The 273,201-nt window shown below is 38.9% G+C and overlaps 5 protein-coding genes across 9 annotated transcripts in view; 1 reads left to right on the top strand and 4 right to left on the bottom strand.

Moving 5' to 3' along the window:
- Positions 1 to 30,356: 30,356 nt before the first annotated feature.
- MCFD2 (multiple coagulation factor deficiency 2, ER cargo receptor complex subunit) lies at positions 30,357 to 43,236 on the bottom strand. 3 transcript variants are annotated; one of them, XM_087717677.1, is made up of 4 exons: positions 43,125 to 43,236; positions 35,415 to 35,569; positions 32,792 to 32,951; positions 30,357 to 31,515 (listed from the first exon to the last, which is right to left on the bottom strand). In XM_087717677.1, exons 2-4 carry the CDS (start codon positions 35,564 to 35,566, stop codon positions 31,384 to 31,386), a joined length of 444 nt encoding a protein of 147 aa, XP_087573803.1. In that variant the 5' UTR covers positions 35,567 to 35,569; positions 43,125 to 43,236; the 3' UTR covers positions 30,357 to 31,383. The 3 variants fall into 3 exon arrangements, with proteins under 3 accessions (XP_087573803.1, XP_087573804.1, XP_087573801.1); XM_087717678.1 differs by lacking the exon at positions 43,125 to 43,236 and adding an exon at positions 37,473 to 37,495; XM_087717675.1 differs by lacking the exon at positions 43,125 to 43,236 and adding an exon at positions 37,117 to 37,424.
- On the top strand, positions 42,931 to 199,916 carry TTC7A (tetratricopeptide repeat domain 7A). Its single transcript, XM_087717674.1, has 20 exons — positions 42,931 to 43,269; positions 46,942 to 47,105; positions 50,214 to 50,382; positions 58,476 to 58,606; positions 60,888 to 61,009; positions 62,712 to 62,790; positions 65,338 to 65,498; positions 66,709 to 66,772; positions 80,597 to 80,734; positions 83,125 to 83,208; positions 98,843 to 98,947; positions 105,400 to 105,517; positions 111,251 to 111,308; positions 114,943 to 115,015; positions 116,876 to 117,036; positions 136,592 to 136,708; positions 140,877 to 140,974; positions 147,155 to 147,289; positions 167,136 to 167,338; positions 199,597 to 199,916. Exons 1-20 carry the CDS (start codon positions 43,098 to 43,100, stop codon positions 199,816 to 199,818), a joined length of 2,574 nt encoding a protein of 857 aa, XP_087573800.1. The 5' UTR covers positions 42,931 to 43,097; the 3' UTR covers positions 199,819 to 199,916.
- A 2,500-nt stretch (positions 199,917 to 202,416) lies between these two features.
- STPG4 (sperm-tail PG-rich repeat containing 4) lies at positions 202,417 to 260,361 on the bottom strand. 2 transcript variants are annotated; one of them, XR_015696932.1, is made up of 6 exons: positions 260,144 to 260,361; positions 257,771 to 258,028; positions 253,969 to 254,033; positions 248,016 to 248,064; positions 205,162 to 205,297; positions 202,417 to 202,538 (listed from the first exon to the last, which is right to left on the bottom strand). XR_015696932.1 is itself a non-coding variant. In XM_087717673.1 (6 exons), the coding sequence occupies exons 2-6, from the start codon at positions 257,873 to 257,875 to the stop codon at positions 230,630 to 230,632; spliced, it is 441 nt and encodes a 146-aa protein (XP_087573799.1). In that variant the 5' UTR covers positions 257,876 to 258,028; positions 260,144 to 260,361; the 3' UTR covers positions 230,529 to 230,629. The 2 variants fall into 2 exon arrangements, 1 of the variants encoding a protein (XP_087573799.1); XM_087717673.1 differs by lacking the exons at positions 202,417 to 202,538; positions 205,162 to 205,297 and adding exons at positions 230,529 to 230,746; positions 232,562 to 232,666.
- LOC148044950 (uncharacterized) lies at positions 238,836 to 241,583 on the bottom strand. The gene is given in 4 exon segments (XM_087717522.1): positions 238,836 to 239,191; positions 240,268 to 240,534; positions 241,059 to 241,415; positions 241,418 to 241,583. Coding segments are annotated over 4 exon segments (1,146 nt in total).
- A 7,496-nt stretch (positions 260,362 to 267,857) lies between the features above and the next one.
- CALM2 (calmodulin 2) overlaps positions 267,858 to 273,201 on the bottom strand; it is a 14,800-nt gene continuing 9,456 nt past the window's right edge. For both annotated transcript variants that reach the window (XM_014052551.2, XM_087717672.1), the window contains 4 exons: positions 270,809 to 270,952; positions 270,602 to 270,708; positions 269,970 to 270,105; positions 267,858 to 268,483 (listed from right to left, as the gene is read on the bottom strand). In XM_014052551.2, the coding sequence (XP_013908026.1) occupies positions 268,455 to 268,483; positions 269,970 to 270,105; positions 270,602 to 270,708; positions 270,809 to 270,952 (416 nt within the window). In that variant the 3' untranslated portion in view covers positions 267,858 to 268,454. The remainder of the gene's footprint in view (positions 268,484 to 269,969; positions 270,106 to 270,601; positions 270,709 to 270,808; positions 270,953 to 273,201) is intronic.

Here is a 273,201-nt window from a genome sequence, read left to right as displayed (position 1 = left end):
GCAAAGGAGGGAAAGGCAGCAGATTTTCCTACCAATGCAGGGAGCAAGCAAGAAATCAGAACCTTTTGGCGAACTGAACCAGTGGTGGGATTCAATTTTTTTACTACTGGTACTGTGGGCGTGGCTTGGTGGGTGTGGTGTGGTGTGGCTTGGTGGGTGTGTCTCGGTAGGCGTAGCAGGGGAAGGTTACTGCAAAATCCCCATTCTTTCCCGATCAGCAGGACTTGGGAGGCAGAGAATAGATGGGGCGGGGCCAGTCAGAGGTGGTATTTGTCGGTTCTCCGAACTATTCAAAATTTCCGTTTCCGGTTCTCCAGAACTGGTCAGAACCTACTGAATACCATCTCTGAACTGAACCACCTCCTTACATTCTCCCATTTCCGAGGGGCAATAAGTTTCATTGTTAAATAGAAATCATAACTCATTTGTGGCTGAGACGATTTTGATAGCACCAAGGACTCCCCGTCCTCATGTTCTCCAGGTTTTGGCGGGGGGAGAGGCATTGTGCTGGCATGTCCTCATGTGTTATTTCTCTCAGCTAATGTGCTTTTTTGAAAAAAAAATCACATCTTTTCCTTCTTTCACACCATATTATCCAGGGAGCCCCTCTGACTAAACAGAGTGAATAAGAATTTGTTGGAATCCATTCTGGTAGCAATAATGAGCCTCACACTAGTCAACAGTGCAATGGTTGTATTCTCAATTCAGAGTCAAATATCACCATGATTCATCTCTCTTTTTAATTGTCTGTGCTTGCCAAGGAATTAAGCACTTCTTCTGTCTCTCCCATATCCTCAATTAAGGATGTTGCAGAAATAAAGTCATAGTATATATCTAAATCATTTACATATGTTAAGATCCATGAGATTTATCTGGATGTTACTCTTGGCAAGATAAATTACCCTAGTTCAAAGATTTTTAAAAATGCCTGCCGATCAAGTTTTAAGTAACTCTTGACAAAAAGCTGAAACTAGTTATTGATGCCTAATGGCATAAAGAAATACAATACATGGATATTATTCTTTAATCTAGCTGTTATTACAGTATCATTGATTCCTTTTCAGAAGGTTCTTGGATTCTTGCGGATTAGCAAATAGCTGCTAGGAAAAAGGAATGATAGTATCCTGAAATATGGTGTTATTTATATACAGCAGTCCACCATATATCAAATGGGGCAGTGGTGAAATTCAATTTTTTTCAATTGTTCAATTCAGTTCTGTGGCCGTGGTTTGGTGTGCATGGCAGGGGAAGGATACTACAAAATCCCCATTCCCACCCCACTCTAGGGCCAGCCAGAGGTGGTATTTGCCGGTTCTCCGAATTACTCAAACTTTCTGCTACCAGTTCTCCAGAACCTGCTGAATTTCACCCCTGAAATGGGGTGCATTGCGAGTTCAAGATTTTGCTCATATGCCTTACAACTGGGGAGATGAATCTAGATAGACTGTAGTAAGTGGTATAGGGACGGCAAAACTCCAGAGTACCATTAGAAGGCAGCAGGGATACTTTTGCTGTCTTTTAATGGTTGTCTGGGCTTTTGTAAGCCAAATATGGTAGCCATATTTTGGAAAAAATAATATTTCCTAGTCTCAGAATAATCATTGTGAAATTTGGCCAGGGCCAAAGCATAGAAATTGCCTTGCTTTTTTCTTATTTTTTCCTTGCAAGATCTTGTTTGGCAGATCGAATCTCACCAGGTTCAAGGCAACCTAATTTACAATTGTAAATTAGATTGCCTTCAGCATTCCCAAAGGTGCTTTTTCAAGAGGCAACTGGACTTTCTGGTTTTTCTTTGAAGACATTTCGCTTCTCTGAAGAAGCTTCTTGGATGAGAAGCGAATCATCCTCAAATAAAAACCAGAAAGTCCAGTTGCCTCTTGAAAAAAAAAAAGCACTTTTGGGACAACCATGACCTGGATGACTGAGAATCTCCATAGACTTGCCTTCAGAATGTGAAGTAAGTCTTACGTTAGCCTGGATTTTAGCCATAAAAGAAAGAGTTGAAGGACTGTCAGTAGGAAGCCATCAGTATGAGCTCATGGTTGAGAGAAAAATTTCCGGGCATTATACATTATGAAAGTATTGCTGGTAAACTCCTTCCCAAAACACCTTTCAAATGCGTTTTGGGAAGAGCCATTTTGGCAGTTGTATTTACAATCAACAGAGTCAACTTCCCAGCATTGTTTAGGAAAGGTTTAAGACAGCCATTCTATCCACACACAGGGAGACTATGACCTACCTGTTTATGAAGCTATCTGGAGCGTACCAGATTGGAGAAATCGATACAAGATTAATTTTAGGATTTTTGTTTCATGCATAAACTAGCACACCAATCAACTTTGTGGGCACAATTGTCTTGAGAACACTTCCACTGAGAATGTAATGCTACAAAGTCAAAACAGAATTTGGTACTCTGAGTGGGTGTGTATGCACAAGCACACATGAGCCGAAGACTATGATATATGTTGCTGCATAAGGAGAGATGGGGAAAGGTCTGACAAAACCAGATGGCTCCTTCAGTAGGCAGTTTCGTATGCTATTTTTGGGCACAGAAAAAGCCAACATTTCTCTTGATCTGTTCTTTGATTTACTTTTTCATATGACCATTTGAAATTCATTTAAACAATTTAAATAATCATTTAATAATTTAATAATAATTTATTGTAAATTTTATATACAGGTAGTCCTCGACTTATGACACAGTTGAGCCTAAAAGTTCTGTTGCTAAATGGGAGTTTTGCCCCACTTTATGCCCTCTCTTGCCACAGTTGTTAAGTGAATCTCTGCAGTTGTTAAGTTAGTAACATAATTGATAAGTGAATCTGGTTTCCCCATTGATTTTGCTTGTCAGAAGGTTACAAAACATGATCACATGACCCTGGGACACTGCAATTGTCGTAAATATGAGCCAGTTGTCAAGCATCTGAATTTTGGTCACTTGACCATGGGGATATGGCAATGGCCATAAATGTGAAAAATGGCCATGTCACTTTTTTCAGTGCCATTGTAACTTTGAACAGTCACTAAATTAACTGTTGTAAGTCAAGAGCTACCTGTACTATAAGTTTAAAACTGAAATAATTCACACTTTCTGTTAAAGCCTCCTTTAACTCAGCTGAGCAGAACTGAAGTGCATGTGAGCTCTTGTTTAATAGCCATGTTAATGTGCCTTTCTTCAGTCCTTGAGTCATCAGAAAAATATGCTGGGATCAACTGCAGTATCCTAGCAGCCTAGCCTCAATCTTCTTAGGAAGGCTCAGGAGTGGTTTTCTCTTTGCAGCTTTGTCAAAAGCCAAGTTAAGAAGATAATTGGTAGATTCCTCAGCTGGTGGGGAAGCAGACACCAATTATTCTCAGTAACATGGGACAGAGTTGGGGTTATGGTAACAACGACTTGTGATATCTAAACAGGCAAATTTAGTCATCCCTCCCTTTCCGCTTTCTCATTGTGACAGTGGGTGGGTGGGTGGTGTTTCTGGGAAGGGCAAACTCCCAGAACTCCAGATGTGGAATTCAAGAAATATGAACATAAGAAAGCTCAATATAGTAAAATGTTAAATGAATAAATTATATATTTTAGGTATCAGCAAATGGAGATGGACTACAATGGGACACTTTCAGCTACATATCCCACGGTTTATTACTCAAAGATAATGCAAAAGAAACTGTGTTGCCTTCATAGACCAAAAGGATATTGAAAAGCGGATATTTGGGCACAACCAGATGAAAACAGCTATGGAAAAACAAGGAAAATCTTCCAAAAGATTTCTGAACTCCAAATGAGTTTTCAATCTTGAATTGGTATGCTAAAGGAAGCCAATGGACAGATAGTGCTCCAGTTATTGCCAACTTGGAAGGCTGAATAGGGATGAATATTTTGTAGACTGAATATCTACAAAAACACAGCAAGCAAATCTGGATATAACACACTGGCTAACACATTTGTTTTGTAAAAAATGCACTAGGTTTTTTTTTCTTTCCAACTAAATTTATTAACTGTTCTTTGCCAATCTTGCAAAAATAATTTATGAGATTGGAATTGATGCTATTTGAATTGTGTGTGTGTGTTGTTTTTTTAAAAAAAAAACTTAGGTATTGGATAGTGCGTTCATTTTAACATTTGGAGCTGATCCTGATCAGCATGTTTAATTTTTCCACCTTTCAACTTTTTAAAGTTTCTTTCAAAAATTTGCTGTAATGTAGCTTTGTTACTGTTTGTCAAATACATCCCAAATATTTCATTGGGTCATCTGATGACTGGCAACTTTGTTATTATCTTTGTTTTCGTATACTATATTTACACCCAGAGAAATAATTAAACAGAAAAACATACCTCCAGTACTAACAATAACAAGAATTTTAAGTATAAAAAAAGAGGGGGGGAGTGATATCTTAATTTTTTTTTAAATCAAAGAATTGGTTTGTTTGTAGGTTTGGCATAATGTTCACTTGAAATTAATGGTTAACTTATGGCAAAAGTCTGCTTAATCGTTTTCCTTCTTTCATTATATAGGCCACCTCTTCCTGAAAGAACCTTAAATGAAAAAGAAAAATTCATTGGCAACCAGTCCATGCCTTACCAAGACTAATAAAACCTTTTAAAGGAAATGAAAACATGCTTCGCAAGTGAAGCGCAGCAAGAACAATGGATAGGCCAGATGACAAGAGCTTATGGTTGACTGCATTTCACATTTAAAGCTCTCTTGCAAGCTAAATGTGATAGCAGCACATCTGTTGATTGAAACCCAGATGTTCCTAATTATAAAAAGAGGAAGTGAAAAATAAAACAAGCCCACTATAGAGGTATGGATGTTACTTCCAGTTACTTCCTCATCATTGTATCCCCTGCTTCTTTTTCCCAGTCCAATCCAGAAATAAGAGCTTCTTAAATATACAGGAATATTTAAGGGTCGCGGTGGTTCAGTGGCTAAGATGCTGAGCTTTTCGATCAGAAAGGTCAGCAGTTTGGTGGTTCGAATCCCTAGTGCTCCCGTTACTTGTCCCAGCTTCTGCCAACCTAGCAGTTTGAAAGCATGTAAAAAATGCAAGTAGAAAAATAGGAACCACCTTTGGTGGGAAGCAGGGGTGGGTTTCAGCCAGTGTTACTGTCGGTTCTCTGGATGCGTGCTGTGTGCACATGCACAGTTCAATGGAAATTGTTCTGTACATGCGCAGAACTAAAAAAAAACTAAAAAAAAGATGGTGGTGGTGACGGCAGCAACTGGGGAACTTGTTCGGGGATATGGCCAGCCTGGGTCACTGCCGGTTCTGTGATCCAGGCCAAAATACCACTACCGGTTCGGCCGAACTGGTAGGAACCCACCTCTGGTGGGAAAGTAACAGCGTCCCATGCGCCTTCAGCGCTTAGTCATGCTGGCCACATGACCACAGAGACGTTTTCAGACAGTGCTGGCTCTTTGGCTTTGAAACGGAGATAAGCACCATCGCCTAGAGTCGGGAACGACTAGCAGATATGTGGAAGGAGAACCTTTATCTTTAACTTTAAATATACAGGGTTTGGGGTAAACATGTCCCCAGCAATTTGTTTTGGCAAATATTTGCCAATCTTTGGCAATAAAATACAACCTTCTGAAAATTCTGTTGGTAAAGGCTTTACTTTAGACTACATATTTTAAGTCCTAGGAAAAATATCCAAGGGATAAAGGACAGTAGATCATTCTCTTCCTTGCTGCATCACAGATTCTGCCTTCCATCACCCACCCTGGACTCAACATTATCTACTTAATATTCCCTACAATTTTATCTGTACAACAGCAATCTTGTGAGATACATTGCCTGCCCAAATCTCAGTCTTGATAAATAGCAACTGTTCAAAGCATTAGTAGTCTTTCGAAGCCCAAATCAGTTTAAATATCAGGGTTGGTCGCGACATATATGGATATATGTCAAAAAATTAAAATGCCAGTCACAATTGTGTGACCAAAGCTGTGCATTTTTAATTAGTTGTTTAAAACCAAAATGCTAGAATTGTAGTTCAGCTGAATTTGCTTAATATTAAGTGACTTTCCCAATGGTTTACGTGTTTATTGGGGACGGAAAGCCCTTTGCAACATAGGGTGGTCTTATACCATAGGTTCATCTATTGCCCTATTGGTTACAGTTCTTATAAGCTTCAATTCCTGTTGTCCTGAAGAAAAGACTACAGCACTCCTATTTCAGTGTCAGTACAAACTGTGAGATATGATGATATAGTGGATTTAGTGCAAATGAAACACTACAAATAAAGAGAGGACCAGGCTGAAGTCACTTCCAATGTAGAACCTAGGAGCCATTCTTCATCTAATAATTATTTTGCATGATTTGAGGGAAGGGGAGAAGTCTTCTTTCTCCACCAGAACATCTTCCAAGAATGTGAATAGACACTTGGTAATTTTCCCCATGATGAACAAACCTGGTGCTTACAGTAATTTGTCAGAATTACATTCTTGATTTTCCATTTGGCAATCTTTGCAATTCTGCTGAATGTTGAATAGTTTTATGTAGTCATAAATATAAACAAAGGGATTAACTTGTCTGGAGGTCTCTCTCTCTCTCTCTCTCTCTCTCTCTCTCTCTCTCTCTCTCTCTCTCTCTCTCTCTCTCTCTCTCTCTCTCTCTCTCTCTCTGTGTGTGTGTGTGTGTGTGTGTGTGTGTTATTGAGCTTTACAACTGAACATTGTTTGGCAGTAAAAAAAAATGGCATGAAAAACTGAAGGTAAAATTTGTGCTTGGTATAAAGTGGTTTCAGTGTTCCTCTAAAACGCACAATATAATTAAAACTATAGGCAAGAAGAGGTGGAATGTATTTTTTTTAATTTGAAGATTTACAAACTTTACATCAAAAGACTCCATACAATGTATAGTACAACAAAAGAATAAAAGCAAAAGCCATCAGCACAACCAGAATAAATAAAGTAGTCACAGATAGTTATACTAAGGTCAATCAGGATCCAGTAAATTTTTATGACAAATCAGGTTGCATAGAATGGTCTTTTACTGTTACTTATTTAACAATATTTGATACCAAAATAGCAATAACATATTAGAACAATATTGAACGAATGTCAAAACTTAAAATGCATCTGTTTGGCCAATTCCATAATATCTGTGTATACAATTGTATATGGGTTTTTCACACCACCAAGATTTTAATTCACGACTCTATCCGCCAAATCTATTCCCTATTTTCAGCACATACAGCTCACAGCATATGAAATATTGCACAGGTTATATCTTGTTTGTCTGATGGTTCCTTTAGTTTAAATTGCATTTTAAAAGAGAAGTTAATGGTCTGAGCCATTAGATAGCATTGAGTCTTGGAGTTTTCCCATCTTTGCTTGGGAAAATCAGTTTGATTTTGGTGTTGTACATGCATGAGTTCTATCTTACAAATGACTCTTATGGAAGTGTAAACTCCCAGTGATGTACAATGTTGGGATTTACAAGCCCTTTCACTGCTACAAGGTAATGAACCATGAAGGGGACCTCCCTGCTTAGGACAAACCTTTATCTTCAATCAACAGCTGATCAGAGAAAAAATATTTTCCCTAGCAAGGTTTAAATTAATTTTCATGGGGGGGGGGTGTGTGTGTCAGTTTTTTTTCTTAATAAAGCCACATTGTAGACACAACTGAAAGACATTTTCTAGAAAAAGAATTTCTTCTGGGAAAAGAAAGATTTAGGTTTTGATTCTCCATGTTGCAATTTTCTCTCTAAATATCAGCAGCCTTCCCCTATTGCAGTTAGGCCTCTGAAGCTGTTATAATGTCACCCATTTTTTAATAATGGATTATAAAGATAGGTGACTGTCAAGGGAAGTATTGTCTCCCAAATGCAAAGATCTCCATATTTTATTTTATGGAGAATTCCATGGCTAAGGGTGCAGCTGAGCCTGGTCTCTTTGGTGCCAATCCAACACCTTAACTAAAACCCACACCATCTCTCATGCCCGTGCTATGGAGCTTGAAGCAGCCACTTAGATTTAGTTAATATACACAGAGATTTGTTATTTTAGATTGCACCAGATAATGTTTTGCCTTGAATTTCCCAGAGAATGGTTTCTATCAAATAGTGAACTTCTGAAACCTTTTTCCTCTGCTCTTTCCACAGCAGAACAAATTAGGGGAGGGAGGAAGAACGGGAGAGGGAGGGAGTGAGTTAGTTGTGCAGAGTTAATAGAAAAATAAACCATGTGAGCTTCCAGGCTATGTGAAAAAGAGCTTGATCACCTTCTGCTTGTTTCCTTTTCTTATTTTTCAAAAACTTAAAAGTAGAATCATTCAAGTTTACATGACTAATTGAAGTGTATATGGATTAGATATGGCTAAATTAGTCACTGTCCATTCACAGTATTCTATAATTCAGAAGAGAGAACACGACATAAAATCACAAAGACTTCAAATATGGTTTGCATTATTGAAAATTTAATAAAGTAGAACATATCCTCTGCTCCCCAAACAATTACACTTCTCAATGCCTCGCCATTATTGCAGCTGATAGAAATTGAGTCCAAAGTCTCTATAGGGTAGTCGGTTATCTATCCCTGACAGTCATATACTCTTTTATATGATCAACAAATAAGACTATTATATCATCCAGTTTGGTATCTTTCCACAGTGAACACTAATATGCTGAATTACTATTTATTTGTTCTTTAACCCTACAAAAATCCTATCAGATACCACAAAACAGTTTACCTACCACAGCTAAAGTAACACAAGCAATAATCTGCATAACACACAATTAAGCCAAATTAAAACCAGAATGTCAAATCAATAATTAACTCAGATTCAACATATTTTGAGGGGTGGGTGAGTGATGGAAGATTAAAAGTTAGCAACTATTTCCATGTCTTTTGTTGTCTTTAAAAAAAAACATAACTTTGTATGGAGTTTATAACCCCAAAATCCCTGGGCATAATTCAGTACGATCATCTTTGCTGTCTCGCCTCTATTTAACTTTAATAAAAGGAAAAAAGAAATCAACCCATTGGTGAAGAAGAAGAGGAAGAAGGCTTGAAGTCCTATCAGAGGTGGGCCAGCAATCTGGTCACCCAAGTCAAAATGTTCACAAAGGGCAATAAACAATGATCAGAAGGGAGGGGGCATTCTCCTCAGAGCACTCTGTGGCCAGTTTGTGTTATTTAAAAGATTTGAATTAAGGGTTGCTTCAGAAGCAGTCCTATGCATCAGAGGTAGATCCCTCAGAAACATTGACGGCTTCCCCTGTGATTGCTGCAGGCTGATCTCTTCCCCTTCTGGCTCTTCTTTGCCTTCCTGCTGATGAAAGAATGAGGACAGGGAGAATCTATACCTGGGCTGCAAAAATAAAGGTGACCTTTAGGTGATAGCCAAAAAATATTTCACAGTCAGCCAGTGGTCCTCTGACCTATTGCAGCCCAGATACAGATAGTATACAGAAATGAGGAGATGAGTGAAGACTTTCAGTGGCAGAGAGGTCTTCAATCATTGGCTGCAGTCTGCGGTCTCTCACCTGGCAGAGCCAATCTTAGAGTCTTGCCTTGGGGTAATCTTATGCCCTGACCCACAGACACACACAGAAGGCAAATTATGCCTAAAAGAAAAATATTGCTCCGAGCTTGGAGACTGGAGGCTACATAATTGTCATTTCTTTCTGTCTGATTATTCCCCCCCACTCAAAAATACTTGGCTTCTGTAATGGGAACTATACAGAATCCAAATGAGCAGAAATATTTTTTTAAATGCTGTGTCACCATTTCCTGTGACCCACAGCACAGATTTTTCTCCCACAATTTTCCATCGTAGTCGAAGCAGAAATGATGGCATGAAATACACTGCATACAACATTGACTGTAGTCAATGCTCACTTTCTCCTTTAATTACTTATTTTTCGTGTACATTTCTTAAACAGTTCCTACAATTTCCACACAAATATACCCACACACATATTCCTCTCCCACATTAAATCGGAGGTGATGATTTTTATTTTTATTTGGAAATCACATTGCCAAAATTTGAACTAACCAGTCTCAACATTTGTACATGTTAACTCTGTTTATCATTCACACATTCATCAAAGAATTGCCTCCTACACATACAGAGCATGTTCATATTTTCTCAGCATTGTCACTTGTGTGAGGCTTAAATTGCCTGTTTTAGATCATTCTAATGCAAATGGAAAAACAATTTTGGCAGCAGCACTAAGTGAACTTTCCAAAGAATTATTCATATGGGAAACAAATAAAAACCCTAAAATATGACTCATTTAGCAATACAAAAAAAAAGAGATTTTTTCTTGTATAGTCACAAAAGAGGCTATCTTTCTGAGCAGGTAGAAAGACCCTGAGCAAGTTTAATACAGGAGTGGATCACCCGATCTAATTTCAAATGTCATCAACCTTTTTTTTAAAATTGATAGGTAAATTGATAGGGAAAACTTTTGATGGGGAATTTAAAAAAATACAATCAAAAGGGGGAAAGTTCAAACTGCTAACTGTTTAGCCAAGGCTGAAAGGAAAAGAGGAGCAATGGTTCATTTGATCCATGATTCATTTCAATATGAAAAAAAAACAACCAGTCTTAGAATTGCTCTGATGAGATTCAGGATTGCGGAAGCTATCCATTAATGTAGCGTTACTTCTAAGTGTAGCAGAGTCCCATGTTTTGCTTTAGACCAAAATATCTAAAGCCAAAACATCTTCCCCACTTCCATTACTTGATAAATGTCATCCTGCAATTTTTTCTTTTGACATTAAAAGTTAGGTAAGGGAAACTTTTTGGTGCTTGGAAGCTGCACTTAACACATTTGGTCAAGATGAAGGCAACAACCATTATGGGCAAGGGGATAGTGCAAAGCCAGCAATCAGCTGTTTACATGAAGTAGAAGGGACTTGGAGCTTTTTAAAGCCCACTTTATTGATCCTGCTCCTACTGGTTTTGTGTCCTTCTTGCTTCAAAATAATGAGAAATGCTGCTGAGTTGGAGGTGGCTCTAAAGTTTTGTTTTTTAAAAAAGTTGTTCTGGGAAGCTAATCACAGGTCTGAGTCCTCAGGGCACTCAGTTATGCATTAAGTTGTAATCAGATTCCTACCCCAGTAAGAAAATATCAAATTTGCCTTTTAACAAACAAAGCAAACACTTTCTCTTTGGGCAGCTTTCCTCCATGGAGTAAGTATCCAGGTATAATTCAACACATCAGCTAATCCTGTAGAACACAGGTAAGCAAGCTGAAGCCCCAGGCCTGCATGTGGCTCCCTAGAATATTTAGGTTGATCCCAGAAATGCTAAAAGCTATTGTTAAAATGTAAGCTTTTTGCCCCTGAAATCTTCTTGAACTTTTAATGAGTGGTATGACTTGCCTCCAGAAGTTGTGGTTGCACCAGCATTGGAGGTTTCGAGAAGACATTGGAGAACCATTTGTCTGAAATGATATAGGGTTTCCTGCTTGAGGAGGGAATTGGACTAGAAGACCTCCAAGATCCCTTCCAACTCTTTTATTCTGTTGTAGATTATAACAGCAGAATCTTAAAAGCCTTTTTTATACCAAACAAAATCAAGGCAAAGTCATTTTGAGTTTCTTTCTCATACTTTATTCTTTCCATTTTCCCAGGGCTGAACTAGGGTTTTTTTTTCCTTAACAGTTTCATCCATTCCTTAAGAATGCTGCTTTAGATCTATATAGATGAAGAATATCGAGCTCACAAGTTATCATCTTAACCAGGGGTGGTATTACCTTTCCTTCTGGTTCACAAATGTGAGTGTCCATGCATGCACTCAGCCTTCTGTGCATGTGCTTTGGCTAAAATAAAGGAGCCTAAATGGGATGGCATAGAGTCAGGGAGGATGGGTGGGGTTGGGTCCACCTGCAATTTCCACTATCGGTTCGGGCAAACTGGTCCTAACCATCAGAATACCACCTCTGATCTTAACACATGATGCCAGTCCCCTCTGCTGAAACAAATTGACATATGTGTAACCACATCACCATAAATATGAACTACAACACTTCTCCATTTTAGGTAAGTAAGTGTGTAACATTAAAATATATCATTTTTTCAAGACAACTGTGCTTAATCTTGACTTTGTAAGGAAACATATCTTTTTATTAAAGATTTTAATAAGGAGCTTTACAAAGTTTTAAAGCAAATAAATGAAATTCAACTTACTGTATATTTTACAAGGAAAACAAAAACCAATACAAATTAATATAAAGGTAAAAAAAACATGTGGAAAAAAACTAAAAATGCAAAAAGTTAAATGAAGTAAAAGAAGACTAGAAAAGAAAGAAAAAGGATACTGTACAGCTTCCAATCTTCTTTAAGCAGTTATGAGTACCATTAAGCTACTTTATGGTTACAATATAACTATCTTTACTTTTCCTCTTTTGCAAAAAGTTCATAAGGGGTTTCCGATCGCAATAAACATAGCTAACTGTCTCTTCTCTGACTAGAGTCCATTTAGCTATCTTTACCAACCATAATCCATTGACTGTAGTGTTGAACTTTGTACAAAAAAAGATGCACATACTTTGAACGTACCCTGTTTCCCTGAAAATAAGACCTCCCTGGATAATAAGCCCAATTGGGCTTTTGAGCTCTAAAATGAACCCTACTCAAAAAATAAGCCCTTCCCAAAAATATTGCAATGCAGCAGCAGCCAAGAGGTGATCATGCTCACTGCCTCCTGCACCTCAAAAATAATAAGACCTCACCAAAAATAAGGCCAAGTGCTTATTTGGGGGGTCAAAAGAAAATAAGACACTATTTTATTTTCAGGAAAACACAGTACTTTTGTACATACAACAATCCTGCTACAGTTATCATATTTTTTAAAAATCATGAATTAAAATTTAGTTTATAATGTAGCAAAGGCATGAAATTCAGACTGTCATTAAATTTTAGAATTGGAAGGTATCACAGGAGGTGGCTGAACCTTTACAATGTATGGGAAAAAGCAAATCACCATTCATGGTGGCTGTTCAGACCCTTCTTACATTTTTTTATAGAAGTAGAAGCCACACCCTTTCTAGTAGGTTGCAAAATTATTATTATAAAATACATTAATGGAATCTCATTGAACTCACATTTATTTATTAAAACATGTTTAGATTTCACTTTTTCTTTTGAAGGATCTCAAGCTATTTTTTTTTAAAATAGCAAGCTACCTGTACTTGAAACAATTTTAATTCATGAAAAACAGCGTTTTAAAAACTAATGGCAGTTCTGCAGAACAGCCTTTTATCTCATGCCCATGTATGATCAGACAGTGGATCCTACAGTCTGTTAGGGATATAGAGAAAATTTTGTCCTAAGAACCCATCAATCATACTTCTATCACAGGCTGCACAGTGAAGGCTGTTTTACTGTACTGTATAGGCATGGGTGACTAGCAGAAATCTGAGTGGTTTATTGCAAAAAAACTTATTGCAGAGAATATACCACGCTTCACTGGAGATTCCTTTTGTTCTAGAAGCATTACATTTTGCTTTATCCCAGAGTCTGATGCTTTCATGTTGAAAGAAGGGGAAAATTCTTTCATTCTGTGCATGCTGCTTATACCATGGCCTATATAGCATCTGCTTCTTGGCTTTCATTATTATATAATAGCCATGGGCTCACATTTTTTGCCATGGGCAACGCTGTAGAATTAGAGAGCATTTATACAGTAGTTGGGCACACAATTCCTGTTATTTATTAACAGGATTAGCATAAAGAAAAGCCAGGCCACCACATTGACTATTACCCTGAAAAGCAATTTTAAACTATAATTCCAAATACTGTATGTTAATCAGCAGCAACTGATCTTTTTTTTTCTTTCAGAAATATTTCCTTTGCTGCCTCTTGATTTGCATCAAAATCCACTTCTTATCCCTTTTCCTCACAAAAAGGGGGAAGGATCAAAAGAGAGATCTTTAAAATGCATCCCTATGTATTTATTCCAGAGATTCACATATATGGGTCTCACATAGAACCTTATAGATTCAGCGTATGATCAATTCCTCTTACTAAATATTTCTGAATTGAAGTTAGATTTCAATAGCAAAGGGGCCATGGTGGCTAAGTGGCTAAGATGCTGAGCTTGTTGATCAGAAAGGTTGGCAGTTCGATGGTTCGAGTCCCTATCACTGCGTAACGGAGTGAGCTCCCATGACTTGTCCCAGCTTCTGCCAACCTAGCAGTTCAAAACCACGTAAAAATGCAAGTAGAAAAATAGGAACCACCTTTGGTGGGAAGGTAACAGCGTTCTGTGCTCCATTGGCATCTAGTCATGCCGGCCACATGACCACGGAGATGTCTTCGAACAGCACTGGCTCTTTGGCTTTGAAACGGAGATGAGCACTGCCCCCTAGAGTTGGGAAAAACTAGCACATATGTGTGAGGGGAACCTTTACCTTCAACAGCAAGTCTTCCACCTATTTAGGTCACCATAATGCCAATTGGTAGAAAAGTGACCTTACCATAGATATTCCTTCAATATTAGGTTTGCTTACTCTGTAACCACATCTTATGAAAAATAAATAGGTTATACTGTCTTATTTCCATGTTGGTCAAAGATTTATTCTGGATTTTTAAATTATTTATTATACTGCCAAAGCTCAGGCTTGATTTTTACTATTGTTGTTAGCTGTTAAATAAAATAAAATTAGTGGATCTATGTTTATCACAATGCCATGTTCATACAACATATTTAATTGCATTAAGCAGGAAGTGGGAATATTTAACAATATTGGGGGAATGCCATAAAAGGATTTGCTGACCCAGCCAACTAACCCTGGCAAGGGTTACACTTAATCTAAAACAAACTCAATTATGCACAGTTATAATAATTCCACCCAGTTCTGTCCTTGGCAAGCCCAAACTAAATCAATTAAACTATTTTGCAAAACTGGTCCTCCATAAGAGCGAGCGGAACAGAAAGAAGAACGAAGGGAGCCCCAATAAGCATTTTGCAAAGCAGTGGTGAAGTCCTGAACAGCTACTGAATGCTCCTCCTGAGTGCTTTATTCAGGGGAATAAAATGATTGCTTACCTTGCATATCTCCTGCAAGCACAACATGCAGCAATTAAATCAAATCAGTAAAGTTCCTCATGCCTAAGTGACTATACCAATTCCACATGCTCTTCATAACTTCACCTCATCCCACATGCTATCAAAGGGGAATAGAACTTTGCATGACTTTGCACAGCCCTATTGGTAGAGACTAGGCTAGGTCAATCTTGACTTGATCAAGTATAATCTAGAAAGAGTGAGTGAGCCAGTCATGGGAGGGCACAACAATTCTTAGCAAGGATGTACTGCTTCCCAGAGTCCTGATTTTTACCTGTAACTGTCTCATTGCTTTGCATTTTGGCACCCCAAAACATTTGGTGTTAGGAATCCTTGTAGAACTACCATACAGTTATTGGTGAAACAGACAAGGATTCTTTTAACAACAACAATAATAATAAATAATTATTCTGCGCTTTGATTTTATTGCTAAAATGAGGAAATGTGTGTGATTAGCTATTTGGGAAGATGCATTTACAATGGAATGACAGAAGCTAGAATAGAGTAGAGTAGAGTAGAGTAGAGTAGAGTAGAGTAGAGTAGAGTAGAGTAGAGTAGAGTAGAGTAGAGTAGAGTAGAGTAGAGTAGAATAGAATAGAATAGAATAGAATAACAGAGTTGGAAGGGATCTTGGAAGTCTTCTAGTCCAACCCGCTGGTTAGGCAGGAAACGCAACACCACTTCTGGCAAATGATTATCCAACATCTTCTTAAAAACTTCATTGTTGGCACAACTTCTGGAGGCAAGTTGTTCCACTGATTAAGGCAAGCAGGCAGACAAGCTCTCTTTGCTAAGCAAAAGTAATGAGGAAGGAAGGTCTTGTTGTGGCCCGTCAGGGGCCAGAAGAGCTGGCAGCAGAGTTGGACAGTGAGGAGGTTGGGGAGGAACATGGACCAGTTCTGAAGTCTGGGGAAAGCTCAGACGAGGGCTCTGCACTGGAGGCAGAGAAGTGAACAAGGCCATCTGGTAGTTATTTGCTGACTCCGCAGCCTCCACAATCTGACATCAGTGAGACAGAAGAACAGTGGGAGCCTATTCCCAGTGTGGACATGTGCAGTGCTGCCAGAAGGCAAGAACAATTAAGAAAACAGGGTCAACTTGGGAGTAAGGCTTGGAGATGATTGGCCCCTCCCATAAGACATAAAAGAAGAGTGAACAGGACATGAAATTTTGCAGGAATCAATTAGTTCATCTTGTCAGTTCAAGCGTTGAAAAATTCTGTTTGACTCTGTGCTAAGTTTGGCCTTGCTCTGCATTTGGCAATTAGGTCTCTGGCAGCATTCCAAGGGAGATAAGGTGAGTGTTTATCAACATTCCCCTGAAAGACTCTGGCAATTCCAGCAGACATCTGTCAGAACCTTCATGGACTGTTTGTGAAGCCTTGCATACTGTTAATGCCCATAACTTACAGCCGTATAAATAAAAGAAGGTTTTTGGGACTAAGATTGTGATTTATGCTTTCTCAGAAAGCCTAGATAAGAACAACTGTCAGGAAATTTCTCTTTAGTTCTAAGTTGCCTCTCACCATGATCAGTTTCCACCCATTGCTTCTTGTCCTGCCCTTCTTGTCCTATTAAAGCAGGGGTCTACTTTAGGCCGTGGCCCACTACTGGGCCATGGCCTATTGGTCTCCGGGCCATTTGAGTAGCTGGCTGTTCTGCGTGCATGTGTACTTGTATGCACATCCCCTCCTGCGAATGTTGCAGGTACTAGCAGTCACACTCACATGGACATGGACATGGACATCACTGCTTGCATGAGTGGAGTCACAGGCGCTTGTGACTCCACTCATGCAAGCAACATAACAACTGTGGGCAAGAAAGTTTGTAAAATGAGGCAAAACTCACTTAACTGCTGTCTTGCTTAGCACCGGATTCTTGGGGCTCAATGGTGGCCATACATAAGAGTAGTTATCCTGATACTACAATGAAAGGCCTTCTTGAAATCTCCACTGTTATTTCCTTGGTCTTCCTAACTACCATGATGCCTGATTATAGACAGAAAAAGCTGAGTCAGTGTTGTGAGAACTGCATTTTAGAGGGGTAGAAAAATAAAATGATACAAACGGAAGTGAATTTTCCTAAACTCCAAGCCTTTTGCAGTTGGGTCTTGTTAGTAAGTTTTGGATCCTGATAAAATGAAAATAGAAAATAAAATAGGGAGCAGAATAAAGCAAGTCTGGTCCACCTACACTACTTTTCTTTCAAATATCTATGTTTTGTCCTCCATTTTATAATGTATACAAAATATTCTGAAAGGAGATGATGGCACACTATTTTTTTCATAGGATGAAGAAGAACATAGTCATTTCCATGTAGTCACCAGTAGTTGACATTTAATACATAAGATCTTTCACTTTTTATACATGATTACTCAAAGGCATTTTTCATTTTTTTTAAAAAAAGTACACTCCATCCTGTAATTTTCTTGTAGTCCAATCTGCTTCATTAGTGCTAGCAAGTCCATAGCAAATCAAAACCACAAAAGGCAAGAATCCGCCAAGAACATATCTCGTCTCTGTGTCATAGAGTCTTGACTCTATACAGACAAAGCCCAATAGGACGTGGGTGTGACAGATAATTGGATTGTCATTTCCTAACATCAGGCATTGCTTTTTCTGAAGCGGTTGAGCTGTTTACCAGCAGTCATTCCTCAATTACACATTTGGAGGACTGAAACTTACTTGCTTTCAATGTCCTGGGTTTGGATTTGAAGGAAGATTTATTACACTATAGATGTCCTAATTTTAATATTAAAAAATTGGCAACATAAAGATCAGTACAGCTATGCTAAATGAAACATAAAAATCAAATCCAACCTAAATAAATAAATAAAAACAAATTATAAAAAGAACTTTCTCACTGCATCAAGGAAAAGCAGCATCTATTTCTGTAAGCAATTGCTATGGCAACCTCACGATGTGTTAGTTTTAGGATTACAGCCAGAATGTCATAAGTACAGTAGACCTGGTTGAATGATCAACTGCACCACAAATAGTGGTGCTTTAGTTATCATAGAAGATGAACATGGGGGAAATGGTGACTTTCCTTTCCTCATAAATGGTGGTTTCGGCAGATTGTTTTTACAAAAATGAATTTGATACTGTCCAGCTTCTGTCAGCCTATGTGACTTGGTCCTAAATAAACAAAATAGGTCTTTTTTGAGATGCACTTGACTTCTGACAACTTTAGTAATGATACCAACCACTACTAAAAACTACAAAGTTCCATCATCCATGCCTTTGTCTAATCTCTATTTTAATTCTCAGTGGCTACATTGCATCTATTGTACTGAATTCCAAGAGGTTTAATTATCTTAAAAGTTAAAAGATGAAAATAAAGTCATCCAAACTGGGTGATAAAAGTTGAAGCCTTCTCTAAGGCTGAAAGTACTCAAAATGGATGTCCCTGAGTTGTAGTATCTCTGAACAAAATGCACAGTTGTTTCTCTGAGAATATGTCATTGAAATAAAGAAAACAAATGTGGCTTTTACTGGGTTATAAACATGGGAAATCTGAAGATTACACAGTTCAACTGGCAGAGTGAGTGGATTTTTACAACAGAAGGCAAATGTCTGGAGATTAAATTTTATGACAGGTTGGTTTCATTTCAGGTTTTATAAATAGCATATAGATTGTTTCAAATTAATCCTATTTCCTAACCAAGGTAGTCTTAGCTTCTAAATGTCAAGGTTCCAACTAATGAACCCAACCAAATCAGCACCCCGAGACTTGCAGCTTTCTCAAAGAACTGTTTTATTGAGTTCATCATATTGGCATAAATGAAAATAGTTCTTAGAGAAAGCTCGGAGGGCTGAATTTGTTGGGTTCAATAATTGGAACATTGACATTAAACCAACTCTCACTTCTTATTTCTTCTTAGATTAGTTGGAATCTGGATCCTGAATAGTTTCTTAATAAACAGCAGGTGAAATATGTTACAGTGTTAATTCCATAAATGGGGGTAATCAAGAATGATTTTAAACAGTCTTTCACAATGTAGGTACCAGCTGTGTGGGCTTCAACTTCCAGAGTTCCCTAAGACATTAGCGAAGTGTAGACATTTGCAAAGCACCTACAATGGGAAATGCCCTTCTAAAATCCTGTAAATGTAAATGACCTTAAAATGTAAGTGCTTTATATTCTAACCTTGTATTTTATTACTAGAAGAGCGTGTCCTGGACTAAACAGCTGCTTCCCATCAGGTTCTGAAGAACTATATTTAAGCCAGGTTTCTTATACAGACCTGGATCTGCCAAAATGACATGAGAAAATATTTGACCAAGCATAAGAATCAATATGTGCTTTCCACATGAATTTGCAGAGAGAGACAGAAATAGAGAGACAAAAAGATTTCTAACATTTTGAAATATTATTAATTACACTCAGTATTTTGAAAGTGCCCACAATTGCATAGCAAGGCACCAGCCTCCCTAGGAATGACCTTAGACCAGTGGTTCCCAATCTTTTTTTGGCCATGCCCCACCTAAGCACCTTTAAAATATTGATGCCCCCCTCTGTGACATATAATTCTTACTTTATTCAAAAGGTGAACTCTACTTACATGGAGGAAGCCTAAAAGGCCATTAACTTGGTTTAAACAAGGCTCAAATTGCCCCCACTAAAAATCAAATTGCCCCTCTGTGCGGCCTGGGCCCCACATTGGGAACCATTGCCTTAGACTCTTTATAGGTTTTTCTGGAAAGTAAAATTGTGAGTCTTGTGCCTCTTCTATAAATGTGCCTTTCTCCCCAGAAAAAGAGAAAGATAAATTGGAATTCTTATTTATTTATGTCTGTCTGTCTGTCTGTCTTAACCTCCCCTCTTTCTCAGAAAGGGAGTCTGGGTGGTGTATAATGTAATCAATATATATAAATTACAGATAGAATTAACATTAAAACCTTAAAACTAATTTAAAATTATTTTTTAAATTATAAAATATAACATTATAAAATTTCAAAAAGGTAAAAACAATTCCAAGATGGGCATTTAGCAATTGTTAATAAATGCAGAGGGTTACTCACCCTCAGGATTGCGTAGTCCTCTGTGGCCCTCATGTAAGGCTGTACAGCTGAGTTTTGACTCCTTTGCAGAAGGCCAGGAAAGTGAGGTGGCCTTACCTCATCTCTCGGGGCAAGGTGATCCATAATGTGGGGGCAACAGCAGAATTCTTAGTGGGCAGTTGGGAGAGAGTGTAAAATGGAATGACACAGCTCAAGCATGCCATTTTGTTTTTTGATGTATTGGGATTTTATAACTGGGCAGAAGCACTATGGCGGACATTTTGAAAATGGGTAGCTTGCTTCTATTGCAGAAATTGCATATGAACGCACACAACGGGTTTACAACAGCTCAACACAGCCAATTCACCACAGCCAACTCGCTGCCGAACAACTCCCTGCAGGACAAGAGTTACATTAATATTGAAGAAATGGTACAAAAGAATAATTAAAGAAAGGATGCAAAAGGAGGGATAAACTAAAATGTGAATGGCAAAAAATACAATATTTTAAAAATTATTTTACTGAATTGTTGAATTGTCATATGCAAATTTTCTCCTGGTGAGTTGGCAAGTTGATCACAGCAAGTTGGCTATGGCTAATTGGCCTTAGTGAGTTAGCCATGACAAGTTGTCCCATTCCACCCACAACATGGTCTGAAAATGGCTTTTACTGGAATTCACTGGCTCCAAACAGTTGGGGGACTTCAGATGAACTGACATTCATCTACAGTACCAGCTAGGTATAAGGTATAAAAATGGTAAATAGTTCTTTCCTTTGAATATTAGGATCAAGGATAAGCGTAACTGCGGTCAGATGGAAAGACCACATACTACTTTATGATAAAGGTAAAATCTTTAACTCGTGGTGACTTCACAACCTAGCATGAATTTTCTTGAGAAAAATAACTAGACTATTTAAAAGATGTAGGAACGATGTCCTGAAAGAGATTCTTCTCCCCTGGCCCGAAATGGCTACCGGTAGTTCAAATATGTTTTTCATAGTTAGCATCTCTCATACATTTTTCTTGATGCAAACAATAAAGTGTGGATAGAGTGAAAGATAGCTACTGACCAGCCTCTTGCAAACGGAGAGAGCAATTTCCCTACTAACCAGCAAGGTGGAAGATTCCTTTCCAATGCTATAGCCAAATACACAATGCAGCTTGTAGAAGCAGAAATATTGTTTTATCTTTTGAATAAATGGAGTATCAATAGTCTTAAAAGGAATATCAATAGCCTCTAATAATTACATCTATACAGGCAAATTTACTTTAATTTTTCATAGGCTTAAATTCTGGATGATCACAAGATGACAAAAAAGTTAGAATGTTCTGCATCTCTTAACTCCCATCTAATAGTTGCTCAGGGCTTTGCAGCTCAGTTCTGGTAGATGTAGTTTTCCAGAATTTATAATTTATGGCAACCAGCTGCCTATGCAGAAACATAAAAGCTACTTTGAGATTTTGGAAAAGCAGGCAGCAGTTTTTAATTAACTAGTAAAAAAACAACCCCCCAAAGCCCTCAATATCTAGAGTAATTGCCTATGGAAAGCAGGTCTGGGCTTCAGCTGGTCTTGGGTGCCTGCCTACTGCCTGTTCCAACTGTGCATTTGTCCATCAATCACCTACAAGGACAGCTCGGGTCAACAATTGCCCTTGTTTAGAGAGGAAAGATTTTCTAGGAAAACTATTCTAAATTTTCTTGCCATGGATCTTGAGTAAATGTCAGTTCAGGGCGTTTGCTTCTGGTTGGTGGGATGAAGCTAACATTATTCAAGATAGTTATTAGAATAGAAATCTAAGTTTGGATAGAGTGTGAGAAAACTTGAAATAAACGAGGTTTTGGTTGGCCTTGTGACAGACTGTCTGAAAGGTGGCAAAGCTAACCATACCTTTAGCAAGAAAATTAACTGCTCTGCAAATGGAACGGCTCATTCACAGGATATTTTGCACATTCTTAATTTTTTTAAAAAATTGAAAAGGGTAAAGGGGGCTAAACAAGAATCAACAACAGGTAGGTAGCAAGAGTGAATGAAAAAAACTGCAAAGAATCAAATTTGACAGGGGGGGCTGGAAAAATATTCCCTAGAGTTCTAATTAAAAGGCTATAGGAGATGACAATGAATAACATTTGGAATGTGCAGTGTGATTTTATGCTGGGCAAACCAAATTTTTCTTTTCAGCAGGATGTTGAGAAATGTATCATCTATACTTGCAGATAAACTAGAATTTTAGGTGCCAAAATAAATTGGATTGCTTTATCCATCAATGAATTTATCTACCCATATATTCCTTCTTGCCTTCCTTCCTCTCTCCCTCCCTCCCTCCTTTCCTTCCTTCCTTCCTTCCTTCCTTCCTTCCTTCCTTCCTTCCTTCCTTCCTTCCTTCCTTCCTTCCTACATTAGTTAGTTAGTTAGTTAGTTAATTGTTATAAATAGCTCAAGATGGGGAACATGCCTAATACTTATTCTTCCTTCTACTTTCAAAGTTTATCAGAGTGATTGGCTCAAACTCACCCCGTTGGCTTTCTTGCCTAAGGTGGGACAGGAACCCACAGTCTCCTGGTTTCTGGACTGAAAAACCGACCCTCATTTTTAAAAATCAAAATACCATGAAAATCTGTAGATAAGAAAATTGTGAAAATTAAAATCTAGGAAAATATATGAGCTGGTTTATCTGAGGATGATGTATTTTTCATGATATTTTGGTTAAAAATTCAAGGTCGCTGTATCCATGGATGGGCTGATATGCCGGTGTATATGATATGTATCAGAGGTGGTATTCAGCAGATTCTGACCAGTTCTGAAGAACCGGCAGGGGAAATTTTGAGTAGTTCGGAGAACCGGTAAATACCACCTCTGACTGGCCCCGCCCCCATATATTCTCTACTTCCGGAGTCCCAGCTGATTGGGAAGAAATGGGGATTTTACATTATCCTTCCCCTGCCATATCCACCAAGCCACACCCATCAAGCCACACCATGCCCACCAAGCCATGCTCACAGAATCAGTAGTAAAAAAAGTTTAATCCCATCACTGATATGTATATGGGGAAAAAAAATCATTGTACATTCATTGATTTAGATACAATGCATGATAAATGGGGTAGGGTTAAATTTGGAGTGTTTTCCCCAAAGTTTATTTGCTTGCATGTACTGAGAGAAGTGCTTTGAATGAAAGGAAAGCTTCTGTGGAAAAAAAATGAGGACCTTTGGAAAAAACAATTCAGCAATGATCAGGGAAAGAATGTGCAAAGTTTCTTAAAGAGGAGATATTATCAAGAATCAGTGAATGTTAAAAGAATTGAATAGAATGAAAAATGAGATTGTTGCTCATATAGTGAGAATGAAGGAAGATTGATCCGCAATAGAAATACATGAAGGAAGAAGGGGCAGGTGTCTACAGAAAACAAACAAAAAATGTGGCTGGGTTAACGCGATCCTTGGAAAGTGAGAGATAAGAATTTAGTAAACAGAAGTTTATGTAAAAAGCAGTACATGGATGTGATGAGAGCCAAGATGGTTTTCAAGGATAGAAAGGTATAAGGAAGTATAATAGATTGTATTAGATTTTAGCTACCATACACACACACACACACACACACACACACACACACACACACACACACAGAGTGTGTGTGTGTGTGTGTGTACTATTCTTACCAATTTTCCATTGAGCAAGATACAGTAATTCCCATCCTTATGTGAAGATATTAGGTATTAAGCAACTTCTCTATCATTGAGCTACAGAACATGACCACCCACTAGCCAACTCAACCTATTGGACTATTCCAGATAGGGACAGCCAAGTGCTGTTGCATGCTAAGCAAGCCTGTAAAGAAAATATGAGATATGGATGGCCCCCACTTTTAATTTAATGCTTTCAAGTCACCCTTGACTTCTGGCAATTTCATGAGCTAGTCTTGGCAACATTGCAGAGGTGGTTTAGCATTTGCCACTGCTTTATTCTGGAATATTTTGGACTTCTCAGTCTAGCATTGAGGAAAAATGACTAGCTGAAAGTCACTTGCTTGCTTCCATGCCAACCATGTTTCTAGTCCAGCACCTTAACCAATGCACCAATTGACTCTCTAAATGTTCCAAATGCATGAATGAAAGCTGAATTTTATGTGGCTTGAATATATTTACTTGTAGTAAATATACACAGGCAAACCTGAAGCAAAAGGAAACAAAAACTGCAACTGAAAGTGAATAATAATTTGATTGGCTTGGGATTAAATACCCATTGTAGAGATTCTGTGCATCTTATATTGTTCAGTGGAAAAATTCAGACTCCACATGATTGCTAGGCAACATGTAAACAGACCAGGAAACGAGGATAGGTCTCTGAAAGGCCTCTTGAACTATAGATAGAGATGATAGAGATAGAAGATGATAGATAGATAGATAGATAGATAGATAGATAGATGGATGGATGGATGGATGGATGGATGGATGGATGGATGGATGGATGGATGGATGGATGGATGGATGGATGGATGGATGGATGGATGGATGGATGGAAGATAGATTAGATAGATAGACAGACAGAAAGACAGATGGATGGACAGATGGACAGATGGACGGACGGATGGATGATAGATTAGATAGATAGATAGATAGATAGATAGATAGATAGATAGATAGATAGATGGATGGATGGATGGATGGATGGATGGATGGATGGATGGATGGATGGATGGACAGAACAGACAGATAGATGGTAGATAGATTAGATAGATGGTAGGTAGGATAGGATAGATAGATTGATTGCTTGATTAGAGATAGATTGATAGATTGATAGATTGATAGATTGATAGATTGATAGATTGATAGATTGATAGATTGATAGATTGATAGATTGATAGATTGATAGATTGATAGATTGATAGATTGATTGATAGATTGATAGATTGATAGATTGATAGATTGATAGATTGATAGATTGATAGATTGATAGCTTCATAGATCGATAGATAGATCGATATAGATAGATAGATAGATAGATAGATAGATAGATAGATAGATAGATAGATAGATAGATAGATAGATACATACATACATACATGGAAAGACAGACAGACAGACAGACAGATCTAATTATACTATGCTTGGGCATTAAAGATAGCCTGTATGTTAGAAATTACCTGAATGCCAAAACGTTACTTTTCTTCTTAAATATCAGAAGACATGTACAACCCAGATCACATGGAGTAGTAAAAATCTCTGCTGTCACTGATAGCAGTGATATAGTACCCTTGTGAGCAGAGAGAACCAATCCAATCTCTTGTGCTGGGCTCTTTACAGCATTCCTGCAGCTGGGAACAGCATGTCTTTTCTCTCATTACAAAGCAGACAGGGAAGAACAGCCACATCCAAGTTTCCAGATGTAGGGAAATTGAGCACAGCTACTAGTTGTCTTGCCAACATGAAGAGTGGATTTTTTTTTCTCTCTCTCTCTCTCTCTCTCTCTCTCTCTCTCACACACACACACACACACCATGCTGTCTTGCCAAAACAGTACAGGCCAGGACAGATGGAAGCCAAAGCCATGTCTGCCCAAATGGGCTATTTCACATGTGCTGTATCTCTGCCTCTGGTTTGGCAAAAGCGAAATACAGAGAGTACATAGGAGGCACTTGGGAGTCCTTTAATTTGGCTTAGAATGGAACTAAGTCCAGCCCTGCAGAAATGGCTGGGTTCATTTTTGTATTCTCCAGTGGAGCATTTGGCTGCCTTATTTCTGGCAACAGCTGACATTAAGAGCAGTACAATGATCCAGCCAGTCTATTTTACTTGAATGTCTGAGCCATATAGTTTTATTAATATATGTATGTATATATATTAAGATGGGCCCCAGTTCACTACTTCCACTGGCTTCCAGTAGAAAACAAGCATCCAAGCTAATAAATATGATTGCCAAGTGTTAAACCTCAATCTTGGCTTTCTTGATGTTCTTCCAAAGTTGGTTAAAAGTCTTCCAGCAAATGTCCAGCCTTAAATTTGGTCACGACAGGGGTAAAAACAGATTTTTAAAAAAAGTGAAATTGGGATTGAATCTGTTCTGACCTAGGCTTCCTGATATAGTAAAACACACATGATTAAGTCCAAAAACCCTATTTTTATTTCAAATTATATTCATTCACAGCCTGTAAAGAGTTCTACAACAGGCTGCCGAAATCCTTCAGGATAAGGCTGATAAGCACCCACCTTTATCTTCTTTGAAAATGCTGCCAAAGTCTTAATTGGCAATTAGCTTGGCAAGACCACATGGAGCAAAGAGTCAAAACATATTTCCAGAAGGTAAACTGACCAGGATAAACCAAGTTGCTTCCTGCAAAAGCTTGTGAGCCTTTGTGCAGGGGATGTAAATGGCATAATTCATGTCATTAATGCAATAAGATCAAGATGCTCAGGATGTCATTTGTCCTGCTCCGCTCCAAGAAATACTCATGACACAGTGTTAAACCACAGCCTGAATTGTTGGTTCTGGTTTATGCTTTACAAATACCCAGCCAATGGTAGTTTGTGGAAACTTGTTTACAGAATAGTAAAGTAAATGAACCCAACTATTAAAAGTTTATTCATAACTGTGAAAAACTGGTTTAATATAATTTGCAATATATACCTTTCATGTAGCAGTTAGCAGAAGATGATGGTCATTGTAACCTACTGCAAGATTGGGTAAAATTTGTATAACTGACATGTATTACCTTTTTGAAGTGGTGAATGCCTGTCAAGTGTTACATAGAAAGATAATAAGCTCCACATACTAATAATTAAAAGGGTTTATCTAAAAGAATAATTTCACAAAAATATCACCAAGGCATTTTTACCCACTTTGTCCAAGTTTCCACTCTGACTCTCCACTCTTCTTCAGCTGGGTCATGATCTTGTCTGGCTCATATGTAGCACCAGGATCATTTTTCAACGAATAAAGGATTGAAGAGACAATGTGGAAATTTGGACAAGGAGTTTGAAAGATTGAAGGAAAAGAGGGTGGAGGGGAATCTCATATATTAAACCCAAATCTTTGGCATGTCTTGGAGGAAAGACAAATATTTGGCTTCATCTAGTGGTCTTGGCAAGGACAGGAGATTTTGAAGAATCTGGCTGGTCCTGTCAAATGACAGAATCAATAAATTAAGGAAAATGGGATATATTATGTGATGATTTGCATGGGATGTTTGATTCTTTTTTCCTGATGCATTTTTAATACGTTTATAGCAATAAAGGTTGAGAGTTTTTAGACTGCGGTTAAGTATTACAAAATTTGTTGTAATATTATGGTAGAAGCTTGTGAGCCTAGAATCTTGGAATAGGAAAAAGCCTTTTGATCCAGAAAAAAAAGCTTACAGTAGCAAATATGGGATTCTCCTGCCATCCAGTGGAGATGGAATGTATTTACCAATATAAGAGGATATTCGTAGGTTGAACTCAGGGGTCCTTGGTGCTCTCTGAGATTGGTTGTTTACTTGCCTACATTTCCTTATCAAATTAGGTAACATCATCAGTGCTACCCTAAAATTTATGCTAACTCTGGCACTGATGATGTTACTTATATTGGTAATGAAATGTCTGCAAGAAAGCAACCAATCTTAGAGCACCTACCCAATTGTGTTTAGAATCTAGTCCAGCTAACTCAATACTCTGAGGAGTGAGGGCCAGTTGCACTTTGTAATATTGTTATACTTATTAGCTAACATACAGTATTTTTCGGAGTATAAGACGCACCGAGATTTTGAAGAAGCAAATTAAAAAAAAAGTTTTTGCACTCTGCAATGCACCTCCCCAAAACAGCCCGTTTTTCGCAAAAACTGGCCCATCCCCCCCCCAAAAGGGCATGAATAGCCTTTAAGAGGCTTGTAGAATGCTCCTGGGGAGTGGGAGTAGGGCAGGGGTGGGTTTCAACCGGTTCACGGCGGTCCCTGCGAACTGGTTGGTCGGCGAACCCGGAAGTAAGTAACTTCCGGGAACGGCGAAGGGCCCACCCGCCTGCCTGCGCTCCTTACCGGTCTTTGAAGGCTTCTGCGCTTCCACGCAGGCGCATGGCACATACAGTACCTGCATGATTCTCCGCGAGCAGCTGGATGGCACATACAGCGCCTGCGCGAGACTCCGCGAGCAGCTGGAGCATCACGCAGGCGCTAAGATGCATGCGTGAACTGCGTGCGTGCATGAGGACGCCGCCGGCCCCATTCCAACCGAACCGGTTGGAACGGGATTAGCAACCCACCCTTGGAATAGGGGCCAAAAACGAGCAATAAACGGGCTCATTTTTTGTCAAAAAAGGGCATACATAGCCTCCTAGGGGGTGGGGGGCAAAATTGAGCAAAAAACAGCCTATTTTTCACTCATTTCTGCTCTCCACAGCCCCCAGGAGCACTCTACAAGCTTCCTAAAGGCTATGAATGACCGTTTTGGTGAAGGGGATGGGGTTTCAGGAGGCCAAAAATGCTGTATTCAGTGTATAAGAGGCACCCAGATTTTCAGCATCTTTTTTGAGGGAAAAAGGTGCATCTTATACTCTGAAAAATATGGTAGTTATCATACTTTGTATTTTAATTTCATTTATTTTTCTCTCTTAAAATGGTGATAAGAGTTTATCAAACCATTACAGACTGGAATATAGGAAACACTTTTATCCTGTTACTGTATGGATTGATTGATAGCTTCTAACATTTATAAACTGAAAAGATAATCTACATAAGGGGATATCTGGGGAATGTCTCCTGATAACAGAAACCTTGTTAGCATTCATTGGTGTCTGATCTGTCCCTTCATGAACTCCAACCTTTGTTTCTTATTAACATCTTAAAATTTACACCCCTTCTATCATCAGATTCCATTTAAATGAATATGTGTGGTACTATGGGATGCAAATCATGTTTGACTATGTGTAACTGATTTCTTATGCAAAGGGGAAGTTACTTTTGTCCTGTCCAATCATCTTTTCTCCTGCATTTTCTTTTATGTCTTAACTATAAAAGGAAATGTTAGATGGATGCTGAGGTTCCCTCTTTGAATGAGAGGAATCCCTTTTATTAAAATATTCTAATGAATTGTAATTAAATAGACTTCCTGTCTCATTGGAAAATACACATGCTTAAGCTCAAACCTATGCCTGATTTAGCAAAGGGGGAAAAAGTCCCGATACGTTATATGACACCACCATGATGATATGAGTGTGACACCCCTGACCTACATCCTTGGTGTTTATACCTTTCCTAAGCACTTGTAAGCTCACTTCATTGGCTCAAAGTAAAAAACATGTAATTGAATGTTATCAGCAAACTAATGATACTTAACTCCATGCTTACAGATGACTTCATCCAGTGGCTTCATGCAGATGCTAAATCAGAGTGGAGAGAGAGCCCCAAGTAATTGAAAGAAAAGCAAAGTTACTTCATTCTCTTTCTGCATTGGTTTTTTAAAACAGCTACTTGCACATACAGCAGTCCTACTGCCTTCCTCAGTGATCTATGGCCCTTGGCCTAATTTCAAGAGTCTTCTACAAACAATTAGTTCAGACCTCGGACAAGAAAACTCTTGACCCTGATCTGAAAGTCCAATGGGCAAAAAGAGCTGCTAGTTTTAGCCTTTTCTACAAATGACATCTGGCCTGGAATTGCCCTGGGCCCTGAATAGAAAAAGGATTTCTCACCCTTGCTTGAAATCATGGCTGTGCCTCCTTTTTGTGGGTGAGCACCACCCCAAATATTTTCGGGGAGCCGAGGGCTGCAATGGATGGAGCAATTGCACAAAATGGATGGGGTTATGATTTCAGAGTGGGATTTGGGGGAAATGTCTGTATTTTAAACTACATAAAGCCAATATTAAGATTCATAATACAGTTGTCCTGTATTTCCTGCCACAAATTGTAGAGAAACACAACAGAAATGCCTTGTATCAACAGAAAAAAGGTATTGTGGGGAAAATGATAGAAGATCATCACATACATCCAGAAATAAGAAATAGAAGCCATACTTCTTTGTACATGGACATGACACTGAAACATGTGGGGCTTGGTTTGCCCTGGTGTGAACACTGTCTTGCCTGTTTTGATCTCCTTGTAGACACCTCTGCATTGGGCTATGTTATTGCTTCATTTACCACAATTCATTGAATGAAAAAAACCTGGAAGGGTTCAAACATGCTAAGCAATAAATTAGAACTGCAGTACAAACCCAGCTTAGTTTGTTGGAATTGCAAAACTCATTAAACCAAGATAAAATATATTGCATGCCTGTATTTTTCTAAACCCGAAGTATCATATTATAATTTGTGTAGATTTTTTAGCATAAATAAAAAACAAACGTCTGTGCCATCATGTAATATAGATGTTGCAATCATATGATAGATTTTATTACATAATTAACAAAATGCAATTATTACAGAATATAAGAATATTTCTTTACAGAAAATAGATCTCTATATAATTTAGAGAATGCCCTATGAGTTTTCAGCTTGTGAAATACAACATATTATTTAACCAATTAAATTTATAAAATGAGGCAGACATATAGACAGTTACATTATTTTAAATCTACAGGATATTACTGAATGGTATAGGACCAAAGATTGCTGAAAGCTCCAGAATCTTTTTAAATAAGTAAACCATTCAAATATTTAACCACTCTCCTCAAAGAGTTAATTTTAAGACAAAATAATCATTCATACTTAACACTAAGAATTGGTGTTAAGGTACATTGGTAGAAATCTTAACAAGGCAGCTTGTTTTTTCCACGGTTACAAAAATTTAGTTAGCTAGTATTGGAACAGGTTTTGGTAAAGGATACAGGTGAACACTGGCATTTAATCTACATTTCCAGAAACACCATTAACAAATAAACCCAAATGGGCAGATTAAAATGCAGAGAAATACTGATACAAGGGAAAACCACTGAGACACACATTTATGTTCACAATGATTTTAATGAATATTTCACTTAGCACTTCACTTTTTTATTATCTTCTACACTCAAAAGAATGGTAACTTTTTCTGGTTTCATATCTACTTAATTCTGTAAGGAGAGTGAAAAACACACACATATAAATATTGATTAAAGTATAGGTTTTGCCTTATAAGGCAAATGGCTGATGACTGCCAAATAAACTGCTGATAGGGCAATGCATTATATTGCTCAACGTGGGTTTGTTATCCATTATCACAGCAGACAACAGTTTCCATTACATTCCATTATTTTTACTTCCCAATATGTAACACATACAAGAATAGCAATTCCAATGGTGACATGTACCAGCCTACTATTAACTTCGCAGCTCAAAGGCAGAACACACCTACTAATTTATAATAAGAATCACATTGAATTGGGCACATGAAAACTGAAGGTAGTTCTTATTCCATTGACCTAGCAAATTCAGCATAGTCGATGTAACCATCATTATTCTTATCATCATCGTGCAAAACACCATCTATCAAGTTAATTAGTTCATCTTCTTTTATTGTCTGAACGTGTTCCCCATCACCCTAGAAAGGAAAAACAACAGATGAGTTCTATCAAGGAGTTGACTTGGAGCCTCTCTTTAGTACTTGCTTCTTGATAATTATATTGCTAGAGAGTGAAAGATTTGAATGGATCTGGCAAATAAATCAAAACTCAGAAGGTACAGTTCTCTACAGGTAGTCCTCAAAGTATAACCATTCATTTAGTGACTATTTGAAGTTACAATGACATTGAACCAAGTGACTTACGACCAGTTTTCACATGACTGGTGCAGCATTCCCATGGACACTTGATCAAAATGCAGACAATTGCCAAATGTTATCACAGCTGCACCATCCCAGTGTCATGTGATCACCATTTGTAACGTTCCAAGCCAGTTTCTGAAATCAATGGGGAGACAGATTCGCTTAAGGACCACCAGATTCACTTAACAACCGCAGTGAGTTGCTTAACAACTGTGGCAAAAAAGATCATAAAGTGGAGCAGCTCTCACTTAAAAAACTGCCTTGCTTAGCAACAGAAAGTTTGGTCATATTTGTGGTCATAAGGCGAGGATTACCTGTATTTAAGTTTAATTTTCTCAAAATAATGCTGTTTTTTTTTTTTTTTGCTGATTTGCTCCTTAAAGCTATTTCAAAGTTTTCCAATTTACAAAACTGATAATTCTGCTAGAACCATCTAAAAGTCTCTAGCATATATATATATATATAACTATATATATAACTATATATATAACTATATATAACTATATCTATATATAACTATATATATATATCTATATATAACTAACTATATATAACTATATATATATAACTATATATATATATATATATATAACTATATATATATATATATATATATATATATATATATATATATATATATAACTATATATATATATATATATATAACTATATATATAACTATATATATATATATAACTAACTATATATATAACTATATATATATATAACTAACTATATATATAACTATATATATAACTATATATATAACTATATATATAACTATATATATATATATATAACTATATATATATATATATAACTATATATATATATATATAACTATATATATATATATATATATATATATATATATATATATATATATATATATATATATATATATAGTTATATATAGTTATATATATATATATATATAGTTATATATATATATATAGTTATATATATATATAATACACAAATATTACATATATCATTTTTCCAAGGACTGTGGAAAGGCCCATCAAATTCCCTGTTCAGACAAACTAATATGTACCTGTTTGTGTACATGTGATATTGCAGTGGCAAGTTCAAGACCATCAAGCAAGTTGTTACCATCGTAATCATGCATTTTGAAATAATGAAGCTGCAGTTCTTGTGGTGACATATCAGATTCTGGTTTCTCAACGACACCATCTAAATGTTCCATAATGTGGCTATAAGATAAATACAGTGCAGCTGACAAAACTTCCATACAGATACACATACAGATAATTCAACATATTGTGCTCATCCAGTTTCAACATTATTTAATAAGACACAATTGCCTCAATTATGCAACACATTGAGTCATACCTCATTGTGTATAAAGTGCAGTATTTATTCTAAGAACATAAGAACTGCCCTACGAGATTAGGCCAACACCCATCTTAATCCACTCTCAGGAGTGTTCTCAAGCAGAAAATAGATTGAATAGATTTATTCCTTTGCAACTAATATCTCAAGGCATACTTGGAGATAATGTTGGTTTTGAAGAATTAATAGATTTTGACATAAATGTCTTCTATGAATATATCCAATCCATTTTTCAAGCTAATGAAGCTAGAGGCTATCAATGTGTTGTGTCGTGAATTCAATTGGTTAATTATGTAGTATGTGAAAGATTTGTATGTTGTATGTTTATTATACTTGTATGCCGCCCTATTCCCGAGGGACTCAGGGCGGCTAACAAACAAGTGGGGAAGGGGGAGATACAAAAAACAAACAAGACAGAAACAAGATACAAAAAAACAGATTAAAAGGTACACAACAATCACAACAATTCAAGTGGGGCTGGGAACTCATCAGCCCCAGGCCTGCCGGAACAGCCAGGTCTTGACGGCTTTGCGGAAGGTCTGGAGGGAGGTGAGGGTCCGAATCTCCATGGGGAGATCGTTCCAGAGGGCCGGAGCAGCCACAGAGAAGGCCCTCCCCCGAGGGGTCGACAGTCAACATTGGCTAGCTGATGGTATTCGGAGGAGGCCTAATCTGTGGGATCTAATTGGTCATAGGGAGGTAATTGGCAGGAGGCGGTCTCTCAAGTACCCAGGTCCGATACCATGTAGGGCTTTAAAAGTAACAACTAGCACCTTGAAGCGCGTCCGGAGTCCAACAGGCAGCCAGTGCAGCTCGCGGAGGATAGGTGTAATGTGAGTGTACTGAGGTGCACCCACAATCGCTCGCGCGGCTGCATTCTGGATAAGCTGAAGTCTCCGAATGCTCTTCAAGGGCTGCCCCATGTAGAGCGCATTACAGTAGTTTCCCTTTCTTTGTTTTAAACATCTTTTCTATCAGCATCATTGAGTAATCCCTTCACTAGAAAATGCTCCCCCTCCATATTCTCTGTCATTCATTTTATTTTATACACTATAATTCTCTCAATAGTCTTTTTTTCCTAAGGAGTCCTCAAAAATCTAGAAAAAAAATCTTCAGGGCTTTCTGATCATTTTGCTTCTCTTTCTCTATAGTTATTGTGCCCTTTCTCAAATGCAAATACCAAAATTGTACACAGCATTCCATATATAGACATACCATAGATTTGGGCAAGATCATTACAATGCTGACATTTTTATTTTCAGTCTTTTTCCTAGCCTGATATTTCCCTTTTTCATACCTGTTGCACTCTGAAGTGACAACTTTGTTAAGATCAGGGTCTTTCTAATGTCTTAGCATTCTAAACAAGTAGACTTCAAGTCCCAAAATTTCCAGCATTAACCATACTAGAACTCTGGGAGTTGGTCTGCACATCTAGTGAGCATTCAGGCTGAGGATAAACTGAGGTGAGGACTGTATTGAGTTTTATTCCAGATCCAGCTCTTAAAATCAAAGTGCATATTCCTTGAAGTAATAATTGGACCAGATGGAACTCTGGTCCAGATGGACCAGATGGAAAAGTGATAAAAGAATAGCCCAAGTTAAATGTACATCTGCTGACTCTTTAAGAATACTTTTCATGATTATAACTGTACTAACAGATACTGCAGTTGCTCTTAGCAAAAAGGCCTTTAGTTTTCTCCCTAAATTAAAGTACAATTTAAACAGATTTCAAAATGAATGGGAAAAAATTAAGTGCCTTTTTCCATTCATTTTGAAATTTGGTTAAATTGTTCTTTAATTTAAGGAGAAAACTAAAGGCCTAAACTAAATTGTTCTGTTAATGGCCGAGGCCTTGAGTTCTGTAATTCTGTCATTAAAGAAGTTGTCATTTAAAAAGGTGTCCACCTAAATTCTAGTTGTTAACTTTGCAAGTATATTAGTTGCAAGAGCCAAGGTGGCACAGTGGTTAAATGCAGCACTGCAGGCTACTGCTAGATCAGCAGTTCAGCGGTTCAAATCTCACCGGCTCAGGGTTGACTCAGCCTTCCATCCTTCCGAGGTGGGTAAAATGAGGACCCGGATTGTTGGGGGCAATATGCTGACTCTCTGTAAACCGCTTAGAGAGGGCTGAAAGCCCTATGAAGCGGTATATAAGTCTACTGCTATTGCTATTGCTATTGCTATAGTTGTAACCTTAAATTCCCAGATTAATTCATAGATTATGTATTGCCTGTACTTGATCTGCAGTTCACAACTCTATCTATAAGGGAAGAATAAAGAGATAAAACTGAATTATATAAAATGTCAATTTATTGAGTACATACTCTTTGTCTTGTACCATGTTCTTATCAAGACGCATGTTGGGCTGATGGCTTCCATCCATGTGATCCTCTGCTAAAGAGATAATGGAGGTAGCAAGGATAATACAGCAGAGAATATCTATGCTATAAATCCTTGGACGTACCATAGCCGCCATATTCTATTAAAAAAAATACAATTTATAATGTAATACTTTTAAGCATAAAATTAAGTCTGCTGCTTATTTGCAAGCACTGCTTTTAAGACTAAATATCTCAAGCATAAATTCCACTGCTTCTACAAGAAAAGAATACTATACATCCTCACCATAAGCACCAAAAATGCATCTCAAAACTTTATCTTTCATTTTCCCTTTGCTATATGTGAATAAAATTAATAGGTTGAAATATTATGTATTTCAAATTATTGTGATTTTTATTCATATATATTACAATTTAATGTGGTCAGAGATTTTTTAAATAGGCACAATAATACCTTTAAACAAATCAACTAAAGATAGATGAATAGCTACAACAAATTACTCTGGCACATATGGCTTTTTAACATTACGTGTACATTTGGCTGATGTAAATATTTCATAACTCTTAAGACGAAGCCAAGCACAACTTTTTTTTCCTACTCAACCCCACCTATTCAATATGCACCAGCCATCACTACCTATCAAAAAATATCGCTATGTACTGAACTTTGAATTGTAATTTTTGAAGTCATGTCAATAAACCTTCAAGTTTGGAATCACAACAATTTTCCGAAACAGCTAATTCATTGACTTTATCTTGCAACTATATGAGACAAATTTTGCAATAGGTTTATGTAAGAGTAAACTCACGTAAGAGTTTTACTGGACATAACACCATACTATAGTTGCAAAACTTATTCCCTGAGCCTCTCAAACAACTGATATCTAAATATGTTACCAACATTGAAAACAATTAGACCCTTACTATAATATTATGAAAAAGTATCCAGTTTTACCAGACATAACACAATATTGCATTTGTAAAACTTTTTCCTTAGAGCCTTCAAAACAGCTGAATGGCAAATATGATATCAATATTGCAAGCAGACAGAACTATGTATTATGAAAAAGTATCCATATTGGCTTCAAAACTGTTTGAACTTACGTTCCTCCAAATAAATGTCAGAATTCAGATACCATTTGATACAATACAATAACATAACAAAATAAATGATAGTGCCAAAATTAAGAGGCACTTATGGAAAGCTGTTTTTTAAACTATGGTAACAGTGCGAACTCTTAAGCAGTTATTACAATTATTATCCTCCTATCCTGTCAATCTAGGAATTCAAGACAAGAAAAAGAACATCTTAAGCAAGAGACCTGCCTCATTTTAAACTTCGCAATCTTAAGCATTTATGTCTCAGCTTTCTAGGCAAATCATCTCAATGCAACTTGCAAATTTCCCGAGTTAATGTAACATCACATAAAATCAAGCAACGCAACGGAGGGTATTAGAATGAGCAACAGACTGTAAAAAAAAACCAATTTTGTTGTATTTAAGTACAATGACAATAAAGATTATACTTGATAACTGCAAGTATTCCTGGAGTGCTTGAAAAATTGTTTAAAACTTTTTGTCCACCAGTAGAAAAGAATATTCTGCCCACTTTTTCATTTGAAAATAAACTCTACTTCAAATGCTATTTAACTGCGATCGCAATTTGCAGCCACGAAGTTGTGTGTACCTGTTCCAAAATTAACTTCAGCCAACTATGAGGACTGCAGGATTAGCACTTCGAAGGATCTCCCCACTACCAGGAGATGACTAACGGCTCCAACTGCTTGGCTTGCAAGCAACTGTGAGATTAGGACCGGACGGGAAAGCAGGCGGTACAGTCTCCCGCAGGCACAAGGCAAGCCCCGTCTTCTGGCCACCGGGAGATCCCGGCTACAGACGCTCGTCCCGAAACACCTGGGTCCCCACACCTCTTTCCCAGCAATTCCGCCCTTAAGATGACACTGTCCGGCCGGGAAGAGCAGCAACACTTATAGAACTGACCCTTCTCGGCCACCATTCCCCACCACTCATGTCACCTCTGACCTTCAATACGTCAAGAGTGCCACGCCTTCTCCTCGGCGATTGGCTACTTTCTTTGATATTTTACGTGGGATGAGAAAAAAAACAAAGCCACACTCCCCTACCGAAGGGGTGTGCGCGTAAGAAATCAGGTATGTCCGCAGAGGCCACGCCCCCACTCATTTTATGACGTGGCTTCATTCCTCTTAGGTTCGGAGGAGGAGCCTCTGGTCCCCGCCCACCTGCGCTGATACGTCGGGCAGGTTTTTTTTTTGTAGTCGTCATACGGAAGAATTTCCTAGCCAGTTGCTAGGGCTACGCTAATGACAACTCCTTCGGCGAACTGTCGTTGTGTTTCCGCGCTTGTTGCTGTTCTTGTGAATATGCACATTGGTGCATAAGCGCAGCAACTTGCCTAACCGTCCCTGTCCTAATGTTTCCTTTCATTCGTATTCATTTCATGTATTCAAAATCATGTTTATACTTATATATGTGATCTAATACGTGCTTGACGAAATAAATAAATAAAAATTAAGATTGTTTCGATTTCTTGCAAATAAATAAATAAAAATTAAGATTGTTTCAATTTCTTGCAATGGGGCTTTTTTCTTTCTTTCTCAGCCTGGTTCTTTACTGAGAGGCAACGCGACTGAAGCCCCCAGATTGGAAACGCTGAATTAATAGAATAATATTTATGAGCTGGGTGCAAGATCTGGTTTGTTGTGAAATTTATCCCAGGTAGACAAAGAGAGATGATACGAGGACCGCAGCAACAGTGCAGCAAAAAACCCCAGAAGGCAAATAGTTTTGTTTTCTCGGCTTTTTTGCTGTGCTCTGATGGTGGTTCTGATTTTTGCAGCAGGCATGTTGTATTCCTGCTCATTTTCAAAATATTACTGCATTCATTTAGGGCTGCAACATATAAAGTTGGAAAGCCAATAGAAGAAAGGAACACAAATATTAACAAATGAAAAGAATAAAGAAGCATATTGTTATACCAGTTCAGTTTTTATATAAAACTTGACCCCATGGAATATTAATATTTCATTTTATCAAAACGGTGCCCGTCTGAAATAAAATAGCAAACACGTTGTCAATCCAGGATTACAAATATGGAATCGTATTCCATTGTAGCAAATAAATAGTTTTTGCTATGCCAATGCTTCATTAATCCATATTTCTTAAGTTATTACATTACAATCATTTATACAGAGTTCCAAATCACATTCATATTTTAATGAAATCATATTTGAGCCTATTCTGTGACAATAAGAATGGCAAAGTCCCCTCCCCCCCGTTTATTGCACCTGTGAATTCCTGTCCTATATTTTTGTTCAAATATATATCTCCTACATATGCAAGGACAAGTGGGACAAAAGACTATTGGCTATCCAGATTGCTTTATGGCTTTCCTGGAGGATAAAGTTTCTTCTGTCTGCTTTGGTTTGGAAAACAGTTGGCCAAAATCAAAAGTGAGGTGAGCTAGGAGATACTTTGCATGTCTCCTTGCTTTGTTTGCATTTGTGGAATCTGACGAAATGAAGAGTCCATGAACCTTGTCATTTGTGGATTGGACCCATGCTCCTCCTGGCTTCTGTGACAAGCATACCAATAGGGCATAACGTCAAACTGAAGGGGTACTTAGATCTGGCTCGTTGGGCCACCCTGAAAACAGCGAAGGATCGGCCTGCAGTGCTTCTGCCAGTGAAAATGGAGCTCGGGAGGGATGTGAACGGTCCTCCCAGGCTCTGTTTTGGGCTGGGACAGCCTCCTGCCAGTGAAAATGGAGCAGAGGACTGGCAGAGGGCTGCAGGAGGCTGTCCCGGTCACAACCACTCCTGCACAGCCATGACCACCTGGCACCCAGAGGTCAAACACCTCAATGAGTGGCCCTCAATGAAACTGAGTTTGACACCTCTGGCACAAATGAATCTTTGATGAGAAAGAGGCCTATTATCAGCCATCTTGAAAGAGGTACAAATGCAACCTGTCTGTGAAGAAGCCTTCTCTCAATTGGTTGCATTTGTCAAATTTGCTTTGTCTTCAACCTTCCCCTTTTGAGCTGCCAAGGTGCCAGTATTTCAACCACAGAGGATCCTAGAAAAGATGCATTATTTAGTGTTCCTATGTGATTATGGCACAGTAAATGGAGGAAATGGACCCCCTGAGTCTTACTTGACATCTTGATTACCATTAATCATGGCATCCTTTTGGATTGCCTGCATGGTTTGGAAGTGAGAGGTATCATTTTGTGATGATTCTGCTCTTCTGAGCCCATAATTCCAGGGATAGGGGATGAGCCATCAAGCCTCAGCTGCTCCAGTGAGGGATGCCATAGGGGGTAGACCTCTCCCACATTATTTAATATCTATATGAAAATCCAATATATGAAGTAATATATTGGTGCAGGGTGACATATCAGCTAGAGAGCTGTAGCTATCTTGAATTTGCAGCTGGGTCTGGATTGGGAGGAACAAGTACAAACTAGCAAAACAGAGCTGCTGGATGTCCATAAACATCAATGGGAGGGGCTGATTCAATGGGAAGATATTTTGTGGCCAGAACGCAGTAGATTAGACATTGATTTGTCTAAACTTTGCAATTAAGAGCGAGAAAACTATTATTATACTTAAATCCAGGCAGACAATTTCAACTATTGTGTGTTCAGAACAACACCCCCCCCCCCCACCAAAAAAAAAGACCTATTCAAACTGTATCTTTCCCCTAGGGGACATCCAGACAATGTGTTTTCCTTCAGTTTGTGAGGCAGTACAAAAGTATACCAGGCTAATATTCTTTTATTTGCACAAGCTTGGTAATGTAGCTAATGAGCAGTAGTATCCTAAATATTTATTGTGGGTAACTTAAAGGTAAAGGGTCCCCTTGCACATATGTGCCAGTTCTTCCCGACTCTAAGGGGCGGTGCTCATCTAGGTTTCAAAGCCAAAGAGCCAGCATTGTCTAAAGACGTCTCCATGGTCATGTGGCCGGCATGACTAAATGCCGAAGGCGCATGGAACACTGTTACCTTCCCACCAAAGGTGCTTCATATTTTTTGTACTTGCATTTTTACACGCTTTCAAACTGCTAGGATGGCAGAAGCTGGGACAAATAACGGGAGCTCACTCTGTTACGTGGCGCTAGGGATTTGAATTGTCAAACTGCCAACCTTTCTGATCGACAAGCTCAGCGTCTTAGGCATCCCTTCTGTGGGTCAACTTAAGATGCTATAATTGATATATTTTCTTGCTGTCAGGACCAGGTCCTCCACTGAAGGCTGGAGCAAGGGTGGTAGGGGGCAGGTGGTTAGGGCAGGGAGTTCAATCATTTGTCAGAAACTTGGTTTCTGGTTACAACCTCTGGAGATCATGGAACTACTTTAGCAATAATAGTTACACCACAATCTTTTTAAGCAGTAGATTGGCACCTCTTTCAAGTGACCTGTTAGACCTGTATGTACATCAATAAATGAGTAAACAAACAGGTTGCAGAGAATCACTAGAAAGTGGTTGCTTGTGCAAGATCTCAGTTCTATTTGGCACAGGTGATTGTCAGCACCCGGAGGGAAGATTGAGACAACACACATGTGCTGCCAGCATGCACAGGGCTTAGGGGGCAAGCAGTTCTTGCCGCTGGATTACTGTGCATGTGGGGCTCATGAATGGGGACTTCTATTGACAGCTGATGCTTTGTAGATCACACTTTTAGAATTACTGTTCTGGGTAATGAACAGGTTTATTTTAAATGGTAGGACATTATAGGATGATTGTATGGTAATAATAAAGAAACAGCTGATTTATGACTAACAGTGCTTAACTGACCTTGGCTGAATTTTCAAATAAAAGGCTAAGTAGAGTAATAACTGGTTAGTATTTATTTATTTATCTTGTGCCTTTGAGTCAATGTTGACTCATGGCAAAAGCCTAGATAAATCTATTTAGTTTTCTTAGCAATATTTCAGAAATGGCCTGCTATTCCCTAAGGCTGAGAGAGAAAGTGACTGGCCCAAAGTCACCCAGTTGACTTTGTGTTTAAGGTGGGACTAGAACTCATAACCTCCCAGTTCTAGCCTGGTTCTTCATCCACTGCAATACACTAATTTGACTCTCAGTTAGTACTTGGTCACAAGAAAATCCCAAATCTATAGGCTCGATTTGGGAAATTAAAAAGATAAGCCAAAGGAAAACAACTTCCACATTGTTTCCAGGTAAATTTCATTCTTGTAGTCAACAAGAGTCAAAAGATTCATTGCAGCCCCTTCCCAATGAAATCTAATCAACAGTTTATTCTTTGCCCATGCCTTAAAAATGTCAAATGATTATTTTATTTAATGCTTCAGAAGAGGGGGGAAAAGTTACGTTTCATTTTGATTGGTGCTAGGATCTCAGAAATTATCAATAGCACAAACTGATAATTTGTATTATTTTAAAAAAACCATGCACTAAATTAAAACCAATTTTACATGTAAAAATGTTCTTAAAATGGGTTACATACGACTGAATGTAAAAGATAGCCATTAAATCAAATGGAATATGCCTTCCCAAGGGAATGTTTCATATTCCACAATTCCTTTAAGCAAATGAAGCCCCATTTCTCCTTCAAAAGAAACAAACTGTATTTGTGAATTTTACTTTCCCATAAATGTAAATCCTGCCACACATACCTATTGGCTAAGGTATATGACATGCTAAACCTAAGTTAATAAACACTAGAGCTCGTGTAGTGTAGTGGTTAAGGCACCAGGCTGGAAACCAAGAAAATGTGAGTTCTACTTCCACTTTAGGCATGAAAGTCAGCCTGGCTGATCATTCTCTCACAGTCCAACCCACCTCACAGGGTTGTTGTTGTGGGGAAAATGAGAGGCGGAAAATGAATTAAGTATGTTTGCTGCCATGAATTATTCATAAAAAATAATAGTGGAATTAAAAACATTTTTTAAAAAAACATTACTGTGTCATTTTGAACCTCAGAGTCTTAGGACAAAGTCCCCAGGGTTGATCTCCAACAGATCAAGCAGTCAAAAGGGGAAAAAAAGGAAGTTGGAGGTGTAGAAAATCTTTTTGGGACGACCCAAGATCCAAGGACACAGAGGAAATAGCAAAGGAAGCCCTTCTACTATCCTTCCCTGGCAACCGTACTCCCCCCCCCCCTCTAACCCTTAACTTCCAGACCATGCCTAGTACTCAAAGTGCCTAGTACTCATCTGAAAAGTAAATAGAGGAAAAGACTTCCTTTAACTACTGATCCGGACTTGTAGTACAGGTCTGCCGATCAGGACTAGCAGTAAACAGGCGGCGTGCTTCTGACATAGGTCGTTGAAGTCACTTCTACTGCAGCTCCACTTTTTTTGCTTCAATCCAGCGCGTTTTCCAAAGATTGCCAATTATTTTCTGTCGGAATGCCGGGTCCAACTAGTGAATGGTCCCCTCGTAACTGATCTCAAAGGGTTTTTTGCACCAAGAGGTTGAAGAAACCCGGGCTTCCCTTCCCAGCGTGTCCAAAAGAAATTGAAAGCTTGCTTATGCTAGCTAGGGGAGGGGAAGGGAAGGGAGGGGTGGGGAACCCGGCGCTTCCCGAGGCGCGCTGCTGCTTGCTTGCCTGCCTGCCCGGGACTTCCCTGTTGTACATGAGACACCCACCCACGCAAAGATGGCTGCGAAAGGCTCGCATTTTCACCTGAAAATGGAAGAGGCGATCGAGAGGTACAGGACGGATTGCCAGTGGGAGATGCAGCTCGCCATGGTGGCGCAGATGAGGGCGCGGACGTCCAGCCCTCGGCACAAGGGGGCTAAAGGAGCCGGAGCCGCACCGCAGAAATCTGGTAAGGCAGTCAAGCCGGCCGCTTGGGATTCCCCAGTGACCGGCTGCCCTTCCGTAAAAAATAAAAAAAATGGAAGCGCCCGCCCGCCTGCCTGTCTGCCTGCCCTTGTAAGGGTCAGGACGCTCGCCCTTTCTGCCGAGCCCTATTGCCCAGTTCCCTTGCTCAGCTGAAAGTGCTGGGTTCGCACAATGTCACGAACCATAAACTCATCCCCCGAGCTGGCTCGGCGCGCTTTCCGACAGATTCACACGCGGTCAGCTTCCGTCGAACCCAACCTCTCTTTTCGAAACCCCCGGGGCTGGGGTTGCCTCAGCCTCAGCCTTAACATAGGCTGGCTCTGATGAAGCGACGGCTCTGCCTGGTGTGTGTGTGTTGTGTGTGTGTGTATGGTTGGGTTGTCTCTCTTAGCGTCCCGTCGCCTTTTTGGGGGCGGAAGGAGATTTATTTGGCGGCGGGGGGGGGGGGAAGCTCACCCCATTCTCTACCCGGCAACTTTTGAAATCATCCCTGGGGCTTAGCAATGGCTTGTTTGTAGAAATAGTGATAGTTTCTACAGATAGTTGAATAGTATGGACAAAAGGCTTGACAATGCACCTTTCACCGCACCCCGGACCGGTTTTACTCCAATTTGTCTCCCTCCCCCGCTGCCTCTTCCTCTCCTTCAGCTTTGCTCGGTACTCTTGAAGGAGGCTGCTCTACCGCCCTCAAATGCTCCTCGTTCAGAATCAGTTCTTGGGTGACCTTGTCTTCAAGAGAAATATAATCAGTCCCGCTCCCCCAGCGATGCTTAGTTGAATGAACCCAGTGAAATGTGCTCTCCTGGGGAATAAATCTCATTGAATTCACAAGCGCTTCCTTCCAAATTAATATGTAGAAGATGACTCTGCGTAGGTTTAGCACGGAAGTAGCAGCCTTATTCGGACACCGACACACACTCACACACATACTGAAAGATACATCGAGGAGCCCAGTGGTGGAGTTATCCATTACCCAGGGAGTAATGTTTCCTCCTCCTTTCTTCTGACCCGCTGCTGACCGCAGAGGTGTCCTTGCTGAGCAGCTGGCCTGATTCTGCCAGGCCAGACCATCCGCTCTCCTTTGGAAGGATAAAGCAGCCTCTCAGAGTGAGCATCAGGAAAAGGCGAAAAGAAAGACCTCTGAGAACAGGCTGCTCTTTATGTCGGTGCCAGCCATCCTGACTAGCTTTGGAAGCACTGAATCCCTTGGAGTTGGGTGGCTGTGAAAAATGTGAATAAATAAATAAAATAATTAAGGCAACTAGGACCTCTTAGGGATGCTGAGCTCGTCAATCAGAAAGGTCGGCAGTTCGGCGGTTTGAATCCCTAGCGCCATGTAATGGAGTGAGCTCCCGTTACTTGTCACAGCTTCTGCCAACCTAACAGTTTGAAAGCATGTAAAAATGCAAGTAGGAAAATAGGGACCACTTTTGGTGGGAAGGTAACAGTGTTCTGTACACCTTCAGCATTTAGTCATGCCAGCCACATGATCACAGAGACATTTTTGGACAGTGCTGGCTTTTCGGTTTTGAAACTGAGATGAGTACCATCCCCTAGAGTTGGGAACGACTAGCACATATGTGCAAGGGGAACCTTTACCTTTACCTTAGGACCTCTTAGGCTAGAATAAGTATGGAGGGGGCAAAATGCAAGAAGGGTTCCTCTGCTTCTGAAAAAGGTTGCCCCACCATCAAATGAGACCAGGGTTGAAGATGCCCAAATGGTGCCATCAAGACTGACTGGGATGCTTTGCCACTTCTCATGTCCCTATCATGTAGATTAAGTCTCCACACCTGATGGTATTTACATGTGTTCAGTTACAAAATGGGTTGGCTGAGTATCATGGAACTTGTGGCTCACTATTTCAGACGTTGGTTGGCTTGGAGAACTTTAGCAGCATTCTTGGGGGGAAATGGAGCAAGATAGATAGAGGCTAAGTAAAACACAGTTTCAATTTTAAAGCGAAACCTTTGAATAGAAAATAAAAGAGGAATGAACTCACCAGCAGCTTGGCTGTCCCTCCTCCCCCCTTGAAACCTTTGCCTCAAACCACAGCCATTTTGTGTCTGTAGAGGGGCTGTGTCACTAATTTCAAGTTATCTTGTGGACTCCACCCAAAAGCATAAATGCATGCTAGTTGCACTATCAGCATGTATGTTTCCCTCAATCAGTTTTGCATATGCAATTCTTCCAGGGAAAAGTAAGTGTGGCAGTAGTGGGTAGGAGTGATAAGGGACAAAATAAGTGGAAAGAAAAGGAACATCAAATTGTTTGTTTGTTTTTTAAAGGAGGAGAATATGAGACAGCTTTGCTGTTTCTTTGGGAATATATTCTATTTTAGAGAGTCAGAATAATACAGTAAAATGCTTTTGTAATATTAAATGGAGTTTGAGCTCACATGGTTAAAGCTTTGTTGTCCTTTCCAGTAATAGATTGTATTTTCTGCATGTTTACTTTATATCCAATACAGTTGCTCTTATAAAATCTGAGGCAAAACAGCACTCCAAGAGTAAAATTCTCCATATTATTGAGGAAAAATTTGCACTGTTTTCAGTGTGGTTCTGCTCAGATAACTGATTGAAACAAGGCATACTCAATATTAAATTGCTATGCAGTATTAACCATATAGTTTTTTTAACAAAATATTTGTTTAAAGTAGTGTATCAATTATGCAGTGGCAATCATTTTCTTGATCTTTTGATATTCTCTCTGCACACTCCTGGTAGATGTTGTTTTTGAACTCAGATCATATTTATGATTACGTAGCTGCTATTTATGGCTTGAATATTTTATTAACATTTTAGCTTTTAATTTTATCTTCTGCCATTATAAGTATCTCATTATCTTAACCTGTCATAAGACCCCCATGGGCAAACAGGATATGGGCAGACATTAAATTAGCGACCACAGGGGTTAATAGTTGAATGTGCAGACCTATTGAGATAAATTAATAGTTTAATCATGATTTGACTGGCACAGGGCAATTATGCATCTCAAAATGTATTTGCTTAATACTTTCTGGAACAGATTGTGAGGTTGAAAGATAAGGGTTTCGGGGATGAGAAGCATAGAAAGTCACATTGCACAGATTTTTGACTCAGATCTTGATGCTGGTTAGAGTACAGTTTTATGTATACATATTGATAAGTAAATAAGTAAATCCCCTTGTGTTCAGTTATTATTTATTATGTAAGTATAGAGAGACCTGCAGAAAAATTTGGATTTATAAAGTCTTATTGATTAGATTTTTAGAACACAGTAACAAGACATTTATATAAATAATTGTGATTTTATTTCCAATAAAGTTTTCATGACTGAATCAAATTCTGTCCATTTCTTTAAATAAGCCAACAGAACAAATTGATGTTTATTTCTCTAAAGAGTTCATAGTTACAAATCTGAAGTAGAATACATGACACAGGATATTCATGTATATGTCTAAATAAGAAAGTTTCTAAGAAATGTCTATAAATGTATAGATAATCACTTAAGTTGGATTCCTATTACATAAACAAGTTTTGCACTCTGGGCAAATTTTCTTATGCGAGGAAATGTTTATATAATGGTTAAAACTCTATGTTTAGCTTTCTGTCCTGCTATATATGGGAACATAACACAGTGTGTAATTTTTTATTCCATTGACTATGTCTTGCAGAGGACTATGAGAATCTACTAGCTGCGGAGGCACTGCTGGAGCTGTGCTTAAAAGAAAACCTTGCCAAAATCAAAGAAATCACGCCATTAATGGAAAAAAACGAGCCCAAACTGAGTGACGCCAAAAAGTTTTTGACTGACATTCTAAATCGAGGAAAACTACTGGTAGGAATTCTAGATAGAAATAAAAAAGAGCATAAAAACACTGCTAATGATATACATTCAAATGGTTTAGATAATAAAATGTTGGAATCTTTAATCTCGCCTGATGCATTTATAAAAATCTGAAATAATTGCTTTCTATCTGCAGCAGCTTTTATTCAAAAGAATGTTGGGGTTTGTTATGATTTACTAAATTAAACTTTCAACACTATACAAATTAATAGGCAATTCTGTCCTCCAAGAACCAACCCTTCTAGAATGGCATTATCCATATGAAGAAATGAAGGCATTAGCAGGTTTTGAGGGTTTGCAGAAGTATAGACACAATTTAGGGACACCAATATCAAAGATTGCCATTGAGGACCAAACATAAACAAGGGTCATGAAATATTGCTGACTTGGAGGAAGGAAATAATAGGGGATGGCGTGGTGGGGTAGAGAATACAGTGTCCTAGTAAAAGACATGAGTGGCTAAGTCCAGGGTTTCCAAATTAAAGCTACTAAGACTCTTGAACATAACTTTGAGAAGGTGCTTTGGAATGTGTGATAATGTGAGCACAGCCACCTCTTCTGTCTTTTCTCAGAATTCTATGTGAGCCTAGAAAAAGGATGCAGCTATTTTAGTAAATCAAATCAATTGACTCATTAAAACAACCACATCTTTTCTTCTGGCTCTAACAATGCCAACAATGTTTTATTGCAGATACACTTATGTTTCTATAGATCTATTTTAGGAGCGCTAATGATACAAGAGACTTGCTTTTTTTTAAAATAACAACAAGGAGACATCATAATGGGCAGAACAAGTCTAACTGTACAATTTATTGTTATGGAAGCTGCCAAGAGACTCTTTCTTTGGCCTGCTACTTGAACAATTCCACATGGGGTAGTTTCAGTGGTGGATATTGGTACGCCCCGATATGGACGTATCGGTGCCTGCTGGGAGCACCAGGTACCGTTACGGTACAGTGCTCTGGAGGGCCCACCCGCCCGCCCACCCATGCTCCTTACCTGTATTCGAACTGTTCGGGGCTTCCGTGTAAGCACACCGAGTGTACAGCGCCTGCGCGACACCCGCCAAGCAGCTGGTGTGTTGCGGAGCATTGGAGGCAGTAAATACGCATGCACCTACTGCACGCATGTGTGTGCATGCTGCGCGTGTTCATGTGGTGGGCGGCCAGCCCCGTTGCACCGTACCAGTTGCACCAGGATCCGGAACCCACCACTGGGTAGTTTATTCAGGAGTCATAGCTCTAATTCAGCATGGTGGGATTTTATGTCTCTTTCAAAGTCCCAACTTCTAAAAATCTGCATTAATTCATTAATGTGAGTTTTCGTTACAAATTGGGAAAGTTACTCTTTTGTACAAGTATTATATACAAAAATGAGGAAAGCTTGATAAAATATTTCACATTTCTCATATAGCTAGTCCTCAACTTTGCTAAGTGAAACAGTTGTTAAGTGAGTTTTGCTCCGTTTTACGACCTTTCTTGCCATAGTTAAGTGAATCACTGGAGTTGTTAAGTTAGTAATACAGTTAAGTGAATCTGGCTTCCCCATTGACTTTGCTTGTCAGAAGGTCTCAAAAGAATACTAAAACTGTCATAAATGTGAATCAGTTGCCAGGTATCTAAATTTTGATCACGTGACTGTGGGGCATGCTGCAACAGTCATCAGTGTGAAAAACGGTGATAAATCACTTTTTTCAGTGCTCTTGTAACTTCAAACGGTTACTAAATGAACTGAGGATATCAGTGTGGAAGTAAGTTATACATCCATTTGGATCTAGCATACCTATGAAAAAATAATCTGCCAATTTTTCCATTTTTTTCACTTGGAGTTAATTTATACTTAATTTAAATGGCTAGCAAGGTGGATATTATAGTTATGTTAACCATGCACTGATTTTCATGCTCTGAGGCAAACTTCCAAATTTAATCTCCTACAAATGGCAACACTGTCTATCCCCTGGCTATTTTTGGTTTGGAAAATGTGAATGTGACTGAGAAATAGCTGTATGAACCATAGGGGGATCAACCATTTAGAGGGGGTGTTCTTAAGTTTTAACCTTTTGGGTTGTTACAGATAAAGCACTTTGTGTGTTTCAAATCTCTCTATTGCTTAAAGCCATAAACTGGGCTGTATTCATAATGTGTTAGTCAAGGTTGATGGCCTTTATAGCACTGTGGTGCTCAAGCTGGTATACTTGGTAAAAACAGGGCAATGGTTACTTAGAAGGGATGCAGTTAATGCTGCAATTAAATTAGATGTAAGAAGAGGCTGATGTAGGATTATATTAGAGTAAGATTTAATTTCCCTTGTTTGAAGTGCTGTAACTTTTCAAAGGATAGCTGAAATGTGTGTGTGTGTGTGTGTGTGTGTGTGTGTGTGTGTATATCTATATCTATCTATCTATCTATCTATCTATCTATCTATCTATCTATCTATCTATATCTATCTATCTATCTATCTATCTATCTATCTATCTATCTATATATTGCACACACATATATACACACTTTGATTGCAGTTTCAAAATTGCTGAAGAGATGCAAAGTATTTTCCTTATGAAGAAATTTTGGGTAAGCAGGGCAGAACCTTAAGCTGCTTCATAAATATATACAAAGCAGCTTAAAGGTTTGCCCTAAATATTTTTATATAGGTAAAAAAAAATAAAGCAGGGCAAAACTTTAAGCTAAATATATATTTTCAGCAACTTTGTAACTCCAGTCAAAGTACACTTGTAAACTTCTACTTCACATAGGGTAAGTGTTCTTGAAAATGTATGGAAGAAAATCAGATGGCTCCATCCATTGACACATAACAGGAAGCCATGTGGATCCTCTGTTGTAATGACAGAATGTTCCTCTTCTTAAGAGCTGCCTTATTAATTTCAGTAGAAAAGGAAGGTCCAACCTCTATAATTTTCCAAATTAACCGACGGATCTGCATTCTGCACTCATTATATTTCACCATGTACTTCAAAGCTCACTAAGGTTTTGTTAACAAAATGCTTGATTCCATGCAAGGTTGAACAGGAAAATATTTCCAAAACAAACATTGTTTAACCACAGCTTTATTATATTACTAATGAACATTTTAATTTTCCAGCCAAAAGATATGACAGAAGCAATGTTGCTCCTTGCAAAGCTTCATTATATTGAAGGCTGTTACCGAGAGACTTTGAGCCTGTATGCAAGAGTTGGCCTCGAAGACCTTGTAATAGAGAAGAAACCTTTATACAAGCTGCGTCTGCTAACCGAAGCTTTTGTTATTAAAGGTAATGGGGGTTGTCTAGGGTCACTGGTTTCTGATTTCACTGCGATGATGCTGTAGAAAATCAACTCACATAAACCTTGTTTATTTTATCCTTCAAACATTTTATTTAATTTAGTTGAAGTTGCACTGAGTTTAAATTTTAAAAAGCTGATGAGCTATGGAATATCATAAACAAAATTCTAATTCATATAAAATACCTATGCCTGATTAAAAGATTGAATTTTTGATTAGCCTTGTAGATATCAATTTTTTATTTGTAAAACAATCAAACAACATTCTGCATATTTCTTCAGTTTCTTTGATCTTCAGTAATAGGTTGAAATTAACTCAACAGGGAAAATCAGTAGCACTGTAATATTTTGCTTTTTTAAAAAGAAAAATAGGAGAGCATGACAGTGTTGCAATACAATACTACAGATTTGTATTTTAAAATGTCATGGTTTTTCTGCTCTGAACATGGAATATTATGCTGGCTAGAGAATTCTGGCTAGTTGAAATCCATGTACCATAAATTTGTCAAGCGGGAGAAATGGTGCTCTACCCAACTCTTTGGACTATATATGACATGGTGTCTTTGGAAGAGTAAATGATTATTAAACAATGTTATGTATATTTCAGATAAGCTATGAAAAAGACAGAAAAAATAAGTAAAGGTGGCAGAAGAGGAACAATATATTTAAAAAATCAGCTCAGTTGTATGTAAAAGATTCAGGAGAAGAATCTGAAAAGTCAAAGAGCGCTGCCTGATGACATGAACAGGGAATAAATATCTTAAACAAGATGTCTGCTTCCACCCAAATTAAAGTGACATTGTGTTTGTAAGGAAGCAGTGGTTCTTAAACTAGGGATGCCCAAAGAGATAATTTGGGCACAACCTGGGGGTACTAAAGGTAATTTCTTGCTTGGGGGTCATGGATCCAGATTGAGACTGATGTTGTGCAAAACAACGAAGTCTGATTTCTTTTGTGGGAGTTATGGCAATATTTAAGACGGTGGGGAGTGGGTCAGTTTTAAGACCCACTCTATTGGCAGATCACACCATGGGCTCTTTCCTACAGCTTTTTAGTGCTTATCAAACTGACAATATTTGATTCTTCTTTCCTTTGTAGAATACTTACATTTCTCCTTGCTGCATTTTCAACCATTGTACAACAACAACAACAATAATAATAATATCTCTTCTGTATATGTCTTTTTATTCTATGTTTGGAAGAGAGGGAAGAGAGGGTTTATGATTCAGCTGTTTTTCTGGGAAACCTGGAAAAAATACCTCTGCTTGCATTCTTCATCTTCTGTTTCCTTTCAGTGCTGTTTATGACTGCTGCTGAAGTAGTTGCTCTCTGCCTATCCTCTTCTAACCTTTTCAGCATACCAATCCACTTATTAGGTGAATAGAGGGCTGGAATGATCAGATACCTTCAACTGGTATGTAAAAATCAAAGCTAAAACACCATATTACTATTGCAATGATCCTTTTGAACATCAGGCATCATGTTGATCTGTGCTTCCTAAGGAGCCACAGTTTAGAATGTACTGCTATTCTATTGGCTTTGGGGAAATGCATCGTTGGTACCTATTTGTGAATGGTTGTAGCTATTGGATTAGAAAGGCTTAAGCATTTAGAAATGATATCCTCCAGTTAATAATAAGAAATCATTAGAAACTTTGATATGTCTGACTTATTTACAGAGTGTATATTTTATTATTATTTTATTTGCTACCATGAAAAGTTCCTAATTCACACAAATTTCTTTTTGCTAGCCTACCTGCCCACCTTTGCTTTTGTGGACATCAGATAGTCTATGAAGCATTCTAGTTCGCTTCATTATTTAATTTAAATAGGCCTTTCCTGCTTACCACGGTGGCGCAGTGGTTAGAATTCAGTACTGCAGACTACTTCTGCTGACTGCTGGCTGCCTGCAATTTGGCAATTTGAATCTCATCAGGCTCAAGGTTGACTCAGCCTTTCATCCTTCCGAAGTGGGTAAAATGAGGACCCAAATTGTTGGGGGCAATATGCTGACTCTGTAAACCACTTACAGAGGGCTGGAAAGCACTGGAAAGCAGTATATAAGTTTAAATGCTATTGTTATTACAAAATATATGCTTAGTTGCATAAAGATCACATATAGTGTTCCCGGATAGGTATTTCTGAGGACAGTTTAATGATAGCATGTTGATATACTTAGCTTAGATTGATAACATGCTGTCTAATAATTTAAAATATAGGAGTCATTGATCAGGTTCAATTAACACATTATGCTATGATTCTGAAAAAGAAGGGGCTTATCATTGCTTAGCTATATTTGAGTACATATAGACTGCTATTCCTCTTCTATGGTTCCCTACTAAAATTCCCAGAAATTACAAATATAACATGCATTTGACTTGTATGACCCTAAAAAAGTATCTGTTAGTAAAATTTGAACAAAAAACTTTCAAGGGAGAAATATGGGAATGAAATGATTGTATCCATCAGCCAATTGGTGAGCAAGTCATTTAAGTGAATCTAGATTATTAATAATATTCACTTGTTCTTTGCAAATCCATTAAATATTTGCCAGTGTGTATATACTAATTTTGTCATTTTCCTGACAGCTTTGTTGATTTTGATATATACTGAAAAACCAGAGAGAGGTTTTTCAAAACTAAACATAAGTGGTTGGTTTTGGTCTGAGAGTGTTGTATGAATTCAACCATAATGGTTTAGTAAGCTGTGTGTTTTGTGTGCTCATGGCTTTGAACCCAATCAGCTGCAGCAAAACTGCTTTTCAAAAGGCAATTGGCCTTTGCTTTTTGTTTTTTTGGGTGGGGAATGGAAGGATTTATATTCCTTAGCTTATAGTCATCTGATTGTTAGCGCTCTGAGAGTCATTGAGGCCAGCTGGAGATTTATCTGTACTCTCAGGGTCAGAGTGCAAATGGGTGTGGAACCTTTTTGGGACTACTGAAAAGACTGTGCTGTAGACAGGGGATAGGTAGTATCATATCCCTCCCACCCCCTATTTGAGAGAGGGCTGTTCAGTTTTAATATGGCTGTCCTCTTTGATCGCACTCTCAAACCAGTGGTTCCATCCCTGTCCAAGATAAGGATTGCTGTTTTTTAAAGAGTGACCTTAGTCTTTCAGATGCAAAGGTCACTCTTTTGAAGACACCCAAGAGCAATGGAAGCCCTAGCCTTGAATATGAATGTGCAAAGTGAAGGTCATGCTTTAATATTTGTTTGCCTCTGCAGAAGGCATCTCTGGGTGGTTATGATGTCACTGAACTGGAGGTGGCTAAATGTTTTGATCTCTTTTTAGATGGTTTTGAAGTAAAACAGATATCTTAAGATTTGCGAAGGTGTGAACTACGCATGTTGCCTCTTAGAATTCAAGTAGGTGAAAGTTGTGTTTTTGGAGGAAGTTTTTTTTTTCATTTTAATGAATGAAAGAAGTACTTAACCCTTTTTAAATCTTAGGGTATCTGTTATTTTCTTAAACCCCTTGCCCAAAAATGAGCAAAAGAATGAAATAAAACAAAAACTTACTGTATACTCAAACCATAGGAACTCTGGGTGCTTCAGAGCCATATGTGGCCCTGGAGCTGCCCATCCAGAGGTTCGGACTGGTTGGGCTGAGTAGGTAGTAACTCAGCCGCCCATGCCTCCGAACTGGTTCTACTGGCGGCGGCACCTTCTTGGTTTTTGCTTCTGCGCATACGCAGAAACAATGTTTTCACTACTGTGCATGCGCACATAGCACGCATCAAGCAGCCACATGCCCAAAGCGCATGCCCACCCAAAACATGTCCCTGAATGAACCGGCAGTAAAAGAACCCAGAACCCATCCCTGTGCCCATCCCTATTTTAAGATTTAAATCTGTCAACTAAGGACTTGGATTTTACCCAAAAGAAGCAGTTTTCAGATTGAGGCTGTCCTGATTAGACCCTGTAATACTTCTGAAGGTGTGCTACCTTTTGACCAGAATAACAAGTAAGCAGTGGAAAATATACCTGATCTCTTGGGGGAGGCACAGGTGCTACATGTTGTTATTAAAGATTTGGTTCCTTAAGCCAGCCTGTAGCACTTTATAGAATGGAAATGCAGGCTTTTTTCTAATTTCATGCAGTCTCTCCAAGCCAATCTCTTCTGCCTTTTGGGCTTACATGACAGTGGAGCATAGACCCTAGAATCAATTTCTCTCAACAGAATACAGTCCTTAAGAATACCATGCATAATTCCACCAGCAATAAAAGCATTTCTTCATAGCTGAGCAATATGCATTCGTCCCATCCTTGAGTCGACAGAAAACTATATTGCTGTACTTTGCACTGATCAAGTTTTACTGTGCATCAGCAGTGAGAAACTGTCCTTATCAATTCAGTGTGGGGCAGTTTCAAGGGCAGTGATTGGTGGGTTTCTCAGGTTCTTTTCCAGGCACTCCCTCCACCTTCATCCTATATACCTCCTATACCCCAGTGGTCAATCCAACATCATTTTTTTCTCCATATGATTATTGATTTCCTGAAGAAAAACAGCCTTCGTAACTTTTGGGAGAAATCTACTATGCAGATTAACTTGATTGCCTTCTTCTCATTCCCTTTGTAACCCCACTAATTGATCAGCCAGAATCCCCTGCAAGTTTATTAGATCATTATAAAAAGATTGACACCATAGTCTGGTGTTAAAAACAGCAATAGTGGTTGGGATGGTGCTTATAATACTTTGCTTAATATTTCATTCCAGATGATGTGCTGTTAGTACTGTTGAGAATTTGGGATCTTTCAGCAAGATGTTTCTCTGTGCTTATGCTCCTGTGTATTACTGCACAAAACTTTTCATCTTTACTTTTTCCCATTGGAGTATAAAGTGTTGTATTCTTATTTGTATACATCATTATCTTTTTCCACTATAATATAAAGCAGAGGTTGACAACCTTAAACATTCAAAGAGCCACAAAGATCCGAACTGGAAGCCACAAAGATCCATAGAGTCTCCTCCTAGCGCGGTGTCCTTCTTCCTCTGCCAACTGGAAGTCTGGTTCCCCTACCATAGAGTCTCCTCCTAGTGCGGCATCCTTTTGCCTCTACCTGCACTAACAAAAACCCTATCAATTGTGGAGCTGACTGACAACAGGGAGCTGCAGCAGAGGGATGAAAGAACCACATGTGGCTCCAGAGCCGCGGGTTGCCAACCCTTGGTATCAAGTGTTAGAGTTCGCATTTTAAATATGTTGAATTTTTAAAAGAAATGCTGATTAGAGTTTAGGGGTAACAGCTTGATCTGGAGGGCAGCAGATTGTCCATTTTTTTGTTTGGTATGGCTTGCTTTTGCCAGGATTTTCACTTGTGATATTGGTGGTGGGGAGAGACAGGGAGAGATAGAGAGAGAGAGAAATGACCCATACAACCTTAAGACTGCATCAACAGGCAAAGTTCAGGTCTTGTAAGATTAGCAGTAATAAATAGAAGGGCTTTTCCATTCTTCTCTGTGCATTCTGTTCCATTTCCAGACTGACTGTGCAGCATGTTGGGGAAAAAACCCTGGGCTATGGAGTACAGTATAAGGTATCTAAAACAAAGTAGTTAAGAACAGGGAGAAGAAACTCAGGAAATTGCTATATCTGAATAATATCTTTTAATCTTCAAAGCTTAGTTTTATCTATAATGAGTGGCTGTATTTGTACAGAGAATCAGAGAAGGGTGTTTTCAGATTTACTTGGAGGTGCCAGGAATTCAATTTGGAACTTTCTGTCTGCAAAGATAATCTTTACATGAGATACTCTCTTTCTGTTGAAAGAGAGGAAAAGGAAGGGAAGAAAATTTCATAAGTATTGAATGGAAAATACAGGGTCCTAATTGGAGAGGCAGAAAAAGATGGTATTAGAATTGGCCTTATTTGTGGAACTGAGTCTGCCTCATACTTAAGTATTTGTAATATTTATCTATAATACTTCATGGGCAGTAACCAGATTCCACACATATAAGAAGCTGCTTTAAATTATTAGAATGAATGAATACTATTTTGGATATAATGAATATATTCATTATATTCAATGTAATCCAATTCAACATACATACAATTCGATGAATATAATGCCATCAATATCTGGTGGGCTTTCAACGTATATCTGAAGGGGAAGAAAGGACGTCCAGAACCACATTCGAGCATAAGCCCAAAGGAATCAAATCGTACAAGGCAGCAGGTGATCAGAAGGAAGGAATGTTCAGAAATACTGTACAATGGGAGATTCAACAGGCAAACCTAAGAAGGGCGATACTAAATGGCTCAGTTGCTTATTCACAGAGTACGAAGAACAAACCAGAAGAACTTGAAATCCTAGTATGCGTGGAGTGTGGTGGTGGAATAGGACATTATTGTTGTGATTGAAACTTGGGGAGGGGGGGTGGAACTTGTAGTTGAAATACAATACTGGAAGGATATAATTTATTTTTTTAAACAACAACTACCCTAAAACTCATTTGTCTGGGATAGCCTGAGAATTCTTATCCTTGACAAAGGGTTGGATTAAAAGTCTTCATAACCACATGATTGTCTGTGTGTATATATTTATGTATATATGTAGCATTCTGGAAACAAGGGTAGAGAGCTATTTTTGATATTTGTTTTTTGCAAAACTAGGAGAAATAGAGAGCTTTACAGTATGTATATTGTAGCTTCTTGCTGCAATTCTGTTAGTAATCTGAAAACTTTGCTCACCATCCCCTTTTGATTTCAAAAACATCCTTGCATATTGCTCATATTCATCAGGAGCCTTGGTGGTGCAGTGGCTAGAATGCAGTATTGCAGGCTAATTCTGCTTACTGCCAGGGGTTCGATTCTCACTGGTTTAAGGTTGACTCAGCCTTCCATCCTTCCGAGGTCGGTAAAATGAGGACCCAGATTGTTGGGGGCAATATGCTGACTCTGTAAACCTCTTGGAGAGGGGTATAAAAACACTATGAAGTGGTAGATAAGTGTAAGTGCTATTGCTGATATAGATGCAAATGTCTATTTAGCTACATGTTAGCTAGAAAGTTAGTTTCCCCCCACTTTTTTTTAAATGGGATGATATGGAGTATGTATGTATGTATGTATGTAAAAGATATTACTCTTCCTGAAGTTGAAATAAACTATGCTCTGACAATGTCAACCCTAATCCCAAAGATCACAAAACAAAATCCATTGAATCCAATCCTTTATTTGCTTACATCTAATGGAGAGACCTTGCCAGACTACAGCTACAATCTTGTACCCTACTAAATACAGCCTGAGATATTCTGGGGTATGGCTTTCCTGAATCTCTCCCCTCTCCCTCCTCCAGTTTAGGACTGCACAGTTTCTTCATTTTGGCTTCTGTCCAATGGTATGTGCTGTACACCACCCAGACTTAGTCCTGGTGTTCCATGGTCACGTGACTTTGATTTATGATGGGATTTTTTTTTTGCCAGTTTCTGACCTTTTCAACTGGTTTCCAGTTTTAAAAAAATGCCCACAGGTATACATTGATTTACTTAACAACTACCACAGCTACAGCATTTACTTAACAACAGCTCCCAAAATGTCATAAAAACAGGTCTGGTGACATGACTGTCTCAACTTACATCACCATGACTTATATTGGAAATTCCGGACTCTGTTACAACATAAGTCAAGGGTGACCTGTATTTATTTGTGCATCATATACAAACAATGGAATAACTTTATGAAATTCTGGGAGGTGTACACCATTAAAAAAAACTCCAAGAACCACAATAAAACAGAGAGAATTGTGTGCCTTTGAGGGGGGAAACCATTCAAAGTAACAGATAACATCAAAGCAGAAGGATTACCACTCATCCTAACTCAAGATCTGGAGGGAATTTTTTTAAAAAAATATTTTTTGCAGCATGATTAGGGCAGAGGCCATACAGGTCTTTGAGGAGATATTATTTCTGAGGCACTATGACAGATGGGGATAAAAGATTTAAATTCACTCAACTAAACAACCTCCAGCTCTGTTGGGCTTCTCTAGGTAGAGAAGATTATGGGGATGGTTGCACAAAGTGAGAACTAATTGATGGTTAGTGCTTCTTAGTCTGGCATTGAAGAGACACTGTTGCTGTCTTCACAGGCTTGGCACTGGAGCGCTCACCCAATTCCATTGCTTCCCAAGTCCGGCTGTCAGAAAGAGAAGAGGAAGTCATGGCTTGCTTTGAAAGGGCCTGTGTAATCGCTCAGATTTTCCTGCAAGAAATGGAGAAGGTAAATAAAAGTCAGCTCAAAGGAGCCCCCCCTTAGCATTTCCCAAGGATTTATATAACTGTTCCACTTGTTCTCCATTAAACGAAAGCCAGGAAACGTGCTAAATTATATACCCCAAGGCCCTGCTTGATGTTCAGTTTTATGCCACTCTCCCTCCAATGGGCTCAAGATGTTGCTCTCTTTTGCTCAGGTAATACCTCTCTGAGGTGGTTAAGTCCAAATAACCCAAGACTTCATGTAGCTGGCTGAATGTAAATTTGAATCAGATCTCTGTACGTAATTTTATATTTTAGCATCACATTTTGCCAGCTTTTTGAATATTGAATTTTGGAACACAGGTTTGAAAATCACTAAAACGCCATAGATTAAAATGTACGATTCTGAGGGGGAAATGCCAGATTTTGAACAATGCATGCTATATCAGCTGTACTTCATGCAAAACCATTTTATATGTCTCTATTGCACTTATCTAAAATGAAGACTATTTTTTCCACTTTATCTTTAAAATGGGAAGGTCACCTTAGCTCAAATACAAATCTGATAATGGGTATATACAGTACTAAGTTCCCCTTTTGTTTTGCATGTTGGGGTGAGGAACTGTCTTAAATTCAATTATTTAAATTATTTTACATTTGGGTAAAGAAAAGTCTTCAAGTCATGCTCAATTCCTGGTCCACCCATGGTATTTTCTTGGCAACAATATGGAAGTGGGATTGCCATAATCTTCTAGGGTGGTTTAACTCTTGCATTTAGCAGCATTCCATTGAGCTACTAAGTAAGTTTGATCCTCTTTAGCTTTTTTGTGATCAACCAAGTTGATGTGCATCCACAAAAGGGACATTAATGCTGGGAACTATTGACTAATGTGCAACTTTACATTATCATGCAAATACAGTAGCTTCACTGTAGAAGATTGTAACTGACGTAGGCTGACATCATTGCAGATTGCAAATTGCTGCAGATGTTATTGTACTTCCCAGCTGGTAAAGATGGTAACCAGATTACAGACTATTGAGTAATCTATCAGGTCTGTTCAGTTGTTTGGATTTGAAGGTGCTTTAGACTGTGCATGGGGCTAATGCAATATCCACTGTCAGTGCTTTAAACCAAAAGTCTGTAGAGGTTCTCAGTCATGCAGGTCATGTTTGTCCCAAAAGTGATTTTTTTCAAGAGGCAACTGGACTTTGGTTTTTCTTTGGACATTTTGCTTCTCATCCAAGAAGCTTCTTCAGCTCTGACTGGCTGGTGGGGAATGGAAGGATTTGTACTCCTTGCAGACATCTGGTCACCTGCATATTCATTAGGGCCAATTGGAGCTTTGTCTGTGTCCTCAGGGTCACCTGAGTAGTGTTAATGGTTGCTGACTACAGGAACCATTTGCACTACTCAGGTGATCCTGAGGACACAGATAAATCTCCAAGTGCTTCAACAACTCTCTAAAATAGGGGTGTCAAACTGGCAGCCTGTGGGCTGGGTGCATCACGTGCAGGCCACGCCCACGCCAGCAAAGGGGAAAAACATCACAATAAGTCACATGACAGCAACATGACGCTACAAGTTTGACACTCATGCTCTAAAAGGAAGCAGATGACCAGCTGTCTTCAAGGAATTTAAATCCTTCCACTTCCCACCATCCAGTCAGAGCTGAAGAAGCTTCTTGGGTGAGAAGTGAAACGTCTTCAAAGAAAAAACTAGAAAGTACAGTTGCCTCCTGAAAAAAAAAAACACGTTTGGGACTTAAACCAAATCCATCTTTTCCTGAGGTCACACTACAGCTATGCTGGTGGGGGGAAAAGGCAGCAACTTTTAGGAGTTTCCAAGAGATGCTGTACAAATGTCCACATGCACTCCAAATCACCTTTCCCCCCTTCAAAACGTTTTTCCCTTCAAGTCATTGCAAAGCCCCAATTTAAGGGTCATAGAAGGGTAGGCATTGATTTGTAATCCATCCAGTTTATGGGACCCAGGACTCAGATGCTTGACCACTTTTCTGTTTTCTTTTTAGTTTCAGTTAAACAATTGAAAGGAGGGAGCAATTGCGCCTATAGTAGGCTACTATTTGTGGTTCAGCTGTTCTTTTGTTTATAAATGTCCAAACTATAAAGAAATAACAAGTGTAATTCAAAGCAAATTTCAAATTATCTTTACCCTATCCTCTTTCCTTTTTATTAGTCATTTTCTCTGATCTTTTGGAAGCAGAATAGAGTAAGCATTAAGCAAAATTATTGTTCATATTTATCTGTCATCTCTCTCTCTTTCTCTCTCCCCCTTCTATTACCAGAACTTTAATAATACACATACAAGAAACATAAAAGGCAGTCAGATGTCTTCCTTGGATTTTGAACTTCCTTACTTTCTGGAAGCAGCTCTGCAGAGTGCATATGTGGCTCATTTAAAGAGAGGGTAAGTAATTAATAAACATGATTTCACATAAAAAGCTTTGCATATTGTTCTGATCCAAGCTACCAGTAGGTAATACAGGCAGTCCTCAATTTATGACCACAAGTGAGTCCAAAATGTCTGTTGTTAAGTGAGAACATTTGTTAAGTGAGTTTTGCCCCATTGTATGACCTTTCTTGCCACAGTTGCCTTGGAGGCAAACAGGTTATATATGCATAAAGCACCTTCATCTAATTGCTAATTTTGGTTCAGTGGGTTTGTTTTAATACCCCTAAAGTCAATCCTGTGTTGGCAGAAAGATGCACCACCCATGTGTTTAAGAATACAATACAAATCTTCATTTAATCACAAAAAAGGAATTATTAATTATTAGAAGAGTTATCATTCTAGGAGTCAAAATTACAAGAACATTTAATTGTAATTCTCTCCCCACTGTTTTAATAGAGAGGATCGGTGTAGGAGGGGAAAAAAGTAGATTGGATTAGATCTCTTTTTTTCTCTGCCACAAGAGGGTGCAGACAGATCTCTTCACAAGCCAAGTAAACAAAATGTGGAAAGTGAAGTGGGTCACTTGATGTTCTTGTTAGATGAGTGATTTCTAAATGTGGTATGATTAGAGAAATGATTTTGTTTCTTAAGTTAAGAGCGGAAGTATGTAGAGTTCTCCCAAGTACAACAAATCCTTACAAGCTCTGATGTGATTTCAGGGAATACAATTTTCTGGTATGTTAATTATGTGCCTGTGTGCATCTGTTTTCTTTCAGCTAGGCACTTCAAATTTGTTGACATCTCAAGTGTACATTTCTCTTAGTGTAAAATAAAATATTAACTGGTTTTCAGATTGAAGCAGGAGGAACTTCCATAGAAAGCTCATGGATTTGAGAGGTCTGGTGTGAAGTTTACAGCATCTTTGATAAAAGGATAACCAGCTTCTGCTTAAATACATTCAGTGAAATAGAGGCTACCAAAGAAGCATAATATACAGCTCTTAGTATTAGGAAGTTTGTCTTCTCTATCTACATCTGTGTAAGATAGGCTATAGTTCATGAGGAAAAGTGGGCTTCCTGTCAACAAAGCCAATTTACAACATATCCTAAATTCGGGGAAAGAGATGAACAGATTTTCTGAATCAGGAATGGATAGCTAATCTAAGTATACTAGTTGAAAAATGTGGCTCAGTTTTTCATTATTCTGTAGTAGTAAATAGAGATACATGTTAGGCTAAGAATTAAACTAGGTTTAATATATTTTTTTTTAAATATCTCCAAATTAAGCTGGGGGAAAATACTGGTTCCACTAGTATATTCTATCTTAATGCAAGAGCTGAACATAACGTAACATACTTTGTCTGCCATGTTTTGTCCTCAGCATTATCCTGTGCAATAGGTTAGGATGACATGAATCCACAGTGCTAGATCTCTGTATGACCACTCTTCTATCCAGGTGCAATGGGAGAAGGCACTGCCTTCTGACAAACTAAGTATGAGGTGTAAGTTCTTCTTATCAGTCACCATCTGGGAAAGTATTCTTTGAAGATTTGCTGACTTGCCCTATTACTATAACCCAACCTGAGCATAAGTGTCCATATGTATGTATGAATATATGTATGAATATACATATATTCAACGTAAGAGAGATTCTTCTGTTGTTCATAATTCATGGACAATTCAGACTTGCTTTTCACACTTGATTTTTTTCCCTTTAGCAATATTATTCAAGGAATAAGGAATCTAAGAGAAATGTTAAGGACCATGGAAACAAAGGCTACTCTGAGCTTCAGAATGGTAAATTCAATCTCTGATTCCACATCAGCTCTCCTGGCAGAAGCCTGTAAACCTCCCTCCCTCTCTCTCTCCCTCCCTTTCTTCCGTTATTCTTACCATGTAAGCTTGGTATTGCTCTTCTGAGTTAACTAATTGGTTGATATGGTCAAATAGAATTTAACATACCTAACTTTGGTAGTTTTTTCTACTACACAATATTATTATAACATCTAGATCAGGGGTGAAATTCAATTTTTTTTATTACTGGTTCTGTGGGCATGGCAGGAGAAGGATACTGCAAAATCCCCATTCCCACCCCACTCCAGGGGAAGGATACTGCAAAATCTCCATTCCCACCCCACTCTGGGGCCAGCCAGAGATGGAATTTGCCAATTCTCTGAACTATTCAAAATTTCCGCTACCAGTTCTCCAGAACCTGCTGAATTTCACCCCTGATCTAGATGGGGAAAAAATTATATTAGGCATCATCTGCCTAATCTAAACTTTTTTTAAAAAAATTGTCTTGCCATAATGTGAGCCTTTCTTACATTTCTGTAAAAGCGGCAAACTGATAGACAGAGATGAAAGGAAGAACAGAAAAGGAAGAGGTTCAAAAGTTGCATTTGAACAGATTGGATCAGAGTTTTGGAATTTGAGTTGACAATAGGCCAACTTTTATTTTAGAAAGTTTCAGGATCCTTTTTTTCCTCCAAGAGCTATTTCAGTCAGCTTTCGTGTATTTCTGGGAACATTTTTAGCAACAGCAACAGCAACAGCAACTAACAAATGACAGGAACTGCAAGAAATATAGTCCCATCGTTCTACCAACTGATGGTATGCTGAATGCCAGTTTTAGCATCCAAAGATGCTGCACCCACATCCAGATTGCTGCATAGTATGACCATTTACAACCATTTGCATGCCAAAATACTAATGTAAATTTTTGCAGTATCAAAGAATGAAGTATGGATCTTGCATACAGTCTGTTTCAAAACATGATGGCATAGTAAAAAAAAGACTTACTCTGAAACGAAAAACTATTCTATTTCTGATTAACAATCACATAAACTTGATTTTTCTTAGATCAGGGAAAAGCATTTTGTCTCCCCCTCCCCCGGTTGATTAATACCAAACAACTGGGGTGCTTTACACTATAAAAAAAGTTAGAACAATAAAATGAAAAAAGAAAGAGATGTGTGCCTATGAAAAAGAACCATACATAAGAAACTCAAATCTTATAGCGGTTCATTACCCAAGACGACCAAAAATGGAACCTCATCAGGGAGGGACATGCAGCTGTCTCGGGTGGCAGGGGTGGGTGGGAGATACTATTCTAGAAGACAGATACTGTAGCAGAAAAGGTGTTCTTCATCCACCTAGATCCCACTGTTTAATTCAATGGGTAGAAATTGTTTAAGATAGCAAGTAACCAGGTCCTATGCCACATAGAGTTCTATATTCTAGCCAGCATCTTGAATTGTACTCAGAAGCCCTCAGGTTCATCAAGCAGTGTTATCATATGGACATACTACTGTAGCTTTTGAGTGATTTTCAAGGGCAGTTTCATGTATGCCTCATTGCTCCATTTTTATTTGAGAGTGGGAGGGGGGGAGAAGAGAAATGCACAATGATAGAATAACATAAGAACAAGTATGCTGTATAAAAGATGAAAAGTTCATTATTTTACAATCTCTTCATAGGAAGATTCTGTATGGAGCAAATTTGTGGATGATTCCTGTTTTCCCTTGATCCAGAGAGTTCTGAGAAGCATTAACATTCACCTTTTATTGTGCTCAATAAAAAATGAAAGCCAAAATAATATAATATTGTCTCCTGGACTAAGCTAGAGGGGGAAAGTGCACAACGCTGAGTTGTATTGTGAAATTTGAATATAATCACCTTTATCATAATGTATTAACAGTATCATTATTTCTGATTTTTAATATGCCCTAAAAGAATAAAGTTTTGGATTCTTGCATTGTGCTACCAATAATTTTAATAATTTGTTTTAATATTATGGACATAAAGGTTTTGAGGTAGAATTAACCTATTAATTAATTTGGAATGTTGAATGGCACAGTGTAAATTTTACTTGCGGACAGAAAATGTATTTTAAGCAAAAAAATGCTTTTTCTTCTTTGCTTTGCCAGAAGCTAATATCAATAAAATATAGAGTTTGCCTGGTGTTATTCATAACAAAAGTAAAACAAAGTAATATCACTGTTGAACTGTGCAATAAAGAAAGTGCCCACTGAGGAGACAGGAAGTAGATGTTTTTAGAGAAAGGTTCAATTTTCAAATAACATTTACCATCACTGTCTGTACTGAAGTGCCGTAAAAGCCTAAATACAAACATATAAGGTACACATGCTAACACCCACAAACACATATATTGAGCAGCAGAAATTATTGTGTTGGCCTCTTTGAGCTCCCTTCTGTAATACTATTGTTTATTCCTTCTTGTCCAACTCAATGGATCCCGTGTTTTATACTGGCTCATAGCATAAGGTGAAATCGTCCTTTGAGTTTTTAAGAATGTATTTTTCAATTTCTTTACATTCTTACCAGACAGCTAACAAAAAACTGGCAGAGCTGCTCCTCCACTCCCTAAGTGAAGATTGTTACTGGAGTCCCTTATCTGACCCACTTCCTGAGTTAATGAAGAAAGAGGACAACGCTTATATTTGTACCACCTTACGTCGAAAACTACAGCAACATGCTGGAGATAAGTACGGGCCTAGAACTTACAGAATTTTAAAAACATCTTAACTACTGAAGGGGAAGAGAGCTATTAATGTGTGTGTGTGTGTGTGTGTGTGTGTGTGTGTGTGTGTGTGTTACAGCATAACTCTGGAACACCTCGAGCAATTTTAATAAAACTTGGTACACCGATGACTTACTCTCTGGAAACAAATACTATGGGGGTAAGACACCCCTAACAAATCTCGGTGTGTGTGTTCTGTTAAGATACAGCCTATTGTGCCTTAAAATGGCTTCTACTGTACTGCCTTAAAATGGCTTCTACTATATAGCACAGTGAATTTGCCATGGTAATGGCTTCACAGTACTCTACAAGGGGTCTCCCTCTAGTAAGCGGGAAAATCCAACATTAGAAATTACATTTGGTCCAGACATTTGTGAATAAACAAATACCCAGGCATTGGCAGGTTAACAGCTAGTTAGAAATAATACCCATATCTTCTGTTAGAGGTCTCTGATAATAATTTTAGGGGCGGTGGATTAAACTTTGTATCTGGAATTTTAAATCAATTTATTACTTACTCTTTGGGGTAAGTTTCAGTGCATAGAATAAATACTAAGTAAAACATCCTATGTGAAATATATCACTACACAGAGTAACACCAGAAATTAAAATAATGATAATAATTAATTTTTAAAGGCTTTTAAAATTCCCTTGCATTAATAGATCAATTGAATAGAGAAGGGCAAATGGAAGTTTGCTAGTGTCATTGAGTAGAGGATCTCCTAAAATGAATGACTTAGCCATATTAATAGAGATAATGCCACACATATCTTGCTGGAAATATGAGGGGGCCAAATCAAACAAGGTCCTGGTATTCATCAGTCAACCAGCTCTTTCTGAAGGATCATTGCTCAGTTGCAAGGTTCTAATAAGCTGATCCATGTGCAGGCAATCTGGCCCCAAATGTTTTAGATTCAATACGGTCAGAACACCCAGAAGCTAAATTGTTTCATGAATAAAGAGTTTTTGACCAATCATTTGCTCTCCTTCGTCACAGATGAGTTATCTCCTCTATAGCTTTTAGTCATTCCAGTCTGAAGAAACGATTATATAACAAATTAATCATGCATGAGATGTTTCACATTACTAATCCTGTGGTGCTATTAACAAGAGTCTCCCGTGAGAATAATTCTTATTGTTGCTTATATTTTGAAAAAAGTCTGTTTGTCTTTCAGCATCTATACCCCCCATGACAACGTTGAAGAAGCTCTCCTTCTCCTCCTGATCAGCGAATCCATGGTAAGCAAAATAAAAATAGCTGTAAAGAAGAATAGCAATTAAGCATTTCATAATAATCACCATTATGCTTTTATGAAGGGAATTCCAGGTATCTTTTCTAAGCTACCAATTCATTTCATGTCCACAAAAACATACCTATGGGTTGAATATAAAACAATCACGTCTGATACAGAGGAATCAGCTGTTATTTTATTTTTTTTAAAGCATCACTGAATGGTGCCCAATTTTAAATAAGCATTGAACGAATTGCCTGAAAAATGTAATAGAAAATGTGTTTCAATCTGGTGAATCTTTCTTAATGTCACAGGGAGACTTTTTTTTCCCCATCCCAATCCCAAAATAGGCTTAACGAAAAAGCAGTCTTTTGTTTGTTTGTTTAAAAAAAATTCTGAATCCATTTTCTTGGACTTGATGGATTTATGGTGATACATCTCTGGAGAAGGAAGACAGACTTTGTAATGCTTTTCTAAGAATTAAATAAGCAAAATAAACAGCAGGAGATTATACCACAGAACTGGCTTATGGTAACCGTACATGGAATTCCCATGAGTTCATTCTCCCAAGACTAAAAACCTAAACAGTTACATGACAATTTGTTTCATTTTAGTTGGAGGCTGAACAAACTGAAGTGATGCTTTAGGCAGCTGACTGTAGGTGTTGTGAAAAGCTAGCTACTTGTTAGTCATTTATAATGCAATCCTAAAATTTATTCAGATCACTTCCAACAATTCAACACTTTAATACTTCAAGTGCCTTGTTTGTTGTAGCCTGGCAACTTAGAATTGAGAACGGAGAGGTGCTTTTTGCCTTTCCTACTCAAATAAATAAAAATATTCCATTGTATGCAATATAAGTGGCTGTGGATAGGCCCATTCTGAGCTGTAGCTCTTGGATCTTGCCTTAGGTTGATGTATTTAGAAGCAATTCATAGTAGCAGAAAGAAGGACAATGGCTTGTGTATACCAGTATCAAAATGTCTGACCTTGAATGCAAGGGGGGGCGGGGGCTGCAGTTTGCTGTCCTGCTTTAGATACTTTTAGGCAAGCATCATATTTATTTTGTATCATATAATAGCAATAGCACTTAGACTTATATACTGCTGTACAGTGCTTTACAACCTTCTCTAAGTGGTTTACAGAGTCAGCATATTGCCCACTACAATTTGGGTTCCTCATTTTACCCACCTTGGAAGAATGGAAGGCTCAGCCTGGGGAAGAATGGAAGGCTCAGCCTTCTTCCTTGGAAGAATGGAAGGCTTGAGCCTGGGGAGATTCGATCTGCCAAATTTTAGGCAGTCAGCAGTCAGAAGTCAGCAGAAGCAGTCCACAGTACTGCACTCTAACTACTGTGCCACCATGGCTCATAATGTTATATTAAGGATTAATACAATTCTATAGTGTATGATATATAACAGTGTTCTGTATAATGCTTATATTAGAGCAGTTTTTATATGTTTCTGAAATATATGCAAATGTGAATTATTCAGACTTACTTGGGAACAATTGTTTTGGGCAGGTTTATTTTCAGGCGACTGAGAATCAAAGAGATGGAACTGACATATTTTTCTTTTATATTTTAATGTATTTTATGGTGGTCAAATGGGATGATAGAATCAAGGGTACATCATGACTGGAAGGTGGCTTTCCTGAGAGGCCATCTATTAAACTTAAATCACACCATTTTTACATTTCCTCCCAACTATAAAGGGAAGATGAGAACAGGGATGTCCTCAGGATATATATCAGAGTATTGATTGATACATACTGGTATATACATTGATTGATGTAAAATCAGTCAGAGATTTGATTGCACCCATCATGGTTGCCACCTTGATATTTTTAGTATACCCTGCAGACACTCCTGGATTGGACTAAAGGTTTCTTAACCTTTAGTTGGTTTTAAAACTCTGTACCTCCAAGAAAGTAAAAGAATGGAACATAAATCTGGCCAACTTTCTGATCAAAGGTTGTAGAAGAATTAGTTTCTTTAAAGGCTGAGGAATTGCCTCATTGGTCACGAAAACTTTGGACTTTTGGCTGCAAGACAATGTTTTTCCAGTTATGTTGTGGGCCAAGACAAATACAAGATTTATGTTTGTAGAGCCACTTAAGACTCAAAAGAATTAATGTATTGTGCCTACTATTTTTGATTTCAGTTTATCTTTTATATTGTCTTCCAATCTAAATTTTATGTTGCCCATACTCAAATTTTTAAAAAGAACCAGTGCTTTTAGTAAAGCAGCAGGATTCCAGAAATGCTAATAGTATAGATCAACTGGGTACCATTACCTACAACAGCTGTGTTAATGAACACAGCTTTTGCAAAATGTGGTTTAAGGGAATTTCTAAGGCTTGCAAGCTTAATTGCTCATGAGAGTTACAATCCAATTACTTTGAAGCAGAATAATTGTTTACAAGTTCATATAGTGTGAATAGATATACCATGATATAATCATATTTCATATTTATTCTGCAGTCTATGATAGCTCTATATTTACATATACTGCTAAAAGGCCACATTAACACACTTTCCTCACATTCTTGAATCAGGAGTTATTTCTACATAAACTGTGCTGCCCCCATAACCCATCATTATCATATCTCAGCAAAGAAATCAGGCAATGTTGCTACCCACACACAATCTAATATGGAATACTTTCAGAGTGGTATCTGATGGGTTCTAGACTCAATGTCATGTATCAGTTGGAAAACTAACCACCACCAATTGCTTTCCTGAACATTTGTGTCAAGCATCTTGCTGTCAAAAAGACAAGTTTCTCACATATTTAGAGTAGACGGTTTTATTACAGTGAGAAAGGAACTAGCTTATAGAATCTTGGAGTCTTGATATGCATATCTTGGCCATTTATTGAATCAGGTGTCACCTAACCTGTACTTGTACCTTTGGTTTTTCCTGCCTAGGGGTAAAACCTTGTTTTTCTCATTAAATTTCCTGTTGTTGGATAAGACCCTTTGTTCAAGTTTGTCAAGATCTTTTTGGAGCTTGTCTTCTGGATTGTCTCATTTCAAATCATATTTCTCCCAGCAGCTATGAATCTTTCCTCTTTTTTTACTTACTATTTATTATTATTTTATTTTTATGGCCTTTTCTGGTTTTACACCTGTCTAGTTGGTTTCTTCTCCCATTTGGGCCTTCTCCTGAAAAAGGATCCTTGCCTTTCCTGACCAGCTGTTTGTTATTAAAAGCAATCTCGCCTTCCTGAATCTGTTTCAAAGTGTGACAGGTAGAATTTGTTTTTTTGTATTTTATGTTTGATATGGTTTTATATTTTTTACTGGAAAGACAGCTTTTGGTTGCTTTCAGAGTCTCCTCCATCACAATGCATCTTTCCCTGAAGACTTTCTCTTTCCTTCTACTGCAGAAATGAGGACCAAGTCACCACATCATCACAAAGACTGGCCCTACCAATCTCTGGGGCTGAAATAATTTTGTTCTTTTGATCAGCCTTGATGCCTTCCAACCATGGTGGACATTAGTTCCTGTGTGGACTGTGCTGCTAAGGTTATTTGCCTAGTTAGTCTTGCAAAAATATATATATATATATGAGATTATGAAGATGCTTTACTAAGGGAAATCTTATTTTTAATATTTATTTCTTTTAAGGACATGAGTCACACCTTTTTCATTTCCAAACGCCCAATTGTGTAAAATCTTTCTTTTGCTTTCACACTGCCGATTTTAAGGCCTGGAATAAATCAAGTGTATTGAGCTGCATGCATAAATATGCAGTGCCTCATGCTTACAGAATGCATGGTGAAACCAAGTCCTTGGTGCAAATAAAAAAGCTGTCCTCAAAAAACACTCCAAGCCTGTTTAATTGTATACACCCTCCAGCAACGTTTTAGTTCCAGAGGCTGCTTAATATTAGCAAGAATTAGAAATGGAGTTAGAAAAGGAACATTTTCCCATCAACACTTTCTTTTCTTTCTCCTGCTCTCCTACCTCCACAAAATCCGTAATCATTTTGCAATGTTTCAATTTACATATAGAAAAATCTTTTTTTCTTCTTTGGTACCTTCAAGTACCATTCATATAACTGTTATGGGCCACGTTTGTGGCATTGATTTTCACTTTACTGGTTAGCTAATGTGTTCCTTTCAATTTGATATTTCCCAGACATGCTGCACACTAGCACAAGGAATCACAAGGTTACTGAGATAAGAATGGCTGCCGTCTCTCTTCTTATTTGAAACAAGCAGTCTCTGGCTAATTCTAATGAATATTGTGTCGAATGTAAGAAGAGCTTGGAATAATTCATACAAAGTATCATGGACACCTGGCATTTGATCTTGGAAAAAACTGTTCTTATTTATTATTTACTTATCCAGTTTAACCCCTTCCATTCAAAAGACATATTTTCTGGCTCAGTTAAATAGGATTCTTATAATTTTTTTTTTTTTTTTTTTTTTTTTTTATCATCATTTATCATTCATTAAGACATTGAGGTACAATTTTTTTTTTTTTTTTTTGTTGTGTATACCCCTCCCTCCCTCCACCCCCCCATCCCCCCTCCTCCTTCCCCCCCCCGACTTCCCAGAACCCGTACACGGTATGGATTTTTAACTAACACAGTCTAAAATCTATTGAGAAAAAAGAAATAAAGAAATTAATGACATTCTAGATTGGACTTAGCTTCTTCTTACTGAACTGACTTTTAACAGTTTAAACCATTTCTGATCTTAAGCATAGGCTAACTGGAATTTCTTAGTCCCGTATTTATTTTGTATATAGTCAATCCATTTTTTCCAGTCTCGTTTATATCTCTCATTTGAATGATCTTTGAGATATGCCGATATTTTAGCCATTTCAGCTAAGTTTGTTACTTTCAATGTCCATTCTTGGATTGTAGGCAAGTCATCCTTCTTCCAATATTGCGCCACCAACAGTCTCGCTGCAGTTATCAGGTGCAGAATCAAATTGGTCTCTCCCACTGTAAAATCAGTACATATACCTAGTAAAAATAACTGAGGACTAAACTTTATCCTTCTTTTAAAAACATTTTGCATGACCCACCATATTTTTATCCAAAATGCCTTAACCTTTTGGCAGGTCCACCATATATGATAATATGTAGCATCGAGAGAACCACACCTCCAACATTTAGGCTGTACATTCGGATACATAGAAGCCAACTTTTTAGGATCTAAATGCCATCTGTAGAACATCTTGTAAAAATTTTCTCTCAGACTTTGAGCTTGTGTAAATTTCACATTTCTTACCCAAATTCTTTCCCATGTATCCAACATTATTGGTTCCTCAATATTTTGAGCCCATTTTATCATACAATCTTTAACTAATTCTGTTTCCGAATCCATCTGTATTAATACATTATATATCCTCTTTATATGCATTAAGCTTTGATCTCTTATTTGTTTAAACAGATTATCCTCAACTTGAATAAAACCAATTTTTTGATCTATTTTCCACCTAGCCTGTAATTGCCCATACTGGAACCATGTTTGAACTACCTTCTCCTCTTTTAATACCTCTAAAGATTTTAATTGTAATACCCCCCTTTCCGAGGTAAGAAGCTGTCTGTAAGTAAATCTGTCCTGTTTTTGTGCTGTATTCATATTTTCAATTGCATGTCTAGGAATTGCCCACATGGGTATCTTGTCATTTAATTTATATTGGTATTTCTTCCAAACCCGCAATAAAGCATTTCTTAAAATATGACTTTTAAAGTTCTTATCCAATTTTTTGTTGAATAACAGGTAAGCGTGCCAACCAAATACCAGATCGTGTCCCTCAATGTTCAATATTCTATCATTGGTTAAATGAATCCAATCACTAATTACAGATAATGCCACTGCATCATAATATAGTTTTAAATTAGGTAGTTTCAGTCCTCCTCTCTCCCGTACATCTTGCATTATTTTCATCTTTACCCTCGGCTTCTTTCCTGCCCACACAAATTTGTTGATACCCTTCTGCCATTCTAAAAGGTTCGCATCTTTTTTAAGTATAGGTAACATTTGGAAAAGAAATAAAAATTTTGGTAAAATGTTCATTTTCACTGCCGCTATCCTGCCCAGCAAAGATAAGTGCAATTTCTCCCATTTTTTCATCTCTGTCTGTATGCTATGCCAAAGTGGTTCATAATTATGCTTATATAACTTCCCATTTGAAGTTAAAATGTTAACTCCAAGATATTTGACTTTTTTAACTACCTCACATCCTAGCATCACTCCTAATTCTTCCTTTTGTTTAATATTCATATTTATAGCTAATGTTTTGGTTTTTCCTAAGTTTATTTTAAAGCCAGACACTTGACCATATTGATTAATCGTATTCATTAAAACCATACTGGATTCCTGCGGTTGTTCCAATATTATGACCAAATCATCCGCAAAAGCGCGGACTCTATATTCTTGCTGCCTAATCTTGATCCCTTTTAAACCATCCAAGCCCCGTATTTTATTCAACAATACTTCCAAAGTTATAATAAACAATAATGGGGACAAAGGACAACCCTGTCTTGTACCTTTTCCAATTTGAATAGAGTCTGTTAAACTTCCATTGACTATGATTTGTGCTGTTTGCTGTTGGTATATTGCTTTAATTGACTGTAAAAAATTATCTCCTATCTGCATTTTTTGCAATATCTTCAGCAGAAATTGCCAGTTAACTCGATCAAAGGCCTTCTCAGCATCCAAAAATATAAACGCAGCAGGGATCTGGTTGTTCTTTCCCAAATATTCTAATGCATTAATAATTAATCTGACATTACTTTTCATCTGTCTCCCTTGTATAAAACCTGTTTGGTCCGTATGTATCAATTGTTGAATAACCAACATTAACCTATTTGCTAATATTTTAGTAAAAATTTTATAATCTACATTCAGTAATGAGATGGGTCTATAATTTTTGGGTTGAGTAGTATCTTGATCTTCTTTGGGTATCAAAGATATAAACGCTGTCTTCCAAGATGGAGGGACTTTACCTTCCGTTTGAATCATATTAAATAATTCTCTAAGAGGTTCTACCATTTCTAACTGTAAGTTTTTATAGTAAACCGCTGTCAAGCCATCTGTACCTGGTGCTTTCCCTGGCTTTAATTGCTTAATTACCTGCAGGATTTCCCCCGAGGTTATTGGTTGATTCAATTTTTGCCTGTGTTCTTCTCTAACTGAAGGTATTTTCTCCTTGTCTAAATATTTGTCTATGTCTAAACCATTAATTTTATCCCCTTTATACAGTTCTGTAAAAAATTCCCAGAAAGCCTTTTGAATCTCTTCCTGTTGGAACACCTCCTTCCCTCTGTAAATCAGTTTAGATATATTTCGAGTTTTCCTTTTTTTCCTAATCTGATAAGCTAACCATCTGCCAGGTTTGTTTGCATTACAAAAAGTATTGTGTTTTGCATATAATAAATTAGTAGCTACCTGGTCAGAGATCAACATGTCAAATTGAGATTTTAATATGTTAATAGTTTCCTTAACCTTTGTATCATCTGGTTTCCTTGTTAATTCCAGCTCTTTTCTCTTAATTTCCTCTTCCAGTTCTGTTCGTTTTAACCCTTGCTTATTTCTATGTGTTTTATTTATATTCATCAAAACTCCTCTCATATACGCTTTGCTTGCATCCCATACAAATTCCATAGATGTACCCTTATTCATATTCAAAACAAAATATTCAGATAGTAATTTTTTACAATCATTAATATAGTTTTCATATCTAAATAAATTTTCATTCAGTCTCCAAAACCTTCTTGCCTGCACTACCCTTCCCAACTCCATCCAAACTGGGTTATGGTCCGAAAGGACTCTAGCTGCAATCTTTGTTTTCTTGACCCTAGAAAGCAAATCATTAGTGGTTAGAATAAAATCAATCCTTGAAAGGGATTGATGCCTGTCCGAGAAGAAAGTGAAGTCATATTCCTCTGCATTTCTTTCTCGCCAGATATCTCTCAATTCAAAATCATCCATAATGTCAAAGAAGGATTTGGGTAACTTTGCTCGCATCTTGGTATTTAGGCGGGAAATCTTCTTATCTCTCTTAGTGTCTATCACTCCATTCCAATCACCCAACAGTATACAGGAACTATAGTCCCACTGTACTAATTTAGCATGAAGATTTCTATAGAATCTATCTTGCTGTTGATTGGGTGCATAAATTCCCAAAAGTAATGTCTTTTTCCCTTCTAAGATTAAGTCTAAGGCAATATATCTTCCGAAGGGATCTGCTTCTATTAATTCAGCTTTCATATCTTTTCTTAAGTATATAACTATACCATTCTTCTTTTCCATAGCAGAAGCTGCAAAATGTTGACCAAGTTTTGAGTTGATCAAATATTTTTGATCAGTTGACTTGATATGAGTTTCTTGCAAACAAATTACATCGTTCTTAAACTGTTTAAGATAATGAAATATTTTCTTCCTCTTCTGTGGAGAGTTCAGTCCGTTGACATTCCATGTTAAAATCTTAGTTGTCATCTTTGGTTGGTTGAAGCATTTTTAGAGCTTCCTGCACGGCCTGTTTAACCTTAGGTTTAGCTCCTCCCACTGCTTCCAGATTTGTTGTTGTAGTTCCTTGATCGATGGCCGATGATTGTTGATACTGTTGCTTCTTAGCTTGTTTCTCCACACGTCTAGTAGTCATGCGGCTAGGTCTTGGTTCCATAGCACCTTGCACTTCTAGAGAAGAGAGATGCTCCATCTTGTCTGGTGGTTGTGTAGTTTGCTGTCTATCCCGTCCTTCTTGTGGTCTTTCTCTAGGTCCAGATGGTGCAGGGTGTCCGGCCTTCAATATATTATAATAAAAATCTCGGGCTTTCCATACAGAGTTGAGGCGATACCTTTGCTTATCAAATGTAAATATGATGCCGAATGGTGCATCCCATCTATACTGTATCTGACGGTTTCTGAGTTCTTCGACCAAAAAAGCGTAGTCTCTTCTGGCTCTTAACATTTGAGGTGGTATCTCTTTCAAAACAGCCAGGTCTTGACCGCCAATTTGAAGCTTAGTGTTATAAGACGCTTGCAGTACCATATTTCTGAACTCTCTTGTAGTAAAATATATAACGATGTCTCGAGGAAGCTGCTTCTGCTTTGCCAGCCAGGAGTTGACGCGGTAAGCTTTGTCAATTTGCCAGCCTTGGTTGGTCCCTGGTCTTCCCATCAGGCGGTCAAAAGCTTCCGATAGGATCTGTTTCAGGTTCTCCTGTTTCTCCTCACGCAGCCCCCTTACTCTTAATGCGAGCTCCATTTGTCGGTACTGTATCATAATAATTTCTTTTTCAGCATTTTCCACTTTTTGTTCCACCACCTCTGTTTTCAATGTCAAGTTAGCATTGGCATCATTAAGAACCTCTAGAGTATCTTCCACTCCAGAAATATGTTCTGTTAATACAGTTACAAGACTCAGCATGTCGTCTCTAATTTTATCAACCTTAGCCTCAAATTTCTCATACAACTCCTGTTTAAGTCCTTTTATTTCACTTTTAATTTCACTTTTAATTTCTTCTTTCATTTCTTTTATTTCCTCTTTTCTCTCCTCTCTATTATCTCTAAATTTATCTTCCATTTTAATTGTCTGTGCATTAAGAGCCTCGCTTAGATTACTCAGAAAAAAATCTTTCGTTAACACATCCCCAGCAGGGGGCGTAGGAAGCGGAGGCTGCAGCTTTGTGCCAGGCACTAAGGATGTGCCCCTGGAAGTAGAGGGTGACGACTTCACGTTAATATTTGGTTTTGAGGCCATTTCAAAATTTGTCTGCCTGCAGTTAATAAAACTCTATCGCCTAAATATGCAGCTTTAAGTAAAGAGGCTTTTATTTTGAAGTTTAAGGCTTGGCAAAACTTTCAGTGAGTAAACATTGTAACAAGACCGTTCAACAGATTCATCACCATTTAACTTCCAAATAAGCAAAGTCAATGAAGGAGTAAAATTCTTCTATTGTGAAACCAAAACATTTGATAAGCTATCTCTTTTGTTTTGAATTCTTTTGAAGTCTTTTGAAGTCTTGTGAGAATTAGCAAAAAGTGTTCGTTATTACCGGAGAAACCAGCCTGCTCGGCGCCATTTTAAAAGCCTCTGAGTAAATAATTTTTCGGAGGAGAAAAACAGAAGAAGCTAAAATGTTGATAAGCAATTATTGTCCTCGCAGTAAACGGATTCAGCTCGTGATAAGATTAAATCAAACAAAACTTAGAGCAGAGTGGGAGAGACCTACTTTGTCCTGCACAAGGCAGTTTGAAGTTCCCAGCACGGACAGCCGTTCTGCCTTGGGCTCGCCCCCCTTTCCTTGCAAGCACAAAAGCTGCAAAAATCGAAGAGCATTTGCCAGCAAAACAGTTTCTTCTTTCCCTCTTGCCTGAAGGATAAGAAAACCTGATAAGACGTCAGATGGAAGATCCTCTAAACAGGTACGTAGCCAGGAATTCGGAGGCAGCTGATTTTTTGCTGCCTTCACCAGTAGGCTCCTCCCAGGAAGCGCTCAATAGGATTCTTATAATTAATGGGTGATTTATGTCAGAGAAAAAGAGAGACAAATTGAAATCCCTGGTACATAGGAATGTACAGCTAAGACTCAACCTAATATTGGTTATTCCAGCAGTAAGTAATTACTAGATTCTGGAAGCTGTTGGGTCCCAGTTCCCATCAGCCCCATCTGACAGAGCTTACATTTGAAGGGCTGCTAATTCCCTGGTCCCTGTTTATTCTGATTTGGAGCTGATCTCTAAAAACCACTTGAACAATTATTCTTAAATTGGTGAGAAGTCCAGCTGAATCTACATATTCTTAATGTGTATGAATGTATACCCTTTGTTTGCTACATGCTGCCATTGCATATTATGAGTATAATTTTCAGTAAATTATGCTCCTCTTGTCTCCCCATTAATGAATTCTGAAATAAAGAGAAATTAAGTACATTTATGTGTAGAAAGACTATGAACTTTGTTTCACTCTGTTGAATGTCAATGGAGAGTCTCAATCATCCAGGTCATGGTTGTCCCAAAGGTGCTTTTTCCAAAAGGCAACTGAGCTTGAAAACATTTCTTTGTAAATGTTTCACTTCTCATCCAGGAAGCTTCTACAGTTCTAACTGACTGATGGGCAGTGGAAGGATTTATATTCTTTGTAGTCATCTGGTCATTAGCACTCTGAAGGTCTATCATTAGCTCTCTGAGAGTTGTTGACACCACTTGAAGGTTTATCTGTATCCTCAAAATCCCCTGAACCAGAATGCAAATGGGTGTGGAACATTCTGTTGAAAGGACTGTGTTGTAAACCGGAGATAGGTAGTGTTATGCCCCTCATCCTCTGCTGAGGAAAAGCTGTTCTGTTTTGACATAGATGGCTTCTTTGACCCCTGTTTATAACCAGTGGAACTCTCTGTCCAGAATGTGGACTTTGCTGTCTTCAAAAGAGTGACATTGTCTTTCAAATGCAGATGGACTGCTACATCTTGTCCTGATGATTTTGTTCTCCCGTGTTGTGTCATGAGTTTGTGAAGTGGTCTGCACGTCTTTCTGCATTGCACTGCATATACAACATTGCTCAGTTTGTGTCTGGTGTTTTGTCTTTGGGGTGGACAAGCTTCCGCTTTAATGTATGATTAAGTTTAAAGTATGCCTATATATTGAAAATGCTCCTGAGATTTTCAGATATCCCTGCAACATATGGAATTACAATATGCTTGTTGTTCTCTTTTTTTGTCTGCTGGATCTTTTTGTGGGTTTCTGGATTTCACTCTGGTATTTTGGACAGATTCCTGGTATCTGAACTCTAATTGTGTTCCCTTTGCAGAATGCCCAGTCTCGCCCATGTTTCACCAAGTCTTTAGATGGAGTTACATGTATCTTTTATTTTTGGTAATCCCTCAAATTATGGTAATTTGCTCATTCAAGTGAATGTTTTATCTGCTAAGGCATTCTGTGCTAAGGCATTGCTTTAACATTCTTAGTTTGGCTCACTGACAAATGCTCAAAATAGCTGACTCTGATGTGAGGCTGATTACCAGTTTTCAGAACATGTGGGGGTATATTCAGTGCAGCTATTTTTCACAAATCAATGGTGCAGCAGTGGTACTGATGCAGAAACTTTTAAATAGTACAGTATACAAAATGGAAAGATGTTAATTAACACTGTTGATTATTATGCACATCTATACATTTCAACATATCTCAGTGTGTGTCTTTTAAATTTTTCTTTACTCTAGGATAAAGAAGCACTGTTGATTATGATGCACAAAAGAATAATTTCCAAAGCAACTTTCGTTTCTTATCCTTCATCAAATAAGTTACATATGTCTTTGTCACATAAGGGCCTTCAGTTTTATTTGTGGTTCTGGAAACTGAACATTGATGGTTAGTTTCCTGTCATGTTGGGATGAGCAGAAGTAAAAACTACACTGTAAGAACTAAAATAGGTAAATCATAGTTAAAAATCACAAAAAAGCAAAAAGCAAAAACACCCCCCCCCCCCGCTAAATTTCCTCCCACTCCTTTGTCCCCTAAAATTTCAGATCTGGTTTTGGGTGGTGAATGGTTTGCTTACTCCTTTCCATATAAAAACCAACCAACCAGCCAGACGGTTAGCTCTATCTGTCAGAATTATGTTAGAAATTAGTAATATATTATCTCCCAAATCAATTTCATTTTACTTGGAGTTTTTCTTTTGCTGAAATGTTAAATAATGAAATTCAGGAAGAGGATATAAGATGAAATGCTATGCAGATGGTGTAGTACTAACAATTATGCAAACATAAAACTCTATAAGTTACTGGATGAAAATAAACAAGACTTTGGTCGATTCTCTGGATGCAAAATTAGCAAACAGCCAGACACAAACTTTCCACTTTTAATTTTCTTGGCTCTTGCTGAGCTAAGCGACCTCCAAAATATCTCAGAGCTGGCAGAAATGACCAACCCATTCAGATAAATTTCACTGCCAAAGTGGTTACAGCCAACTTTCAGTAATAATAAAACCATGAACGGAAATTAAACAGAGCCATCAGCCCCATATTGAAAACAAATCCCAAGTAATTATTCACATGGGGGACAGATATGTCCTTCCAGGGACAATATAAATTTAGACACAGGTATAGTTGTTTTCCATTTGAACAGAGTAACATCTGAAGGAGGTGGGTCTGATCTCTGCCTTTGGCTCAGGAGTCATAAGTTCTGCACTCCATGTTAAAATTATATTAAATGGCTGATGCCTCTGAGTATCAGTTGCTGAGGAATAGCAGTGGGAGAAGGTTGTTATATTCCATCCTGTATGTGGGTTTCCCAGAGGCTGTTGGAAACAACAATTTGGATTCAACTAGGCCCTGAATTTAATCCAGCAAGGTTTTTCTTTCACATTTGCTCAAACATAATTGGTATTTTTGGACCTCTTTGTGATTGAGGGATTTTTAGAGTATAGATAGAGCATATAACCAGTCAGATATATTATGTTTCTATTTATTTCTGGAATAAAACCAAGCATGAATCGGACTGTTGTAATATAAAACAACCCTAAGGCTCATAGATTGGGAACATTAAGTGTTGCATTAAAATGATGTGCAAAGATAAGTAAGAAATAATAGGATTAAATGGCAGGATAATTATGTTTGAATGTCAGTTCAGAGAACAGCAGACATGGCAAAAAGACTTTTACGACTATTATTATGAGTTCACTCCCCGCTCCCCCAATATATGACAATACTGTACTGTTTTCTGGCTTTCTGTTTGTAATCTGCCATTTTGAAATAGTCTTGAAAACATCAGTTACTGCAATGTTTGGCCCATAAAAAGAGCTGAAGACCTTTCTAAGATACTTTTGGTCCTCTTTTAAAACATTTGAATTCATTCCCAGGCAAGCCAGGATGCAGTAATCAGCCGGGCTCCTGATCAGAAAGATGACCGAGCCATCAGTCTTCAGAGTACATCAGCAGTTTATGATCTTCTGAGTATCACTCTGGGCAGAAGAGGACAGTATGTCATGCTTTCTGAGGTATTTATTCATTCATTCATTCATTCATTCATTCATTCATTCATTCATTCATTCATTCATTCATTTATTTATTTAGTGCCACCCAACAGAGTGGCCCAACAGTAGAATAAGCAAAATGTAAAACAAAATAATAAAAACAAAACCATACAACAGATGAACCAGACTAGAAAAGTAAGAAAGGGATGAGATAGTGAATCTAGCAAACTAGTGGTGGGTTCCGGATCCTGTCACAACTAGTATGCTGTGCACGGGGTCTGGCGTCCTAGTCAGCATGCATGCACATGCCACCGCCCTGCAACATCCAGCTGCTCAGCGGAGGTTGCGCAGGTGTCGCATGCTGTGCGCATGTGTGCAATTGGCCGGTCGCATTATAAACAGCTATGGAACGTGGGCGGGCCAAACAAGCCACCGTACCGTTATGGTGGTCGCTGCTCCCGGCTACTACCGGTACAGCTATACCAGGCCATACCACCCAGAACCCACCACTGTAGCAAACCCCACAGAACATATACCACCATCAGGAGGTTCCACCCACTTCACTCCAAGGCCTAACTGAACAGTCTTTAAGGCTCTCCAGAAAATTACCAGGGTGAGAGCCACCTGGTTCTCAGAGGCAATAGCACTCCAGAAGGCAGATGCCATGACAGAGAAGAGATATGCTTCCTGGATCTTAATAGATGACTTTATTTGATTGAAGGAACCTGGAGCATGCCAACCCTGTCAGCTCATATTGGTTGGGTAGAAGCAAGATAGCAACCAGTACAATTTGCAGACCAGAATTATCACATTCGGGAGAGGTTGGAGCTTTTGAGTTGTCTTCCAGGGTAAAACTGATGTAGAGCTCATTGAAATAGTCAACCTGTGTGAGATGATTAGAATGTGAGTGACTGCCTAAAAGGGTTTCCGGGTCCAAGAGAGGATGCAGGTGGTATACCAGGTGAAATATATTTTGTATTTCTGGGTCAAGCCTGAAGCTGATCTGACCGGAGCCATCTTTGAGCTTCAGTGTTGCCACACTAGAGTTGAGGGATAGGGAGAGCGGGGATTAGAGATACCTGGGTTTTGTAGTCAAAATAAAATACTTACTTTTGGGAACCAAGGACATTCTCACACCTGGACCGTGGAAGGAATGAAGTCACTAGGCAACCAGGGAGTGTTTTGATTGGACCATATAACTGATTGTTTGGGGTTGAGGAAAATTAGGTGAAAACCGTGGAAACCTTCAAAGTCGGTTTTCACCAGATTTCTTCAATATGATATCTCCAATAAAGCTATTATTTGAGGAATTCATCTGCCTTGGAGTTTTGCTTGCTATGGGTCTGTTACTTGGAACATTAAACCAACATTAAACCGACTCTGAAGGTTTTATACCTTTGCTAGATTTGTAATATTTTGTAAACATTAACAACCCCTCCCCTCAAAATCATATTGTGTTTATATTTACCATGCTGCATTATATGCTATATCTATTGGAAATATTTTTGGATGTTAATTTTGTTAAAGAGAGATCTAGAGTCCAGCTTTGAAGAAAACTATATAAACTTGCATCCTAAGTATTGTAACAATAGCATGAAGGATAATTGTAGGCACTGAAAACACTTTATTTGGATCCCATTTGTGCACTTAATCCACCTCAGATAGCCCTTTCTTCATGCATGCTTTTTTTTAAAACCCTAAAACATTGCACTATCGGAATGTGTCTCTCCTCCTTCAGGCTTATTCTCCCTCCCTTTCTCTCTCTCTTCCCCCCCTCTCTGTTGTTGTATATGTATATGTATCAGTGGTGGGTTTCCATTTTTTTACTACTGATTTTTTTGTGCACGCTCATGCCCATCGTGACACTTCCGTGCATGTGCAGAAGCATCCGGGCAGGTGGGCAGAGCCTCCCACCACTGCCACTACTGGTTCACCTGATCCGGGCCAAAACTGCAACAACCCACCTCTGATATGTATATGCAGGGGTGGGCTTCAAAAAGTTTAGCAAGGAGTTCTGTGTCTGGTTGCTGGGTAGGTGTGGCCATGATGGGTGTAACCTAGTTGGCCTCCTGCACTACAGTGGGAGGGGCATTTTTGCCTTCCCCGGGGTCCGGAGGCCCTCTGGAGGTCAAAAAAGGGCCCATTTCCAGCCTTCCTGAACTTCTGTTAGGTCCGTTTTTTGCACTCCCCAAGCCTCCGTGCACACCCTGTACTTACCTGCACCCAAAACGGGCACGTAAGGACTCCTGGGAGGGGTGGGGTGGGGTGGGTGGGGCAGCCAAGAATGGGATTTGGGGGTTCTCCGAACAGCACAGAGTCTTAGCTAGAGTTTCTCCTGAACCCCTAAGAGCCCCCAGCATCCCACCTCTGTTATATGTATATGCATATGTATAATCGATACTTTTGGTCCCCAGTGTTTAGAACGAGCAATGAAGCTTGCATTTGGTGAATTTCATCTCTGGTACCAGTTGGCTCTGGCCATGACAGCTTGTGGCAAGGTAAGATTAAACAAGCAAACAGACTATTATATAGATAGAATTGTTGCTGTTATCTGAACTTGAAAACAAAATGCAATTTGAAATATTAGTGCTAAAATCATACAAGTGTATGTTTGTTCCCCTTTTCAAGTTTTTCCTATGTAATATAGTACTAATTTGTAAAAATGATCATTCTTTTTGAATATAGATGCATTGAATGTCTGATAGAATAACTAACCAAAAGTAAGGCAGTAGGTTCTGCATACTCAGAGAATACCCACATTATACATTTATACTATATATAGTATGAAAATGTGTGAAATAAAGAAAATGATAAATAATTACTTTTTAAAAATATGATGAATACAAACCTGTTTCAATGCAAGGCACAAGGCAACCAAGTTTTTTCTTCTTAAAAAAATCTACCAAAAGTTTCATAATAATCCACCTTCAGTTTTCTTATGTCCTTGAAATTTCAGCAGCCAAACTTAAATGGAGAAAAATATTCTGCTTTTGTTGTTGAAAAAATGGGATTCCAAAAGCCTTGCCAATATATGAAAATTACCTAATGATCAACCAGAACATTTAGATGTTCTTCTATCTAGATCTTTTTCAGGCTGATTCCTAAACTGATGAAATATCATAGAATTAAGTGACATTATATTTGTGCATTATTATTAGGACTATATAAAGAAAATTTCCTGATAGTAAGAGCTGTACATGGCAAAAGAAAAGTCTAAATCTGGAGGTTGTGACATCTTGGTATCTAAAGATTTTTAAGAACAACTAGATAGCTACCTCTCATGAATACTTTAATTGGTTTTCCTGCACATTGAAGAGGGTTGTAGTAGCTCAGTGTTTCTCAACCATGACAATGAAATTCATATATCTTAAAATTGCCAAGGTTGAGAAACATTAAATTAGATTATCCTTGTGCAGCTTTTCAATTCTAGAATTCTATCTATGAAAGACTCTGGCAGAAAAAAAATGTCCTCCTTTATCTGATAGTCTTTCAATCCTACTTCCAAAATGTTACTAAGAGAGTCATACTACATTTAAGAGGGAGAGATACAATTTGGAGAACTGTGAAAATTACAATTTTTACTGCACACCATGATTCTAGAGATTCAGAGTTAGGGGAAGGGAATGATCAGCAAAGATAATCTTATCCGGTAAAGCCACTAAACACATAATATCTTTTTTTAATTGTCCTGGACCACAGCCAAGTCCAAACTTTATTAAAAACAAGATCTTACATTTGAGGTTTACTTTCATATATGTAGTGCTGAAAATGGGACTCATAAATCTTTGATTATCACAGAAACAGATTGACGAGTCCTTCAATTTCCCCAGACACCTTCACATTTTGAAAATAAATTTATTCTTTCAAGTATAACCAGAGAATCTTTTGGTCTATATAGATTATGCTCATTGCTAAACAAAATTGTTTTGATTCAGCATTCCATTCTGCTTATTTCTCACTTAATAAAATACTGCATTTAAAATATTAAGCTATTGAAATGACAACTTTATTAAAAAAAATTGCTGTCCATCTTGTTGCTAGGCAACTCTTAATAGAAATCCATCTTGCTGATCAGCTGATTGATGAAATATCAAGGTGGTCGTTAACAAGCTCTATGTATATTGATATATCCAAATTAAGCTTCAGGTAACCCATGAGCTTTAGATCTTAGTCTGTGATATTTTTCCTTGGCCATGTCATCATGTGAATAGATTGTTTCTTCCAGGTCAAATAATTATGTGGGGTAGAGTAGAGAGCTGGGCAGAACATGAGACCAAGCTGAATATTGTTTAGTAGTGAGCTAACTTAATAATTGCTATATTTATGTACTGGTTGTCTTCCACATTGGTAGTGAGGAGGGAGAAACCCAACTAAGAGCTCACAGTATTTTCAGTAGAATAGGGCCACTGAAAAGTGGAATCTTTTAAGCAGCAGAAAGGTTGAAAGAGGGTACCACCCAGAGGTGGTATTCAGCCGGTTATTTCCGGTTTGGGCGTACTGGTAACGGCGGCTGCAGAAGGCTCCGCCCATTCGCCCCAACATAATGTGCAACCTTCTGCACATATGCAGAAGGTGGCGTGAATGAGCAAAGCAAGCAAGTGTGTGCTCACATTTGCAAACTGGTAGGGAAGGGAAGTGAGTCCCACCGCTGACACCATCTTAGAAATGAAGAGGCTATGACTGTCTAGTTCTGATTTGCCTCAAGAGAGAACCCTATGTTTGTCTCATACTGATGGTTGTTCTGGTGGCTCAAACCTGTCCATGGACTAGCACAGTTCTCTATTAGTCAAGAAGATAGATCAGACTGTTTCCTAGGGAGGTTTTTAATGCATAGCAACTTTTGTGTCCAATGGTGTTTTTAGGTCATTCTAATTTCTAGTTTAGGTTCTGTGGATATTCTATTTTCCGTACAGGTGCAAATAGTCATTGACTTACAACTGCTCATTTAACAATGGTTGTAAATTACCACATCCTTGGAAAAAGTGACTTATGACCCATTCTTGAAGTTATGATTACTGCACCACTCCCATGGTCACATGATTGAATTTAGGCACTTGGCACCTGGCTCACCTTTATGATAGTTGCAGTGTCTTGCCATCATGGGATCCTGATTTATGACCTTCCCAACCAGCATCCATTGGTCATTGAATGAGAAAAGAACAATATAAGACATCATAAGACATAATGTGTGGACATCATGGAGAGAAGAATGGTTGATAATGATAGGAAGATACTGAGAGTTACAGAGATTAATATTGCTACAAACTAGATTTAGTTATTTTTTCTATAATCTCTTGTCTTCTTTTGCCTTTACATAACATTGCTTACTGCAAAAGAGAACAGTTTGAGGTATGTATGTATATAAGCCAAATGCAAATGTGTGGATAAAATCATATCTTTTTAAAAATACTGCTAAGTATGCTAAGGATTTTTTCTGATCTCCAGCATACTTAGAAGAACTGTCACTGTATTATAGGGTCCACAGGGCATGTGTATAACTATTACATTTTGTATTCAACTGTAATCTCTAAATACAAATACAAATCAGACAGCTAGAAAGAAAAAAAACACTTAATTAAACTAATATAAAACTTAAAAACTTCAATGCAATCTTTATTTTACACCAAAAAAAGACACAACGGAAGGCACAAAAATGTGAAAAGAAAGTAGCCTTGTTACCAGTTGATTTTACCAAGCCTAGAGAAATATGTTTCTCTTCCTTTCTATTATCCTGTTCAACAAACACAGCTTAGAGGCAGAGCTACTAAGCACTTGTTCTTTATGCTCAAATTAACCATGACCTTCAGTTTTTTTATTTGATTCAGGCTAGCTTGGAGAATGATGAGCAATCCATTACTGGAAATATTTAAAAAGAAGTGGACATCAACTGTCAAAGATGATATCCAGTATTGCTGAGTTGACCACTGAGGTTGATTAGATGATCACCAAGATTTACCCTACCTAGAGTACCTATATAAATGTATCATTCTAAGAGATAACATCCATGTATTTTTCAATAGATACTGCATTAAAAGTCAAAGAGAGAGAGACTGTTAAATCCTTCTTCCAGGCCCAGCTTCAGCTAGCCACTTGTTTAGAGTACATACATACACTGTTTCTCAACTGTCTCATTTAGGAACCATTCACAGTTAGGACAAATAACTGTGATGAAAAAATAACTTTACAACCAATCCTCACACCTACAACCTCCATAGGTCTTTAAAGCAAAGGAAAGCTGAAGTAAGATCATAAGCACAGTCAAGGCTTCACTTAGTGACCACTTGCTTAATGACTGAGTTGCTGATCCCAATTGTAGGAATTCTGACTAGCATCTTCCAAGTGCACTAAACTGCAACTCTGATCATCCCAGCATCATGACCACTGATGCATGCAGTAATATGCCTATAAGGAATCCTAAAGCTATTTTGTTAAATCTCTTCATATTAGTGTTCCAGAGCTAGCCGGAAAGTCAATATCAGCAAGATCCAGATAATATTCATTTTATTTGAATGAGAAATCAGTCAGTTGTTTTGAATCACAATATACAAACATATTTGAGAAATAGAAATGAAATAATGAGGCAAATTAATAACAAAGTTCAAATTTGTTTTCTTTATGAATTCATCGGTGGGCCTTTGAAAAGTAAAATCACTTTTGGTGAGAACAATAATAGTGACACAGTAAAACTGTAAAATAACCTTTTTAAGATTATCTACTCATAGATGCTATTCCTGTTCTTATTAGAATAATAAATAGCAATAATAAGAATAATGAACAGGGATGTGGTGGCTCAGTGGGTAAGATGCTGAACTTATCGATAAGAAAGGTCGGCAGTTCAGTGGTTCGAATTCCTAGTGCCGCGTAACAGAGTGAGCTCCCATTACTTGTCCCAGCTTCTGCCAACCTAGCAGTTCAAAAGCATGTAAAAATGCAAGTAGAAAAATAGGAACCACCTTTGGTGGGAAGGTAACAGCGTTCTGTGCGCCTTTGGTGTTTAGGCATGTCAACCACATGACCACGGAGACATCTTCAGTTTTAAAACGGAGATGAGCACCGCCCCTTAGAGTCGGGAATGACGAGCACATATTTGTGAGCGGAACCTTTACCTTAAGAATAATGATAAGTTGTATTTTTAATAGTAGTTGTTGGTCATGTGCCCAACCCATAATACCTTAAGCAGAAAGAATGTGATCCCTACTTTATCAGCATAATAAATTGTTCTCAGCTGCGTCAATGAAGATTCTCAACCATCCAGTATTGTTGTCTGGAAGTTGAGTCATGGCAACTGGACTTCTCTTTCTTTTTGGTTTGAAACTTTTCGCTGCTTTTCCAAGAAGCTCCATTCTCGGAAGTAGTGAAACCAAAAAGAAAAAGAAGTCCCGTTGCCGTGACTCAACTTCCAGTGTTCTCAGTTGTACACAGTGTCAAGGATATTCTCTTCTTCTTTGCTAGCAAAGGAAAGCTTGCCCAGTTATACTGAGTAGGGTACTTGTCTTCTGTCAAGGACTCTTCCTTTACATATCATGTCTCTCTTCCTCTGCTTAATTCAGGAAGACACCGGCTGGACTATTACATAACCTGGATGTACCCAAGGTGGAGAAATAGATAACATTTCATTTCCAACAAATTGGAACCAGTAGTTATTGTTATAGGGTTTTTTCCCTGATTTCTCCTTAAAAAAAAATCCAGTGATTCTGTGTGAGAAGACAGGGTGCTAGCAAGAAGGAAAAGGGGGAGGGCTACAAGAAAAGGCAGGTCAGCAGAACTAACTGGCATCTTTCAGGGAAGGAAGAGCCCAAATAATTTGCAACTTTGTGGATGATTGACAAGCAGCACAATCTCAGGAAGGGTAAAGCTTGCTTAGAAGTGTGAAATTGAGGAGGCAGAGCAGACGTGAATATTTCTAACTTGGTCCCCTGTTCTCTAAAAACATCAACCCCACCAATTTGGTAATGTTTTAATTCTGTCTCATTCTAATTCCCTTCATGATTTCTGGTTGTTAAATTTGGACATCGCAGCAGAGAAACTACATATCTAATGCTGTTTCGTTTCAGATAAAAATGAGTAAAAGTCGAGATGATACCATAGATGTTTATAAAATGATACACAGTATTGTCAAGCAGCTTTTCTTCTTTCTAATCACATTGAAATCCAGGGTCATCAGAACAACTGAATAGTTGGGGATTGAGAAAAGGTGAAAAAAACTCTCACAGAGCATAAACTACTACATAGATGAAATGATAATACCAGTTTATCTTTAAAATGGGACAGGACAAATTCATAGAGGATTGTCAGACCCAAAATACAAGTTGATTCCTTCCAACTTAATTCTTTATTGTTTCACATCTGTAGACAAAATCTTGCCAAACTGTGGACTCCACTATCTATAAAATACTCTGTGAACTATTAGGGAAGGGCTGTTTTCACTCTCTTTTTCTCACACATAATATCTGGACTAAGTTGCCTTTTATTCCTCTGGAGTGCATCCACTTCCTTACTGCATTCCATCACAAGGTTAATGCTATTGGTACAGTGGTGGGATTCAAATATTTTTACTACCGGTTCTATAGGTGTGGCTTGGTAGGCATGGCAGGGGAAGGTTACTGCAAAATTCCCATTTCCTCGCGATCAGCTGGGACTTGGGAGGCAGAGAATAGATGGGGGAGGGGCCAGTCAGAGGTGGTATTTACCGGTTCTCCAAACTACTCAAAATTTCCTCTACTGGTTCTCCAGAACTGGTCAGAACCTGCTGAATACTACCTCTGTATTGGTAGCAATATGATGGCATAATTGTTACCTTCAGGAGACTGGTTCCATATTCTAATATCAATATGGGAGTTATAGTGGGTTTACTCCCCTGTTCTACTTGAGACCTTTGAAGGAGCATCTAGCTGGTCACTGTGGGAAAATGGATGAATAAGATGGACCTTGTCTTGTGCTATATTGATGTTTAGCATTATCCACTCTAATTGATAACATAGGATCTGATGCTTGCAGTACTGCTGCTTCTCTGTCAATGTGTCTTAATAAGACAGCAAAGAAGACAGCCTCATTCAACTGACTCCTGAAATATTTTCTGGGCAACATGAAGAGGAGAATTTGCAAATAGATGCTCTGCTCTTGCCGATATCTTGTTTACTTGAAGGCTTTGCGTGGGTGAGAGAATCAAACAGTTCCTAGCTGATGTTTGCCATGCTATTACAATTTTGGCAACGAATATTCCACAGAAAAAGTACCATGAGGTTTCTCTGCAATCTATTGCCTCTGTTTATTTCACTTTCAACTCCTGGTCTTATTAAAAAAATATAGTGTTATACAAAATTGAGGAGCTCCACTGAAATTTAATACAGTTTGACAGAGCACGTTGGTATTCAAAGACTGCAATAGAATTTTTGCAAAAACAGCTTTAAAATCTAACAAATTTATTATGACGTATGCTTTCATGGATAGAGTACACTGTAGCAGATTCATGAGGTCTATTCCCCAGCTCCTGATAGAGGTGTGCATGTATGCACACCCACATTCACTGGAAAGGTATATATAGCAAGAAAGTTTGGTATAATGGTTAAAGCACCAGGTTGGAAACTGCGAGACTGTGAGTTCTGGTCTCGTCTTAGGCAAAAAGCCCAGCTGGATGACCTTGGGCTTGTCACACTTTCTCAGCCCTAGGAAGGAGGCAAGGGCAAACCACTTCTGAAAATGCCTTGCCAAGCAACTGCAGTCACTAGGAACCAAGACCAACTGGAAATAACAAAAGTTAAAAAAAAAGATGAAGATAAAGTTTCCCCTGCTAGTTGTGTCCGACACTAGGGGATGGTGCTCATCTCCAATTCACATGACCATGAGAACCTTTTTAGACAACACTGATGAGTCAGTGCTGTCTGAAGAGGTTCTCATGGTCATGTGGCCTGCTGACTTTACAACGAAGGTGTATGGAACACTGTTATCTTCCCACCAAAATGCTACCTTTTTATCTATTTGGATTTAGATGCTTTGAAACTGCTAGGTTGGCAGGAGCTGGGATAAGTCATTACTCCATCAGGCAGTACTTGGTCTCAAATTGCCAACCTTCCAGTCAACAAGTCCAGGGTGTTAACAGCTCAGCCATCGCACCCCCAGAAATCCATATATTGTGATTCTGGAGAATTCTGTGATTCTCCATATGTTGTTGACTTCAAGCTCCTATTCTAGAAAGTGAGGTGAGTGGGATGCTGAGTGTTGTAATTCACTTGTGGGAACCCACAACTTCCCACCTATTAGATTAGAATTGGTAATTAAATCAATTTGACCTGAGTTTTATCACCCATGCTTAAACCTAGACCAGTGGCCCCCAACCTTTTGGGCACCAGGGACTGGTTCTGTAGAGAGAGGTTTTTCCATGGACCGGATGGGGTGTGGTTTCGCCAGCTGCCTGCATCCTGGGGCTTTGCTTGTTTTTGTAGCCCAGTTGCTGGCATCCTGCAGAAGTGGTGCCAGTCCATAGACCAGAGGTTGGGGGCACCGGACCTAGACTATATACAGGTTTAGGGCTGGAACAGGGAACGTTGGATTCACTCCCCCCTATTAAAATCCATATAGGTAGTTCTCAACTTACGACCACAATCGAGCCCAAAATTTATGTTGCTAAGCAAGACAGTTGTTAAGTGAATTGTGCTCCGTTTTATGACTTTTCTTGCCATAGTTGTTAAGCAAATCACTGCATTTGTTAAGTTAGTAATATTGTTGTTAGATTAATCTGGTTTCCCCATTGACTTTGCTTGTAAGAAGATCACAAAAGGTGATGACATGATCCAAGGATCTTATAGCCCTCAGAAATATGAATCAGTTGCCAAGATTTGAATTTTGATCATGAGACCGGGGGGGGGGGGGAGTGCAACAATTGTAAGTGTGAAAAACAGTCATAAGTCACTTTTTTCAGTGCCATTGTAATTTCTAACAGTCACTAAATGAACTGTGGTAAGTCAAGTACTACCTGTGTTGCTGTACACCCAAGTTCATTTTTTGCCATTGTTAACATACACAGGAAGCATCAGCTACATATACAGTATTGTTATCATCATCATCAAGAACCACAATGATATTGATGTCTATGGCAGAAATGAAATTGCTCAAAAAGGTGATCATAATGCATAACAAACTATCTATCTTGATGTTTACAGTCTTTCAAGAGTCTTCTACACCATTAAAGGGGTGTGTATGTGTAATTTCAGTGCCGCAACAGCAAGGGTGGGGTTTGATTTGGGATGCTCCTTCTGTTACTCTCCTTACAAAAGCTTACTGCGGTTGCTAAGTAACCCGATGGGGGGAAAAAAGAAGAAACATTTGTCTTTGCATTGCAGTCAGGAGCCCCGAAGGATGCAAAGGTTTTAGAAAGCTCCTGAAATAGCATAAGCATGGAAAGACGTTAAGATTGTAACCAAATCTTAAATCAACAGACGTATAAAGTTCAGTTAGATCAGAAGATACAGCCCAATATTTTTGCAAGAAGACCAGGGGCATGTATAATAAAGAGGGAGATTCATCTTTAAAGCTGCACGCCACATGGAGATTTCCAAAGTTGCCTGGAAAAAAAAATCAGCAAAATCATTGTGATCCAGCTAAAGCCATTGCTGCAGTGCCTGGATTGTAGCCTGTGAGTTGAAGAACGAATATGGAGTATCAGGACTTCTTTACATTAGAATGCGCAAATTATGCACGGGTCTTGTGGTTGCTTAACAAAGAGCATTAAAATGGATTCACTAGTCATTTTGTTTGTTCCCATCAGCTACATGTAGTGACAAATCCGTACCAAAACCATATTGACATTAACCAAAATATGATATCGTAATGAGGTGTATATAATCAATGTACATACATTCCCATCTTTCTTTCTAATCTAAAATCTTTCTGAATTTCTTGGATTATAACGCCCAGATTTCCTAGTTTAAGGACATTTTGAGGATGCCTCTAGGGGCAGAATATTGCAAAGGTGGCTACTATTAACTATGACCTCCTGGTGTCCTCTGAATGAAAAGCAATATATCTCTGAATACTAGTTTTTGAAGCTGAAATGGCTCTTGCCCACATGACCTACTTATTTCTTAATAGAGCCATCGCTGTTAGCTACTATGGAATATTGGCCGACATAGATTTTTTAATCAGATCCAGCAGACTTCTTCCTTTTTTAAAAAAAAAAAAAAGACAAAAACTATCAAATCCCTTGCTACAAGTGAGGCCACTTTTCTTTTTTCAACTACTGTGGAGGTAGGAATTTCAGGTGTGATGTGACAAATTAAAAGCAAGCATTGCAATCCAAAATTGAGAGGAATGTTTGATTTTAAAAATGAATTGACAAAATCCATCTCATCATTAATCAGAGGGATCCTAATATGGAAGCCGTATCTAGATTTTAAAAAACCTTGTACTGTATTGAGATTCTTCTGTGGTTTAAAGTCTAATCACTAATAAGTCTAATTATTACTATCTTGCAGTGAACTTTGCAAACCATGTACTTTCCACCCACAGTCTGACGGAAGAATACAAACATTTTAATTATCTGATTATTTAGACCCTGCACAATAGAGTGTACTCTATTATTGTTATTCTAATTTATAGCTCATACTGTATATGATTGTCTTTCACTCATTCTAGTATCAGACAAGATCATATGCACATACAATATATTACACACATGTACATATATTGATCAGCCCAGTTGGAATTGAGTGTCATAGAAGCCGATTAAAAATGGCTTCATCGAGTTGATTTGGATATAAAGAAAGATTTTTTGTGTGTTTACAAAACATTTCCTTTATTCCTGAAGCTCATGCAACTTACATAGCTGAAAATAGGTTTTCCCTCTCACACAATAGATGAAAAAGAAGGATAACAAATTCTAAAACTGCAGACTTCCTCCCATCACAAAGGAAAAAAGATCTTCAGAATGGAGCGAGCTTTCAAAACCCTCCAATGAAGGCTGAACAAATCGAATATTTAGAAGATTTGGAAGGGGAGGGAGGGTTATGATATAATGTGAGCTAAATAACTGAGGAGGTGGGAAAGCAAAGAAACAATTAGATTTCAGAATAGTATTGTTCACCTTATCTTTTTTTTCCTGGCACTTATCCCTCTATTATCACATATGTGATAGTTCCAAGGATAGGCACATTTTGCCAACTTCCTCACTCCGCTTTTCCTACTTATAAAGCACAGTATGAGCATTTCCAGGCAATCTCTTTTACTCCGCAGTGTGTTTTTGATGATGGCTTCATTTTATTCTCAGCCCACGATTGAAACAAGTTTAACTTGATCTTGTGTTTAGAGTAACTTTTCCCCTTAACCAATGGCAATTTAAGAGAAAGAGCAATCTGCTGAACTTCCCTGCCCATGTTGCTGGGTGGCAGCACTCTCAGGTATATCAGAGGGAGCAAGATGAATCCTATGTCAGTTGGTTACCTGGGACTGCCTTGAACCCCATACTTTCTTCCGGTCTGGAAAGTGAGCAAACAGGATATGCACTGGCTGCTTAGTACCTGCAGGGTGAAAGAGATGCCCAGCAAAGGGTTTCAAAACAAGCTGGTAGATAATGGGCTGGAGGGTTGCCCAGTAAAGACTGATTTAACAGGCATCACCGGTGTATAGTCACCGTCATGGCCTGGTTCCCTTTTACTGCTCCTCTTCCAAAGATAATTGCTTTCTCCAATGAATTCCCCTGCATGACATGGCCAAAGTAAGTGAGATGCAGTTTGTGATTTTGTCTTCTAGTGACATGTCTGATGTTATGTGCTCCAGTCCTTGCTTGTTAGTCATCTTTGCTATCCAAGGAATACACAGCACCAGCCTTCTCTAGCACCAGAGCTCGAACAAGTTGATTTTATTTCTATCTTGCTTTTTGTGGACCTTAAAAAAGCAAGACGGGAAAACTATTAATAATGCATGGTAATGTCAGGATTGGTAGATGGTTTCCTACTGCTGGAACTATTAAGAAAGTGGGAAGATAACAAAGCTTACGGGTTTAACTAGTAACTTTGCTTATCATATTCTAAGAAGGCACATTCTAAATCAGGACACCACTATCTGGCCGCAAATCAGAACAGGATTTATAGATACTCAAAGCAGAATGTGGAGAGCACATTAACCCAACCAAGGGGATTGACGCACAAGACTAACTCCAGTGTATAAAGGGAAACCCATGCATTCCTGTAGTTTGTCCTGGATATGTTTGTATCTGTAAATGTACCATTTATAGTTATATACTTTAATATTCTTGTGAGTCACTTTAAAAAGTTAAAATCTGCCAGCATTTGCAATTTGGGATTTAGTCAGAAATTCCAGGTAAATCTCAGTACTCATTTGAGAATCATTAAGTATGTTAAGTAAATTTAATGACCGGGTATTTAAATACAGTTATTGGTCTGTTTATCTGCTGATCCCAACTCTCTAGATTCTTATGAGCTCTAGGGCACAAATAAGGAGGGGCTGCTCTCCTTCTTGGGATGTGAATTGTGAATGTCTGAACTTGAAGCTTGGAAAGCAGTTTAGGCAAGCAGATGGCATTCATAACTGGATAATATGAAACGATCTGATTTCAACCCATTCAAGGCTAAGAAGTACCACATGGCACATAATTTATTAATTCCTTTCCTGTATAGAGATAGCAAAGCATTGCCTGGACCCTTTTAGAGGAGGAAAAACTTCTTAAGGACCACTGTGAAGAATATTCTATTGATCTGATGAATAAAATCACTAAGAGCTACTCCGAGCTGGACTTCAGCTGAATAGGTCCTATTGAGTTGGCCACAGTAGAGACTTGATTGATTACTTGTAAAGAGTTCATGAGTTTTGAGAAACTCCTCAGAATTGGGTTTGCATGATGGGTTTGCATGATGGTAAACTCTTCCCACATGTGAAAGTGGAGGTAGTTTACCTTGCCTTATTAGAAGCAGCACAATACCTCAAGAAGGCATTGCTTTACTCAGCAGCACTAGATACGTTTTGACCAGTTGCCAACCTCTTCTTTTCAATGAGGATTCAGGCCTGAGTATAATGTCAAAGCAGCATTAATGAGCAAAAAATGGCCAGTTTTTTGCGAAAACGGCCCGTTTTTCTTTTTAAAAAAAATTGCATGCATAGCCTTATGGAGGCTTATAGAGTGCTGCTGGGGGGGGCATTTTTTGCTCATTTCTGCCCTCCCCAGCCCCCAGGAGCTCTCTGGAAGCCTCCATAAGGTTATGCACGGCCATTTTTGTGAAGGGGGTGTGGCTTCAGGAGGCCAAAAATGCTGTATTCAATGTATAAGACGCACCCAGATTTTCAGCCTCTTTTTTGAGGAAAAAAGGTGCGTCTCATACTCAGAAAAATACGGTACATTTGGTCTGCCAATTATGCTCTTTTTTAGATTAGGAGGCCCTTCTCCTAATCCAAGGGAGATTAGGATAAATCTTAGCCATTATTTGATTTATCCATTCTTTGAGTTATTGTAATGTACTGTACTGTTCTTGAAGATCAGTTAGAAGCTTCACGTCACCCAAAATGCAGTGATATAAGTAGTTTTGGACATACCTTAGTTTACCCATGCAATACTTCTACTTCATAAGTTGCAATGGTTACCATTTCATTCCAGGTTAGTTCAAGGTTTTAGTATTCATCTATAAAGCAATGTATGGCTGGGGATCTGACTGCCTTACTCCAGTGGTTTATGGCCAGTCAGTAAGATCCAGCAGGATTACTATGGACCAGATCCCAACTATGAAGTGATACTCCTTTGTAGGTCCAAGAGACACACATATTTTTGTAAGTGCCTCAGTTCTTTGGAATAGCAGCCCTCCTTCAATCCATACAGCCCCTTACCCTAATGACTTTTAGCTTTTCTGGCAGAAGCTGGGAAAGAGTGATTTATAACCTCCATGGGGATTGCTTTTTAAATGCTAATTTTGTTCCTTGACATAGTACCTTGTATCTGTTTCATACATTGTTGTATTTCTGCTTTTAATCCTTATTTTCTTGTTTAGCCTTACAGTTGCTTTGGTGACTGAGTGGCTAACAAAAAAACAAACATGTTATAATAGCAGTAATTTTGCTTGTTTAGAATCAATAGTGTTTGTTGTGACATACTGATAAGCTCCAAGGGGATCATTTATGACATTTACTGGTACATAGTACGGATTTTTGATATTCACTGATATACAGTATAAGTGTATGCTTCTTTTTTTTAACTGGGTAAGATAGGACACCATTTCGTATGTGGTCCTTTATGCCATGTAATCTTTTGCCATAAAGTTCACAGTGACATCTTTCTTGTGCTTCACTGTCAAACGTTTTAAAGATTTTCTGGTTCCTTTACTTGCTGCTTTTATAGCTCCATCTTCTCATCTCTAGTATTGAGAAATCAATACTATAAATTCATGACTACAAATGAAAGAGGACTTCCTACTTTAGAAAAAAAAATATTTTGCAGACTTGTGTTGCATCCAGCAAGAGAGGAACTGGTCTGAATATTGTACCTAGCTTGAAAAGGGAGCTCTGTTTATGTATTGTGTAGATATTGTACATTACTTGGAGGATGTGTAAGTAGACCACTAGGGTATCCTCAGAGTATGATCAAACAAGCCTATGTGGCAGTGCTGCGATGGTGCAATTATACCTTCAACTGTTTCTTATCTCCTCATCACAATTAACATTAAAAAAAAACCAGTGGAGCTTTGACTGCATCATCACAGCCACCATAATGACCTATTAACCATATGTTATGTGCAGTGGTGGGTTCCTACTGGTTTGGCCGAACCGGTAGTGGTTTGGCAGCCTGGGTCACTGGAACCAGCAGCGACCCAAGCCTGCCACGCCCCCGAACTAGTTTCCCGGTCGGCGGCTCCATCTTGTTTTTCAGTTCTGCACTGGCACAGAACACTTTTAATTGCACTGTGCATGCGCATGTGTGCCCGCAAAACATGCACAGGAGCAAACCACAGTAGTGCCAGTTGGAACCCACCCCTTGTTGTGGGCACTGCTGTAGATCACGTTTCTCTTTCCTGAGTGTTTAGCACAGTGTCTTGAGGGTCCAAGACAGTGTTTCTCAACCTTGGCAACTTCAAGATGTGCAGACTTAACTCCCAGAATTCCTCAGGCAGCATATTGGACAAGGAACTCTGGGAATTGAAATCCATAAATCTTAAAGTTAACAAAGTTAAGAAAGACTAGTCTAGGACACAAATACCATTTTATTTTTTAGCTCCAGGTTGTAACTTGTTAGGATACCTACCTGTTGTTTCACTCTCAATAGAGCAAGTCCTCAACTTATGACCACAATTGAGCCCATTAATTGAGCCCAATCAATGTTGCTAAGGGAGAAATTTGTTAAGTGAATTTTGCCCCATTTTATGATTCTTCTCGTCATGTTTGTTAAGTGAATCACTGCAGTGGTTAAATTAGTAACACGGTTGTTAAGTGAATCTGCTTTCCTTATTGACTTTGCTTGTCAGAAGGCTGCAAAAGGTGATCACATGACCCCAGGACACAGCAATCGTCCTAATTGTGAGTCAGTTGTCAAGCATCCAAATCTAAATCACATGACCATGGGGATGCTGCAATGGTCATACCTGTGAAAAATGGTCATAAGTCACATTTTTCAATGCTGTTGTAACTTCAAATGGTCACTAAGTGAACTATTGTAAGTCGAGGACTACCTATGTTTACATTTGTAAATAAACCGATATTGCAGAAATCCTACCTATTGCCAATGCTTTTCCATACAACTGAAGCTCTTCCTTTGTTAGGGGCCTGCTGTAAAACAGACCTAATAATATAATACAGAGTTACCACTGAATAGATGCAGTGGTAACTCTGTGTTATATTATTAGGTCTTTTATTAGATGTTTAGAAGTTCATACTTCATCTGAACACCCACTGATCTGTGGGAGTCAGGAGGCAAGAAGACGTCAAAAACAAAAGATGTGCTTTGAGAGCCATTCTAAATCTCAATATTCAGGTAACAAGAAACACATTTCATTTTTTTTTCATTTTATTAAGCATTTATAGGCAGCCCTCATCCTCTGGAAGAAGAAGCATTTAGCATAAATAAGCTTTGTGCATCTTATTGAGCATTGTCTGACCATCTTCTCCTTTGCCTCTTTTGTTTCTCCTTCCTCCCTTGTCCAGTCTGCTCATGCTGTCTCAGTGCTCAGAGAATGTGCAAAGCTACGTCCTGCGGATCCCACCGTCCCTCTCCTTGCCGCCAAGGTCTGCATTGGACCTCTGCACTGGGTAAGCAAGCTGGCGCAGTGCTTCTTACATAATGCATTAGGTGCCGCACTCAAATGTGGCTTAAAGAGAGGAAGAGACAGAAGGAAGATGAGGGGGTAAACCAAGAACAGATGCACAGTTATATGGAACTGACCTGACTTATTGAAAGGAGTCTCTGACATGTGCTTCTCTGTTATTTTGTAGGGGGAGAGGTTAAAATAAAGAGGTTAACCAAAGACTTCCCACCAACTAGAGTTTGAATTGCTTCTTCAGACTGATTTCCCCAATGCAATAATGAATTATTTCTTAATTACTACACCAGCACCGTGCGGTCCATGCATGTTGACTTAGAAAGAAATTGCCACAAAATGCGATGGGATTCCTCCCCCCCTCAATTAAATACAGTACAGATATGACTGCTGTCTGGAGAAAACTGGTTTTATTCCTACCAGTAGATGGCTCTTGTGAAAAAATTCAATAGGTGATGTTTATATAACATAGTTTAAAATTATTGACCTTCTAGCATTTAGTTAGTGTAACTTAGAGTATTGAAAATGGAAAGTAGAAAAAAGATTAATCAATATTAATTACAGATGGCTCTTTTTTTATGGAACTTCTTGTTGTGAAGACAAGTTCATGTTATTGGTTATGTTATTATAACTGCACATTTCAATCTCATTAATATGTAGCGCTAGTCATAATAAGAGATCAAGTAGGAGAAATTGTTGCCTGTGCTAGCTTGCTGTTACCAAAAGGCTGCAACCTCACCCATCTGCTTCAATAAGAGGAGCAATAAAATGTTGGAAATATTAAATGAAATCAGAAAAATAACCTACCGAGAAGCAAAATAGATGATTACTAAACACTTGAGGTTGATTAGTTCCTCCTTTTAATTCATTGAGTATATAATTAACAGATTGAAATTAAATATTACAGTATAAGTTACACAGGTGGCAAACTTTGAGGGCACTCAATAAGACCTCATGTTCTGTTGGATGATCAGCACAGAGAAATGGTTTACTCCAAGAATAGTAGCTATTTACTACACTTTATAATGCTGTATTTGAAGTGTTTGTCTAGCAAGATGGGAAAATTCATTCTTAATGCAAACATATCTCGTCTCCAACTAAAAACTTTTAGAACAGTGTGGTAGTAGGCCTAATTTTTTGATTGGAGATTACTTCCAGTCTAACCTATTCTATTCCATGTATTCTATTCTAATCTATTCATTGTTTTACAAAATGTAGTACTTTGTTTTTCTCTTTAACACTGAATGACAGGTTATTAGGTATCTGATGCAGCTACATGATGCAAGATTAACAACTGCTATGTTATGAAATACTAAGCCACTCATTTTTAGAAATCTTAAAAATGCAACTTATTCTATGTACTTCCAACAAGCTATAAATACATTGTCAGTTTCAAAGTAAATTTAGAAATGTAATTATCAATCACCCACAAAAGTAAGAATAGTCATCAGAATGTCATAAACACATGAAAGAAGATCTATGTTTTCCCTAATGTATATTTTTCAGGCTACTTTATTATACACTGGGAAGAGATACCTCAATATATTTTAATTATAATTTATATTTTCTTGAAATAAATATTTTTAATTATTGCAATGCCTCTAGAATAGTGACTAGCAGTTTTATTTACTGATTCATCAAACTACAAATTGAACAAAATAAAAAATGCAGAAGAACCAATAAGTCACTGATAACAGAGAAATCAGCCTCTACAACAAAGCCAACTATCAGATGAAACAAATCCACAGAGAAAGACTTATTCACAAAGAGGTTGTATATTTTAAGTCCAAGAGAGAGTAAAGAAGACATAGAGGATTCTGAAAAAGTACTAGGGCTGGTTGGATTCCTCTGAGGTGTCCTGATAAGAAATCCTTTCCATGTAAATTAATCACAGGTTCCTCTTTCCCAATATTGTTGTCAGTGATTGGCAGCACATCTTCAGTGTTTTAGGTAACAGGTTATGTGTCTCAGTCAGGAAATTAAGCTGACATTTGTCTAGTTGTAAACCTTCTGCTCTACATTATAGTAAAATGCCTCTCCTTCTCCCAAAGCTGCAAGCTTTCCTAATGAATCAAGAAAGTTCTGGCTTAAATCTTGTTTGTAACATGAGCTGAAAATAAGGCCCTTGATAAATTATTCTTTATCACCCTTGCTCCTCTCTTCTTAAACACAACTGCTGACCAAACTGTACTCAAACTGTACTACATCCACATGGAGAGAAATAAGCAGTGAGGTACTACAAAGCTTTGTCTTAGGCCCAGTACTCTTCCATAGTTTCAGAAATGACTTAGATGAGGGAATAGAAGGGGAACTCATCAAATTTGCAGATGATACTAAACTGGCAGGAATAGCCAACATCCCAGAAAATAAGCTCAGGATCTTGACAAAGTTGAACAAGGGGTCCTATCCAACAAAATGAATTTTATTGTTGTTTTAAAGCAAAGTTTTACATTTAGGCAGGAAAAATCAAAGGTGTAAGTACAGATTAGGTGAGACCTGGCTCAAAAACAGTAGGAGAAAGGAGAAAGGAACCTTGAAGTCCTAGTGGTTGATCACTTGAATATGAGCCAGTAGTATGCAGCAGCAGCTAAAAAAGCTGATACAATCCTGGGTTGTAGAAACAGAGGCATATAATCAAGAACATGTGAAGCATTAATGCTGCTTTATTAAACCCTAGCAAGACCACACCTGGAATACTGCAACCAATTTTGGTCACCAGACTACAAAAAAGATGTTGAGCCTTTGGAAAAAGTCCAAAGAAGAGCAACTAAGATGATCAAAGGCCTGGAGACTAAACCATATGAAGAACGGCTGCAGGTTTTGAGTTTGCTAGTCTAAAGAAAAGAAGAATTAGAGGCGACATGATAGCAGTATCCCAGTATTTGAGGGGCTGCCCCAAAGAAGAGGGATCAAATTATTCTCCAAAGCATCAGAGGGCAGGACAAGAAACAATGGTTGGAAACTAATCAAAGAGAGAAGCAACCTGGAATCAAGGGGAAACTTTCTAACATTGAGGACAATTAACCAGTGGAACAGCTTGCCTTCAGAAATTGTGGGCACTCCATCATTGGAAGTTTTTAAGAAGGAACTAGACAGTCACTTATCTGAAATGATATAAGTCCTCCCGGTTGAGCAGGAGGCTGGACTAGAAGACCTCCAAGGTTCCTCCCATATTCAATTCTATTCTGTTCTGTTCTGTTCTTGCGGTAAAACGTTTCTGGTCTTTAAATATCCAGATGTGTTGTCTGGAAACAAGAGTTTTAGAAGTTTGAAAGGATCTTTAAAAACATTGCAAGGCAAATCTTATTCACACTTGGAAATACATTCCAAATATGCTCATTTGGGTAGGGGGACCATTTTTGTATCAGTCTCGTGATCGAGCAAGTGATACATATGCAAAAGCCAATATCTGTTTTACGCATCTTACAACCTGCATTAATATATGACAGCATGGAAATTGTTAGTTGATATTGCTCTGTAATGAAAACCGCACTGCAGCCCTGGTAGTGCCCATAGGAGCATTGTAATGTGCAGGAGTTCACAGAAGGACCTAATTTGAATTAAGCATGAATATTAAAATAAAAACTCACTCATAAAGTTTAAAAATATTTAGAACTTTATATTTATATTCATGTTACATTGGAAATTATAATGTTTTTATGGTGGGACTTCCATGGACAAACGTCCAATATTTTTTGGATTTAAAATTAAAATTACATAAAGCACAATGTTTTTAGGTATATACTGAAGCATTTTTTAAAGTGTACATCCAAAAATATCAAGAAAGGCAAGCAGATGCTTAAAAAAACCTGTGATGGATTTGGGATTTGCTGCTACATAACATATAAACTGTTCTTTATGAGTCTCTTGGCATGGCAGAGACTGTGGGAGTGGATGAGATTAAAACATCTTTGGTTTTCTATTCCTAAACCTCTAGAATTGTACAGTTAACAGAACTGTTTTCACTTTTTACCTCCTTTTTAAAATCTCCCACCTGATTTATCTAATTTTAAGAAAAAAATCATGTCCTTAAAAAAAGATACCATACTAATGTTCTTGACTGTCACCTAATCTTTCCTTGCAATATTAAACTACTATTGGTGAAATACTGTTTGCTTGTTGCTTTTAGATGTAAAGAGTATAGTTTAAAATGCATGGCCTTGTTCTCCTAAAGGAAAGGAGGTGGGAAGGGAAACACAACAGAAAGAAACAACATGCCAAGATGTGCCAGCTGAACACCAGCTGGGCATCCTCTTGCTAGGGGACAACACCTGCTGTTCCTATTCCTTGTCAGAGTGCCTGTAGGCTTAGTTCAATCATACATTCAAAAACCTGCAATAAAATTATATGGTTAGCTGGAAAAAGCCTCCCTCTGTCTCAGGAAAAATAGTTCTTAAGCAGTAGGCTACTAACAAAATGAGGTTTTTCACCAAAGACAATGGCAGTGGGAAACACAGATTATTATAGTTTACAATGGCTGAACATAGTTTATTGGCATATCTTGCTGAGTGTGTTTCTGTGCACATCCTTCAACCCAGGAGAGAGTTGGAAGCCTTGTTATTCCTTCTTATTTCTGATAGCTGAGGAATCTTTGGAGTTAGCTGATCTTTTTAGATCCTTTGTTCTTGTCCCAGAATGCTCTTTTGTAACTTAGTGTTCTGAAAAATCACGCTGTCTGTTGGTCATCTTCTTCTGTTAATGCCACTGTTGATGGTGATGAAACACCATCAGCAGTGGCATTGGCTCTGTTTCACAAATGTTTGCTACTATATCTTCTTATCGATAATAATTCCCCCCCCCCAAAATATCATTGCTCTCCTCTTCTGTCTCATAGAGAATACAAGGAAAAGCTTGGTTAGTCATCTAAGATAGTTTTTATTAAGAAGCATTATTATTTGGGCACATATCCTATTATTACTTAAAAATATGAAAGTACCACAGCCATTTCTTTGAAAAAGTGATGCTTAGTAATCCTCCATTAATATAATTATTTCTCATACTGCACTTGTCAGGACACTAACTGAGAGGGGAAAATGGCTTCTTTCAATTGAAGCCATGTTTGCAGAGAGATTTAAGCTTTTAAAATATTTGTCTCTGATCTGGTTTAGTTTCAGGTTAACCCCATTAGAAAAACTCTGAGTCACTAACCAAAATCTCAGAAGTAGAACCTAACAGGTTGCAGTACCTAGTTGGGCACCTACAGGTAGAATTTATCATACTGAATCTGAGCTGCAAAAGTTTGGATGAAAGCAAAGAGATAGTGTTTTCCATATCTTGTTGCCATCTAAAGGTGATCCATATTTTGATAAGGCTATCACAACTGCAACAGTTAATAACTGATACCAAAGATCTGTTATCTGAGTGTACCTCCTATCTGCATAATTTCATCTCACATTGGAACTGCAGTATATTAGGGGCATTCTTCGGGGTCAGCAAGCTGAGTAAGGTCAAACTTTTTAGTAGACAACACTTTTCTCTGTTTCTGCCACCCACATTCCCATTTCTCAGTCAATTCTTTTGTTTCAGATACTCTCTTTGCCATCCAGATTCATTCTGGAGTTGGGCAACCTATAAATCTCCTCTACCTCTTCTTCATCATCCTCCTGCTGACTGGTTTAATGTGACCCATCAGCCTAAAACCGTCATCCTGCTGTATTGCTTGGTTTTTATAGTTGCCTCTCTGGAAGTTATGAGGAAGTTGAATGTCACACTCTGGGGCCCATGGACTAAGTTCAGTCAATCATAAATAACAATCTGCCCCATTTGCCCTTCCCCTTTCTTCTTGTCTCTGTTAATTCATTTCTGGGTCTCTCTACCTCCCCAGGGGTTTTATCTGTCTCCTATTTAGAAAACCTCTTTGTTTCTATGACTGTATGGTCTGCATGGGTCAATATCTGTGCCGCAGTAATGAATCTATAGTCAAAAGTTTCTGACTCTTTGCCTTGCTGTTCTCTTACCCTCCACTCCACATCTTTTGGTCCAAACATGGACAGGATGAGAAAACTAAGAAATGGAAAGCAATAGCATATGTCTTTTGCCTGTTGATTCTCCATCTGCCAAAGAGACGGGGTGCCATATGCATGAAACATAGAGCAATATACAAGCAATTTTAACAATGGTAGAAGTGACATACTTGACAGATTCCTATTCCCAAAGTCCAGAGCCAGCATTAGTGCTAAACCTTTCACTAAGGATCATACATATTCACCTGATAGGATTAGAATGTGTTGCAGCTGGGCACCATGTTGGGAAAAGCTAGCTTTTTGTCATGCATTGAGATTTAGAAGTCTGGTCTTCCAAATTCACTGGAAGCATAGCACCATTTTACAGCAGTGAGTTCCGATGCTTGCTAATCTTGAATTCATTCCTAAGGATTAAATATTCTACTAAAATGTCGCAAAGGACATTTCCTGTAATGTTTTTCCCTTTCTCTCATCGATTTAGCTGGAGGAAGGAGAACGTTTCGCCAAGATGGTTGTTGACATGGGAGAAGACGCTGGAGAATTCCTAGCAAAGGGTTTTTTAGCATTAGGCCTGACATACAGCCTTCAAGCAACTGATGGTAATCTTTTGATTTGTTAAATGTGATCTGCACAGCTATTGTTTGAAGAAGTCAGTTTAAGTATTTAAACATTCAACATGTTAAGAATATTTAAAAGGAAGAAATACCTTGTAGGTGGATACAGGTAGTTGCCTGGTCAAGCAATAAGTTGCCAACATCTACTCACAAAATCTATTTGTTTTATTGATGCCAATCTTTCATTATGCCTTTTTCTTTCTAAATCATCTAAAAGTGATTATCAAGACATAATCTTACTAAACCAATATAAAAATCAATAAAGCAAAATGTCTCTTGCTGATCATAAATAAGTGATGAAACTAATTCCTTTCACCTGAACATAGGTGAGTGTTCATAGCTTATGTCCAACATCTGGTATTCCGAAACACTTTCTATCTGTATCTGTTGTTGTAAACAATCACTGATGTGGACATAGAGGTTATTTGATTTTATGTATCTATTTATTTCATTAAATGTATTATGACTGCTAAATCCAGACTTTAGGTGGATCATCTCTTTCAAGGAGGAGAGCAGGACTGAAATGCCATACTTTTCTGCCAACTGTGACTTGTTTAGCCTGTTAAATTCAACCAAAAAGTTATGCCATCTTTCTGGTGAATTGGTTCTATCACTTAGACAAGAGGTTTGTTTAATCTGTAACTGAAATTTCTCCTCTTGTGCCAGTATATTTGATATGATCCTGGCCTCAGACCAGCAGAGAGAAAATTCATCACCTTTTCATATTCTTCTAGTATTTTTTCTGCTTTTCTAATATTTGAAAACTTCCTTTATCTCCCCCCCCCCCCAGTCATTTTGTTTCTCAGGCTAAACATAGGCCAATTTTTATCATACCTCCAGCTACCTTGTTGCTGTCTCTTGCACTTCAATTTCAATTTACAGGCCACATACTGTGATAATGAAAGCTGGAAAAATGAAATCATTTAAAATTCATCCAGTTATGGAAAATAGTTGGATTTAACTCTTTATTGAAGTAAAAATTCTGCTTCTGGCTTATGTGAGCAGAAACTGATCTTGCAACCCAAACTATCTATTTTTATTATAATCTGCATTTTTAAAAGTATCTCATCTCATTGGTAACCAAGCACCAAAACTCATCACTGAGGTTATATCATTATTTGTCAGTCCCAAAGATTCTTTCCAAAAGGCGAACTAGATTTTCTTTGTTTTTTTCATTGAAGATGTTTTACTTCTCATCCAAGATGCTTCTTCAGAACCGAAGAAGCTTTTTGAATGACAAAGTAAACATCTTCAAGAAAAAGCAAAATCCAGTTGCCTTTTGGAAAGCACCTTTGTAATAATCATGACTGGATGATTGAGAATCTGCATAGACATTATTCACCACTCTTGCACAGATAACTATGGCAACTTTGTTGTTATATAGTACAAATCAGAGGTGGTATTTGGAAGGTTTGGTCTGGAGAACCAGTAGCAGACCAGGTCTGGAGAACCAGTAGCGGAAATTTTGAGTAGTTTGGAGAACCGATAAATACCACCTTTAACTGGCCCCGTCCCCATCTATTCTCTGCCTCCCGAGTCCCAGCTGATCGGGAGGAAATGGGGATTTTACAGTAACCTTCCCCCTGGAGTAGGGAGGGAATGGAGATTTTACAGTATCCTTCCCCTGCCACACCCACCAAGCAATCCACGCCCACAGAACCATTAGTAAAAAGTGTTGAATCCTACCACTGGTACAAATGATCCCACAATAATCTCACATTGAAACATATAGAATTGGAAAGATTAGCAATTATATAATCATAATCACTTTTCAAATGCAACAGATTCTATTGAATCCATGATGGCTACCCAAATGCTTCAAAATTAGCAGTGAAGGAGGTTCCACTATTATCTAAATAGCATGTTCCACTATTTGTACTATCACGGCCATTTTGGAGGGGTGGGGCTTCGGTAGGCAAAAAATGCTGTATTCGGTGTATAAGACGCACCAGATTTTCAACCTCTTTTTTGAGGAAAAAAGGTGCGTCTTATACTCCGAAAAACACAGTAATTAAAACGCCTTCGCTTACTCTTTGAAAACAGTGGTCTCTGGAGTTATTATTCCCTTGATTTGATGTCTTTACTAGGCCTACAATTCTTGAATTACCAGTTTAGCTCATAGAACATCCTGAGGATATCAAATTGGGAAACATAATACAAAACTGGTTAACTCCTTTAATATTAAAGCCTATCAGATCCTGTAATGCTAACAAAAGCTAAGAAGATTATTGGGGGGGGGGACCCACAGATATTGTGCACAATTTTAAATTTCACACACTAGAGTCATATGCAACATAAACCTAAGCCAAAAATCCCACCTTGCATTTATAGAGTATTTCCATTATTTTATACACCATGCTTTAAGTATGTTTTTCACACATGTGTGCTATGATTACAAGTGCCAGAGAAGTAAAATAGGATTTACCTTCTTTTATATACGTGTGTAGAAATAAACACGTATGAAGTAAAATTGCAACAAAAAAACTCTGCTTGAGAGATATAGCGTAAGGCTTGTTGAAAAATATGAATGTAACTTGATTTGATTGTTATTGTAATTTTATTATTACCCTCTCTAAAACTAAGATAAATTAACTGATTTTACCTTATGATGTACACATTAAATGACTGACAAGATGTGAGGAGCCATTCGACCTATTTCTGCCCAGGAGTTCTTATTTCAATAGCAGCCATAAGATACATTCCTAAGGGCTGCTCTATAAGGACTATTACGTAATTGAGCAGTGAGTGAGGATAGGGCCACGATCAAAAGAGAAAACCTGTATTTTGAAGCAGAATTAAGGAGTATTTCTGAGTCCTCTTAATCAAAATGAACAGCAGCCACATTATTTTCTATCAGCGATAAGGAAAGAGGAATTAAAAAAAAAAACAATGAGCCACGATGGCATAGTGATTAGAGTGCAGTACTGCAGGCTACTTCTGCTGACTACCCGCTGTCTGCAATTTGGCAGTTTGATTCTCACTGATTCAAGGTTGACTCAGCCTTCCACCCTTCCGTGGTGGGTAAAATGAGGACCCAGATTGTTGGGGGCACTATGCTGACTCTGTAAACGACTTAGAGAGGGCTGGAAAGCACTGTGAAGCGGTATATAAGTCTAATTGCTATTGCTATTGTTATCATATAGTTACAACAGTTTATTTATTGACTGTTCAAAGTTACAATAGCACTGAAAAAAGTGACTAAGACCAATTTTCACAGTTACAACATTTGCAACATCCCCGTGATCATGTGATCAAAATTCAGATGCTTGGCAAATGTTTCATATTTATGACGGTTGCTGTGTCCCAAGGTCATGTCATCCCCTTTTGCGACCTTCTGACAAGCAAAGTCAATGGGTAAACCAGATTCACTTAACAACCGGGTTACTAATTTACCACCTGCAGTGATTCACTTAACAACTGTTAAGTGAGAGGCAAGAGAGGTCATAAAATGGGACAAAACTCACCTAACAAATGTCTCATTTTACAACAGAAATATTGGTCTCAATTGTAGTTCCAAGTCGAAGACTACCTGTATTTAATCACAATTTTATAGTGCTAATGTTGCATTCATTCTGGGCCTGGTTGATAGACAAATATAGAGATATTTGTGTTTATTGACATAATTCCCCTGCTTTAGTATCTCAAGGGTTGAAATATTTTAGATAGTAGATGAAATTTATATTAGTAGGAAGACAGAAGTAAGTAAAGAGTCTTTGCCTAACTCCTGAAAATTAAGTTACAGATAAAGCCAGAGGAAAAAAAAGACACTTAACAAAATAATGGTTAATCTCTCTAGTATCTAAAAAAATGACCCACTGAAATTCAATTTGATACAAGGTACCAATAAATATTTGCAATCCAGCTTTATTATTTTCTTCCTTCTTGATTGCTTCTTTATCTCCTGCATTGCCCAACTGTCTACAGAAAGACATCTGTAATTCCCTCTTGCCCTACTTGATATCCCTGACATAATTGCACTTGCAGCTTGAGTTCTAACTTCCTTAATTTATTTTTGCTTCCTATGTGGGAGAGGTTGGGATGATACCTTGTGAAACTTGAGCTGATTTAGCTGGAGCTTCAGGAGAGCAGAAGAATGAGCAAAGATGCCATTCAACCAACTGTCATTGCTCATTTATGCTCTGGCCGGAAGCCAAAGTCTATCCCAAAAGAGTTTATGTCATCCCCAGAGGACATTTGTACTCTTTGACCCTTTGGCAAAGTTTTGTCCCTTCTTTCTCAAGCAGCAGACTCCTGACACGTCTTCTACATCAAGGGGACAGCAGGTGCAGTCCCTTGGCTTTCATTTTCAGGCAGCCTTCCAAGAGCTTCGAACAGATGATCATGCAGAAGTGCTAAATTCAACCTAATCTTTTTAACCCTGTCTCTGGAAAATGGTTGACACATTAGATAAAGTGAGGTAAATGTTTTAGGGCAGGGGTGTCAAACTCGTGATGACACGTTTGTCGTCATGTGACGTATTGCAACTCCCCCACCCCTTTGCTAAAACAGGGGTGGGCATGGAAAGTGCATGAGGCATCTGGCCAGGGGGCCGTGAGTTTGTTAGAGGGAGACAAGTTCTGTGTCCAGCTAACTTATGTTAGCGGGAGTTCAAGTAGTAGTGGCAGTAGCAGGAGGCTCCGCCCACCCACCTGGATGTTTCTGTGCATGCAGAAAATAAATTGAAACCCACCACTGAGTTCAAGCAATAATAATTAAGCACACTAAGTGCAGCCCAATATATTTAGGAAATATAGAGCCATTGAACATTTTATTTCAATGCCCTAAAAACTTGGAATAATAAAGTAATATTCTAACAGAACTGCAAAAGAATTCTTAGAACATTTTAATAGAAGAGTCATTTACCCACATTCTTTGATGAAAATATCACCGAGAAGGTCCTGCAGTCAGTTTGTTACACTAAAAATTAAGCTTTAAAATCATAAAACCACCAGTACCAATAACTACTTGGGCCAAGTACTAGGAAAGAAAGAACATGATGCCCCCCCCCCATCTCCTGATTTGTCAAAATAAAAGGACAAAAACTTCGGATTTATTTTCTGTTTATCATCACATGACTACTATTGGGACATTCATCGGAAGGTGATTTCACAGAGAAAGTGCTGTGGAAGAGAAGTCTCTGCATTTGGCTTATGTGCAGTATCTTTGGGAAAAGCCATTTGAAAAAGACCTGCCTGAGGTGTTGGGATAACACTGAGAAGAAGTGCTGTTATTCATATTTAATGGATCGATTCTTTTATCAGAATTGGGGAGATGTAGATTACAGTCCTCTCTTGGGGCATGAAGTTGGCTTGATTTTGGAGCCACCTAGATTTTTGAAATTAACCATAATCAAAAATGGTAGACAGGATTTTTTTAAGACCCTAAGTGCAGAAGAAAGAAGAAACATTGAAAGAAGATAGTCCCTAACTCAATCCTGACCTTTTTATTTTTCTCCTGATAGTACCTTGATGTTCTTTAGAATAAAAAAGTGTATAATGATATCTGGTACCATTGGAAGTTTCTAAATAACTGGAAATGTCAATAAATATTTTTAAGCAAGATTCTTGAAAGAAAAAGTCTTAAGACATAACATGCAAGCAAACGCTGTTTGAAGACTAATATCAGACTGTTTTTTAATAATAAAGAGCTCCCAGCTATTCAGATGTACTGTGCTGGAATAATGCTTACCCTGATGTATTATTTTTTATTGTTTTGCAGCTACCTTGAAAAGCACACAAGATGACTTGCATCAGAGAGCACTTCAGAATTTAGAAAGGTGAGAAGAAATTGGGGATGGGGAGGAAACCAGATCCCCGTTGGCAGAAATGTGCTTGTTTTTGCATTTTAATCTGAAAGTCACACTACAGTTCTAAATGCGTCCAAACTTTTAAGGGTTTCTTTTCCCAAATGTTGCTTTTTTTTAGGACTTATAAAGAATACCTTTTTGGCAGCCAGAGGGCATATTTCTGCCTATAGAACTGGGCAGCACAGTTTTACATGTCTCTGAGCTTCTTGAGATGCAGGAGGAGGGAACTGAGTGAGGTGGCTTTAAGTGGCATACATTCTTAGACTCAGATGTAACTTCTCTATTACTGTACTATTTAGATATAATTACTGTCCCATATTACTCTTAAACTGCATTTATTTTTAGCCTTTTGACCTTTTCCCATAAACTGGCTTGTTTCCTTAATAGCTTAAATTCAGTTTAGAAGTGGATGAATCTTGGATGGTATCAATGTCCACATTTAGCCAACAGGGGGCGTTTGCAGAATTCAATTAGTTCCTTGCATTCTGAATTTCAATGAGGCACATACGTATATCCTTATTAGATGCAGAATTGTGTGCTAGTATTAAAAATATTACTTTGGCTGGAGATGAATAGTGGCTCTGAAAAGAGTCGAGGCCATACAAAACAGGCATAATTTCACAGAGGTGGGTATAGGAGACCTACTTAAAATTTGTTTTAAAAAAAGAATTTCAGAATGTTCTGTGTAGAGAGTGGCGTTTCTGCATTTATTTAGTTATGAAGCGGTCAAGGATTACATAAGTATCCTGATTTTGTACAATAAATTTTTCAGACGTCTACAGACTCCCTAGAGTCTTACTCTTCAATTAAATCACCTAGAAGACATTCATTGGGCTTTTCAGTGATCTAACACTAAAGCAGGTTAGAAAGAAAGAAATTGAGTGACCGAAGATTGAACCTGGGGTCTTCTTTGTGGAAGTCTGTGTTCTAACATTGAACAATGGCCCCCTCCCCAATATTAGATATTTTTCCATTGTTCCATTTCCATTGGATATTTCACTAAGACGTCATAATACATTCATTTAAGAAAACAATTGCTTGACTATTTCTTGAGCACTATAAGCTTAAGATCTTAAAAATTGTAGTCCATTCTTCAGCTTCCATAATCCCCAAAAGGTAGAATCATCCAAACCACAAGAGGTTTTTGGATATACGAAGAAGCTTCCTGGTTTTGTTAAGTGCTTAAGCATGTATTAAAAAGGAGCTGTCAATCTAACAGATTACAGATGCATAGCTTGTTGGCTCTCCTGGAGCTTAATAGGACACCAGTTGTGCAAGCATGTTGCAGATTTCTTTATGTCATTAATTAAACTGGATACCATATTTTTTTTAAAGAATGTGAACAAACTGGAATATGCCCAGACAGAAAATGTAAAAAGAAAAAAAGGGGGAAGATGGAAGCATATTTAGCCTGGGAAAAAAGCTATTAAGATGGAAGAGATAATTATGTTCAAATATTAGAAAGTCGGTCACATAATTAAAGGGGCAGATTTCTATTGTTTCAGAAAACAGGATCTGAGAAAATGAATTCAAATGACCAATATAGGCAGACTGGCAATGTAATAAACTGTCTCAAAAGATGGACTTCCCTACATGAAAACCCTTTAAGTAAAGTCAGGATGACTGCCTGCCAGAGCAATCAATTCTTGGATTGTCAAAGGGTTGGCTAGATGGCTTTTGAGTTTTCTCCCCTGGTTCCATGGCTTTCATTTTAATGGGCCAGAGTTATACGGTACTTATACCTACAAAGATGAGAGGTTCAAACTACTTTCCAAAGCACCAAAAGGCAGATCTAAAGGCAAGACAAAAAAGGCAAGGCAAGACAAGAAGGCTGGAAACTAACCAAGGAGAGAAGCAGAACTAAGGAGAAATTTCCTAATGGTGAGAGTAATCAACCAATGGAATGCCTTGCTTTCAGAGGTTGTGGGTGGTCCATCACTGGAGGCTCTCAAAAAGAGACTGGACAACCATTTCTCTGAAATGGATTAGGGTCTCCTGCTCAAGCAGGGGTTGGAATAGAAGCTCTCCGATGTTCCTTCCAGCTGTATTATTCTATGTTCTATGCAATAGGATATCCTGGGTCCATACCTGTATCCTTAGCTAGCAGACTTCTGTCTGAAGTGGGGGGTGAGCCAGTGCTAGCCTAATTGAAATACAGAGCTAGCTGAACAGTTAATTTAACTCGACATTTCTTGAACCCAGTTTTGAATGGGAGAGAGACCCTCAGTGGGCAACTTTAGATCTGACTGGGGAAATAGTATTTTGTGAAACCTTGGTTAACTGCTATCAATTGGTTTAAACTATGCATAAATACACTGTTTGACATTATATAAGGAATTAAGTGTGTTCCTAACAGCAACTGTGTTTTGCTGTTCTAATCAAGGACACACCAGAATAGCAAAGACATTATCTTGACCTGCTATATTATTCCAGGGACAATAGAGGTGCCAGGTCATCTCTAACCTACTAAGTGGCTGAGACTCAGCATGCCTCAGATTACTTTCATGTCAGTCTTCAAACTCAAAGAGAGCATTGTCAATTGTACCATATTGCTAGTAAATCCATTTGGTGGAGGAATTAAAGGAGGGGTTCTTGCCAATTGATCAACAGTTGTAGAATCTGCATTCTTCTTAGTTCCATAGAGGGATTTAAGATGAAAAGGATTCTTTTTATTTGTGGTTTCTCCCTGATAAACAGGCTTACAAGGTTAGACAAATGGGAATGCTCAGTATGCTAGGGGTATACATACATGTTTTAAATATCTGCCTTTTTAAAAGGAAGCTGACTTTTTTTCTAAGAGCTTTGATGGGATAAGATTCAATTTACTATAATCTGTAGATAGTGTCCATCTGTTGGAGATTCTAAAATCTGAACTAGTAGTCTTATTTTCTAGGGGGACTATCTGTATTCTCAAGATTTTAAGACAAGAAAAAAAAACGGGTAATTTGCAGATGCCATTTGTTTGGCCAATGCTGCTCTAGAGTAGGAAAAAATGCACCTCTTGACGTTTGTTGCTTTACACAGTTATTGAAAGCAATAAAAACTTGACCCTATAACGCACCTGGTAGTAATCAGTTCTTATTCAATTAAATTGGAATGGCTCTTTTTCAGTTTCTTTTAAAACTAAGACATTCTCTTTAGTATCATGAGAAGAGCATCACTGTAAGAATACACACATTCTAAATTGCTCAGAGCAATATCATTAAAGACATTTGAAGTTTTGAACGGCATTGCCTCTTTTCTATGTCTATGTCAAAGATTTAATCTTGACTATAATTGGCTGCCAATTGGCATTCAACTAGTATATTATGTGGGCTTGAGCTGAGCATCTGTTTAAAACAGGAACAATATTTTAGAACTAGAATCATAGCAAGGAAAATATGTAAGGAATCAAAACTTGTTTTCCATCTAATGATCTTTTCATTGTTCTACTACTGTGCTGGAGTGAGGGTGATGGAGACCTCTGTGTGATAGGCTACTAATTTAAATCCAATTTAAAATTACAAGAAAGGAAAATGGGGCAAACGCCTTGAAATTGCCTCGCTGGTAAATTTATGGTAAATAATTTTTGCACTGCTGCATAAGCTACATTTGTGTTTTGCAGAGCTCATCACTTGGCACCTGAAGACCACCAAATTATCCTCTATACCTCATTGCAGCTGGCTCTTATCAGACAGGTAGGTACAAAGACAGAAAGAATGGTACTATTTCTATGGTGTACTGGCATCTACAGTACATGAATTCTTTTTCTTGGGCATAGCTTTTTTTGCACATGCTTTTTTTAAAAATCTCTCATAGAATTGATATATCAGCAGTCAGAAAGGGCTTCAATACTTTTTAGGTCCATTATTGCATATTGTTATTTATATATTTTGTTAACTTTCTGATGCTTGGATTATAACTTTATTGAAACTCTTCTTATGCATGTTTATGGAAGACATAAAACGACTAGAGAAACTTCTAGATGAGGGTGGGCAAGTTGTGGTCCTTCACATGTTGCTGGATTTCATTTTCTACTTTTCCTCACCACTGGCCATTCCCATTGAAGCTTCTTGAGATTCACTAGGGTGAAAGATCATATGCTGCTCACTCCCCTACTAGGGTTTCCAGAATTATTGTAGATTTGCAACTGAATTGAATATTGTTGGGTTGTTTCAAAATTATTCTACTTTCCATTTTATTAAGTTGCATGCTTAGAAGGTTGTTTTAAAGTAATCCCAATTTTTTAGAGAGTTATTCTTTGAATTAAATTTGGAATTGACTTCTTCTTGCTATTATTGTTGATTGAAAGTTATTGCTCTACTAACTTATATTGTTATATATTGTTGGTTATATATCAGTGAGAACAGTCTGGAAGCTCCAAATGCAATTTAGGATACCCCCTTAATATATTTTAAAAATCTATTGATATTTGGCCAGAATTTTCTATGCTCATTCTATTTTTCTTCTTTTAATTGCATGTAAATCTTTAAGTCATGCTTGAAATATAGTTTGAGGCTGCTAGCCAATTTAAAATATTTTGCTTTTGTCAACTCATAATAAACATTTAAATATATGTTAATATTCCGAATAAAATAATGTTTTCTCTTTCTGGTTAACCATAGGGTAAATGATAATATCAATGTATGTGACAGATTATATGCCATAATTAAAATTTTCGTCAGCCAATTTGGGGACTACTGTCAAGGATACATCTTCTGAAATTAAATGAGCTAGAGTAAAATAATTGTTCTATTAATTCTTTGATTTCAGGGTAAAAGTTTAGAAACCCTCTCAGTTTGTTTTTAAGCCTCTATTGTTGGTGAGTTCCTTTCATTTAGCAAAATAATTAGAAGGTAGCAACATTTCATGACTTCTAAAGTTAAAAAAGACTATCACAATTATCACAACACAATTATTTTAAAATGGCTTCCCCTTGGAGATCAGATTTGTCCCTTTTCTGTTTGCTTTCAAATTTTGGCAATATTTGGAAAACAAATTCTTGATTTGCATTGCATTGCACTGAACTGTTATTCTTTTTTATTTTCATTTTTCTAATCAATTATGTCAGATTTTTTACCACTGATATTTTCATTGCTTACACCTTGTAAGTCAAGATTTAGTTGAATGTGGAGGAGTTTAAGTTCAATAAATGAATAAATAAATGTAAAGTAGGTCACCCTTTCTTTATAGTGATGCATACAAGACATAGTTAAATTAAAAAGATAACAAGATTAAGAGATCAGTTCAGTAATAACTTCCTTCCTTCCTGTTTTTAACAGCCTTGAAAATACTTATCACCTGCTACTATTTAAAATATAAGCAAGCTTACCTGAAGTGTTATTTTGTAGGATTTTAGGATTGTATAAAGATGTTTTAAAGTTCCTGCTGGGGAGTTCAATTGGTTTACTCCTTGCAATTAGGTTTTAATAATCCTGCCTTTGTTGATATTTTAGCTTAGGGACTCCTTTTATTTTGCTGTAGTCAAAAGGCCAGAACAAGTGAAACTGATCTGAAAGGATGAGTAACTGAGCAATCATTTAATATTTATTTTGCAGATTTGTGATGCAATAGAGCTTCTCCAAGAAGCACTGAAACTGTGTAAGGATGATATGAATTCTCTTCATTTGTTGGCCCTCCTTTTTTCATCACAAAAAGACTACCAACATGCTTTGGATGTAATGGATGTGGCCCTTGCAGAATATCCTGACTGCTTTCAGTAAGTGTTGTTCAGAATATATTCCATCTCTCACCCTTTTGTGCACATCATGGAGGATTGATGAGCAAGCTGTGCAATACAGATGTTGGGTTTATTCCCCCTCACAACCCTCCAATCCCAGCTGCTAGTTAGTACTGATGGGGAACCAATTTCTCCATTTCTGGTCTAAGGGAAGGACCTTTTGCTCTACTGAAAACTGTTATGGAGATAAAGATACCTGGGAGCACATACAACTCTTAAAAGAGTGCAAATATATTGCACATGTGGAGCAGAAGAACAATCTGAAACATCTATAGTAAAAGGTTTATGATAAAGGAGCAAAAATGGACTCCTTTAGGGAGCCATAGGTCACTTTGTGCCTGTTGTAATGATTTAACTTACTATTAAATAGCATCCTACATTTCATAAAACAACCAGTATTTCTTCTCAAACCCACTCTTCTTTCTATTCAGATCAGCTTTAAAAAAAAACTTTGCTTCTTTCTCTCTGTCCAGGATAATGATATTAAGCACAAGGCGGCTTCTTGTTTGGGCTGAACCCAATGTTGTGGAACATTTCCTGGATCCCCAGGCTTAAAAGAAACAGAAACAAGCTTCTTCTTGGAAGCTTTTGCTAATATTTTGTTAGAGAACTTCCGGAATGCATTAGAGTGAAAGCAAGCAGATATAAAACGGTGAATGTTTTCAGTACAGTGAATACATACAAAATCCTCTTTTGCACATAACTCCCTTAGTTTAAAAAATGGTAACAGGAATAATAATAGCACAGTTTTTCAGCACAGTAATATTTTTCTTTTACCCAGCGCCTGGCCTTGAAAAATATGCCCCAGGTTTTCACTAGGACTGATTCTATGGTAAAACAGCTGGATGTGCCTATTAGCTAATATCTGCAAGAAGGTCAGCTACAGCTTCTGTTTCCAGATAACTAAAGGCACAACATTCTACTTAAAACAAAAAGAAGAAGACAGGCAGACCACCTGAAGTACAGTATGGAAAAGAAACAAAACTGACACAGGGTCCAGCATAGAATTCACTAATTATCTACCAATAATTATAGTTGTAAAACTGCAGTGAAACAGGCAAAAAACCCAAAACCCCTGTAGTAATCATTGTTAAAATGCTATCCCTCTTTCTCCTTGTTGGTTTGAGCCAAATCATTGGAGAAATCATATGTGCTTACTTTAGGCTTCTTTAATCCAGTGTCCTCATCTGAACCTTTTCAGTCTGGGTTCAGGCTGGAGTATACTACTGAAATGGCACTGATGGCATTTATGGATGATCTCTAGTGGCCCTGGACTGTCATGGTGCAACTTTCTTGGCTTACCTAGATTTCTTGGCAGCTTTAGATACCGTCTACCATGAGATCCTTCTGGACTGGAGGCATTATTTTGTGGGTTCTCCTCTTTCCCCATGGCTGGTTCCAATTGGGGTTGCAGGAAGGATAGCTGCAATATCATATGCACCTTCCAAAGTGGTGGAACTTGCAGTGTAATGCTGCTTTTATCTGAGAAGAAATACAGCAAGATGAACTAATTCTACTTTATTGTAAGGCTACATATTGCAATTGACCCCCACCCACTATCCAGGTCGTTACAACACAAAAGAACAATGGACGCACAGCCAGCACCTCAGCCACACAGGATGATACGAAACAGCCAATCAATTTACAAACATCAACTCCATCTACCAATCAGGATGCAACTACACAGCCAATCAACCCACTTATAGCAACGAAGCCAGCACTACACACACCCCCACCAAGATTTATAGAGAGACGGTAGCTCCAACCACACTTTACTCGCACAAGCACGAAGCCGAAAATACCAGCCTGAAGATGGCGAGTGGGACCTTCGCCAAAATGTTGCCAAGACAACAACCTCAATCTTACACAGGAAAAGACCCGAATACAACAAGTCCAGCATACATACATACATACATACATACATACATACATACATACATACATACATACAGGATATACATACATGCATACATACAGGATATACATACATACATACATACATACATACATACATACAGGATATACATACATACATACAGGACATACATATGTACATACATACATACATACATACATACATACAAAATAAAATAAGAAAATAAGGGTTTTGGTTAATTATGTGGCATAGTTAAGTTGGTGTATACTCTGAGCAACCATATAAATAGATTTTCTTTATGATATCTTAATAATCTTTATCTTAATAATCTGGTCTTTTAGAACTTCCCACAGTGCACCCATCACAGGTGTAAATGAATCCATCTACAGTACTTTGCTACATGATCTTTATCAGCAATAGAGCTTTTTCCAAAGTTTAAAATCTTTGCATATGATGTCCAAAGTAGAATAATTTGAACCAGGTCATTCGTATCTGGAATGAGAATTCTGGATTGATTTATTTGATGATCTACTGGTCTAATGTGAGCAAAGTATTTAATTGAGGGGAAAGAGTCAATTAAAATGTAGAAGGAACAAAGGAAAAACAATGGAATGAACAAATGAACTGTGTTTAGAAATCAATAGGAAAAATGCAGAAATTATGGCTCTTTCTATGCTGCAAAAAATAATTTATAATAACTGAAATTAAGCTCTGCCTTTGCCATCAATCAAACTAAATTGCATATTGCCAAGGCTGCCCCAATAAAAAACGACTATGCTATATAATGATTTACCACAGTAAAATAGGTAGGTTTGATGTGATGATGATGGATTAGTAGTGGAAGAAGAAAAAATCAGAATTTCCTTAGTCTGAACTGATACCTGAATAGATTCTATGAGTAACTAAAATTAAACAATGAGAATTCCAGCAAAAAGCCGCCTTGTTTTTTTTTTAGTTTGCTGTAAGACCCTCAGCTATGAGTGGAATAGAAATAAAAATTATTAGGAATGCTCACAAAGTCAGCCAGATGTTTACATTGGGTTTAGCATTTTTTCCACCTATCAAATCATTTCCAAAGATCTATGATAGGCAAAGTTTGTTTGATGGTGTAAAAGGTATCCTGCCAGGATTTAAGCTGTCCCAAGTAAAGCTACCATTTGCAATTGACTGATGGTGATTTTTTTAATGCCAATGAGGTAGTGTTCCTGGTGTTTTGGGCCTTCATCCAAGGAGACTATTACTATTGATATTATCTTTGCTTTCTTTCATCCCAGTCATTCTTCTTCTATTTGCAAGTCTTTGTATTTTGTGATTTCCTCCAATTCTTTCTTTTCCATATTGCTGTCTCCAGATACTGCCACATCTTCTATCCGGACTTCTTCGTCATTCTTATCAACAGTTTTTAAATATGGGGTGTTATGTGGCAGGTGCCTGTCTGTTTGAATTCTAAGGTCCCAAAGCATTTAGCTTCTTCATTTGCTAGTACTTTATTTTGTGGTCCTACCAGTTCTTGCTTGTAGGCAAATGATATTTCTTGCATATATTCCAATGCACCATTGTTGCTACTTTGTCATGTTGTTGTTTGTAGTCAGTTTTGCAGAAGCCAGCTAGGTGATCCCCTGTTCTTCAGCTTCTTTGCAGAGGTAACATTTGCTTATGTTCTTGTTTTCTCAATTCTGGTTTTGTGTGCATTTGTTTTCCAGGCTTGGTCTTGTGTAGCCAGAATTAGCCCCTTTGTCTCTTTCTTCAAATTTCCTGCTTTTAGACATTTCCATTCTCCACTGTTCTTCAGATACTCTTCCAATGCCCTTTTTTCTTCTTCAATTATCTGGTAACTTGCAACATTCCACACCCAATTTTGTTTCTTGGTTAGTAGAGTCTATCAACATCATTGCATGGATTAAGAGCATGATTCATTGTCATTATTTTTCTGGTCTCCATATGCAGGACTTTTAGTTCTGCTTGAGTGCAGTCCTCTATTCCAGCTATGTATCTAATACTAGAAATGCCTGGGTGTTAATTGCCTTGAGATATTTTCTTCATTGAGTTTGACTTTCTTCACCCTGATGATGTATTCTCTTCTAACCTTCTTGATTTCAGTGTACTTGTTGTTGTCAGCTCGAAAGATGCCCAGGTATCTGTAGTAATTGTCTTCATCCAGACTCTTGATGTCATTTCCATAGAGCATCTTGATTTCTTCACTATTTTACCCTCTCCTTGGTAAGAGTGGATGGTTTTTCCATACAGTTTCAGATCATCCATGTAAAGGTGGTGGGATAACCTGGCAGAAGTTTTTAATGTTTACAGCTATGGCCTGACTTGTTTGGTGTGGTTGACAGAGGAATCAATGCAATGACCAATAACAGTGGTGAGAGTGAGTTTCCTTGGAAGATTCCTCTCTTGATTTAACCCCTCCCTGTCTATCACCATTGACCAACAACTGTGTCTTCCATTGTGCCACTGATCTTTGTACAAAGCTTCTGCTGTTTCTACAGAGTTCTATTATCTCTGGGTCCTTGATTATCCAATTACATGGCAGGGAGTCAAATGCCTTCTTGTAATCAATCCATGCTGTATTCAAGTTGGCCCTCATTCTCTTGCAATTTTCCAGAATCATCTTGTCAATTAGGAACTGAGCTTTTGTTCCTCTGCTGTTTGTGCAATTTCCTTTCTGTTCGGGTGGAAACAGCTTATTTTCAACTACAGGCTGTTGGACAGCATCAGCTACCACACTGATTAGCAATTGGAAAGTTGTTAGTAAGCAGTAATTGTAGTTGCCTGGTGCTGACCTTTTGTTGAATCTAAACGCCCATCCTGGTATCCATTCTCAGTAGCAGAGGCTTTTTGCAAAGATGGCAAAAGGCTTTGCAAATGGAGGGAAGTCTTCATTCAGTGCTTCAGGCCTTCCCTCTGTTTGTAAAGCCTTTTGCCACAGATCTTGTCCAGGACTGGGTTTGCAGAGAACTGAGGCCTAAAGTACCATGAGAGCATGCAATCTTGTGGTATTTTAAGCCTCCATTCTCTGAGAACACACTGAAGGCCTGAACCACAGAACCATGCCAAGAAACTGAAGGCTCACTAGATCAATGCAAGGTGACCCACCAGGGGTGGGGGTGGGCTAGGCAAGGCAAATATTGCAGTGCCTTTGCGTTTGTTTGTAAGGGTGAACAACTGCCATGGTGTGGAAACATTCATAATTTTAGGACTGTATTGTAAGTACTTTGGGGCAGGGGTGAAATTCAGCAGGTTCTGACAGGTTCTGGAGAACCGGAAGCGGAAATTTTGAGTAGTTCAGAGAACTGGCAAATACCACCTGTGGCTGGCCCCAGAGGTGGGGGGGGGAATGGAGATTTTGCATATCCTTCCCCTGTCACGCCCACCAAGCAACACCCACAGAACCGGTAGAAAAAAAATGTCACCACTGCTTGGGGGGATTATGTCATAACTTCGAATGGTCACTGTGAACTGTCATAAATGGAGGGTTACCTGTATTTCTTTGTTTTCAATTTTTGTATATTTGTGACAGGTAAACAACTTTTCTTCTAGTAGTCCTGCAACTGCTTGCTGTTGTTGCTCAGAAAATAGTCCCAAGTCCTGTAACACATTTGTCACCAGATGTCCAGGAATTTCGACACCTAGTGCATCCTTGTTGACCTTGACCAGTTTGGGTTTCTGTAAAATTGCAACTCACCATATTATTTATGGGAGAGATAGTTTTCACCTGGTTTCTCTGATGAGACCTGTCCAATGTAGTTGAATTTCTGGCATAGCTCAGATCTTCTTTAGAGTACACAAGTCTCACAACCATGTCATTGAGGGATTATTATTTTCTTGTTGTTTTGTCACATAGCCAGATGTTTAGACTGGATTTGGCATTTTTATCTACCTTTTGACTCCCTTCCAAATACCTGGGATATGTAAATGTTATTTGATGGTGTTAATTATGATGATGATGTGGGTTATGACATGTTGGTTTGGATAGGGCTTTAAAATTAATATGCATTCTAATATGAAACAAGTGGAAAATACGATCATATCCGTTATTATGCATCAAAGAGAGCTGATAGCTTTTTCAAACTACAGAAAATGTAGTTGTTATTTTAAGGGTATCTATGAACAGTAAGAGGCATAATTCTGCTTTCTGAGTGCCAGTTTATTTCTCAAAGTGATTGTATGAACAGTGAAGCCCACTTTGGCTTGACAGGTTGGATAAGACAGAAATATTAAGTTAGGTGCTGCTCCCAGGTTCAGATGAATGCAGGACCAGAATATGATTTCTGCAGGAGAAATATGTTGGCAATGGACTCCTCTGGGCCCTTTTATAGAGTGTGATGTGAGTGAGCTGGACTCAACACCACCCATTCCTGGGCAACCCAAGGCCTCCTCCCAAGTGGATTTGTATTACTACTCTGTGTTTAATTACATGAACACCTGCTGCTTCTCAAATACTACAGAACTGCACATTTTCTCCTACATAACTATACAGCCAGCTTTCTGTTTATAGTCTTTTAAAAGTTAACGATCTTAATATCATGACTGATGAATAGATTTAAAAACCATAAAATTAGGAATATATTTTTCTTTTCCTTTTTTGTTGTAATTAAGCTTTTAATAAAATTATTTCATTAAAAAAACATAATGCAAGGCAATGCATGAAGTCTAATAATGAGTGCATGGCTACTGTTAACTTTTCATCTGTAAGATCTCACTCCCTTGAACGTGTAATTATTCCATTTCTCTTAAGTTCCATACTTGGGCAAGATCAAGGAGTGTGGATTACACAGGTTTCAGTAAGGTATCTCTAATGGTGCAGTAATCATGGGATAAGTACCAAATCTTGGAGACTGCTGGACATATTTCCAACCCACATTTATATTGTGTTCATTAAGGCAGAATTTCTCTAAATCAGTGTTTTTCAAATATGGCAACATTAAGCATGTTGGCTAGGGAATTCTGGGAGTTGAGGTCCACACAACTTAAAAGTTGCCAAATTTGAAAAGCACTGCTCTAAATATTCTGAAATGCTTCTTTCCAGGCTATTGGTCACCAGGACTGAGTTGCCAGTTATAAACTAAATAATGAGGGGGGGAAATCCTCTTGTATGTCTTATCTCCCTTTCATTCCTTTTCTAGCCTCTTCAAAGTCTCTTACATCTCCTGTCCTGTTCATACTTTGTAGTAAATGTCTTCCTTCCTTCTCAGCATACAATAGGTTAACAGAGGTAGGAAGTTTTTGGTGCATAACTAGCACATGATGAGATATATTCTCAGACATTATGCAGTTAGTTTTTCCTTAGTCCCAACTCCAGATTCAGCATGTTTCTTCATTATTCTTTATAACAAGTAGCAATAGCACTTAGACTGATATACCACTTCATAGTGCTTCACAGTCTTGCACCCAACAATCTGGGTCCTCATTTTACAGACCTCAGAAGGATGAAAGACTGAGTCAAACTTGAGGCTGGTAAGATTCGAACTGCCAAATTGCAGGCAGCTGGCATATAGCCTGCAGTACTGTACTCTAACCATGGCTCACTAAGTAAGTAAGAAGATATATGTGAACATAGAATACAAACATTTATTATAAAGATAATAAAGAAAAATAATGATTTTTTTCATAGAATACATTAGACAGAATGCTAGAATTTAATCCAAGAAACACTTGCACACCAAGCCTCATGGCTAAATAATTATATGGATCACATTTTACTATTATTTCAATTAGCTCTGAAGGGTACTTACACAAGAGCAATAAATTCCAATAATTGCTCTAAAGAGCTCTTGAAAAGACTAGTGATCAAGTGAACATTAAAAATGATCTTTCAATCTTCTATCGGCTTTTATTATTGCAAAGCTTATATATTGCAAGTGAATACCAAAACTACAGAAAGAAAAATAGACCTCAAAAATTTAACCTACAATTTTGTTATCTAAGTTCTAAGCGAAATAAGAGAAAACATATTGTTGATGTAAAACTGAAGGTTAGAATTGGCTGGAAATGGAACTCAGACATAATAATTTATAAACCCTACTTTATGGTTTAGATTTATGTATGCATTAAACCCTGGTTAAACATAACATACTCAGTGTTTGTTTTTATGCCACATGAAAACCGTAAACAAAGAACACATTCTAGTTATGTTGATGGTGATTGTCTTCCATTGACTTTATTTTGATTCTATAAGTAAAAGCAGGATTGCTCTGTAGTTTTGCAGTGTTCTTGTCAAATTGTTAAAGACCAAACTAGTCATATTTAGCAACTATACATGTGATTTTTTTTAAAAAAACAAGTCATTACTGAATGTAGGGCAGCCTCCAAACTAATTTTTATCAACATAACAAAACAGGGACAGAAAGACATTTCTTTTTCTTCTCCTGCTGTCATCCCAGTCAAAAATAACTGTTTCCCCTTACTCAGAAAGAAAAGTTCTCATAGCCACCGAGGACAGCTCCACTTTAGAGCAGCCTCTTGTAATGGTGGCTCTGATGATCATTGGGACCTTAGCAGGACAGAATGGAGTTGAACATTTATTTGGATTTGCTGTTTACCACATAGACACACGCGAAGAAACACAGACACAAATTCAGCTTCTAATGATTCTGGTTTTTAGACTGAAGGAGGCTTTAAAAATATCTTGATGCTTGAAAACATTTGCTATGGTTCTCAGAAATCACTTTTAGTATACTTGAACTGACTTCCAAGTAAACACGAGGTTTTATATATTGATTTGTGTTGACAAAGAGCCGTACAGCACTTTCCACACTGACAATTTTTTTATGACATGAGTTTCCATGGCCTATAAATCTTAAAGTATTAAACCCATGTTAGTCTTAAAAGTACCAGAAGACACTTAGTTATTTTTACTGTGACAAGTAATGCGACTATCCCTTTGGGAATTATTTTCCCTGAGTCAGACCTTGATGTATGATATATCAGCAGTGTGCATTTACTGTTCTGTCAATGGCTTTGTGCAGTATTTTAAGAGACATCATCCAAAGTGGGTGATGCAAGAATTAAAAGCAGACTAATTTTTTTTTTGGGGGGGGTGTTTTTAGAGCAAAAGCTAAAGCACTCATTCCCCCCTCCCTTAAAATTCTCCCAGGGTCTCCATCCCAGAAATTCAGGAGGAGGGGAAACCTGCCCAATTTAACTGTGCATGTCCATATGTATGTATGAGAAGTAGAAATACCCCACTGGAAGTAAGAGAGAGCCATTTCCAGACCAATGGATAGATTTCATTAAAAATAAAAAGTACGTTGTAGGAAATATAAAATGCATCTATGTCATTTTCAAAGATGCAGCATTTTTTAAAAGATTAACAGGAAAAGGTTGAAGTGATTGGTTAATGTAATAATAGTTGCTAATTTGCACAGCTTTAAAAGGGGATTAGACCAAATAATGAAATGGAAGTCTATCATGCTGTCTTTCATTTCTAACAGTAATTTCAGAGAAGGTCTGTTTTGTGATCTATTAGGTCTTGCTTGTAAATTTTGTATCAGGCCCTGGTTGGCTTCTGCAGGACAAAAAGATGTTTGACTTTGGCCTGATCCAACAGGACTGTTCTCATGCCTTTAGATTTAACTTCCTACAGCTGAAACTAAATACGTTTTTATTTTATGTTTAATAAATACTTCTTGCCTTAGTCAAGGCCAGTTGTAATGAAAGTAGCTATAGCAACAAAACAAAGTTTCAACTAATGAAGGGACATTTCCAACAAGAATAAAAGCTTGAGAGTCTGAAGTATGCATCCCTATTAGTTACCTTCAAGTTGTAGATGTGATATATTCCAGTGCCACTGAAGTTTGCGAAATTTTTTTTAACAATCTTCTGGCTTCTGTGGGGTGTTTTGTTGCATAAATGTATATTGCACATCTTACTATACAATAGCAGAGTTGGAAGGGACCTTGGAGGTCTTCTAGTCCAACCCCCTGCCTAGGCAGGAAACCCTATACCGTTTCAGAAAAATGGCTAGCCAACATCTTCTTAAAGACTTCCAGTGTTGGGGCATTCACAACTTCTGGAGGCAAGCTGTTCCACTGATTAATTGTTCTAACTGTCAGGAAATTTCTCCTGGGTTCTAAGTTGCTTCTCTCCTTGATTAGTTTCCACCCATTGCTTCTTGTTCTGCACTCAGGTGCCTTGGAGAATAGTTTGACTCCCTCTTCTTTGTGGCAACTCCTGAGATATTGGAACGCTGCTATCATGTCTCCCCTAGTCCTTCTTTTCATTAAACTAGGCATACCCAGTTCCTACAAATGTTCCTCTTGTTCAAATGTTTTAAATACAGGAATACTTTCACGTATATTATAATAACAAAAGGGGGAATATAACAAACAAATACACAAATATCATCTTAAATTTAGATTCCAGTAAATAGGTGCAGTCACAGGAGCTACGTTAAGTGTCCTTGATCTGCAAACTGCATTGGGTGTCAGTTTGCTTCTGAGTCCAATTCAAGATATTGGTCATCACTTATTAAGCCCAACATGGCATGGGCCAGGCTACCTACAGAACCAGCTTTGCCTTTCCCATTTGATCAGGCATGAGGGTATGCTGCAGAAGAATTTCAATTGGTTTGGTCTAGGAAATCAGCCTTCTCTGCCGCTGCCCCCTTAATATGGACCATCCTTCTCCCAAAGATGAGGCAGGCTCCCATTCTCCCAGCCTTCTGTAAAGGGGTCAAAACCTGACTCTATGGCCTTTTATTGGGCGTGGAGGCAGCGGCTGGCTGGTGCTACACAAGCCTTCTCTCCACTATATTAAGCAATATTAAATGTCCATCCTAGAATTCTGATTTTAATTTCTATGAAATTTTATAATGATTTAATCTTATAATATTTAAAAATAATCCTAAATTAATCTTAATATTTAATTGTTAATTTTATAAGATGTTTTATATGCAGATTATGATGTATACCGCCCAGAGCCCCTTCTTTAGGGAAATGAGTGGTCTAATATGAATGAATGAATGAATGACAGGGACATAACAGTAATATTTTATTCTTATTGTGGGATAAGATGGAGCTACAGGCTATTTCCGATGTTGCATTATCAAACCTTTTTTTATATATATATATAATCTTACTTACTGGTTTATGTAACCATAACTGTTTCTGCCCTTTTTTAAAATGTTACCTAGCCATTTCTAGGAATTGTGTGGAATGAAAGAATCATTCCACACAATTCTGAAGAATCCCTTAAGACTGGAAAAATCTGGCAATAGTATACCGGTAGTAATAGATAACATGAGCCATATCTTAATATATCAATCTGTACAGATCTATATGTGCTGATTTTCTATTTGCAGTAGGCTTGATGTTGATAATCAAGGAACTACGAAGAACAAAACAATACTCCAAATCTAAAACATCATTTAGATGCTTTTCAATTGAGACATGAATTAATACAACTCAAAAATGTTCATGAGTGCAAACTGAGTTAGGATCAGACTGTACGAAAATATTTTCCAAGTAGTAAGAAATTAATAGCTGTGGTTTTGACAATGTTTGACTCCTGACTTAACTCCCCTTTGTCCTTTCTTTGATAATTCATTTTTTAATCATAGGAATACATTAACTTAATAGAAGCAATTTTCTGTGTTAGAAAATAACTGCGAAATCTATTTCCTTAAGTCATGAGAAGCCAACCATAAAAATATACCATAGATAATATTACAATGACTAGTTGACTCAGGCTGATCTCAAGTAAACTAAATAGGGATTACCGTAGTTCCAGTTACTAGTTAGATGGAAGACTATCCTAGATGTCTGAGTTAGCAACTGAACAACCCCCTACCATTTAAATTACTGCCTTGGTTTCAAAAACCTTAAGCCCTTTATCTGGTTTCTACTCTCTCTTCTCTAGGGGCTTTCTACATTTCTTATCTCCAGCAGTCATAATCATTAATTTAACAAAAGAATAATCAACAAAACTACCTTGTGGGAAAGACCTGCCTGCTTAGATTACATGAATTTTTAAAGGAGAAGTTTTTAAAGATATGGAGAGAAAGAGAGAGAGAGAGAGAGAGAGAGAGAGAGAGAGAGATCTGAATATAAAATGATCCTGATTAGAAAAATTAATGTTAATGTTTGTAAGCTGCTCAGAGTTGCCTCGAGGCAAGATGGGTGGCAAATAAGTCTAATAAAGAAATGAAAAGAATAAAGAAATGTAAAGAAAATATTACCCAGAATATTTTGAATTTTTAAACATTTATAAACTTATAAATTATCTATTAAACATCACTATCTGACTTAGCGCCCTAGCACTAAAACAAGGAAATCAGAATTAGAAGCAATTAAACCTACTTACTAAGAAAATGCCATTTTTAAACAAAAATATGTTTAATATTTAATATTTTAACATTTAAGGAAGGCATATCATGGATCAAAATACTTCTGGAGCACACTCTCAAAAAGTGGAGACATTACCAAAAAAGCCTGTCCCCTTAGAAAATACAATTTATGAATTGGCTGTGTAGATTGCTTATAATAGATAACTACATGGGATAATGCTCAACTTTCTGTACTCTTTTCCAGATACCACTTTTTTTTAGTATTTCCGACACTGAACCAGTGGTGGGATTCAAATAATTTAACAACCGGTTCTCTGTCCTAATGACCAGGTGGGTAGGCGGGGCTTAGTGGTCATGTGACCGTGTGGGCATGGCCAACTCAACATTACTCAGGTTGATGGGCACTTTGCCTTAGCTATTGCAATGTAATAAGGATTAACCAGAGAGGCAGTTTCTCTAAGCAGGGCAATAAAGATGAGGCTAGAAACAACACCAGAATGTTTCCTTCCTGCCTTCCTTACAGGATTAGCCCTGTAAAGCAGAAAAAAACCCAAAGAAGATTTCTTCCAACAACCGGTTCTCTGAACCTCTTAGAAAGTTAAGAACTGGTTCTCCCGAATAGGTGCGAACTGGCTGAATCCCACCACTGCACTGAACCTACTAGAAAGAGAAAAAAGAGGTCTATTTGGAGTAAATGGCTAAGTGGAATTGGGAGCAGGAAGATTTTTGAGAATACGCTCAGCATTTTGTTATAAATCCCACTTGAATGGAAAACCAAAATGTTAAAGTATGAATGATTCATAATGTAAATTCACTGGGTCTCCTCCCTTCAGAAGGTGTTGTCTCATTGACCTTTGAAGACTAGATCCAGATTTCCATTCGGGCATCTGGCAAGTTGCCTTTGTAATCCAGGAGGAATGGAAAAGGAGCCCCATTCTGCAGTCTCCCTCTGAGTGATAATGTTGAGTGCCCACAAGATTCTCCTTGTTCACTTCGTCAGGATATATATGAAGTAAAGGAGTGTTTTGTGGGGTATTAAAAGTTAGGGTTGCTTTCATAAACAAGGTGTAAAAAATCAGGCTTATAAATGTTACTTTGTGTCTAGTATATACATTTAAAGAAAACTGAAAGGCTGTGTAGAACTTCCAAAAATTCCTAATTAAGCAGAAAGTCAGTTTCAGCTCCACCTTTTGAAGCCAACTTTCCCTCAAAGAAACTTCTGTCAAGGCTAACAGTCAATATTATTTTGAATAGGTTGAAAGAACAATGCAGTGCCTTTTAGTTTTGCTTGCTGAAAATGTATTTAAAAGGGGATTTTAGCAAGGTGATTCTATGCTGTATACCATAAATCAGATCTCTTGTATCTTTAATAATTTAACAGAAATGAGAAATTTCCACATATACAGCTGTTTCTCTCTGAGCTTGGCTGTTTTCTTAAAGATGTTTCCTTAGGTAACATTACCAGTGATAGCACTGACTAGCACTGATGATATTGCCTAGTATGCATAATGAAACTTCTACAGAAAACCAAAAAGCTCAAAGAACACCAAGGACCTCTCATTTCAACTCTGAGCTACAACTATCCTCCTTTAATGGAGGCTTTTCTCTTTCTCTGGCTGCAATCCCTGAATGTGCCAAAACAGGTGAAATATTAAACAAGGGGAGGTTGTATGATGGAAATAAAATCTATATAACTACAAGCTTCGTATTTGAAACAAAACATTTGCATAGCACCACCACTTCAACTATGACTTTTGATGTAAAAGAGTAGGCCTTCATCTTAATCAGGGGTGGGCTTCAACAATTTTAGCAAGGGGTTCTCTGCCCGGTTGCTGGGTGGGCGTGGCCATAGTAGGCATGGCCTAGTCAGCCTCCTGCACCATGGGGGGGAGTGTTTTTGCCATCCCTGGGTTCTGGAGGCTTTCCTCGAGTCTCCGGGAGAGTGAAAATGGCCTCCCCAGGCTCCGGAGGCCCTCTGGAGGCCAGAAATGGGCTCGTTTCTGGCCTTCCCAAACTTCTAGTTGGCCCGTTTTCCCCCCTCCCCGAGCCTCCGCCTCGCCCTGCACTTACCTGCATCCAAAATAGGCCACGTGGGGACTCCTGGGAGGGGAAGGGTGGGGTGGGAAAGGTCAGCCAGGGATTTGGTGGGATTTGGTGGTTCTCCGAACTGCACAGAATCTTAGCTAGAGGTTCTCCCAAACCCCTGCAAACCCCCAGCTGCCCACCCCTGCATTAATCCATATTTACAAATGTTGAGTATTTTGGAGCAAGGCCAGAATACACTGCAGCTCTATGGTGGTTTTCGTATTCACCAAAATAAATCCTTACACAACAGGATATGCATCTAATAGAAAGGATACTATGTTAACGATCTGGTCAGCAACCAACCAGGAAGCTGTTCTTTTTCATTGTCCTAACTTAGCCCAATTTAAAAAGGGGGGGGGGAATCACTCTAAGATGGGCCTTTTAGAAACCCAGCACAGTAAGTGCTAAAGGACATAAATTCCAGTGGGGATATGGGAAACCAAAGAGCTTGGAGGCAGGGCAAGGCAAGAATTCTCACTTGGAAACTGGCTGCTTCCAAGCTCCGGTATTTCTGCTGCAGAACGGTGCTGGTGTGAATTCCTTCTATATTGTGGAGAACACAGCTCCATGACTTTGCTGCCCAAAGGCAATGCACTATGTGACTGTGTAAATGCAGAGCTGATCTAGAAGTGGCACAAATGTTGCATGTCAAGTGACCTGGATATGACCACTGACTAATCCAGTCGAATCCAGATCCTCTGAAACCTGCTGTAGCAAAATAATAACTATCATTTCCCACCAAATTACTCAACATAGTCTATCCATTGAAACTACAGAGAAGGTACAATGTTCATATCTGCTACTATCTTACAATGCTCCAAACTCCAGCCTCCACCTCTGGATTTTAGGCATAAGGCTCACTTAAGAGGTCATGAGGAAATTGATCTGACCATGATGACTCATGTCAGTGGATTAAAAAACTTCGCTCAGAAGTTTCCATTGGTGGCATAATGTCAGATAAGAAAAAAAGTATTTGATTGTTTACACAAGACAAACATGGTGAATCACTTTGGGTGGATATGACAAATAATCTATTCTTTGTATACAGACTTTAAAACATTAATTCTCAGTTATACTGTTTGCCTGCTTGTACTTAAGAAAATAATATTGAAGTCTCCTGCAGTGCACCCTGAATTATTCATCCAGCATCCTGGAGAACGGTGGCGAAATGGGATGAGCATATCTTTTTGTGCTATCTTTTTTTATCTCTATTTATCTTCCTAAGAACTTTGCAAGATAAACTGTGTAGAAAAAGAGAATAACTGGCCCATGAATCAGCTTTAGAATTGTTTAAGCAATTGCACCCTTTATTGTTCTGGTACAGCAGGTGGCAGCATAGAGCTAAACTTGACTGGTCTTTAAAAAGCTAAGCAGGATTGGACTTGGTTGATACTTGAATGGGAAACTGAGGAATCCCAGGGCTAGATGCTAGATTAGGAAGCCTATCCTGAAAGAAGGCAATGCTAACTGCTTTGTATTCTTACTAAGGAAACTACCAGGAGCTACAGGAGTCACGTTTATCTTGAGGGAGGCTTTACGTTTATATTTTCACATTGAGCAAAGATGGGTACTTTTTTGTCCCAAGAGCTGCATGGATTGTGGGACTTGGAGATGGGTGGGCAAACATGTGCAAGTGCTTCCATTTTGGCATACCTGCATCACATTTAAATATACATATATTCCAGAGATTCTTCTCCCTCTCTCACATCCCTACCCTTCCCGTAATCCTCTCAACAGGCCTAATTATGGCTGCCTTCATGCCGCCAATAGGAAAAAGAATACCGTCCTTTATTTTCCAGCAGCCAACTATTCCACTGAATAATGGGGCGGTGTGGATAGGAATCCTTGAACCTCTGAGCACTGAAATTCTGTGAAAGATGCTGCTTTTCAAGTGTTTGTGGCACAGCTTTAATAAGAAGTGGGAGAATTTCACTCAGGAGCAAGAACTCTATGTTCATGTTTAATGGATGTGCACAATTTGTGCTGGACATTAATGCATTTGTGAAATCTGAAAAGTGCTGTAATGGTGAAGGTGATGATGACTACTAAGGGGGTAATGCGGTCGCTTAGCGGTTAAGTTGCTGAGCTTGCCATCTGGAAAGCCTGCAGCACGGGTTCGAGATCCGAGCGCTGCATAATGGAGTGAGCTCCTGTTATTTGTCTCAGCTCATGCCAACCTAGCAGTTCAAAAGCATGCAAACATGAGTAGACAAATAGGTACTCCTTTAGCAGGAAGGTTACTGCGTCCCATATTTTCATACTGCTTACATGATGATAGAAACGTCTCAGACAATATAGGCTCCCTCGGCTAAGCATCAGAGATGAGTACCACTCCCTTGAGTCAGAGGAAACCTTTAAACTGCTAAATGCCTATTGGAAGAAATGCCCTGCTAGGTTCAGTTCCAAGTGGGGGGGGGGGAAACACTGCTTGGAAAGGTGGTTTAATCGTGGGCAGGATCACATGGTTTGAGTTCCTGAAAAGCAATAGCAATAGCAGTAGACTTATATACCGCTTCATAGGCCTTTCAGGTCTCTCTAAGCGGTTTACAGAGAGTCAGCATATTGCCCCCAACAATCTGGGTCCTCATTTTACCCACCTCGGAAGGATGGAAGGCTGAGTCAACCCTGAGCCGGTGAGATTTGAACCGCTGAACTGCTGATCTAGCAGTAGCCTGCAGTGCTACATTTAACCACTGCGCCACCTTGGGTCACATGCTTCCAGATGTTGGGTGAAGAAGAAATGAGAGTGAGATGCTGAAAGTCCCTGGTTTTATGCCCTCTCTGGCCTTTGATCTTGCTCTTGTATTCTGATTGGTTGTCAGACTCCAGTGGGGCCATGCAGGGGCAACTCTTTAGACTATGCTTTAAGTCCAAGTTTGGTTGCCTTGCTGGCTGATGTAATTTCCCCAGGTACCTTGTGGTGAGTTTTTGTAGAAAGCTAATCCCACCTTTGTTGTGTAGAGTAGACTAGCTCAGGCTTTAATGGCTCATTGACAAAAGTGTGGGCTATTAAGAGTGAGTCTGTTTCCTGACTAAAACATGTTTCTCCATTTCTTATCCAGGGGAATATAATATTCTGCCTTTTCAACATTTCCCAGGATATTTCATTTTCCAAGGAGAGGGGTGGGTTTTAACTTCCTACATGCCCAAATATATGTCCTCAACCACATTGGAACATTTGAGCACTTCCCATCTGACCAGCAAGGCATTTAAAATAAAAAAATGTTACAGAGTAAATATGCTGGGATTCCTATAAAAACATTGAGATCACATGCATGATTTGATTGTTTTCAGGAACATCTTTGGTGCAATTGAATATTAAAAAGAATATTTCAAAACAAAGATGCATTTTCTTCTTTGGGGCTTTCATTTACTTTATCCTTTAAAGGACATTCTGACATTAAACCTAAGACCCTTCTTAGTGGGAAGGATTGGTTTCCAATGAAAGTTTCATCTTATATATTCAACTCACCTTTTATTGAATGACAATTTTAGTTCTGTCAACGGATGTTGCTATTCAAGGATATGGGTATGAAGAGGTAAATCCTTCATGTAACCAAATGGAATTTGATAGAAGGCTTTGAATTTTAAACATAGCCCTGCTGGAATTTTTCTTAATGGCTCTGAGGATTAAATTCTACTTCTTGCCATATATCTTGCAGCAAGCTCTGTATTTCAGCAGATAGAATAAAGTTCAGTTCAGGACCTTATTTGACATTCACACAACCATAATTCTCCTTTCCCTAAAATTCTTGTTAAGTTTTCTGCTGAAGCTGCATTGTGCTAGACCAAGAAGTGGGTGGGTATGGGAGCTACTAAGCCTAACTCATGAGCATGTATGTGCTCCTGGGTTTCATTCACCAGCTGGACCACTAATTATACATTGCCAACAAAAGGAGAAAGCTTTGCATAAAATATATCTGTGCTAATTTACATACATCTTTTGAAAGGACAATTATAAGTGAAGTAAAACAACCACCCAGAGTTGTTGTATTCATGAGAAGGGAGCATAGAAATTTAATAAATAAATATACTGGTACATCTGATACCATTGTAGGGGAACATTGTGACTAGGCTTTTTATGTGTTTGTTCAATCTGATCCCCAGTGGTAGTTTTGGATGATGAGCAATATTAAGGTTAGCTGATTTGCTCGGATCCTAAAAGTGCAAGAAAGTCATGCTGACACCTTGAAAAGGCATTGTAGAGCTAAGAAAACCAATGAAAAGGTCAACTGAAATAATTAAGGAGCTGAAGTAATTCCCCTGCAAGCTTCTCCCCTTAAAACATGTGGCATTAATATAATATAGTGGAAATAATCTCTTTAGGATTATTCTGTCCATTATCAATATTATAATTTCTTCACTGTTATGTTCACTTAATGAAGTTTTCTTTGAATAAAGATTTAGGCAGGATTGGTTTAAAAGCTATGAATGTAGTGTGTCTTTTTCCATTTTTCACAACAATGTTAAATACTGTATGTACAAATGTATGCCTTTAGAAATCCAAGTTAAAGTTGTTACTTTTTTCTTACTTTTTTGTAATTCTTCACTTCTACCCTTTAGAATCTTTTCTATACTATTCACCATATGTTTCTATCGTTTTTTAAATCTTTGTAAAATCTTCTTTTAACTAAAAATTGTTGTTTTTTTTTAAATCAACATTTTTAGATTTGGGGATTGAAGAATGTTTTCCAGCCTGATTGTTTTTTAACTTCATTTCTATTATAAAGTTTGTTTTTCAGTTTTTCCGGTTATTGCATGAACATACTATAATATATAAGAACACTATTTTAATATTAATATGGTACTAAAAATGAAGCCCAAGGAATCCATCTGCAAATTAGTAATAAGTTTTATAATATTAATTCCATACATTTAACCCATCTATATTTATGGATGGGAATTTTTTCCCCACTTTTTCTGTTACTTGTTTTTGCCAATCTGTCTGGTTTTCTCCTCAAATTTGATTTTTTTGAATTATTTGAATAAAATTTACATTTATTTTTGGTGAACTGTTAGGATTTTTTTATTTTTTAAAATTTCTGCAATAATTAGAGTTCTCCCATCCATCCTGGTGTCTTTTTAAAGGCTCCATTTCGGCTGTAATGCTGGCAGCAGTTATCAGCTAAGCATGGTGTTTTTATATTATTTGAAAATAGCTTAATTTTGGATGTCAAACGGTAGACATCATAGCTCTTCGAATGGAAGTCATTTTTATCATGTATTTATCTTTACAGCTAAATATTATTTGCTATTTATATGTGTGTATATTTTTATTGCAGTTTACTCTTCACAAAAATAAAACTGGAATTAATACATAAAGGACCAGAAGAGGCTTTAGTGACCTGTAGACATATGTTGCATCAGTGGCAGATGTTGTATAATGTTTCGCAGCAAAGGTAGGCTTTTCTTTACATTGAAACTGGATTTTCCTTAAACCCAGAAATGCAGAAAGAGTTGTCTGTCTGTGTGTTGCTCTTGTTATTGAATAGAGGTAGAAGAGGCCATTTGGGCCGTCAAGTGCAATACTCTATTGCATGAAGGAATCCAAATTAAAGCGTCCTTATTGTCCAGCTTCCATTGGAACACATCCAAGAAAGGATGTCTGCCCCCTGTCTGGATAATGTATTCTACTGTCCAGCTGCTTTTTAAATAATGATTAATCAGAATCTGCTTTCATGCAATTTAAATCCATAATTCCATTTACTATACTTGGAATGAGAAGAAAAAGAAGGTTGTATGTCTGTACTGCACCCGCTTACATACTTGTAAATCCTGGAGTGGATTTACAAGCATTTTAGTAGGTCTAGGATTCCTGCCTAGATCTAAATATAGGTACCTGAGTAAGAGACCTGAAATTTGTAGAAACCATTAAGCATCCACAAGCAAGCATTGAAAGGTATGCCACTTTATAACACTTGTAAATGAAAAGGAAGACAATATCATATAACCAGCTTAGACTCTAAGAACCAGACCTTGGGAAATAACCATCATGGTTATCAAGCCTTGTTTGGAGAATAGCAGGATCCCAGGGATCATCCCTCCTCCCCTCTGCCTTTCAGAGCCAAGACAGGACTGACTTTCCAATGCTGCTCCATTCCAGAGATAAACCTGAAATTTTAATGCAAGTTGCCATTTAGAATTCATTATAACTTTGCAGGATTGCAGATCAAGGCAAATGGACAGACCAGAACTAAATCTGTTGCCAGGCATATTCTATGGAGAACAGAATCAGATCCTTGCAATCAGAGAGGGAGAGGGGTGGAGGGAAGAAATCCCTTCTCTCTTACCCCTGGCTGGGCTGCAGCTAGACAGAGATGTCAGGACACTTACACAACCCCACAAGACATCGTCAACATTTTTTTTCCTGGCAAAATGCCACCAACTGGTATACTAACGGAGCTTGCTTGTTGTTCTCTTTCATTGATGTTCCCTGTTCATGTCAAAGAATGATAAAGTACAATACATCTACTTGGAGACAAGGGTTCCTATTTAATACCATGCAATAATGACATTCCTAATTGATTATTTACTGATCTTGAGTAGCAGTGAATAAAAATGGAACACTGTATATTGCATATCAGCATTCACTCATGCTGTGTTTCCCTATGTGGGTTGTGAGAGCTCTTGAGGGTGGATTATGGGGCTTGAAATCCAATTCATTATTCATTTGGTAGTATTAATGGATTGATTTTATTTCTATACCCAGAGTGGTTCACAAAAAGTGATAACAATAATCTTTAAGTCAAACCATCCCAATAAACCAGCCATGCTTAAAAATGACTACCAAAACTAAATTCAGTTTAATTCTAAAAGAACAGAAAAGCAAAATACAGGCAATCTAATAGACCATCTGGTTCCAGAATCATGGTTATCTTACATATGCTTGGGTTAATAGGGATTTTTTTTTTGAAAGAAGACAGATGGGGCAGGTTAACAAACTGGATTACAGTAATGAAATCAAACTTTATTTGTGTTGAATGCTACTGACACACAAACCTGAGCTAACATCGTCATATATATCATAATCACAGCGTTAATGTAATTAAAAACTATTTAATTTGGAGGCTCAATTTTGATATTAAAACCCTAAATGACCTTGTTTCAGATGATCTTAAGCAGTATCTCTTCCTGCCACTATACACACACAAACACATATATTTAAGAATGATTCAAATACGCTCAGATATTTCTAGCTACACTTCAATGGGAAATATATTGTAATTGGCCTTTCTCCCTTCTTTTTCTAGAAACTAATATTAAGATCCTTTAATGGGATTCAGATTTAGGTATATTTAAGGCTGGACTATTGAAATCAATGTCACTCATATTAAGTTAGGCCAATTGTTTTCAGTGGAAATACACAAAGCATTACAGAGTTTGTGGGTCCAACCTGCCATACCTGTTAATGTGATGCTTTTTAAAGTCTTGCTTGACTTTTTTTTGTTTAATTAAAAAAGAACATTCTCAGTTATGATGTTGCATTATAGTATGTTTGTATGTATGTGTTTAAAAATCTTACTAAAATGACTATGATTAGTATTAGAGTTATTCTTTCTCTTACCTTCACTGAGTGACTGTTGGAAAAATTGTTGTTGGAAAAAAATGGGTAAGAGTGGGAAGAAAAGAAGTGAATGCTGTCCCAAGCCCTTGGATTTTTTTTTAAAAAAGGATACAGATTCAATAAATAAACATTGCGTATCTGTGCAAACATACCAACTTAATACTTAAAATATTTCCTAGAATTTTATTTATTAATAGCAGAAGCCGTATCCCGGGTTTTTTCCCCCTTTAGTTATATAAACAACCTTAATTTCTGAGCAGAAAGTGCATTTCCATTCCAGGAATGGCTGCTCTTTTTGCTGCTCTAAAAGGCTGTATGCAGCACTACTTAGCTGGTGGAAAAATACTGCATGTAATTTCCAGTTTAGTTGCCACCCAGCCCACTTGCAATGGGTGCTTATATCCAGATTAGAGCAAGAAGGCACACACTGCTTAGTTCAGTTATCAAAATGTAACTTGATGTTTATTTATTAAACATCAGCAAATATAAACATGATTAGATGGCAACAGGGGACAAAAGGCAGACAAAAGGCAGAGAGAAGAGGGAGGGAGAGAGGGAGCGGGAGAGAGAGAAAAAATGAATGAAAGGCAAGAGATAAAAAGCACAGGGGATTTAATAACCACAAATTACATTATGTATATCCTTATAGCAAAAGGATACAACTTGTCAGAGACATAGGAAACAATACTGTGGGTAATTAGCACGAACTATACAGAGAAAATAGTCTTTGGTTTTTCCAGCCTTAATTCTTTTATGTACATAAGAGCAGCACAATAGAGATGGAAAGTAGGACATCAGGTGACCCATTCTCTATTCTGCATCATGAATGGATCAATTTGGTGCATGAGAATGATCAGGGTACCCACTCACCAGGAAACTCAGGGCAGCTGACAGGGATTGGAATACCATGTACAAAGAAAAATGATAACATCTAATAAAAACATTCTGTGCCAGAGACCACACACAACCCATAGTTAGTTATAAGCCACTGAGCCAGTGATGACTAGTATAATTTTGACTTCAGTCAGCTTTCCTCATTACGATGGAGAAGAACACTAGGAAGAGATCACACTTTCCCTACTTCACAGGTAGGAAAGAAGCAAACCATCGGATTTTCAGCAGCAGAAGCCACAGTTTGCTAAAACATGTCAAATTAATCCAAGTGCATTGATCACCACTTGACATCATCACCATCCTGCCTTGGCAGTTTGCTTTATCAAAATTTTCACACAGCATGGCTTGTGACACAACAAACATCTGTCTTTTTGCCAGAAGTCCTGCTGCCTGAGCAATGTTGACCACGACTATGTCATGTGCACCCACATTTCAGCCTTCAAGGTTGATAGATGCTCATTTTCTAGGACTGATTATTACTGTTGTTTAAATTTCTCCCATCTTTCTGCAGAAGCATTTCCCCTTTCTTTGTTTCCCCACAACAACTCTGTATGGTAGGTGGGACTGAGATAAAATAATTGGTCCCAAATCACCCACTGAATCTTCGCGGTTGAAGCAGAGGTGGTATTCAGCCAGTTTTGACGGGTTCTGGAGAACAGGTAGCGGAAATTTTGAGTAGTTCGGAGAACTGGCAAATACCACCTCTGGCTGACCCCGCCCCCAATCTATTCACTGCCTCCTGAGTCCCAGCTCTTCGGCTGGGTCTTCTTTTGCTGCCCTGCACAGGAGAAGGGAGCTGGAAAGCAGCTTGGTGGGGTGGGGAAGGAATGGGGATTTTGCAGTATTCTTCCCCTGGAGTGAGGAAGGAATGGGGATTTTGTAGTATCCTTTCCCTGCCACACCCACCAAGCCACACCACGCCCACTAAGCTACAACCACAGAACCGGTAGCAAAAAAATTTGGAACCCATCACTGGGTTGAACATTGGCTAGAACCTTCCCACGTTTTAGTCCAAGCCCTGGTCTACTATGGCATTCTGGCTCTAGTATATACCCTGCCTTTAGGTAAGTGATAATTAACACGTTTATCCTGTTGTTGTTCTTTTCCAGTGATTCAGAAAAAGCAAACAGTTTGACTGAAACAGTACCAGCCAAAAAGAATAATAATGTATATCTTACTCTACCTGATGCCCATGATAACGATTCTGGTAAGAGAAACAAAGAGATTAACGGATGGCCTAAATCCAGTCTGAACAATCACATATAAATAGAATTTGTTTTTTTTTAATGCAGTGCATTCTTCCATTCAAATATCTTCTTCCCTACTAATATATTATAAGGAATACATTTATTTCAAGATTTTATTATGTTAACCTACTCGTGATAGCAACACTTTTGTGGATAGAATCGTCATCTGAAAATAGTTCAATGTTAGATCAATGATCCCCAATTTGACACAGTATATTGAATTATGGATCTCATAACCATCAGCCACTATATGTGCTGTGTGTTGTATCAGTTGCATACGATGGCTCTATACTGTTTTTATTGTCATAGGCAACATGCCGTGGAGTCACTTAATAAATACTCATTTCCTGAGTGTGAGATTTTTGTAGGCATCTGTTTGACTGTACTAGACTTAATTCTGGATTAGGAAAATCTAATCTATCAGAATTCTTTCTGCGTTCTCAACAATGTTCCCAGGAACATTGTTGAAATAAAAGTGTAGCTACACCATGGATTTATGGAATATTGTCTTTTTCACCCATGTCACCCAGGAGTAAAGAAATTGCAATTCAGTATTATTAAAGGCCACATCTGTCTATTTTATAATGTCTTATAAATGCTGAACCAGTTAAAATGGCTGGCTGACTTGCAGACATCGCAGGAATGTGCAATTAAATTACAGAAGTGTGTCAGACAGATTTTCTCTACATAATCAACCTTGAAGCTTACCTTCAAGACGTGATAATCGCATCCATAAATTCAAACCCCATATTCATGTGGACCAAACAACAGTTCGTAAATAAACTGTTGAATAAAATCTTATTTTTGGTGGCCCTCTGATCAAGAAATTATGCAAAAAAAGTGTGCACATGCTCAGAGATATAGCTGTTTGCAAAGAGAGCTGACATCAGTTTAGTGAAGATCTGAAAGGTCAACCTCAACTCAAAAGTAGTACTTTAATTTCAACTGATTGTTGCTGTTTGTGAATTTGACACAACTTCAGTAAAGAGGTTAGTGGGAATAAAGAGTGTAGAGTGACGTGCAGGGAAGCAAGGAAATTATGTATATTTTGGCTTCTGCAATTAATCTCAGGGTTTCCAAGTTCCAATGCAATGGTAGAAAACTTTGAGGTTCAGATTGACTCTCCTTGATCTTTCATTATTCCTTACAATGATTAAAAATGGAGAAAAATATTGCAAGGATTTTTTTTCTAGGGTCCGGATATTCATTACCATAAAGAACTCTTAATTTTTCCTTCTCAAGGCCATCTTCAGGAGTCTGGAGCCTACAGGAGAAAGACTGCTCTTTCCTAGAAGGCAGAGGCAAGACTGATGGGCTTTATTCTTAAGAAGCAGGATGCAATTTTGTTTTGCCTTTGCATTCTTAATTTTTCCTGGTGGCTCCATCTCTCCAGTAACTGAGATTATTATTGCACAATTAAGGTAATGTTACACAGTAAGAGTATAAGAGTTGCAAAGTCAGGATTGAAATCTATAAATTCAAGCAAATGCCAACTGAGCTTATGATTCTTGGTACAGTTACAGCACTGAATGTTATATTTGAAGTATATTTGATTTCAGATCGACAGCTTGCCTTTTGATCAAATGGTTTTCAATTTGATCTGTTTACAACAAACTAAGATGACAGGAGAAGCCAGTTGGAAGATAGGAAAAAAGCCAAGCCTTGATGTGTTTCATAGAAATGAGCTAGCTACTGAAAGCTTAGGGTCATAAATTCTGCAATAAGCCGGAGGGGAATTTATGTGCATTCATGAAGTGTGCTTTTATGTTGCCCTGAGTATAGTTGTACTGAGATATGATTAGGCTCTTCTTATCCAGACCATGCGAAATGTGCTTTGCAGCAATCGGGAAGCCTAGGGAGAGACTGGTGAACACAAAGATCTTGGCATTCCCTAGATCCTCTGGGCTCCTTTTTTGTTTTTTGGGATATTTCTCCACGATTGCAGGCATAAGACTACAATTTGTCCAATATTAAACCAATATTCCTCATGTAACGGATGACTTACCACTATCTGATGATGATGAAATCATGCTTCAGCTTATTTCATGTTGGATAGAATAACTTTCCCTTTTTTTCTTAGTAGGAAGGCTGTGTAAACAAGAATTTGAGCTTCAGGGGATACTTAGTGGGCTTAGATTTCAGTAGCTACTTGTCACATGACAAAAACATATCAGTGTTTGAACAGTAGTTGAAATGAGTAGTCTAAGAATCTACCCAACTACAATAAAAGAAATGGTAGTTCACAAAAGCTAAATTCCTCTCCGAATGTGGTACAGAGTAATGCAGTCTATGTTCTTAAAAACCTGCAAAGTATGTATGTATGCATGTATGTATGTATGCACCAGTATTTATTTATTTTCTTACTTACAAAATTTATTGGCTGCCTATCTTACTACAGGGTAACTATGGGTGGCTTACAATCATAAAAGATTAGATGGATGGATAGCTAGATAGTAATAGATAGATGATAGTTAGATGATAGTTAGATGATAGTTAGATGAAAGACAGAGGGAGGGGGAGAGAGAGAGATTAGATAGATAAATAGAGGGAGGGAAGTTGACACAGGGTTGGTGAAGAAGTGGGATCTGTTGTTAATCAATAGCAATAGCAGTTAGACTTATATACCGCTTCATAGGGCTTTCAGCCCTCTCTAAGCGGTTTACAGAGTCAGCATATTGCCCCCACAGTCTGGGTCCTCATTTCACCCACCTCGGAAAGATGGAAGGCTGAGTCAACCTTGAATCAATCAACCACTTCCACTGTGATGCTCCCCCATTGGTCTTTAGGTCTTTAGGCTCTAACGGAAGGTCAGGAGGGTTGAGGCCAACCTCATAAGGGGCAAGGTATTACAGAGGACAGATGCAGTGGCAGAGAAAGGCCCTATTCCTAGGACCCCTAACTTGAATAAATCGGGTCAATGGGTCTCATAGCATGCCTTCTTTGCTGGCATGGGTGGGATGAGCCAATCCCAGTGGGATGAGATGGTCCCTCAAGTCAACTGGACCTATGCTATGAAGGAGATTGTCAACACTTTGAAATGCATCTGGAAGCAGACTGGCAGCCAATGCAGCTCATGGGGAAGTATGTTACATGGGCCCTTCTTTGGACCCCAAGAACTACTTATGCAGCTGCACTCTGTACCAGCTATAGCTTTTGAATGTTCTTCAAGAATGGCCCCATGTAGAGTGCATTACAATAGTCCAACCATGAGATGACTAGGGCCTGAATGACTAAGTGCAGGGACTTCTGATCCAGAAAAGCTAGCAACTGGCACACAACCCAAAGTTGTGCAAAGGCTCTCCTAACAGGGATTGCCACCTGCTCTTCAGGCAGGAGTTGTGAGTCCAGGAGAAACCTCAAGTTGCAGACCAGATTTATCAGGAGTAGTCCCACCCTATCCAGAGTCAAACAGGGTTCAATTGAAGCCTGTTGTCCGTCCCCCCCATTTCAAGTCCCCAGGCACCAAGAGAGGGCAACAGCAGCATCACTTGGGTCACCAGAAGTAAAAAAAAAGTTGGGCATCATCAGCATATTGCAGATACCTAACTCAAAGTGATAGATGATCTCATCCCATGACTTCATGCAGTGAAGTAACATCCAAAAAATGTTACTACCAGTTCTGTGGCCGTGGCTTGGTGGGCGTAACATGGCATAGTGGGCATGGTTTGGTGGGTGTGCCAAGGAAAGGATACTGCAAAATCCCCATTTCCTCCCAATCAGCTGGGACTTGGGAGGCAGAGAATAGATGAGGGCGGGGCCAGTCAGAGGTGGTATTTACCGGTTCTCCGAACTACTCAAAATTTCTGCTACCAGTTTACCAGAACTAGTCAGAACCTGCTGAATACCACCTCTGACTTCATGTAGATGTTAAAAAGGAGTGGAGAGAGTACTGAGTCCCGTGGCATGTCACTCCTACTACTACTAATTGGGACCAGTTTTGAAGGAAGGAGCCAAACCAGCGCAAAATTGTGGTACTACCCAGCCCAACCCCTCTAGACTTCCCACATTTTCCAGTCCAATCCTCATTAGCAGGAACTTTCTAAGCTTCTGGCCATAGTTCCTTTTCTTATGTTTGCAGTTTTAAAATGTTAAAAATTGCATCGGGGGCTGTTCATACTAGGGGTGGGTTCCTGCCAGTTGTAACCTCTTGTATAGAAGACTTTCCACAAATCTACCATGCTGTTTAGAACCGGTTCCAGCTCTATCCCCCTGCCCGCCTGCACCATGGTTGCCCTGCCCACTGCTCACTGATTGGCTGGCTCACCAATTGCCCCGCCCACTTCAAAGAGTCCTGTCTAAACCGTAATGTCTTAAAGCTGACAAGTTTGAACACCCCTGGATTTTTTTTCTAAAGGGTTAGGGGTGCAAGGGTCTTGTAACATGACAGCTTTAAGACTTGCGTGCTTCAAATGCCAGGGTTTCTGAGCCAACATTTTGGTTGCTAAGCAAGAGTGTTGTTAAGCAAGTTTCACCACATTTTACAAGTTGGCCACGCCCACCTAGTCACATGACTGCCAAGCCACTCCCACTCAGTCACATGGCTGGCAAGCCACTCCCACCCAGTCACATGGCTTGCAAGCCACTCCCACAAAGCAAGCCACACCTACAGAAGAGGTTCTAAAATATTTTGAAACCCACCACTGATTCATACCTGCAGAATGTGTGATTGCTTCCTGACACATGAACTATAGTTTAAATTATAAAGTCACAAACTCCTAACTTTTACAATAGCAAAATTAGGGTTATATATGCTGTATAACACACTGCAACCTCAGAATTCAATTTAACAGGTGCCAGCATTGGAATGTTTGTGGAGATTTTAAAAAAACATAATTCAGAGTACACTTAACAGCAGAATTATTTTTTTTTAATAATGCTGCTTTATTGTTGTTTTTGAAGTGCATAAGGGCATAAACAATGCCCTGCAGGAGAACTGCAGGCCAACTACAATGGCCACTCATCTGCACAAGGAAGTCTACTAGTTTCCTGGGAGATGGCCTTCAGACACAGTCACACTACCATCTAGTCTAATAATGATTTCCAGGAATAAGAAAATGCTTTAGACTTTTTCATTAGCCAAATACCATCATTTGAATTATATTGTTAACCTCAAAAGCTTGACTATGTTTATGTATGTATGGATTGATTGATTGATTAGCCTATAGGCCATATCAACGTACAGGTTCAAACACATATTACCAATAAGATTCTAAACAATTTAAAATGAGAGTAGGGTAAAATACAACAGTCATAGGATGTAATAGAATAATTTAAAGATAAATATGTAAAATAGTATAAAACGACAAAATTGAATTTTTGTATCACCCCTGCAATCTACCCCAATGAGGCCCACATAGTGAGCGATAGTGGGCGCACCTAGGTACACCCACATTACACCTATCCTCCGCAAGCTGCACTGGCTTCCTATTGGTCTCTGGACATGCTTCAAGGTGCTAGTCGTCACTTATAAAGCCCTTCATGGTATTGGACCTGGGTACTTGAGAGACCGCCTCCTGCCATTTACCTCCCAGAGACCCATAAGATCCCACAGACTAGGCATCCTCCGGATTCCATCTGCCAGTCAATGTCGGCTGGCAACTCCCCGGGGGAGGGCCTTCTCTGTAGCTGCTCCGGCCCTATGGAACGATCTTCCCATGGAGATCCGGACTCTTACTACCCTTCCGGCCTTCCGCAAAGCGACCTGGCTGTTCCGGCAGGCCTGGGGCTGTTGATCTTTCCAGCCCCATCCTAAGCTATGAATGTTGTGGAATTTTAATGTTGTTTTTTAATTTCTGTATGTTCCCCTCTTCCTTTTTATCTGTGAGCCGCCCTGAGTCTCTCGAGAGTGGGCGGCATACAAACCCTATAAATGAATGAATGAATGAATGAATGAATGAATGAATGAATGAATGAATGAATGAATAAATAAGCCGATCTCAGTCGGACCATTTTAGTCAGAATTTGGGCTGTGTTAAATGTTTTTAGATTCTGGTCACACATGAGGTATGTTGTTTTAATATGGGCCTCCCACTGGGCCATACGTCTAATATGTGGATCAAGGTACTTCTCTCTCGCCCCCTTATACTGTACAAACAGCAATCGAATAATATCTGAGTCATATCTTCTACCTCTCCTTCCAGGCTCCCAGCGAGCATCTTCCATTGCAGCATCACGACTGGAACAGGCCATGTCAGAAATAACTATGCAGAGTTCTGCCTCAAAGCAAGGGCCTATTCAGCTGTGGACAACTCTTGAACAGATCTGGTTGCAGGCTGGTAAGTTGTTTTCATGTGATGTTCATTCTAAGATTCTGACAATCATCTTGGCATAAATACTGTTGCTGCAAAGTATCTTCCACAAATTTGTATTAGCAGGTAGGCAATGTTGGAAGAGCTGCAATCTTGCTTTACAATCTTACAAAGAAACCATCTAATAGCTGGATAACTTCATCATATTTTCTTGGGGTTGAGGGGGGCGGGAGTGTATGAATAGAAATAGAATTATAGTGGGAAACGTCTTAGAGAAAATCCACCCCTATCTGGTGGCTTGGGACAGAGGTGGGTTGCCGATTTTTTTCACTACTGGTTCGGGCGTGCTCCCACGCACATTCGCTTATGTGCGCAATGCTTCTATGCATGGGAACATTTAAAGGAATAAATGAGAATGGTTTTTAAACTTTAATTTTGGGGAGGAAATCACAGAAAAACCATAATTATGGAAATTCAGTCATTTTGCCATCAAAATTTGGAAGAATCCTAGGACGATATATTATAATCCCTCCAGGATTGGGCGGCCTATAAATCTACTAAATAAATAAATTGGCGATTACTTACAAACTTTAGATCATCCATCTATGTTACCTTATCTGAGGTCCACATTGCCAGCATCAGACAACAAGATTGGCCCTTAATTCCACGTGCCCATGTTTGGTGAGAAGTCAAACACAAAATAAACGCATTAAACTTACAAGAGGCTTAATTCGTTTATTTATATTTATTTCATTTTTTAAAAAAGGAGGGGAGTCTGAATATCGCATAGCAGAACATTTGCCATTTTTTTAGATCTTTGGAAATGTAGAGAATATCAAACATGTCTACGAGTTGCCTAGCTCTTCTGACAGAATTTATTATTATTATTGATTAAATTTTTATGCCGCCCATCTCTCCTATAAGATGACTGTGGAGTTGCAGTTTAAATAATCTTATGAAGAAAGGCTGAATGAATTAAGTGTATCCATATATTTAATTCTTAAAATATACGTATTTCTACATTGCATTCGTATTAAAATATCATAAAATAATGTACACAACATACAACTCAAAGGGAAAAATCTGTCAAAACATAAACAAAATTACAATAAATCATAGAGCATATAAAAGTTGTGTCTGCACTAGTAATCATCTGGAGAAGAGTCTATTGAATGGGAGATTAAACTTTCATCAAATACTTATAGTACTGTCATACAAATAATGACAAATATTATTCCCTGCCTATGTAGACAGTGGAATTAGACCAACAAAACTGAAGTTGCAGAAGAAGAGACTTCAACTGACATTAAGATTTCCACTCTCAAGATTTCCACCCTTCCACCTGTAATTTCTAGAGGGTGGAGAGCTGTCCCTCTTCAGTTGTCTGTTTCAAATGTTCTAGTACTGGATTTTTTGTTCTGAGGAAAAAAGCTGTAGTTTTTTCAATGTATGATTTTGTGGCTTTCCATTCCAGGGTAGCTTTATTTATATATGCATAAGTATTACAGTTACATATACTTAACATACCTATAGTTTCCAAGACGGTGTACATATTAGCCATGTGCACAGCGGTGAGATTGAAAATTTTTAGGTTCTCTACCCCATTGCTGGGTGGGTGTGGTCATGGTGGTTGTGGCTTACTCGGCCTCCTGCACCACAGCGGAACTTCCAGGAGGCCCATTTCTCACCCTCCCAGAGCCTCTATGCACTTACCTAGCATCCAAAATGGGCCACGTGGAGACTCCGGGGAGGCAAGGAAAGGGATAGGCCAGTCCTTTCAACTACCGGTTTGGCGAACCAGATGTAAAATTAGCATCTGATTCGCTTGAACTGGTCCAAACTGGCTGAATCCCACCCCTGCATCTGCAAAATAAACTAATTGCCATAATATAAAAGGCTAAAAGGGAACAAATATTTATTAAGATAAATATCAGAAAACAGGAATTGTTTTGTATAAACGTGAACAATTAGAAAGGGTAAAATATTTAGCATTTTATTCATTGGCAGTCATCTTAAATAAACTTAAATAAATAAACTTAAATAAACTTAAGCTTTATCAAATATGGCCATTCCACAGAAAACCTGCTGAAGTAATTGGTTAAATGCCCCAGTTCCAGACTTTATCAGGTGGATGATCTTACACAGTAGATATGCAAAGAGATGGTTAAAATAGCTAATCCTTCTCTCTCTTCATTGGCAAAACAGAGCAAGTCCTTTCCATCCCTCAGCAGCAAATTGAACACTATCTTTTAAAGAAATATTGAAATGAATGCACCACCAATGTGCAGTGCTGCTGGAATCCAGAATAGCACAAGACAGTGAGCTAATAGAAAACATCTGTTTTGCTGTGTTATATATACAGTAATCTTGTAATACATTCATTTCCTTCCTCTGATCCATTTTCAGTGTTTCAATTGTAATAGACAGTTTCCATAGAAATCTGATTTCAAATCCGAGGAAAAAAGGTTGAGGTAGAATCTCTCAACATATTTATAGTGTAAGATCAAGGATTTAAATCCTTGCTTGCCTCTCCAACAACATTGGTGCCATTTTTCTGGGAAAAATCAAAGTGTATTGGCATCACTTTCCTGAATTTTATGCTGATCTTCTGCCTACCAAATAGTTATGTTTGTCCTTATTTATTAGCTTTTGCTGTGACTAAAGAACAAGTAAACAATCCCAGCATATTGTTTCTGTTCTACTCCAGAGGCAAATGAAGTTTCTCACCAATGGATACAGTAGGGAGGCAGGCTTCAGTTCACAAGGATCAGAGACTACACAAATTAGACAGATATTTGGGAGATAAAATGTTGCTTCCAGGATTAGAGGCAACGTAATGCTGAAGGCTGCTTGCTGGACAAAAGCATTCAAGAGAGTTATCATCCAAATAGCCTGCTCATCTATATTGATTCAAAACTGAAACATTCACTGGCTTTTATATCTTATTTTCATAACCTGGAAACAGAAAGTCCTAGACATTATTATTTTTTTGCAGAAAGTTCAATCAATAGCTGTACATTTTTCAGGTTAAAAAGGCCTGAATGAGCAATAAGGGGAACTTTGATTCCAGATGGTTCATCTGCACTTTAAAAAGCCATTTGATTTCTCAGGACAGAAATCCAATTGTTTCCACCTGAGTAGTGACAGGAAGAATGATTCTTGACACTGCTTTCGAATGCATTCAGAGCTCCAGATCAGTGTTTTACATAAACCAGCTCTAAGCTTCTTTCCATTGTATATCAGCAGCAAATTGATATGGTTCATCAACAATAAACTGCCAAAAGTAATACTGTTCAAAAAATAACTGCAGATCTGTTCTGCAGAGAACAGGCCATCCATGAAGCACTTGCTGTCATTCTCAGAACCCAGCAGTAAAATAGCAATGAAATATTTTTTTCTATCTTTGCAACAACAACAAAAAAAGCTTGCCTTGAGCCAAAGACTGGTCATCATTTGGCAGACAAGGCAAGAGGGAATCACTATGCAATGTGAAGATCTTCAATTGTTTTCACACAACATGTTTAACTGACTAATGGTTTACTAAACCAGCCTAATAGCCTGGGTTCAAAACACAATAGATCAACCATACACTAATAACATCAGGTTGCATTCAGATAACATGTTTAACTGTGATTTAGTTAATAAATGATATTTCTTTATTTAGATCCCACCTTTTATTATTTTTACAAATAACCCAAGATGTAAAACATATCTGACATATGTTCCTCCTCCTATTTTCCCCAGAACAACAACCCTGTGAAGTGAATTGGGCTGAGAGAGAGTGACTGGCTCAGGGTCACTGAGCTGGCTTTCATAACTAAAGAGGGACTTGAATTAATTGTCTCATGCTTTCTGGCCTGATGCCTTAACCACCAGACCAAACATATTGCTAGACCTGCCCCAAATAGGTCCCTTGGGAAAGAAAGACCCTCGACTCCATAAAAAAATCTTTTACTCAAGATTGCTGACTGCAGTAAAGTCAGGCTAGAACTAAATTTTCCATGTGAAAAGTTACAATTTTTTCCACTTGTCCCAGCTCTCCCTCAATGGCCAGTTCATCTTTAGACTACAAAGAGACACACAGGTGTTTTACGAAATCCTGACATATGCTTCCCTGATCTTCCTCAACCTGTCATTCCCCCTCCCTAATTCCCATCACATCCCCATACATGATTATTGCCCATTTGTCCTTACCCCCATACCCCCTCCCTCCTGGCCTTTGATGGCAGGATGCCAGCGAGGTGCCAAGCCAACAATGGTGGACCTGACACCTATCCAATTTTTGGGGTTCACAAAAGATTAACCTAAACAGACAAGGAAGTTTTTCAAGCATGCTAAGATGAAATGTGGGTGACCAGTTTGATCCAGTGTGTTATGCAATAATAACTTCTGACCCAGATTAGCCAATTTAACCTAGTTTGTCATATAAGCCCAACTTTTTTTAAATACAAAAGAATTAATAGTCAGCCTCTATTTGTGGATTTATTTGGAGATTCAGAAAACCACTGTTCTCCAATTCAGTTACTATAAATTCTGAGATAGCGTTTACAATCAATAGATCTAATAAGTCTACATCTCAGCTGAGTCCTTATGTCTCCAGTCTGGAGGAAGGGTGAGGAAGAGGGAGAGGAGGATGGATTTCCCATCCAACATGCAGAGCTGCAAGGAATTTAAACGAATAGCTCCATTTCTTGCAGCTCTGCAGTGCCGAATAGCCCTAAATGATGCCATTTGTTTCATTTAATGAAGATATGGAGAACCCAAAGCCTTGGGAGTTAGCTTTATATTTGTTTGTTAACTTTAAGAGATGTCTGACTAAGTATAGTTGGAAACAGGATGGCCATCTAATTTATCTGTACTTGAGTGAACAGGGATCACAAAAACATAGAGATGGATCTCAAAAATCTTCTAATCAAATTCCTGATCAATGCAGGATTAAAGCATTATAGACAAACAACTACCTCTGCTTGAAGACTTCAATGAAAGGGAATGTATCTCTTTGGGAGATAATCTATTCCACTGGTTAACTGTTCTTGCCATCTGAAATTCTTCTTAATATTTAACTTTGCTGTAGTTTCAATCCACTGCTTCTGTGTCTGCCCTCCAGGGCAACAGCGAACAACTCCAATCCTTGAGGACAATTGTAATATTTCCCTGAAATTTTCTCTTCCACAAGATAAGCATACCAATTCCTGTAACCATTCCTCATAAGATTTGATTTCCAGTTCTCTCATCATCTCTAAACTTGTTCCACTTTTTCGTTGTTCTTCTTAGGTGTGGGATGTTGTTGTATAGTAGTCCTCGACTTATAACACTTCATTTAGTGACCTTTACAATGGCACTGAAAAAAGAGACTTATGACTGTTTTTCACAGTTACGACCTTTCCAGCTTTCCTATTATCATGTGATCAGAATGCTTGGCAACTGGTTCATGTTTTTGACCATTGCTGTGTCCCAAGATCATGTGATCATTTTTGTGATCTTTGACAAGCAAAGTCAATGGGGAAGCCAGATTCATTTAACAACCAGGTTAACTTATCAACTGCGGTGATCCACTTAACAGCTGAGACAAAAAAGTCATAAAATGGGGCAAAATTCACTTAACAACAGAAATCTTGGGCTCAATTTTGGTTATAAGTTGAGGACTACCTGTACCTATTCTGTTCCATGTTGAGATCTTCATTAAGGCATGAAAAACCTGTAACTCTTCAAAAGCCATTAGGCTAGAATTCTCATCAACCTTACCATCGTAGTCAGTAGTGAAGCATAAGGGAAGTTGCAGTTTCTCAATCTTAGCAATTTTAAGATGTAGGAGACTTCAACTCCCAGAATTCCCTGGCCGGTATACTTAAAATTATTGAGGTTGAGAACTGTTGGTCTAATTTACCAGGATTTCTCCTATGGCTATAGGATAGCAATAGCAATAGCACTTAGACTTATATATATCGCTTTACAGCCTGCTCAGAGTCAGCATTTTGCCCCCAACAATCTGGGTCCTCATTTTACTGACCTCAGAAGGATGGAAGGCTGAGTCAACCTTGAGCCTGATGAGGTTTGAACTGCCAAATTGCAAGCAGCCAGCAGAAGTAGCCTGTAGTACTGCACTACAGGCTACTATACCACCGCAGCTCAGGATTCTAAGATTAAAGTATTCTGGGGATCACAATCCTTCATAGATAGATAATTCTAGTTTAAGATCATTATATATGGACTTGCAAATATGAGCACAAAGATTTTATGACCAAAATTGTTTTCCTCCTCCTCCTCCTCCTTCCCATCCTCTTTTATAGGTTTATTTACAAAACTGTTATATGAGTAGCCTGGCTTCCCACTCATTTCCTATCAAAAGATTTGGCATATGTATACCTAAAAAAAAGAAACGAAATCAATTTTTGTTCAAATATTTCTATACAAAGAAAAGATTTACAGCCTATTTCAAACAATCCTTCATTCTCCCGTCTGATTTCTATAGCCCACTGTGAATTAGGTCCATAGATTAATTGTGTTTCCGGTTCACCAGTAAGCAAAATAAATGACTAATAGAAACATACAATTTAATTTCTTGGAAGCACATATTTATTGTCAATTTAATTTGTTTTCTGAGCCCATTTTTAAAAATTGTCAACAAAGTTTCTTCTCACAAATCAGCCACCTTTTTGTGTGTGCTGCTAGAAAAATTCTGCTTCTATCAAGTTGTTCTATTTATTTTCCATAGAATAAGCAATAGAATGGAAATTGGCTTTACAACTTTAAAAAAAATTAACCTAAATTAAACCACCCACATACATCACCTTCTACTGATTCTCAGTCCACCCTTTGAATAAATAATGCTCACTGTTAAAATCTTCCTCACTGCCATGAATATATATTTATTGTTCTCGTTTACATACATTTCATCTTGTTACATTTGTGCTTATGTTTTTTTTTATTGTGGCAATGCAAATGGTACATTTATGAGCCCACACAGATTCAGAACAGCTGAAAAAATCCAGAGAAGTGCTATTTAGTGCTCACATTTTCAAATTGCTTATGTCTCCAGCCCATTTCATTTCTCCTTCTCCTCCTCCCCCTCCCCCTCCCTTTGGTAGATAAAATTATATTGTTGGCTGCTAACAGATAGTTGAATATGATAAAATCCTTATGCAATATTCCTCCTGTTATCCTCATTTACTTCCAAATTCAGCAGATTATTTTAATACATCTGACTACTTTTTTATGCCCATGAATTAATTCCACTGATTAAGTGTTCGGTACTTCTCCTGATATTTCAATACTTCTCTGAAGAAGTCTGCCCTTCCCACTCCCCAATTTTACCTTTAAAAGATGGAAGTTTCAGATAAAGCCATCAATATTAAGTATGATATATATATATATATATATATATATATATATATATATATATATATGTATGTATGTATGTATGTATGTATGTATGTATGTATGTATGTATGTAAATAAGTATGTATGTATGTATGTATGTATTTAGTGTCACAACCCCTGGTATGCACAAATATGGGAGGAAGCCCACTGCTTCCTATCTCTTGTCTATTGGCTCGTCACAAGAGACCATCCAGACAGAAACCCAATATTTTTACTGTTGCCTTTGTTACATTTGTTTTGTATTTGTATTTGTCTTCCTTTATTTATTTATCAGCACAAATACAACATATTTATATATACTATATGTTAGTATAATTATATATTAAGTATATATCCTTTAGGAGCTTCTTTGGTGGTAGGAGGGTGATTTTTGGTTTTATCGCTGCCCCCCCCCCCCAGTATTTATTCCTGGCCAGGTCAATTTCCACATCTGCGGCCAGCTCATATCAGCATTGCAGATTGCGTGGGGCTCCCCTATTCACACAGCTCTGGTACACATCCTCATTCAGCCCATCCTTATAACTTTCCATTAAAGCCTCCTTGGACCACCCCCACATATGCATATACAGCTCATGAAACTCTTGGGTATATTCAGCCACTGGCCTTCTTCCCTGAGTAAGGGTTTTCCTCTTGGTTCTCGCCTTCTGATCAGCTAGGGGGTCATCAAAGCACTTCCTCATGGCAGCCATAAACACCTTGTAATCCCTCAGCAGGGGGAAGTCATCATTATGCAAAGCAACCATCCAGACTGCTGCTTTGTTCTCCAATGCCATAGTAACAGCTCTTACTTTGGCTTCCTCTGATGGGAAATCCTTTCCATACTGTTGCATCTAATTCCAGACCTCAACCAGGAAAAACCTCAGGTGTTTGGGGTCTCCTTTGTACTTCACTCCAAGGAGAGGGACCTTTGGCATTCGGCGTCTGCAGGCCCCCCTCCCCCTCTTGGAGTGGCTCAGACGGCTGCCGCTGTTGCAGCTGGGGCTCTCCCATCTTGATCAGCTCCGCTGTCTGCCCCCAGGGCCCTCTCAGGGTTAAATAGGTCTTCCGCACGTCTCTCTTCTTGCTCAGCAAATTCAGCCTCCCTCCCTTCACAGAAATGGTGTTTCTCCCATGTCTCTTGAAGAAGTTTCAAAGCATGGGTCATCAGCTTTTGTTCAGCTTCCTGCCAGGTAGCCTCTGGTCACTGGCATCGCCTGGTGGTAACTCCCGACAGGAATCTCCTCAGGATCACTCCTCTGCCCTACTTCCAACGACCATCTGTGACGGGCAGATCTTTCTTCCAAATCCAGTTCAGCCATCTGTTCTGTTTCCAGGGGATAGGAGGATCCGGTAGCCCCCATGTCCTCCTGGTCACTGTATGGATTGGACATTATTCTTTGGAGATTCTTAAAATTTATTTTTCTTTATGTGCACTCCCCTCAGAAGGTGTTGGCTCTGGGATGAGTGTGAAGATCAATCTTGCTTAATGTCAGGCATGCCTCCATCAATAATCAAGAAAGAAAAGTCCCAACTCCATTATTCATGGAATTAAAGATACTTTTACTGGTTATGAAAAGATAGCAGCGAAAGAGAAGCAAGATCTGAGCCAAAAAGGTGTGAACAAGTACATATCAAATGATTACCCAGCCCCCTCCCTCCAAATACCCCAGCCCAGTGTTCAATCTGCAACTCCCTTAGGTGTCATGTGGGGTGCATCTTCAAAATGCCTCATCAGGTTGGTATGCGAGACAGTCGGCCTTGACCGAGGCCAAAAATCAGCAATCAGCATGCGCAGAAGATGGTGAGAACAAAACTCCCTTCTACATACTCCTCCAGTACCATATAATTCCCTTCCCAAATACCATTCCCCCACCCTCCCTGTTTCTATGGCAGCCGATAACAAGCAAACGAAGCAGAGGCTGACAGTGCTTCATTCTTTTTAGAGGCATTTGCAGAGAAAGGATAGGAAGGGAGCCAGATGGTGAAAATAGTATGGCACTAAAGCACCACCCCTTTTGTATGAGTAGTTTATTTATTACAGTATTACATTTTTTATTTATTAAAGGTATTTTGGGCAAGGGGCACATTTTGATAAAAGCCCAGGTATGCAGATGCCTATATCTTTTTATATACTTAAAAATAGCTTTATGTCTTCAGATTGTGCTGAAAATGAGAAAGGATGGAAAATCTTAGGGTTTTAATAATTTCTTCCACTGACAATATTTATAATGTGCCTTCCTTGTAAATATTGCCAGTGTTTTTGACAGAATTTAATAATAAGAGGCTGGTTTGTGTAGACATCACACTGCTGAAAAAAAAAAGTCAAGGAATAAAAACTGAAAATGAGACCATGCTGGCATTATTTGCAAATACAGTACAATTTTTAAGAATACAAAGGATTTTAAAATTAACAGGTCTTCCTAAAGGCAGCCAGGGTTTAAAGATCATTTCATAGTGTTCTTTTTACCCACTTGGCAGCAGGATTCCTCCTCATTAGCCACAGACACCCTGCATGTTAAAGGAACATGTTGTTATACAATTGCAGCACGCAACCAACTGCTTTACAGTAGGTCAGATTGTTCATCTAGTTCTAGTTCTGTCCAGGCTGTCCAAGGAAGGCTGTCCTGGAAGAAAATATATTCCTTATCCTATATTACCTGATCCTTTTATATGCGGGGTTTGAAAAAGAAGCTTTCTCCAAGCTAAGCATGTCCTGATTTTTATGATTTTATGATTTTATTAAAATTTATATGCCGCCCTTTTCCCTGAGGGGACTCAGGGCGGCTTACAACCATTAGGGAGGGGGTACAATACAAAATAAACAATATGTAAACAAGATAAGTAGTAAAAACACGACATGCATTCTACATTCAACACTCGGGTGGGGCAATTGAGGGCTTATCCCCAGGCCTGTTGGGAGAGCCAGGTCTTAAGGGCTGCGCGGAAGGCCTGGACGGTGGTGAGGGTGCGTATCTCGACGGGGAGATCGTTCCACAGGGTCGGAGCTGCAACAGAAAAGGCTCTCCTCCGTGTAGTCGCCAGTCGACATTGACTGGCGGATGGAATTCGGAGGAGGCCCAGTCTGTGCGATCTAATTGGTCGGAGGGAGGTAATCCTCTCCCGTTGTTTCTTTTCTTCTGGGAAATGAGAGCTCCAACCACATTTCATTCTTTTCAGTTTTTCCCCAATTCTCAGGAGTATGAATAACAGGATCTTCAGGTTATTTTCCTGAGGTCACCTGAGAAGTCAAGACAGGTCCTCATTAGCAGGAAGAAATTCTGCTCACCCACAGATAATGTTGTCTTCAATATATTTCACGAGAGGTCAAATAATATAAAAATAGTGAAAATGTCTTAGTTTTGGGGGCAATCAATAGCCTAATGAATACTGAATGGAGATGTTATTTGTCTTTATCAGATCCAAATAAACTCATTAGGAAAAGCTCGGGATCTTTAGGTTTGAAGATCTTTGAGATTAAATTGAATTGCCTTGCACTTTAATAACAGAAAATAATTATGTCAAAAGGTAATATAACTGCATTCCACAACTCATGCATTTGGAAACAATATTAATAGATACCTCTTCAGGCCTCAACTCCTGATGCCTGGTGTATGCGCTCCATTAGCTGCACACTGGTCAGATTTGACATATTTTTAAAATGCATGAACATCCTTTCACTACTTTTAAATTTGTATTTTTTTTGTCTCTAATACTGAAGATATAAAGTCGCTCCAAAAACTAGGCAGTTTTTGGAAGAAATGATATTCAACAATGCATCTTTCCCGGGGTATCTAAATTACTTGATTACTGTTTCATTAGAGGATTGAGGAGGGATCTGGAGGCAAGCTAAATGGTGGGACTGATTCAGGTCAACCCTCCTGTCACTCTTCTAAGAGATAGGGCATTCTTAGTCACTGGCACTTCTAGGCTAGTATTGCCAGGATCCTCAGCTCAGCTACTCTCAGCTATTGTCCCTTTGTCCATCTAAACATGTTTCCTGCCAAAGACTGATGAGAGGGATCCTTTCCTAGAAAAAGATTTAACAACCTTGAGTCAGATTGAAATAGCTAAATAATACCCTTCATCCTTCTTACAAATAAAGGTGTTACTTTACAGCAACCTTTCACAAGTGGGGTTTTTTTCCAAGGCAGTAGGGGTTCCATGCAAGATTATGACTGACATTTTTTGTTGAACTATGTATGCTATATAATACTAGCATTCACAGTGGTAGGAATTATTGCATGCTGTGACTCAGCTGCCGCCTGCTGCTTTGTTATTATTGTAACCATTGTAAAACAGGGGTTGTGAGTAGGTTAGAAGTGAATTGTACTGTTAAGTTTTTGTATTTTTTGCCATTTTTAATACAGGAGTTCCCTGAGGCCTGAACATTATTTCAAGGATTTCTCCAGGGGAAAAAGTTTGAGAAACTGCTTTAAGGATTGAAAATATTTTTCCCTGTTCTTTCTTTTGTTACTGTGACATTATTAATGTTGTCAGCTCTTATCTTAATAGTCTAATGGTGTCTGATATCAAGGAACTGAATAATCGTAATTATTTATTTTAAAAATATTTTTTTCTGATAGCATTAGGAAGAATTACTAATTTGTCTATCAAAATATTTAATGAACTAGTTCAGTAAATATATATATATATATATATATATATATATATATATATATATATATATATATATATATATATATATATATATATATATAAATGAGGGTTTAATAACTGTTGTACATGGATCATAATGTCATAATGTTTACATTAACAAAACTTGATTCATGTCAGCAGATTGCATTAGTATTCTTGCCCAGTATTTCTAGTTGTGAAATGCAGGCACATATTACAACTTGTTGCAAAACATAAACATTAGAGCAATCTCCTTACTCATACTTTCCCTTTGTAAAAATAGACTTCCATCTATCTGTTATATATTGTAAATATATAACATGGGGGGGGGATTTGCTAATACTTTAAAAGAAAAAATAACCTGTTCTTTCTAATGCTCCCTTTATAAAACATTAAGTTTGTTGAATACTAGCGCGGGAAATACAAGCGCGCGAATAAAGGACTCCCTTTCTGATTGGTTCCCGGGCGGAGCCGGTTCAATCCTCGCCCTGATTGGTTGGGCTACTCGACGCCCCATTGGCTCCTCGTTCAAACCCGGGGGTATAAATGTTTGGCGCGAACCACGCCACGCAGAATCGTTGTTTCTATGAGCTGAATAAAGGTTGCTGTTTTATACCTGCTTGTCGCGTCCTCTCCCTTCGCTCCAAGATGCAAAACTGGCGACGAAGGTGGGATGAGATTCCCGCGACCACGGAGAAGAACAAGCCAGCTTGCCACCGCGTCTGAAGCAGCACGAATCCGCTCCTCAGGTTGAGAACTCCGGCAGCGAACGCAAAATTTTCTTGCCGTCTTCTTCCCTCTCTGTGGCTTCATACCACAATGGCATCATCGCTTCCTCCCTTCGCGCCGTTTGGATCTGCCGGAGAATCATGGGACGTTTTCATGGAGCGTTTCGAGTGTTACCTAATCGCATCGAAGAACCGGGCACAGACTGACGAGGAGAAATGCAGTTTCTTCTTGTCCTGCTGTGAGCCTTCCATGTTTGCCTCTGCGAGAGCTCTGGCCGCCCCGAGGCCAGCCTACAAACTTGGGTGGGACGAGCTGATGTCCAGGCTGAGGGACCATTACGCTCCCTCACCTTCTCTGATCGCACGACGTTTTACTTTTCGCCGCCGAGTGCAGAAGCCCAACGAATCCATCAGCCAGTTTCTAGAGGCTTTGCGCACAGTGGCCGCTCAGTGCGATTTTGCAGACCTGGAGGAGAACCTCGTGGAGCAGTTTGTATGCGGGGTCCGCGACATGCAATTGCGCAGCCGTATGCTCCGGAACCACAAAATTACCTTGGTGCAAGCCGTGGAGACCGTACGAGCAGCAGAGCTCTCCGAACAATCCACGGCCGACATCGAACGCCTCCAGCTGAAAACCCCCGCGCAAACCGCTGCAGCGCCTTCCACCCAGACGAACCTCGTCGACGACCCCTCTCCTTCGGAAGATGAGGAGGAGGAAACCGTCGGACAAATGAGGACGCAACCAAAGCGGAGGCCACACCAGCAACCACCGACGCCAGCTCAGCCAGTCTCAAACGCTCCTTGCCGCGGATGCGGCGGTCGCCATAGCCGCGCATCCTGCCCGTTTCGTTCTGCCGTCTGCCGCTGTTGCCGAGGAGAAGGACACCTCGCCAGGGTCTGCCGGGCTCTCGTGCCAGCCCCATCGTTTATGCAGCCCAGCGACCAGCGCCAGGCACTGAAAAGCCGCCAACAACCACGTTCTGCGAGGCGAGCTGAGGACTGCCATTCAACCCACCAGCTCTCCAGCGCCGACTGCGTGGTCTACCAGGCTTCTCACGTTCCCGCCGGCCATCGCAAAATTAGCACCGTCGTCCGTCTCGAAGGTCAGCTTTGCCGAATGGAGGTGGACTCTGGGTCTTCCCGTTCCCTTCTATCTTGGGCTTTGTTTTCCCGCCTTTGCCCCAGGGTTCCCCAGAGTAAATTGCGCTCCGCTGGGGTTTCCCTTCTAGATTACCAGGGTAATGGGATTCCCACGGCAGGAATATTCCACATCCGGGTGGAATACGGAGATTTTAAAGGAAAACTTCCAGTTTTAATTGTTAGGAATGACCTGCCCGCTCTCCTTGGGTTGGATTGGTTCCCCGCTTTGGGTCTCACCATAGAAGGGGTGCACAGGGTAGTTCCCTGTACCGTAGATAGTGTGTTAGACGAGTTTGCAGATGTGTTCGATGGGAGATTGGGCTGTTATAAGGGCACCCCCATTTCCCTTTGCCTCGATCCCCAGGTCGCGCCCATTAGGCTGAAGGCACGCAGGGTCCCCCTTGCATTGAGAGCAAAGGTAGACGCTGAACTTGATAAGCTTATAGAGCAGGGGGTAATCGAGCCCGTAGATCATGCCCGTTGGGAAACTCCCATAGTCCTCCCGGTCAAACCCGACGGATCAGTGAGAATATGTGCCGACTATAAGTCGACCATCAATTTGGCCCTGCAGGCAAATCCATATCCCGTTCCCGTAGTGCAACATCTACTCCACTCCTTAGGGCAAGGCCGTATTTTCGCCAAGCTAGATATGGCACAGGCCTACCAGCAGCTCCCCGTAGACGATGACGCAGCTACAGCCCAGACCATCGTCACCCACCGCGGGGCTTTCCGTTGCCGCCGTCTCCAATTCGGCGTTTCGGTTGCCCCGGGGATTTTTCAGAGCCTTATGGAGCGGTTGCTCCACGGGCTCCCCGGCGTCGTTCCTTACTTTGACGACGTCCTGGTCGCAGCCCCTAGCCACTCGGAACTCCTGAAAATACTGCGGGAGGTTCTTACACGTTTTAGGGAGGCAGGACTGAAACTAAAGCGCAGCAAATGCGAAATTGCTGTTCCCCAAGTAGAATTTTTGGGATTTCTCATCGATGCACAAGGCATCCACCCCTCCCCCCCTTTTTATGCCCCTTTTATTCCCCATAAGGCCTCGCTAGCTGAACCGCTACATCGACTGCTTGACCGGTCAGCGGCCTGGAAATGGGGTAGCCGTGAAGCGCACGCGTTCGCGGCTATAAAAGATATTTTAACTTCGTCGGCAGTCCTGATTCAATACAGCGATAAGATGCCCCTAGTCTTGACATGCGACGCCTCTCCCTATGGTATAGGGGCGGTCCTGAGCCATGCTCTCCCGAATGGCTCAGAGGCCCCCATAGCTTTCTACTCCCGGACACTTTCTTCAACGGAGCGGAATTACAGCCAAATTGATAAAGAAGCCCTGGCTGCAGTGTCCGGCATTAAGCGATTCCATGACTACCTTTATGGTAGGAATTTCACCCTTGTCACGGATCACAAGCCGCTCCTGGGGCTACTAGCAGGCGACAAGCCAACCCCCCCCATTTTGTCTCCCCGCATGACACGCTGGACGGAGTTCCTAACGGCGTATTCGTATACGCTGTTATACCGTCCGGGCAAACAGCTAGGGCACGCAGACGCCCTGAGCCGTTGCCCCCTGCCAGAGACGGACACAGCCCACGTGCCCGCACTCTCCGTTCTGTCCATTGCCGAATCCGACCTCCCCGTCTCTGCCGCGGACGTCGCAGCCTGCACAAAGGCTGACCCCGTCCTGTCCCAAGTAGCTTCATGGGTTTTGAGGGGGTGGCCCACGGAAAAGGTAGCGGAAGAATTCCGACCATTTAAAGTACGGCAAGCCGAACTCGCCCTTCACGGGGGTTGTCTTGTCTGGGGGGATAGGGTAGTAATCCCCACAGCTCTGCGGGCACGAATCCTGCCCGCACTCCACAAAAACCATCCGGGGATAGCGCGAATGAAGGCCTTAGCCCGTAGCTACGTGTGGTGGCCATTGCTAGACTCGGAAATCGCAGACTACGTAGGCCGATGCAGGATCTGCCAAAACTCTAGGCCGAATTCCCCCACAGCCGCCCCTCGTGAGTGGGAGATCCCTAGAGGCCCATGGTCCCGTTTACACATTGACTTCGCCGGCCCCTTCCACGGCCGAAACTTCATGATAGTAGTCGATGCTTACTCCAAGTGGGTGGAGCTGGTAATCATGACCTCCACCACAGCGGAGAGTACAGTGAGGGCCCTTCGAAAAATGTTCGCTACCCATGGGTTACCGGATGTGATAGTCTCAGATAATGGGCCCCAGTTTACCTCCACCACGTTCCAAGAATTCCTGGCCGAACAAGGAATCAGACACGCGGCCACAGCCCCGTATCACCCAGCTAGTAACGGCCGGGCGGAGCGCGCAGTTCGCTCAGCGAAAGAAGCCTTGGGCCGCATGGACCAGGGCGACTGGCAAGAGAGAGTAGCGGCTTACCTCTTGAGCCAGCACTCCATACCCTGCCCGACGACTAACAAAAGCCCCGCGGAGCTCTTGATGGGTAGGAGATTGCGAACCCCCCTAGATAGGCTCCATCCACTTTACGCAGGGGACCTGCCGAGCACCCTGGGGGCCCTTCCTTCCCACGCGTTTAAGTTAGGGAATCCTGTATGGGCCCGTTCCTTTTCCGGGGATCCACAGTGGGTTCCCGCAACCATCACAGCCCTGACCGGCCCCTGTTCCTTCAGGGTCGGCCTGGCCGACGGAACACAATGGCGGCGCCACGTGGACCAGTTAAGGCGACGCCTTCCCGCGGAAACAGACGGCCCGAGCCCCTCAGACACCCGCTCTCAGCAGGAGCCACCCTCGTTGACTTTTCCCCCAACGGACCGTTTCCACCCGGGGAACGGGAGACAAGCCGATGCGAACTTTCCGGACAGGCGCGCCTCACCCGGCTACTCCCTTCCCCGAAGCCCTTATCGAGACTCTGAACCTACACCCCAACCAGACTGCACGGGGCCGCTGTCGGACACTCCTGTTGTCACGGAAACGCCACCCCGGACAGATGGACATCGGCCACGGGACCTGGGGCCAGCGCCATCTCACGGGGCCGCGCCGCAGGTTCACCGCCCCACCACGGACACACCTCCGCCGGCGGTTTTCTCCCCGTCGACAACCGCCGGGGAGCCACGGAGGTCGGGACGAGAGCGCCACCGTCCCGCCTACCTACAAGACTATGTTTGCCCTTCCTAAGGAACTCCTTGACTAGGGGGGGAGGGGTGTTGAATACTAGCGCGGGAAATACAAGCGCGCGAATAAAGGACTCCCTTTCTGATTGGTTCCCGGGCGGAGCCGGTTCAATCCTCGCCCTGATTGGTTGGGCTACTCGACGCCCCATTGGCTCCTCGTTCAAACCCGGGGGTATAAATGTTTGGCGCGAACCACGCCACGCAGAATCGTTGTTTCTATGAGCTGAATAAAGGTTGCTGTTTTATACCTGCTTGTCGCGTCCTCTCCCTTCGCTCCAAGATGCAAAAAAGTTATGCAAAACATTTTTAAACTTAAGCTAAAAAAATTGTTTTAAAGAATTTCTTATTATTCAGCTGGAAAAGTTTCCAAAATGGTTTCCATAGGATCAATAGTTTCCAGAGAAGTATTTATGTTAATTTGTTGTAGATATATAAAATATTTATAATGGGGATAAATAAAGCTGATTCCAAAATAGAACTGAATAGTGCAGTCCTACATAATTCCCCTCTATTCGGGCAGTAGGATTGACTGCAAACAGATGGGGCATTTTTCAGCCATTTCATTTAGTCTCATCAAACAAGAGGGAATGGCTCTGGAACCATTAGCATCAAACATGAAGGAATCAAGACTCCGAGACTGTGTATTGATGCCCAGTATAATGTGCTATTTAAATCTGAGAAGCAAAGAATGATGCTTGTGATGTTGCCAAAATTCATTGTGATAGCTATCTGTGTCTAAGGTTGGGCTTACCAGTGTCAATTAGATCCACCCAAAAATACAAGATGGGAATTCAGAGCTGAGATTTTGCAACAGTTTAAAAAAGAAGTATAAAACATGAGGACCCAGTCTGCAAGTGGCGATCAGTTATGTGGTTTCCCAGGGTAGGTGGAACCATAATACATGGCATTGGGAAGAGTGGGGTTGTGAGTCAAACTGGATGCTTTAAGTCTCACAGATGGTTAGGACATCCATTTCTGCTTTAAGGCTCCTGAAATCCCGCCCCCCACTTCCCCAATTGTTGCAGTGAAAATTTTAAGCCTTTGAATCTGGGCTCAAAGAGAAACCCAGAATCAAGATAAGCCTCAGTTGTCGAAAGTTGCTGATGATTTTGTGTTAAATGCTCTTTCCCAGCCTACCTCACAAAAATACTTAAGAGTTAAAATGAAATAGATCCCTATAGTTGTTATAGGGCTCATTTGTAACCATAGTGACACCAAAGTCATGAAATGTGTATTGCGATATCTAAATACAAACTACTTTTCCACACTTGCCTCATGATATCACATACAAATATTAATGGGTAGTGTATATCACTCACCTCCTCCCCCCAAATATTTCTAAAGTACCCTGGGCTCAAATAAGAACAGTGTAAATATAAAATAATAATTTCACTGATTCTGCCTTGATCAGCAACGACCAGTTTTATTTGTATGCAAATACTGCTGTTATTTCTCCGATGGCAGCAATAACAAAGGAGGATTTCCAAAAACAATTGCCAAACAGAGCACAAGAAATTTTGGATCTGGTGAGTGTAGCAGTTCCTTGGATGGGCCTCACATCATATATTATAGTGCAAAAGGTCTGGATCTTGTATATATTTTCTTTCATTAGAAATATTGATAGGGTGAGGTGCTTTTTGTTAAACTGATTAGGGGAGGAAAAACTCCTCCGCCCATTAGAAACCTAGTTTCAGAGCAGGCAGTGCTCTTGGTATAAAATAGCTTCATAAGTTCCCCGAGAGAATTGCAGTCTTTTTCCCCACAGAGTGATAACAAAAGGGAAAGCTCTAAATGAACCCACATATTTGTTGAAAGGCAGAGAAAGACCAAAGAAAGGGCTGTATTCCACAAGAAAGTGAGAACTGAGAAATATTTTTTAAAGCTACTTTTCTTTAAAATCCAGTCATCACCTATGTCTTTGTTGATTCCGTGCATGCACAAAAAGTCAAATCAATACCTTAAAGATCATTGTAGGTCACAAAACTGGTATGAGCCAACTGCTTAGTGGCTGGTGGTGCAGCAGGAGTGATATTAAGGAGCCTTAGAAGTATTTGAGAGTGTCTATTTGGAGTCAGAGTTGGCTGTGAAAACCTAGACCAGTGTTTCTCAACCTTGGCGACTTTAAGTCCTGTGGACTTCAACTCCCAGAATTCTGGGAGTTGAAGTCCACAGGATTTAAAGTCACCAAGGTTGAGAAACACTGACCTAGACTGACATTGGATCTTCTAGGCAGTGGCAACATTTAGCAGCAGCAAATTCAATAAGTTTTCAAAGAGTCACTAGGCCACACAAATCTGGTGGCAGGCCTCATGTTCTGGAGGCCCAATTTAAGTAGACCAAATGAAAAATTGATTGTATGGGCCTGAAAAAACAGTCGTTATCATTACCATCACCATTATAACTTTAATATTATTGAACAACAGCATCTGCCTGTCCTTGGGAAAGACTCGATAAGTGGGCAAAAATGTCAAATCCATTCTTAATATCTGGCTATGCAACCAACAATCCAACCTAGAAATGAGACATTTCTAATAATGAGAACAATTAATATAACAGCTTAGCTCCTGGAGTTTGTGGGTGCTCCATCATAGAGATTTTTTTTAAAAAAATAGACTGGATAACCATTTGACCAAGTTGGTATAAGGTCTCCTGCCTTGGGCAGGGGGCTGGACTAGAAGACCTCTGAGGTCCCTTCAAGCCCTTTGATTTTCAGGTTCTATAAATCTCTAGCACCTTTTGAAAATCCATGCGTCATAAGCAAGCTATCTTTCCTGTGACAATTATTTTTAAGTTACTAATATTCTCAGTGTTTTATCATCTCCAAATAAAGCTTAGAATATACCCATGCTTTGTTTTGGGTTCTGTAGCTGAAGTCTTCATGGAACAACAGCATCTCAAAGAAGCAAGCTTTTGTATCCAGGAGGCAGCTAGTCTCTTTCCCACATCTCATGCTGTGCTGTACATGCGGGGGAGGCTCACAGAGATGAACGGCAGCTTGGAAGAGGCTAAGCAGTTGTATGATGAAGCATTAACTGTGAATCCAAGTGGAGTGGAAATCATGAACTGTTTGGTAAGTATGTACAAGAGAATCAATCTATGGTTACATCCTTGCTATGGCACTTGGAACCCCAAGAATTATTTTAAAATTCAGGTCTTTTAATGTTGCAATTCTAGTCCTACAATAGCAGGACCCATATTTTTCAGGACTGGTGTGCACATTTGAAATGTTGAGAACATGTTGTGGGCGCTATTTAGGTATTGTATCAAATAAACAGACATTTGCCATAAAAATAAGAACTGAAGAATTCTTGGGCTCAATACACTTCACTATCTTAATCAATAGTTTAGATGAGAGGATAAATGAGGAGCTCATCACATTTGCAGACAACACCAAGCTGGCAGGAATAGCCAATACTGCATAAAGATCTTGATAGCATTAGCAATAGCATTTATATACCGCTTCATAGTGCTTTAGAGTTCCCTCTAAGCAGTTTACAGAGTCAGCATATTGCCCCCAGCAATCCAGATCCTCATTTTACTGACCTTGGAAGGATGGAAGGCTGAGTCCACCTTGAGCCACTCTAAGTCGAACTCCTGGAGTGAGCAGTGAGTTAACCTGCAGTACTGCATTCTAACCACTGCGTCACCACGGCTCTTGAAGAGATATGAACATTGGGCCCTATCTAATAAAATGAAATTAAATGGTGAAAAAAGTAAGGTTCTACATTTAGGCAATTAATACTAAATGCACAGGTATAGTATAGGTGGTACCTGGTTCAATAGTAATAATTGTGAGAGGGCTCTTGGAGTTCTAAGAGACAACTACTTAAATATAAGCCAGCAGTGTGCTAAAGCTGCCAAAAAAATGAACACAGTCCTAGGCTGCATTAACAGAGAGATCAAATCAAGATCATGTGAGATGTTAATATCACTTTAGTTTAATGAAAAGAAGGAATAGGGATGACATGATAGCAGTGTTCCAATATCTAAAGGGATGCTATAAAGAAGAGGGGAGGGGTCAACCTATTCTCCAAAGCACCTAGAGGCAAGACAAGAAGCAATGGATGGAAATTAAACAAAGAGAGAAGCAACCTAGAACTAAGGAAGAAATTTCCTTACAGTTAGAACAATTAATCAGTGGCATAACTTGTTACAGAAGTTGTGAATGCTCCAATACTGGAAGTTTTTAAGAAGTGATTGGACAACAATTTATCTGAAATGATGTAGGGCTTCCTGCCTGAGCAGGGGATTGCACTAGAAGATCTCTAACGTCCCTTTCAACTCTGTTATTCTGTTATACTTTGGCATGAGGTGATTGGTCCATTCTAAGCCAATATTATTTGCACTGATTTAATAGCTGCTTTCCTGAGATTCAGGCAGGACTTTTTCACTCTTTCTTTGAAGGTGAATGAATTAAGCGTAGGACTTTCTGCCTGTACCTCAGCTGCTCTGCTGCAGTTCTCATATGTGACCCTTCTTTGCTAATTTCCTTCAAAATCTAAACTACTTAACTATTACCACTTCCTGTGGAAGCAAATGTCCTGTGATGTATGATGTCAAATTTTGCTTAACAAACAAATATGCATTTCATATATGTTGCCTGGAGCCTTCTGTTCCAAAATTAGCCAGTAAATTATTTCAGCTCCATTTATTCTGCACCAAGGATTGTTTTATTGTTTATTTGGGTTGTTGTTGTTTTTGTTTGTTGTTACTGCTGACGTTTTTTCTTGTTAAATGGATTTTATTTCCCACATTTCTTTGTTTCTTAGCAGCAGTCATTTGTTTGTGTTTTGGGTGTCTGTATGTGTGATTTTTTTTTTCTTCTATTGAAAGACAGAGATAGTAACAATTATCTTTATAGGACCATTGAATCTCTGCTATTGGATTTGAAGTGCTTGGTGCCACTTAAAAAAACAGCCCAGTCTACAAGCCAAATTCCTCTTGTAAGCAGGACTCTGTCCCTGATATATCAGAATTAATTAATGCAGAATTCCTCCGTTTGCCCTTAGGCTGTTAGAAAATATGATTTGAAAACACCAGGGCTCATTTTAAGCAAAGGGCATAAAACCAGTGGCCAGCAAAGCGGTCAATATATTGATTCTTGCAAGCAGATATAAAGTTATAAGCACACGTTCTCGAAAGGCATTTATAACTTTGTTTCTGGGGATGGGTGTTCAAAGATAATAGTTATTAAATTATTAAAATGTAATGTTATGCCATGATAAATTGGTAGTCAAATATTGGAGGATTATTTCCTAAAATGCAATTCCTCTATTGTTTGGCATCTGCATTTTCCCCTGTTAAGAATACTGTTTTTGCAGCTGTAGGACTTGGTCCATCATATGTCAATATCTTCCATTGTATAACAACCCATTTACACAGCAAATTAACTATAACCACGGTATATATTTGATAACCTTTATCTAAATTTGGAGAGAAAGAAGTACCTGTGTTTCCCCAAAATAAGACTGGGTCTTATTTTCTTTTGGGCCCCAAAATAAGCACTAGGGCTTATTTTTTTTCATGTATGGAAGGCCCACTTTTTTGCTTGCTCACGGCAGGGCAGGAGCCCACGCAGTACAGCAGTGCCGCTGCCATGAGGTAGGGTGCTAGAGCTGCCACTTGTGCCCTGCACCAGCTTACTTCAGAGCCCTGCAGCCAGGCCACCTATGCCCCGACACCTGCATTGCCTCACGAGGCGGTGGCTCCAGCAGCCCCATCCAACAGGACCCCATGTGGCCACCAGCCCACTTCTTCTACTTGCTTGTAGCCACAATGGAGCAGGAGGCCAAGTAACATGCCAGTGCCACAGCCATGAGGCAAGGTGGGGTGGGTGGAGCTGCCCCATGCACCCTGCACCAGGTTACCTTGGGGTCCTGCAGCCATGCCATCCATTCACTGACATCACTCAACTTCCTGCTCCATTGTGACTGCAAGCAATAAGAAGTGGACCGGTGTTCATGTGAGATCCTGTGCAAGGGTGCTGGTGCTGCCGCCACAAGGCAGCTATCAGGGTGTGGATGGCCTGGCTGTGGAGGCCCTGAGGTAACTCGGTGCGGGGTGCATGGAGCAGCTCCTCCACCACTCCACATCGTCTTGTGGCTGCGGCACCGTGAGCAACCAGACAGAATGGGTGGGTGGGTGGGATGCCAGCTACACAGGCTCTTATGGCTTATTTGGGGGTAGGGCTTATATTAGGTGCATGTGTAAAAACATGTTAGGTCTTATTTTTGGGATAGCTCTTATTTTCAGGGAAACAGGGTACAGAGGGAAAACTGAAGGCAGTGCCATTTCTCTTTTTGATTCTTTATCAGCATTCTATAGTTTAATGAACTACAGATATGATGAACAGATATCCATCATCTCCCTCCAGCAAGGTCATCTGGTGTACATCAGGTTAGAAAAGGCTGTTGTATGTGGACAATTGCTAAAACTAATCTAGTTATGAAGGATAACATCTGATATATTGTAAAACACCTTTAGTTTCCATGTCTTCCCAATGCACTTTGTAAATATATTTTCACCCTATTGTTCTAAAGCATGGTGGTGAATTGTGGTTTCCTATAAAGATCAATGGAAAACAAAGTTAACATGCGGAAGATAAATTCTAAGAATGTAACTGTGAAATTGTATTCTAAGACGTTTGGAAATTAAAAAGGACACTAGACCCTTTATGGTAATGCTATTGGCTGCCAAATCTTAACCAGATGTAAATTTTAAAATGCCATTAACAATTATGAATAATCAGCATGGTTCTAATTCCCTGCACACTTCGAAGATGGCATTCCTACAGTAAAGTAGCAAAGAAAAGTTGACTAGCACATAGGCACATTTAGATTGCAATGTTTGAAGGAACAACTTAGTTGCAAAGCCTTGGTAAGTGTCGGGCACAAAGAAATATGAGTTGATCGAAGTTACTTCTTTATTGTTGCAATGCCATTTACAAGAATCTTGCCAAAATAACTGCATTCTCTTGGGAATTATCAGATAGGACAGGGGTGTCAAATTTGCATCGTCACAGTGCTGTCATGTGACATATCAGGACTTTTTTCCCCCTCACTAAACCAGGTGAGGGTGGGGCCAGCATGTGATGAACCCCGGAGATAGGGCTTCAGGGCCTTTAGCGGAAATAAGGCTCTGTCCCGCTTTCTGTTGGGTAAGAACTTTAAGCTCAGCTCTCCCTCTTCACATCTCACTCCACTTTAGCTGGAGACTCCATCACAGAAATCTCTGTTTCCTTTGCAATTTCTTTCCTTAATTTATGATAAAATACAAATCATGATTAACAGACACAACTTTCCAAAGTCATTGAAAAATGTTGCTGATATCAAACACTTATTAAAGGAATTTACCAATTGTATGCTGCCTCAAATAGTGGTGGGATCAGGAATGTTTTACTGAAAATGTTGTCCAATCTCTAAACAATAGTAGAATGATTACTGTACTTGGGCCATAAATTTATTCACAAATTCAACAATCAATAGCAACTTCACTACAATAATGGCACTTACTTAATATCAACTGATCCATTTAAGGAGCACATACAGTAAGTAGATATTAAAATGAAATTTCCTGAATTGCCATCTTGCTTGGATATATTCTTTATTCTGATGAAGTATTAGCACTTCAACTTATCAATAAACCCCTGCACTCTTGGCAGTGATCAACAGAAAATTCCTGTTCAACCTATTTATGAGGCTTTAGGGTGAGAAAGAATAAATGCAGTAACTGTTTTTAATGCTTTTAGAGGCTGTGGGTACCACCTGTGGTTTTGTTGATAAATCAAGCTTTCATGTTGTAATATTTTCAAGCAATTAAATGAAAGCATTTTAGAAGCTTTTGCTGACTTTGAACTGGATGTAACACCATCAGATGCTTAGAACTACTGCATTAAAACATTCTTTTTTAAGCTGCTTATGGCAGCTTTACAAAAACTAATGCTGGAGAAATCAGATGAGCTTCAGTCAGAAAGAGATGTGTCCGTTCATTCTGCTTTTTGAGTTGCCATTCTATGGACACATCACCAGTTTATGGGATAATAGCATAACTTTAATGTTAATATGAACCTTCTAGGTTGACTAGATTGTCATGGGTCACACTTACCACATTGTTCATATAAATAAACCAGACGGCCATCAACATTTTGGAACTGCCCTTGCCATGGACCTGCATGTATTGCCTTACATAGCCATTTGAAAGTGAATGAGAATCAAATTTAGAAGTGTAGGAATCAAATGTTGAAGGACATGCAGGTGTTGAGTGAACAGAACAAAAATTCGTCATTCTCCGTGATACTTCTGTGTGGATTTTTTAAAATGGACTGTGCTATATTATATCCAGCAACGTAAGGCGGATCATATTGCTAACATGTGTCTATTATTATCTTTAAGAGCAATATCTCAGAACAGAAGACTGCTCGTAATATCTATAGAATAATAATTACTCCGTATGTATTGCTGGGGGGAAAAAAACCATAACTAAATTGGCTGCTGTATCTTAGTATTTACATTGGCTCCCAAAATCATGGTGAAAGCTTTTTGATAAACTACACATTTCACACCAACACCAGTTTCAAAGTTATTGATACACGATTTATCAGAATCATATCCAGTTTTCAATTTTCCAAACATTTCAGAAGAACTGAAAGAAATGTCCCTGAAATAGAACTGTTGTACATACTAGCAGCATCTCTTCCTGCTTATAAATCTTACTCCATCCTGTCCTTCCCACCCTTTTATGTCCCCTGGTGGTAAATCAGTAAAGTGTCCTACTGTATATCTAAAATTCATCTCCAAAGTTATATGTGTGTTCCCTGGTTGTTACTAGATAGGCTTATCATATGTCTATATTAAGAGGATATGTTTTCTTTGTCATGTAGCAGATCATTCCTCTGATTTAAAGCATCTGTAACACAAAATGATCCTGCCCTTCGAAGCACATCTCAGCTTATTTGCATCATGATGACTACCTTTAATTATCCATTAATTAATTGATTTTTTTTATAATAAAGCACAAGACAATTATCTATTTTTCCTCTACTTCCTAAAGGAGAAGAACTATACATGACAGAATTTGTTTCTCAAAAGATGTGAATCTGTGATTTTAATTAAAATCAAGATAGTTAATTCCATCTACTGGCCATCTATCTAGCCACTGAAAAATCAAGCAGATTAGAAACTATTCTGCAACATATCAGGTGTGCCTTATGTACTCTCCACTTCTTTTTTCCATTCCATAGGCTTGGACTTTTGCAAATTTTTGGCAAAAGGAATCCCATGTAGTTAGGCTTCTGATTCAGTTAAACAAGGCCAATCATGTATCTGTAATTCAAATGCATGACAATAGGTCTAAAATAATGAATTGAATAATTTGTGTGATTAAGCAGATGATATCTTGATTGCAATCAAAACTCTATAGAAGAGAGAAATTTTTGAGAGAGGCGCAGAGACTTAATGTGAACCTGTTAACTAAGAGCTAGAACAGGGGTGTCAAACTGGTGGCCCATAGGTTGGATGCATCACACGTGAGCCACACCCATCCCAGCTCTGCAAATTGGAAAAACCTGATGAAATGTCACATGACAGCAATGTGATGTAGAGCGTTTGACACCCATGAGCCAGGAGTGGGTTCCGGCAGTCACTACTGCCGGTTCGCTCATGGATGCACCACTGCTCTTGATGCAATAAAAATTGCTCTGTGCATGCACAGAAGCAAAAAACAAGATGACAGTGTCTATGGCACCGCCTTGAGAACTGGTTTGGGGGTGTGGCAGGCCTGGTTTGCTGCCAGTTCCAGTGACCCAGGCCGCCAAACCACTACCGTTTCAGCCGAACTGATCCAAACTGGTAGGAACCCACCATTGCCATGAGCTAGAAAGTCTCAGCTTCCCATCTCACTTCAATTGTGACAATCCACTATGTAAAATGAATATAATTCTTTGCAGTAGTCTTAAATTCTAAGATCATCTCTCTCTCTCTCTCTCTCTCTCTCTCTCTCTCTCTCTCTCTCTCTCTCTATCTCTATCTCTATCTCTATCTCTATCTCTATCTCTATCTCTATCTATCTATCTATCTCTATCATATATCTCTCTCGCGCTTATTGTCATTACCATGTTATTTTTTTAATGACCATTCCATATGATGTCTTCAATGAATTAACATCTATAACTATTCTGGCAGCTCATATATGGGGTGATTTCTTTAACTAAAAAAATCTGGCTATGAGAAATTAATACAGGATATTATTTACTGCATCCTCTACTAAGAAAACTACACTGAAATGAATCTGGGCAATAGCCTTTCCAATTACTTTCTGAAACTAATTTTATCTTATTCCACATGAATCCTTGTTTTTCAAGGTAACTTTTTCAAATCTCATAGTAAGAGGTTTTTTTTATTTTTTACTTTTTATTTAGATGTTTTAGTCCCACCTTTTTATATTTATAAATAACTTGAGGCTGCAAACATACGTAATATTCCTTCCTTCTTCTTATTCCTTCCTCAACAATCCTATGAGATGGGTTGCACTGAGAGAGACTGTTTGGCCCAAAGTCACATAGCTGCCTTTCATGCCTAAAGTGGGAATACAACTCACAATCTCCTGGTCTTAGTCTGGAGCTGCAACTATTAAACCAAACTCAGTAGTGGTATTCACCTAGTTGGACTGGTTCAGGCGAACTAGTAGTGGCAAACCCTAACCCTAATCCAGTGCTATGCTATCCTATTTAGCCACGTTTTCTAAGCCGCACACTTGTGTACAAGCCCTGCTTGCGAGCAAAGTGCATGCGCAAAAGACCATGCACATGTCTGGAAGGTGTGCGCATGCACAAGCTCACATTTTCAGTGCACAGCGAAACTGGTGGTAAAATTATGTGAAACCCACCTCTGACCAAGCTGCTTAATATTTAAATTTCCCAATATCACTTTCCTTTGGATTAGCCTGAAAAAAGCTAGACATGTCATTGAATTTTATACGGACACTAATCAAATACTCACTTAACCAGGAAATAATATGAAAGACTGTATTTAAAATTCTGTACAGTATTCTCTTCAGACACCAGTAAAATAAAAGGTCAAAGGGATCATGTTCATTTCCATAGGATCCACCTCAACTTTCATTTTTATAACACTTTGCTTCATGACAATCTTCATCTTTAAGTCCTGAGGTATTACTATGAACTTCTTTATGCGTTACAATCAGCAAATACCCAAGGATTCTTATATGCCATCAGAGAACCATTATGGTGGATACAGATTAAAATGTTGAATTAAGAATCACTATCAAATCCTAAATTACTTCCTTTCAAAACATAGGGAAAATCAAAATCACTTGGACTTATGGTACAAAATGTAGACTTTTGTATTTTTTCTGTACCTATATTTAATAAAATATTAGCTTATTACTGAGAGCATCATCTGATCTAGAACCCTGTATTGGGTTCTAGATAGGGCAAATCACAATTTACATGTCAGGGTTCCAAATAGCATCCAAAATTAAATCAGAGTCTGAGGCAAAGCATTCCTCAAAGTTCCAATTTGGCCAAAGATCCAAAAGAAAAATTGGCTGCAGGCCTGACATTAGTTTCTTCGTGTATCATGCTAGTGCTGTCTAGGTCTGGTTAGAATTACAGTCAATTTCATTCTGACAACAGACTAAAGGAAGCTGACATGACATAATGGAAAGAACAGCCAGGCAACTCCATAGCTGGCATAAATATCTTTCTTCAGCAGAGATTCTCCACCCCCAATCCCCCAAAGCAATCTGCACAAGCTCAGCTGCAATGCTCTGCCTGCCTTCCTGGCATCTATCATAGTAATAAATTGTTCCCACAATATCAGAGGGAAGAGAACAGCAAAAGCAGATGTAAATTCTAAGGTGGTTACAGCAGTGCCATCTTATTTCAGATAATAAGTACAACAAAATATGGGGAATTGTTTCTTCCTATTTGGAGAAAATAAGAGGGGAGATGAAATCCATTTGATATTGTCAATGAATGTTTTGAACACTTGGTGTAAATGGACACTAATTTTCCTCGATGCTCCAGCAAAATTGTTCTCACTATATATTACTAAAATTCTTGTTTTGGTAATCTTTAACTGGGCAAAATGGTGCATTGTAGGGCAACAATTGAAACAACACAATTTTCAAGGGAATGAAATCTTGGGAAGTTGTGACTGCTTCAGTGCTGCCAGGCTGCTACCACTGGTGCTGCAGCCACAATTCTCATTTTCAATATTCTATGACAGTTTCTGAGCCACTCTTTAACACCTCACTTTCTCTTCCACCCAGCAGCAGCCATTTACCTGCCTTCTGGGAAGGGAAGGGAAGTGAAAGGAAGGGACAGAAGGGGGAAAAAGGAGAAAAGAGTCCCAATGCTCATTGCCAGCTTCCAACAAGGAAATTCAATGGAGAAGCCAACAGGAAGTTGGAAGCCATTCCTGTGTCCGTTGATTTTTTGCCAGCTCGTGGTCATTCTCATCATTCTATTTCCAGAGATAAGGAAATATCTTTGAAATGATGGCAGGAAATGAAAAGATTATAATGAACCTGGAAAAAGAGCTAATTAGTCAAAAGTTGGTGAGCTGTTTTCTCATAACACAAGTTCTCTAGTTTGGACCAAATAGTGTAAGCATAGACTGATGACATTGTATTTTATTTATTTATCTAATTTATAAAGATTATATTATATGTTTGTTTTCTCCAATGAGTATGCCAAAACTGATCCTGAATCAAAATCAAACTTAGCATACTTTATGAAGCTAGTACTCCAATCACTGGGCTATCTTATTCATTATACAAGCTGTATCATTTGAATGCCTTTTACCTAAACTCCATCATGAAATATCTTCCTCTGGATGTTGATGATCTGGGAGTTTCCTGGTGAAATCACATATTGGAACACTTTGGAGAAATTTAGATTTTATTTTATTTATTTAATGCAATGCCTTACATTGTAAAGATGAAAAAAATGCCAAAAAGAAAGAACTTGATTTGAGGTGTGATTGTTGTTTTGGGTTATTGTTAGAAAACCGACCAAGCCTAGGTATCCTTTTGCAATTGCAGATTCTCCAGTTGGTCATTGACAGTTAGGTGTAAGAGATAAATTAACCAGCAATAGCCTAAATAATTTGCACTGCAGGCAGATACAGTATGATCCCTGATCTGATGTAGGTATGTGCATGGGTTTTTAAAGACGTGCATGTTATTGTGACATTTTTTAAAGACATGAAATATAAAATAACAACTGATTCTTTTATTAAGATCTCCTTCTCATATATTACCCAAAGGGAGTCCATTTTTAGTTTTCATATTATTTATTTAATGTATGGCATACAATGACAGGGAAGTCAACAAATGCGAACAATGCAGCCCTGACAGCCTAAATTACTAGTTCATTCTATCCGGCGCTTGCCTGCCTATCCTTGGTGTACCACAGGGAGTAGACTAGCTTACACCAGCTGATTAGCAGCACTTTGGTTCCGGGCTCCTCTGCCAGTCTTTACTCACCTTGTGTTACATGGCCGGCTTTCTCTCTCCATACACACATACACAGCTAGTTTTTTTCCCCACCGAAGTGGTACCCATTTATCTACTCACAATATTGCATGCTTTCGAACTGCTGGGTGAGCATGAGCTGGGTAGCAAGCAATGGAAGCTCACTCCATCTCATGGAGCTGGGCTCAAACTACCGGAGTGCAACCCATTTCTGGCCAGCAGTTCCAGCGTCATTAAGCCACTGTGCCACCACGTCCCCAATATTTCCTGTTGCCATGGTATATAGTAGGAAACTATTTTGTGATGGATGACCCTACAACAGGCTTCTCGCATTATCAAGATATGGCATGAAAGCTGCAATTTTAGTCACCTTGTGAGAACTGTTGGAGTAATCTCCCTCCTATCTTCTTAGCAGTTGCTTAAAAATTGTATGCCCTGAGGGAAGGTAAAGCACTGATTCATGATGAAGCCATCAGTCATACTAAAAAAAAAGTATTCTTACATTTGTTTTAATATTTGAAATGTGTGAAATGACATAGGATCCAAGAGATGGAAGGGAATATTCAGGTCATAAAATCCATCTTCTGATCCTTTCAGGAAACCAAATTCCAGCACGATGGATGTCTAGCCTCTACATGAACATACCCAGCAAATGGAAGCCATTGTGTTTCTAAATAATTGGATCCACTCCAGAATTGTTCAGTTTGAACTGTTCAGCTGACTGTGTTGCCTCCGTGCCTTGCTCTGGGTCATCACAGGAGGAGACAAAGAAGACAGTCCCTTACCTTACTAAGGTTCAGGGCTAGGTAGAACCAGGCTTGGTTTTCATCTAACAACCAGTGGGATTCAGTTAACAATGGCAATGGGGACAGCCAGGATTCCCATTGCTGAGCAATGCGATCATGTATCAACAACTGCAATGGAAATTCTGATTCCAGTTATTGTTGTTTAGCAAGGACTACCTGTGCTTCTTATCTGCCATCTTCTTTCGCCTTTTGCAGTCTAAATCTGGCAGTCCTACCGGGTAATATTTAAATTGGCACAGAAAAAACTGTAGCCAATAACTTTTGTGTTTTTGTTTGACAGAGCAGTCTCATTTTATTCCAGAGGTACATGTACATATGTCCCATTTCTGCACCAGATCTAAAGAAGAAAATGTTGAGTCATTCATATTTAGATTAGGAGGGATTCCTAATGAAATCTGTAAGTCCTTTCAATTTTAAACAAATATTCTTCCTTTTAGACTTCTTAGAAAAAAGGCAAATGGCCATAATAATTTTGCTCCATCTTAAACCCAACTCTTGCTACTGTCTAACTAGAAATACAGGGAAGTAGAGGATTCTTATGAGGATTATGGAATCTGCTAACCCTTATGGAAGATAAATGTTGTATCAATATGGAACAAGAAAGCCAAACAAAATAAAGCAATCGGATGTTTCAGCAGCATGTACAAGTATGTAATCTGAAACTTTTCTGCTGGCAACTGGGCAAAGGTTCTTACAGCATTGTGCCTATTTAACTGAGGACATTGGAAATTTGCCTTCAGATCTATAACCATGGTCCATAGCTATAGTTTTATGAGTCCAATGACACCCCAAAACCCATGTTACTGAAGTGCATCTATCAATCTCATATGAACATGTAGAAAAGGGTGCAGAGAGCCTTCCCTCCTTGAGACAGATAGGAACTATGGCCTGATGGCATTGGTTATCAATGCATCCCCCTATACCCTGGAATTTACTTCCAGCAGAGGTACATTTCGCCTTATTTCTCCTTCCATTTTGCAAGGCTATTAAGACCTTTTTATTATGCCCCCTTTGATTTTGAGAAGTTGTGGGCAACCATGATACTATATAATGCTATTGTCTGTTGCTTGGAGTCGCTGGGAGTTTTGTGAGGGAAGTTATATTACTTTCTTGCCTTTCTTGTTTTATTGTCCTACATTTCCTAGAGTAAGGGTATCAAACTTGTGACCTGCAGGCCAGATGCGTCACAACTTGTGAGTTTGACACCCATGTCCTAGAGGATCAGTTGACTGGTACAGTCTACATATAGTCTACAAATATAATTAGTTAATTAAGTAATTAATTGATTTTGGCATACAGAAGGCTATCCTTAATGCATTCTGTGTTGATATGCAGTTTATTGAATTCTTAGTTTCTAATATCCTAAGAAGGCCTCCCAAAATCTCTGTCTTTTGGAGACATTAGAATATAGAATAACAGCCTCAACCTCCGTGACACATTTGTATGGAAACTTATTTTAGTTCAGCATATTTTTATGTTGCATCACAAATGCACCACAGTGGTTCTTCACAGCACAGCAGGATGAGAAACTAGAAAACTGTTTCATAAGAATGAATAACTTATCAATTTTATTTATTTATGCCATGGTGCTTGTTTCTTCAGTCAACAGAATGTAACCTTCTCGGTGATGTTTCAGGGTCCAAGCCAAAGTCACACTTCTGCAGATGTTCTGCACTAAAATTAAGTTTTCTCAGCCTTGCACCCATTAATTGCAAAACTGATTGAGGTGTTCTGATGAATAGATCAATATAATACTCAGCAGCACATGTCCTACAGGTTTCCTGCTTCTGCAGTAGTGAAAATAGCTAAATAAATTAATCAAAGTCCTCATTAAATAGCAAAGGCTTACAGTCTTCCCTAGGGATCATTCAATGTAAACCAAGAGGTGAGATAAAGGTACAACACAGGGAATTTTTTTTACAGATTTTCTTGATCAGAAATTAGTACCAAACTGGATGTAATTTCTGAACATGCCACATAGTCCATGGAATCCATTCTTCATATAGATTCTTGAAGTTTTTATCTTTTCAAATAAGTTATTGTCCCCAAAATAGCACAGTACAAACCTGCAGTTTAACAAGCTGTATGCCTGCAAAAGTCACAAATTCTCTCCAAAGACTAGGCACATTGCACTGTGAACTAAAACAGGAACTCATTATATAATGATCAGTCTGTCTGAGTCCAACTCGCTTTATAGGATTATTGTTGTAGGGAAAATAGAAAGCAGGAGTATTAGGCATACTCACTGAGTTTATCTATCTAGAGAGGGAGAGAGAAATGGGGTAGGGGCAGAGTAAAAAATCTAATAATACTTTTAAAAGATTACAATTCTCAAGGCCCCTTGAAGAAATTTATGAAACCTAGTTTAAAACTTTACAGACAAATTTCCATATAAAAATTCTGAACTAGAGGATCTATTGTTTAGGCTTAATTATTTGCATAGAAGAGGGAAGTGATGGTTCAGTGGCTAAGATGCTGAGCTTGTCGATCAGAAAGGTTGGCAGTTTGGCGGTTCAAATCCCTAGCGTCGTGTAATGGAGTGAGCACCTGTTATTTGTTCCACCTTCTGCCAACCTAGCAGTTCAAAAGCATGTAAAAATGCAAGTAGAAAAATAGGAACCACCTTTGGTGGGAAGGTAACAGCGTTCCATGCACCTTCGGCATTTAATCATGCTGGCCACATGACCACGGAGACATCTTTGGACAGCGCTGGCTCTTCGGCTTTGAAACTGAGATGATCATCATCCCCTAGAGTCAGGAACGACTAGCACATATGTACGAGGGGAACCTTTACCTTTACTTGCATAGATATTGCCACATTAGGTCTGTACTAGTAGTCCTTGGCTTACCACCAGAATTTGGACCAGAATTTCCATTGCTAAGCAAGATGGTTGAGTTACACCCAATTGTATGACCTTTTTTGTGATGGTTTTGAAGCAAATCACTATGGTTATTAAATGAAACATGAGTCATTAAATAAATCTGGATCACCCCCCCCCCTTGACTTTGGTTGTTGAAAGACAGCTGAGAAGATCATAAATGGTTATTACATGACCTTGGGACATAAGTACATAATACATAAATTCTGCTAAGTGTCCGGATTCTGATCACATGACTGTGGGGGTTGCTGCTACGATGATAAATGCAAAGACTAATTGTAGGTCACTATTTTCTGTGTTGTTAAAACTTCGAACTGTCACTAAGAGATTGTAAGTCAAGGACTACCTGTACCAAATGGTAGAAAAGCCCTTCTCTGCAGATTTTTTCAGGGGATCAAAGTAGGTCATACTCTATGTTTTATTGCCTACCTGCACTGAGATGCCTGCAATGGCTTCGTGAGATGGGTTGTCTAATGTAGATCGTTAGTATTACAAAACTAGTAACTAGGCAATATCAAAGTGTCAAATAATAATAGAAAGCTATGGACAACGGCATAGTTCTTTTGCAAATGAGTTTCCAGAAATATGTACTACTCCAGTGGTGGGATTCAAAAGTTTTTACTACTGGTTCTGTGGGCATGGCTTGGTGGGTGTGGCAGGGGAAGGATACTGCAAAATCCCCATTTCCTCCCGATCAGCTGGGACTCAGGAGGCAGAGGATAGATGGAGGTGGGGGCAGTAGGAGGTGGTATTTACCGGTTCTCTGAACTACTCAAAATTCCCACTACCGGTTCTCCAGAACTGGTCAGAACCTGCTGAATATCACCTCTGTACTACTCCCCAAAATGAGCCCTAAATGCCTGCAGGAACAAGAAGAAAAATCTTGCATGCATTTTCAGGATCACAAAGGAAATTCCTCTTTCACAATATTTTCTATAGGCCTTATTGTTCCTTAAGTGCTTTCCTTTGCCAGTGACAGATATATACAACTGTTTGCATCTGTCTACAAAAGTAAATTATGTAGATGGAATTAAAATATTAAGTGTAACACATCATAATTTATATGAAGTGTGGTAGGAGAATGATAATAAAGCATTTTCTTTGTTTCTCTATCATTGTTTAATATCCTCAGAATACAGAGAGCAATTTAGGGCTATGGCTAACTTACTCAGCAGCCCAGCTTTCTCATACCACTAACAGCTTTTCAGAGTGTCAGCATGTGTGCCTACTTTAATATGGTCTATTATTCGTGAACAAATACATAATAATACTATAAACTGCTACTATAAATCACTTCTATATTCACTCATACATTCAGAGGCTTGCCTCCCTCGTTGTTTTTCCTCTCATCCAGGAAAATGCTTCTAAAAGGTGTGTGAGAGAGAAAGATTGAGACTGTTCAGTTCCATTTAATGATTCAATAACAAATCATTTCAATCGTTTGTCTTCTTATGGAGGGCAGATGGAATGCCAGCTAAATAGACTGTATCATGGAGTGATACCCTTAGACCAGTGTTTCTCAACCTTGGCTACTTGAAGATGTCTGGACTTCAACTCCCAGAATTCTCCAGCCAGCGAAGTTGAAGTCCAGACACCTTCAAGTGGCCAAGGTTGAAAAACACTGCCTTAGACGTTCTTCTGTGGTTTGATTGCCAGCTAGAATGAATTTATAACCAGAAAAGTAAAAAAAAAAAAGGGGGGGGGGAATTGGCATAGCAAAAGTATCTGTACCAAAACCATACTTTTTATGTCCTTTTGAAGATATAATTCCAGCAAAAACATGCAATAGATTCAGTCCTGGTTTTTGTCTTGATTAATTCAAAATAATAGTAACTTTTTCTTAGGTCATCACCACTGACTTTTTGTACATACGTCTGTCTCAGGGGTGGGTTTCAGGCGGTTCGCGGCGGTCCCCGCGAACCGGTTGGTCGGCGAACCCAGAAGTAAGTAACTTCCGGGAACGCCGAAGGGTCCACCCACCCGCCCGCGTTTCTTACCCGGTTTTGACGAGTTCTGCGCTTCCACGCATGCGCAGGACGCATACAGCGCCTGCGTGATCCTCCAGGAGCAGCTGGAGCATCGCACAGACACTAGTACGCATGCGTGCACTGCGCGCGTGCACGAGGACGCCGCCGGCCCCGTTCCAACCAAGCCGGTTGGAACGGGGCGAGAAACCCACCCCTGGTCTGTCTGATGCTAAAGGGTTCTGAATGCTTCCACCTTTTCTTTGCTTGATCTACTCAGTAAGATATCTGAATGACTACCAGCTTTATCATCTCTATCTGTATGAACTATTGTAAATGAATTCACTTCAATAGCAGCATGTAATTATGTTTCTGTGATTTTTAAATAAATCAAGCTCATTCAGGGGTCCCATTATAATAGTTTCTTGATAATCACTTCATATAAAATTCTGTATTATTGAAACTACACACTAAAATAAATGCAGAAATTCAACAGGATCACTTGATAACGTGTCCTGAAGTCATGCTCATGATTTGTTAGGCACCATCAGACACCTGCTGAGGCCCCACTTCTTAAGAACTTCTACCAAATCCTTGAGCCATATGCTTTCTTCTTTCTGATCATTAAAAGATAAGTAGATTATTTACTGCCTTTGAGCAGATGTAGATAATATTCAGAGGAAGCAATAAATAAATGCTTAAGAAGTAAGCCTTGGGGTTCTTGAAAATCTGAATGTGCCAGTGACTGATATTTTGTTCTGCATTCCCTGAAGCTTTGCCACAAGCTATAAGTTGCCAATCCTTAGCAAGGTAATATATCAGAAATAATCAGCATCACTGTCAATATTAGTAATGTCAGCATTGCTCTCAATAACTGAGATATTTTGCCTTCTCCAGCATTTTTTGTCATACCGCTGGGGAAGGGGGGGGGGCAATAGTTAATTTTTTTTTCAGGTTTGCATGGATGCTTCCCTTAATTCTTTGCACATGATCCCATATGACACAGCTTATTCCCAGAACACATTCATCAGGCTTTCCTGAGCACTAGTTTCTCCCCTGAGCCTCTGCACCATCTAATGTAGAATGCACCATTCTACATTTAGACAAGAAAAACAAAATGCACAGGTACAGTATAGATGGGACCTTCCTCAATAGTAGTAACTGTGAGAGGGATCTTGGAGTCCTAGTGGACAACCATTTAAATATGAGCCAGCAGTGTGCAGCAGCTGCCAAAAAAGCCAACATAGTTCTAAGCTACATAAACAGAGGGATAGAATCAAGATCATGTTAAGTGTTAATACCACTTTATAATGCCTTGGTAAGGCCACACTTGGAATGCTGCATTCAGTTTTGATCACCACGATGTAGAAAAGCTGTGGAGACTCTAGAAAGAGTGCAGAGAAGAGCAACAAAGATGATTAGGGGACTGGAGACTAAAACATGAAGAACGGTTGCAGGAACTGGGTATGTCTAGTTTAATAGAAAGAAGGACTAGGGGAGGCATGATAGCAGTTTTACAATATCTCAGGGGTTGCCACAAAGAAGTGGGAGTCAAACTATTCTCCAAGGCACCTGAGGGTAGAACAAGAAGCAATGGGTGGAAACTAATCAAGGAGAGAATCAACTTAGTACTGTAGAGAAATTTCCTGACAGTTAGAACAATTAATCAGTGGAACAGCTTGCTTCCAGAAGTTGTGAAGGCCCCAACACTGGAAGCCTTTAAGAAGATGTTGGATAGCCATTTGTCTGAAATGGTATAGAGTTTCCTGCCTAGGCAGGGGGTGGACTAGAAGACCTCCAAGGTTCCTTCCAACTCTGCTATTGTATTGTATTGTATTGTATTGCTCCTAGGTTGAGACTTCTATGCCTCACCTGCTCCATGGATTACTGCTGCAGGCATATGGCATATGCAGCAGCAGCAGACATCATCAGGCTCTGGCTATGGCTAGGAAGAAGAAAGACAGTCAGTGTGAAATCAGACCATCTCTTTTCCTGTCTCACAGGAGAAGGAACAAAGGCTTGTTGGGAAGACTTCCTTGTGTTCACATTGGTCTGAGATGTGCCATTGGTTTAGGGTGAAAGAATCTTAGCTCCCCAAAACATAGGAGGGTCTTTATCATTTGGGTATCTCTATTCCACATCACCATATATCAAAAAGAAGCATATGTGGAACCCTCCAAAACATATCCATTTTAAAATTGGATGTGTTTAAAGTTGTGGCGTGCTGAAGGAAAGTTGCCAGCTTCTAGACAGCATCTTCTGTATTTCCTTCTGAGGTTGTAACCCAGAAAAAGTCCTTTCATATAACTGGAGAGGAAGGACATAAAGTTTCTCTTCCTCCCCTTTGTTTCCCAAGACTATTATCCACTCCATTGCCTGAAGGTAAATTAGGGGTAGAGTTCCAGATCACCTATAGGAAAAGTGGACAAAGGCAAGGAATAGAATAGAACAGAACAGAACCGAATAGAATAGACAGCCTAGCCAATAACTGCATCTCAGAATATGAGTGTACATGTAGTTACCATTCTAAACTGCAAGTAGTACCTCCTATGTCAGTGACGGCGAACCATTGCGGGACCGAGTCCCCAAACCAGAACACATGTGTGTGCATATGCACATGCATACCGGAGCTCCAGAGACCCAAAGACAGGCTGGCCAGTACATGCCTGGTCTTTGGGTTTCCAGCGTACATATGCATGCCAACCAGCTGGTCTTCGCACCCACCGGAGCACCGGAGACCAGAAGACTAAGTGATTGGCATGGGCATGCGCACTTGCCAACTGGTCTTCGGATTTCCGGAATGCACAAAGACCAGCTGGCCAGTGTGCATGTGTGCGCCAGAAACCAGAAAAGCAGCTGGCGACGGCACGTGTGCCCACTGAGAGGGCTCTGCATGCCACCTCTGGCACGTGTGCCATTGGTTCACCATCACAACCCTATGTCTTTGACATCCTCGATGGCAGTTGAGCTGCAGTGTTTCTGCTTAGTTAAATCCCAAAGACCAGAACCAGAATTCCAAGAATGTTTGTTTCCAATTTCCCAGGGTGTATGAAGGGAAAAAAAAACCTCCAGTGTTGACCCAATGTTATTTAAACAGATTTTATTTAAAATCTGGGCCAGAAGTAGCTTTTCTCAGATACCACTTAAGGGATAAAACCATTATACCATAGGTAAAGGATCTATGTAAGTGTGTGCATTGTATATCCATACACTGTGAAAATTGTAGGGCCTCTTTTAATATTCAGCAGAAGTTATGGGAATGGCTTTTCTTAGACTTTATCACTTCAGGTTGCAGGTACACAGTTTTTGTTTGTGTAAACTTTCCCCAGGGTAATGGAGATGGGGGCAGTGAGTATTTATACAAAGTCATTGGAAAGCATGTGGTATAGTGGTTTAACGCTTGAACATCATTGGGAATCTCAGGTTCAAATCCATCCTCAGTCTTGGAAGCTCTCAGTGTTTTGGGCCAGTCTCTCCTATCTTATTCTAACCTATCTTGCAAAACTATGGTGGGAATACCGGAAATTTAGTTATACAATACATTATTAAACTTTGGCATTTGCTACTGTGAGATGAGTTGCTGGTTAATAGCTTTACAGCCCTCTCTAAGCAGTTTACAGAGTCAGCATTTTGCCCCCAACAATCTGGATCCTCATTTTACCCACCTTGGAAGGATGGAAAGCTGAGTTAAGCTTGAGCCAGTGAGATTTAAACTGCCGAACTGCAGCTAGCAGTCAGCTGAAATAGCCTGCAGTGCTGCATTCTAACCACTGCACCACCTCAGCACCTATAGATGATGATGATGATGATACCTAGGATGCTGGCAGCAACCCGTATCAACCATCAGCACCAATCAGTAATATTTGTGATACATTTTTAAATGTTCAGTTGACTGAGTGCCATGTTTAATGAATAAAAGAGATAATAATAACAACAACTGATAGAGATGGCATGGGTACGGTGGCTGGTGGATGAATGCAGGTTTTATCAGAGTCTCTGTGATAATTGTCTGCATCTTGGCTGGAGAATCCTGGGAGTTGAACCCCATACATCTTAAACTTGCCAAGTTTGAAAACACTGCTGTAGGTGGTAAAAAAACAACACTTACTATTTTAGACATCTAAAGAATGACTATAGCTGAATGATATAGAATGGTCTTTGCAGACAGATCTCTTGGATTCAGGGGGAAGAATTAAAGTGATATGGTGGGGCGGGTGATGGGAAATATTTCTGGGATTTTGTAGAACCACCCATGTTTAGCGTAGTGAGTACTAAACTAAATGAATAAATATTCTTTCCTGGAATTAAGGCAAACTGCTTTAATCTGTACATGGCCTTAAACTGCCTGTCCTTAATTAAACTGCTTGCCTTTTGAAAATATAACCCCATATTTCGTACATCCTGTATTATGCCAAGAGGATTGGATAAAATTGCTCCATTATGTTAGACATTAATGCTATTTACATAAAACAATCACATATTCTGTGAATGTTTAACTGAATTATAGTAGCCTTTGCCTTCACAGCATGATGTGTTCATTTTAGCTGTACCCAGAGGACTATGTGTATATACATGCCCTGTTCAATGTTTGAACACTTCTTAATTTTCTACACACAACAAATGACACTTAAGGATGTAATTCTATTTTACTATACAGTGACTGAGATGTTGCAAATTGTAGGTCTAGAATGTGACATTTGATCAGTTCTGTCATTTGATCAGTGATGGTATTTGGCCAGTAGTGGTCACCGATCCAGATCTTTGCTTGATATTACAGTTTTGGAGAGATTGATATGTATGTGATATGACATTCATCATTTGTAATTTTGTAGAAAACTGCACACAGGTATTGTCTTGATTCTTTGTTGTAAACCACCAACAAATTCACTGAACCCCAGACAAGGGAAATACACACCTGTATACTCTACTGTAAATAGGTAAATAAATTTATGCTGCAGCTCTCTAACATCAAAATGCTTTAGACTGTTTTGTATTCACCCAAGCAAGGTATCTTTAATATTTATAAGGAAATTTAAATTCTCTGTCTTAGTTATAAAATTATATTTTCCCACTCTCATTCTTTCTCTTTTAACTGTGTAATAAACAATACCATAAAGCCATTTATAATACAGTAATATCTTGTGATTCATTCAAGGTTATGATTTATGAAACACTTCAGGTTAGAGAAGGTTAAAAGTCTGCTCCTAGAGTTTGGAGAAATAGGTCTGGAGGCTTAAACATTCTTGCTTACATTCTTCTGCATTTTCTAATACTAGCTACAGTAGAAAGGTTGGTCCTAAGGATCTGTCTGACTGTACATTATATGGCAGTTGTTATTAATTATATATGAAAGAAATAAGACTAGAAAGTTGCAAGAAAATAAGTTCCTTCGCCTCATGTGGTTAGCTTTATTTTGCACAGGTGACATAATGAATAACTGCAGAATATAAACCATCAGGAGTAGCCACTTCTGAACAGTGTAAAGTTGGGAGGCTATGAGTGATGTGTGTGTGTGTGTGTGTGTGTATGTGTGTGTGTGTGTGTGTGTGTGTGTGTGTGTAAGAGAGAGAGGGAGGGAGGGAGAGAGAGAGGGAGAGAGAGAGACACCAGAAGTGGGTTGGTAATTTTTTCACTATCGGTTTGGGCGCGCACGTGATGCTTCTGGGCATGTGCAGAAGCGTCCAGGCAGGCAGGCGGAGTCTCCAACCACCGCTACTAGTGGTTCAGCTGATAGAGGCCGAACCAGCAGAACCCACTTCTGAGAGAGACCCATATAATATCCTAGTGTTAGGTACTGTTGAGATAAACAGTGTGATAATAAGTTTCCCTCTAGTTTATCACAACTTTGTTATAGATAATAGTGGTAATAGTGATGATAAAAATATTGACACACTGAAAATCAAAGTACCAAATTCCAGCATCCTATACAGTTAAGCCCCATAATGGACAAGGAATACTCTGGACTGGAGAACTAGTAGCTACACCAACCACCAGGAGGCAGTACCATTTTCTATTAAATCTGTCTTTAATAATTGACCAGACCTCATTTTGTGAGAAAACCACATATTGTCAAAAATACAAATACTGTATATTTCCAGCATAAGATAGTAACATGATCTTGGACTTCTCTGATCAATGGGAACTCTATAAGTTCACAGGCAAACACCTTTCATTTGCTATCTGTTCTTTGGAAATGCCAGAAATTAAACATGAGATCATCTTGTTTTATCTCGAACAGCAGTCCCCAACCTTTCATGCTCCATGGACCGACCGGGGGGGGGGGGGAGAGAGATGATTCCCACGTGTACCTGCCACTTGTGCAAATAGAGTTTTGCTCACTCACCTGCCACTTAAGTTGTCAAGTTCCCAAAGGATCACAGACCAGTTCAATCCACAGACTGGGAGTTTGGGACCCGTGATCTAGAAGCAATCTAATTGATTTTTTTCTCATATATCACACAAATTGGTTGATAAGATTTGCACCATTCTAGCCTTGATTGGGCATGAAGCCAGCTGGGTGACTAGGGCCAGTCACTTTCTCTCAGTTCTAGGAAGGAGACAATGTCAAACCACTTCTGAAAAACCTTGCCAGGAAACCAGTAGTGCTGATTATATTTCTGTGGTTGTCTACCAGCCAGCTTTCCTGGGAAGAAATTCATTTCCCTAAAACTAAGGTATCTTGTGGAAACCTGCTGGCCAAACTGAATGAGTACAGCTTATCCATGATTATATATATATAAACTTGTAAAATGTGATCTGCAGAAGAGACAGCTATTTGGGCCTTTGTTCAAGTATTTAATGTGGGTGGATTATGGCATCATGCTCTTCTCTTGCAAATAGTGTCTGCTGGAGTTGCAGCCTTGACCTGGTTAGGGGGGGGGAATCAAGAAAACACTGTGCCTGGTGCATTTTAAATACTGGGACAAAGCATCTGCTGCTTGCTTTTCCATTTCCTTTTAGGTCTCAGTGAAAGCATTACCGCCTGCAAAGTGTTCCATGCAGCCTGCTGTTATGCTTTGAGTAAGTTTGGAAGAAAGAATAGAAGAAAGAAAATATATCCAATTTATTTTTCTCTTCTACCCCTTGCCCGACTTGCCCTAAGTTTCTACTCTTGAGTTTATCTGAGGCCTCCCTACAAAGACATCAGGGCCTCCCAGTTTCTGAAAGGATATTTAAGGGCCTGCCTTTTTTACCAGTAAATGTTTGATCATGTTTAAGGTGAAACACATTAACAGCCAGTCTGTTGACTTGGTGAAAGACAGCGGGAATGTCAGGTTTTCGTCCATAGCTTTTGTGCTATAGATAGAACGTTTTCTTAGATTCTTAGAATAAGCAGTGGGGGGAAAAATCTGGGTCTCACTAAGTCTAAACCTGTTAGTAAAACATTTAACTCCCTTCTTTCCTCTTGCTTCTTTTACATTTTTCTGTTCAGCCTTTAGATCTTCTGATACTCTGATCCGAAGAAAAGATCAAAAATAAATGTTTCTGCTGGGGAATGTCTCTCCTCTGCCTTTGGGCCACAGGAGTATAATTAACAGGTATAATGAGGGAGATGGATTTCTCCAAGTCTTGGAAAAATATTGTAAACGATTCACATCTGCATGCATCCTACATCCCAGGTTATAAGAACCTGGGCCAGTATTATGAGTCAATATGGAGATGTCCCAAGACCCAGATTAACTACTTAGCTATTGCCAAACCCTGAAGCCTCTGGTGCTCTGACCTCTGTGAGAAAATAAAGATGATCAGGAGAATGAAAAAGAGTACCAACGGTAGCCTGTATAGTTCTTGCCCTCTCTTGTTGGCCATATGATTGGGTCAGTGGTGGGTTCCGGACCCTACCCAGTGGCGGGGTTAGGGTTAGTTGCACTGGGGCCAGGCTTCCACCACATGAATGTGCGTAGCACGCATGCACACATGCACAGCATGCACATGCATACTTACTGTCTGCGATGCTCTGCGACACCTCCAGCTGCTTGATGGAGCATCGCGCAGGTGCTGTATGCTCTGTGCGCATGCACAGAAGCCCCGAAGAGCTCAAATACCAGTAAGGAGCAGGGGCGGATGGGTGGGCCCTCCAGAGCACTGTACTGGAATGGTATGCGGTGCCCCTGGCAGGCACCGGTATGCCCGTACCGAGGCATACCAGTTGTAATCCACCACTGGATAGGGTCCAGAAGAAGACAGCAAAACAATGAAAACAATAACAAGTTTGATATACCCTCTTAAGGCCTGGGAGGAATGATTTCAGAAAGGATCTTATCTTAAGGCTTTCTAGAATTAGAACTGATACTGATACTGATAGGAAAACCAGTGGATTATAACACTCCTCACAATTTAAAAGAGATGGTCATCACTGTCTCTTTCATTTGTAGGAACACATCTATGGCATCTTACATAAGGGTTGAATGAAGAGTAATGTCTCTAACGTTCAAATTTGCCAACAATTGGCAGTATTGACATGCTAGAAGGTCTGATATCTTCTTTAGCCTTTGTCCTCCTACTTTTTGTGGTGAGAAGCTCTTAACAGAAAAAGTTGTGATGCAATGGAAGCTTGCTGTGAATACTCATCAGTGCCCTTTAAGCAATGTTCCATGATTAAATTTTTGACTGAAAAAGTTCCTGGAACTAAAATTTAAATGGTTTAAATGGATATTTTAATGGTGACGATGGTGAATGTATATTTTTTATAGTGGATTAAGAAGTTGATGTAAATACTATGTTCTTTGCATAGTCAAGAAATGTAAATATGATGAACTGTGATGTGCTGACTAGTAGGATGAAGAACAAAGGGGCCTATCTGTGGTGGCAATTGACAGGATTCACATAAGAAAGATAGATGAACTCATTAAGGACAATCAGCAGATCCCTCAAAGGGACATTGCTGTCAAGCTTGGAATTTCACAGGAACATGCAAGTCACATTGTTGATGTTCTTCAATATTAGAAAGTTTGTGCAAGACGGGTTCCTCACAAGCAGATAGCAGAGATGGAATTCAAGAATTGAAATTTGCCAACAATACTCATGCTATAAGAATGTAGGAGAGGAATTTTTCATGACATTCTGACAGCTCGGCATAGCTTTATCCATGGAGTAAAAATAAAAAAACCTTCAAAAGTCAGGTTTCACCAGGAAAAGCCATAATTACAATTTGGGGATATGCAAATGATGTTATTTACATGGATTTCCTTGAACCTGGCTCCACTATGAAGTCATAACATTACAATGGAGCATTCAACCTTTGAAACAATGACTCACCAGCATTCACAAGAAGGAACATTTGCCACAAGCTATATCTCACATCTGACAAGTCACCCAGAGGCAATTGTGGAGTTGGATCTCACCATCTCACCCCATACAATAAATAGTCCAGTCTTGTTGCCATATGACTTTCACCTTTTTTCAAAATTTAAGGATTCCTCTCCTACATTCTTGTAGCATGACTTTTGTTGGCAACTTTCAATTCTTCTTGGGCGTTGGCTTGATTCAGTGAAAGGGTTGAAGAGACAAGGCTTTTTTTAAACGAAAACTTTAGGAAGCTTGTCCATCATTAGTAGAAGTTTGTAGTAAATTATATTTATTATGCGGAGAAGTAAATACAGACAATGAAAGAGCTTCTTTCTAGGATTATTTTCAGATTTCATTTATTAAAGGATCCCTCTTTAAACTAATATTAAGGACCTGGAGGCTTACGTTTTATTCAAACCTTGTATAACCTTTGGCATTTATTTTTTTATTACATTTATAATATTTTATTATGTCAGCTTTTCTTTAGTCCAAACTCCTCACCAATATGATAATAAACGTAATTCCCAACCTTCCAAGATAAAGATGTTTCATTTTTCCCAAGGTAATTAGATCAGGGACTTGAGAAAGTGTTCTAGAATGTTCCGATACATTTACATTTTTATAATATAAAAGACAAATATAATTACATTCATGTGTAGGATGTCATTTCATATTTCGCTCTTGACAGGCTGTTCTCAGAAAGGTTCAAATAGCCTTTCAGATATATTTAGGATTAATATTTCTTGCTTTAAAAAACCTTCCTCAAAGACACTGCATTAATTACTGTTTGAGGAATAGAAGGAGGAAAGATGTTGAGCGTGTTTTTTTTTTGAGTCAGTGGTGCCAAAAATCTAAAAAGCCTTTCCTTAGATAAAGACATTCCACTACTTCACTGCTGCCTCTCCTCAAGCATCAGAAAACTGTTTCAGAAAGCTCTCTGTAAGTGGATGGCATTCTCTCATACTGCTTTGTTGACATTTTATTTCCATTGGTTGCCATGCAGTTAATACTGATTAATGAATAGTTTGAAGCTCTTTGATTTGAAATGCTGTATTCACTTTCAGTATCTTACCATGCCTTTGAAATAGCACTGAAATGCTCAATTAAATAAGAAACGATAAATATTACCAAAGAGGTGCAAATGATCGTTGTCAGAGAGGAACAAAGGAAAAAGAGCTTTGGCTTGGGGATCAAATGGGAGAATTCCACACTGGAGGAGGCTGGTGGATTGATGGCAGATTCCACTTCCCCACCTCTTGCTCTCTGCTTTCCACTCATCCATCTTTTGTGTTATCACATTGATGCATTAGGTACGTGGTGGCTCAGTGGCTAAGATGGTGAGCTCAGAAAGTTCGGCGGTTCGAATCCCTAGCGCCACGTAACGGGGTCACGTTACTTGTCCCAGCTTCTGTAAAAATGCAAGTAGAAAAATAGGAACCACCTTTGGTGGGAAGGTAACAGCGCTCCATGCGCCGTCGCCATTTAGTCATGCCGGCTGCATGACCATAAATAAAAATAAATAAATAAAGCATCCAGCATTCGTTAGCATGTAGATCCATTGTACCATTCTGTAGAATAGTAGTTCAATAAAATGCGCAGGAAAATAAATTGCAAATTAAATATACAAGACTGTGAGTTTTTCACAGCATTTTATAAGATCAAACAAAATGAGAAGGAAACTTTTCTGATACTGAAGCTTTCTAGCCTTTGTTTATTTAAAACTAGGGCATCCATTTGTATATCACTGAAAAGTAGACAACATGGAATTTGGGGTCATCTGTGGCAACTTGTTGCCAGGACAACTCCATGGGCTTAGGGCTGGTTCTTACCTTTTTTGGCATCTTCGGCGTAGTCATATTCTGACACTTCCTATGCTTTGGCTCATCTTCCAATTTTATTAGGAATTTCAAAAAAACAATCTTCTTTCTTTTATTTTCTTTGAGTCTTTGAAGTGTATACTTAAGATTTTCAGCTCTGGACAATGTGTTTTTTTCCTCGGATATTTTCAACCTATTTACAGTGAATCACAGAAATTCTAATTACATTGCTGTCATATGGCAACTATTCTGCAAAATTATATTTAACCCTCGAGCGGGTGTTCTGGCATACAATGTGTGCTGTTTTCACTTTTCCAAGTATAACTTTGATAAATAAATAGTCCCACAATCCGTTCACTTAGGATCTTCCCGTCAGACTTTTGTTTCGCTTCAGTAATATTATCAGCTTCCTGAAGTCCATAAATGTAAACATAATTTCTTTTTCATGACTTGCAATGCCTGGTTAGTGATTGTTCACGACCACTCAAATGGCCTTGTGGGTGTTTTTGAAAAGCGTAAAAATTCTAAAGCAATAGGCAAAGATTATCAGATTTTATATGCATATTGAGTATCTTGGAAGTCTGTTTAATTTTAGTGCCCCCTAAAATTTGGCACACTGCCTAGATTGGACACTGCGTAGGTTGCTTAGGCCTAGAACCAGCCCTGCATGTGATTAACAAGTAGAAAATAGCATTATCTGGGTTTTAAAAAATACATTTTTCATACAGAGATCTAATTTGTTTATGACATTTGTGATCCTGTTGGTTTAGGGAGCTATAAAGGGAAATAGATAGAGGTGGTATTCAGATTTAAACAGATGCTTCAAGTTTAGAGGCAACACATCTCTCTGTGCCTGGTATAGTCAGCAGTGGAAAAGGGTGCTTGTCCTTATTATGGGATGTTTCTGAGATCAGAATGCCAAATTAGATGGGCCTTTTTGTCTCATCCACCGAGCAGGGTTCTTATGCTTTTACCAACAGTGGGAAATTCTTTCTTACCCTGACATATAATTGAGTGAAAAGATGTGGAAAGAAAAAAAATCTTAAAAGCCCCAGGGTTTTCAAAAGCCTCATGACTGATTTTGATTTCTATATTGATTTGAGGAAAATACTTCATTTACCAAAACAAAAGGGAATAGCAGTTTTACTTTCTCTTGAAATGGCAATAGGGTGGTGCGGTTATTACACACACACACACACACGTTTCTAATGTTCCCTCAATCTCTGCAGATTTTATGAAATTATTCATGCACCTTAACAAGAAGTGTTTCTATGGAAACTGAGAAACTGAACTTTCATTAGGAAACCTACGAGAGAGAGAGAGAGAGAGAGAGAGAGAGAGAGAGAGAGAGAGAGAGAGAGAGAGAGAGAGAGAGAGAGAGAGAGAGAGAGAGAGAGAGAGAGAGAGAGAGAGAGAGAGAGAGAGAGAGAGAGACCAACTAAAAATATAAATTGCCTTCTGCAGGAGGATGCATGAATATTCTTGTTGCTCCCTCCACACACACACACACACACACCTTTCCATTCTGCATCGTGGGCAGATCCCAGCTGGACTATACACAGCAATAACATGGAGGCATTGTTTACCACTTGCCAGACTCTGTAGGGAGATGTAAAATTCTGCCAGAGCTTCGCAGCTCTCAAGGGGAGATTTCTTCAGGGAAACAGAGCGTTCAGTGCTGTGTGTCATACTAGCTTTCCAGAGTCAAAAATACATAGCTCTTTTTTTTTTTTTTTTGAGGTGGGGTGGGAGTTGTCCTGAGACTGTGATTCTTCATCCAATCCAGACAGATCTGAGGCTGTTGCTTTTTCATATAAATGTCCCCTCCCATGTCAGCCTCCGCTTGAAGAAGCATTGGGTGAGATGAAGGAAGTACCAATGTAATGCTGCCTGACTCCTCATCCGTAGCATAGCAGCTGGCACCCCTCTCCCACCCCATTTCTGAATCTCAGAGCAGCTGGATCTATGGGCAGGATCATCCCCTTGGCGTGCCCACTCCCACTTCAAGGGAATGTGACTGGCTTGGGACCAAAATTCATGACGACGTGCGTCCTGAACTTTCTTTGTTTTGAAATCGTCTGTTGAGCCCCTCTTCCTCATTTTTCCTTAACAAAAGTAAAATATGGAAAAAAGCAATGACACACACAAAGAGAAAAAATAAGAAGAGGTGTTTGAGGGGTCGAACATGACCTCCATTATAAAGTAGAAGTAGTATTTGACTTATGACCACAATTGAGTCCAACGTTTCTGTTGCTAAGTGAGACAGTTAAGTGAGTTTTGCCCCATTTTTGCGACTTTTCTTGCCACCCTTGTTAAGTGAATACTGCAGTTGTTAGGTTATCACCCAGCTATTGTGAATCTGGCTTCCCCGTTGATTTTGCATGACTCAAAAGGTGATCACATATCCTGGGACACTGCAACTGTCATGAATTAGTTGCCAAGTATCTGATCATGTGACCATGGGGATGCTGCAACGGCCATAATTGTAAAAACAATTATAAGTCACCTTTTTCAATGCCATTGTAACTTTGAATGGTCACTAAACTGTTGTAAATCAAGGACTACCTATAGACAACGGGTGTCAAATCAAGGTCCACAGGCCCATGGGGCCAGCCTTGAAATATCAAAAGACTGGCCCATGGCCCGTTTTTGGCCTCCCCAGCCTTCAACAGCACTTTGCCAGCCAAAAACGGGCCACCCGGAGGCCCCACAGAGCCTTCACATGGTCTATTTTGGCTGGCAGGGTGCTGCAGCAGGCGTCTGTCCTGTCTCCCCCCCCTACCCCCCCCCAGCCTGTGGAGGAGACTACAATGCTGATCCAGCCCTCGAAGAAATCTAGTTTGACACCCCCGCTGTAAACTTCATTTTTCCTAGGCACCTTGAGAAAGACCCAGATTTGTTCTGGTTTTTACTTGTTCCTTCATTTTATTGTTAACTAGACAATCAGTGACCCATTGACTAATTATTCCAGAGATGTTTCCTGCAGATTAAACTGCAGAACAGAATGACATGAGACAGACAAAAAAGCAGTGGGTGCAACTTCCAACTTCTCACGAGCTTCCCCATTGAGGTTCCATGTGGAAAGTTGGCAGGGAACATTGGAAATGATGATCATGCAGCCACTACTGTCTGTGGCAGCTTGGCAGTCACAACTTTCTCAATTTCGGTCCCAGAGGAGCAAAAAGTCCAGACTTTGGACGCATTCTTTAAGTGATGCATCGTTTTGCCCAATTGAAAATTACAGACAAAGCGGAGTATTTTAGTAGCATATAAATGCTACAATCTGTAGTCACGCTTGTTGTTTCCTATATAAGTAGTCCTTAACAGCCACAATTGAGCCCAAAATTCCTGTTGCTAAGTGAGGCATTTGTTAAGTGAGTTTTGCCCCATTTTATGACCTTTCTTGCCCTAGTTGATAATGAATCACTGCAGTCGATAAGTTAGTAATACCGTTGTTAAGTGAATTTGACTTCCCCATTGATTTTGCTTGTCAAAAGGTTGCAAAAGGTGGTCATGTGCCCTTGAGACACAGCAACGGTCGTAAGTATGAACCAATTGCCAAGCATCTGAATTTTGATCTCATGATCATGGGGAGACTACAAAGGTTGTAAGTGTGAAAAATGGGCATTAATGGTCACTTTTTTCAGTGTGTTGTAAATTTGAACTGTCACTAAATGAACCATCATAAGTTGAGGACTACCTGTATAAATACAGTGCGATGAATTGTTGTTCATGATTATTCCAAATCTATTGGAAGTAAACATCTTTGACAGACAAGTTATCCAACTCACAGCAACTGGGCTAGAACCAGCATCTGGCATCGTTGGCAGTGGGCAGAACCATCACTACTGCCAGCTTGGTCTAGGACAGGGGTGTCAAACTCATGTCATCACAGAGGTGTCAAGTGATGCATTATGACTTTTCCCCCTTCGCTCAACTGGCTGTGGACATGGCCAGCGGGTGACGCATCTGGCCCACGGGCCATGAGTTTGACAGTCCTGGCCTAGGCTAAGAGCAGTTGTAGTACAAGAGTAAGGGGAAACTCTTTAGAATTCAGAATATTTTGTTTTGTTAAAAGATAAAGATGATAACAAAAAAGAAGTTGTCTTTCTCTTGGTCAACCTAAGAGAGACTTTGGTATTTTGGTATCTTTCTGTCAGTCAAGGCCTTCAAGTGTTGAAATCAAACCTGTGTATCAACCTTCACAAGTCTATGCATCAGTTTCCTCATATACATTGTGGGAATGCTTGTTATAATACATTATGGAAGATAATAATCTTGGCATTGGTTTTTCTTAATGCACCTGGAAGCTACTGGGTTGGGGAATACTGGTTTTATTCTTCAGAGCTAGAATATATTTCAGTCTCAAGAGTACAACAATGCAATGCTTTTCACTGCTGTGAATGTTCCAAAAGCAAAATGTTCCATAAGCTTGGGGGATGTTCCTATAAGACACTTTTTGTCCAATGCACCATCTGTGTTCTTATGGCCCAAATCAACATCAAGTACCAAGACGTGGTGAAATGACTGGAGAATTTTTCAGCATTTCTAGACATTCCATTGCTGAACCGAGAGTTCTTAAAAGTATCAAGGGAGAATTGGAATGAAAATTGAGGAATTGGAGCTCACTAACGAAGGAAAAAATATCAGGCTACAAGTTAAAGGATACGCTGCTTTTGTTTAAGGAAATCATTCGGAATAACTTATAATTACACTTGGACTCTGTATTTGAGAACAAAGGCTATATATAGCTTGGTAGTATAGCTCATAGCATCCAGGTTTAGTTCCTGGACTCGCCAAATCAGTCTGAAAAAGATTCTGGGTGAAATCCAAGAAAGAGCTACCATAATTTGCCAGCAAAATTCTGGGCAACCACAGTAATTATAGTTTCTTATGTTACTTCACTGCCATCTAGTGGTTGTCAAGATTTTTGCAAGTCTACATAGATACTGCTACTCTGACAGAGACTTTGACAATACGGAATATTAGCCTGCCTCAGTATCTTCTTATTCTCCTGTTTTTATCCATCAAACAATTAAGTTTTGTTGTGATTAACACTGAGTTACTTTTCCTTTGGCAGGGACTGGTACTCAACAAGCTTGGGCGAAGAGATTTGGCTCAGAAGGTTCTTCAGGATGCAGTCCAGATACAGAGTACCAGCCACAAAGCCTGGAACAGCCTTGGAGAAGTCCTTCATGCTCAGGGCAAAAATGAAGCTGCCGTTGAGTGCTTTCTGACTGCTTTGGACCTTGAATCCAGCAGCCCTATAATTCCATTTACAGTTATTCCAAGGGAATTGTGAATGTTTAGTATTAACTCATCAAATGTGTTATGTGGAGAGGTTTAGATGATAAGCAGTCAGTTTACAGGTGTGTGTGTGTGTGAGTGTCTTTGTGTGTGTGTGTGTGTGTGTGAATAAGAAAAGCTTTATTCATGGTAATGATTCTGTTTCAAGAATATCACATTTTAAGCTGATTCAGTACCAGATTCTAGCTTAGTTCATACGTAGCATTAAGCTATAACATATCTGTTCGGTTGGGTTATTTTGTTTTGCTCTGAAGACTATTTTGGATCTCCCATTTGAGATATCAGTTAGTCAGACTTCCAAGAGGAGGTCTCATTGCATTTTTTAAAGATTTATAGATTTTTGGAAATATATGATTTAAAAAGGATGAGAATGTCAGGTGGACACATTCTTCATTCCTTGCCTTAAATTACTGTGGCATTGGATATAAAAATAAAATAAAATTGGAGAAAACAATAGGCATTTCCAGAATACTGATAGAAGAGAATATTTGTAGCTCAGGGTTGAACTGTGGGGTCCCAGATGCTCTGGTAGCTTTGTTGTTTCCTTGACCTGTCAGGGCAAACCCCTTGAATATAAAATGGGAACAAACTCCACTCCCTACTAACACTGATGTGACCTACTTTAGTAATGAAACATCTGCAAGAAAACAACCAAGTTCAGAGAGCACTAGGTACCCCGTATTTCCAGAATATTTTATTAAGAAAAAATTAGGGCAGCTCAGCTTTAAAATTTCAACAAGGATTTTGTTCTAGACCATCAGAAGTTTTGGGACATTAAGCTACAGCTTGAGATACTGACAGGGACACAACCCTTACAATATTTTCTTTAAGAGTGTTCCACAAATGCTCCATAGTTGGGGATCATTAGAGCTAAAGATAAATCATTAAAAAGTCACCAAAATTGCTTGTACAAATCATGTACCATGATGGGAGATGTTGGGATGCACAAGGGACAAAATTACTACAAAATTTGGGACCTATAGTTTGGGACCTATTGCAGAATATTACAATGGTCCGTGAGTCTAATTTGTCAAATTTTAGGCTAAATCAGTTTTGTTTGTGCTCAGGGATGTATAAAATAAAAGTATAGGCATCTGTGAAAGCACAGTAACTAGTTATAACTGTAGCTTCTTGGTTCTTCGTATCATTTTATCCTTTTGTTCCTTTTGTAGTACATGGCACAAATAACAGCATGTTATTCCATATAACTGACCTCTTGCCTCTTAAAATTTTATTTCCAGTTTAGAGGAGATAGTCTAGACCAGTGTTTCTCAACCTTGGCCACTTGAAGATGTTCGGACGTTAACTAACTCCCAGAATTCCCCAGCCAGTGAATGCTGGCTGGGGAATTCTGGGAGTTGATGTCCGGACATCTTCAAGTGGCCAAGGTTGAGAAACACTGGTCTAGAAGAGTCATTTTACTAATATTTCAGTTGCGTTGGTATTTACTTTTAATTAGGCTGCTGTGATCATTCTGACTGATCTCATGTACTCACCTGAACTAGTTCATTTTCCCATAAACATACTATCAATAACCAGATTAGATAAGATAGGTGTAAGCCCCTATGGTATGGCTATCCAAACTTACCTGCTGCTACTTTCTTTCTAAATCTCAATTTAAAGTAGGATTGGGTATGGGGGTTTAGTCTTTAGGACAGAAATCACCTCAAAGTTCCAGTTAGAAGATAGAGAAGATAAAGGCCCTATTTTATCTCATATACATAATCAAGGTGCTAATTGAGTAATACAAGACTTGAATTTTGATAGCACAAACATTTGGCAGAGTACTACATAATCAACTAAACAATTTTTTCAGGCTATATTCCTCACATAACAGGACCCTTCCCGAATGTCCTTTCTCCATTATTGTCCCAGTGACAAAACTGGGGCATTACAATTAATTTGCAGGGAATAACTAAGGCTTACTATGGCAGTGGTGACTCATCACCTGGCAACCACCATTTCCCTCCTTGGTAACCCGGTAAATGATGCCGCATCTTCATAAAGCAGCGCTTCAGTGAAAAATAGGATGAAGTTGAAGAAGACAAACACAAATCAGGATCCATGTTAAGACTAGGACCAGACATTCTTGGATATCTGTTTATTAGCCAGTAAACTTCACATTTGTGCATAACAGCCTCAGCAGTGTTTAATGGTTATGAAACTTTTCATATACTGTGTAGTAGAATACGTAAAATATTGAATCCATTAAACTCTGAAGATTGAGTGAGTTTAAACAATTGCAATTTGGTGTAACAGCATAAATGCTTTCTTATTTTATTTACAGCCAACTGTTCTGGAAACTATTATTATATATTTATTGAGAGTTTTATTTCGGCCACTCTTCAGCCAAATATGGTTTCGATTAGATGCCACTGACAAAAATAATACTGTATCTAGTTATTACAAGTCCATTCCATTAATTTATATAAGAGTCAAAACTCCCTTTTGTTGCAGTACATGTTTTTGTGAAGGAGAAAACTGCCAAGGATGAGTTATTTTGTGGAGTTTTATTATATGATAGATATTTTAAATTTTATAAGCTGCTCAGAGTCTCTTATTGTTGGTTGGTTATATAAATGCGTTAATGGATGGATGGGTGGATAGATGGGTGGATGATAGATAGATAAACATAGCTGAACTACAACTTACTAGGTGAGTCCACTTTGAGTTACAGCTTGGCAATTTCTGGAGAGTCATAGATAGGCACTCCATCTTAGAGAAAGTAGAAAACATGAAAATTAATTAACTGTATAAACATGATTAATTAGGAACTTTTCACTGATGAATGTGTGGGGCTTGAAAGTCATTAATTACTTAGAATACTTCGGTACATTATAAACAATTTTTCCCCTTTTGCTCTTACGTCCATAATTCTAATATGTAATATTCTCCAAGAAAAACTACATCATTTATTTCATTTGGAAGCCAGTCTGCAATGCCTTTGAAATTTGATATGCCTTTTCACAATGAGACATGACAACACTGAGTTTGAAACAGCTTTCACCAGATGAATAAACAAATCCCAGAGAGAAAGATGTGCTGCGCATATAAGGTCATTGCTGCTGCTTCTCATTCTTTGCATCAATGTACACAAATCAAATTCTGAATGATGCCTATTGGTTGCAAAAAACAATTTAGTATATTTCTGAGGGTTTCATATGGAAGGTAAATGGAAGTATCCTATCCAGGAAGAATCAAGGTTAGTACCATATTATGGAATTGAATCATGGAATCAGAAGAGACCATTTAAACTCCAGTATAGGCATTCAAAGAATCCCTGACAGAAGGATTTATAGCTTCTGTTTAAACACTCATTGAGTCCTCCATCTTTTGGGGTAATTATTTACACAATCAAATTTACTATTGTAAATTTTCCAATATTAATTTGGCATATGCAATTCTTTTATCATAAATATATTGTTTCGTGCTCTACCTACTAAGCTAATAAAGAATTTGGCCTTCTTTAAAGTGACCTCCTTTCAATTATTTGAAGAATGCTATCATATACCACTTCAATTTTCTCAAGATTAAAGAGTTCCAGTTTATGTAATTGCCAGTCAAAGCTTTTAGTTGCTACTGTACACGCTGATCATTCTTACTACATTCTCTGAACTTATTTCAGTTTGTCTTGAGTCCTGTAACTATGAAACCAAAAAATGGATTTAATACACCAACATGATTTAGACTATACTTATTTTTAATGAATTTGCCTTTTTGACAGCCAAATGGAACTGCTACTAATCCAGTACTCAAAAATCCTTTTCACAATTAAAATTACCAAGCCAAGTGATTCCCATCTTATGCACGGTATATTTGATTTCTGTTGTTTTAATCCCACTTTTCTAATCTTTCCAGATTATTTTGAATTTTATTTCTGCCTTCTAGGATATTGCCTATCCAATCCACTTTGCATTCTCTGCAAATATATAAGCATTTCATTTCTTCAGTCAAATCAAAATATTAATAAAAATTACTGAAAAGTAGACAAACCAGGACTGAATCACATGGTACCATCACTATTTCTCTACAATTTGATGAGGAACCATTAATGTGCTTTTCAGACTACCTATGTGTCAGTTATCAGTAATGCCACTCAATTCACATTTAATTAGTTTGCTAATTACAAAGACATGGAATTTCTCTTTTTAATGTTTTTCTGAAATCGGAGTATATTACGTTTACAGCATTCCTATAATCTACTGGTGCAAAGATGCACTGTGCAAAAAATTAAATAGTTCTTTTGACAAGACTTGTTTTTGACAGATCTTTTGCTTACCTCAACATTGCTTATAAATCATTTTATGTTTTGATCCAGAATATTTTCAGATACCAGTGTTAAACTGACTGAATGACAGTTCCCTAGATCCCGCTTTCCTCTCTTTTTGAATATAAGAGTCATTTATTATTTTCCTGTTGGTTGACACTTTACAGTATATGTATATTATGTAAGGGGTCAGCTGAATCCCATCAGTAAGTTCCTTCATTATCCTAGGATGAAAGTCTTCTGGCTCCTGAGATTTAAATTTACTCAGAATAAATGTGATATTTCTATCAATTCCAAACCTGTTCTTCATTCTGCTTTTCAGAATTGCCAGATTAAATGTATGTTGTCTTTTAAAAGAAGACATTGCTCTTATATGTATCTTTTTCTTTTCAGGCCTTTGTTAAATTTGAATGGACAACTACATTGCCTTCTTCAGAATTCACATTTTGCTTATTAGGATTACTTGTTGTGCTTTTAAACTCTCTATTTTAAAATGTCCCATCTACCTTTGCAAGATCCAGTGGTGGGTTTCTACCAGTTCAGACCAATTCAGACGAATCAGTAGTGGTTTGGTGGCCTGGGTTGCTGGAACTGGCAGCGACCCAGGCCTCCCATGCCCCTGAACCGGTTCTCCGGGCGGCGCCATAGATGCCGCCATCTTGTTTTTTGCTTCTGCAATGCGCAGAACTTTTTATTGCACATGTGCGCAGCACACCCATGAGCAAACTGGCAGTAGTGCCTGCCAGAACCCACCCCTGGCAAGATCTCTTTCTTTATGAAACCACATTGGCTGTTTTTGCCAGTCTTTCAGAAGAATTGTGCTTTACATCAAGGTTTTTATAACTGTTCTGCTGAAACATAATGTCCACAAGACTTTGAGGGGTTCCATGACACACTACAGGGGAGGGGGAATGTTCATTGAGGAACCAGAGAGCACTCAAACAAAACCAATTTTCTAGTGCAAAAGTTTTGCCTTCTGGAATTTTTTTTTAAAACACCCCACAAGTCTGTAAAAGTTAGAAAACCCCTGCTTTAAATGGCACCTTTTAAAGGAACCCTCACTTTTCTTACCATTGCTTTTCTCATTAGTTGCCTCCAGTCTGAACATTGCTTATTTTCGCTCTTGCAGTGGTTATGATTCAAAACAGCTTCTGAATTGTTCAAATGTGTTAATTTGGCTACATCTTCTGCTTCCTCTGACCTAATTCTGGCGAGAAAGAGGTAGACAGAGATGTGATAAGTATAAATATGCTATGTGACCTAATCATGACTAAAGCAGACACTAGTTCATGGGGAGCCATTATAAAAAATCTCCTTCAGGTTCCAAAGGGAATATCCAATCAGATCTAAACAGAAAATGCTTTCCCATCTCCATAACCTCATTCATAGGCCATGAAAGGTATGAGAGATTTAAAGCACGTGAGATTTAAAGCACTGCTTCTCCCGGACTACATAATTACCTTCTTGTCTCGAAATAGAAGGACTAGAGGAAATAAGCTGGTGTTGTGGCCCGCCTGCGGCCAGTGGAGCTGGCAGCAGATTCAGACAGTGAGGAGGTTGGGGAGGAACATGGGCCAGTCCTGGGGCCAGAGCCGTATGCAGTTTTCAGCTGCCTTCAGATCAGATGAACAGCTGGAGCCTGTTCCCAGTGTGCGCATGAGCAGAGTTGCCAGATGAAGGGAACAGCTATAGAGCGGGTCGATTTGGGAGTAAGGCCACAGGTGGACGATGAATGGCCCTCCCAGAGGAAATAAAAGAGGAGCGAAAGGGGAGTGGAGTTTGCAGGAGACAATTAGTTCTCTTAATTGGTTCATCACTCTCCAGGACTCCTTGCCAAGTTTTGCAGATATCAGCCTGGCAGCTCTCCAAGCCAGATAAGGTCTGTGACTGTAAACCCTCCCTTGAAAGACTTCGTTGGATGTGAATGAACAGAATTCACAGCAAATTAATAAAAGGGTTTTTGTTGGGACAAGGAGTTTGCATCATGCTCTTGGGAAGCCTAGGTCAGAACAGATGGCCCACAGACTCAACATTTGTAAGGAAAGTATGGTGGCCATATTCCTAAATTTACAATAGACAAAAGAGCTGTTAGATGACCGCCCTCTATTTGAGTGATTGTGAAATTTAGTTTTGTAAAGCCACTAGTTTGTGTCTGATTAAAAGAGAATTATAAGAAAAGGAGGCATATAGATCACTTGGACTACTACTTAAGTATGAGCCATCAGTGTGCTGCAACTCACGCACACACACAAAAATTAACACAGTCCTAGGCTGCATCAACAAAAGAATAGCATCAAGATCATGAGTAGTGATAGTACCACTCCAAAGAGATCCAACAAGGAACTAAGGAGACATTTTCTGACAGTAAAAGCAATTAATCAATGGAACAGCTCGCCTTCTGAAGTTGGGATGCTCCATTTTTATAGATTTTCAAGAAAAGATTAAACAGCCATTTATCCAAGATTGAATAAGGTCTCCTGCTACAGGCAGACAATTGAACCAGAAGACCTCCAAGATCCTTTCCAGCCCTATGATTCTAATTACAAGAAATTATGATGATAACAGACCAAATTTCCTGATCCTTTCCAAACAGATTGGTGAAGAGTAAGAGTATACCTACTTTAAATATAGAAGAAAAAGAAGAAAAAATTGATGGTTTGAATCTTCAGGTTTGAAAACAAAAAATGCTTTCATTTTGATATAGAACAGATTAGAAAAACAAAGGCATGCAGGCCAATACTACTGTTATTATAACGGTATGGTATAGGAATCTTCAAAGTCTGAATATGCTTTCTTCCCCCCTCCCACTATCTTTGTGAGAACTAGGGAGGGTCTTGTTTGAGACCTATTCTAAGCTTAGTTCTGCCCTGGACTCAGGTTTTTTTTTTTTACCATAGCAGCTCCTCCTGATTCTTAATGTAATTCCTTCTGCCCATTACACAGACTGAGACAGCGAATAGGAGTGAGGCAGATGTCATGGTAGGCAGAAATGACCGTGGGAGACAAGAGGAACAGTCACAGACCAGACAACTATCATGCAAATTCTGTTACTGTAATCTTATGGTAAAGGTGATCTTGGTGCATGGTTTGTGCTTCTGGTCTGGAGTACTTCAAAGGATTGACAGCAGGTCACTGTCCACAATCACCTCATCCTCGTAGTCTGTCACCGAATTGTAAATTGCTTGTATAGCATGACTTGTGTTTGGATGAGAAGAAAATTTATCACTTCAACAATGGAATATCTAAAAGCTACGTCATCTAATCTGGAGATTAGGTGGAAGTGACATCATGAGGGCATGGCCCTTCAAAATAGGAAGACGTCTTCATGCCGCAGTTAATGTGTTGATGAGTTCTTAAGCACTGTGAAGTGTACACCAGGTGATTGTAGTAAGAGAGAAACTAAATAAAGATACATCAACGTACTTAAGTGAACTACATTCACCTGACAATCCAAATCTACTGACAGATTTTCCCTGCAATCGTGCCCTTTTGATTAACTGCTGCCACAATTAGAAGTGCCCTGAAAATTGCTGTGTTTATAAATGAGTAATAAGAAGGTTTCCTCGTCCACTTGTCATATGAGAAATATACTCCAGCTGCATTGATAGTGACACGCACTATTTCAGGAAAATCTGAGTTCAGGGGGTTAAGGTCTGGTCTATGCAGGTCAAAGGTGTTAATCAACCTACTCGTCTTTGTCTGGCAGAGATAATTAGCAAATGAACGTTGCCTTGGAAGAGGATCCAGGGTTGTAAGTCCTCTTGTCCTGGGCTGATTACAAAAATATGGCTTCTAGTTACAGGATCAGTTTCCAGAGCATAAACCTGCTCAAAGTAGAAATACAGTATTCAATCTCTGTTCTAATGCTTCTGTACTTACTCCAAGGGGGAAAATTGTAGAATACTATATAATATATATATATATATATATATATATATATATATATATATATATATATATATATATATATATATATATATATATATATATATTCGTCTTAGCTGTTACAATGTAATAAGGGTTAACCAGAGAGGCAGTTTCTGTAAGCAGGGCAATCAAGATGGGGCTAGAAACAACACCAGAATGTTTCCTTCCTGCCTTCCTTACAGGATTAGCCCTGTAAAGTGGGGAAAAACAAAAGGAGATTTCTTCCAACAACCGGTTCTCCAAGCTGCTTAGAAAATTAACAACCGGTTCTCCCGAATAGGTGCGCGCTGGCTGAATCCCATCACTGATATATACTGTATATTGGTTCTGATCCAGAAATATTTTGGGCCTATCAGTTGATTGTCGTGGTCATCCATAGAATGTCCAGAAAATTATGCTTGGATGAGGTCAGAAAATCTCTTCATACTTTGATCGACAGATCATCCCATACTTTTAAAGAATATTCTGACATGGAATTGATATATCCAAAAAGTAGAAGTACCTGGTTGCAGAAGACTGACATTTTAACCATAAATCTAGAGTCCTACTCTAGATTTAGAAACATTGGGCCTTCTGAGTGGTATTTTTTAGGTTTGGAGGAACATTTTTCTAACTGCCACACTTCTATTAGAAAGGAATTGGGGATATTGGACAGATCAGTTGTTTGACACAACAAAGTTATGGCACCTATTTGAAGTTGACAGTGGCAATGACCCTATGAATAAAACTAAAATAGTTAAATAGTTAATATTAACAATGTCTCTTTGTCCCATTAAAATCACAATAGAGCAGCAACATTTGGAGGGGCTCTGAGTTAAGTCTAGAGTTTTGCAATCAACAATCAATAGAGCCTTCTCTGCCATTGCCTCTGCATTATGGAATATCTTGCTCCCAGAGATGAGGGGGACTCCCACTCTCCAGGCTTTCTGCAAGGGGGTCAAATCTTGGCTGTGTAGTCTTGCATTGGGGGGCACAAATGTCCATGCAATTATGGGATGACTGGCCCCATGACAATCCCTTTGGTATGTATTACCTATTGCTAAATGCCCATCTTAAAATTGTTTACTTTTTTGAAATTTTATGTTAGATTTTATAACTTAAATATTTTAAATCTTAAATTAATATTAATAGTTCAATATGTTGTTTATATATTGATTACACTATACACTACCCAGGCAGAGCCACTCTCTGAGGGAGATAAGTGGTTTAAAAATAGGAAATATAAATATAAATAAAATAAGATGTATTTAAATATGAGCCAGCAGTGTGCAGCAGCTGCCAAAAAAGCCAACACAGTTCTAGGCTGCATAAACAGAGGGATAGAATGAGGATCACATGAAGTGTTAATACCACTTTATAATGCCTTGGTAAGGCCACACTTGGAATACTGCATTCAGTTTTGGTCACCACGAGGTAGAAAAGATGTGGAGATTCTAGAAAGTGTGCAGAGGAGAGCAACAAAGATGATTAGGGGACTGGAGACTAAAACATGAAGAACGGTTGCAGGAACTGGGTATGTCTACTTTAATAGAAAGAAGGGCTAGGGGAGACATGATAGCAATGTTCCAATATCTCAGGGGTTGTCACAAAGAAGAGGGAGTCAAACTATTCTCCAAAGCACCTGAGGGTAGAACAAGAAGCAATGGGTGGAAACTAATCAAGGAGAGAAGCAACTTAGAACTGAGGAGGAATTTCCTGACAGTTAGAACAATTAATCAGTGGAACAGCTTGCCTGTGAATGCCCCAACACTGGAAGTCTTTAAGAAGATGTTGGATAGCCATTTGTCTGAAATGATATAGGGTTTCCTGCCTAGGCAGGGGGTTGGACTAGAAGACCTCCAAGGTCCCTTCCAACTCTTCTATTGTATTGTAAATCTAAATAAAAATAAATAAACAAGCAAGGACTCCCTAGAGGTCAAAGTGAGACACAGATGAAATTGAATGAGAATCTCTATCTCTTCCTATTACAAGCACCTCCTAGTCAGCTTGTCACAGGCAGAAGCAGCCAGAAACCAAGAGAGAAAGCATAGTCTTCTTTCATTAGTAGTGTAGGAAGTTAAAACCCACCCCTCTACTAGCAAATGGAATATTTTAGGAAATATTAAAAGGACAGAATATTTTCTCTAAATGGGAGACAGAAACTCAGCTCTCCCTCACCCCACCTTTGTCAATAAGCCATTAAGGCCTGAGCCAGTTTATTCTACATAACAAAGATCTTCCCCCTTCAGCTCCAGGGTGATGGGATTAAGACATGATAGTATTAGCCCTTTACACATCTCACCACAGGGCACTTGGGAAGATTACATCATCACCCAGCAAGTCAAGCAAATCTGGGAGACAGCCTACAGAGTTGCCCCTGCATTGCCCCATGGGAGTCTGACAACCGATCAGAATACAAGCTCAAGTTCAAATCCCAGAGAGGACATAAAACCAGGGACCCTCAGCATCTCTGCCTTTTTTTCTTCTTCTTCACCCAACAACTTGAAGCATGTGATCCCGCTTTTCTGTTCAGGAGCTCAAGCCATGTGATCCTGTCCACCATTAAACCATCTTTCCAAACAGCCTCCATGTTTCCAGTGTCTTTTTCCCCACTTGGAACTGAACCCAGATGGATATTTCTTCCAACAGTAGTATGCATCATATACTATGTACCATGTACTTGCCATGTTTCCAATGGCAAGTAGCTCTGAGCATCATGGTGCAAACAGAAGTCATGACTGTAGTCATGAAGATCAAGTTTAACTAGGCTTTCATTTGTCTTTACAAATTGCTTCTGGAGACAGGGGAATTCTTATGAACAATACTTCAGCAGTTAAATCTGCTTTATGTTGCTCCCGAGAAGCTCTAACAGTCCAACTTGCTTTGGAGAATCAACCTGCTGTAACCTTCGGCAATGAGCAAAATGTTTACATTGCCTGGAGGGGGTGAAACTCTGTTGATGCAGAACTATTCTAAATAAGCAGCTTCTAAATGGCTATTTGCTGTCTTTCATCAAGAAACAGCAGAGCAGAGAAACCAGGCGATAATTTACCCCCTCTTGTATTAGTCCTGACCTTTGTAGATGCTACTATTACCCTTCAGTAGACAGAATATGAAATGCAACCGATCATTATTGTGTGTGTGTGTGTGTGTGTGTATAGATATAGATATAGATATAGATATAGATATAGATATAGATATAGATATAGATATAGATGTAGATGTAGATGTAGATATAGATATAGATATAGATATAGATATAGATATAGATATATAGATATATAGATATATAGATATATAGATATATAGATATATAGATATATAGATATATAGATATATAGATATATAGAGATATATTGATTGCAGAAGTATTTATTTTATTTATTTGTCTTGTATGCCGCCCACTCCCGGCGGACTCCGGGCGGCTCACAAAAGACAAGGGAAAGGGGGGAACGAGACAAAGACAACATATTAAAAACAAAACCAACATTCACAATTTCCGTGGAGGTAAATGCTTCTCAGCTCCCCCCAGCCTGCTGGAACAGCCAGGACTTGGTGGCTTTGCGGAAGGCCGGGAGGGTAGTAAGGGTCCGGATCTCAACAGGGAGCTTGTTCCAGAGGGCCGGAGCTGCAACAGAGAAGGCTCTCCCCCGGGGAGTCGCCAGCTGACATTGGCTGGCAGTATCAGTAAGTCTGGGGACATTCACAAAACCTTTGCAAACACCAAAGAAAAAGATACAATTGAGTACTAGGGAGACTGTCAAACTATGCTGTCAAACATTAGTTTTGAGGGGAAAACATTACCCACCCCCAAAAAAACACCATCACATCAAAGCCAACATAGAAAGCATAATTTAACAGCTATAAAATATATAAAGAAAAGTTCTGAATGTAGTTCATCTTCTTTTGCCCATTAGTTAATACAGCCATTAACTCTGAAACTTTAGGGGAGGGGGAGATCCAGACAGGGCAATTCCAAAGTATCACCTTTTCGACTCACAGTTCCTTAATAGCAATTTAGAAGCAAGCAATGGTTGATTTCACTTTTGCTGACTCAGAAATGCCAAAAATGGAAGCAAAAATCACTGATCTCTCACATATCCTATAGCAATAAAAGGCCTTTTACTCCCACTCAGTACAAGAAAGAAAGATAAAAACTCAAATGTACTTCGCATGAGTTGTCCATTGCAGAAAGGTCAGGAGTCATCTCTGCTCACTTTAGTTGTGAAGATGATAAGTGTCAAGCCAGTATTTCTCTTTTAGGACCTGTTAGTGATCTGGAAGCTCAGGAGCCAAGAGAAAGAATAAGTAAAAAGAAGAAATGTCTTGTTCTGCCGCCAACGTCTATGGAGCTCCAGAATCTGCAGCTCTTCTAGTACAGCTGAGAGAAATAAATTGGCTGAACTGCTGAAGAACATCACAGAAAGGAATACAAGTTGATTCAGAAACAAAACAAACACCTTGTGTAGAAGTGCCCATAGCTGAAAGAAAGGGGTCAGGGGAAAATAAAGCTCAGAAAATCATACAATAATTTTGTGATAGATGATTAACTTTTCAGAGGAATGTGTCTTCACACAATCAACATATTGATTGTTGACTCCAAAGAATAATCACTGTGACACAATAAGCTCTAAAAAAATGAAGGGGCAATTATTTGAAGGACTGTTTTTTCCAAGTTTCAACTAGCTGACTATCAGAGTGGGAGGCAGGTTATATTACTGGTCCTCTCTATTAAGGAGGTCTATTCTAGTGGGATCAAGAACAAGGACCTTCTCCATGGTGGCTCCCTCATTTTGGAACATCATCTCTGCAGAAATAAGATTGGTCCCACATTGATACTCTTTTGAAAGGCCCTGAAGACATGGTTTTGCCAGCTGTTTTGGAGACCACAGAGTGATAGGGAGCCCACCAAATAGTTTGCTTGTTTCCAAGGGGATAGAGGTTTATTGGGTATTGTATTGGAGGTTTTATTTCTGTAGGCTGCCTGGAGTCACCATGAATGGGTTGGATGGCCATATATAACTTTTCTTAATAAATAAATAAATAAAACTTATTATACAGTAGTGTGAGTGGAACAGAATAATACAAATACTTAAAATGTTGTTTCTGACACAATATCAGAGGTGGTATTCAGCAGGTTCTGACCAGTTCTGGAGAACTGGTAGCAGAAATTTTGAGTAATTTGGAGAACCGATAAATACCACCTCTGACTGGCCCCGCCCCCATATATTCTCTGCCTCCTGAGTCCCAGCTGATTGGGAGGTAATGGAGATTTTACAGTATCCTTCCCCTACAGTGGAGAAGGAATTGAGATTTTACTTCCCCTCCCACGCCCACCAAGCCATGCTCATCAAGCTACACCATGCCTACCAAGCCATGCCCACAAAACCGGTAGTATTTTTTTTAATCCTACCACTGCACAATATGACTGATGTGGGTTCTTGATATGTAATAATAGCAACTCATCATTCAAGCTATCACTGAAGGACCAGAGTCCCAGTCTCAGTAGGCTTGGGAATAACCCAGGTTTTGCAAAAGTATGGGAAAAATATTTGAATATACTTTGAGGAGGAAGGGAGAAAACATCCTCTCTGTTTCAAAGAAATTCAGGCAGGGATATCTGGAAGAAACTAATATTTTTGAAGATAATGTAAAGATGAATGGAATTAAAAAAGTTATGTTCCTGATAAAGACTGCTGTGTTTAACCAATTAAATTTTTGGATTAAATAATTAAGATATTTATAATAAAATCTTAAAGCTTTATTCAATAATCCCCTTAAGCTCCAAAATACTTTATTTTATTTTAATTAGGTTATAATATTGTATACAATGAATGAAGTAAAATACCCTTGAATTCAATAGGATGTATTGCTGAAAAGCAATTCACGGAGTTATATTTTATTTCATTTTACTTGTGATAGGCCTGTTTTAAGTCAATCACCATAGTTTTCATGTGATTCCTACATCCAAAGAGCAGGAAACTGTCTAGTCAGCTCCTCCTAGTCCAGGCCATGGGGCTGCAAAAAAGAGGAAGACTCATGTGGCCCTAGGTCCTTATGCTCCCCACCCCAGATACATACTAATCCAAGCTCTTGGTTCAAGTTATATGTATTCTAACCATCTGCTTCTAGTGCTCTCACCAGAGGTGGTATTCAGCAGGTTCTGACCAGTTCTGAAGAACTGGTAGCAGACATTTTCAATAGTTCAGAGAACCAGTAAATACCACTTCTGACTGGCCCCTCCCCCCATCTATTCTCTGCAGCCAGAGTCCCAGCTGATCGGGAGGGAATAGGGATTTTGCCCACCAAGCCATGCCCACCAAGCCACAGCCACAGAACCAGCAGTAAAAAATCCCACAACTGGGTCTCTCCTGTATTTTATTACATTTCCTACAAGACCAAACTGAGCAGATGACACTGTTTACAGTATTTGAAGGGACCTAGAGCAAACTACTTTGTCTGTTCTGACTAGACATGCACAAACTATATGCAGTAAAAAGATATGCGTTATCTCAAATTATTAGACTCAGTGCCATGAAGGACTTCAGAAATAGTAACCAAAACTATGAATTGGTCACCCAGAAGCCAACTGTCAACCAGTGCAACTCACTTAGTAGTGATGACACAAGGACATATCACAGCATGCCAAAGCACTGCTGCATTTTGTACCAGCTGTTATTTCTGAGTGATCTTCAAGGGCAGTCCAATGTAGAATACATTGGAATAAATCCATCTCCATGGAGACTTTATAAATGGCCATACCCAATCATACTTCATCTAGAAATGATCACAAGTGGTATACCGGATAAATCTGTGCAAAGGTATCCTGGCTGCAGCTGCTACCTCCTCTGTGAACAGGAGTTATGACTGCAAGATGACTCCCCAAATTGTGAACCAATCTCAAACAGGGAAGTACTGTTTAGTCGCGATATCCAGACTGAGCAGAGAATGAGAAGTCTCATCAGAATTGAGCTTAAGTCTGTCCTTCTCCATCCATATCCAATTAGTCTCCAGACATTGGGTCAAGACATGTACTTATTTGTACATAAATCAAACTAGCTATTTTGGGTTGAATGTATTTGGTATTTGCAATTATTCCTAAAAGTAACTGAGGAGCAGAATAAGTTGACCAATGTTTTAAATTATTCAAAAGTATAGTAATGTGCCATGAAATCCTAAGAACTTTGACTTAGAAGTAATCATCACTACATTTAATGTAGCCTTGATGTTAAGGATTCATAGACCAACTATTAACAATTACAAAAGAATTAGCTCTATATCTTATCAATATTGTAATCTTGATGATCACCCTGAATGAGAAAAACTGACAGGTAACCATGACATATAACCACAGCAAACTCTTGCACCACTTTAAAAGAAAACACTTTCCATTCTCCATCTACCATATAATTGAACAAGTCCCCTTGCTTCTCGTGTATTTCATTGAGACTAAAATAGATGTAAGTGTGTAAACAGTCATTCTATCTGCCTCATTCATAATTGATGGCTATGTTTGTGGAGTGGATATTTAGATCAGCTTGGTAAATGGGAAGAAACCAGATACAATAGTGTCACAGGTCCGTCTTCGTTACATTGCAGGGATGGCAGCTGTTATTCTAGGCAACTTTCAGTGCAATGGGTGATGGAGGAGTAGGGGAAATTAATTGGAGGTGTATATTGCAGAAATAATCTTTTCCATGTTCTGCCCTGGGGCCACCTTTGATAGAATACACAGGAAACATCTACCCAGGTTTGTGAGTTCACGTCAAGTTTCTCTGCTTATTAGGTTATCAAATGCTCCATCGTTGCAGTAATGCGATCTTTTATGCAAACCATGAAAGATGTACAATTTCCCTTCCCTTTCAAGGAGTTAAAAGTATTATTATTTCTCAAATCACCACTAATACCACTGCTAAACTCTTGTGATTTGATATGACAATAAGAGGTTCAGAAACAAGCTAAAGTTTAAGTAGGAAAACACGGTCAACAAAATGCTATAGTGCAAGAGATAGCCCATGAGTTTCTGTACCTGGACCATTGTTGTCCAGAGGATTCCCTACCAGATAGTTTTTACCATTTTTAAAAAAAGAAATCTTAAAAGCTGGACATATTACAGAAAAAATAAAATATTGCCTATCATGCCAATACATCTGCGTGGATGCAGGGGGCCTTTAGCTCATCTATTCTAGACTGTGAATGGACCCAGTATGGCTAAAGACTGACATACTGAACTGTACAATATTAGAGCCAAAGCCTTTAAGAAAATGGGATTTAATGGCAAGTGACAAAAGGGTAATCCATCTTTATGCCCAAATATCCCTACAGAAGCTAAAGGCATTGCATCCCTTTCAGAAATAATGGTCCAGAACTGGTCCAAAAGAGACCTGGAATTTGCAAGAATTCTTCCATATGAATACCTGCTACTTTCATTCTCCAATTCATAGATTGGAAGCTTTGCTAAAAGACCTAAAGAGAAAATAAATGCTATTGCAAGCCTGAAGAAATCTTTGTTCCTTATGTATTTTTGTTAACTCATTTCACATCTCTTAGGATTATTGCCTGCTGTTTTGACAGCCTGAAAATACAGCTGTTTGCTACAATAATCCTTGTTGTACCGTATGTAGGAAACTAGGAGGAAAAATAGCTGAAACTATATATTGGGGGGGGGGGGTGGAGGAGAAGCCCATATGTAAAGATTAAAGGAAAAAATGATACAGGGAAATAGTCACAGTCTTCCTGATGCTTTCAATTAAGTCACTCTGAGCTACTGCAATAGAAAGAAAGGAAGGTGTGTTCATATTTTGGCCACATGTACATTCAAATCCACAGAAAAAGGGGAAAACAGTTTCCCATTCATTTGAGAGGTCTTGGGAAACAGTAGAGGAACCTTAGATTAAATCAAAAATCTCCATTCTCTAGACCAGCCAGATTGTCAGTAGCAAAGCAGTACATTTCCATAATCTGCCACAAATAGTAAATAAATTACAGACAATTGTCTTGAATTCCAAATTAATAATGTTGGAAGTAGAATTGAAATTCCAGATGCAGTCTCCAAACTGTGGACTTCCAATAAATATAATTTAGATGCTGGTATATCGGGTCAGGCAATCTTTTGGTGATCAAGCCGCCACTTAACATTGGGAGGGGGCAGGGGTGAAATTCAGCAGGTTCTGACAGGTTCTGGAGAACTGGTAGCGGAAATTATGAGTAGTTCAGAGAACCAGCAAATACCACCTCTGGTTGATCCCAGAGTGGGGAGGGAATGGGGATTTTGCAGTATCCTTCCCCTGCCACGCCACCAAGCCACGCCAACAGAACTGGTAGTTAAAAAAAATTGAATTTCACCACTGGAAGGGGGTTATATAGTGGATCAGAAGATTATTTAAAATGCAAATAAGGGCAGTATGTGAGGAGTGGGGGATAGGAGTTTCTGTTTCTTTTTCCACTTTGGAAAGGAATAATGGAGGGGAGGTGTTTTTTTTAAAAAAAAAAACCCTACATTAAGATAAAATTAGGAGTGCTGACTTTATAGATTTCCCACTTAAACACCACAAGAATTCATATTCTGCTATTGTGTCTGGAGAATCATTCAGATGCTGCATGTAGCCTTGATGCCTCAAATTACACATGGTGTATGGATGTAATGTCATGATGAATTTAGGTCTTTCTCTTTTAATTATAAATTATAACCAGGGTCAAGAGTATTATTACATTCTAGGGAGAAGGGCTACCTCAGGTAGCATGTGTTGGAGAATAGCAAGGTTAAAAAGCCACAAGCCTTGTTTGTACCTTTAAGACGATCTGTGGTTGTGAGGATGGCATAACTTATTGTGTTAAAATATACTTAGAGACCTTCCCACATTTGGAGTATCTTTTTACCAGCATATTCACACCAGGTGGCATGAGTTTTTCACATTGTGAACAAAGATTTAAATGGAAGGCTGCCATTTTATCTCAGCCTAATAATTCCAGCTGCTACCAAACTTGGGGAGATGCCTGCCCTTATATCCTCTCTCTAACTAGTATGTGAGAGAGATAGGAGTCCCACAACCTGTGTGACTTTCTGCCAAATTAAAAGATGATAAAAATGAAATAAACTCTAATGTGCTGGATCTGAGCGTTATAATGTTGAGGCTAGAGAAATCAACCAAATCTCATTTAGAGGAGAACTAGACCAATTTCTAGAAGGATACATAAAATAAAAAGTTCTGGTAAAGCACAGTATGATGCTGATCTTTTCTTTCTTAAATCTTGCTGTAAAGCAGTTCGAGGCTGAGAAACCATAAATTTCTGAGCCTATATGGAAACAATAAATAGAAATAATAGGCTTTAAATAGGCTTAGTGGTCCATTGAATCTGCCCTTTGAGTTTATTTGTTTTTGTATGGTTTTTATTTATTTATTATTTTAATCACAATGTTTATATCTTATTTATTTTTGTTTTGTTTTTTAATTTTTTGTTGGATGATGGACATGTTTATCCCAAGCATGTTTAAATTCATTTACTAATGATTGATCCACTACCTCCTCTGGAAATTGATTTCAAGCTTCCACTCCTCTTTCTGGGAAGTAATATTTTCTAATGTTACTTTTGAACTTACCATCTGTCAGTTTGAGGTCATGCCCCATTTTCTTGATTTTTGCTTAATATTGAAAATATTGCCTTACAGAACCACACACTTATTCACACTCTTATTATATTTATAGGTTGCAATCATGTCACCCTTTCCCTTATGTCCTACAGGTAATATATATTCAGTTCTTCCGATGTTTCCTGATATGTTTTGTCCCTCAGACTTTTGCTTCTATCCAAAGTCCATGTCTGTGATAAAGCAATGTAGAGGATATGTTTCATCCCATTTGACATGAGGGATTATTTTCACACCAATATGAAGCCAGTCAGCTTCCAATTGAACAGCAAATTGAACATATTATCTTTAACCACAGCAACTAAGTGCCTTGAGCCACCCCTATCTGGAATGTAGATTTTCTTCTCAGTGCTAGCTTGGGATTTTACTGGATTATTTTAACTATATTTGGTATATTTTATATCCTTTTAAACTTGTTTTCAACTTTTTTATTGGCCATTACCTTAAAAATGGTGCTCTGAAGCGATAATAAATAAACCCAATCTGTTTTAGTTTTTCATTTTAGCCTAAAGAGGATAGCTTGTCTGTTTCTATCACAATAGCTTCAACTTTATGATTCTTGAAGGATTGACAAGTTAGACTCCGAAGGTGTATCTATAGAAAGATAGATCTTAAAAGAAATTAAAGTTGATGAAATGAATAGATTTTTTCACTGTCCTTATATAACCTACTGGATGTCGGTGCAAGACTTTCTGTCAGTATTGATAGAGATAAAATGATTTGCGATCCAAGCTAGATATTGAAGCATTAAGTTAATGCATTATAATAGGCAAAATCATAATGTGATTTGTAGCATTTCTGGCTAAGGCAATCTCAGTATAATTTTCTGAAAGTTAAAAAAATAAGAAACAGAAAATTGTGAGTTTGGCTAAGGAAAGAATCCAAAAAAGTGAGAAGACTAGGTAGAACCAGGAGAGCAATCCACCTAATACACACACACAAACACACACACACACACACACACACACACACACAAACGAGAGAGGTGGGGATTCCTTCTCTCTTAGAATATGGCAGCTTTTGTTTGGTCTGAATGATATAGATATAATGAGGTATATGTATATTTAAGGCAAATACTGTATTTAAAAAATTGCAAAACTATTACCAATTATTTCTTCCCATCCAGCAAATTGTGTTCTAAGTCCCATCTATTACATTGGGTTATCATATGGGACTCAGGAAGCAGGGCTGAAATTTGACTGGATTGGGTGAACCGGTAGGGACAATTTGAAGTGGTTCACTGAACTGGTAGAAATCACCCCTGTTTGGCCCCGAGAGTTGGGTAAGTAGTGGAAAGGCTTATTTAAATTTAAGTGTTATGTACATATATTTTTCCCCAAAATATACTTTTATTATACTTCTAATATACTTTTCATTGCTACCAGGATCTTGTTACTATGTTCAATTTTCCAGGTCAGTGAAACATCAGAGCATGTGCTAAGATGATGCTGACCCTCGGCCACAATATCCCAAGACTCCCCTCCTTCCATTCTGAAAGGGGGTTGAAATGGAAACTTGCTGGAATATTAGCAGGGAAATAGACTCTCCTATTACCTCAGAAAGATAGTTTAGAAAAGCTGCATAGCATCCAGCGTTTTTGACTTTCAAGAAAGAGAACCGGCAAAGAGCAATCAGTGCACTTCACCTTGCCCCATAGTTAAAGCTAGTCCAGATGCAAAGAAAAAATATTTGGGAAGCCAATATAGCTAGGTTTCGGCAATGATTTCTTACTTCCTCAAGGCCTTTTGTACAACATTTCCGGTTAGAGACCTAGAAACCAAAGGTTCTTCTCAGACTGTTAAGAGCTGTGCTCTTGCTGAGTGAAGAAGAGCACTTTGAGAGGTTAGAAAAAAAGGTGAATGGGATCAAAGATGGGTATTTAATGGCCAATTTTATTGACTTGATAATAAGCATCTGATAAGATACTTATCAAAGCATCCCCGAAACTCTTTTTTTTTGTTTGTTTCTCAGAAAACTTTATTTTCTCCAATATTCTCTGAGGAATGTGAAATTCTCCCCTCCCCCCTCTCTTTTTCTCTCTCATCTCCCCTTGTAAGGCAGCTGGTCTTTTGCCCAAGGGAGGCTCAGCCATTCCTTAAGTATATTTACAAAAGAAGCACTTATACACAAAACAACATTCCTGACTCTTGCAAGAATAATAAACAATTTTAAAAGTTGAATTATTATAATCCTTTAGAAAGTTTGTCAATGTGAACAATTCTTTTTTCATCTTGATTATAATACAACGGAAATTCACTGGCTACTTAGACTCTTAGAATATTTTACAATTAGTGCGTATGCCCTGAACATGTCCACTGACAATTCCTTATTCATTACAGTAGTTATTATTACAATTAAGAACCAGATTCTTGGATGGAAATGAAACTACTAGATTATATTTAAATTATATTTCAACAATTTGGAATTTGTCTGTTTATGAAGAGTTTTGGATCTATGGGCAGTCCTCAAGTTACAATATACTCTCCCAAAAGGTACTTATGACAAAGTTCTGATAGCCGTCACACCCACTGTAATCATATGGCTCCATTTTGGGCACTAAACCTGCATTTAGAGGTATTTGTATATGCTGATCTAAATGAGCTACTCTATATTTTAATGATTCTGATGCTGTCCCTAAACTTCCAGCTATCAAATATTGTTCACTGTATTCTTGCTAAGTTACCATGAATATACAAGTACTCCATTTACTATGCATAATGTAATAAATACAGTGGTAGGAACATTGAAATATTATTTAGCAGCCCAATAAAACAACGTTCTCACATTCTTAATAACTCCACTTCTTCAAAGTTAAACTAACTCAAGACCACACTACATTCAGACATCAAAATTATAAGACTGTCTTCAACTTGTCTCCAGCTATATTTTGAGACTGTGATTGGGAGGAAGAGATGGAAGTAAACTATCTATGTGAGCATTTTGAACATGTGAATCAGAATTTCAGCTATCCAAGTAAGTACTGAGCTAAGAAGAACAATCAAAATATTGTGCTTCCATGTACAAATGTTTAAAGAGGTATATTGGGTCAATTGACTTGTTTAGCTGGATATCTTCCTCACTCACTCTATGAACCAATGCCTGTAGGAGATACGTATACTGTATATGCATGAATTTATTTCATTTAACTAGCTAATTCTTTGTCTGCTAGTTTAAGTCCAGCCATTTACTGTCCAGTTCATTGAAAACACTTCTTACATCTTAGACAAAACATTGGACCATTCTTTTATATCTATAAGATGTTTGAGCATTCATTTATATCCGTTTGAGCATTCATTTATATCAATACAACTGCTCTTGAGAGGAATTTACCTGCATAAAGGTCGGCAATGAGCACAATCCATTTTTCAGCTGGGTGCCAATCAAGTTGAGAACAGAAGTGCAAGTTAACCCTCATCATACATCTTGATTTGTCAGGATTCCGTTATGTCACAGGCGGTCGAGTTCTTCTACTATTTACAGGAGATGATAGGTATTCAAATCTTTTACTGGAATGTGGAATTGGACAGGCTGATTGGTAATTCATTGTGTATGCTTGATGCAAAAAAGACAAGAGATGCTTTAATTTATAAGAAATATTAAAAAAAATGTTTAAATTATTTTATTAAGAGTTGGTGAAGCAGATAGTCTGTAAGAAGTTGCATTTGTATAGCATTGTTTTAAAGTAAGTGATTATTTTAGTTTTGAACTCTTTGGGACTAAATCTTGCCCCCAACAATAAATGGCTTCTCTTTCTTCTCCTTGTGCTTTTTATTGGATACTGTTTTGTTAATTTAAACAAAATATATAAACATGTGTGCACTCAAATAATCAAAACTAAATTTTGCACCTAGATCGGAAGATTGAACGGAAGCAAGGGAGTTTCATCTGTGCCCCACTTACATGCCCAATGGCCAAGGGGAGTTGTCAGGAGACTTCATTACACTTAGAGCAATAGTTTAATACCAGCTCTGAGTACTTGTTCAGGCAAAAGATTGGACGCTAATCTATTTGTGATAAGAGGGCAGGTAGGACTGTCCACAGGTGGCTTTTTTAATGGGTAAAGAGTAGCTCCCAAATGGAAGTTGGGTTAAGTAAATGTTTGTGAATGTTTCTGAGTGTTCGAAGGGAATCAGTCAGAGAAGCAATTGACAAGGAGTTGATCTCCCTGTTTGAATCGTCTGAGCTGGCTTATGTGACAGGATGCATGACTTGAAAGAAGAATACTCAAATGAGGATATATATGAGATCATATATATACATTATTTAGTAGGGAAAGAACAGATAGATCTATGGGTATTACTGAAATCTGGCTGAGCAAGGAGGACAGTATCACCCTCTCAGAAATTTGCTCAGCTGGGTTTTCTTCCGTCAGCAGTGTCAATGCCAAGAACAGAGACGGGAAAGGGTTGCATTCATTAAGGCCTTCATCCTTAAATAGAATAGGCTAGAATTCTTTATTGGCCAAGTGTGATTGGACCGCAGAGACAAATTAGGGTTTCTACTGATGTAGTGAATACCCTGCTGCCAATGGAATCCCTTTACATGGTCTTAATTGTGGTCTGAGGCAGATTTTGGAGACCTGTTGCCTTTTGTCAATAGGTGAGTACAGATATGAAGAAAGATAGACATGCACACACAGCTAACAAGTGAATAAAACAGTGTTTACTACTATCCAAGTTTGATGCATAGTATCTTTGTAATAATTCTAGTAAGTTAGTGTGTATATAGTGACCAAATGTATGCATAAGCATCTATACTAACAATATTAACAGAGTTTTAGCTAAAATTATTCCAATTGTCTACTCCTTTGCTTTATAATTTCAGAGACTATACATTCATTATTATAAAGGACAGCCTTTATTTTAGAAAACTGTCTTTTAGATATATATTTTCAAAAACTCACTTTTATCCTTTATTTTGGTCATTTGATTTCTACCATAAATTGTACCACATAAAATCCAGTCTTTCACATTCATGTAAAAAAATATGGAATTGAATTGCCTTTCAAACTAAATGTACATATATACTTGATTTCAGATATTTTTATTAGGATATTTTTTATAAAGCTTGACTTGCTCTTGAATTTATTTATTTCGTTATATTTACAGATATGGCCACTTGTCTCATAGACAAGTGACTTTTGAAATTTCCTTTGTAAAGCAAACTTATAGGTATAAACAATTAAAATAATATAAACCTCTTTCAGATTTGCCCACTTTTCAGTTTTCTCCTTTATTTTTTTCTAAGAAAATATGGCTACTGTATTTAACATAAAATGTTTAGCTGCTAATTTCTTGCCAACTCCTTACATGCTAACAAGTAAGCATGTTTTCCTGCCTGCCTATTGCAACAATATTCAAGTTAACTATTCTGACCCCTTCATGCCTCATTCTCCAGCACATGAAGCCCTTGACATTTGCTTCCCCGTGGCCTATGGTCCAGAACTAAATTTTCCTTTCTGCAGATCCTTTGCTGTTTCTTATTAATTTATCTTCTTTGAAGGCGTCCAATAACGCAGGTATCCTTTATCCCAGTAGTTAATACTATAGAAAACTAGCTGATTTCTCATGATCTTATCACCTCACAGGGTTTGGTTTGGAAGTAATATGCAATTATAATTATGTTGTAGCTGTACACCTTGACTTGTTCTTATCTGTCCTTTATTGCATATTGTAAGACTTTGAGCATGCAACAATTTTACCCCTTGAGTAATTATCAATATAATTTCCAAACTCATGGCCTTTCTGGAAATCCCACACCTAATAAAATCAAAGCACTATACTGTGTGTATGTGAGTGTATGTCTGTACCTCTGTGTGTAAATCCCTCCATAACAGATGTGCTCAACTTGAAGCCAATTAGCATGATCACCTTCCAAAATTATTATTCTGCTGTATACCTTAATTCCACTAACAAAACAAAACCAGTTATGGCTACTGGAGTTTTTGGTTTCTCCTCCAAACTTGGTTTTTACTGGAGTTTTATCCTTCTTTTCCCTCCCTCTCCCTCCCCCTCTGTCTCTTTTTCTCTCACACACACATAACACACACACACACACACACACACACACACACAACTAATTGTATTTATGTGTCACACACAACCTTATGTACAAATGACTACAACTGAGAATTAATTCCATTATATATATGGAATATATTATTGGAATATTTAGTACACCTGTTAATATGGTCCACCCTAAATGTCTCATGGAACTTCTTCGGAGTGCTTGGGGACTTTCCTAAGGATTTGGCATGCATCTTTATCTTGGCCCTGGTCAATTTCTACCAAGTTCTTGAAGACCTGGCTATGCACCTGGGTCTGAAGTTTGGAGTATATGAAGGCTATATTAATACCAATTACAATATCTCTCAGCTGCTAATTGCATTTAATTTCTTTTTTATAATCATTTTGACCGTTTTAATTGTTTTTATTATGGTGGCTGCCCAGAGTCAGTGGTTTGAGAAGGGAAGCTATATACAAATTGAATAAATAAATATGTAAAATTAATAGGACAAGTACTGAATGAAATTTCTCCCACAGGTTCTCCTTCTGGATAACAATCTCAAGCCACTCCCTGGCTCTCCGAAGAGCTATGAGAGATGAAGCATGTTAAAAGATGCCTGCAATAACAATGGGAAAAGAATGAGATATTATACCTTAATTGGACCAACATGCTGGCAAGAAGAGCAGCAGAGCATGTCTATTATCTTCATTCTGCCCTCCAGTTCTTGCCTGACATCCAGTCTCAAGCTAAATCTTATTCTTTTAGGGTAGGTTTGGAAGAACAAGTTGTCTGCAGGCTGTTCTGCTGTTGTTGCAGACTTCTTTAAGGATAAAGCCACTCTTGTTCTCTTAGGTCTAATGCTCAACTAGACAGGAGATATGTGCAATGAGAAGGGATGATGCTTCACAATATTCTTTTGAGTTTGTGGAACCTGAGGACATGGATAAGGTGCTCGGTAATATTAGCTTTGCCTCTTGTGGGTTGGATTCATGCCACTTCTGGCTCTTCCAGGTTGCCAGATGCGATATGTACAGCTAGAGCTGGAAAGTGATTGATACCCCTCTGAGGGAAATAAGATACTACTTGTCTTGAAGGAGGCAGTGGTAGGCTCTCTGGAGACCATCTCTCTTCTAAGCAAAACCCCACTGCATAGACTCAGATTCCAATTTTCTTTTTTTCAGTGACATTTTTTGAGAAGGCAGTGTTGAATCAGCTACAGAGGATCCTATAGGAATTCCAGTCAGGATTCAAGCCCAGAATAGAACATTATGGCCATGTGGACTTAGCAGCATTTTGCTATTGTTATTATCCTTTTAGACTGACTTACATGGGCTGAGAAACTGAAGGAACCATCTTAGAGCATTTCAACTCCTTCTTCAATAAGCAGATCCACTTGGTAGTAATAGAAGCAAAGCAATCAAACCAGTGGTTGCTCCAATATGGAGTGTCTTCTCCATATACTATTGAACATTTATATAAAAGTGCTGTAAGAAATTATTTCTTTATGTAAGTGAAGTATTGTCAATGCACAGATGACTAGCATAAGCCAGGGAAATAAAGATTTGGAAGTGTGTCGGCTGTGAGAGAAATATCCATTATGGTCGCTGGTCTGATAGCTTTCCCTCTGAATGAGCAAGTGTGTGATTGGGGTGGGTGGGTGTTGGATTCATGCTTCCTACTTGAAGAGCACGTGGACTCTGTAGATAGGGAGACTTTTCTTCACCTTTAGCTAGTATGCCCTGCCTAGATCAGGAAGCACTGGCAACAGTAACTCACACTTATCACCACCTGTTCAGGCTCTTAAAATGTGCTTAGATAGGGCTGCCTTTGAAGATGACTCAGAAACTATGAGTGATAAAGAATGCAGAGGTCAGTCTCTTAGCAGGATAAATCCACTATTATAAAATAACACCTTATAGAAATTTGGAGGCCGTGATTCTGCATGGACTGTAAGGACACTTAGAGAAAGTCCACTCAAGGTCCAGGTCTCTGAGACATGTGCAAGAGCTTCAAGTCAGTAGGTGGACCATCTCAGTGGTTGCCCACATATTATGGAATATGATGACTACAAAGGTATAATTGGACACTTCTCTCTTGGCATTCAGAATATTTCTATTTAAACCTTTTGGTATTGAACAGGCATTCAACATTTAGTTGATTATTATTGGGAAACCATATTTTTAATTGTGGTGTAATGATGGCGTTATGCATGTATTTACCATTGTGGGAGTGTTTATTTTGTCTCTTGCATTGCTATTTTTTGAAGAAATGAATAAAGTGAAGTAAAACAAAATATGAAGTAAACTGCCAGCAAGTTAGGAATTAGTATTTAATTAGAAGATACAATTAAAAACCAACCAAGGAAGAGCTGTGTTCTTTCCTGGTTCATCCATTTTTTGATCTTGAAGGTACCAGATAATTTGGCTAGCAGACAAGCAAAGAATTGTCCACTGCAATGGTGCCTGTGCAGGAAAACTACAAATGATTGATGATTTATATATCACTTTCTTGTATTACATTTTCTTAAAAATTCTACATAGTGCTATCCAGGAGAAAAGATGCTAGGCTGGAAATTGATGGATTTTTCTCCATTTGTGCTTTAAGTAATTTTATTGCTTTCAGGTTTTCACTCTCATTTGTCTGATCTCCATATCAGCTTGAGATTGTTTCAATTGTACAATATTTCTTTTTATGCGCCCCTCTCTTTACTCATGTACACTAGAGGATTTTTACAATGCAGCCTTGGCTTTTATATACATTTTTGCAATGTTGTTATTGTAATGTATTTTTATGTTGTTTCAGTAATATATTCATGGAGGGTTACTTTTCCCTAGGATCTGCAACTTGCTACATATTATTATTATTTTGATTGAAGAAATACACTGCAAAGTTCAGAGAAGGGTACATTGAAGGCAAGAATTGGGTCTGATTGTCTAAAAAATTGAACAATGTATTTATTATCAAGCCAAAAATTGGCATTATCGCAGCTTGGAGATTCTGGAAAATACAAGGAATTTGTTTTGATTAAGTGATGTTTCTAGAGATTCTCTTTCTGCCTCAAGTAACTGTAACAAGAATAATATCTTCTCTCAAAAGGCTCCATGTAAATAATATTGAGGCAAAATGAGAAGTGGCAACTTGGTAAAATGTCATAGAGCATGTATAAGGTTTCTTGCCTAGGCAGGGGATTGGACTAGAAGACCTCCAAGGTCCCTTCCAACTCTGGTATTGTATTGTATTGTATTGTATTGTATTGTATTGTATTGTATTGTATTGTATTGTATTGTATTGTATTGTATTGTATTGTATTGTATTGCTTGTCCTTTCAGAAAATGGCTGCCACTATAGATCTGCCCAATCACAGATATTTGCCCAAAGGACTAAGGCTAGGATTGAATATTGGCTAGGGAGAACTGGGGAATGCAAAGTAGAGGCTGAACTGAAAGAACTGGATTCTCTTGCTGCCAAACCAGAAGGACCCAAACTAAAGTAGCCAACAGGAAGTGGGCAGATCCCAATCACTAGGACTTAAGTGACCACTTCCTCAGCAAAACAGCCAAGGAAGCATACCAGATTTATCAGATTAAGACAGAAAAGAATATTGTTAAACCAAGACAGCTAAAGATAACTTAAGGCTTCCTTTGGCATACACAGAGAATCAGATGAAAATGAGAGGGTGCAAAGAAAGAAGTTGGTGGAGCATGTTGATGCTATGAAAAGATGCAAGCGAAATTCTAGGGTGTGGATCTCCTCTGCTACATACTGTTGACCTTCGTTCTCAAGAGTGCACTATCAGTTTATCACTGCCACAGCCTTCAAATCTTTTTCAAGTCAAACCCAACCCCATTGCAGAGTTGTAAAAATTCCTGCAAGATTACTACAATGCTACCACAGCCTTTTCAACACGTGAACCAGCAGCTTCCCCCCAACCTTTCTGGCACATTCGTATTATCACTTGACATTCTCATTTGACTACAGAAGTGCTGAAGGGCTCTGCCAGCTGAAGTTTCTGAACTTTGAGGCTTGCTTTCAAGTTAATGAATTTTAATAGCACATGGGGGAGGGGGGATAGCAGTGCAATTAAGATTAGGGAGATAGGTAGTAAATTAATGTTAAGGAATAATAAAGGACTATACTTTATTCTGAGAAGTCGATTTGCAAGATCCCCTTTGATAATGATTAGTAATCCGGAGAGACTTTGCTCCATTTATCAATGATTTGCTTCCACTGAAATTCTTTGCTGACTCAGGTTTTCCATGTTATATTGTACAAAGTGAGGCAGAAATGTCCTTTGGGAGCAATATACTATTGGAAACCTAGAAGTAAAGGCAATGAATGAACTGGATATGAGGAGAACTTTCCCTAGATTAAAGGTCTCCATTTCAGCAGGATGCCTTGAGCCAGCTGAACAGTCTGGGTCCCAGAACTGCCCATCACGGATGGCTGCAACGTCACAAGTTGAAGCAATACACATTTTCTAAAAGGGGAGGAGAGGCATTAATCCATTTCTGCGAATGCCTTCCTCTCATAGTCTGGGGAGCCCATTTTCATGGCTTTCAGAGCCCATTTAAGTTCTGCCAAAAGTTAATGGCAAGCCCTTCCCACTACAAAGCTTTTGTGTGCAGTCCCTAGACCCCAAAGGGCCCTTCGCCTCCTTCCCAGATGCCTAATACCATCAATCTTCACTGACTCCCTCCCTGTATCAACCTGGCATGCTTATTTCATGCCTATTTTATTGCCACAGTCAATCCCTAAATTTTGCACATTGTTGTGCATAATACAGGTAGTCCTCGATCACAATTGGGTCCAAAATTTCTGTTGCTAAGCAAGACAGTTGTTAAATGAACTTTGCCCTATTTTACGACCTTTCTTGCCACAGCTATTACGTGAATCACTACAGTTGTTAAGTTAGTAACACCATTGTTAAGTATATCTGGCTTCTTCCTTGATTTTGCTTGTCAGAAAGTCACGAAAGGTAATCAGATGACTTCAGGACACTGCAACTATCCTAAATACCAGTTACCAACCATCTGAATTCTGGAGATGCTGCAACAGTTATAAGTGTGAAAACCAGTCATAAGAAACATTTTTCAGTGCCATTGTAACTTTGAACAGTCACTAAACAAATGGTTGTAAGTCGAGGACTACCTGTACTTAGGGAAAGCTAGAACAGTAACAATTTAATCATTAAAGACATGACGAGACCTTGAAACAGCCATCATCTCAGCCAAGCCTAACTAACAAACAAGCATATGCCAAACCACAACCAATTCCCCTTTCTCCAACACACAGTTCTTTCAAATAGAATATTTTCCAGGATTTAGGGAAAAAAAGATTGCAAAGAAAGAAGTTCTAGATTTCTTATAGTAATGATTAGTTTATTTTTAAAGAATAAGCATTTTCACTTCTTTTTACGATTTTTCTGGCCTACTAAATGTAGTCTTTTGAGTGGATATAAACTATTTTTGCAGAGTTTGAAACTCTGTAAAGAGACCAGTGTATGCTATTGATTACAATGCCATTATTTTGAAATAAGCTATTCATTTATCATAGATAACACCCGGGGAAATCTGGGAAGGTTGAATGAGAAATAGAAAGGTTTGGCATTTAGATATGCTGGCACCAAATGATCCTTCTTATCGGGAAAAAGATGAGAAGGCCAATCCTTTTGGATAACTTAAGTCATCTCTATTCTCTTTCTCTTCCAATGCTGACCTTGCATTTAGCAAATACTGCTGTCTCTGAATGATTTAAGTTCAGGCAAATTACAAAATATTCAGTCACAGGATATGCCATGATTTAACCACAGTTATAAAGTATGCCATGATTTAAAACCAAAAACAATCTAGGATGCTAAAAAAAAACATTGATCAAAATAGCATTTGCATAGATTAACAACATAATCATTTAAAATGAAGAGGAATAAAAATCAGGAAGCTTGTCTTAATGAAGGTGTCACAACGACGTATCCTTTGTATTCTAAAGTTCAGGAACGTTGCTAAAGAAAATAGTATGCTCCCGTCCAAGGCTGGCAATAGTTCTAGGCTGTCTTGGTGCCTGCTTGGTAGGCCAATAATATCCTGGACCAGGGACTTTCTGTACAGAATGAGATACAAACAAGAATTCTATAAGAAAACAACAACAATGCTAGTATTCACAGCTTGTTTAAATCACTCTGAGGTCTTTTTTTAAAATTTCTTGCTACCCCAAAAAATAAAATAAAACCCACCTCCAGAGCAGGTACTACTTGGACCTGTCTATGTGGAATCAGTCTGAGTTAAAGAAGATCATCTAGGTCAGTGTTTCTCAACCTTGGCAACTTGAAGATGCCCGGACTTCAACTCCCAGAATTCCCCAGCCAGCGAATGCTGGCTGGGGAATTCTGGGAGTTGAAGTCCGGACATCTTCAAGTTGCCAAGGTTGAGAAACACTGATCTAGGTAAGAATATCCTGTTAATTTCACCATTGAGGAGCATGTTTCAAAATATTGAAACAGGGAATGTAAGACCTGGTAATTATCTTGTTTCCCTGAAAATAAGACCTCCCTGGATAATAAGCTCAATCGGGCTTTTGAGCACCTGTGCTAAAATAAGCCCTCCTCAAAAAATATTGCAATACAGCAGTAGGGGGGGGGGTCCATGCTCGCTGCCTCCTGCACTTCAAAAATAAAAAGACCTCCCCGAAAATAAGGCCAAGTGCTCATTTCAGAGGTCAAAAGAAAATAAGAACCTGTCTTATTTTCGGGGAAACATGGTAGCTATTCTGAACCTCCTACTCTTTTGGCCCTTCCTGTCTATTGCATCGTTTCTCAACCTCAGCAATTTTAAGACGCTTGGATTTCAATAAGATGTCCTTAGCAACCAAAAGCAAATTCAAGATGATTAGAATTACAGTCCTTGAATCATAGACTTGGAAACAGGCCATTCAGGCTATCAGGTCCAACTCTTTTCTCAGTGCAAGAATCCAAATTAAATTATACTAACATTATGGTATGACTCATATGATTAAAGATAATGGATTGTATTCATCTACCAAACGAAAATATAATATCGCAAAATTCACAGACTAGTGCCTAGTTTTTCCCAGTAGCTTTATATTTGCTGCCAGCTTGCTACTGCAGGATGAATAATGCTAAATGAAATATTATACAGGTAGTCCTAGATTTATGGCCACAATTAAGCCCAAAATTTATGTTGCCAATTGAGCTATATATTAAGCGAGTTTTGCCTCATTTCATGACCTTTCTTGCCACAGTTGTTAAGTGAGGTAACCTGGTTGTTGAGTGAATCTGGCTTCCCCATTGCCTTTGCTTGTCAGAAGGTCGCAAAAGATGATCACATGATCCCAGGTCACTGCAACTGTCATAAATATGAACCAGTTGCCAAGCATCCACATTTTGATCACATGACCATGGAGATGTTGCAACAGTTGTAAGTGTGAAAAACAATCATAAGTCACTTTTTCAGATCCATTGTAACTTTGAACAGTCACTAACCAAATGGTTGTAAGTCAAGGACTACCTGAAATGGACTAGAATGCCCTAGTGTTTGGGCTTCATTTTGATATTTCAAGACTGAGCACACTTCCTTATTCCAGATTGCCCAACTTCAGAACAGATCCCAGGTGTATTGTCAAGTGGTGTTCTAATACATCAGGCAACCAGTCTGATCTTCTCCACAACCGGGTTTTATTTCCATGGATACAACTTAATAATGCCTGAATCTAAGTAACATTTACTGTCTCCATGTTTTCCTTTATATCTTGAAAATACTAGGTGTCCCCCCACCTCACCCCGCAAAAAAAGCTGAAAATCCAAAGGCTGAAAATAGAAGGTCTCCAAGAAAGTCAGGAACCCCAAGTCAGCCCTACAGCTGCAAGCACAGATTGAGCCATTATCAATGTTATACTCACAGTGTGAGCTGGCAATATTCGTGGTACTTTTGATACGAAGGACGATCGTATTGAAACTGGTTGGACATCCTTTATTTCATACTGCCCTGGGCCTGGACCTTGTATCTACAACGTAATAAAATGCTTCTTTTTTACAAGTTCCATATACATAAATAGTTCCATCACACTGTTGTTCCTAGCATTATGTAGTCTTAAAGACATTGCTAACGTAATCAACATTTTTACTCAGCGCAAGACAGCTACTCAATACTTGAAATACAGTTTGGAGGAAGGAAAGGTTTAGCTACAGCTATAGCTTTTCTGTACATGTCTGCTTATTTGCCCAAATATTTGGCTGTGTGGCTGCCTGTGGACAAGGAAATATCAAGGGTGACAATGCCCAGCACTTCACTTTGAGAACTTTCTTAGAGCAGGATTTCTCAACTATGGCAAGTCTAAGATGTGTGGACTTCAGCTCCCCTGAATGCCTCATCCAGCCACGCTGGCTGGGGAATTCTGAGGGTTAAAACCTCACTTCTTAGAGTTGCCGAAGATTGATAACACCATCATAGAGCAATTCATGTTGATCCCTGATTGCAGGAGAAGCTTCAGAGTCTGTACTCTTGAAGATGGTAGAACAAGAAAGAACTGAGCCCTATGCATTGGTGCCTTCTCTCATTCCATGCGGATCTCTGCACGACAGTCTCTGCAGCAAACCACAGTCATGCCAAAAGGATAACGAGTACAATTATGTAATCATGAAAATGACACAATTATGTATTTGCATCAGGACCTCTAATGCAACTACATAAAACATGGCTTTTGCATCATTCATGTTTTCTTTTCCCCCTCTACCCTAGAGATGCCCGTGTCTCCACCATACAGAGAGCCTAGCTATGAGAATGTAGAAAGGGATGAGAAATGGAATGGTCCACTTAATTTATCCCTGATTGCCTCCCTGGGCATAGGAACCCAAATGAAAAGAGCTGTTTTGTTCTAGGAAGATTAGTAAGAGCTAAGAGCTAAGTAACACTGACTGATTTTGACAGGTTTGCAAGCCCCTGGAGTAATTACAGGATATCAGCTTTTGGCTTGCAAAAACAAATAACCATATTTTAAAATGTACAAACAACTGACACCAATCTTTTGCTGACTCATTTGCTAACAAAGGCATTTGCACTGATCAATCTATTCTCAACCACCTGGAGACAAAAGTGACACCAACTAGTAAAGCAGTAATTTATTTATTGTTATAAGACAAGAAATAAATCTATTTATAGTTTGGAGATAGGCTGATATTTGCCTGTTGTTATTTCTGTGTTCCTATATTAGCATCTGTCATGTTCCTTTGAGCATAACATTCCTGCTTTCGTACATATTTGAAATAATCACATTTTCTGTGCAGGTGTGCTCATACCTTTTTCCATTGGGGCAACTCAGTTTTATTCTGTTTATTCAAGATAAAAGTTGAGGAGGATTTTCCACGCAAATATTTCTGAAATTTTCAAACAGGCATAACAGTGTGGCATTTTTAAAAAAGCCGCCAATGGAAAGTGAATCATAAGGAATTGTCATGGATTGTAACAACAGATAATTTAAGAATCTTTGATAAGCATACGTTGCATTTTAGGTTTTAAAAAATCATGTAGCTATAATAAAAAGACAAAGACAAAATAGAAATTTTCAGGACTATAATATTATAATAAAATATGAATAGGCCTATCAAAATATAATACAGGTTGTCCTCAGTTAACGACAACAATGGGGGTCATAATGTCCATCACTAAGTGACACAGTCAAAAAGTGCAATGTTGCGTGACTGCATCGCTTAGCAACATCAATTCTAGCATTTTCTGGTTTCAGTCATTAAGCGAATCATTGCAGATCATCAAGCAAAGACATCACATGGTCACAATTTGCGATCTCCTGCCAGCTTCCCCATTGATTTTGCTTGTAGGAAGCTAGCAAAAAAAGTCAAAAATGGCAACAACATGACCTTGGAACAATGTGATGGCTGGAATTACTGAAGGATCCATTGTAAGTACCATTCAATTCAATATCATCAGAAGTTTGAACAGTTGCTGAATAAGTAATTTTAAATGAGGACCACCTAGATGTCAGTATAATGAATACATATATAATGTACAACTTCTATTTTTATTCTTCTATCAATTGTAGAAATATATAGTTTTTTATAATTAGCTTTTCCAAAATGGTGGCCTCCAGATCAGGGGTGAAATCCAGCAGGTTCTGACAGGTTCTGGAGAACTGGTAGCGGAAATTTTGAGTAGTTCAGAGAACTGGTAGTGGAAATTTGAGTAGTTCTATGAACCGGCAAATGCCACCTCTGGCTGACTCCAGAGTGGGGTGAGAGTGGAGATTTTGCAGTATCCTTTCCCTGGAGTGGGATGGGAATGGAGATTTGCAGTATACTTCCCTTGCCACTCCCACCAAGCCACACCACTCCCACCAAGCCACACCCACAGAACCGGTAGTAAAAAAAAATTGAATTTCACCACTGCTCCAGATGATTTTGAGATAAAACTCTACCACACAATGATTTTAACATATCTAAAATTTAAAATTAGAAGGCATGTGCCTTGGCTGAAAGAGTTAAAATTCCTCAGCATACTTCATGGAGTATATCTGCCACAATTTTCCCCTCACTGTACAAAATATCTTCACCTACCAGATATATCTAAAGAAGATCCAAGGAATGTCAAGCAAGGGATGAGGAAGACAATTAAAACAGTACTTTGGCTCAAGAATTCAAGAGAGGTCCACATATGTTCTCTTTATTGTTGATTGTATGTGCTTACATTAATAAATCTAATTATTCTTTGGATTTTCCCAGTCCACATATGGTGGTTCCAGCATTCCTCTATTTTTAAGCTACTTTTTTAAAATGTCATTTTTTTTCTCCCTAATCCACCTTGGAATATGTTTCAGGAGAAAATAATGGAAAATATTGACTTAATAGAACCTCAGTGAACTTGAATAAATTTTATCTCTAAAAGCAAAACAAAATAAAAGCAGTGGTTAAATGTTGGTTTGCTTTGCATCCTAAACCATCTTCCTGCTATACCTGAGACAGAATCTACAAACAAAGTTCATTGCAACCCTATCTCTTTATGCAGAATCTCCATCCTGTCCATGCCTATCCCAAAACAATGGCCATTTATTTCCAACACAGTGAACAACACATGCAAAATCACTCTCTGGGCATCAATAGCTTTCACCTGCAAAGAACACCCAGGTTGCAGCTGTTCCAAGGCAGGAAAACACTAAGACGTCAGTTCCAGTTCATTTGTTGCAAAATATTGGATAGCAGCTGTATCAATAACTCATTTAAAGAGTAGTTGTTTACATGGAACGGCTCTTCTGTCACAAGAGGCCACCTGCCACGAGGTCATTAATGAGATCCTCAAGGATTTTCAAATGAAAGGTTAACATCTATTTAAAAGCCAAAAAAAAATAAAAATCCTCAGACAATTCACATTAGTTTGCTGCTGCTCTTTCAGAATAAATTCTGATCGGCTACTGAAATATATATAGCTATTACAGTAGCTGATCAGAGTTTATTCTGATATGTATACATATACATATTTTCTTCCATCATAATCCTTAAAAAATGCTAAACTGATCTGGAAAATAAAAGAACTAGGCTCTGGAAGTTAAATTTGTCCTCTTATTTTTCCAAGGGTTATGACCTGGCTGATATCTCAGAATTAACCATGTATTTAAAAAACTACAGGCATTTAAACCTTATCCAAACAACAAAAACAGTGATACGTTGCATTTTTAAACAAATATCATACAAGCAAGCATAACTTTCTTGAAAGGAAAAAGGTGAATCACATCTCCCAGGGAAGAGGCCTAGCCTATAAAGCCTATGAAAAATGCAATATGTTTTCAAGCTTGCTGACAGCATCCTTCTAATTGCATAAACACTATGGTGATCATGCTTCTCCCTAAATGCACCTTTTTGCCTTGATTCACAAGTTCAAAATAGGGCCCTTTCAACCTGACAACGATCATTTAGAACTCAGTTGATAGGTGGTAAAGCTGATGTAGACGCAGAACTCAGAGAATGGTTTGAAAAAGGACCTGCTTTTCAGAGAGTATGTTCTTACACCTTGTCTCTTGCTGTGGCCTCAGGGTGAAAGAATATTCTGTTCTGAAACCACACAAAGCTTTACTAAACCTATTTATAGGATACAAAACTGCGGTGATTATGCACCCAAGCAGCAACAGACTTTCTAGCTTCTTCATTGCAAGGCAGAAAAAAAGTTTGGGATTCCAAACTATCAGATAAATCCAGCTACAAAATTTGGAATTGAAAGCATGAGAGACATTGTTGTGACACAACACATGGAAAAAATTATACACATGTTCCTCAGTTTTCAACAAACAAGGCCTTAAGAAGTATATACTCAATATTGTATAGACATATTGCCTCAACTCAAGGAGAATCCATTGAGTGTTCTTAATAAAGTATCCATGTGTGTTTAAATATGTAGACAGACCCCAAGGAAGTATCCTGATTAAACATCAGGATCTTATCCTGCATCTGACTCCTTGCATAAATATTTGTGTGCTTGGAGAAGTCCTTCCTATCAAATCTAATAGATATGTCAGAGAAGGGAGGAAAGACGCTTAAGTCCACTGGAGTTGGGAAGCTATAACAAATTTGAATAGCAAAAGCACTTAGTACTTAAGACTTATGTTAGATTGGGTAATGGATAGGCACACACAGGCTTAACAGTAACAACAGCTCTTTATTGAATACAACAAGTGAGAACAATCCAGCGAAGGTTGAGTCTGACAGCAGCCCTTTTATGGGGAGCTGTCAGACCCTTCGACCAATAGGATTAAACCTCTGTTCCCGCCAGGACAGAGGACTTTGGTAGAAACCACTGTAGATAGGGTGAATATCTAACACCCCTCCCCTCTTGGATGGAACAATCCTACTTGTAACATAGTCATGCAGGTAGGTGGGCTTTTGGGTAGCTCTGCCTGACCTGCGCAGCTCAGTAGGAGGGGTTTCCTTGGACTGGTTGGACAGACCTGTTTGCTCCGTGACTCCGTTTGGTGGAAGCTCCTGGAACCTTTCACAGGCCGCGGCTGGAGCTTCTAGAGCCGGTTCGCTCGGAGCTCACTGTGGCCCTGAAACAAAACCAGAGAAGTTTCCCGGTACCCTCAGGCTTGAGCTCGCCGTGGAAGGAGTGAGTGTTTGCTCTGTTTGCGTAGGGCTTTGGTTAACTTGTGCAGGAGTTACCTCTGGTTGTTTAAGAGTGGAGTTGGAGAGGCAGCCACGGAGTAGGTCAATATGCCTTCTCCAATTCCTACTGTCCTCGAGCTCTAAGAGGTAAGAACGAGGGCCGGTGATGCCTATCATTGTGGCAGGAATCCACAGAGTTCTCCCAGCATAGTTGTGGGTGTATACCAAATCCCCTATGCTAAATGTCTGAATCTTGCTTGTGGAGTCTGGGGGCGATGAGGCACAATAATTGGGGTGTAGCCGGTCTAAGTGGGACCTTAGCCAGCAACCCATGAGAAGCTCGGAGGGGCTTCTCCCTGTAGTGACACTGGGTGTGATGTGCTGAATTAGCAAACAGTGATCAACCCAGGCCCATTCTAGTGAGGGCCTTTTTTGCGGATCTCACCATTCTCTCCACCTGACCATTGGAAGCCGGATGGAATGGCGCGACCAGCACATACCTGATTCCCTGAGCTGCTAGGAAGGTCTTGAATTGCATGGCTGTGAATTGTGGCCCATTGTCAGAGACCAAGATGTCGGGCAGGCCATGCGTGGAGAAAAGTCTCCGTAGCACCTTGATGACCACTTCTGCCATAGTGGAGGTCATCAGGACTACCTCTAACCATTTCGAGTAGGCATCCACAACTACAAGAAATGTCTGGCCATGAACTGGGCCAGCAAAGTCAATGTGCACCCTAGGCCATGGTGCTTAAGGTCGCTCCCACTCCTTAGCGGGCACCTCTGGGGGCGCTGGTCTGGACTCCTGGCATGATGTGCAGGTAGCCACCCACTCTTCGATCTCCCTGTCCATGTTAGACCACCACACGTAACTCCTAGCCAAAGACTTCATCCTGACAATTCCAGGATGCCCTACGTGTAAAGCCTCTAATACTGTAATGCACAGTTTGGGTGGAACAACTACCCGGTTCCCCCACAGTAAACAGCCATTAACAACCGATAACTCATCGCATTTAGCAAAATACATTTTGAAATCAGCCCCAACAGGCTTCTTGGGCCACTCCTTCCACACCCAGTTCAAAATTTGCTTGATGGTGGAGTCCTTTGCAGATTGACGGGCAACATCACTGGATGAGACAGGCCAAGTCTCAAGGCAGTCAATGAGGAGGACTGGCATCTCGGGGGTAGAGTCAGTGAGAGCTCTGGCAATGGGCAGCGGCTCAAAGCGTCAGCATGCCCCAAAGTGGATCCAGGTCGGTGGATGGGGCGGTAGGAGTAGGCAGCTAGGAAGATGGTCCACCTGGTCATGCGAGGTGATAACGACACTGGAGTAGGTCGGTCCCCAGCCAGTAAGCCCAACAACGGCTTGTGGTCAGTAACCAGTTCGAAGTCCCGGCTGTAAAGGTACTCGTGGAATCTCTTTACTCTGGCCACTGCAGCCAAAGCCTCACGGTCCAACTGGCTGTAGTTCCGCTCAGTGGGAGACAAGGTCCTGGAGTAAAATGCAATAGGGGCTTCGGTTCCGTTGAGCACAGCACCGACGCCGAAAGGGGAAGCGTCGCAGGTCAGCATGAACGGCAGGGTCTGGCTGAATTGGACTAGAAAGGAGTCCGCTGATAGGAGTCATTTTACCGCAGCAAATGCGGCAGTCTTGGCTCTGCCCCCGGACCACTTCACGTTCTTAGCCATGAGATGGTGTAAGGGCTCAGCAATGGTGGCTTTCTGTTTGAGAAAGATGCAGTAGAAATTAAGGAGACGAGGAACGCCTGCAGCTCGGTTTGATTGCGAGGTGTGGGGGTGTCCTGAATAGCTTTAATTTTTTGTGTAGTTGGGTGAATCCTAGAACCATCAATCAGGTACCCTAGGAATACAATTCTTGGCACATTAATTTGGCATTTCTCTTATTTGAGACGGAGGCCTTTGTCTCTAATTCAAGCCAAAACTGTTCGCACATGGTTTAAAAGTTGCACCTTGTTTGCAGCTGATACCAAAATGTCATCGAAATAGGGGACTCCTGGAATCCCCTGCAAAAGCCGTTCCATGATCCTTTGGAACAGTCCAGGGGCGATACTAACGCCGAATTGCAGGCGGTGACATTTCAATGCACCCCTGTGCGTCACAATGGTTTGGGCCTCTGCCGTAGCGCTATCTACAGGCAATTGTTGGTATGCCTGCACCATGTCCAATTTTGTGAAGGTTTTTCCTGAGCCTAGTGAATGGAGTAGGTGCTGTACAATGGGTACAGGGTAGGCACTTTGTTGTAGCGCTTTACTTATTGTGCATTTATAGTCTGCGCAGATGCAAACAGACCCATCAGATTTGACAGGTGTCACTATAGGGGTCTCCCAGCATGCGTGATGAACCGGTTCTAGGATTCCCTGGCTCATGAGCTTGTCAATTTCCCTGTCAATTTTGGGGCGGAGAGCAAAAGGTACTCTCCTGGATTTTAGCCTAATTGGGGCTATGCTGGGGTCCAAATTAAAGGAAATTGGAGTCCCCACATACTTACCCAGACCGGTGCCCAAGACGTCCTCGAACTCCTTAAAGATGGCTTCAGCGCTGTCATTTTTCAAGGCGTTGATACCAGTCACTTCTAAGCCCAGGGCTTGGAACCAATCTAGCCCTAGGAAGCTCTGCAGGTTGCCGCTGACCACTGTCACTGGGAGTTTCCTGCTGAATTGCTTGGAGTTCACCCGGAAGGTGCCTTGGACCACGATGGGGACCCGGTTTCCATGGTAATCACGTAGGCGGATGTCAGGGGTGCTAGGTGCTGCTTCTGTAGGCTAGGGATAGCCTGCTTTAGGGTCAACCACGGTATGATGGTCAGTGATGACCCAGTGTCGATCTCCATCTCACATGGAGAGTCCTCGATGAGGACTGTGACCCTCAGCTTTTTTGGCCACCTGGAGTGGACTTGGCCTATTGATGTGTGGCACGTGACTCTATTGTCACACTCTGAGTGCCGTGGTGGCTTCTGCCAGGCCCCTGGGTTGGGCCTCTGTTGGCAGCTTGGTGCACTTTTAGGCTTCCAGGTGGTGGCAGGGAATTCACTCTGGCACACCTTGGCGATGTGCCCCTTTCGTTTGCAGTGCTGACAGGTTGCGTCGCAGAAATGGCAAGCCGATCTGGAATGGTCTCCTCTGCAGCTAGCACAGGGCGGGAGACATGATTTGAATTTGCACGCCAGCTAGGCACGGCTGCTGCACATGTGGCAGCTGTCATCTTCCTCGCCTTATGAGCTCTCGGGCTCTGCAGCCTCGCGATGTACACATGTATTTTTCTGCACTTTTTGTGCTACACTTTGGCGCTGCAGAGTCTCAGTCGATTTGACGGCTGATTCGGATGCCCTGGCCTCGTCCAATGCGATCTGCAGAGTGAGGTTAGATTTAGCGAGTAACCTTCTCTGCAGGGTAATGTCCTGCACGCCGCAAATTATGCGGTCCAGAATCAGTTCATCCAGGTGTCGGAATTCGCAGTACGCTGCGGCCTTGCGAAGCACCGCAACGTACTCATTAATCAACTCACCTTCTTTCTGGTTTCTGATGTTAAACTCATGCCGGCGAACGTGCTTGGACAGCTTGGGAGCATAGTGGGTCTTTAGCATCTGCTGCAGTGCAGACCAGGGAACTGCTTGAAGTGGTGTCGGCTCAGAAAGGTTTTTTCCATCTCGAACACTTCCCGGCCACAGTATCTGAGGAACATGTTCTTCTTGCGGCCTTTGGGAATGCCCATGAGGTCGTTTGCCTCAAGGAAGCAGTCAAATCGTAGCATGAACGATTCCCAGTGCTTGGTGACTGGTTCATACAGAGTTGGTGGGGCGTGCATAGCGAGGTGATAATGACACTGGAGTAGGTCAGTCCCCAGCCAGTAAGCCCAACAACGGCTTATGGTCAGTAACCAGTTCAAAGTTCCAGCCGTAAAGGTATTCGTGGAATCTCTTTACTCCGGCCACTGCAGCCAAAGCCTCACGGTCCAACTGGCTGTAGTTCCGCTCAGTGGCAGACAAGGTCCTGTAGTAAAATGCAATAGGGGCTTGGTGACTGGGTCATACGGAGTGGGGCGTGCATAGCCATTTTGCGTACAGAGGGCAATTTGAGTTTGCCACTCAAAAATGGCTGCTCGATGCCGCGCTGAGCTCCAGGCTGGATGTACTTGCTTGATTGCTACGCTCTTTTTGGTTCGCCTAGTTGCCTTCCAATCCCACCTTCGTCTCCAGTGTTAGATTAGATTAGGTAATGGATAGGCACATACAGGCTTAACGGTAACAACAGCTCTTTATTGAATACAACAAATGAAAACAATCCAGCGAAGGTTGAGTCTGACAGCAGCCCTTTTATAGGGAGATGTCAGACCCTTCAACCAATAGGATTAAACCTCTGTTCCTGCTGGAACAGAGGACCTTGGTGGAAACCACTGTAGATAGGGTGAATATCTAACAACTTATATACTGCTTCATACTGCTTTATAGCCCTAAGTGGTTCAGAAAGTCAGCATATTGCCTCCAATAATCTGGATCCTCATTTTACCGACCTTGCAAGGATGGAAGACTGAGTCAACCTTGAGCCAGTCAAAATTGAAATCCTGGCAGTGATCAGTGAGTTAGCCTGCAATACTGCATTCTAACCACCATGCCACCACAGTTCATAAATAAATATGTGATAGCCTCTGTGCAGTTATTGAATGTTGAGTGGGCTGGCGGAAAATAAGGTTCATGTGCAATTCCCATCAACAGAATCTAAATAGTGAGGTTGTATCTTGTTTATTTACCAAATCCAGATTTAGTATAACCAAAAGCAGAATTTTGCAAACTTTGAGGGGAAATGAAAGGTATCAGTTTAAATTTTACTATAATGGGTATGTTCTGTGGTCCATATCTCTCAGAGATCCTTTACAGCCTAATGGCTTAACAGGTAAATGATTCTGATTTGGTGGGCTGCCAAAATATAGACCATAAGTTTAGTTAGGTGGTTTCCCATTTTGCTAAATCAGGGCTGCATATGCTGTTTATGTGACACATGCCGGTAAGTTTTACATGGTGTGCTGGCAGGTGCCTAAGCCCAAGAACAAAGAAGAGGCAGGGGAAGAACAAAAGTTAAAAGGGATTTGTTTAGTGTAATAGCAACTAACGTTAATTAAAATTGCAACTTTATGTAATAAAATTAAACCTATGGATCTATCCATATAATATGCAAGTCAACATCAGCTTAATGCATTTAATGAATAAATCAATCATATATAATTTACCTCCTCATTAATGACAAGGGAGAAATGTAACATAGCTTTTAAGATACTAGTTACAACCATGGACCACGCATTGCACATTCCTTTTTAACATGGGATTATGATAAATGATAGGGTTGGATCATAGCTGCCATCATGCCTTTTTAAACCAAGGATAATGGTCAGCAAATATTTGAATATTTGAATATTGAATACTTTATTGCCTTTGCCCCAAGCAATTTCCCCTTCTTCTTTTAAAATGTATGAATACATCATATAAAAGCAAACAAACTTCAGAGTTACAAGGAGACAAGGATTGCACTGGAGGGCACCATGAAACTTTGAAAGCTTCTTTAAGCTATTGATCTCTCCTCAACATGCAGCAGCTCCTGTTGGCATATAAAAGCTGCAAGCTCTCCTTCCACTATCATCATTCCAGATACATTTTTTTTTAAAAAAAAAACAGAAAGTTACTAGTGACCTCAAAAAAAAAGCATACCTTATATAATAAGTACATCCCTGGAGAATTGTGGTATGAAGACCTAATATTATTGATCATGGACCAGCTGGGCCAAAATTAATAATATAGAGGAAGAAAACAATCATCTGACCCAAAGAAGCTCATTTACTACTTTCTAACAGCTTGCCTAGATTCCTTCTTAATAGCTTAGCTGACTATCTTCCTTTCCATAGTGCAGATTTTTTATGGCTAATTTCAGCAAAATATGCCTTTTTTTCTGCTCAGCTGTAAAAGGCATGTGGGAATCACTGTCATAAACTGTCATTTCTGTGCATGAACATGTGTTAGGAGTGACGGAACTGTCACATTCATTTCCACACACACACACCCAATCCCTTGTGGTACACCGCTTTCACTTGATAACACATTTTCATAGACAAATACAAAGGGGAAACACAGCATTGCTTTGTAATAGAGGGAAAAGACAGACAAATTTAATTAGAAAACTGCCTCAGAATGACGGAGATAACATTCTTGCTAGTCACCATAACCCAATACTTACAGTATGTGTTTTTATAAACCTCTTCCCTAAATACACCCTCATTGATTTGACAACTTGGCCATTAAATCATTAAAAAGTCACAATGCGTTAAATCAATGGACAATCTAGTCCAGGCTCCTGTTACTCAATCGTGGCCATCCCGAGGCATATAGGAATCCATCACAACTGCCAATAGTGTTGCTTTACAGATGTTCCAAAGCATTTTGGAGCAGAAAAAGCCAACTAGATATAGAGCAGATACTTTTGATTCAATGCCTATCGATCCCAACATATGGAGAAACCTGGGAATTGTAGATGGGTCAGCGTGTCCATCACAGAACTATAAGCCTGAAGCCACATCTTGATTCAGAGCTGTTGGCAACACCTACGTATGATACTTTTCTCGTTCCACTTTTTAAGTCAGAGAACCACAGTCATCATCCTACTTGAAAGCAGCAAATTCAACAAAGAAATTATGGTCTGGGTCAAGCAAAAGCTTTTCTTTTCCATCAGTGAAGAACCTATTTCTTAACATCCCTACTCCTCTAACAGAAAACAATTGCCCAAGTCTTCTCATTACAAATCAATTGATGTTTTTTTCAATGTTTTTGGAATTTCAATTATATTGGTACTTTATTGTAATGAATTAAATTCCATCTATTGCCATTATAACTGCTGTTCCTGATTATTACCTTCTCTATAATATCATTGCCGGTGCTGATTTTTCTGTTGCTTTTTAATATCTTTTTTCTACTTCACACATCAACAAGGAACACATTATCCATCTCTGTTGGGGTACAGTTGCCCCTTTCCTAGGTAGGAGAGCTTAACCATTATGCTCAGGTTACCATGATATTTTTTTTAGCAATAGCAATAACACTTAGACTTATATACCACTTCATAATGCTTTACAGCTCTCTCTCTCTAAGCAATTCAGAATCAGCATATTGCCCACAACAATCTGGGTCCTCATTTTACTGACCTCAGAAGGATGGAAGGTTGAGTCAACTTTGAGTCAGTCAGGATCAAACTTCTGGCAGTCAGCAGACTAAGTCTAAGAATAGAACACTGCATTCTATTCATTGCACTATCCCAGTTCTTTTTGTGAAACTATTCTCATGTGTGTTTTCTCTTACTAGGTTTGAAGCTGCAGATGATGCAGAATGTTAAGTGGAGTGCTTAGTCATGCGTACATCTCATCAGAGCTGACATAATTACTCCTGTTGCCAAATGGCTATTGACAAGTCAGGATACAAGAGATCCATTTTTCTACTTCTCTGGGATTTTCAGAAACCTTGCTAGCTATGCTGCATTTCAAAAGTGATTGGCATTCTGGGATTACTCAATAATAAACTGCCCCTTGGCCTCTGGAATGCTGTTACATATGAATACTTGCTTTTCACCTCCATGTTTCTACTATGAAAAGCAATACTTGCTTTTCACTTCCATTTAGTAATCATTTTCTATATACTTCCATTGCTATATTTTTAAAAAAAATCCTAAGCACATGTGTTACTTTCAGACATTTTTAAACATTAGAATGTGATATACCCCAAAATGTGAACAAAACCCCCAAAAAAGCATTTTTCTAAATTCATTTAACACAATTTTGAAACTGAAGTGAACTTCGATCTGATTACAAAATGTAAAAATGCCATTAAGCAACTTTTTCTTCCTATCATAAATACTGGGAAGAGGGCTTGGGAGGCACATTTAGCCACAACAGGTATATAGTTCAAGGTCTTCTGTGTAATTCTGACTGTGCTAAAGTGACAGCTTTTCAAGAATATGAGTGATTGGTCTTTTGAAAAGTTTCATATGGCCTATGCTCCTATCTGTTCCTTCAGGATTGAGTCATTTATCAAGATTATGGTGGAGTGACTCATAGGCTCTCCATCTAATACACTTACTTAATATTGATGGCAGGTTCTCACTACTTCCTCATTGCTTTGGCTCCTGAATCTAGGTATTATTAACTGGGGAACAGATGCATCAATAACATCAGCCTGCTTATTCCTCCGATCCATATTTGGACAACTGCAATCAACACATCTGTCAAGTATGAAAGACATGATCCTAGGTACCTTATAATGAAAATGTTCAAGTTCTCATGAAGGCTGGAGTTTCCTACATGGATTCTCTTGCTCAAGAACCTATATTACTCAGTTGGCAATATGTGCTTTTGTAGTATGGTGACTGGTTCATGGAAACACTGGCTGTCCAACACAAGGACTAGGATGATGTTACACAGATGTCAAGAGCTCCGATTGAAAGTGCAGTAAGACTAGTGACTTACCAGGGAAGGTGAATGCCCTGGATTTATAACTTCTTATATGCATAATAGGTTCTTACTATCTTCTTGCAGAATAAATCTTTTGGATTGGCCAAGATTTACATAAACATAGTGCTACCAATCTGACTAGTCAATTAGTAGTGATGATACAATGTTAGAATGCTTATAGATTTAATGATTTCAGTATAACTTTAGCATATATTTAGCACTGATGACGATTACCTACTTTAGTTTGATAATGAAACATCTGCAAGAAGACAACCAAGTTTAGAGAGCACTAAGGTTCCCATAGGTCAACTCTGAGCTATAAATATTCTATCAACTAGCATATATGAACTATAAAAATCCAGCTGATCATTAGATGGCAGCTAAGAAATACAAAAAAAAAATACAACTTTCCTGCCATCTAATAGTTGTCAACAATTTTGCAGCCCCAACATGGTGCCTGTTTTATTTCATTACTTAAGAAACTAGAATTCTACTGGGCAAGTGTAGCAATTATAATGTTTCATTGCTTATTTTCCAAGTGATCTTGACTTTTTGACTTAGGTAAAAAAAGGGTAGGGCATCAATTGCATGGTTGTAGGAAGCCTCTTGGCTTTTTTGCGCCCACCCACCCCTGGCGCAGCTGGAAAAAATGGTTGAAATTGACCACCTGGATATCATGTTGCCGGCAGATAGAAATATGTCAGAGGGGCAACTGGGTTAGCCATGTCAAGCTAACATGGCCACCGTATGATATTCATTCATTCTATAACCCTCTTAGGAAATTTCCATTCTTCTGGTATGCTGCTCTTCCACTTTCTTTACATAAAAGGTATATAGTAGTTTCCTGACACTTTTCCAGGGGAATCCCTGAATAGGAGAGAATTTCTGGAAGGCAAAAATACCTGATTCGGTCCTTTGTGACTAGACTGGCTAAAAAGAAAAGAAAGAGGAAGATAAGAGGATGGGGTAAGAAGAGAAAGATGATATATCTGTCTAAAGCAGATGCAATTGTATTTAGAATATAGAATAACAGAGTTGGAAGGGACCTTGGAGATCTTCTAATCCAACCCCCTTGCCTAGGCAGGAAACCCTACACCACTTCAGACAAATGGTTATCCAACACCTTCTTAAAAACGTCCAGTGTTGGGGCGTTCACAACTTCTGGAGGCAAGTTGTTCTGCTGATTAATTGTTCTCACTGTTAGGAAATTGCTCCTTAATTCTAAGTTGCTTCTCTCCTTGATTAGTTTCCACCCATTGCTTCTTATCCTACCCTCAGGTCCTTTGGAGAATAGCTTGACTCCCTCTTCTTTGTGGCAAGCCCTGAGATATTGGAACTCTGCTATCATGTCTCCCCTAGACATGGGGAGTCATGCAGGCCAGTTCTCCAAAATACTATTTTTTTGGGGAAAGTGAGTTCTTAAATGGAGATATGCATTTTCCTGACATGTGTCTAAAAAAAAAGAATTTTTAAAAGAAAAAAATGGCCTCTCTGACCTCTATTTACATTTTTATAGCACCATCCCTTAATGATGGGGGGGATGACAAAACTCGAGATGGCATGACAAGAGTGGTTGCAAAGTTTACAGCTGTGGGGCTAGTCCTGAAAAATCTAACTACTCCCAAAAAAGCTAAATGTGAAAGTTGAAGAGTTGGGAAGTATTAATGGTTTATTTTGAAGAAAAGATTGGAGTGGATTTTTCTCTTCTCTGCATGAAACACCAACATTTTATAGTCATTAATCAATAAAACTTACCAGAGGAAAAATGGGATCTCTTTGAACTGCCGATCGAAACATATAACTCCTGCATAGAATAAGGAGAGAAAATAAAATTATTTTAGCATTTCGGTTCTTTTGAAACATTTGGGGATTTTAATTTAATCTACATCTCAATGAATGCAAGGCTTCTTCTTTTCAAAAGTACAGAACAGAGGCTCCTATGCCCCCCCCCCCCCGAGTACAATCCAGGAAATGCAAAAGAACCCCTGAATGGCCTGCACCAACTTCACTCCCAATTCCATCTTCTTCAAAATCTTTTTCTGACAAGTCTGCTTTGCCCTCTTAATGGTCATCTCCCAAAAGGCTAAAGCTGAGTTGCTATGTTGTAAAGGTTTGAATCTTGTACCAACTTAAGAAGATCCACATTTGAAACATCTTCTTCTGCTAAACTGGGGGGGGGGATTATGTAAGATATGAATTTTGTCTATGTTTCTATGCAAGTGTCTGTTGTGAAACATTTTGTTCAGGAGGCCTGAATGGTTTTTAAACTGAATTGATTTTAATTTGTACTTATTTTTTTTTATTTTTAGTTGTTTTAATAGTATTCTACTGACCACCTTTTATTCCTTGGTTTTAACTTGAAGGACCCATTCCTAGGAACTACTCAAAAGTGTTGAAATCAGTAAAACTAAAGTTACTTTAAGAACATCATTTAATCCCTCCTGCATATTTCAAAGCTATTGACTTGTAACTCTTTTCTCACCATCCAATTGAAGTCAAGTGGCGGGAAGGAATGACTAAGGCCTTCTTAGAATAATACTAAGACTCAAAGGAAAGATCAAGCATACAGTCCCAGAAATTAAGTTTAACTGATTCTTACAAGCTACATAGATACAATATAATTTCATAAAATTATATGCAATTGACATATTTGAGGGGCTGTCACAGAGAGGAGGGGGGGGTCAAGCTATTTTCCAAAGCACCTGAAGGCCAGACAAGGAATAATGGATGGAAACTGATCAAGGAGAGATTCAACCTAGAAATAAGGAGGAACTTTCTGACAGTGAGAACAATCAATCAATGGAACAGCTTGCCTTCAGAAGTTGTGGGAGCTTCATCACTTGAGACTTTCAAGAAGAGATTGGATTGCCATTTGTCAGAAATGATGTAGGGTCTCCAGCTTGAGTGAGATCAGTAGTTCTTAACCTGGACGACATCACCCCCCAGGGGACACTTTTGTTTTTCAGGGGGGGGAAATGGAACAAAAAGGGGCGACACGGGGCGAAGGAACGGAAGGGGGCAATATGGGGGCGAGGGAGTGAAAAGTTTTGGGAACACTTTTGAGACTTTTTTCGTACAGTGAATCACTGAATATCTGTCATACAAAAACATCAGACCACTCGCTATTAGTAGATTGAACTGTGTTTTAAAATGTTCCTCTAGCTAGCTTCAGAATGCCGTACATATGTGAATACGCATCACTCATCTTCATGCGTGTTGCACAGCAGCCTCTATCACTCTACCCATACAATGGCGCGCATTGGCCAGAATAGGCAGTGATGGAGGAGTGAGCGCTTCTTTCGAAACATTGCATGCTGAGCGGCTGTCCCCTGTGATGTCAGCTGTAATGTCAACGTAACTGTTGAAACTAGGTTTATCAGCGTCCACGTGTGTTTTATAGTGTTCCAGTGCAGTCGAAAATTTAATTTGCAGTTAGTGCCTTTCATTTCGAAGACCTCTCAACATGGCCGAGAAGAGGAAGTGTTGCCAATATTCGACGGAATACCTAAAATTGGGATTCATTCCATCTCCTTCCAACGTACAGCTTCCATTTTGTCTTCTTTGTAAGCGATGAAGCCTTCCTGACTGAAAGACCATTTGGTAAGAATTCATTTGGATAAAGCCAACAAACCGTATTGTTTTTCCAATCCTTAAAGGCCAAGTTCGAGAGTCACAGCACTGTTGAAAAGTTATTTGGAAAATCATCACTCAACGCCGACAAGGGGCTCATTTGTTCCTATGAAGTATCTTTGTTGATAGCAAAATGTGGAAACCTCACACTATTGGAGAAACACTGATTTTACCAGCAGTGAAACAGGTTGTTGCCACCCTGTTGGGGCCCAGCACAAGCACTTACATGCAATCGATTGTTTTGAGCGATGACACTGTATCAAAAAGAATTGATGAAATGGCTGCTGAAGTGGAAGATAGGCTTATTGACATCTTGAAAAGTACAGAATTCGTGATGCAGATTGATGAGTCAACGATTCATGAAAATGAAGCCTTGTTATTGGCTTATGTCCATTTCATCAACAGAAATGAAGAGATCAGGGAAGAACTGTTATTTGCTCGAAATTTAGCCACTGACACAAAAGGTTCTTCAATGTTTAAAAAGGTTGAAGAGTTTTTGAATGAGAAAAACATCCCTTTGACAAATGTTGTGGCATGTGCAACTGACGGAGTTGCATCCATAGTTGGACGATATCATGGATTTCAAGATCATCTAAAATCAGTTGTACCTGGAGTTATGACTGTCCATTGCATCGTTCATAGACAGCACTTTGTCTCAAAAAAATTGAGTGGCCGATTGCACGAGTCTATATGTTACGTCATTAAAGCTGTGAATAAAATTAAGTCGAATGCCTTGAACAACTGACTTTTTCACAAGCTTTGTGAAGAAAATTACAAAGAGTTTGAACGTCTCCTTTTGCACACCGAAGTAAGGTGGCTTTCAAAAGGAAAGTGTTTGCGGCAATTCCACGAACTTTTTGACACAGTTGTCGAATTTCTTGAATCCATTGATCCAAGTCTAAGCAATTCTCTTAAACTTCGACATCTGGATGTAGCTTATCTCGCTGAAGTTTTTGACAAGTTGAATGAAGTGAACGTAAAGCTGCAAGGAGATAAAATCAATTTTCTTAAGGCCAAAGGAGTAATCTGCTCATTTATTTCCAAATTGGACTTCCTTCCAAGCAATATGAGTCGCCAGGAGCTGTATCAGTTCCCAAGCCTTGGTAATGAACGTCAACTCCAAGCAGAATATTTGGATGTTTTTTGCTGCCACTTGAAGCAACTATAAGAAGATATGGAAACGAGATTCTATGATCTGATAAATCTGGAAGTGCCCACTTGGGTGCTAAATCCTTTCACAGCAGACTTTGCACAACTTCATCCCAAATTGCAAGAGCCACTGACAGATCTGTAATACGACTGTGAAACCCAATCACATTTTCAGAGTTACGGCTGCGAAGCTTTTTGGGTGAAAATGAGGAAACTTACCCAATATTGTGGGAGGAAGTTAAGTTGCTTCTTTTGGCCTTTCCTTCCACTTACTTAGTGGAGAGGGGCTTCAGTGTCATCCAACAGATCCTTTCTAAGTCAAGGAACATGTTGAAGATCACTGAGCATGGTGATTTAAGAATGAGATTAACAAAAATGATTCTAGACATCAAGAAATTGGCATCAGCTCACCAAGCACAAGGCAGCCATTGATATTCTTTTTTTGCTTTTTGTGTACATACATTTTCTTCCTTAATAATTGTCTCAGCTCTTATTGTTGTATTTGCTTGCATTGGATTTCACGTTCCAGTTTGAGTTTTCGGCTTCGTTTTTGAATTCTTGTTATGCTCTGTAAAACATTTTGTGTGTCTCTTTGTATTGTACTTTTTTAGCGTGCACTCCAGTTCGATATTATATTTTCTCGGTTTTATGGTTTCAATTTTTTTGGTTGTGCTCTTCGTGTAAACTTTGTGTGTGTGTGTGTGTATATATATATGTATGTATGTATGTATGTGTATGTATGTATGTATGTATGTGTGTATATATACGCGTATGTATGTATGTGTATGTATGTATGTAGGTATGTAGGTATGTATATATATATATATATATATATATATATTTGTTATATTTATGCTGATAAATAAATAAAGGGAGACTAGTATAGATCTATTTCAAGCTCTATTTCAAGAGCCAAGGTGGCGCAGTGGTTAAATGCAGCACTGCAGGCTACTGCTAGATCAGCAGGTCAGCGGTTCAAATCTCACCGGCTCAGGGTTGACTCAGCCTTCCATCCTTCCGAGGTGGGTAAAATGAGGACCCAGATTGTTGGGGGCAATATGCTGACTCTCTGTAAACCGCTTAGAGAGGCCTGAAAGGCCTATGAAGCGGTATATAAGTCTACTGCTATTGCTATTGCTATTGCCAGGCAGGGAGGCAATGGAGCACAGGTTCGATTCCCAAAACTTGGGTATGGCTAGCTGATGAGAGCTAAATAGCTTGAAATAGATCTATACTAGTCTCCCTTTATTTATTTATCAGCACAAATATAACAAATGTAACAAAAAAGGCAACAGTAAAAAATATTGGGTTTCTGTCTGGATGGTCTCTTGTGACGAGCCGATAGACAGAGAAAGGAAAGCAATAGGCTTCCTCCCATATTTGGGCATACCAGGGGTTGTGACACTAAAAATATATATATATATATATATATATATATATATATATATATATATATATATATATATATATATATATATATATATATATATATATATATATATATATATATATATATATATATGTTTCTTCAGTTTAAGGCATTAAATTTGTCGCTCTGATTTTTATTGCTTTCCTTCTGTAAAAATTTTCTTTGTGTCCTTTTAACCCTTTTTACAGTGTGCATGAATATATATTTTCCTCGAATCTTAATTTAGTTTCAGAGTTTTCATCTTGAAATTCTTAGTTCCTGCATTGCGGTTTGTTCTTATGCCCTTTTTATATTTCTTTTTGCGTCTTAAAATTCACTTGTAATTAAATCATTAAATGTTACTGTTTTTTTCGGGCATTTCATTTTCTTGCAATTGAATTTTGTTTTCAGTGGCCATTGCATTTAAGTGTCTTGAATAAATAAGATAATAATGAAATACATGTATCATGAAGTTTGGGAGTAAAGTGATGGGTGGCATCAGACTTTTTCACACAGTTGAGATATGGGGAAAAGACTTGAAATAAATTATTTGCATCAATATGTCCTGATGACAATTTTAAAGAAAACAAAAAAATGTGTTTGCATAAATTGAAGAATTATTTCCCTGTGTTGTGATTGAAAGGTTATGTTGGGGGAGGAGGCGATGATAACTTCCTCAATGGCTCAAGGGGGCGATTCTTTCAAAAAGATTAAGAACCACTGGATTAGATAACCTATAAGGTCCCTTCCAACTCTGTTAATCTGTTTATCTGTTACACTATTTTTTAAAAACACACACATTAAATTTCCTTCCTTGATCTTTCATCCACAAAAGAGCCAGGCCTTAATAATATGCCAAAATAGTCGGAACTCCAAGACACAGCATTGCTGCAGAAATGTCAGTGATTATTCTAGGACCAACCTTTCCTCCTTGTATTGAGGCTACAATCCAATTTTATATCAAACATGCCTTTAAAAATCAGTATTTTTTCCCAGCTATTTCTATAGCGATGCAATTTATTTGTCCATCACTCATCACAGCAAGGAGAAGAGAGTAAGACAAGGATAAACAGCCAATTTTGTGTGTGAGATGTTTGGATGACATTTTCCATAATTCAACCAGTAGCCCCTCTGGATGGACTGATGAGAATTACAGTCTCAAAAATCTGAAAGGCAACATGTTGCCTTGCCCTGTAACTAACCAGACTGGCAAGGTGAACAGTTGCTTTGACTACTTTTTTTTCGTCTTGTCACTTCTTTTAGGATCTTTATCTCCTGCGGTCTTTTTGCACCAGTCTCAGAGAAACTGGAAGGCATTTCTCCAGTAAGAAAGGATCTCAAAAAAGGCTAATTTTTCATGGAAATCAGCAAGAATCTATCTTGGCCTCTGACCACAATGGTCTGGCTTCAGGCAAGGGCTATGCTACTGCTTGGAAATGCAGCCAAATTCAAGAAATGTTAAGACTTTACATGCCAAAATAATCCATTTAAAAAGAAAAGTAGATTAGAAAGTATACTTACTTAGTAGGAAAAATAGGAACTGGACGGGGGAAAAGATCATACTGTCCAGGATCAGTCCTTATATTCTGTGGGGAATCAAAAATACAGCGTACAAATATAAGATTTTAGGCTTTGCTTTGTAGTCTAATGTATTGATCATCTTTTCCAAGAGATCAAGTCTGCCCTGTCCTGCCTTGTCTTGGCATGGCTGAAATAAACTAAGGGGCTGCTGTACTTGATTGCAGATGTGAAGTCACTCTTCTCTTTATCTTTAAACAATCTTTGCAAATAGAAAACTAAGAAGCCAGCCTAAGACCAGATTTTTTTCCTCTAAGGGGTGTCAAACGCAAGACCCGGGGGTCCAGATGCGGCCCACAGTGTACTTAGATCTGGCCTGAGGGGCCACCCCAGAAACAGCAAGGGACCAGCCTGCGATGCTTCTGCCAGCGAAAATGGGCTCCGAGCTCTACTTGCAGCTGCCACAGCCTCCTGCAACCCTCTGCCAGTGAAAATGGAGCTCGGGAGAGCCGCATGTGTCCACTATCCAAACTTTGCCCTTTTTTTAAAGCAACAATTGTTAAATCTGGAATGTTGTGTAGCAGGTCCTTGTCTATTTGAATTCTAAAATCCCAGAGCAATTTAGCTTCTTTATTTTCTATTACGTTGCCTATTTTGTGCTCCCACCAGTTCCTGCTTGAAGCAAATTGTATTCCTTGCAGATATTCCAATGCACCCTAGTTGTTACTTTCTCAAGTCATTATTTGTAATCAGTCTGTAGGATCTTCCATTCCTCAGCTTCTTTGCAGGGATGCATTTGCTGTCTGTTGCTGTCCTCTCAAATCTGACTTTGTATTCATTTGCTCTTAAGACCTGGTCTTTGCAACCAGAATTAGACTTTCTGTCTCTTTCTTAACTTTCCTGCTCTGAGTCATTGCCAGCTTTTGCTTTTACTTGCTTTGCCTGCTAGCTTTCATGTATTGCTCATGCAATACTTTGTGTTGCCGTGCACTTCATTTCTATTTTTCATTTGGTCTTTCTGGTAGGCCAGTTTTGTCTCTCCAGTATTCAGTAAGCTTTCATGGCATTCTTTTTTCTTCACTGCCCTTCAAATGTTCTTCCAATAAACTTTTTTTTCTTCTACTGTCTGATTTACTTGCAACATTCCATACTAACCTTCTTTTTCTTGATAAATAGAATTTGTCAACATTACTGCATGGACGAAGGACATGATTCGTAGTCATTATATTTCCATTCTTTCTGTCCAGGGCTTTCAGTTCTGTTTGAGCCCAATCCACTATTCCAGCTGTGTATTTAATGACTGGAATAGCCCAGGAGTCAATTGCCTTGATGGCATTTCCTCCACTGAGTTTAGATTTTAAGATCTTCTTCCTTCTCGTACTGTATTCACTTCTGATCTTCTTTTTGACTCCAGTATGCTTGTTGTTGTCAGTTTGAAAGATCCTCAGGTATTTGAAGTGATTATCTTCATCCAAACTCTTGATATTATTTCCACAGGGCATCTTGATTCCTTCAGTTTTCACTATTTCCCCCTGTTGATGGTGAGGGTGGCATAGTTGTCTAATCTGATTTCCATTGGAATAATTTGGCAGTATATATGATGATGAGCAGCAATTCTATTTCAGATGGTGTTTTTCCACACAGCTTCAGATCATCCATGTAAACGAGGTAGCATAGCCTGGCAGATATTTTTGATGTTTGTAGCCTGACTTATTCAGTATCGTTGATGGAAAAAAAATCAGTGCAATGATAAGCAGTAGTGATGAGAGTAAGTATCCTTGAAAGATTCCTCTTTCTATTTCTTATTTCCAGAAACTTGATTATCCAGTCATGTGGCAGGGAGTCAAACGCCTCCTTGTAATCAAGATACATTCAAGTTAGTCTTCTTTCTCTTGCAATTTTCCAAAATCATTTTATCAATTAGGAGCTGATCTTTTGCTCTTCTGCTGTTTGGGTGGTTTCCTTTCTGCTCGGGTAATACCAGCTTTTTTCTAACTAGACTAGCGCTGTCAAACTCACAGCCTGCGGGCTGGATGCATCACGCACCAGCCATGCCCATGCATGATTTGGCGAAGGAGGAAAACCTGTGATACGTCATGTGATGATGCCATGACGATGCGAATTTCACACCCCTGAGCTAAATGCTGTTGGACTACATCAGTTACCACACCGATTAGTAATTTGAAAGTTGTTGGTAAGCAGTTAATTGAACTGTGGTTGCCTGATGCTGCCCCCTTTGTTGGATCTTTCATTATCAGATGTTAATCAATCTTCAATTTCATCTTCTTGAAGCTGGTTGTTAAACTGCTTGGCAACAAGTGGGAATAAGACCAATCAAGATGTTTCAACCCAAAAAATATATAGTTCATTCTTTATGCACTGCTGAGCAATTTTTGATCTTCTTTGCTTCTCTTTACCATTTACAATGTCTTTCATTTCAGTTCTTTTCTTCTCCACCTCCTTTATCCAAGCTGCATTCTTGTTGTATTTCTTTGGGTTGTCCCATATCTGTGCCCAGAACTGCACCGTTTTTTCTTTGTCAGATGCTGATTGGTTTGCTGCAGTCTCTCCATTGATGAATTGGTAGAAATATTTCTGATTCAACTGAAATTAGAGATTCTGCTTGAGCTTCATATCTGCTTATCTCCTGTGTTTCCTTACTTTTACATGTTTCTAGGTGATATTTCTTGATCAGGGTTTTTTCTTTTTCTTTTGGGTCTTCTGGTTCTTTACCTTTCTTTCATCTGTACTTGCTTGCTTGTATCTGATCGTAGCATACTGATCTTATTTTCCACCCTGACCTTTCATTTTGGTGGTGCACTTGTCTTTTTCTTGTTTGTTCATTTTGCAGCCCAAATTGTCAGTTATAAATGCAGCTGTATTATATATTAGTTGGTTTGGTTCTTGTAGTGAGTAGTTGCTCATGTTTGATATTACAGTATTGGCATATTTAAAATTTGTGCTAGCTGCTTCTTTATAATGAATTTCAATGTGGGCAACCTTATTCGGTTGTATGTGTGCTATTCAAGACACTCAATTATTCTTTGTTCCAGTTCCTCTTGCCTTTTAGTTAGAGGACTTTGGAAGATGAGAGAGTACCTGGTATGGGAGTGAAAATAATTCAATAACTATGTTGGCCCCTTCTATTGCCAACTTTACCTGGTTTCCCTCTACCATTTAGCTACTTCTGGCAAGCCTTTGATTTCTTTGCCCTGGATAGACCTTTGTAGTTCTTCCAATTCTACTTCTGTTAGTATTTTCATTTGGATTATAAATAGACTTTGATCCACTAGCTTTTCTTTTGTTTTTTGTGATTCCTTCTCATTTCTTGGGCAATGATTGAGCTGCTATAAGTTTCTGTAAATTGTGTCTCACCATATTTTTTATGGAAAAGACCATCTTTGTCTGGACTTCTGAGACTATGGTTGAACTAGCTCTCAATTCTCCTTGGAGCACACAAGCCCCACAACCACGTCAAGGTAATGCCTCAGTGGACATTATTATTATTATTATTTGTTTATTGGATTGTCAGCCAGATTGTATTATTATGGTTAGTTAGTTATTCTAAGGTGATGGGGATAACTTCTTTTGAGATTCTCCATTCCATTTCTCTCTGGTTTTCCATTCCCTGCTCCTTATTTGTTGGCCATTAAACCCACTCGGAAGGACTTCCCATTGGGATATAAGACAGGATCTGGATATTAAAGGTAGGTCTTGAGATATCCCAAACCATATTTTAGCTATGTACCTTTTCTTTTAAAATGGCAATTATTGTTATAGATCCCCATTCCTAATTTCGTTTTACCTTATCTCCGATGACGGGATAGTTGCTTTGCCTTGAAATACTCTTAAAGGAATAAGTAGCAGGTCTTTTCTCTGCCAGTTCCACAAATGAAGGAGGATTGTACATGAAATTGTTTGAGAAGGTCAAATCAGGTAGTTGCTGATAGATGGACACTCTCTTTCTCCCTTCTCCTTTAAAATTATAGGTCGGTTTCACTGGGTTCAACTGAGCTTCTTCGAGAAAATCTCGCACAGGATAAGACCCTGGGATTGGGGTTTCCTAGTAAAAAGAGACAAAGCATGAATAACATGTTTTGCATATCTGACAATAGAAATATGGATTTTGGCAGTGTCTTTAAGCAGATCATTCTGTATCATTATTATTTTTGCTAACGTTGATCAGCAAATTTAAGATGCATGAATTTTAACTCCCAAAATTCCTCAGCTCATCTTGCTGAGATTGTGAAACACTGGGCTGGACTGACCATTCTTGGTACCCCAGGGAAATTAACATCTCACAATGTAGGTCTGTGATGGCAAACCTATGGCATGTGTGCCAGAGGGGGCACACAGAGCCTTCTCTGTGGGCACGCATGCCATTGCCAGCTGCTCTTCTAGTTTCCGGAGCATATGGTCTTCACGAGCACTGGAGCACTGGAAAATGGCCTGAAAATTATCCAAAAAATGGCCAAAACCCAGGTTGTTTTTCAGGCCATTTTTTCAGGCTGAAACATAGCCTGAAAACAGCCCACAATGGCACAGAAAACAGAAGGCAGCCTGAAAACAGCCAAAAAACTGGCCAAAAACAGCCCAAAATGGCCCAAAGAATGGACGAAAAACAGCCAAAAAACAGGCATGCATGCACCGGCCAGCTGGTTTTTGGGTCTTCAGCATGTGCGTGCCAGAAACCCCAAGTCCAGCTGGCCAGCATGCACATTCACCTCAACCCAGCTGGTCTTTGGGTTTCTGGCGCTCTGGCACATGCACATGCATGCATATGCATTCTGGTTTGGCCACTCCGTGCCAAGAGGTTCACCATCACTAGTGTAGGTAATGGTCCTCTTGCAAGAAATAATAGCAAATCTTTTAAAGGACAGTTTAGTTGGGGACATATTTCACTTACGGGCTAATAATTCATTTGGATAACTCACCACTTCTTATTCCATTCAATTTCCTTTAATAATTCAAGGACAACACAGAAATCCAGTGTCTAAATGTTAATGTTAAATATTCAGGCATCCTACAGTATCTGTGGCTCAATTCAAATATATGGCTTGGAAGACGAGGAAAATATTTTTATTCAGTTATTTTCAGAAAGATCAGATCAATCATCTCCCAGGTCAACAAGGAATCAGAAATAACAGAACAGAGGCTAATAGATCAATGTTGATTTATAATGTGAAATAAAGGATTCGCAGAAGTAAAATTGGAGGAACAGCAAAGGTCTATCCAGGGCAAAAAAATCAAAAGCTTGCAGGAAGTAGGTCAGGCCTTAGAGGGGAATCCAGGGAAGCTTATTCTAACATTAATTCTTTTTTATTGCTGGGCCACAGGCTGTAAACTGAACAACCCCTTGTCAATATAGACATGTCAATGAAAAATGTTCTGCAAAGGGTGGGATGGAGAGAGGCCCTTTATTTTCAATGATTCATAGGAGTATCTAGATAATTGGAGGAGCCATACTAATTCATCTCAAGCAGAGGTGGTATTCAGCAGGTTCTGACAAGTTCTGGAGTACCTACCGGCAGTGGAAATTTTGAGTAGTTTGGAGAACCGGTAAATACCACCTCTGACTGGTCCCGCTCCCATTTATTCTCTGCCTCCCGAGTCCCAGCTGATTGGGAGGGAATGTGGATTTTGCAGTATCCTTCCCCTGCCACACCCACCAAGCCATCCCTACCAAGCCATGCCCACAGAACCAGTAGTAAAAAAATTTGAATCCCACCACTGATCTCAAGGACTAATTACTCTAACATTCTGTGCTCATAGAACTAGATACCTCTTGGAATATGACTGCAATAGCATTTATGAATATAATAGCATTTTCAATAGGCTAAGAATAATTCTCTATTGGCTTGTCTTAATCTTATGCCTTCCATATATATTAGGCTACAATTATCAAAATTCCAAGCTAACATGACCAGTTTTGAAAATTGTAGGATGTCAGGTTGGGGAAGGCTGTTTTAAACTATCACATGATATCCCTAAATTCTACTTTATTCAAGAATGGAAATGGAAAACTATTAAATAGCTTCACTTGTCTTAATTGTACTAGTTCCCAAATTGGAATATAATTCAATAACATGCAATATTTTGGTAGCTATCCAAATTTGATAAATATTTTTTATGCTTGTAAATTAAAAACATAAGAATAAATTGATATTATATTATTTACCTTTAGTGAGTCTCTCCACCATGTATCTCTTCTGTAATATGGTATTCTTTCATGTTCTACTACCTAGAAAAAAAATCAGGATTGTTAAAGAACAACTTTAAGTGTAAGTAAACATATTAATATATTTTTCAGGAGGAAATTAAAATGGTTTTATATTTAGAATAGCAGTAGGTTTAGCACCTAACCAAACAGAGCTGATTACTAAAGCAAGGTGACAATCTGATCAGAACTCAAATGGAAGTCAACCAGGAAGTGAAGGCCTTTAGGGCTAGATTAAGAACTTGAAAAACAGCCTGAAGAAGAAATTGGCAAAATGCTTCCATGCTGCTGCCAAGAAAACTTTAAGGATGTCTCCAGGAAGTCACTAGGAGTCTCACTTATGAAATGTTTAGTTTTACTATACATTTAAAATGTTTCACCTTACAAGAGAAAATATAATAAGAGCTAGAATTGCAATAAGATAGATGTAGAACATTTACTGGAGAATGTTTGCTTGCTTTACTGGCCAAGGCGCTGTCAACCATGCTCTCCCTCAGGGTTTTTTTAGAGGATAATTGCATCAAATCAGCAATAGTTGTCTATGACATCACAATCCACATGCTAAGGATTTGAGTATTCTTACTTGGAAGAAAATACAAGCATCTGGGAACAAAACGTAGCCTCAGATAAAGAATTGAGACAAGATTTTAAGAATGGGTTTCTGCTTTCAAGTTGAGAAATGTGTATTTGTGTAAGGACCTGCCTCAGCTATCTTCTCAGGAAAGTATGACTCTTGAAACAATTGGTATTTCAAAAGGAACTTTTACTCAGGTGGAGTCAGGCAGAGTCTGAAGATTCCTGCGTGAAGCGTTGTTAATTTCCCCTGATCAACCCCTACCCAGTGCCCCATGTCCACCAGTGGCCAATACAATGCCACAAAGGTGTTATGAGAACTCCGAGGCGGGACGGTGATGACGAACCTTTTTCTTATGGTGTGCCAAAATTATGTGTGTGTGTGGTATCACGCACCCGCATGTGCCCACATCAATTGAATCCTCCCCGCCCACCTGCGCATGCACACACAAACCCCCATGCATGCATGCATGACCCCTCCCCAGGCTTCGGATGCTTTCCTGATGCCTGGGGAGGGCGAAAACAGCCTCCCCCCACCCCCAGAAGCTGGAAACGGATCATTTTCGAACTTCCAGTTGGCCCATTGGGGCTGATTTGTGCCCTTCCCAGCCTCTGGAGGCTTTCCTGAAGTCTGTGGAGGTAAAAAATGGCCTCCCCGCAACCCTCTGGAAGGGCGAAAAATCAGCTGGCCAGCACATGAGAACTGATGGCTGGCGTGCCAGCAAATATGGCTCTGGGTGGCATGCGTGCCATAAGTTCGCCATCACGGTAGTAGGTCATTTTTGGGACACCATGACCTTGGGTAACAGGCTAGAACCAGCTGGGAATCCATCCTGATGGCTCAGCCCCGCTCCCTAATTCCCATGTGGTTACAGCAAAAGAGAAAGCATTCAAAGTATTCAGCCCCAAGAAGCATCCCCCCCACTTCGGAAATTCGGCGTTCAGGCAGGGGCCTGACCACTTCTAAACTCCCTAAAAGGAGTTTATGTCAGGTTTTTTTCCCCATAAACCTGTGAAAATGTCAATCAGAAGCAACAGAGGGATATTAAAAAAATCTGTTCATTAGGACAAGGAAATTATCTCTCCCTCAATGATCTTCTAAAATGAGACAAATTGAATATATTTAAACCCCGTTCTACCTAGTCCTAAGGTATCCACTCCTGTTTTGTTCTTTTAGCAAGTTGGTTGGCTTGCAAGTTCTCTTTTCACATAACTTGGTATTAAGATATGTAGATAAATAGACACTGATGCCACAGCATACTTAGTCCAAATAGAGATTAGCCCATTCCCACATTCATACCTTTCTGGCAGCATGTTGACACATTAAGGAGATCAGAATAACCAATTGGAAAACACGAAGGTCTCACTTTTTCTCCAAAAGGTGTCTGTTATTCCAAAATCCTTCTTCAAATGATTATTGAGGTTTTATGACATCTCTAACCATTTCCCATTTCCCAAAAACAGGACAATGAGTGAATCTTGAGCTAGGGCTGTAAAAAATCAGATGTCCATGGAATGGCAGCAAAGAAGGGGTTTTGTGGGTGTGTATCTCTGCCACCACCTTGTGATTGTTGGAGCATTTACCAAGCTCAGTCAACACTGACTTTAGGAACTGCAGCAAATAGATATTTTAGAGGCATGTTATGAACTGACAATGGTTTTGGTAATAGGGAGCCTTGCTTTCTCAAGCCCTATTTACCCCATGGAGGGAAATACAATGCAGACAGGTGAAAGATTTGGATGAATCTTATTGGGTCTGATAACAAACTTTAAAAAAATAATGACAATGGGAGATTTCACTCATTTCACTTTGCCAAAAGTCAGAGATTCCCAAAATGTTATCCTCTGTTGGCCATCTCATTTGTTAGAAGCTCAAAGAAGGAACAAGGGGAGTCTGCTACACCACCCATAAATTTTACCAACAAGGAATTATCTGAAGAAATGAAGGTGACCAGAAATGAGAGAAAGTGTTCTTGTTATCCTTGAACTTCTGCTATCAAAGATAGGGAAAATACTTGCATACTAGATTTCAGGAAAGTGGTTTTTGGTGAAGTCATCCAATGGCTTGACATTCTGAAGGGGAAAACTTTCTGTAAAGGGTGAGAAATTCTGAAAAATGGGCTATTGAAGCTGTAATTGCAAACAGTGGAAATTAAAATGGGAGAGATCTAAGGACACCAGCGTAGATAAACACAGGGTTTGCAAAATGCTGAAAAGAAAAAATAGAAAATAGCAGGGATGTATAACCAAAGAAGGAAACAAGAAGTTGGCAGAAACTAAAGCACAGAATGAGTTGAGCCTTAACATACCATTACATAATCATGCAAATACCCCAATTATATGCTTGTGTCAGAACATTTGACACATGTATGTAAATTCCAGCATTCCAGTGATTATGTAATTATACACGGCATTATTCCCTTTGCCCAACCCTTCAGATGTAATAGAATGTGAGAATGACCTTGGATGAACAGGGTGAACATCAACTCCATATCGTAATTGTCTCATTTGGTTCTGCCTTGGAACAGCATTTCAGTGTTTTATTTGGAATAAATAGTATTTCCAGTTCTTGGCACTGCAGTTCTCAACAGTGGGTGGGCAAAAAAACCTGGCATTTAGAGGAGAATACCAAGGTAGTAAGGGAACCAAGTCCTATGAAGAAAAGAGAGAAGAACTAGAAATATTGGCCTGAAAAAAAGACTGAGAAGAAATGCAATGGCAGTCTTCAGGTGTCCAGATGTCTGTGAGAAGGAGACAAGGCAGAATCAGACAGGACTAGAACAAGTGAGCTGAAACAACAGGAGAGGGGATGTTATGTTAAATATTAGAGTAACTTTCCTGGTGGTAATAGTTGTCAATCAATGGAATAGTTTCGCAACTACAAATAGGCCATTTGTCCACAATGCTTTAGCAGGTGGTCCTGCACTGAGCAGGGAATTTCATTGGATGATTTTTAAGTTCTTTCCAATTCTATGGGTAGACAATACTGGTGCCTGTGCTAGGTATTCCCAAGATATTACTATATGGAGTTAGCTTAACCCTATTTGTGGCTGGATGTGCCAGAGTTACATTTCATTACTGGGGAGAGGGGAAGTTAAATGATTGGGAGTTTTTCACCTATTTTGGTACTTCCCCGGTTAATTCAGTTAAGTGAGTTCATAGTCAGAGTCACACATCAGTTGTACACACACATAGAATTATGTATTCTAGGTTAAAAAAAATTATAACATACATTTGAATGATCCCTTCTATTATTGCTTTTTATATTCGCTTCCATCTTAGTCTTTCATTTATGTGGATAGTTTACTAGCTGATGTTATTAATCCCCCTTTCTAAATCCAAAGACTGATGAAATGGATCAAAGGGAGAGTGACCCCACAAATTTTTAATGAATTAAGGGCTCTGCATTTTTAGTTATCATGCTACATATTACCAAATAAAAAACATTGGCATGCCAAAAGATGGTTTCAGTATTTTCCACTCCTGATCCTCTGTGTAAACCTTTAAGGTTATGTTACATTGAAACTAACTTTGTTTTTTAAGAACACCTTTGGAATTGTCAGGACCAGACATGATATTAAGAAGCAACAGCCCTGAAGGTTGTACTAAAGTTTAGATAAATGGCAAATTGTGATTTATTTGGAGTAAAATCTATTTTTTGTTTAAAAGCAAATGGGGCCAGGATTGCTGGAGGCATAGTATTACTGAACTTTTGAAATCACTGATTCACCATAAATTTGTTTGAATCGTACCATGTATATTGAAACAATTAAGAATATTTCTTAATAAGTATTGAAGATTCATTAATGAAAGATACAGAGAAGACATTTTTGTATGCAATTTGTGTTGCATACAAAATGGCTGCTGACGAGCTTTGGGAGTTGGAAGTCCACAAGTCTTAAAGTTGCCAGGTTTAAAGTCTTAAAGTTGCCAAGCATAGTTGGCTGGAGAATTCTAGGAGTTGAAGAACACAAGTCTTAAAGTTGCCAAGTTTGAAGACCTCTGTTCTAATAGAACCAAAGTCCCTGGTGTTTATCATAAAACTGCTGGTGTTTGTTGATTTCCTGCCCCTTTTGCTTCATCCTACAATTTTGAAAAACCTCTTTAAAAACAAAAAGGTCATGTAAAAAGATGTGCATTGTTGCTCAGAAAACAGTAAAGATGAGCAGGGTAGTAGGGAAAGGAGCAAGTAATACTCTGTGAATTGATGCTTCCCAAATGGTTGCATTTTCTATGAGTAGGCATTCTGCTTAGGTGCCCATTTGTTCTTACAATTATATTTCAACAAATATCCTTAGCTTTTTTCACAGATAAAGAATCATCTCTGTTCCTGACATGGTTCCAAAGGCATTCTTACAAATTAAAAATACTAGCATCAACTAATGTTTAAATTTACCTTCCTGTCCATTAAAAAAGTTGAGGATAGGGGCAGAAAGTACTGCACCCAGTCTTTTGGCTTACCTGTGCTTTGTACTTAGCAATAGAATAACTATTTTTTGAGACATAAAACAAATGTAGAAGAAACCATGTGCCAGAAAATTTTAGATAAGTTTCCTTTGGAACACAGCCCAAGTGAAAACAAAGTGCATCACTCACAATCAGTCTTTCCAGAGACCCTGCACCTGTTGGTTCACTCTTTCGACTTTTGAAGCGGCAACCAATCATTTTTACTTCTTGGTCTTAAGTGTATTGCAGTCTACAAGCAGGTTTTTGTCATGTTCAGCTCCCAACATGTGGCATGACTAACAAAATTGATGTGCTGGTCAAACTTTTGAAGAAAGGGGTACACAAATGCCCTTGACTCCTTTTTAAGCTATTAGCAATATCACAATCACAACTGTGATGCAATGTATTAACTCCCAATCAGTGGGGGCAGCTTTAATGAATAACCCATATCAGTTTATCTTCATTACACAACTACGCATCAATACAGAATTTGCTTGGCTCTCACCCGCCTGACTTTCCTCAAGAGCTTGAGGTACCAATGGAGGAATATCATGCTGATCAACTAATAGAAGTCGCCACCTCTACCCCCCCTCCCGTATATTCTGCTTCCTTCCTCCCCATCTTTAGTTTTAACTTGCATTTTATTGTAATTTAATGCGATTTTATACTACACACATACACACAAACTTTCAATGTTGTAAACCACCCAGTCACCTTGTGGGGAGATGGTCAGCAAATGTAATAATTACGTGTATACATTTCTCATTTAATTACACCAATTCCAATATTAGACATTGAGATGTACAGTACTGTGCAAAAGTGTTAAGCCGTTGTATAAAATGCTGTAAATTAAGAGTGCTTTCAGAAATAGAAATGTAGCTTTGATAAATAGTTTCATCAATTAACAAAATGGAAAATAAATGAACAGAAATCCAAATCAAATCAAAATTTGGTGTGACCAGCCTTTACCTTCGAAACAGCATCAATTCTTCTAGATACATTTGCAGTTTTTGAAGAAACTCAGCAAGGTTCCCTCAAACATCTTGGAGAACCGCACATCTTCTATGGACGTAGGCTGCCTCAAATCCTTCGGCCTCTTCATGTAATCCCAGACTCAATGGTATTGAGATCAGATCTCTACGGGAGTCAAACTATCACTTCCAGAACTTGTTCTTTATACTGTTCTTAAGGACATTGAATCTATGTCATCCTGCTGCAGAATAAATTTGATGCCAATCACATGCCTCCCTAATGGTATGACATGATGGATAAGTAATTGTATTTCTCAGCATTGATACCACCATTGATCCTGTCTAAATATTCACCATTTGCAGAAATGCAGCCCCAAATTTACAAGGAACCTCCACCATGCTCTTCATTGTTGCCTGCGGACTCATTATTGTACCGCTCTCCAGCTTTTCAGTACACTGCTTCCTGTTAGTCACATCTTTCAAATTTTGATTCTAGTCAAAAGCATCTGCTGCCATTTTTATGCACCCCGGTTGAGTCATTTAGTCTCATTTGTAGGTATGGCTTTTTGGCCACAATTCCTCTTCTGGCCAGACTTCTCTGGATAGTAGATGGGTGTACCTGGATCCCACTCATTTCTGCAGTTCTCTGCCAATGACACTGCTGGAAAAGGTAAGTAAGCCTGGTGTATCTTTCATTTGCTGCATTGTTTTCTTGGCTGACCACTGTGTTTACGGTCCTCAATGTCAGCTGATTCTTTGTGCTTTGTGCTTCTGCAAAAAACCTTGCACAGCACATTCTGAATCCCCTGTCTGCTTTACAATCTGCCTGACAATTACTTTGTTGATGCAATATAACTACCATGTGCCTTGTTTCTGTGCTCAGTTTTGCCATGGTTTATGTGACTTGTGATACGAAATTGTCTTCCACAACCTCAGCAGCACAATTTGACTGTTCCTCACCCAGTTTTAAGCCTCCTGCACTGCCATTTGTTTTAGTTAATGACTGTGTTTTAACCCACATATGGAATTGATTATCATTAACACCTGCTTGGTATAATTGGTTAATCTGCTAAACCTCCAAAATCCCTGATTTTGGGATGTGTACAAGTGTAAGAATTGAAGCTGGTTTGAACCAAAAGGTAAAATATTGATTTAATTTTTATTTTTCTTCTATTTGCTCACTTTGCATTTTGTATATTGATCAAAATAAAATTATTAAAAAATATTTTTGAAAGCATTATTTACAGCATTTTTGTACAACTGTCGAAAACGTTTGCACTGTACTGTTGATATTATCTGTATTCACTGTACAGATTTCTAGATTTGAAAGGGGAAAAGGTGATTCAGGGGCACTATACTTTCCTGAAATTCCTTAAAGAAACTTATCTTTGATGCATTTAAGGAAATGACAACATGCTCATGCACACTTCAAATTACCTTTCACCTTCAAATCTCATTCCTGCACAGCCCATGTCTCCCATGTTTGTTTTGAAACCACTGCCATTCCTTGCTATATGCCATGCTAGATAGAGCTTAACCAAGTTCAAGCCTAAAAGGTAAAAGTTGCTACTTTTGCTATGCCTAAACACAGCCTTCATTTAGAGTCTAAAAGGTACAAGGATTAATTTCAGAAGTAGACACATTAAAAAACAATGTATAAGCATTCAAAAAAGATTTAGACAATATGAGTTAATTATTTTTTATTGGAAAACAAATATACAACTTGGAATGGATTTGAGGCAAGTTGTGCCATAAGCGGATTCTTTTTAAAATAAGTGGCTGAACAAAAGTTTTTAAAAGCATAGTAACTATAGAAGAAAATGTCTTCTGGTACATGACCAGGAGTACAAAAAATAGTGTACGAGTACCTGGATAATACACCCGTTTTGCAATAGTGCAAACTTTTTAAAGTTCCATATTGTTGACTGTCCATAGTCCACAGAGTTAAGACTACATTTCAACAACATGCTAAATTTCCTAAAATAACTAATTTCAACAGGCATAACCTAGATGATCCCTCATTTAACCAACACCATCTAACTTTAGAAGTGTGGAAGGGCTTAAATATCCAGAGTAAGCCACATGCAAACATTTGTTACTTTGATCATTTTCCCAAAATATCAGGATGACAGATAAAGGGGAAAACATGGAGGAATGAGTTTGTTACTATACATGCATCTCTCTCAACAGAAGGGGAAAACCTTTTACAGATAAGTTACAAACAGAGAAAAAGGCAAATAAACAATTTGTACAAGAAATTTAACACATTCTGTGCAGTGTCTTCACTTTGCTGTCATCATTTGTACAAACTCTGTAAAAGAAAAAAAGATGATGTCATTCAAGTATCTGTGTAAATAGTAAAACAAAACAAAACAAAAACCAAAAAAAAAAACAAAACAGGCAATCTGCCATTTTAGCCAATAAATTTATGCCATTTAGCTACCATCTTGTTTTCTGTAAATTTGTGCAGTGCTTCTCACCATTTATGGATTTCAAGAGTAGGTTCACTAAGCTATTATTCCTAAATAATTTTTAATCATGTTTCATTCATTTAATTAGTAGTAATTCTTTCTAATACACAAAGAATTCATACAAAAAGCAACATCAGTTGTTCACCAATATTGTGATCAGCTGTTTCTTAAGGTACCTAACTAAAATACTGAGCCTTGTTATCTCCAAAATTTTGGTTACTCAATGCTTTATCTTTTAAGGGTCACATTAAAACACATTTTCCAGATACAATTGTCAAGGTTTCTATTTAAGTAATTTAAAAAACTGCAACATTACAAATGTTTTAATTTAAATATCACAAAGTATTATTAGATAGACCACCTTCATGTTGTGCTCTAGTTTTTACAGATCCATAACCAATTTATCAAAAACTGCTACATTTTTTCTTAAGCAAAGGCCTAAATACAGTTTAGCCCCTCAGTATAAAACCTATAATTTACCTCAAACGTCTTTGTTCAAGCATAATTGAAAGCAGGGAAAGAAACCAACCTCTTTAATAGTGCTAAATAACTGGCTGTCAGAATCCTTGCTGATATACTGCAAGCCCTACTGGCATATCTTCTGTCTCACATCAAATAAAAACTAATACTTTTGATCAGATCTACGTTTTAATGTTATTTCTGGCCAGATAAACATGCACTTCAATATTTATAACATAAAGTATTTTTGAAAGATTATAGCAAGTAATTAAGAACCAAATAGTACTTTTCTATTTTTAGTTCCAGTTAAAACTTTACATTGTCACTTTGCAGATATATTTAACACTAAGACATGATTTACTCCAACTATTATTGTTGCAGAGAATCCGTGTTTCTAAAGAGAAAATAAAATGATGCCAATCTTCTGATATCACATTGGGGGCATGGGAATACTAACATCTTTATTTGATTAGCCAGATGCTAGAAACAGACTATTTATCTGATTGCCAATTAATTTATTGCCACTTTGAAATTATGTATTATGAGAAAAAGTTAGATTAGTTGGATTCTAACAGTGCGATTCCTTTGCATTATCTCTCCATTTTTAATGCAAGCTCTCAAAAGGAGAAACTGCACATTGCAAATACTTTTACTGGGTTTTTCAGACTGCCAAATGCAAAAAAAAAAAAAAAAGCAGCACATCCTCTAGCCATCAGAAAAGAAAGCTTTTTTTACTGCTTTTAAGCAGAAGCCATTTTATCACTTCTTTGGCCTTAATTGTGCAGGTGTGTTGAGGCCAGTGGGTTTGATTGTTTGCTAACAGATTCAAGACAACTTATGTTACTAAAAACAATGTATAATTTTTACCTTCATAGTTTACTTGACCATCACCATCGATATCTGCTTCTCTAATCATCTCATCAACTTCTTCATCTGTTAGCTTCTCTCCGAGATTTGTCATCACATGGCGAAGTTCTGCAGCACTAATATAACCGTTACCATCCTGGAAAACATTTGATAGTCACTTTAATTATATTACATTGTTTTAAACTCATATTTTAACAATTACTTAATCAGAAATAACTTGCTTCTACTGCAAAGAAAAGTTGAGGAAGTTAAGACAATTATACAGTTATACAGTTAATTATTGTTCCATTCTTTTTGAACTCATATATGCATACCTGGGAAAGCTCTGTTTTTAGACTGTATTACAGACCAAACTATTTACTGACATTATTTGACATTAGTTACATACTTTAACTGGGTTGGCAGGAATGAAAAAAGTGCACTATTATTGGTAGCACCAACTCTTCTAAAATTTTATAGAACAGATTGTCTGCAAGTTAAGAAAGCTTGCATTAAAAGTGAAATGTAATTCCCTGAAAACAATATGTCATTGCTCACTGGCATTAGTACAGAATTTGTTCTTATCAAAGTGAAAATTTCCCTTGGTTTAAGGCACACAGTACCTTGAAAACTTATCAAAATATCTGGAATACCTTATCAAATACACGGAATGCTTCTCTAATTTCTTCCTCACTGTCTGTGTCCTTCATTTTTCTTGCCATCATTGTCAAAAATTCTGGGAAGTCAATTGTGCCATTACCTGGAAAATAATATATATATTAATAAAATTCCTTTCAATTATATCCAGGTGTTAATGGTGATTAAATTTTAACTACTGAATTGTTTTAAATAAAATTTACCATCAGCATCTACTTCATTGATCATGTCCTGTAATTCTGCTTCTGTGGGATTCTGACCAAGTGACCTCATCACTGTCCCCAATTCTTTTGTTGTTATTGTGCCATCTCCATCTTTGTCAAATAGTGAAAAGGCTTCCTTGAATTCTGTAACACAAAAGAGGAAACCATATACATATATGCTTTCAATAGGATATTGCGTGCCTGATATTTTCAAATTTTATGTAATTAATTTCCATAACAAAACTTTGAGATGAGTCAACTAACCAACTTTTTTAAATTAGTGAACCTTGGCTAAACTTGATAACATAAACAGGACTAACCCAGGTTAGTATGCAAACAAAAACCACCACACAACATCAAATTGAAATTAAATACAACAAAATAATAAAGAAGACATTATTTTTGTACTCTTGCCAAGAAAGCTATATGGCTAAGACCACGAAACCATTATTAAGATGAATGTGACTAAGAATTACATTATAATTTTTCCCCACCTTTTCTCCAAGTTTCAGGAAAAGAAAAGGGATTTAAAAAAACCATGCACCAGTTCCAAAGGAAGAGACTTTTCTTTTGGAAATGTGAAGCCCCTTTATTACCATCAGATAAAAAATCCTTCTATCATATGATGCTCAGAAAGCTACTTCCACAATGGAGATTAGTATATCACTTCTCTTTCTTTTGAAGTTCCCAGATACTGTTTATACTATTATTTAACCTCTCATGTTCCCTACCTTTGGACCTTCTTGTTTTGGGGCTCTGAAAAAAAAATCTGATGCCAAAATAGCATCTATTGTAGAGTCACCTATGTGTGAGCTAAGCAGGTATATAAACTTGTTTAATATTATTTAATAACTAAATCTTCTAAATCTCATAGCACTCACTACAAAAAAGTTAAACCTTTTTTTAAAGAAAATGGTAGTACTTACATCAGTGATTCTCAAAGTTAGCATATTTTAAGTATCTGGGCCAACTCCCAAAAATCGCCCATCAGCATGGCTGGCGGGAGAATTTTGAATGCTGAAGTCCAGAAAACTTTAAAAGTTGCCAAAGCTGAGGAACACTGATTTATTTTAATAAAGTTTCAGCTTACTTCAAAGAAATTTTCATCATGGAAAATGGAAGCAACAAAATAAGATATTCTACAATTATTTACGGTCTTTTAGTCATTGAATTCTTGAATCAATTCAAACTTCAACCACCAGCTTTACAAGATTTTGTTTTCTCCATCCCGGCTATTCCTTTTAAGGCAAGTTTTTAAATTCTGACTTAGGAAATCTCTTTTGAATAACCACATTTTTTCCCATGCAAAGTATTGTGATTACTGTTCAAGTCTTTTACAACATTTCTATAGCTTAGTAATTGGACGAACATGTTTTACTATTAATCCAATTAATATACCTCTTATTGGATCAATTACACTTAAGCCTTATTTAGCTTTAGAACGTATTATAATACCTAGCCAAAATAAGTAAAGTGAACTATTGCCTAATTGGTTTTAAGTTATCACTAATACCAGTAGGAAAACAATTTGCTTGCTATACTATGTTATCAGGGAAAAACAATATATAACCAAAATTGATTTTTGTAGTTAAATTTACCTTTATATAGGATCATCTTGTCCTGAATGTGAAATTTACTTCCTTGATTATCACTGGTCCACACATTCCCATTATTTTTATATTTCCAAACACTAGTTAATTTATCATGGCATGGAGGCTTAAACTCTTTGTATTTGATGTTTGAAGTATTATAATTCTCTCTCCAGAACATAAAATGTCTCCATTTTTAATAGGAATCATATAAAACTATTATCACTTATGCAGGGATAGCCCGTTTCAATATTTAAAACTACAGAATGTACCATTTGATTAAACCAAGGACAGAAGCTATAGGACCAGCATGTCAAACTCAAGATCCAGGGACTTGATCCAGCCCGCAAAGTGCTTAGAGCTGGCCCGTGAGGCCGCCCTGGAAACATTGAAGGACTGGCCCCCAGTACCTCTGCCAGCGAAAATGGCGCTTGGGAGAGCCGCAGATGGCCCTCCCAAATCCGTTTTCACTGGCAGAGGTTGCAGGAGGCAAAAACAGAGCTCAGGAGCCCATTTTCACTGGCAGAGCGCTTGGGCCACCCCTGACACGAGTGACATTGAGCTGGCCATGCCCACACTGAAAAAAATGACTTATGATGCTTTTTTACAATCAGTACAACCTTTGCAGCATCCCTATGGTCACGTGATCAAAACTTGGGTATTTGGTAATTGACAAGTATTTATGACCCATGAAGTGTCAAAGGATTATCTGATCACCTATTGCAACGTTCTGACAAAGAAAGTCAATGGGGATGCCGGATTCACTTAACAACCATATTACTAACAACTGCAGTAATTAATTTA

Source organism: Thamnophis sirtalis, unplaced genomic scaffold (genome assembly GCF_051295495.1).
Source record: "Thamnophis sirtalis isolate CommonGarterSnake01/CBP01778 unplaced genomic scaffold, rThaSir2_p1.2 scaffold_6, whole genome shotgun sequence".
NCBI classification, from domain to species: domain Eukaryota; kingdom Metazoa; phylum Chordata; class Lepidosauria; order Squamata; family Natricidae; genus Thamnophis; species Thamnophis sirtalis.
This window is presented reverse-complemented; position numbering and strand designations above follow the sequence as displayed.

Coding starts and splice junctions, on each gene's coding strand:
- MCFD2 (XM_087717677.1), bottom strand. CDS start 35,566: ATGGCGGCTATGGTACGTCCAAGGATTTATAGCATAGATATTCTCTGC. Junction 32,952..35,414: donor AACATGGTACAAGACAAAGA/GTATGTACTCAA, acceptor TTTATCTTATAG/CCACATTATGGAACATTTAG. Junction 31,516..32,791: donor TATCACATGTACACAAACAG/GTACATATTAGT, acceptor TTTCCTTTCTAG/GGTGATGGGGAACACGTTCA.
- TTC7A (XM_087717674.1), top strand. CDS start 43,098: ATGGCTGCGAAAGGCTCGCATTTTCACCTGAAAATGGAAGAGGCGATC. Junction 43,270..46,941: donor AGCCGCACCGCAGAAATCTG/GTAAGGCAGTCA, acceptor TATGTCTTGCAG/AGGACTATGAGAATCTACTA. Junction 147,290..167,135: donor ACAGATCTGGTTGCAGGCTG/GTAAGTTGTTTT, acceptor TGGGTTCTGTAG/CTGAAGTCTTCATGGAACAA.
- STPG4 (XM_087717673.1), bottom strand. CDS start 257,875: ATGTACAATCCTCCTTCATTTGTGGAACTGGCAGAGAAAAGACCTGCT. Junction 254,034..257,770: donor ATCCCGTCATCGGAGATAAG/GTAAAACGAAAT, acceptor GATTCCCCACAG/AATATAAGGACTGATCCTGG. Junction 248,065..253,968: donor GTTCCTATTTTTCCTACTAA/GTAAGTATACTT, acceptor TATTCTATGCAG/GAGTTATATGTTTCGATCGG.